General features: G+C 57.9%; 5 protein-coding genes, 3 long non-coding RNA genes and 1 other non-coding gene across 25 annotated transcripts in view; 4 read left to right on the top strand and 5 right to left on the bottom strand.

The window, feature by feature from the left end:
* The window catches only part of GSE1 (Gse1 coiled-coil protein), a 390726-nt gene extending 390134 nt beyond the window's left edge, over positions 1-592 (bottom strand). For 3 of the 4 annotated variants that reach the window (XM_047846322.1, XM_047846323.1, XM_047846325.1), the window contains exon 1: positions 1-591. This exon is cut by the window's left edge and continues 960 nt beyond it. In XM_047846322.1, coding sequence (XP_047702278.1) covers positions 1-36 — 36 coding nt within the window. In that variant the 5' untranslated portion in view covers positions 37-591. The other variant, XM_047846324.1, reaches the window with a different exon arrangement.
* A 50692-nt stretch (positions 593-51284) lies between these two features.
* Positions 51285-61210, top strand: CIBAR2 (CBY1 interacting BAR domain containing 2). The gene is made up of 9 exons (XM_047846310.1): positions 51285-51304; positions 52510-52744; positions 53689-53757; positions 53839-53940; positions 54191-54192; positions 54765-54873; positions 58127-58240; positions 60227-60328; positions 61106-61210. Exons 1-9 carry the CDS (start codon positions 51285-51287, stop codon positions 61208-61210), a joined length of 858 nt encoding a protein of 285 aa, XP_047702266.1.
* Positions 61211-69774: 8564 nt separating this feature from the next.
* KIAA0513 (KIAA0513 ortholog) lies at positions 69775-128050 on the bottom strand. 4 transcript variants are annotated; one of them, XM_047846227.1, is made up of 12 exons: positions 127911-128050; positions 89124-89584; positions 86506-86605; positions 85156-85229; positions 82043-82113; positions 80390-80597; positions 79590-79630; positions 79180-79258; positions 77372-77449; positions 73008-73088; positions 72469-72563; positions 69775-71391 (listed from the first exon to the last, which is right to left on the bottom strand). In XM_047846227.1, exons 2-12 carry the CDS (start codon positions 89450-89452, stop codon positions 71342-71344), a joined length of 1206 nt encoding a protein of 401 aa, XP_047702183.1. In that variant the 5' UTR covers positions 89453-89584; positions 127911-128050; the 3' UTR covers positions 69775-71341. The 4 variants fall into 4 exon arrangements, with proteins under 4 accessions (XP_047702183.1, XP_047702184.1, XP_047702185.1 ...); XM_047846228.1 differs by having other exon boundaries at positions 127829-128046; XM_047846229.1 differs by lacking the exons at positions 85156-85229; positions 86506-86605.
* Positions 128051-128148: 98 nt separating this feature from the next.
* On the top strand, positions 128149-129736 carry LOC125158810 (uncharacterized). Its single transcript, XR_007149515.1, has 3 exons — positions 128149-128365; positions 129246-129313; positions 129406-129736. It is a non-coding gene; the product is annotated as an uncharacterized LOC125158810 (long non-coding RNA).
* A 3301-nt stretch (positions 129737-133037) lies between these two features.
* On the bottom strand, positions 133038-136652 carry LOC125158781 (uncharacterized). Its single transcript, XR_007149489.1, has 2 exons — positions 136100-136652; positions 133038-133659 (listed from the first exon to the last, which is right to left on the bottom strand). It is a non-coding gene; the product is annotated as an uncharacterized LOC125158781 (long non-coding RNA).
* A 21-nt stretch (positions 136653-136673) lies between these two features.
* ZDHHC7 (zinc finger DHHC-type palmitoyltransferase 7) lies at positions 136674-160397 on the top strand. Of its 11 annotated transcripts, none has more exons than XM_047846158.1 (10): positions 136674-136874; positions 137505-137629; positions 140708-140909; positions 149843-149928; positions 152498-152828; positions 156969-157093; positions 157806-157902; positions 158312-158393; positions 159106-159236; positions 159906-160397. In XM_047846158.1, the coding sequence occupies exons 5-10, from the start codon at positions 152514-152516 to the stop codon at positions 160080-160082; spliced, it is 927 nt and encodes a 308-aa protein (XP_047702114.1). In that variant the 5' UTR covers positions 136674-136874; positions 137505-137629; positions 140708-140909; positions 149843-149928; positions 152498-152513; the 3' UTR covers positions 160083-160397. The 11 variants fall into 11 exon arrangements, with proteins under 11 accessions (XP_047702114.1, XP_047702112.1, XP_047702121.1 ...); XM_047846156.1 differs by having other exon boundaries at positions 137505-137663; XM_047846165.1 differs by lacking the exon at positions 137505-137629.
* A 622-nt stretch (positions 160398-161019) lies between these two features.
* Positions 161020-181463, bottom strand: LOC125158782 (uncharacterized). The gene is made up of 4 exons (XR_007149490.1): positions 180850-181463; positions 168641-168748; positions 163484-163644; positions 161020-162182 (listed from the first exon to the last, which is right to left on the bottom strand). It is a non-coding gene; the product is annotated as an uncharacterized LOC125158782 (long non-coding RNA).
* A 5964-nt stretch (positions 181464-187427) lies between these two features.
* LOC125158866 (U6 spliceosomal RNA) lies at positions 187428-187534 on the top strand. The gene has a single exon (XR_007149558.1). It is a non-coding gene; the product is annotated as a U6 spliceosomal RNA (small nuclear RNA).
* Positions 187535-218105: 30571 nt separating this feature from the next.
* Positions 218106-278629, bottom strand: CRISPLD2 (cysteine rich secretory protein LCCL domain containing 2). The gene is made up of 15 exons (XM_047846175.1): positions 278486-278629; positions 263804-264118; positions 258530-258648; positions 255778-255910; positions 255336-255451; positions 252560-252660; positions 248477-248620; positions 246913-246973; positions 243968-244034; positions 243384-243514; positions 241658-241701; positions 239173-239245; positions 237271-237346; positions 231411-231544; positions 218106-220691 (listed from the first exon to the last, which is right to left on the bottom strand). Exons 2-15 carry the CDS (start codon positions 264041-264043, stop codon positions 220637-220639), a joined length of 1494 nt encoding a protein of 497 aa, XP_047702131.1. The 5' UTR covers positions 264044-264118; positions 278486-278629; the 3' UTR covers positions 218106-220636.
* Between the last annotated feature and the right edge of the window lie 352 nt (positions 278630-278981).

Raw genomic sequence — 278981 nt, 5'->3', positions numbered from 1 at the left:
CACGTTGGCCAGCTCGAAGCTTTGCCACTGCTGCATGAGCGAGGAGAAGCAGCAGGGGCACACCAGGGTGCTGCCGCCCTCGCTGATGGGCTGTGCCCCCGGAGGGGGGCTGTGCAGCCACAGGAAGGGGAAGAAGGGCGCCTGAGCCAACTTTTCCTGCTTCTGCACGTGGATCTGGTGCCGCGAGGCCGGGGCCAGCGGCGACCCGCAGATGTAGCAGCAGAGGCCCTCTGCTGGCGCGGCCCGGCTCTCCGGGGAAGCCCAGGGACCGGCGCCTCCGTTCTCCTTGTCTTTGGCGCCGGGCAGAGGCTCCTCCTCGCTGGTGATGTTGATGTCACTGTCCTCGGACACGCAGTAGCTCCCGCGGGTCTCCCCCTGCGGCCTGCTCTCCGGAGGAGTCCTGGCGGCCGTGCCCGGAGGCACTCCTTTGGCGCCGTCCGCGGGGGCCGCCTGGGCCGGGGGGCCTTGCCAAGGGTCCTGAACGCCCCTCAGGACTCTGGCCCGGGCCTCGGGGACCCAGTGCCTCCCGGCCGTCTTCCGCCGGCGCCTCGTGCCGGCCTTGGGCTCCCCGTCCCCGCGCGGCTTCGAGGGGACGCCCTCCTCCTCCTCCTCCTCCTCCTCCTCCTCCGCGTCGCCCTGTCCCGGAGGGGCTCCCGGCGCCGGCCTCCACTCCTGGCAGCGGCCCGCGCGAGGCCCGGGGCCCGGGGGGCCGCGCGCCGCCCCCGCCGCCGCCGCCGCCGCCGCAGCCGGCGCCCCGTCCCGGCGGGGACTGGCGGCGTCGCGCGCGGCCGGCTCGGGCTCGGAGAGGGGGTCGGTGTCCGACAGCTCCGACAGCTCGGAGTCCCGCGTCTCGTCGCCGGCCGCGCCGCCCAGCGCGTAGGCGACGTTCCACTCGCGGGGGCCCCCGGCGGCCCCGCGGCGCCCGGCCGCGCCCGCGTCGCACTGGTGCGGCCGCTTCAGCCAGTACATGCGCTTGTCCACCGGCGTGCGGGCGCGCTCGAACGCGGCCCACTGCTCGCCCAGGAAGCAGCGGCACACGGCGCACACCAGCACGCAGCCGTCGGCCGGGCACAGCTCGCGCGCGCCGGGCGCCGGCTCCTGCTGCTGCAGGAACGGGAAGAAGGGCTGGGCCGCGGCGCCGGCGCCCGCGCCCGCCGCCGCCGCCGCCGCCGCCGCCGCCACCGGCTGCCTCACCTGCAGCTTCAGCTCCTTGCCGCGCCCGATGCCGCCGCCGCAGATGAAGCAGGAGAGCGGCGCGCCCCCCCCCGCCGCCGCCGCCGCCGCCGCCGCCCCCGCCGCCGCCCGCCGCCGCCGCCCGCTCGCCCACGGCTGCCATGAGCCGCTGCTTGCGGGAGAGCGGCGCCGGCCGCCCGCTCATGGCCGCGCCGCGTCCGCCCGTGCGCCCGCGCCCCCCGGGGCCGCCCTCAGCGCCCGCCGCCCACGCCGCCCACGCCGCGCCCGACGTGGGGCATGAGCGCGCCGCGAAGTTTGGCGGCGGGCGGCCGGCGCGGGCGCGGGCGCACGGCCGCTCGCGGGGGCGCCCCCCCCACCCCGGCCTGCCGAGCCCCCGGCGGCGCCGCGGCGAGCGCGCCCGGAACGCAGCGGCAGCGGCGGCGGCGGCGGCGGCGGCGGCAGCGGCGGGCCCCGGGCGGCTGGAGCGGCGGCCGCATGTGCGAGCTCCGGCGCCTGCCAAAGCGTGGGGTCATTTAATTGGGGAGGAGGGGGGCGGGGCGGCGCGGAGGGCGGCGGGGGAGGGGCGGGGGGCGGGCGCGCGGCGGGCGGGGAAGCCCTCCCCCGCGCGCCCGCCCCGCCTCCCCGGCGCTCCCTCCCCCCCCCCCCCCCCCCCCCCCCCCCCCCCCGCCGCCCGGACTGCGCACAATGGCCCGGCGGCTCCGCGGTCGGGGCCGTGTCCGGCGGGGGCCCGCGCGCCGAGGATCCCGCCCCGGGCAGGGGCCCGCGCTCTCGCTCTCCGTCTCTCTCTCGCTCTCTCGCTCTCGCTCCCCACCCCCCACCCCCCCCCCCCCGACCCGGACAGCGGTTAAGTAAAGGGCGAGCGGGGCGCGCGGGAGGAGCCCGGTGAGGACGCGGCCGGCGCCGAGACTCCGAGGAGCCCCGTGGGGGGGGAGGGGGGCGGGAGGGAGAGTGGCTCTCGGGAGGGGCGGCTCGGGGCGCTGCGGCCCCCTCCCCGTTTCAAAGCGGCGGGGGTGGGGGTGGGGGGCGAAGGAGGGCCGTTGGCGGCCCTGCGCCGCCCTGGGTTGGGGCACTTTTCGGGGTCCAGTGAGCCGAATGTGGAGACGGAACAGGAGCAGTTCCCTGGCTCCTGGGGCGTGGTGGCGACGGCGCCGTCAGGGGGGCCGGAGTCCTTAACCTGCCACACAGCTCTCCCCGCCCCTCCCCCCCCCCCCCCCCCCCCCCCCCCCGCTGCCCCGCGGCCACTTCAGCCCCACCGGCAGCACAGAAAGGGTCCTGCGTGTCTGCGTGTCTGGGCGCTGTGTGTTCCAGAGCAAGTGACTCAACAACTCTGGGCCCTTTCTTCCTCCTAGTAACTAGGAGCTCTGGCAGGGGACCGACTGCGTGCCAGGGGCCATGCTAAGCACTTTCTACACATCAGCCCAGGGCCTGCCCCCAGTAACTAACTCTGGGTTGAGTGCTGACACCTGCCCATTTCACAGATGGGAAAAAAAGAGCCACTGGGGGTTTAAGGTACTTTTCCGGAGTGGCGGGAGGGATTCAGCCCCAGGCAGTGGACTCCAAGCCCCACGCCAGGCAAACATGTGGTCCCGTGGCCGGGCCCCTTCTGTCCTCCCCACCGCCCTGGCTCAGGCTGGGAGGCCCTTGTGCGAATCCCGGCCTCGCTGGGCCTCCTCTTCCCATCTACGAAATGACATCTCTTCCAGCTTCAAAAGTCTCTGAGTCTCTGACTTCAGAGCAGCTGACCGTGAGCTGTCCCTGCCTGCCAGCTGGAACCCAGAGTGAGCCTGGGGACAAAGGTGCCAGTGGGCCCTCTGCCCTCCGGGGCACTGGCACGTAAATAAACCTAGGCTTCCCCCTTGGCATGGGGGGGGGCACGCATTATAAATCAGCAGAACAAGGGTGAGGGGCCGGCTCCTGGGAACCCCTGGAGCGTATTCCAGGGGTCACAGTCTAGGAGTTAAAAAAATCATCATCACCACCAACACCGCCGAAAACCCAGTGCTGCAGCTCCTTACCCAGACCCAGAAAAGAGCTGCGTCAGCAAAAACTGTCCCCAAGGAATGCTGGGGCAGGGCAAGGGTTTCTCCCTGCTTCTGGCATTTTGGCGGCAGGAGGGAACCGATGAGGAAACGTTAAGGGGCCAGGTCCACTCATTGGGTCCCTAGCACAACCCTCAAGCCCCACACAGACCGAGAGGTTACCGGTGAAACCGTGCCCCTTTGGAAACGCAGATCCCCATGGGGTTACCCGTGAACCCCTTAAGCTCGTGCTTCCTCCCTCCTCAAAATGCCTCTGCGGGTTCTCTTTGTGCCACTGCTGCTCACCTTCGCGGCCTCGGCTGCGGCGTCTTCCCCCAAAGGCTTCCCTGCCTTCGCCATCCCAAGCGGGTCCCCCGCGCTATTCTCTGTCTCAACTCACTGGCAAAGGAATTTGCTGTTGGTTTTATTTATTTTTCTGTCCAACTCTTCCCTGAGCTGCAGCCTGGGTCCACCCACCCGTCTCCCCCCACCCACCCCGGGCCCCGCACCCCCGGGGCAGGAACCAGGTCCGGCTTGCTCGCTGGTCACATATCTGGGGCCTCACTCGGGGCCTGGGTCCTGTGCACTGGGGTCCCGATCCTGCCCCGTCCCTCTTCTGTCTGTGTGAGCGTCAGATGGACCTCTTAGCGCCCCAGGCCTCAGTTTCCTGCTCTGCACAGTGGACCAGATTTGTGTGTGTGTGCCCATGAACTGGGGCAGAGTGATGCCCTGGGCACAGAGGCCTGGCACGTTGGGAGTGAGAATGTGTGTGTGTTGCCCCTTTGTGGCTCTGTGTGAGGGAGGAGGGCCACAGGGGTCAACAGGACAAAATGAGGGAGGTGGGAGTTTTTTTGGCTAAGCTGGTCTTTAAGCGGAACTTCCCGAGCATGTGCCTTCTGTGTGTGTGTGTGTGTGTGTGTGTGTGTGAAGTGCACCCGGGGTGGGAGGAGGGAGGCATCCAGCTGGATGTTTTTGTTTCCCTCAATGACCAGTGACTCAGGAAAGTCCCCTGGCACGCATCTCAGCAACCAGGAAGCAGGTGACCACAGATCAGAGGGAAAAGGCAGGTGATGATGGTTGGCCATCGGTGGGTGGGTGACCGAGGAGTGGGGCTGTTGGCACGGTGTGACAGTTACTCGTTGTATGGCCTTGGTCTGCGACTTCGCCTCTCTGAGCCTCAGTTTGCCCATCTGCAAACTGGCTTGTCCCGGAGGGCTGGGAGGGGGGTGAACTGGGACAATCCAGGTGAAACACGCTCTCCACGGACCCGGAGATAACTGCGTTTGGACACACTGGTGGAATGTGAATCTCACCGGGACCTGTGCCTTACAGATGTAAACGCACCAAATTTGTGCGACCAGCCTGTGAGGTAGCTTGTCCCGTACCCCCGGTTTACAGGCGAGGAGACAGAGACGCAGGGAAGACACGTCAAGGCCCAAGGTCGCACAGCCTGGTGCAGCTGAGCTAGAGCCCGGGCACCTTGTAGCTCCCTGGCTGCTAGCTAAGAAGACGAGCTTTCTCCTGAGTCCAAAGGTGCTGGTGCGTCGGGGCAGGGATGGTCTCCGGTGCCTCACGTGTGTTCCCCGTTTCACACCCGGGGCAACTGAGGCCCTGATGGGTCCCCGTCTGGACGCAAACAGGCGGGACACGTGCCAGAATATGAGACGCGTCAAGGCCCCCTTGTATTAACCTCACTTGGGAGCCACAGCCTCCCGGCCCCCAGCAGAGCCACGCCCCTGCTCCCGCTCTGAGCACATGGCCTCCCTGCAGCGGGAAAGAGGGTCCCCATCTCCCCCCGGGCCCCGTGAACCACTGCCTGCACTCCCCATCTTCCTTCCTAGGGCGTGGGGGGCGGTGGGCTTCCAAGCAGCGACAGGTGCTCAAGGGCAGAGCCGGTCCTGCGGACGGACAGACGGCGAGAAAGCACCCCACCTTGGTTCTGAAGGAGACCAGAAGGCCGTCAGCTTGGAACATCTGGGCGCATCTCAGATTCGCAGCTTCCTGTGGGGTTGTCTTGGCCCAGAAACCACAGGAATCTGCCCTCACCCTGCCGGCGAGGCGACTTTCCAGGCTCTGCACACTTACCGCACGTTATTTTGTGCATCTGCCTCCGGGCCTGCTGTTCCCACTGGGGCCGAACCTGAGTGGCTTCCCCTGTGCTGTCGCGCGGTGTCACAAGGCCAGGGACGTGGCTGGGGCTCTGTCGGTGCTTGACCTTCGGATGCCAAAACCTCACCAGGCCTTCCAAGTTCCAGAATTGCCCGGCCGCTCCTGCCGGCTGCCAGCGTCCCGCTCCCCCCGCGGGGGCCGGCAATGGAGGCCGAGTCCGTTCCGGGCGCCCAGCCTCCCCCCTTCTCCCCGGGGCCTTTGCCCTTTGGGTCCTCCCTCGAAACTGCAATGTGTGTGTTTCAAGCACCCCTCCCAGGGCCGTTTCCTTCTGCAGGCTGGCCTGTCTTGGCTATTTCAGAGGCTGTGTTTGGCCTCTGGCTCACTGGGGACCAGGAAAACAAAATTTATCATCTGACTGCCCTGGTTTTTTTTTTTTTCTTTCTTTCTCCTCCCCCCCCACCCCCCAAGAATGAAGCAAGCACTTTTCTGCCATTCTCAGAAAGAGCTTTCAACATGGCAGGCCACCGGCAGAAGTGTGTCCTCCTCAGACGGAAGGAATGCAACCATTAACAATAAAAAAAATCCCCGGGATTTATGGGGGCCTCGGGCTTATGAGCCGTTTCACACCCGTTAGCTCACATGACATAGCAGTGGGGGGGGGGGCGGGGGGAGGAAGAGCGGGAATCGTCCTCTCCATTCGAGACACAGGGACACTGAGGCCCAGAGGCACAGGCCCTCATAGTGAAATTTCTTTGCACTTTCGACGCGGGCCAGTAAACATTAAAAACGCACAGCATGTTGGGTGACCCTGTCTTAGCGCCCCTTGTTTTTCTAATACAAGAGTTTTGGGGAGTGGAGGGGGCCGGGCGACCTTCCCGTCGCAGGGGCCCGAGACCCCTGTGCAGATAGATGCGCCCCGGAAAGCCGCAAAGCGCTTCGTTAAAAACCAAAGTAAACACTGCCTGCATTCTCCAGTGAGGCGCCCGTGCGTGGGGGTGCACGTCCCAAGAGCAGAATCGGGTGCCCTTTAAAGCCTCGCGTGGTTCCCGTCCACCAGGAAGAAGAATCCGGGAGCGAACAGCCCAGTCTCCCCTTGGGTGACACCATCCCCCTCGACCCCCTCCATCTCGAAACCCAAGGCTGTTGCCAGGAACTCCCGGGGCCTCGTAAAACCCCTTTGATGAACGATCGCCAGGCTGGCCCCGCGGCTGGGGATGCGGGGACAAACACTCCACATAAATCTCAAGTGAACTCAGACGCTCCCGGGCTGCTGGGTTCTCTGCAGACCCCTGGTCTGCTGCACAGAATCCACAGCAATCATTTATGTGGTTAGCTGCCAGCCTTCCAGGTCAGGGAGGTTTCCCCGAGAAGGTAGGGCACGGGGAGGGGGAGGGGGAGGGCTGGGAACAGAAGGGCTGGGAACAGACGAGCCGCCTCAGGGGTGCGTGGCTTGCGGGAGGCGCTCACGCCAACCAGCCCGTGTCCCCCAGGGTGCCACGCTGGCCGCTGAGGTGTGCTGGATTCCAGGCTGACTTCACGAGCCGGTGCAGCCTCCGTGACAGGCTAGAAAATAGGCACTCTTGTCACCCGATTGTACTGATGCGGACACTAAGGCTTAGCACGTCCCCAAGGTCACAGGGCTGGGAAGTGGCCTCGGAGTCTTGCTCTCATCCACGCTGCCGTGTGCCCAGCTCCTGGCCGGCCGGCCGGCCTCCCCGATCCTCTGCAATAAAGGCACCCTTGTCCCTCGCCGGGTGCCGCCAGAGAGGCTAACGGCCAGCGCTTCCTGGACGCCTTCGAGTCCTGTCTATGGCTCCGCCGGGGGCCCCACCCAGCCCGGCTCCCTCACCCTCAGGCCCGGAACACTCGGGGGGCTGCGGCAGGTCCTGGGCGCTGGCTAACGGGGGGCGGGGGCTGGCGGCCAGCAGCGACAGATTCTTTCCAGCTGCTCTGAGTCACCGAAGGCCAGCCCGCCAGCCCGCCTGCCCTGGTCTTTCACTTCTGTGGTCGGTTGGTGCCGGACGCACGATGGGGGCGAGAAGCGAGCCCGATGCACGTGTCTAGTCCTAACCTGAGGGGCTTCTTTCTAAACACCTCTCGCTGCCACGCGGCCCTGAAAAGCGTGCATCACCGAATGGGGACCGCTTACCGGAGGTTCACAAACCGAGCACATCTGTGTGACCAGCACCCAGAAAGAAGGCAGGTCCAGCCTCCCCGGAGCCCCGCCCCTTGTGTCCCTTCCGGGCCCCGCCCCCCCCAAGGGTAAAGACCCACGGCCAGAGCCCCCCGCGTCCTGGCTTCCAACACCACACCGGTTTGTTACCTTTTTAGCAGCTTTATTGCGGCGTGATTCTCACGCCGCACAATCCCCCAACTCAGTGGCTTTTAGCACGTTGACGTGTGTACCACCACGGCCACCTTCGGAACATTTTCACCACCCCCCAGAGAAACTCCGTACCCTTTATCCGTCCCCTCCCGCCCACCCCAGCCCCCTGGCAACCCCTAATCGGCTGTGTCTCTGTGGGTTTGCCTGCCCGGAACGCTTCGAGTTAAGCGCAATTGTCTACTCTGTGGTCCTTTGTGCCCGACTTCTTTAACTTAGCATAAGGACTGTCTTTGTACCTCATATAAATAGAAGTATGTCATACGTCCTCTTTGAGTCTGGCTTTGGGCTCTGGATTATGTCTGTGAAACCCCTGTCTGCTTTCTCCTGGAGGCATACTGGAGTCCCTTCTCTCTTGTTCTCTTCTTTTGTTTGCTATATAGTATTCCGTCGGTGACGATGCCGTAACTGATCCCTTCCGCTCTCTTTCTAAGTTTAGTTGTTTTGAGAGAAAAAGGGGTGGGGGAGGGGCGGAGAGAGAGAGAGAATCCTGAACGGGCCCCGTGCTGTCGGCACAGAGTGTGACGCGGGGCTCGATCCCCCAGACCGTGAGATCGCGGCCTGAGCCAACATCAAGAGTCAGACGCTCAACCGACCGAGCCCCCCCACCGGGCGCCCGTCACCCGCTACCGCTCTAGAGGAGCTTTCGGCTGGGTCCTGTCTCAGGCTGACACGAACAGAGCTTCTCTGAACGTTCTGGCCCACGCCTTTTGTTGAACACTCATACGGTGTCTCTGGGCGCACGAGTGCAGGCCCCAGGGCATTTGTGCGTACCGAGATGTCGTTCGGGGTGGCTTACGGCACACCCGGGGCTCCCTGGCTCCCCCCCCTCCCCCTGCTGCCCCCGCTCTCAGCTGCCCACTCGCCAGCCGACCCCGTGTGCCGTCTCCCTGCCCGGCAGCCCCCACGAAGCCCACACGGGGCCGCAAAGGACAAGGGCCCGGGGGTCAGTGTTTTCCTTGGGTTGTGTTAGCACGCGTGGTTTCTCGGACCCGGCTCTGAAACTGTATTCCTTTCAGAGGCCAGAAATACTCCGGCATGGCTTGCTCTAAAAGGGGAAACACATTTTAAAATTCCAATCTGCCCAGGTCTTAGAATGATTTAGAACATTCCAGCTGTCGAGAGGACGGCGCTCACCAGGAACAGTGACTTACAGTCCCCAGTTCCCACTTGGAGTCCTGACTCTGCTCCCCCCGGGATTCAAAGCATATTTCGGGGGGTGGGGCGGGCTGGGCTACGGTTATTCCCACTTCGTACATGAGGAGAGTGAGGCCCAGAGACGCGGAGCCACTTGCCCGAGATCACACAGCTTCTAAGGGACAGAGCTGGAACCCAGGCCCCAGGGCCCACCCTCCCAAGCACGACGCTACGTCCCCACTGGATGTCAGCACCTAGAATGGAAATCTCAGCCCTGCCATTTACTCTCTGCGCGGCCCCGGGCAAGTGGCTGAACGGAGCCACACCTCCGAGAGCACACGCGTGTGGGGAACGACGGTGCCCGCTTCCCCAAACTGCCGTGGGGCGACCGGAGCCCCTCTGAATACAGACGCACCGCCCCCGCGGAAGGTACAGGAGGGACCGTCTGTTTCTCCCCGGCTGCTCCCCGAATGGCTCTTGCCTTGAAGAAGTATGTATTTTCGGAAAGCTGAGGCTTGGGACCTTCTCCAGCCCACCCCCTCTATTTAACAGGTGGAGGGGCCGAGGCCCGGGGACCTGGCTCTTTCCAGGCCGCACGCACGCGGCGTCGGGGGTACCTCTCAGCTGAAAGCTCTTCCAAGCCCTCGGGAAAGGCGGGTTTATGGTTTCGAGGCCAAGGTGCCCTTGTCCAGGAGCTCCAGTGTTCCTTCCTGACCCCAGGCCTTGCTCGGGACCCCGGGGCTTGGCTCCCATGATGACCGGCCCTGGCCTCACGAGAGAACCAGAGCAAGTCTGATGCTCTGGGTGGTCTCCCAAGGCTCCGGGCTCGCCCCCCATAGGGGTGCAGGTGGGGGGCAGGCAGGAGGCCGGGATCAGGCCCCCGGGGTCCCGCGGCAACTCGGGCTGGGCACCCTGACGCGCCTTCCAGAAAGACTATCTCCCTGTGGGGCCACCCGCGACCCTGCACGGCCATTAATATTTATCGGGCCTGAAAGCCGAGCCACTGGAGAGGGGAAAACGGCCATGAACAGGTGGCGTGGTGGCTGGCACCCCGGCCCGGGCTGTGGGCAGCTGGGGGGGCTTAGCGGAGGGGAAGGGGGCGGGTGAGGCGGGCTGAGCGGGAGGCCACTTCCGGGGGCAAAGATCTAAGAGCAAGGCAAACACATGGTCAAGGAAGAGAACATCGCATTATAGGAAGCGGCCGGGTGCGTGCGGCCAGAGGGTGGGGAGGAGTCGGGGGGGGTGGGGGGGAGGCCCTGGCTCGGGGTGGAAGCCGAGGTTGGGGGAGGGGCAGCAGAGGCCTCCCCCCTGCTTCCCCTCTGGGGGCGCCTCACATCTGCTCTCCTCTCCGCTGGAGCCCGCGTGATCTTTTCAAAAGTACAAATCCGGCCGCGGCCTCCCTCCTACCTAAAACCTCCTTCTCAGGTTTCATGGCTCTCAGGTGGTCAGACCCCCTCTTTGCCGGAGCCTGAGCAGGTCCCCCGGAGACCCGAGGGCTCCGCTGGGCCACTTCCGCCCTCCCGGTGCTTTGGCCTTTCTAGGAGGCACGACAACGCTTTGCCTCACAGGGCCTTTGCACGTGCTGTTGCGGTTGTCGGGAACGGGAACTTGCTTCTCTCCCCTCTGTGCCTGTTTAATTCCTGCCTGTGCCAGTCTGCGGGCGGGCCCTGCAAACTCCATACCCCAGCTTCCCCCGCCGTGCGACTACCCACTAGGTTCAGCCAAGGGAGGCCCTGGAGGGAGACCCAGGGACGGACAGAGAGAGAGGCCCGGCATTTCTTCCTTTCTCTTCTTCTCTCCTCTCTCCCCTCTCCACGTCTCTCCCTCTCTGCTTCGGGCAGTGTCTCCAGAAAGGGCACATTTCTGCTGTGGCTCCAGTAACACTCCTCTCTGTCCCTCCAGCCTGGGCGGGGAGGGGGGAGGTGACAGCAGCTCTCTGTGGTTCCTAATCTCCTGCGCCTCTTACAACCGGCTTATCACTTTTGTAACCAGGTCCCTTCATTTAATTCCCTCTCCTGAGCCACCTGAGGCGGGCGTCCTTTTCCTGATGGTGCCCGGTTCATCTTTGGGTTCCTGAGGGAGGGTCTAGACCTCACGGGAGCCCTCTCTGGTCCTCAGGCCTGGCTCAGGAACCGCTGGAATATGCTAGGCGATTTCTTTTCCTTCTGGGCACTTAGTGCTGTTCGCAGTTGTGAATTCACGAGTGTGGTTATTCGATTAACATCTGTCTCTCCCCCCCCCCCCCCCCCGCCAAATTTGCAAGCTCCGTGAGAGGAAGGGCCAGACATTTGTTGTTGTTCAACACTGTATCTCTAACACCAGAACCTAGCATAACGCCCAGCACTGACGGGGCACTCAGTAAGCATTTGCTGAAGAATGCACGGATGGATGGATGGATAGATGGATGGATGGATGGATGGACAGAGGGAAGGAAAGAGGAGGGATGACGGATAGATGAGTTGCTGGTGGGAGGAAGGAAGAATTTACTCCTAGAAAAAAAGGAAAGCAGCAAAGGAAGACGGACAGGCTGAATTAAGATAAAAGATACAACTATTCTTTTGAGGAGAAGCACAGGGAGGGGGGTGACTGTGCTCACATGGGACCTTTGTCCTGTGTCCCTGAAATATGCAAGAAGGCCAGGCTCCGAGAAGGGAGTGGGCAGGAGAGGTAGCTTCTGAACTGAGCTCTGTGACCCAAAGTTAATGGCTTGGGTTTGAAGAGCCCATTCCCAGCCATGACTTTGAGGCCAACAGGGTGTGCCCGGTGGTCCTCGGGCTGCTCCAGAGACTTGGGGCTCCTGAACCGGCGGTGGTGACATGCATCTGGCAGCAGGGTGCAGAGGCAAAAACTGAGACAAAACAGAGACCTTGGAGCCCCCGAGCCCCCATTATCACGGACAGCATTTCCCTTGACCCCAGTCTCCGGGGCGCAGGGCAGAAAGTCTCCACCTTGAAGAGCCCCAGGATCGCCACGAGTCTGCTTGGCAAGCTGATGCCTGGAGTATCCGGGGACCCCCAAGGCAGGGGGCACGGACCACAGTTTGAAAAACACAGATATCAGGGGCCCCCGGGCGGCTCAGTCAGTTAAGCGTCCAACTCTTGATTTGTGGCTCAGGTCATGATCTTGAGGTTCACGCGTTCGAGCCCCGTGCCGAGCACTCCGCTGACAGCATAAAGGCTGCTTGGGATTCTCTCTCTCTCTCTCTCTCTCTCTCTCTCTCTCTCTCACTGACCCTCCTCCACTCACTCTCTCAAAAATAAATAAACTTTTAAAAGAAAAACAGGTTTACACGTTTTGTTTTGTTTTGTTTTGTTTTGTTTTTAAAGAAAGAAAAACACTGATATCCCTGGGTCTCAGATCGTATCGGGAAAGAGCAGGGAGGGAGGCAGGGAGGCAGTACGTGCTTGAACTTGGTAGCCAAGGATCTGGGTTCAACTCTGACCCCCTGAGCCTCCGTGTTTCCACCTGTGAACAGGGCACAGTGCCCTCTCTCGGTGTTGACGTGAGTATCACATACGAAACACCAGCAGAGAGGGCACACCCAGCAAACGCCAAGCTCCCAACACATCCACCCAGTTAAAACCCAAGAGCACACCTCCGTGCCACCAGACGAGTTCCGGAATCCACAATCCCGCGGCTAACCCTACACAGTGTTACTTCGCACCTCAGTGGGGTCCGACACAACACCTTGAACCAAACTCACGGATATTTCTACAGCAAAACATGTGCATCTTCGCACCGAGGCAGGGAAACAGAGGCTATAAACGGCCTCACGTCAGTTCAGGGCAGATCTATCTCTGTGACCGATCGGGTTCCACGCAAACTTCGTTCCTCGAGCTTTTGCGATTTCGGCATTTCCGATGAGGGGCTGAGTCCCGGGTAGAGACACGGGCGTCCCAAATGATTGCCACGGTAGCCTCACTGTTGATGGGGAGGCTTACACCGATACTGCGAGAGCAAAAGCTTGGAAAACACGATCTGCGCGTCCACGGAAAGAAGACAGGACACCGAGAGTGGATGTACCCGCCAGGGGGGTGGCTTCTTTCTACAGGTGGTGGTTTCCTTCTTTTTGTTCATAGGTGTTTTGTATTTTCAAAGGTTTCCACCATGAACCATACATATATATTGGTTTGTGATTTTTTTTTTTTAATAATAGGACCTTCAAATCTTTAAAAAATTTTTGATGTTTATTTTTGAGAGAGACAGAGGGTGAGCCGGGGAGGGGCAGAGAGACAGGGAGACACAGAATCCAAAGCAGGCTCCAGGCTCCGAGCTTCAGCACAGAGCCCGACGCGGGGCTCGAACTCCCGGACCGTGAGATCATGACCTGAGCTGAAGTCGGATGCTCAACCGACGGAGTCCCCCAGGCGCCCTGGGAGCCTCAAATCTTTAAATGCCCACAGACTTGGTGACGTTTCACTCTGGGGGGGGCAGTGGTGGGTCAGGGGTGTGGGGAGACTCAAGCAGATGGGCACACGGCCCCGCTCGGGTCTTTTCTGGGGGTGACCCAAGCCCCCTTGGCTTTGTTCGCCTGAGTTTCGCTTTCCCTCCAGCCTCTGAGGAGCAGGCTCTAAGGAAATGCTGGCTTCCCCACCAGCGTAGGCCTGCAGGATGCAGGGGGGCACGGAGCCCAGGGAGGAGGAGAGACAGGCCGAGAGGCAGGCGGGAGGGTGGGGGGGGGCAGGCGGCAGAGGGGCCACTGGGTGGGAGCTGCTGTTCCACAGCCACCCCTCCGACAGGTGGCCTGCCATCTGTTCCGACTCCCCACCCAAGCCACGTGTCCAGCCCTCTTGAGTTTAACTTTGGCTGCGCACGCGGCCTGAGTTCATACAGCCAGAAAAAGAACTCACTGAGCGCGGGCAGAGGACAGATCGCGGGTCGCTTGTCCCCTAGGAGGGAGGCTAAAAATGACCAGGGACCTTGGAAAGTCCCCGTGCTCAGGCCCTGACCTGCAGTTCTCCGCACTGCGTTGCCGGAGTTTAGCCTAAAAGCTTTTCAGAGCTGGGCGCACCCGTCCTCTACCTGACGATACTGAAAGACAGGCCCAGAGAGGCAAAGGGGATCACACAGCTTAACATCGGTCGATTCGCTCATTGATTCCCCGTTTATCAACTGGGCTCCCTGCCGGCTGCAGAAATAAGGCCTCGGGGAGCCTATAAATCCAGCGGGGAGACGCCATATAGACAGCAAAATTTAACAGAGTTCCCTAGCCCTGCCCCTGAACACCTGAGAGAGTGAAACTCTCTGAGCCTCAACGTCCCCACTTCTCAGAGCGGTGGTATGAAAGGTCACCGCCCTGGGGGCTACGGGCTGGTCCTTTCATTCAGCTTCCGCATCACAGACTTTTATTTTATTCTTGGAACCACCTTGCGCGGGGTCACGATCATCGGCCCTTTGCAGATGGGGGAAGGGACACGCTAAGGGTTTTGCCAGCAGGCGCGGGGCAAGCCCAGACACAGACCCGAGTCCCTTGGATCCCCAGCTGCCCCACCTCGACCCTCTGAGGGGCCCCTCCTCCTTCCTCTCTGAATCTGCCTCCACCCTGGAAGGGAACATGTTGGAACCTGTCACCAGGGCAGGGCCCAGCTGTCACCCTCCCAGCTGCTGGGACCCTGGTGTGTGGCCGCCAGGGCCAGGCCGCCGGGGGAAGCTGGGGGGGGGGGGGGGGTGAGAAACGCGTGCAGCTTCTGACCCACCCGAGGCAGGGAGGGAGGCCGGGCAGGAGCCACAGTTACAGCATTCTACCCTGTGCTACTCTGCCCCCTCGCAGGCCCCTTCCTCCAGGCAGCCGGCCCGGCCTGACCCCTTGCTTCCCGCCAGGCCACGTACCTCCCCCACACTGGACCAAGGGACGCGCGGAGAGCCCTTGGTGGGGGCTTCCGGGTGGGAACTGCCTGCCTGGAAGGAACCCCAGGAGCCTGACACAGAGCCCGGGATGCACAGCGGCTCGTCAGTGCGTGCCGATTCTCACAAGTCTCCGTTGCAAGAGCGCTTGGTGAGGAGGCACTGAGAGCCCTGAGCTCGTGCCTGCCCTCCGGCCCTCCCATCAAAGGGCAGGTGCTCCTGGCACAGCACTGCCCTTGCCAGGCAGGATGGTCGGTGGGGAATGATTGGCTGACGTTTACTGCGGACATCTGTGCGGCCACGGGCTGTGGTCTCAGCCTCCCTGGGAGACGACGACCTTGAACCTGGAGACACACAGTAACTGACATAGGCCGAGAATTCAGGTCGGTCACCTCCGAAGCTACGTCCGGCCCGCTGGGCTCTGTCTTTTTGAATAGATAGCTATTCTGGGCGGGCTGGTGTCTCTGGAGTCCGGTTCGGCCAGCCCTGCCCGGGTTGGTGGGGGGGAGCCTCTGACCTCTGGGGTCCTGTCAATGGCCTCAATCCTCAAAGCTGTTGGGGGCTCCCCAGCAGCTCATCCAGACAGGGGCGAAGAAGGGGAGACAGGACAGGGAGGATGGTGGGCACTCGACTGGGAAGGTCCCATGAGGGGACAAGGCAGGCCAGAGGCTGCACCAAGGGGTGGGGCCCGGGCCTGGACACCCCCTCCCAAAGGGCCCCAGGACACGCAGAGTGGGAGCCCTTGAAACAGACGCACGGCCTTCCCTCCAGTGCTCAGGGCCCTGGAAACACAGGGAGAGGGAAAGGCAGCCAGCTGCAGGGGGGCGGGGAGCGGGAGGGCCCGTCCCGGGAAAGGCCTGCCTGCCAGGCCCTGGCCTCCCTGGGCCGAATGCCTCTTCCCACCGGCCCACAGGCGCCAGAGCCGGCCTGGGAAGGAGCCGCGCCAGGTCAGGGCAGGCCCGTCCCCTCCTTCGGGTCCCCGCCCTGAGAAGGGCTTTCTTCCCACCAGAGCCAGAAGCAGACAGAGACACCAGAGAGAGGCAGAGACAGAGAGCTACAGAGAGAGACAGAGCTACAGAGAGACAGAAACAGACACCAGAGAGAGACAGTCAGGGAAAGGCAGACACTCATCAAAGACCGAGGCAGAGAGAGAGAGAGAACAGAAACAAAACGAGACAGATATAGAGACAGAGATGGACAAAAACAGAGAGAGACAGAGACATCCGCAGACAGACGTGGGTGCACAGACAGAAAAAACAACCTCACCTACATGGTGAAACACAGAGTCAGAGATACAGACACGGGGAGAGACAGAAACAGACACACACACACACACACACACACACACGCACGCACGCATGGCAACCCAGCACCTCCCCGACAGAGACCTGCCCACGGCCCTTGCCAGCCTGTCACCCGCATCACCTCGAATCGGCCCCTTGCTGGGGGAGCAGCTAGAGTAGACCCTGGGGCCGTCCCGGGGGCGGTGACCCGAGACTGCGGGTGCCCCGGCTGCCCAGACCACCCCCGACATCAGCGTTGTACGCTCTGACCCACACTTGCTCGGGCCGATTCCTTGCACGTCAGAACCCCGGCTCTGCCTTTGCCCGCTGACAGACCCGGGTCAACGGACAGCACCTCTCGGAGCCTCAGTTTCCTCCTTTCCAGGTGGAGAGGGGGTGGCCGTGGACCCGCCAGGCGGAAGTGATGCGCCTCAGCAGGTGCCGCCAGGCTGACCGCCCTGCCGTGCGGACATGTCTACACCACCATCATGAAGAATGCCGGGGGTCGGGCCCCCCGGGTCCAGACGGAGGCCTGGCCACCGGTCCCAGGGAGGGTGCGGCCTCGGGCCCGGGTTTTACACGGAGCCTCCGGATCTGGGCTCCACGCTCCATCCAGGGTATATCAGGGGGGTCACAAGCCTCGGGCATCAGGGCCTCCTACGTGCCGGCCCCGCGGGCTCAGCAAACTCAGACTCCGGGCAGAATAAAGGGGCCCAGCCTGCCCCGTCCGGAGAATGGGGGCCAGAGTGGGGCCAGGAAGGACTGTGGGTGTGGGGGCAGGGACACACAGCTGCTTTTCTTGAGCCGACTCTACGGAGGCGCGGTGTATTCGCTAAAATGGATCCGTTTCCAGTAAGTTCAAGGGCGCCTGGGGCGCCCAGTCAGCCAAGCGCTGACACTTGATTTCGGCTCGGGTCATGACCTCACGCTTTGTGAATTCCAGCCCCACACCCGGCTCCGAGCTGACAGTGCGAAGCCTGCTCGGGATTCTCTCTCTCTCTCTCTCTCTCTCTCTCTCAAAATAAATAAACTTAAAAAAATAAGTCAAGGTTGACACCCGTATACACCTGTGTGGCCGCCGCCCCCATCCAAACGACACTTCCGTCACCCCCGAAATCTTGCCTGGTGCCCCTCCCCGGCCCCTGAAAAGCACTGATCTGCTCTCTGTCACTCCACGTCTGGCTTTTCGAGAACTTCGTACAAATGGAGCCACCCGCACTCTCGGGTCTGGGTTCCTTCACTCCGCGTCGGGTTTCTGAGATTGTTCCGAGGCCCCGTGGGACTCTGTCATCCCTACCTCTCTGTGGAGGGACAGGACCCTGCCCCACGAGGAGCACAGCGCGCTCGCCCTGTCCCTGCACATCTGACCTGTTTCCGGTGTGGCTTACCAGCTCTTGGTGTCCACGTGCACTCTCGTTTCTCTCGGGTGAAGGTCTCGGGGTGGAATTTCTGGGTCACGGGCAGGTGTGGACCTTAGGCCAGTAGTGGGTTTGGATGCAGTTTCCAATTGTCTTTAAAATGGGGGTGAAGGGGCGCCTGGGTGGCGCAGCCGGTTAAGCGTCCGACTTCGGCCAGGTCACGATCTCACTGTCCGTGAGTTCGAGCCCCGCGTCAGGCTCTGGGCTGATGGCTCGGAGCCTGGAGCCTGCTTCCGATTCTGTGTCTCCCTCTCTCTCTGCCCCTCCCCCGTCCAGGCTCTGTCTCTCTCTGTCCCAAAAATAAATAAATAAACGTTGAAAAAAAAATTTTAAATAGGGGTGAAAAAGTGGAAACAACTCAGACGCCCCCAAGCAGGCGGATGGATGAACAAAACGGAGTCTATCCACACTGCGGAGCATTATTCGGCGGTAAAGAGGTGCGAAGTCCTAACACCCACTACGACGTGGCTGGACGGTGGAAACACCCCGCTGAGCGACGGAAGAGCGACGGAAGCCGGACACACGGGGCGCACCGTGGGGGAGTCCATCCGCGTGAACTGTCCAGAACTGGCAAATCCTTAGAGCCAGAAAGCAGACTGCGGTGGCCGGGAGTTGGGGAGGGGGCGGGGGTGAGTGCTGATGGGCACAGGGTCTCCTTTCTGGGTGATGGAATGTTCTGGAATTAGGTACAGAGGTGGTTGCCCAAGCCGGAGAATGCACCACAGGCCACAGAATCGCGCATATTAAAACGGTGAAGGGGCCCCTGGGTGGCCCCGTCCGTTAAGCTTCCGACTTTGGCTCAGGTCACGTTCTCACGGTTTGTGGGTTCGAGCCCCGCATCGGGCTCTGTGCTGACAGCTCAGGATCTACAGCCCGCTTGGGACTTTGTGTGTGTGTGTGTGTGTGTGTGTGTGTGTGTGTCTCTCTCTGCCCCTCCCCAGCTGGCACACTCTCTCTCTCTCAAAAATAAATAAACATTAAAAAAAATAAAATATTTTTTATTTTAAAATGGTTACAATAGTGAATTTTAGATGATGTGAATTTTGCCCCAACTTTCAAAAGGGGAGAAAACCTGGCAGGAATAACGCCTTCTTCACCGAAGAAGGTGGGGAGGGTGAACAAGATGGCCCACAGAAGCACTGAGTGCAGGGCTGGGCACCCAGTCCCCAGGATAAAGGACTGAGATGTTCAGGGCTCTTGTCGGCTTATTCCCAGGCATGGCTCTCTCTCCCCCGGGCCTGGCACATAGTAGGTGCTCAACCAACATTTGTTAATCCGCGAGTAGCTAGCTTTCTGACCACGATCTCCCCAGGCCCTCAGGCCAATCCCTGCCAGGAAAAAATGGTAATGAGTGTGTTTGTAATGCTACTCTGACCTTCACGTTCATTATCTTCAAGAAATCTTCAAAACAATCCCATCCGATGGGAATCTTTTAACATTTATTATTATTAATCTCCCCGTGTTTACTGAGAAGGAAACCAGGAGAGGTTGAGGAACCCGCCCAAGGTCAGCCACCGACCGGCCCAGGCTGGCAGACTTGTGAGCCCGTGGGGCTAGGTGAGCAGGCCGCCACGGTCGGCCGGCCCGCACCCCCAGGACACACATCTGGGGGGCTCAGGGCCTCCACGGAGGAGCACGTGTGCCCCGGGCCCCCTTTGCAGGCCGCCCTCTGCCCTCTGGAATTTAATAGATCTGAGGGGAGGGGACGCCAAGCGGTGTCCCTGTGAGCTCCCAGCGGGTGGCAGGATGTGGCCTGCCTGGGACCCCCCCCCCCCCCCCCCCCCCCCCCCCCCCCGGCCGAGCCAGGAGGAAGGGCCACAAGGCGGCCTGGCAACAGGAAGTTCCCAGGGACTCCAGTCTGTTCCGAGCCGCGGGGAAAGAGGAGGGAAGGAAAGCATAGCGAGAAATAAGCCAGGGAAACCCGCGTGCGTGGGCGTCTGTCTCCAGGTGGCCAAACCTCTCCCGTGGACTCAGCCATCGGCCTCTCGTGCCCGGCCCTAGGTGGCCACCTCGACCCCCTGGCGTTGTCCCGAGACCTCGCTCTTGGCCGCGTCTCAGCCGTGCCGGCCCCACCCCACGCGGTCATACCGCTTGCCGCCTGGATTGGAGGCCGGTGTCCCGTGGGGGCCTCCCCTTCCCCAACCCACCCCCACCTCCCACTGCCCGTCACACATACACACTCACGGGTCCCCCCCTCAGCCAACCCATCAGCACGCCGCTGCCCCACTCGGCCTTCCAAAAAAGTCCATTTTGCTCACATCGCTCCCTTGCCCTCCAAACGTCTGTGGCTCCCTGGTGCCTCAGGGAGGCATTTTGGAGATGGGCTCCACGCAAGGCCTCGAGCCAGGATTTCTGGATTTGCATCCTGGCCCAGCCACAGACGAGCGAGCCGAGCGGGGTCAGGCAAGCCACCGGGCCTCACTCCGTCCATCTGGAGAATGGAACAACGCTGGCGCCTCCGACACCATGTTACCGGTGTCGCTGCTCTTGCCCCATCACGGCGACGTCTGCCTGCTGCCTCCCGCCCCTCCAGAGGCACACCGCCTTCTACGGCTCAGCTTGTCCCCCCCGCCTGGCCCCCCGGCCCGCGGGGTCGCCCTGTTCTGCCTCCCGATTCTCTGTGGGTCAGACAGGCAGGCGGGAGCCAAAGCACTTGGAAACCTTACTGAAATGCAGATTCTGGGGGCACCTGGGGGGGGGCTCAGTCGGCTCAGGTCACGATCTCACAGTCCATGAGATCAAGCCCCGTGCTGGGCTCCGCGCTGACAGTGCGGAACCCGCTTGGGATTCTCTCTCTCTCTCTCTCTCTCTCTCAAAATCAATAAATAAACTTAAAAAAAAAAAAGAAGAAGAAGACATGCAGAGTCTGACTCAGTGGGTCTGGGGGCGGGGTGGCGCTGAGATTTCCATCACCTAGCCCGGGGGGCATCCTGACTCAAGAGTCGTGGGTCCGATCGCCCGGCACTGAGCTAGCAGGCTGGGAGGCAGAGAGAGGACAAACTCAGCCAACCACTGCGCGTGCTGTCGAGGGCACGGCCCCTCCATCAGTGGGGGAGGAGTCGATACGGCCCCTCAACGGTGTGAGTCCTGGCTGCGCCCCCCCCCAACCAGAGCAGACCCAGGCTGGTATATAGCCGGCTCGAGGTCACTGGTCAGATTCAAGGTCCATTATGGCGGAAAGGGCGCCTTTGGGGTGGGGGTGGGGGGGGCTCTGTCCATCCCCAACCCCAGCCAGCAGCTCCATCCCCGGGCACGGCTCGGCTGCCCCTACTTCTCCCTCGCGTGGGACCCCGGGCCTCCGGCTGTCGCCCCCGCACCCCACCCCACTCGTTCATCCATTCTACATCCATCCATTAAGCGCCTGCTGTGTGCTGCGGTGACATCCCCACTGCTGCTGCCCCCACAATTGCCCTTCTTGGGACATCCTTCCCCTGCTCTCCTGGGATGGGCCGTCCGCCCCTAGGCGTGAAAGGATCTGGCCTGGGTATCTGGGTTGCCCCAGTGCAATCGCGAGGTCCTTAGAAGAGGGGGGCCAGAGAGTCAGAAGCAAAGACAGGGAAAATGAGGCTGCTGGGAGGCTGGCTTGAAAGACAGAGGGCGAGGCGGCAGGCCAGGGAAGGCAGTGGCCCCTGGAAGCTGGAAAAAGTGGGGGCACGGATTTCCCCTGGGGTGCCCAGAAGGAACGAGCGATGCTGCCAGCCTCAGCTGGCCCGCGAGACCCACGTCAGGCGCCCGACCCGCAGCGGCGTAAGAGGATACGTCTGTGATGCTTGAAGCCACCGTGACTGTGGCCGGTTGTCACAGCAGCCACAGGACACTCGTACCCTGCCCTCGACGTCCCCTGGGGTCCTGACCACACCTCCCCTCCCTTCCCCGCCCCACCCTGCCCAGCGCCGGGGACCGAAGGAGAGCCCACGTGGGGCCACCTCTGGGCTCCCGTGCCCTCACCGGCTGGTCCTACGAGCTTTCTTCCCCTGCCTGCCATTGTTAGCCACTTATCACGCCTCTGCATCACACCTCACATCTAATTGGAATTTCCTCAAAGGCAGGAAACCTGATTTAGGGCTCTTTGTCTCTCCCACAGCACCCGGTGCAGTGTGGGCTTAGCCGGACCACAGGCGGCCTCCCCACCCTCTCGGCCCTGGGGGTCGGCCTCATGCCCTCTGGACGCAAAGCTCCCACTTGTTCTCAAGCTCAGCACAGCATCGACGAGAAAGTCACCTCTTCCGAGAGGTACTCTCCGAGCGCCCCCTGGAGATGCCCCCACGTAGCATGCCCCCCGCTGGAAATCATTTCGTTTATTGCTTAGGTTTTTTTCCAGAACCTTCTTGGGGACAGCACTGTGCCCCCGCTGAGGGGGGGAATCCACAGCGCCCTCACAGAAAGAGGACGACCGATGTCCCTGCTTCTAGCCCAGCCCCACCTGACCAGCTGGGTGACGTTGGGTGAGCCTCGACCCTTCCCCGAGTCTAGGGGCTTCGTCTGTAAAGTGCCAATGACAGCACCTGGCTGCCAGGATGCCGAGGGCCAAATAAGACGCCCAGGCTGGTGGCCCGACACGGTCCCGCCCACAGCAGGTGACCAGTTAATGGCAGCTCCTGTTTTCACCAAGGTGAACCCCGGCGCACGGCCAGGAGGAGGTGGCTTTCCTTGGCAACGGAGAGACAGCCCACGGCTGTCCTCTCCTCCTCCCTCCAGCGGGGCCGAGGGTCGGGGGAGACCCAGAGCTTCCGGGCCCCACCGCTGGGCGGGGGCGGGGGGGGGGGGCACTCTCCAGGGTAGCCGGCATTGCTCAGAGCAGGACAGGGCCTCGTCCAAGTTCACGCAGCCACATTGCCCACCTGCCCTCCACTCTGGTCCACGGGGCAGACAAGCAGGGCTCAGAGGCGTCTGGAAGGTGGATAGAAACACCCCAATCGGTCCCCTGTTCGGCAGTAATGGGAATCGGACGACAGCTGTTGTCAAAGGTCCCCGGGCTCCAGGCGTGTGCGCGGGCACAAAGGGGGGGGGGGGCGGGTGTTGCCGGTGGTGGGACAGAGGCACCAAAGAGGCTTGGGGGCTCAAGAGGTGTTTCCCCCAGTCACCCTGGGGCAGGAATCAGGTTGCTGACCCCCACCTCCGCCCGGGGCCCTGTGCTAAGTCCCTGGCCAGCTTCTCATAGAACCACCGGGGCCCCGTCCGGATCCAGACCACAGGGAACGTGGACGAGCCTAGGACATTTGGCGACAGGACACGTTACATGGCCTTGGCTGGGGTTTGGAGGCTGCAGGGAGGCAGGCTGGGCCCCTGGGGTGTCGTAGCCTTGAGCCACAGAGCCTTTCGGGAGGTGGCCTGTCGTGGTTGGGGGCGTGGTGGGCCGGCAGGATGTCTCCCCTCCCCCACCGCCCCCCTCGTCCCCCGACACCCATTTATTGAGCCCCTCCTGGCTGCTCGGCACTGGGTGGACACTATTTGTATAAATATAATTCCGTTTTGGCCAGCGTGTGTCCTTACTCTCAGCCAAAAGCAGTTTGAGGCCAGGAGTGACAAGCCTCACACGTTCTCGGCGCAGGGGGGTCCAAAGGGCCCTTCTGATGAGGAGGGGGACACGTCCTGAGGTCCCCGAGGTCCCAGATGTCATGTCTGCTGGATGCAAAGAGCAGACGAGCCGACGGCCAGCTGGGGTCAGGAGAGCCTGTCACTGTCAGAGCCACGGCACCCCCTGCAGAGGATGCTGGGGGGCGGGCCCCACCCAGAGCCTGGAGGCCGGTGGGCAGGGCTCTGGAGGTCCCGAGGCCCAATGAGCAGAGAGCACCCACTTCCGGCATAGGCCCTCTCCCCAAGGTCCCCTTTGCTTTGAGCAACGCCCCCCTTCTGCCGCCTGCTGGGCCTGACCCTGACCCTGGCCAGGCAGCACGGGGCTCTCCGGGGAGCATTTCCACAAAGTCCCGTCCGGCCCCTGGGCTGCTGCAGGAAATCCTGGAGGCCAGCATGACAATGCATTGCTTCCGGCCTCCAAGTGGTCCCCGAGCACAGGAACGAGGTACCAGTGGACCTAATTCTTCCCAAAGGGACAGGGCCAGGTGGTCCCCAGGGATGCCGGGGTAGAAAGGTTGCTGTGGGTGAAGGGAGGGGCATTTAAGCCTCTGAGGGACAGCCTTCCTAACAGCCCCCTTCCTCATGGTACCCCTCTGCTCACACACCTTCTGTGGCTCCCCACTGCCTAAGGGATCCAGTGTAGACACCGAGGCTCGGTATTCAAGGCTTTCTCAGGCCTCCCCACTGATGGGAGCCTTCTCTCCAGCGAGGCCCCTCTCTGTTGCCAAATATTCCAGCCCCGACCCCTTGAGGCCTTGGGCCCCAGCATCCCGCCTGCCTGGGAGACCACCGTCCCTCTCGCCATCTCGCCTCCGATCGTCGGTCAAGCTTATTCCGTGCTAATTGCGATCGGTTCCGACAGCTCCTCTAACTCAAGTGTGGCCCGAAACCCCCTGGGTCATTCCCACAGGGAAGACGCGCACGGCTGGTCCTGCCTCTGCTGTGGTGACCCGGGGCCTCTGGAGCCCCGCTGACGAACTGGGAACACTGCAACCCCGAGAGCGGCCTTGTGGGTGGGTACACAGGCTGCCCGGCGGGTCAGACGGGATCAGCAGGTGCTAACCATCCCCATCGTCGTGGTCCGCGGGACAACAGCTCCGAAGAGATCCACACCCTAAACCCCGAAACCTGCGAATTCGTGACCTTACCTGGCAAAGGCCCTCGCAGAGGTAAGGGAAGGATCTCGAGATGGAGACCACGTCCCGGCTTGGCTGGGGGGCCATGTCATCACGAGGGTCCTTGTAGGAGGGCAGCAGGAGAGGCCGAGTCAGAAGACACGTGTGACAGAAGCAGGGTCAGAGAGCAAGAGACGGGCAGGGGCTTCTCGGCTGGCCCTGAGAATTCGGGAAGAGGTCTCGAGCCCAGGAGTGCAGGTGGCCTGGAGTCAGTCCTCAGGGCCGGCCCGGGAGGGAGGCGTGGCCATTTCCGGTCTCCACCAGGTCACGAGGGGGGACTCCGGACCGGTGGTCTCCGTGCGCTGTCCACCCCCCCCCCCCCCCCGGGACTCGCCTTGTTCCCGAACTTTTTCTGACGAGACCGCTTACGTTCATTTCAGGTCGCGTCGCCGTATTTCGCGTTGTGTCGTGACGTTGCGTTTCACCGTACCGAATCTCCTCGCCGCGTGTCTCTTTGCCCCCCTGTCAAGTTGTCCGGCGTCCTGAGGTCAGGGGAGGTGTCCTCTCTGGATCCCGGGGCCCGAACCTGGTGTGAGCACACAGGTGCCTTGCCACGCGGGGATGATTGTGTCGTCCTTAACGCACTTCCCTGTAAAATCACCTGGGAGTTAAAGAAAACAAAAGACAAACTAAAAACAAACAAACAAAAAAGGCCACAACACCTTTCCCAGGCTGCACCTGAACACATCAAATCGAACCTTCTGGGGTCGGGGACCCGGTAAGAGTGTATTTTAAAGCTCGCCAAGGGCCATCAGTGTGCTACACGCAAAGATCTCCTTCCCCCGTCCTGGCTTATTTCATCTCTGTGGCAGCCCCACGAGGCAGGAACACTCATCATCCATCGTACGCCTGAGATGGATGAGGCACAGAGAGGCCCATTAACCTGCTCAAGGTCACACGGCTAGTAAGCGGTAGGACCAAAGGCAGCAACCCGGGCACCCTGGCGCTTGGGCCCCACGCTTAAGATTTTACCAGTGATATTATTTAGAATAAAAAAGAGCCTGAAAAACCTCAACCTACAATTCATATGGGAAACTCCAAAACAATCTCCAGAATGAAGAGCAAACCTGGAGGAGGGTCACTGCCCTGATTTCAAAACCTGGTGCAAACCTACAGTCGCTCAGGCTGGGTGGTGAGGGAAGACACATAGATCAATGGAAGAGAACCAAGAGTCCAGAAATAAAACCCTCACCTCTACAGTCAACCAATTTTCAACAATGGTTCCAAGATCGCTTAATGGGGAAAGAATAGTCTTTCCAACAAATGGGGCTGGGATAACTCGACAGCCATATGCACAAGAATGAAGCATGACCCCTACCTCACACCATACACTCAAACTTAAAAATGAATCCAAGACTTACGTACCAAAATGGATAAAACTATAAAACTCTTAGAAGAGGGGCGCCTGGGTGGCTCAGTCGGTCAAGCGTCCGACTTTGGCTCAGGTCACGATCTCCCAGTTCATGGGTTCAAGCCCTGTGTTGGGCTCTGTGCTGACAGCTCAGAGCCCAGAGCCTGCTTCGGATTCTGTGTCTCCCCCTCCCCTCTCTCTCTGCCCCTCCCGCACCCGCACTCTATCTGTCTCTCTTAAAAATAAACATTAAAAAAAAATCTCTTAGGAGAAAACTTAGGGGAAAATCTTCATAACTGTGGGTTACGCAACGGCTCTCTGAAATGACATTGAAAGGACAGATAACGAAAGAAAAAACAGGGAAATTGAGCTTTGTCAGAACTGAAAACTTTCCCACTCCAAAGGTGACCACCAAGAAAGTGAAAAGACAACTCACAGAGCGGGAGAAAATATGTGCAAATCGCGTATCTGATAAGGGACCTGTATTCGGAACACGTGGCCGTCACCAAAAAGGCAGATAGAAACAAGGGTTAGTGAGGGCGTAGAGAGAATGGAGGCTTCACACACGGCTGAGAGGCGTGTAACGTGGGCGGCCACTCTGGAGAACCTGGCAGAGCCTCAGGAGGTTAAACGTGGACTTATGATATGACCCTGCAACCCGGAGAACTGAAAACATAGACCCGCACAAAATCCTATACGCAGATGGTTCCAACAGCCTTATTCATAATAGCCCAACGTGTAAACCACCCAACGGCCATCAATGGATGAACGGGTCGACCAAAATGGTCTAGCCACGCACTGAAATATTATGCAGCCATAAAAAAGAGGAAAGGCCAACACGGACGACCTTTGACAACATCACACAGAGTGAAAGAAGCCAGTCACGAAAGGCCACACACTGTAGGATTCCATCCTTCGGAAGAAATAGCCAGGGTAGGCCAATCCCAAGGGACAGGGGGGAAGCTTACAGGTAGCGTAGGGATACCGACTTGGATGAAAATGGGGAAGGATGGTGAGAACGGAATAGAGAATTTCTTTTCAGGTTGACGGAAATGTTCGGGAATTAGGTGGTGGTGAAGGCGTCACAATCTGCGACTATACTAAGAAACACCGAATCGAGGACACGTGACCCGTGCGGCCTGTGACTTATACCTCAGTGACACTGTTACAAATTGAAGAGCAGATCAACTTTTAGCTGGTTCCATCATTATTAACTTCTTTTTTTTTTTTAAGTTTATTTATTTTGAGAGAGAGAGAGTGTGTGTGGGTGGGGCAGAGAGAGGCAGAGAGAGAACCCCGAGCAGAATCCCCGTGTGGGACTCGAACTCACAGACCGTGAGATCATGACCAGAGACGAAGCCAAGAGTCGGATGCTTAACCGACCGAGCCCCCCAGGTATCCCTGTTAACTTCTGTGTGGACGATGCTCCTCACGGCCCACACTGCTCACGCAGCCACGCTCTCAGCCACTATGCCGTGACATCTTGTACACGCACAAAGCCTCTGGGCAAGGGGGTGCTCAGAGAATGGGAATTCTCTTCCCCATGCCCTTCCTGCAGGCGGAGTTCATGGTCCTGCAGTCTGCCCCCGCTTTATTTTATTTATTTATTTATTATTTATTTATTTTTGTATATCTTTTAACGTTTATTTATTTTTGAGAAACAGAGAGTGTGAGCAGGGGAGGGACGGAGAAAGAGGGAGACACAGAATCCGAAACAGGCTCCGTGAGCTGTCAGCACAGAGCCTGACACGGGGCTCGAACCCATAAAACTATGAGATCATGACCTGAGCCGAAATCGAGAGTCAGACGCTCAACCGACCGAACCCCCCCGCCCGAGGCGCCCCTAGTGCAGTGGTTTTTAAACACACACACACACACACACACACACACACACACATACATGTATAAATATATATGTGCATTACTACTTAGGGACCATGTGAAAATAGACTCCCAGGACTGTGGGAATCTCTCCAAGACAAACAACTCTGTTCCATCAATAAATACATTGTAAGGACAGAGAGGGAGGGGGAGAGGAGAGACAGAAGCAGAGATAGGGACAGAGGGAGAGAGAGAGAGAGGGGAGAGAGAAAGAGAGAGACAGAAAGGAACAAAGGAGAAACCTGTAGTCTGTATGTTAAGTGTCTATGTTAGATCAACCCTCCACGGCGTGGACCTTCGTTGGATCCTGACTCAGTCAGGACTGGGGTGGGAGGCAGTGTTAAGAGGGAAACATCTCCGCTCCCCGAATGCAGCGTCTTCGTGGAACCTTTGTGGGACTTGCCTTCCCCGGGCCGGGCCCGCAGCAGACGGCAGGCCGAGGTTGAGTTCCATGGGCTCCTTAATGCTTAAGTTTTAGCCCTGGGGTGACAGCGACAGGCCTGCTCGATAGCTGTGGGTGTTCTTCCCAGGATCTGTGTTTCTCCTTCCCCGGAGGCCCCTTCTCCAAACGCCGCCTTGTATGACCGGGAGGCCACATCGCCAACCAGCCTCCCCTGCTGCCGGAAAGCACCTCGCAGGGAGAGATTTGATTGTTGAAAATATTTTAAATATTTTTTAAAGCCAGGCTATTCGTGCAACGGCTTTCATAGTCAAATAGATTATACATTTTCCCCTTTCGATTAAAAAAAAAAAAAAGGGGGGGGGGCGCCTGGGTGGCTCAGTCGCTTAAACCTCCGACTTTGGCTCCGGTGAGGATCTCGAGGCTCGCGGGTTTGAGCCCCGCGTCGGGCTCTGCGCTGACAGCTGAGCCTGCTTGGGATTCTCTCTCTCAAAAATAAATACACATTAAAAAGAAAATCCGATGAAGATACAGAAGAGGCAGATGTCTCTGACCTGGAATCTGATTGTGACGCTGAGGCTTAAATCCCCCAGTGGTTCCTGGGTCCCCGGTGTCCCTTCGTCCCCTCTGCCCTGGCGACGCTGACCTTCCGTGGCCCTCGAAGGTGTCTGCTTCCTCTTGTCTCCAGCCCTTGTGTGGGCTGTTCCCACTGCCTGGGACACCGTATTCCCGCTGTGCCAACCCCCTTTCTCCTGGCTCTTACTCATCTTTCCGTTTTCGGCTTAGATGTCTCCTCCTCCAGGAAGCCCTCCTGATTGTTCCAAGACTAGACTAGGTACCCCTCATTAAGGACTCCTGCAGCCCCCCACAGCTGCCCCTATATTTTGTATTTAAATACGTGGTTGACTGTTCCCCTTGCTAACTAGGCCCCGACGAGGGTGGAGGCTCTGACGTCTCCTGGCTTAACCTGCTGTCCCACCTCAGGGCCTCTACCTAGCCAGGCCACCATCACCTCTGCTTCCCTGATTATGGTTGGCTCCTCCCCGCTCTCTCTGCTCTGTCTTTAGGAGAGTGGTCTTCCTAAAATGCAGGCCAGATGGTGACGCTCCCTTGCGTCAGCCCACGGAATAGCTTCCCTTTACTCTTCGAACAAAGCTCAAGGTCCCGGCCAGGGCCCACAGGATTCCCATGATCAGGTCCTGTGCCCCCACCTCCTCCTGTTCCTCTCTCCCTGCTCCCTCCATCAAAGCCCCACAGCTTCCGTTCGGGCCCTAGACCCCACCGAGCCTTTTCTACCTCAGGGCCTTTGCACGTGATCTCCCCACTGCCTGGAGCATCCTTTCCCCTACTCACGAGGGGAGACCTCTCTTCCTGCCCGGCCCGGGGTTAGAGGCGCCCCACCCGTCTGAAACAGGCTGATCTCGGCCTCATGGGTTCTGGTGCCTAGCTTCGTTATAGACCCACCCTAATCATAATGACTTGCATTCACTGACTGGATTTGTTTTATTCCTAACATGCCAGTAAAGTGAGGGAGGCAGGGACACTCTGCCTGGCACTGTTATAATCCAGGTACCTGGCACAGGCCTCGACCCGGGACGATTCGGTCACTGTGAACAAAACCGAAACGAAAGAAAACAAAAACAAAAACGAATACATGGCTGAAGGGGACGTTGTGGCTGAGCCTGGGAGATGGCCGAGAGCCTCAGGACTTCTCTGCTCTCCTGGCTTCGAGACGGGACTAACAGCCCTGCCCTGCCGCCCTGGGGCCAGCCAGCCTTCCCTGGTGAGGCTTTCCATTTGCCGAAGAGCTGATACTTTTATTTGTATTTCTTTTTAATTTGTTTAATGTTTCTTTTTTTGAGATAGAGGGAGAGAGAAAGAGAAAGCAAGCAGGAGAGGGACAGAGGGAGAGGGAGACACAGAATCGGAAGCAGCCTCCAGGCCCCGAGCCGTCCACACAGAGCCCGACGCGGGGCTCGAACCCACGAACCGGGAGATCGTGACCTGAGCCGAAGTCAGAAGCCTCACCGACTGAGCCGCCCAGGCGCCCCAAGAGTTGTCACTTGTAAGCAAAATAAATACGACATAAAGTGTCCTGGTGGTGGGGGTTTCAGCAGGTAACGGGAGGAGGGTGCCACACACAGAGAGATGGACGGATGGATAGACAGACGGCCAGGAAGCCACGGGCTGCCAGCACCCAGCTGGCCGGGGTTGAGGGGTTTGTGGCTGCGGCTGGCAGTGGCTCACACCTCCCCGCGGGTCCGTGAAGCCCTCTCTGCAGCCGTGTCCAACTCGGCAGCCAGCGTCACGGCCCGGGAGCACCAGGAAAGTTCTGGAGGCTGCAGGGTCATTTCTCTCTCTTTAGAGGCCCGAGAGGAAGGGGTGCAACGCGTGATGGGGGCGGGTAGGGACCGCAGCTGTCCCCCTCCCCCATCCGCCACCCCCTGTCGTCTTCAAGCAGAAAGCCTAGGTGTGTCCAAAATAATGCTGTTTGTTCAGGATCTTGCCCCCTGCTCAGTTGCAAAGGTGGGGCTTAAGGCCGAGCTCCTCCAAGGAGAAGATGCGAAGTCTCCGGGAGGGGAGGAGAGAGGAGAGACACGGAGGCGAGGGAGGAAGTGGGGGAGGAGTAACCACTGCTGAGCCCTAATCAGAGAAGCCCCAGCACCCTCCCCCCCATCACGCCCCCATCCTAAAACCACCCCAAAGGCCCCCTCCCTGGGCTTGGCAGGCCAGCCTGGCCGGTGGGACCCCGCCCTGGGCCCAGGCCGTCCCCTCCCTCCTGGACGAGGCTGGTTACACAACCGCCTCTGTGGCAGCCGGCCAGGAGCGGTCACACGGGGCAGCTTTGCGGGAGGGGTGTGTAGGGGGGGCGGCGCTTCCCAGACCCGGGCTGTCGCCACCGCCGCCCCCCCCTCCCCCCCGCCCCGTGAGCTTGGCCGGGAGTCAGCTCTTCGGCCCACTGGCTCGACCAGACTGATCCAGAGTGTTCCCAGATGTGCGCTGCGGGTAATAAAAAGGCGAGAGCTGGTTCCTGTCAGCAGCGGGGAGCTCCAGGAGGCGACCCCCAGCAGCCGCCCTGCCGGGCAGATGTTTGCAACGTGTGCTCTAGCGGCGGGGAAGGGAGGCCCGGGGCATCGGGACAGCCCGGCCACCGCACCGCGACCGCACAGGAGGCGTCACCACACCCCTTCTCTGTGGACACATGGCAGAAGGGGGGGGGGGGGGTCCCGGAGCCATCGGGGGGCGGGGGTGCGTTCCCCCTGCCTGACCGACCCCACACAGCCCGCTCCCCTCACCCCACCTTGGACATGGCCTCAGTGTGGCCATCTGGCAGGGTTTGCCCAGAACCCCCACCCCCTGCCGGTGACACTGCGGCCCCGACCTTGGGGAATGGGCTTCTGCTGGCCCCGACCTTGAGGTTCTGGGGGCAGGTGCCAATCACCAGAGTTTGCCCTGGCCTCTAGGCAACGAGGGAGAGCACGGGACCGGTTCTGGCCAATCACAATTTGCCATTCTCCCAGACACTGCGATTGGTGCAGGGAGGGGCATGTGACCTAAGGAGGACCAATCAGAAGTCCTTCCCTGAGATCTTTTTTTCCTAGGTGGGCGGAGGTGCAGGGAAGTACCAGCCTGAGGGCCGCACCTTGTGCGATGCAATACCGGGGTGATGTTCCTGTTCCCCAAAACGGCTCAGCGGGCGGGGGCGGGGGAGGGGGGGCTGGGGTCCAGAACTCCTGCAGCAGGTCGGTGCCCGCGCCCGCTGGCCAGCCAGGGGGAGCCCCAAGGGGTCTCTGCAGGGCCGCTTCTAGTTCTGGAGCCGCGACGCTGGCTCCTTCGCCCGGCCTGTGGGCACAGGAACCACCCTGGGTGACCCACTGACCTGGAGCATCAGAGCACCACGAAATGGGAGCGTCTGGAAGGGGGGCGGGCAGCTGCTGCGTGCACTGCGGTGAGGAGGGGGGCCGTTTCCGCGGGGTCCTGCAGTTTCCCTGCCTATTTTCGCTTTAAACCGCAGGCTGAGGACAATCAGACCAACCTCGCCGGGTCAGGCCCTGGCAGAGCCGCTGAACGGTGGAGAAGTTAACTGAGGGCAGGCCTGCGCGGCCCTCTCGGAGCAGGAAGCGGGCCAAACCAAGGCCAAGTCCTGGAGGAAACAGAGGATTCTTTCCCTTAACCCTCACACTGACCTTTTGGGGATGGCCTGAACCTCCTTCCTTTCTTTCCCGCTTGTGGGAACACCAAGAAGCACTTTGATTCCATCACGATAGCTTCTCCCCTCCTCACAACCACTGTCCCTTCCCCACCACGCACCCCCGAGTCAGGGACTGTGTCGCACTCACTTTTCAGACGAAGAGACCGAGGGTCCGAGTGGCGATGAATCTGCTCAGGAATACGGCTGCTAATGCCTGACAGGACTGAGGCCCGGACACGGCGCCCCTGACTCCCAGGCCAAAGGGGGGGGGGGTGGTCAACCAGCAGGACTTTCCTCAGCAGTACAGTGGCTCCGACTGATTAGGCTTTGCTGGGGGACTGGGAGGGACAGACACCCGCCCCCGGGAGCTGCCCCGCGTCTTGGGTAACCTGTAACCCCCGGTCCTGTGGCTTGACTGCGGTCCTCGCCTCCCTTCTCCTCGCTTCCGCGCCCCTCCTGCCCTCCGATCCACGTTCCCCTGACGGCCTGGCTCCTGGGAGACGTCTGCCCGCCGGGTGTAGGTGGTGACCCCCCCCCCCCCCCCCCAGCGGTAGCCCCCTTCTGAAGTTGCTACCAAACTTCAGAAGGAAGCAACATAGTCGCTGTGGCCTTCCCCTAAGAACTGCTGTTTGGGCAAAGGCCACTCTACCTTCTGTGTTGTTTGGTATTACTGGAGCCAGGAGGTGGGCAGGGGTGGGGGGTGGGGATCCGGCCGTGACCCCTGCATCTCTACCGGGCGCAGATGCGGCCCGAACGTGCTGGACCCCGCCGACCCCGGGGTTTGCAGAGCCTCTGTGAGGCAGGACAATCGTGTGGTCAGTCACTCCCGATTGGGAGGCAGACGTGTCTGAGCATTTTTTTTTTTTGAAAGATATATATATTTTTTATTTCGTTCATTTATTTACTTATATTTTAACGTTTATGTATTTTTGAGAGGGACAGAGAGCAAGCGGGGGAGGGGCAGAGAAACAGGGAGACACAGAATCCGAAGCAGGCTCCGTCCAGGCTCCGAGCCGTCGACACACAGCCCGACGCGGGACTCGAACCCCCGAACCGTGAGATCGTGACCTGAGCTGCAGTCGGCTGCCTCAACTGACTGAGTCACCCAGGCGCCCCAAAGATAGACATTTTTTAAAGTTTATTTGTTTATTTTGAGAGAGAGGAGAGAGAATCCCAAGCGGGCTCTGAGCTGTCGGCGCTGAGCCCGACGCTGGGCTTGAACCCACAAAGCCGGGCGACCAAGACCCGAGCCGAAACCCAGAGTCGTGCACCTATGACTGAGCCCCCCGGGCGCCTCGGATGTGCCTGAGCCTAAACCCTGCCCGCAGCTGGTAACCTCAGTCACGTCCCCCATGTGGCAGGTGGGGGTGACAGCTGCCTCAGGGCTGCCGGGCAAAGCCCGAGCGAGTCGGGGAGGAGGGCACCCACACGGACGAGCCCCCCCTTCTCAACACCCACCCCTGCCAAGCGTGACCAGCGAGTCAGGCGCCCGGGGCCCCAGCCAGCACCACCCCTGCGCTCAACTCCCTGCTCGTCACCTCCTTCCAGGGGGAACTGCCCTGACAGCCTGGGGGTGGTGGCGGGCAGAAAGTTGAGCGGCCCGGCCAGCAGGGTGGGGGCCGGGAAGAGAAGGGGCGGCCACAGGAAAGGTGTGGCCGGAACCCCCGGAGCCAGCAGCTGGGAGGAAGGAGTCGCCAGGTGGGTCCCGCCCTTGGAAGGCGGTGCTGGGCGGGCAGGGGGCCAGGTCACTTGGCAGGGCCGTTCTGGCCTCCGGAGACCCCGGGATGTCCTTCGGGACAGAGGGCCGAGCATTGTCCCTGATGACAAGAGGTTCTGGCTGGTGGCTTTCACACGGTCCACGGTGTCCCGGGGCCCGTGGGAGCTGGCTCCGGTTCCCCTGGCTCGGTGGGGTTTCAGACGGTGGCCCCTCCATCTGCCACCGTCCCCGGGCTCGGTGCCACGTGGGCGTCAGACAAGGCGTGAGGGGAGGGGAGGCGGCCTTAGCCTTCGTGCATACGCACAGTGGTTCATTCGATCTGCATTAATGGGCGCCTACTGTGTGCCGGGCCCTGTACTAGCACTGGGGAGAGAGTGATACCAACTGTATATACAGCTGACCCTGGAAACAACACAGGAGTTAGGGGTCCCGACCTCCCCCCACCCCTGCAGGAGAAAATCCATGTATAACTTTTGACTCCCCCGAAACTTAACCACTAAGAGCCTCCAGAAGCCTCACTGATGGCAGAAGCAACCAATCAACACCTATTTTGGATGTAATGTGTGTTAGACGCTGTATTCTTGCAATAAAGTGGGCTAGAGAGAAGAAAAGGTTATTAAGAAAATCATAATGGGGCGCCTGGGGGGCTCTGTCGGTGAAGCGTCCGACTTCGGCTCGGGTCACGATCTCTTGGTCTGTGAGTTCGAGCCCCGCGTCGGGCTCTGGGCTGACAGCTCGGAGCCTGGATGGAGCCCCCTTCGGATTCTGTGTCTCCCTCTCTCTCTGCCCCTCCCCCACTCACGCTCTATCTCTCTGTGTCTCTCAAAAATAAATGAACGTTAAAAAAAAAAACAAAACTTTAAAGAAAACCATGAGGAGGAGACATTTATGGCACTGTATTCATTGGGGAAAAAAACGCCACACCTAAGTGGACCCGTGCAGTTCAAGCCCGCGTTGTTCGAGGGCCAGCTGTATAATCCCCGCCCCCGCTATTCCTTTTATTCCCTTCTGACCCGTCACTGCTCTTTGTCTTTGAGGTTAGAAACTGGGGTGGGGCCACGTCACAGGCCAATTAAATCAGGGGATGAGCCCGTGGGGTACCCGGGCTCCGGAAGGCAGTCCCAAGTTCAAATCTGCTTATGCATCAGGGCTGCTTATCATCAGGGTTGCCATGGTCAGTTGCTTAGGTTGCACAATGCGCAAAGAACCACATCCAAGGGGACGCTGTTTGCATCGGGGACATCTTTATAATTTAAACAAATATTTCTGTATGTTTCTTATCGCCTTATTGGTGGGAAAGCTGGGCTATTTGCACATCAATTATGTCAATTTTCTGCCAGACAGCAACAGAGGAACTCGATCTAACAGTCCCTGTAATGCAATGGTCTTAATCGTTCCTCACAGTTAGTATGACAATTTTGAATCCTTCATTATTTTATGTTCAACAGTTTATAGAGAATGCCTTTACACTTGGTATACTGTTATTGTTGAGAATACAATCTTTCTTTCTTTTGAATGTTTATTTGAGAGAGAGAGAGAGAGAGAGAGAGAGCACAAGTGGGGGAGGGGCAGAGAGAGAGAGGGAGACACAGAAGCAGAAGCAGGCCCCGGGCTCCGAGCTGTCAGCGCAGAGCCCGACGTGGGGCTCGAACTCATGAGCTGTGAGATCGTGACCTGAGCCAAGTCGGACGCTTGGCCGACTGAGCCCCCCAGGCGCCCCAACGTAAACTCTTTCTAAGGAGCCTGGGCCAGACTGTTCACCTCTCTGAGCCTCAGGGTCCACATCTGTCTTAGGGACCTGATGGCCTGTCCCTTGCAGGGCATGCCAGGGACCCGGGAGTGTAAGAGAAGTCTATGCACACGGCTGCTGCTCGGGAAACGTGCTTGTGGTCATTCTCCGCAGCCGTGCAGCCCTCCTGGAAACTCGCTCTGCAAAGTGGAGGCAGCTTGGTGCCTCAGTTTACCCGCCCCAGAAGCAGAGGCGGCTGCCCCCGGGACCACAGTCGCAGGAGGACGCTCTGTGTTTACAGAGCCCTATTCCACCGGGGCGGCAATTCTTGCCCCTGCGTATCTCCAAATTTGGTCCTGCCCAGTCTCTCGACCCCGTTTCCTGTCCCCCGCCCCCGCCCCTCTCTGCCACTGGTGGGAGCCGTCCCCAGAGCCCCCAGAAGCTGGCCGAAGAGGAAATCCTTTTCCTCCACTTCCAAGGCTGGAAGCTACAGCATGTTTCTCCCGGAATGTTTTGGCTTCCACGTTGCAGAATGTTCTAGCCTCATCAGCCACAGGTCGGCCGCAGGCTCCCCACCCCCTTTCCCTCCCTCCGGGCTGGCAATGCTTTGGCCAAAGCCTTGCGTGGACCTCCCCTCCCCTCTCCCCTACGCTGGCTCCGCCCACACCACCCCTGCTCGTAGGTTTGTCGCGAGCAGGACAACATATGCCAAGGAGCCCAGAAGAACAGACCGGAAATTACCCAAACTCGCCCACAGCTGATCCTTTCCAAAACGAGAGAAGCCGGGGTAGCAGAAACATGACAGCCTGTGGCCCCCAACACGACGAAGCGGGGGAGGACAGACACAGATCCGAAGGGCTACATCGGATCCTGCCTTGGCCTTTGCAAAGAAAAACCCGGCTCTCTATTCATTTGGCTCCTACCCCTCCCCTCTTGGCAGCTGAATAATTAAATATTCATGCATTTTCTCCTTCCCCTAAGAAAGCGATAAGTCCGATTTCTGCTCACACACAGAAAAAAGCGCCCCAAGGCGAGGGGTTGGAGCCGAATTTCAGTTGAAGACATCCATTCACGGATGAAAACACCCTTCACCTTTACTGCTGTGAATTTCCCAGATACACACGGTCAAGACAATCGGAGAATTATGAGGCTCCAGGACCAATTAGGGCTGTTTGTGTTGACGTAAAGTCTGGGGGAATTTTTTTCTTGCCCTTGCAAGTATTTATGATACTGACAGATGCGACGGGGGGAAAAAAAAAAAAATCCCAGAACAGGAATAAGCCTGTGGGGCCACGTGGGTAAGGAGTCCGTGTGAAAAGCCGTCTCTGGTTTTGTTCGGGCCGCCAGATCCGCCACCGCCGGCGTCTCGGGTCCGGGAAAGAAACACGCCTACTGTGTGCCGACGCTTTCGCCGGGCACGGCACCGGGAGGAGGCGGCTGGAGGGCAGCGACGTAATTTTCTCCGGGCGACAAGAGCAGGGGCTGGGGTTCCAGCTGCCGAGACCCCCGCACCGTGTGGGATTCTGTTCCACGCGGGCCCTACTGCGTGCAGAGCTCGGCGGGGTGAAGGGGTGCGCAGCCGAGGCCCCCGCGAGGGGCCATGCGGCGCGTGCGCACGAGGAAGGTGCCACTCGGGCGGGGTCCCCGTGCCGCTCGCAAAACTGCCTGGAGCGGGGGTTGGCCGCTGCTGGGCTCGAATGCACCCGCAACCTTCCAGAAGAGAGGCATTCAGCACCTACCGTGTGCACAGGGACTGGGTGGCGGTGTAAGGACGGAGGCCTGGACAAGCGAGCCATGCCTGTGACCTCAGTGTCCCGTCTGGGAAATGGGGACAAGGACGAAGCGGCAGGGGATTCCCATGGGTTTATGCGGCCAGAGGCCGGGGTTCAAATCGTGCCCCAACCCCTTACTGGACGATCTCAGGCCCGCAAGTTACCCCCTCTGTGTCTGTCTCCACATCTGGAAGATGGGAGGGCAATAGCTACGCACAGGGCTGCTGTGAGGTTCAAGAGTGTTGGGGCGCCTGGGGGGGGGGGGTCAGTCGGTTAACCATCAGACTTTGGCTCAGGTCATGATCTCGAGGTTCGTGGGTTCGAGCCCCGCGTCGGGCTCCGTGCTGATGGCTCGGAGCCTGGAGCCCGCTTCGGATTCTGTGTCTCCCTCTCACTCTGCCCCTCCCCTGCTCTCTCTCTCTCTCTCTCTCTCTCTCTTGCAAAAATAAATAATGAGAAAAAAAACTCTATAATTTGTTAAACAGTATATACAAGTTTCACATAGTTTTCTGTATACATGTTATACTTTATAATATAAAGATCGTGTGTGCTCGTGGGGAAGGAACACTGTATACAAAATCCCTGAACACCGTCTGGGCACATAGGGAATGGTCAGTTAAGGCGGGTGTTATTATCACTGTCCAGTAGATCAATGAGAGCCATGGGGAATATCCGCGCGAGGGGGGGGGGGGTCACGCTTAGCAAAGTTCTGTTTTAGGCAAATTAAGAAGTAAAGATACAGAAGCCAGGATCACTAGCCCAGGCAGTATCTGTGAATATTTTTTTTAATGTTTTTATTTATTTTTGAGAGAGAGGGAGAGAGACAGAGCGTGAGCAGGGGAGGGGCACAGAGAGAGGGAGACACAGCATCGGAAGCAGGCTCCAGGCTCCGAGCTGTCAGCACGGAGCCCGACGCGGGGCTCGAACTCACAAACGATGAGATCGTGACCTGAACTGAAGTCGGACGCTTAGCTGATTGACACCCCCCCCCCAGGCACCCCTTGTGCAGAAGTACCTTTGTTGGTGAGGGGAAGATGCTCCGGCCGGGGGACAGAGTCCCAGGCCAGGGCACATGGCTCGTGGAATGCAGCCAGCCACGCTCACAGAGTGAACAACCTGCCCAACTGTACCCAGCAGCCCTGGCCGAGAAGAAAGGACGGAATGACTGTCCTCCAAATTTCTTTGCCTTCCTGGCTCAGCCCCCACAACCCCCTCCACCGAGCGGGCAACTCTGAGGCTGGAAACCCACGCAGCAGATGGGAAGGCTTCCCAGCTGGCATGTGTGTGGGGGTGGGTGGAGAGGGGGAGGGCGTAGAGACTTCCTCTGCCCCAATCCCAGCTAGCTCGCTCTCTGACCACATTTTTCCACCTCGCTTTTTTCCTTATAATGCGCTCACACGTCTTAAGATCTAGATTGTTTTTTGTGAATGGAATGTAATTTGAGAGCCGGAGAGGAAAGTGCAGACGGAGAAGGTGTCCCTCTCCGTGAGAAAGGCAAGCCGGGCGGGCCCCGCAGGGTCCCTGGCGGCCAGGGCCGCCGGTGAGATGGACAGGGCCAGGTGGGGAAGGTCACGGGTGCTGGCAGGGGCGAAACTGGAGAGGCCGGCCTCCTCCCTCAGCTCCCCCACTGCGTGGCGGCCCCTCCAGCCGCGTTTTCTGGGCTGTGCGCTGATCAAGCTCCAGGGCGGGACCACCCACGGAGAAGCCGACCTCTGCCCGGGAGGGGGCACCCGGGGGGCCGTGGCCTCTCCTACCGGGGCTCCGGTGACTTCCGGAGGCCCATCCCGCAGTGTGGGCCCAGCCCCTGCGCTGAGCAGCACTCACTCGTTCATTCGTTCAAAAACTGTTACCGACGGGCTGACCTCGAGCCAGGAACTGGACCGGGCACCGGGTACCGCCGTGAAGGAGACAGCGGAGCCCCCCGCCCTCGGGGACTGGCGGGAAATGCAGCCCACCCGTGACTCTGAACCTCGGCACGGACCGGGGGTTTCCTGCGGGGGTAAAATCGTTCAGTCCTTCCAGCAACTCTAGAAAGACATCGTTACCGACCACTTTAGAGATGAGGAAATCGAGGCCCAGAGCGATTAAACGGCGCCCACAAAAACAGAGTCAGCAAGGCTGGACCAGGTCCGCTCGACCCCTGGCCCGAGGGTTTAACCTTTGCCCTTCCGGCAGCGAAGGCTCAGCTACGGGCGGGCGCGGGCTCCCTGGGCTCCCCGGGTTGTGGGGAGGCCTGGGGAGGCCAGGCTCCCGCCAGAGTTGCATCGCTCCCAAAGCCACCGGGAAAGGAGGGTGAACTGGGGGGAAATCATGGAACTTCCCAAGGCTCCTGTCTTCATAAACGGAGGATAGTAACCCTCACTGAAGGGTGAATGTGAGGATTAAGCAAAGTTCATCACAGGTAAAGTGCTCAGTACAGTTTCTGGTAGATAGCAACGTTTAATAAACGCTGCTTGCACAGTGGACAACCCGCCCAACAGTACGTGGCAGTGCCCTCTCTAACCTCTTTCATGAAAAGGCTTCCATTCAAACTGAGAGGACCCAGCAAGGGCTGGCTTTGAAGGGCAGAAAGATTTGGATGGTGTTTAGACCTCCAAAGAGAAACAAAGAGGTGGCCATCTCAGACTTCCCTGCTGTTCCTGACATGCCTCTGTTTGTGCGCAACTGTGCTCAAAACGTACCGGCCCCTTCCCTGGACGGTCCGGGCCACAGAAATAACCCCCGGCAAGAAGACCTTGAAGAAGAGGTTGCAGTTACTGGCTTCGAAAGCCTGGAAAGTTTCAAAGGCATGAATACCGTATAGACTTTCCAGGACTTCTGAGTGGAGAAAGCTGTGAAAAATCTAAAGCTCCCATTTCCCGGCTCTTTCCTCTGCCTTCCTTTTATTTATTTATTAAAAAAAATTTTTTTTTAACGTTTATTTATTATTGAGAGACAGACACAGAGTGTGAGCAGGGGAGGGGCAGAGAGAGGGGGAGACACGGAACCCGAAGCAGCTTCCAGGCTCCGAGCCGTCAGCACGGAGCCCGACGCGGGGCTCGAAGCCACGAACCGCGAGATCGTGACCTGAGCTGAAGTCGGACGCTCAACCGACCGGGCCCCCCAGGCGCCCCTCCTCTGCCTTGTTTCTGATGTTAAGATATAATCCACGTATGGTGACGTTCACCATTTTAGGGCGCACAGCTCGGCGGTTTTTAATGGCTTCACAAGCATCACATACGTAGTTCAGGCCGTTTTCATCACCTCCGGACGAAACCCCGTGGGCTTCGGCGTCACCCCACTCTCCCTCCCCGAGCCCCGGCCACCCTGAATCTCCTTTCCTGTCTCTGCGACGTCCCTGTTGCTGACACGTCACGAAAATGCAGTCACACAACACGCGGTCCCAGCCCGTGTCAGGGCTCCGTTCCTGTTTGGAGCCGACCCGCGTCCCTCGCGCGGTGGGGCCCGCGTCTTGTCCATCCGTTCACCCGCTGACGGGTCTTTGGGTTGCGGGCACTTTTCGGCTCCCGGGGACAACGGCACTGCTGCGAAGGTCTACACACCCGTCTCCGCACGGCCGCTTCCACCTGCCCTGGGTCGAGTCCCCGGGAGGGGGACGGCCAGGTCATCACACGGCCGGTCCGGGCGTCACCTCTGGAGGAGAGGCCCCAGCGGCCTCCCGGGTCTCTGTCCCCGCCGGCAGCGCACGTGGGCTCTGACTTCTCCGCGTCCTCGCCCAGGCTGGTCACTGTCCCTCTTTCTGCTTCCACACATGGCAGTGGGGGCGACTCCCTCTTGACTCGTGACTCCCTCGCCTACCAGATCCTCTGAACGAAGTCCTCGCCCCCCCAACCCAGCCTCGCCGTGCTCTGGTTTGACTGGGGCCTCCCGCTGGCCGGACGGAGGCCCCAGGAAATCAGGGCACGCACCTGTCTTGTCTGCCGCGGTCCCCGAGGCCCGGCCCGGAGCAGCTGCTCGAAACAAATTGTGTTGACTGAGTCCTGACTGCACATGCTTCGCGATCTAAAGATCCTCTGTCGGTTGGAGGCGGGAGGGCCACACCGAGGCCGGCGCCGCGTGGAAATTTCCAAGTCCTCAGCTCCACTCCGATCTCTAGCCGCCACGCCAGGCCCCCGCCGGGGCGGACCTCGTCCTCGGAGTGACCGCCCCGGGAGGGACTCGGTGTCGGGGCGGGGGTGACTGCCGGGCCCCGGGGTTGCGGTTCTGCTCCCGGATGGCGCCCCGGCCTGGCCGAGGCCCGGCCCCCGCGACTTGGCCTCGGGGATGGCCATCTCGGCCAAATGTGGCGCGGGGTCGATTCATCGGGGCCGGTGTGCCGAGGCCGCCCCGGGGAGAGAGGAAACCCGAGCGCTCAGCACTTACCGTTTAAAGAAAAAAGTTCAGCACAGCGACGCTGAGCCATCCCCGTGGGATCAGGGAGCCTGCGGGGAGGTCACCCTTTGTTCCCGCTGACGGAGGCGGCCTGGGCTTGGACGGGGGCCGCGGGCTGCAGCGGAACCCTGAAGTCAGCAGAGTTTGTCTTGGGTGCCTTCCCACTTTCCTGGCTCACATCCCCCCCCCCCCCCCCCCCCGCCCCGTGCTCCCCGCTCTGCCAGAAAGTTCCTACCCCGGGCCCGGCCAGTCCCCCCCGCCCCCCCCCACTGGCTCCAGGACCAGGAATAAAATCGCCCTGGAGCCCTGACTCTGCGCCAGAACCTGTCAGCGTGCCGCGGTATGGCTTATTTCTCCCTCGAGGGAGGAGGCTGACAAACTCGTCCCATTTGACAGACGAGAACACTGAGGCCTGCAGCAGGTCAGAACCGGTCCACGGGCCCACAACTGGGAAGCAGAGGGGCTGCTCTGGCTGTGGGGGGGTCCCCAAAAGGGGGCCTGGGGGTCGGTGCGGAATAGTCGATGTGGCTGTAGAAAGTGTGGGACCGCTCGGTGCTGGTTTCCCACCGGGGGGGGGGGGGGAACGGGGCGGGGATGCCCTGGGGATTCCGTCCTACTAAGCGAAAGGGTCCCGAACCGATGGGCCAAAAGTCCTCAGGGAGACCTTTCCCCGCAAGGTGCGCTGAGCCCCCAGGAAGGCTGCTGGCGAGGCGTTTGCACGGTTAGAAATTTTACTTCTCCCCCTGGCCGCCCCTTCGATGCACCCTGACGTGCTCTGCGTTAGGCCCTCGGCAAATGCCAAGGCTGCTTGTTGCCGGACGTGGTCCCCGGGCACAGGGCAGGTGCTTCGTCGATATTTGTTCAGTAACCCGCCACGTCCAGGTACGTGTCCTGTCGCGGAATATCGCACAGTCATTAAAAAGTGGCCGGCCGAGGCCAACCTCGACGGTGGGTACGCAGATCGCCACGTCCTATGGTTTCCCACGGTTCTATATATTCGAAATCCTTCTTTCTTTTTTTCAAGTTTATTTATTTTGAGAAAGAGAGAGCAGGGGAGGGGCAGAGAGAGAGGGAGAGAGGACCCCAAGCGGGATCCACAGCGACAGGGCAGAGCCTGACGCGGGGCTTGACCCCACAGGCCGGGAGATCATGACCTGAGTCAAAAAAGCCGAGAGTCAGACGCTTAACTGACTGAGCCACCCACACACCCCTTGAAATCCTTCTTAATACAAAGGTGGCAAATAACAAAAATCACACCAAGGCAGAGTTTATAAGAAACAACACGGGAATGCCTGTGATCTGCAGAGTTTAGGAAATTATAAAAATTATTTACCAGGGACGCCTGGGTGGCTCAGGCGGTTAAGCCTCCGACTTCGGCTCAGGTCACGATCTCACGGTTCGTGGGTTCGAGCCCCGCGTCGGGCTCTGTGCTGACAGCTCGGAGCCTGGAGCCCGCTTCCGATTCCGTGTCTCCCTCTCTCTCTGCCCCTCCCTCGCTCGTGCTCGGTCTGTCTCTCAAAAATAAATAAACGTTAAAAAAAAAAAAAGCATTTACAAAAGACATAGTAAAGAAACGTATCTAAACGTCACTCCCTGGATGGCAGATTATGGGCTTTTCTCTCTACTTATGTTTCTGGATTTTCTCTTCTTTTCTTTCTTTTTTTAAGCAGGCTCCACGCCTAGTGCGGAGCCCAACTTGGGACTTGAACTCACAACCCTGAGGTCAAGACCTGAGCAGAGAGGGAGCTTCAACGACTGAGCCACCCAGGCGCCCCCTCTGGATTTTCTATAATCAGGGGAAAATGCTTTGTGAAAAATTTAAGTAAGACGCGTCCCCAGGGTTTTACGCTCCCCACCACCCTTTCCTGTCCTCCTCTCCTAGGGACATGGCAATTGCTCCTAAATTGTCTTCCCTTTGCCTAGAAGGGATCAAGGCTTTCCCGCTGTACAGAAGTGTTTGTGCGGCCAGGAGCTCAGCAGGAGCAAAGGGGGGAGATGGGGCTGGGCTCCCCGGAGCGGGGGGTCCAGAGACAGCGCCCAGCCGGCTGCTCATCAGAAAGCGATACGCAAGTCAGAGGACAGGGCGCTCGGTCTCCAGGGTGGCACAGACGGGAGGACACTCGGTCTCGCCCTCATACAGATCAGAACACAAGATTCAGAGACGCACGGTGACCCGACGCAGGTCACACAGCACGGTTCCCCCAGGACAAGGGCCTCCCCCCCGGGGGCCCTTCCCGCAGCCCTCCTGGACTTTTCTGTCAGGTGGACCCGGAGAGCAGCTACCCCAGCCCCTTCCCGACTTGTGCATCATCGGGTTTTGAAATCATCCCCGGGTTTTCCAAAGGAAACATATTTTGGGTTTTCTTTGCTTTCTTCTGCTCATTTGAAGAAATCCGAGAGTCCTTTCCTAATTGTTTGGTCAAGACTGCAGACGGGCAGTGAGGCATGCCACAAATATGATGTCGAGCCCAGGGAGCCCGCTGGCCTGGAGAAAGGACATCAGGCCTGTCACTGGTGCTGGGTCAGCACATGAACTCTGAGTTCCAGAGAGCACAGGGTGTTGGCCAAGCTCCCCAGATCCCTGACGTTGGGCCCCTGTTGGGAAAGACCGAGGGAGTCCACATCGAGCTCCCTGAGGCCGGGGCTCTTGTGGGTGTGGGTACAAACTGAGACCCTGGGGAGTTGGTAGCTGTGAGGCCTGCCAAAAGTCAGGCCCTGCAGCCTAGGCTACATTCCTTAGCCTCCTTTGCAGCTAGGCGTGTGGCTATGTGACTGGGTTCTGGCCGATGGGATGGGAGCACAAAGTGATGTGCACAACTTAAGTCAAGGAAGGGACCTGGTCTTCTTTGCCTCGCCCCGCCCCCTTCTTCTGAGCAGATAGAAGGTGGATGTGATGGCTGGAGTTCCAGCAGCTATTTTGGACCAGGAGACAACTCTAGGAGTAGAAGCCAATAGAGGAAAGAGAAGGGAGAAACCTGGGCTCTGACATCACGACATCATACAGGTGAGAAATCAATGTCCATATTCTCAAAGCCGTGGTTATTCGGGAGTTTCCTTTTACCTACAGCCAGTGCTATTTCTAAATGACGCATCATGTTTTTGGCCGGGGGGTGAAGTTCCAGCCAGTTACAGCAGGGCTGTAGGGGACCTACCATGTGGGAGAGGCTGGGGCAGGCATGAAGACAGAACAGATAATTATTATGCACAACAGTAATTGTGACATGTATCACTGTGTGTACAGCACTTAGCCCAGTACCTGGCACAGAGTAAGAGCCCAATAAATGTTAGCAACTGCATTGTCCTTATAGGTGATTAAAGCATGTATCCCGGCACGGAAGATGCAAAGCCCGGGGGGAGGAGACATTTGAACATGGCCCTCAAGGTGGAACAAGAAAGAGCAGGGGCACCCGGGTGGCTCAGTCGGTTGAGCGTCGGACTTCAGCTCCGGTCACGATCTCGCAGTTCGTGGGTTCGAGTCCCGTGTCAGGCTCTGTGCTGACGGCTCAGCGCCTGGAGCCTGCTTCAGATTCTGTGTCTCCCCCTCTCTCTGCCCCTCCCCTGCTCACGTTCTGTCTCTCTCTCTCTCTCTCTCTCTCTCTCTCCCCAAAATAAAGAAACATTAAAAAATTTAAAAAAAAACAAAAGCAAGTGACATCATCAGGAAATGCGGCAAAGAGCTTCATGGGTGTTTCACAAGATGCCCTTGGAAGCCAGGAGAACAGACACGGGCCACCCTCACTATATGGGTGAGGACACTGGGCCTCCGAGAGGGGACGTGCCTCCCCAAGGCACCCAGCAGAGACGGATGAGAACTGGGACAGTCTGGCTCCACGGTCCTCCTCCCTGAGGGTCTGTGGGCTGGAATCAGGGCTCAGGCAATGGGGAAAACAACAGCAAAGAGCCGGAGCAAAGTGCCGGGGGTCCGGTCTGGGGCGCAGGGCCCCTGTCCAGGAGTGGGGAGCACGAGAAAGCCGCTGAGGGCGGTGGGGGCACCACGGTCAGCGCCCCCTGGACAGGTGCCCGGAAGAGTCTTCTCGTCCTCCGTGGCCAGCCCCAGAGAGGGGATAAAAGGCTAGACTTGGAATTTAAAGGGAGTTTCCCGTGGCTGGTGGAGCAAATGACCACAAACGTCGTGGCTGAAACAGCGCACATTTATTATCTCACGTCCTGGAGGTCAGAAGTCAGAGCAGGAGGCAGAGTCGGGGGGGGGGGGGGCGGGGTGGTGAAGGGCGGGCAGGGTGAGACTCCCACCCCCACACCTTTCAGGGGCCGCCCGTCACCTGGAGCTGGGCCGCTCTGGTTTATCGTCTGCTGCTCTTTGCCAGTCTGAGGCCCAGCAACCGGGCACAAACTCTGCCGTCCCCCCTGCCGGCCACACCCGGCCGGGGCTGGCCCGACGCCCCCCGGCGCAGGCGCGTTTGGGATGGAGCCGTCTCCCGGGGGTCTGGACCACCCTGCCGCTTTCCCCCACCAGGACCCGGCTGGCGGCTGTACCCACCCCCCGGTGCCACTGGGGCCTCTCGGCACGACCCCCCGGACCCCCGCACACACCCCCCAAGCCGGACTCGGAATCGGAAGGAACGCCGGGGCCCGGCGGGACCGCGGAACCACTGCCGGTTGTGGGGTCTGCAGCGCCCCCGAGGTGAACCCCCTCCCTGAGTGCGTGCACTGGCCTCCCCGCTTTGCCCAGTCTGCGAAACGTCAGCACAGGGTGAGGCGGCTGCTGGAAGACAAAAGTCAGTCTCTGCACTGACAACGTCTGAGGCTGGATCCCGGGAGGGAAGAGCTCCCTGAGCCCAGCAAGGTCAGGCTACATGTGGGGACACGTGTAGGGGCAGGCCCTCTGCCCATCTAGAACTTATACCCCCATCCCTCCCTGGGTTACTAAGGCCAGACACAGAGGGTCCCTTCCCAACATCTCCCCAAGGTGACCTTATGAGGGAAGTTACTGTCCCCACTTCACGGATGAAGAAACTGAGACTCCGTGGGGGCGTCCTGGCCTGTCCTGAGTCCCAGCTAGGAGCCCCGACTCGGGCCCCCGGACAGAAAGCTCCATGAGGCAAGGACCTGTGTGCTCACGTAGGGACGTGTCCCTTCCAGCAGCCCGGAGCCAGGGCGGAGGGGACACTCAGGAACACCTAATCCTGGACAGAGGATCAACTTCGCCCAGACCCAGGGCCACCGGGGAGAGCTCCTCCCAAGGGTGAAACCTGATGTTCCAGGAGACATCAATGACCCCAATGGAGGCCCGTTCCCTAAAACGACTGGCCCAGAGTCCACAACAACGTCAGAATCGAGCCAGCTAAAGACAGCAGGTGAGCCTGGATCGGATCCTGGAGCAGGAGAAAACGATGTTTGCTTCTTCACGAGAACGACTTTACCGGGACAAGCGTGAATTCTGAACAAAGTCTGTAGATGAGATAATAGAATATAATACTGTGTAAGCGGCGATCATTTCCTGATTTTGCCATCTGTCCTGTGGCCGCGTAAGAGGCCGGTCATGCTCTTAGGAAACACACACGAAGGGTCTGGGTCCGAGGGGGCGTCGGGTCCACAACTCGCTGTCCGGTGGTTCAGAAAATAAACTACACGGAAAGAGGGAGAGAGGGCGGTAAGACAAACTCGGAAAAATGTTCGCAGTCGGGGAGTCTGGGTGAAAGAGTTCTTGCGTTATTTCTGTACGACTGAAGTTATTTCAAAATAACAAGTTGCAAAATAGAAAAGTCAGTATCCTGGAAGGAAAAAAAAGGCTGAGGGCACTTCCCACTCTAAGGAGACAAAGAATCGGGCAGGGATCGCAGCCCCTCCTGAGTCGGCAGGGACCCACATGCGACAACGGGGGACACGTGAATTTCCGGACAGGGAATTGGATGCCAGCACTGCGTCCGTGCTAATTTCCTGGGTGTGACAGTCCCATGAGGTCTCCTAGGAGAACGTCCTTGCTCTCTGCGGGCCCACACTGGATTCCGGGCAAAGGGTCAGGAGGTCTGCGTCCCTCCCTGTCTCCTAGCTGTTCTCCCTCTGGCCTCAAGATGTCTCTAGGTGGCCCTACGACAAGGTGGTTTCCATTTTTCAAGGTTCCTAAAAGCCTCTAAGACGTGAATTCAAACGTCGCCCTTCCTCTCCCACCCGCTGCTTTCTGCCATCTGGGCTCAGGCCGTGCTTTCTTGCGTGTGCTTCCTGCCCTGTGTTTCCAGGTCCCCGGGCCGCTCTGCCCGCGCCACCCGGGAGGTGCCCATTAGGGGGTCTCTGCTGCCCTCCTGTGGCCACTGTCTGCAACACAGACGCCCGTCCCCAGCGGCCGAACCCCGACCCGGTTCCTGTAGCTTCTCTTCATCCTAGAAGAGCTGGGGTCTCCAGGGAAACAGAACCAGGCAGGGAGATGACAGACTTATCGTAAGGGCTTGGCTCGTGGGGTCGCGAGGGCTGACAAGTCCAAAATCCAGTTTGGCTCAAAAGGCCTGCGACTGATTGCGTGAGGCCCACCCAGGGCACGGAGGACCACCTCCCGCACAGAAAGTCAGCCAATGGTGGGCGCTGACCACAGCCACCAGACGCCTTCCCGGGGACCCCTGCACCCGAGCCTGATGGAACTACTGGAAACCCTGAGGGCGAGGCGGTCGACCCAGGAATCTGACCCCAGGACTCGGTTACCTGAAAAACTGACATTAAAAAAAATTTTTTATGTTTATTCATCTTTCGGAGAGAAACAGGGCGCAAGCAGGGGAGGGGCAGAGAGAGAGGGAGACACAGAATCTGAAGCAGGCTCCGGGCTCTGAGCTATCAGCACAGAGCCTGATGCGGGGCTCAGACCCACGAATGGTGAGATCATGACCTGAGCCAAAGTCTGACACTTAACCGACTGAGCCACTCAGGCGCCCCAAATTCCATCTCCCGTTATGTTGTCCTGCTGATGTCCAACGCTTTTTTTTTTAAGTCTGTTTACTTTGAGAGAGAGAGAGAGAGAGAGAGAGAGAGAGAACGTGAGCAGGAGAGGGGCAGAGAGAGGGACAGAGAGAATCCCAGGCAGGGCCCAAGCTGTCAGTGCAGAGCCCAACGTCAGGTTTGATCCCACGAACCGTGAGATCATGGCCTGAACCGAAATCAAGAGCCAGACACTCAGCCGACTCAGCCTCCCGGGTGCCCCTCCAACTCCTGCTTTTTAAAAGAAAACCCACCCTTTGGGAGGAGAGAGTCTGTTACGGCTTCTGAATGAGTCAGGAGCGAATGCGAACGGGCCACACAGGGCTCCCCGGGTCTGGCTATCACGGGGATTATCTGCATGAGCCCTTCATGAAGAAGCTGGAGAGAGACAGAAAGACAGAGACAGAGAGGGGGGCAGGGGGAGGGAGGGACACACAAGGAGGTCTGGACGCTGCTGGCAGGGGACAGGGCTGAGGAAGGGCACCAGATTTAGTGACCACAGCGAGGCAGTGGCTGGAAAGGCGAGAGGGAGGCACGGAAACAGAGGCCACTTGTTCTCCAAAGTTCTACTAAGCGGGAGCAGACGAGAGGAGGGCTGGGGAAGTCAGTTGGGAGAGCTTCTCCGCGAGGAGAGGTGCACTCATGTGCAGCCGGCGGGAAGGAGAGCCGAGGGACAAGGACCCAGAGCAGGGATGCTTCTTTGGCCAAGGACCCGAGAAGGTGCCGGGGACGGGATCCAGAACCCCCGGGCCAAAGGGGTCTCCTCCGCTGCGGGCACCTCTCGGCCTGGACGAGACTCACAGCCAGGCCTGCTCAGGAGGGGACTAACCGTCCAAAGGGATAATCAAAAGTGTAGGGCGCAGGTGTGAGGTCAGAGGACCGGGACAGCAGGCAGGTCACCGGCCCCCAGCGGAGGTCTGTCCTATTGCGCAGAGGCCAGAGGTTCAAAGTCAAGGTGCGGGCAGGGCCGAGCTCCCTCTGAGGGCACCAGGGGACGGTCTGGAGCCTTGTCCAGCTCCGGTCTTGCCGGCGGCCCCTGGCCAGCGGCCACATCCCTCCAGTCTCAGCCCCTGGGTCACACGGCCATGTCCCCATGTCTCTGCCTTCTCTTCTTACAAGGACACCAGTCACTGGACTAGAGCCCACCCTACCCCAGCACGACCCCTGTCGCTAATTACATCTGCAAAGACCCTCTTTCCCAATAAGGCCGCTTTCGGAGGTTCTAGGTGGACATTTGGGGGAGACGTTATTCAACTCAGGGCAGCCCCCACGGGCGAAGGGAGCCAAGGATGTGAGAGGGAGCCGATCAGGTGCCCAGCTTCGTACAGGGAAGAGTCGCGTGATGGCCGGCAGAGCCCAGGCGTGCGGGTCGCAGGAGGCGGTGGGTCCCACGTGGATCTACGCAGGAGGAAGCTGAGACTTCCTCCCGTGCTCAGGGTCCACGGGAACACAGGGTAGGGAGGGGGCAGGCAGCAGCCACGGGGGAGCCGTCACCACCTCGGGGGTCCGGCCCCTGCCCTGTCCCTTTACCCTCACGCCAGAGACTTCTATTTAAAAAAAAAAAAAAAAAATTAATGTTTATTTTTGAAGGAGAGAGACAGAGCATGAGCCAGGGAGGAACAGAGAGAGAGGGAGACACAGGATGCGAAGCAGACTCCAGGCTCTGAGCCGTCAGCACAGAGCCCCACGCGGGCCTCCAACTCACGGACCGCGAGATCGTGACCTGAGCCGAAGTCGGACGCTTCACAACTAAGCCCCCCAGGCGCCCCCAGACTTCTTTCTTCTAAGCGTGGGCAAGGCAAGGAGGTATTGTCAGGGTGGCCTTTTACAGAGGCGGTGAGCCCAAGGTCACACAGCAGGGCTGGGGGCCGGGGTCTGAGCCTGTGTTCAGCCGACTCTTAAAGTCCCTGCTTTTATAGGTGCTTTGAAAAAACGCTCTCCACTGTGGAAACCTCCAGACAGGCAAGACGAACACGGTCGTCTGGGGAGTCCCGCAGCAGCGACAGGTGCCAACGTTCTGCTGTCTGTGTTGGCCCCGCACCTGCCCCTCTTCTCACCCGGCCTCTGATACCATTGCCACTTGGATACTTCCTTTCTGTAGGTAAAACGTATATGCCCTGAAACGAACAGACCTTACAATTAGTACAACGTGTTGTAAGTTAGTCCAATTTTCTAGGTGGCCTGGGGTTTTCTTTTTGTGTCTTTATTTTCTCGCTTTTCTAACAGTGGGCTGGTACTGTTTCTATAATAAGGGGGAAAGTAATGAAACGGTGATTGAAACGTTAAAGGAGTTCCTTTGGGCTGGTGTCCTACCCCCTCCGTTCAGCGACAAGGCTCCGGGACCCCCCCAGGCCGACTGTGTTTTCCCACACACCCCTCTTGAGCCTCTTGGTCCCTCTTAGGACCCTGCCGGCCACTCGCAGACTTTGGGGAAGGCTGGGTGGCCACCCCTCGTGGCTAGGAAGGGCCCTGGGCCAGCAGGGGCTGAGGCACGGCAAGCTGCCCTACCTCCAGTCCCTGCTGCCTCTCGGGGAACCCCCACCTTCAGACGAGGAGTGGGGGCTCCCTGAGACGCCTCCCCCCAGCTGATGCAAGGCTGGGCGGGGCTGGCCCGGGGACAGGTTGCCAGGCAAGCAGCTGGGGCTCCTCCCAGGGTAGCTGTGGGTGGCCACGTTGCCCGGCGACCAGGTGGCAGCGTCCTTTGAGCCGAGACGGCGCAGCTGCGCCCAGCCCTGCCGGCTTCCCCCAGGGACCCCCGGGGCCCTGTCCCTATTCCCTTAGCCCAGAACAGCTGGTGCCTCTGGTCACAATGAGCGTCGTTCTCTCCAGGTGAGCGGCTCTGCGCCGGCCTCGGCCGGGAGGGAGGGGGCAGTAGGGCTCGGGGGCCTAATGCACCGAGAGGGATGGGGGCGGCCAGGACTGCTGGGGGCAGGCAGCGGTAAGGGGCGCTCTCCCTCCCACACGACCCCGCCTCGAGGTCAGGGGAAGACGGGGCTCCAGACCGGGGAGGCTTCCAGAAGCTGGCCTCTGCTTCTCCAGCATTACTGTCCACAGCCCCGGGGAAGCCAAATTCACAGGGTCCAAGCCCTCTCTCCCTCACCCATGTCCACTTGGAACATCTCCCTTCGAGACTCAGAGCCCAGCAGACAACATCCCCCTGTGGGGTCGTCCCTGACCGCACTCCTCTGGCCAGATTCTACTGATGCTCTCCTGCAGCTCGCCTGGCCCTTGCCCATTCGTTTTGATGCCTGGTTGCTCTGAGGGTCACACCCTCCAGGCTGCCTCGGGACCACCCAGTGAACTTCTTTAAAAACGCGGCCCCGTTAATAACGGGGGAAACTGTGTGTGCTCCGAGCACAGGAAACAAGGGAACTCTCTACACTTTCCACTTCGTTTTCCTGCAAACCTGAAACTGGCCCCCTAAAAAGGTTTATTCTTTTTTTAATGTTTATTTTTGAGAGAGACAGAGAGATGGAGCGTGAGCAGGGGAGGGGCAGAGAGAGAGAGGGAGACACAGACTCAGAAGCAGGCTCCAGGCTCCGAGCCGTCAGCCCAGAGCTGGACATGGGGCTCGAACTCACGAACCGTGAGATCATGACCTGAGCCAAAGTCAGACGCTCAACCGACTGAGCCACCCAGGCGCCCCTAAAGTTTATTCATTTTTAAAAAAACAAAAACCTTCAGGGTTCGGAGAGAGGAGAGAATTTCCACAGCGGGGGGGAAAGGCAAACTCAGGGGATTTGGAGGAAGGGGCCATCGCAGCTAGGAAGAGAAGAAGAAGAACTCTGCCAGGAATAGGAAAGCCCCACTCAGGGTCCCAGGGAGGGTAAGACTGGATTTGGAGCCAAAGCAGCCTTTGCATTCCTGCCGGCCGCTTGACCAGCCCTGCCGCCTGGCCGGTCTCCCGAATCCGCCTCGACGGAACCGGGAGGGAGGGACCAGGCGCCTGACCGGACACAGGGTGGCAGGCGGGCGACCCTGCGTGGCTGTCCCGACCGGGGTCCAGAACGGCCTCTCGGGCCCCACCTCCCCAGGGACAGCCAGGTGAGGGTGATGGAGGACACGGTGACCAACGCCGAGAAGCACTTGGGCCAGTTCTGCTCGATGCTGGCTGCCTACACCCGCAAGACGGCCCAGGTGCGGGACAAGGCCGACCGGCTGGTCAAACAGCTCACCGACTTCGCCAACACCGAGCACCCCGAGATGCGGGCCACCTTGAGGAGCTTCGCCGAGGACCTGGCCAAAGTCCAGGATTACCGGCAGGCCGAGGTAGGCGGGGTGGCCCCGGCGGGATCCCTCGCGGGGGGGAGGGGGGGGGGGTCAGGTCTGAGGGCCGGAGCCGCGCTGCGATGCTTCTAAAAAGGTTTACATACGTCCCAAAGGGACAGAGAAAGGATTTCTCATCGCAGGTTTTCTAAAAAGAAAATGCTGGAAGGAAAGCGAGGAGCAAAGTCCCTCTGCCTTTGGACTCCTGGGAAAACATGTGTATCTTTTCTTCTAGATTTGTGTTTATCCCACAGGATAAGGAAAAGGAACGGGCATGGGGGGATTCTAAGATGGGACTCCCATCCGGCAGGCCAGATTTTCAGGCCACTGGGCGTCAAGGCATCGGCCTCACCCGGGAATCTGCTAGAAATGCAGGTTCCTGGGCCTCACTGAGAACCTGCTGAGTCAGCACCCCTGGGGGCGGTGCCTGGCAATCAGGGTCTTAAGGAGCCTGGGGGGGAAGGGGTCGGGGGACTCCTTCACCTGGCAGTTAGGCACTGACTCGGGGCTGTGAGGCATCCACCCCAAGACCATGCTGTGCCCTCGGGGGCTGCACAGCGCACTTGGCTCAGTCGGGTCTGAATCCCCTGCTCTTCTGGGCTCCCCGCGAGAGATGGTGAGGCAGGCTGGAGAACTGAAAGAGCCACGGGTCCCAGTGAACTGTCACGAAACCCTCAGTGGGCACAGTCATTATAACCATTCCACAGGTGAGGAAACAAGGCTCGTGGGATGAAATGTGCTGCCGGAGCCTTTGGGAGGTCGAGCCCTGAGCTCAGGCGGCACTCACAACCCTAAGGGACGAGGGGCCGCGTCCCGGGCGTCCACAGCCCCCCACGGGCTCCTGCCACGCGCCCACCCAGGGCGTGCCCGCGGCGCTCTATCCGTGCAGCCGCCGAGCCTCCCCGGTTCTGTCCGCTCTGACTCTCTGCCTGACCACACTCCCCCAGGTCGAGAGGCTGGAGACCAAGGTCATCAGCCCCCTGAAACTCTACGGGGCCCACATCAAGCAGACGCGGGTAAGCTGGGGGGAGGGGGGACCGCCCGACCGGGAGTGGCCCATCTGGACATGCAAGACGCAGCCCTCCTCCCTCCTTTAGGCCGAGATCAAGAAGCTAAAGCAAGTCCAGAAGAACGAGATCAAGCAACTGGCAAAGCTGGGGAGACTGAGGCAGAAGTCACCGTCGGATCGGCTAACGATTGTATCCTTCCCTGGGCTGTGGGCCCGAGGCTGCCGGGCCACACGGGGCGTCGGTCACAGGCGTCCCCTGGGCAGGGGCTGCCGATTCACCTGGCTCCTTAACAGCACCCTCCCCAGTCCCAGGTGAGTGCCCCGCGTGTGTCTGGGCAAGGCCGAGCCCCGTGCAGGTGACGGAGGACCTCCCCAAAGAGCCAGGTGAACCTTTACCTGCGCAGGTGCGTGCACAGCCCTGGGCTCAGGATGCGAGTCAGAGGTGCGGGGCCAGCAGTGGGCTGGGGGCACTTCTACCTTGTAGCCCCACTGCCATCATCTAGATGAGGAAGCCGAGGCCGAAAGACGTGACCTGCCTTAGGTCACACCAGGGAGGTAAGGGGCAGGCGTGGAACTCCACTCCGAGGGTGCCTGGCACCAACACCCAGGTCTGCACGTGCCCGGCGTGGGACCGGGTCATACGAATTAGCTAATTACCTAAAGAACGTTCCACGTGCGGGAATTAAGTATCATCGACAGTGCAGCACCTGTTACGATAGCTCGGCAGGTGCCCCCCGTTTAATGCAAAGCCGCTGTGATCACCGTCCCCCGTTACAGGCAGAGAAAGTGAGGCTCAGAGAGGTCTAGTGACTTGCCCGGGGTCACGCAGCTAGTCAGCAGGTCTGTCTGAGCAGCGCCTGCCCCTTTCACCACGGTCGCACTCGGCCTTTCCTCCGATGACCAAACTGGCGAGAGGCGTCCATGAGACAGGGAGCTGACCCAGAGGAAGACCTGAAAATGATCCAGAATAGTCCAAAGGCCAGAACCACCCCGTGACACTTCCTACCTCTGGAGCCAGGCAGAGACCAGCGTGCAGAGGGCCTCGGCAGATGCCAGCCACACCACCCACCAGCTGGGGGAGATGATTGAAGCCTTCCAGAAGCGGAAGCTCACAGATCTTCAGGTAGCGGTGGTCGCCCTGTGGTGACGTGCTCTGGCCTCTAGGTGTGTGTGTGTGTGCCCGTGCATGTCTGCGGGAGTGTGCGTGTGCACGTGTGTGTGAGAGCGGATGCGTGTACGTGAGCATGGGCGAACACCCGTTGCCCAGACGGCTCTCAGAGCCCCGGCTCCCAGGACGATTAATCCTGGCCTGATCTAGCCGCTCAGCGCTCACAGCCCCGCCCCTGAGCACCCAGGCCCGGCTCCCCGCCAGGCCAGTTTGGCAGACTCCGTCCCCCCAACCCCCTCCTCGCCACGGAGGGACCCGCAGCCTCTGCCCTCACTCCCTCCTCCTTTCCTCACCCTCCGCTGAGCCAGCCATGGTTAGGCGCAGGGGGCTGGGCACGGGAGCTTCCTCCTCACGCACCCCTGCCGCCGGCACTGCAACCCAGACTCCTGGGCCCAGAGCCCCGGCTGGTCACAGAGGTCCCTGCACCCACTCTCGATCCCCCATCCAGTCCATTTCCCAAGTTGCAGCCCCGGGGACCTCACAAAAGGCAGCTGTAACTTGTCACGCCTGGGTTTAATGCCCTCCCACAGCTTCCCTGATTCTAAAGATAAAGGCGGAAATCCTCCCCAAGCCTCCGGAAGCCCCAGCCCAGCCTTATCGTGGACGCATCACTCCAAGCGCAAGGGCGCCAAACCCCCGACGCACCCCAGTGCCTTTGCACAGGCTGTGCCCCTCTGCCAGGAAGGCTTAGCCCTTACTCTGCATCAAGGTGACACCCCCTCATCTCCAGGGAAACTCACCTGCACCCCCAGCCCAGTCCTGATGTCGATTCACTGCTCTGCTCCCTCTGGGGTCAGTTATCCCAGGGTGCGGCGGATAGGTTAATTGTATTTTTAATTCCCTCATTAATCCAACACATGTTAAATACACACCTACTACGTGCCAGGCGCTGTGCCTGGTGCCGGGACACCATAGCCAGAAAAGGAAGGCCCCTGTCCTCATGAGGTTGCCACCCTGGGGAAGACCCATGACGCACGCCATTTGTTAGGGAGTGGAGAGCGTGGGGGCAACTTGCTGTTCCATGCCTGCCCCCCGACGCTGTGCGCCACAGGGCACGCACACGTGGGGCACGGCACGGCGCCTGGCTGTCGTGTCCCCCTGCCGGGTCCCTGCACAGGGTCCAGGGCCTGGCACTTAGCAGTACTCAGTGAACGTTTGGGAGATGAACAAACAACACACAAGCGGGAGGGGTGATGGTCGCTGGTGCTCCGCCTCTGTGCGGCAGGCAGGACCCGAAGTCACCAGCAGGCCACCATCAGGCATCTGCTGTTTATGAGGCCCGCAGGGTGCCAGCAAGAGTTGAGCACAAGAGGCTTGGGCTCCACAGTTAGGGGCCAACAAACGCACGCAGTTGAAAGCGGGCATCCTTTGAACTTTGGGGATTAAGTTTGTAAGAGGCACTTATCCAGACCATCCCCTAAAAAGCGCTCCCAGTTCCGCAAGAGAAAAACAAGAAACAAACAAACAAAAAACCCCTCAGAACTGGCAAGGATGATTACCACTGTACCAGGGTTAGGTCATGTTTCTGTATATACAATGATCACATGGACAAAAGAGCTCTCTGCCTCCTGTGAGAGCACGTGAGTGATGCTTTCGTCCCGGGGTCCACACCGCTGGGCGTGCGTCAGAAATCTGGAGGGCTGTCTCACACGCAGATCACCTGGCGACCGGCCCACCTGGTTGGGCTGCAGAGTCCGCATTTCTGACCAAGTCCCCGGTGGAGCTGGTGGTGATTCGGGGACAGGGACGCAACTGCCATACTGACTCACAGGGCTTGGTGAATTGGGACCGCATGTGTCCCTACCGTGCAGATGAAGTCACTGAGGGTCAGAGAGGCCACACGCCAGTAAGTGGCAGAAGGTGACCACCAGGCCAGCCTCCCAGGGGCAGAAGGAAGGAGACGGGACGCACGTATCCCCATCACCACCTTGGCCTTGGCCCCTCTCCCCTCCTGTGCTCGCTTGGGGACTTCCTCTGAGCCTGTCCCCCCCAGCAGGCACTGCAATGTTTGTGTGATGTGGTGTGTTTCCAAACTGCCCACTCCTCCCCCAACACCGAGCCCGTGTCCTGCTGGGGCCCAAAGGAGAGTAGGAGCCTCTCCTCCTAAGCTGACGCACAGTAGGAGCTTATGTGAGGCCTGGCACACAGGAGGCGCTTATGTGAGGCCTGGCACACAGGAGGCGCTTATGTGAGGCCTGGCACACAGTAGGAGCTTATGTGAGTGCTGGCACAGAGTAGGAGCTTATGTGAGGCCTGGCACACAGGAGGCGCTTATGTGAGGCCTGGCACACAGTAGGAGCTTATGTGAGGCCTGGCACACAGGAGGCGCTTATGCGAGGCCTGGCACACAGGAGGTGCTTATGTAAGTCCTGGCACAGAGTAGGAGCTTATGTGAGGCCTGGCACACAGGAGGAGCTTATGTGAGGCCTGGCACACAGTAGGAGCTTATGTGAGGCCTGGCACACAGGAGGAGCTTATGTGAAGCCCGGCACACAGTAGGAGCTTATGTGAGGCCCGGCACATAACAGGAGCTTATGTGAGTCCTGGCACACAGGAGGCGCTTATGTGAGTCCTGGCACACAGGAGGCGCTTATGTGAGGCCTGGCACAAAGGAGGCGCTTATGTGAGTCTTGGCACACAGTAGGAGCTTATGTGAGTCCTGGCACACAGGAGGACCTTAGGTGAAGCCTGGCACACAGTAGGAGCCCCCACTGGGGCTGGGCATGCAGTGGGAACTGTTAGAACTTGTTGAGCTGAGCCGAACCATCTGATCTAGAGAAATCAATATCTCTATCACAAAATTACGTTTTGGCGAGCTGGCTCGTCAGGTTGTGAGGTCTCTCCCGGAAGATCCACTCACGGCCCGTGGGTGACAGAGGCCAAAGGTTTTGTAGCCATCAAGCTGCAAACACCTGTCCTCAGAAGCAAAGGCTGTGCAGATGAGCCCAGGTGACAGGGCAGAGCAAAGCGTGCCCCTTAGAGAGTCACCAGAAACACGCCCTCTGTGTTTCCGGAACAATTCCTGGGCGAGGCAGCTTTTGAATGGGAACGTATTGTCTGTTCCGCAAAAACAAAAGTAACGTTGGCCTTGGACCTGCCCCATAAGGGCAAGTAACAGTCCCCACCCCCAGTCCCCCCCCCCCCCATTCAAGATGGCCCCAGGGCTTTGAGAATGTGGTTTATGAGATTCCGCCTGCTCTCCCCACAGAAAATTTTTTCTGACTTTGTCACTATTGAGATGGTCTTACATGCCAAAGCGGTGGAGGTATATTCCAGCGCCTTCCAGACCCTGGAGAACTACAACCCGGAGAGAGACCTCGAGGTACACATCACAAATGCTCCATTTTCTATCTGATGGTGTGGGGCTGAATTTGATTTTCAGTTGTCTCGATTCAGAAGCAGTTTTCATCGGCAACATTTTGCAATGGTTATAATTTTGAAGACTCACTCTGATGAATCCTGGGTCGCCTGGGTGGCTCGGTCGTTTGTTAAGCGTCTGATTTCGGCTCAGGCCACGATCTCATGGCTTCATGGGCTGGAGCCCTGCGTTGGGCTGTGTGCTGATAGCATGGGTCCTGCTTGGGGTTCTCTCCCTCCCTCTCTCTCTGCCCCTCCCCCTGCTCAGCACACTATCCCTCTCTCTCAAAAATAAATGAATAAGCTTTAAAAAAATTTAAAAAAAAATTTAAATGTTTTATTCATTTTCTGAGAGAGGGAGAGAGAGCAGGGGAGGGACAGAGAGAGAGAGGGGGACATTGAATCCAAAGCAGGCTCCACGGCCCGGAGCCTGATGTGGGGCTCGAACTCACGAACCACGAGATCATAACCTGAGCTGTAGTCAGACATTTAACTGACTGAGCCGCCCAGGCGCCCCTGACAAAAATTTTTTTAAACAAACACACGAGGGGTGCCTGGGTGGCTCGGTCAGTTGAATGTCTGACTTGATTTTGACTCAGGTCATGATCTCACAGTTGTGAGATTGGGCCCCACCTCAAATTCTGCTCCGACAGCACGGGGCCTGCTTGAGATTCCCTCTCTTTCAAGATAAACAATAAATAAAATTAAAAAAAAAACCAGACACATGAATCAACAACGACAAAGAGCATCCCGGGCTGATGCCTGCCTGGGCTGATGCCTGCCTGCTGTAGTTTGGATGCAGACAAAATGCGCATTATCCCTATCTGATCTGATGGAAATCAAGAGCGGACTTATCTAGAAAACACCAGACCACACCCAGTGCTGGAAAACGGCTACCACTTGCTGTGATTATCTTCTGTGGGCTCAGCTGGACGGTCTCGGGCGGGTCTTTCCCGGGTTTTCAGTCAGTTGGTAGCTGGGGCCGGAGTCACCTCAAAGGCTTCCGCACCGTATCTGGCGATGATGGCTATTATCCGGGTATAGGACAGGCCTCTTGGTTTGCAGAGCTCAGTGCAGAATGAAACCGTGGGCCCTTCGTTCAACAATTATTAAGCCGTTTCAAGGGGCGCCCGGGTGGCTCAGTCGGCGGAGCATCCGACTTCGGCTCGGGTCACGATCTCGCGATTCGTGGGTTCGAGAGCCCCGCGTCGGGCTCTGTGCTGACGGCTCGGAGCCCGGGGCCTGCTTCGGGTTCTGGGTCTCCCTCTCGCTCTGCCCCTCCCCCGCTAGTGCTCTCTGTCTCTCAAAAATGAATAAAAACGTTAAAAATTAAAAAAAAAAAAAAAAAAAAAAGAATTTGAAGACGGTGACAGCAGCGTGTCAGACAGAACATAGGGTTCTTCCGCGCTCGGGGCCCAGGGCTACGGCCTGAGCCGCATGCCGCAAAGCCCGACCCGCCTGCGTCCTCAGTGGGGACTGCAGGGCCTACCCTGCCCGCGGCCTCTCCAGGAGGCCCGGCAGCGGGTCGGAAGCGAGCATCCCGTGACAGAGGCAGGCGGAATAGGTACCACCTTTCACGTGTCACTCCTGCCACAGCCTATTTGTTGGACGTGAGTCCGTCACTGAGGACACATTCAACGGGAGGAGAATCCTATCCCGGCTCCCGATGGGTGACGGGTCAAGGAATTTGCGGGAAGCTTGGAAACCACCATACGAGGTTATATGCAGACTTGAACGGGCTCGGGTACCTTCGCTCACCTCTGTGACGTTCTTCTAGGGGAAAGAGCAATCTCTCATTTCCTGTGTGACTACCTGGCCTCTCTGGGCCTCAGTGTCCCCATCTGTAAAATGGGGTGGTAGCACTACTATAGATTACAGCACAGGTGGGGGTGGTGCCGGCCGTGCACCTTCTCCCCACCCCCACCCCACTCATCCCGGTCTCTCCCGGCAGGATTTTCGAGCCAAGATGCACGGGCTCTACGGACATCGCAATGCTCGGCCACTCACGGACACCGTCTCCCCCCCGGCTGTCCCGTGGTCTCTCACTGGCCAGGTGAGCGCTGGGGGTGGGGCCGTCAATCCCGCGACAAAGGGGAGGCCGTCTGAGAACGGGGTCTGCGGGAGATCCTGAGAAGGCGGCACAGCTTGGGGAGCGTGCAGCCCTCCCCCGGGGTCTGGCCTGGACCGGCCTGGAAGTGAAATCACATCAACACATAAACGGGCCCTGTGCCGCCGGCGCCTGTCCTGAGTGCCCCTAGAGGCGTCCTGAAGCGTGGCGGCTCGAGAGGCGAGGGCTCCGCACGGGTGGCTCCTGTGCCCTGGGGCCCACGGGTGTCAGAAGCCTGAATTTCTCAGATTTGAGGGAAGTCATAAGGTACCTATACTCCAGGACACCCAACGAGCGCGGCAAAGCACATTTCTGGTTCTACAGGACAACCCCTCCGTGCTCACCCGAGTAACATAAAGGAGCAGCCTGGTACCAATCAGGGTAGGGTTAGTCACCCAGTGGGTGGGGGACAAGTGGGGGCCGCGTCCCACAGTCGAGGGGGCAGGGAGCGTCTCGTGGCTTTCTGACTAATCCTAACGGCAGTGAAGCAAGTAAGTACGGCCCCGGCTACTTGGGCACAAACTCACTGCGCCCAAGCTGTGTGACCTCAGGACAGGTCCTTAACCTTTCTGTGCTTTAGATGCCTTGCCTGCAAAGCAGGGCGAATAGCAGTATCCCCCTGTGGGATCATGGGGAGCGTCAGGTGAACAAACCTGCACGAAGCCCTTAGAAAGGGCTCAGTACCTGTCCCTGCCCTCATCATTCCCGCTTGTTATCATTTAGAGCGCTCAGACGGCCCTACGGGGCGAGAGAAGAGAAGACGAGGCGACTATGGAAGCTTCTGCCGAGGAAGACCTCAGAGGACGGGGGCGGGCGCTCCATCAATAGGACCAGAACTCCCCAGTCGGGAAAACGGGGGCTGACCCTGGATGCTCAGGGCTAGGGCGGGCTGGGGGGCTCTGGGTAAGGCCCGTGTCCTCTGAGCCTCAGTTTCCTCATCTGCACAACGGGGCAATCTCGCCGACCTCAGAGGTCACTCTGGGGATCGCTGTGCCCAGCACGGTGCCGGGTACGGAGCAGGTGCTCAATAAACGTGGGGTGCCCCTTAACCTGAATCGTGCTGGGTCTCCTTTCCCACCTTGTGAGCCCGGGGACTCGGGTGTTTACACCCGAGAGTGGGTTTAATGTTGAGAGCGCGGCGGACTGGCCTCCAGGGCTGTGGTCACAGAGCGCCACAAACTCGGGGCTCACACAACAGGAATTCACTCTCTCGAGGCTCCAGAGGCCTGAAGTCGAGAGCCAGAGGTGGGCAGGGTGGGCTCCAGGCCTCTCCCCCAGCCTCTGGTGGCCACTGGCCATCTCTGGGGTCCCTTGGCTTATACACGGCACCCTGACCTTTGTCTCCACCCTCACCTGGCCTTCTCCCTGCGTGTGTGTGTGTGGATCTGTGTCCAAACTCCCTCTTTTTGTAAAGACACCAGTCTTACCGGCACAGGGATCCACCTACCCAGCGTGACCTCATCCTAACTAGTCGTATCTACAAAGACGCTATTTCCAAAGAAGGCCACATTCTGAGGCACTGGGAGTCAGCATTTCCACATACGGGTCTGCGGGGCCACGAGTCACCCCTGACACGTGGACACGATGCGCAGGGATGCCCTTGGGAACCAGGGACTCATCACAGAAGACAAGGGAAGTGGAGGGTGGCAAAGGTGAGGAAGGGAGTGAGCCCCATGATTCTCTCATCAACAAAGTGGGGGACAGAAGACTTTCAGGGGATTGTTGCAGGATTCGCACCCTCAGCACACTGATTTTTGTGACCCCCAATCCAGCGCCCTGGCACCTCCTCAGGGAAGCCCACCCTGATTCTACCAGGGAGAACGCTCATTCCAAAAATCACCAAAACATCCTAGGGGCACCCGGGTGGCTTAGTCGGTTGAGCATCTGACTCTTGGCCTCAGTTCGGGGCATGATCTCGCGGCCTTGTGGGTTCGAGCCCCACACGGGGCTCTGCCCTGGCAGCCTGGAGCCTGCCTGGGATTCTCTCTCTCTCTCCGCCCCTCCCCCGCTTGCACTGTCTCTGTCTCTCCCAAAAATAAGCCTAAAAACTTTTTCTACTAACTACAACATTCTACACTTTCTATGTAATAATTTATAAACCAACACCTCGGAGATCGTACTGTAAGTCGCACGTAGTCACGTCATAGAGCCATACATCTCCTACGTTTATATGCTCACGTGGGCACCACACACACACGAATGTCCGTCTTCTTTAACCTCGTCCGTGTCCCGACCCCACCGACAGTTTCCGAAGAAATATGGCCCTGTTTGGTGACCTGGCCCGCTGTCCGTGCCCGCCCCTTCCCGCTCTGGCCCCGGAGCACCGAAGGGACGGGTGGTTCCTGATTCCAGGGTTGGACTAAAGCCCCGGCCTGCCTCGCCACCCTCTCTGAAAACGAAGGTCTGGATTTTTCGGCCACTTGGGAAGAGCGGCTCTCTTTCTGGGCCCCAGAGGCACAGGTGGGCGGTGGGGTGGACAGAGCGACTTGTGGCGGCTCTCGGGCACCCCTGGATTTCCAGGGTCCCCCTCTCTGGGCGTGTTTTTGCTTTTTCTCTCCTCCTGATGGAAAGCGAACTCACCCGCTGCTCGCCAGGGCAACTGGTGCAGGTGCCCACAGGGGGAGAAGGTGCCGGACGGCTTCCGGGCAGGGGGGGAAGGACTGACCCGGTGAGTGGGAGCCTCGTTCACGCCTGGGCAGAGAGGGGCCGCTGCCTGGGGACAGTGGGACTTTGGGGGAGCCGAGCGGCAGGGCCCGGGGGGCGGGGGGTGGCCACGGCAGCCAGAGCTCACAGGGTCCGAGTGGAAGCCCTGGCCTTTCAGTTGAGCCACGCGGGCCAGAGGGCCTCCCCGCAAACTGCCAGACCCGACGAGGACGCACACGTGGTGCTCGGGGGCGCAGGAGTCCCTCCTGCCCGCACCCACGCTGCCCCAGGTCGGCCAGACTCACGGCGGCCCCGACCCAAGTCCAAGAACACACAACCCAGCCGCGTGCGTTTGCCCCCACGGCCAAAGCAGAGGGGGAAAGACCAACGAGCCGGAGGCGACAGGCTCCCGCCACCCAACCACACGCACATCTGCGGCCCCTGCGGAGGGGTGGCGCGGGTGGCAGGGGGAGGCCACCGGGGGGACCCGCCAAGCACGGCGCCACCCCTGGCGGCCGCCCTCACCAGAGCCACGCCGGACACCCACGCCCGCCGCCCACTACTGAGCCCACCGGGCCCACTGCGGCCTTCCAAGCCTCACCTCTCCGCCGCCGCTGTGTCTTCAACTCCCCCTCCTCCCGCATCCTCACCCCCTGCTCCCGCACGCTCACCTCCTCCTCTCGCGGCCTCGCCTCCTCCTTCCCCAGCTCCTGCCAGCATCCACCCGACACACGAAGCCAGGAAGCCCCGGGGCACCTCCACATTGGGGCTCGAGGTCGTGGACGCGGCCCGCACTGTCCCAAACGCGCCTCCCCGGTGGGCGTCAGGGCGACCCAGCTCGCTCGGGTCAGCAGGCACGCGGAGACGGGGCGGGGCCGGGAACACGCATGCGCGGGGTGCGGCGGCCGCCCCCTGTCGGCCCTCGGGGGCAGTGCGGGTCGTCCGGCCGCCGGTCGAGGGCGGCCAGGGCGCCCGCCGGATCCCTTATCGCGTTGAAAGTCACACTGAACGGAGCCACCCATCCCGCCTCTTAGCCAAAGGTCGTTAAGGAACAATTCGTTGGAAACTGCACGGAATGAAATGAATGCAGCCGCAGACATGACTACGTACACCAAAACGCACTCACAACTGTCCGCAGATGAATTTCAGATGCAAATCTGCAAAAACTCTAGAATAAACACAGAAGAAAATCTACATGACCTTGGGTTTGGTGATGAGTCTCCCACAAGACACCAAAAGACTACCCACCCCCGCACAAAAAGCAGTAAAGTGTACTTTTCAAAATGAAGCTTTCCATTCCGTGAAAGACCTTGTTCGGGGACCCAGAAGGCAAGACTGGGAGAAAATATTGGCAAAGCCCGTATCAACAAAGGGTTTGTAGTCAAAATATACGAAGAACCCTCGTAACTCAACGATAAGACAACCAACCCCACTAAAAACAGGTAAAGGTCTGAACAGACACCTCAGCAGAGAAGACACATCATCACTAGTCACACAAACATAGCTCCAAGCCATGTATCCTTAGGGAATTACAAACCAAAACCTCAGTGACCTAGCCCTGCACACCTTTCAGAATGGCTAAATCCCAAAACAACGCCGATGACGCTGCCACTCACTGGGGGGTGAGGCTCAGGGAGGCTTCTGTTAAACACAAAATTCAACCGGATAAATTTGAACATCTACTTGGTTTCCTTAAACGGTTCGTCAATTCGGTGGCATCTCCATCCAGAATACAGAGGGGTTCTCCCTCAAATGCGTCGCTGAGGTCCGAGGGAGAGAGGCTACAACCCACAGAAACACCATTCGCAAGCTTCACTGTTTAAATTGTGTATTTAGTTGTGTGAGTTTTGGCGCACGCGTTGTAAATTTAATCCTACAAAATTTCGACGGGAACGGTTGGTCTTGTTTCTGTCTTTATCAGGTGGGAGCCCTCCGGAGGCACCTCTCCCTGGGTTCGTTTCCCCGTGGGGGTAGCAAAGGGAAGGACGGCCTTGTGCACATCACCTTTGGTTCTCACAGGACCACCCAGGAGAGCTGATAGTTCCTTCCCATTTTATAGATGAAGAAAGCAAGGCTCAAAGAATGATTTAGCGGTTGGTGGGGAGGTTGAACCGGACCTGGCCTCTTTCCCCGGGGCCACCCCACCCTGCCCCATGCTCTTCTGGGTCTCTGCTGACCTAACGGGGTCCTTCCCCTTCCGTGCGTACTTGCCTCTGAATCCCACCCTTGGCCTGCTGCTGCTGCAGTGTGAGGGGAAGAAGCTAATTAGCAAAAGAAAGGTGCCTTGCTGACCCTGAGGTCGCATGCCGTCTTTCCTGCCCCCTGGGCCAGTTTACATAAACAGAGGTGGTGCCAACCTCCCACCCAACCCAAACCCCTTACCTGGCACATCTTCAAAACCCCCTTTGCCCCACGCCCGTGGGTTAATGTTCCCGATTTCACTGTCTCTCTATGCACGCCCATCACGCTTATAAGCCTTTTGATCCTAATTAAAACGGAGCAAGGACCCTCACTCGGGGCTCTTGTCTCCTCCCGGACATTAGCCTCTCTCGCATTTTTAATCCTGCGTCCCGCTTTCTTGCTGGACAAGCGAGCACTCCAGACCCAGAGCCTACGCAGAAGAGCCGGATCAGGATTCCAGCTAGAAGGGGTTCCAGGCATCCCGGAGGCACGGGCTGAGGTCCAGTCCAGGGGGCCACTCCAGCAGACCCCCGCGCAGACAAGGCATGGGCTGTCCCTCAGAGGGACGCTCCTCCTCCCGTGCTTCCGTGGGACGGACGTGCGTCTGGACAAGACGCTCGTGCTCAGCGTAAACGAGGAAATCATCTATTTGACCCCAGAAAAGAATGTTTCCTTCCGAAAAGCCACTCATGCCACTGAAAAGATCGCCAATTCTGTAAGGAGTCCTCATGGATACGTGAAAACAAAAATTAGGCAGACCAGCTTTTTTTTTTTTTTTAAAGATAATTTATTTGCATTTCCACCTTCTGACAATCTGAGGTGCAATATAGAGACATATGTTTTTTTTCTTCACAGGAAACAGTTTTGATTTTAGCACTGTTCTGAGACCTTCACCCTTGAAACGTCCTCAGCTTTAAAATACTGTTTGTAGGACATCACCCAATGGGACACAGAATTGCGTTTATCAGCGAGAACACCCGCGGCACTGAACTCTACTTTGGGGCGACTGAAAGGCAAGGTCTGGGTGTGGCGGTGGCAAGTTCAGGTCGGAGACCCGCTGGCCAAAGGAGAAAACACGATGCACACATGTAAACCGTCACCGGGAGCCCCAGCGGAGGCCACGGTTTATAACAAAGGCGGCAGACTGACCGTGTTCTAACACATTTACGTATTTTAAGGGGTTGTGAGTCTACTGTGTGAATTTCTAGCATCTCCTAATAATCAAAGGTTTGGCTTGTCTTTCTCAAGGCGTCTGCAGAAGTGACAGTCCCAGGCTTGCGGGAGGCCTCGCCCAATGCGGTCCCTAGCACAGAGGACATCAGATCCCCACCCGTCAGAGCTGACGTGTGGGAACAGCGCCCGCAGTGCCTTCTCCTGTCTCCTTTTCTGAGCACATGTCCAGGACCCAGGAGGGAACGGGGACAGTCCCCCAATTCTAGGACTGAGCGGTGGGTCAAGGGGGATTTAATAGGCGGCCCCTTTTGGCTCAAGTGCAACCCCTTCAGGTGCAGTTCCGGAGGGTTCCAGGTTACGATGGGCTCTGCTCTGACTCTGCCTTGTTGAAGCCCTGGATTCTGTAGGCTGAGAGACCCCAACTGTGCAGACACCCTGTGACAGGCCTGTGCGTGGAAGTTACAGGAAGATGGGGCAAACCCAGACCATCCTGTCTTCCAGAAGCGACGAGTTTATCCCTTTCCACTAGTAACCACGAGCCCTGCAATGACAGCACGGCCGTACTTGAATCCTGGGGACACTTGAGTCCCTTGGACACAGCTCGGTGGGGTTCCACGTACGAGCTCTGGTCGACTCGGGGAACACAGGCCAGCACCCAGGAAACAGAGCACGAGGCCCTTCCGTCCTCCCCAAGGAGTGTGACTCTCGGGCCCGAGGACAACAAGGGGACCGATGACACCCCGCAGGAGCCAACCATGGAGAACGTTCTTAGCATCGAGTGTATTTGCAGAACGGGGACACCCTGAAAACGACTCCTCTATTTGCTACTTGGTGAACCAACACATCCCTATTCCCAGCCACAGGGCGACAAGGATATATGGGACACGTGGCCCTGTGTGGCTTTGCCCGAGGTCTGAACACTACACGTTGGCCATTAGGGGCGCCTCTAGCCAATATAATTCCCCTTTTGGTGAAACTCATCCCCAAGGGTCCTGAGGAATAAATGATTTACAGGCAGTCTGGGGTGGGGGGGCAGCGGGGACATGGGAACAATGGTTCAGGAGAACTACAAGGCTGGGGGGTGGGAGGGTCCCCCACCTGGCAGCTTGGGCCATGACTGGGAACAAGGAGAGAAGACAGCAGCCTGAGCTGGCCGGGGGATGGGGGGTGGGGGGGCTCCACCCCCTCCTGAGGCTGGGGCTGGGCTCCCTCCGCTCCCGCCTCCTCCCCCTGGGCCACAGACCCTCCTTCCCAAGCTTCCCCACTGTTCTGGGCAAAGGGCTCGCGCCACCCCCACGGCCACCCCCGTGGCTGCCCAGGCGTCTGCGGTTTTAGGTAATTTGGTAATAAAGCTGATCTAGCCTCACGGGTCCACCTGGGTCCCCCCTAAATAAAAGCCAACCAGTTAGGAAGCTGGGACGTGCAGGAAGGCCAGGTGCGCAGCTGGCGGCCTTGACTTGCGGCTGCGGTCACCGCGGTGAGATGAAGCCGCTTACAGACCCGTTCACGGTGTGAACGCTGTCCTCGTCGCATCAAGAGCCTGCGACGGCAGGCGCTCTGCGGGACGAGCGACCCACAGAACGCAGTCCGTGGAGGAGCAAACCTCAAGGCTGGGTCTTCTCTCCACGGTAACGAACTCACTGTCTAGCTGGCCTTGGAGAAGTAAGGGGACACGCTGGTTTCAACTCCCAAAAAGGAGGGCAGGGAGAGGCGAGGCGGTCCTCTGACTCTCGCCCCGGGTCTCTGGCCTAACCCCAGCTGGGCGAGCCGGCTGACCTGAATATCCTAGGTTTTAACTTGGGTAGAGAACTCAGGAAATGGACCCTTTGTGGTTCTCCTTTTGGTAACGTAAGAGCTTCTTAGCAACCCCCCCCTTTTTTGGCAATGAGAAAATCATAGCTGACTCCATTTCACTGTACAAATAACTTAGACTATCAGGGTCTGATACTCCTACCTTTGGTTAAACACACACATGCACACACACAGCAGGCGCAATCTGAACGGTAACGGGGCTCCTCTTACACGCCTATCAATATTGCTAAAATTAAAAGCTAAACACATACGAAGCTGCGTCTCAACAACGTCCTGTTTTCCAAGCAGGGACCTTCCTATTTGAGAGGACGAGCCATCCTGGCTCACTGTGACTCACACACCCACCTCCCCACCCGCCCCTGAGGACAGCCAGCGAAAATCTGAAATGCCACTGAGCCTCCAGGGCTCCTGGCTTTGGACACGGTACCTGCCGGGACGGGAAACTCTCTTCTTGGGTATAATCTGATGCTTTCTGCACGGAGTCTACGGTTCCTGAGTTTACAAGAAGAGCTGTTAGGGCTTTTAGAGCAAAGCGTCCGTGTGTGTGCAGGCCAGAGTGAGGCCTCTTCACACGCTGGGACCTCTGACAGCGTCCCCCGTCTGTCTGCTCTGGCCGGGCCCCGGAGGGAAGAGACCGCGTTACAGGGATAGAGGAAAACCGCGGTGGGGCGGGCGGCCTGCCGGCCTGCTTTCTAGGTGACGATGGCCAGAGGCACCGGAGGGCGCCATGCCACCACCAGGAGACGGCATCATGCACTCTGAGGAGGACCCAGGTCTCTGGCAGGGTCTGATCAATGCCGGGGTCAGACCCATAGGGACAAGGAGTGGAGGGTTGCAGGGGGGGCGACCCAAGCAACCCTTGCTTTCACCTTCAAGGGCTATTTCAAGAGGCCTATGTTGGGGGGGGGGGACCTCAAGATCATTTCTGAAGCTGAAGTGCTTGGAAAAGCCCAAAGCAGTCAAAGCTGCATTTCCTTCCAGAGGCAGCGTGGTCCTGCGGGCCCTACCCCAGGGGGAATATTCCGCGTCGCGCCCCCCAGCACGCTGGGAAGTCTCAGAACCCAATTTTCTGCCTCCAGAAATCAGACCAAACTTCTATACAAAAATCTTATATATACAGAGATAAGTCTTCTGTGCACCTTAGAATCAAGCAACGCGTTTCAACTACTAAGAGACGACTGATAAAGCCAACGACACAGCAGCTAAAGGGAGAGCCTTGCGGGGGGCTTGGACAGACCCCTCTGTGCGGCCCTGATTCTGCAGATGGGGAGGGGAGCACAGCATGTCCAGGGGGCGTGGTGGAGCGGCTCAGCAGGGGACCCATCATCTGAAGCAGGCGCTGGAGGGGCCCACACACCCATTCATTTGACCTTAATTCTCGAAATGCATTCCGTGGAGGCATGCACCAGCCCTGGGGCCCAACACTGGCTGGGGGGTGGGGGGACCTCCAGTCTGTGTGACCTGTCCCAGCAACAGGGCTGTGCTTTGTTTGGTGACACTGCCAGACCGGCTGCTGTCTCACACACACACACACACACACACACACACACACACACACACACGAAGCCATCATAAAAACGAACTGAGTTTCGGGACCCGGTCTTTGGCTGGCAACGTTGCTCAGATCATACCAAGCCTCCCATCGCCTCTCCCGTCATCCCCAAGATGCGCGTGCTACAGCTCAGACGACGCGTGCTCGTCTCTGGAACATTCCAAGGAGGCATCCCACGAGGGAAAGCGTTCCGGCACTGGCCGGGTGGGTGACTACCAGGCATGTATTTGCTGCACTTGAGAGGAGACCGTAAGGTAATGGCCGAGAGTTGAGGAGGTAGAGGGGGGGACACAGGAGGGGAGGACGTAGGGAAAGGAGAGAGCCCGCCAGGCCCACTTCAAGGTCAGTGCCCAAGAGGGGCGGGCAGAGGCAGAGGGAACCAGACTGATGGCCACTTTCACGCCGGGGGAGCCACAGGCCGAACGCCTGCCATCAGGGGTCAGTCCTCGCGGGACGCCTGCCATCAGGGGTCAGTCCTGCCATCAGGGGTCAGCCCTCGCGGGTCAGCCCTCACAGGGGTCAGTCACTCCCCCGCTGTGCCCGGCACAAACCCGGGGAGAAGAGCCGTGGTTCCCGGACACCAGATGGGAGACGAGGGGGCGGCTGCAGAGCCTGCAGGAAAGAGGTCACACGGCGTGCGAGCTAAGGAGCCTCACACCCGCCACCAGAAGCCGCCTCTGCCCGGCTGTCGGTAACGCTGGCACAGATTTCTCCATCATCTTTGTCTGCTTTCGGAGAGCCTGGTGGTCTCGCGGCCGCCAGAGAAACCTCTTTTCTGGGTCTCTTCACGGGACACACAGCCCATGCTTCCCCCAGGGAGCGAGCGGCAGAACCTTCTCTGCTTCAGAAGGAAGCCGTCGGCCGAGCAGGCACGCTGCAGACACGTCCGTGCTGGTGTGGCTCTAACGCAGCCGCGCAGAGCCTGCGAGGTCCCCAGGGTGCCCACAGCCCTGACCGGGCCTCCCGCAGCCAGGGAAGAAGGTCCTGGCGCCGCTCTCCCTCCCTCCCTAAAACAGGAAGGGTCTCTTTCCTCCTGGGGCTTCCTGTGACTCCAGTTCCCGTCACACGGTGGGGACCCGACAGAGAGGCGGCGGGAGCCCCGGACCCACCTGGCCCGCCCTGAGAGACCCACGGCCCCCTCGGCCCCCCCACTGTGGGAGCACCCCCTACTCCATCCCACTGCTGAAGAAAAGGCTCCCAGATGGTCGCCAGTGACTGCCCGGGGTCCCCGGCCAGCTCGTGAGGTCCCTCTCTGCATCCGCATGTGCACCCCACCCTCTCTCTCTCTCCTGCTCGTCCGCTTGGTCCTACGTCACAGGCCTGACACTCAGGAGTACGGACAGTCACCTTGGTTTTAGCCATGTAACCCCAGGGACGCTTTGGCAAGTGGATGGGGGGAGCGTTCAAGGCAGAGGGTGGGTGGGGAGGTCGGGCGACCAGATTCTTCTCACTGCTAGTTCGAGAGCAGCGTGGAGTGGCTCTGGGTGCTGCTGATGTCATGCAGGGTCATCGGGTGGGGTGACAGCCCGTCGCTGGCCCAGGAGAGTGGCGGGCACCCTCAGTCCTCCTGGGGGGTGCCTCGGGCGACCTCCCGTGGCCTACTCAGCGGTCATCTGCTCGATGTGGTCGCTCAGCAGCTTGTACTGCTCTGCAAAAGGAAACAACGTTAACTCTCGGAAGAAAGACGTCGACACGGGCAGGGAGGCCCCGCCCCCCTCATCGACCAAGCAGGATCTCGCCAGGAACGGCGAACGCTGGCTTCTGAAGACGGGCAGGGCCACGGAGCCCTCGGCGGCCAGCGCGCTGCACGTCTGGCTCCTGGAAGGGGGCTTCTCGGGAAGCGGGTGCCTCTCCTCGTGGAGATGACGTGAGGCCGGGGAAGGCACCGTGCTGCTGGACGAACGGCACCGGGGCACCCAGGCCCGAGTCCCACCCACCGCACAGCGCTGCCTGGCGGGCAGGGGCCAGTGTGCTCGCCCAGCACCGTGGGGCTGATGACAACATTCCGGGACGTTCCAGGGAAGCACTGGGCATTCTCCTGCCTCCTCAGGCCACTCCTCTGTGGCCCCTTTAATTTGGTGCAGGATGGAGGGCTTTCGTTTTTGTTTTTGTTTTGAAGAATACCGTGTGAATCCAAATTCGCGTAAGTACTTAAGTGGAAGGCTTTTTAGGCCACGAGGGAAAGTTTTGGTAGCAGGTGGGATGACCCACAGAGGCTGTCTGCACTAGTGTATTAGCGGAGCGGACATGTAACGCAGCCTCTTTCGTTACAGAGGTCAGAGCTTCTAGAGAAACCTCGAGACCCCCTAAGCCCGCCCCCGCCTTCTCCGCCTGTCCCCATACCTCTCATGGCAGTGTGGCTCAAGAAACAAAACCGGGCATATTGTGGCCGCTTAGGGGAGGCAACTCAGGGTCAGAGCTTGGCCACGGTCAAGTTCAGAGTCCGAGCGCCAGGTTACATCTTGGTCTTTGGCGCTGTTCGTAAACACTGAGCTGGTAAGCACCCCCCCGCCCCGACCCCAGCCCACCACCCCCCACCCTGGCCAGTCAAGTGTCCCACGCCTCTGCACAGACAGGAGAACAGGACCGGTGAACCTGCCAGACAGTTTAGCACATTTCTAATTGAAACAGCGGCAATGCTTTGAGCGGGGTGGGAAACTCCCAGCAGGCAGAGCGTTTGTTCCTAAAACCTGACGCCCCCGCCCATCTCCGGCCCCCCGCTCACCCTCGTCCAGATTGCCGATCACCGCCTGCTTCTTCAGGAAGTCGCTGCACAGCTTTTGGTTCAGTCCGAACGCCAGCATGTTGTGAGTGAACGTGCTGGGGGGAAACACCCGTGAGCTAGCACCCTTCCCGTTCCCCGGGGAGGAGGGGGAGCCGGGGCCCGACGCGCAGCCCCCCCGAAGGTGCTAGAAGCGAGACTCAGCGGTGGCGTCCCCGGCCAGCCGACACCCTCACCGCGAGACCGGGGTTAGGAGGTGCGTTCACTAGGAACCGGAATCCAGCCTCGATGTCACGCGTCGTGTGCTTTCGAGCCATTTAAGGACACGCAGCTACGACGACGTGGTGTCACGGAGGCGTGACGCCGTCGGGGACGGCACCCCCTCTGCCAAGCGTCTCCTCTGGGGGCCCCTTGTCACCGCAGCTGGGCACCACGAGGACGGGTCTTCCCGCAGGAGAGAAGCCCAGCTCGGCCCCGCCCACCCCCACGCAAGTCAGGGTCCCCCCGGGGTCCCGGGTGGGGTGGCCGTCCCGGGCCCTCACCCCAGCTGCCCGAAGGTGATGTTCTCGTTGAAGCGCAGGCTGTCATTTCTCTCCTCCTGGGTCATGTGGCACCACTTCTCCCTGAAAGCACAGGTGACAGGAGAGGGTGTCAGGACCCCGTCGCATCCCCAGCCGCTCGCCCCCTGCCCTGGTCTACAGGTGCTGCCGGTGCCCGAGCGCGGCCTCCCTGACGCGGACAGGGAGCCCCGTCCCCAAAGAGCCGCTTGCTCTGCGTTCGCGCAACGCCTGCCCGGGTTCTGACACGCTGCCTGGGGAGCCCAAACACACACTTGATCGCCTCGTCCTTCCCGGGACGAGGAGACCCCAAAGCTCACACGCTTTCTACTGACCCAGAGGGGATGTGCGCTTCGTGCTCGCCCAGAACGTTCTCTAGGAGACGAGAACACCACCCCCCCGTACCCTTGTCCGTGGTTCAAGGATGGGAGGTCCCGGGCCCATCCGACAGGCAGAGAGATGGGCAGAGGGGACAGGGCCCTACCGGCGCCCCGGGGGAGCGGGCGTACAGAACCCATCGGGGAGGCTCGCAGGCTGGCGCCACGTCTCCAGGCCTCCCTGGCTCTTTGGTGGGGTCCGCACAGCCTCCCGTGGCCAGGAGGCCCGGGGAGCAGGGGAGGCTGGACGCGCCGAAGGCCACGCTGCCCTGTTAGGCGGGGTCTTGGCGCTGCTGCCTTTCCCCGCCCTGGCTTCCGCGTGGCCAAGGTTTAGGCTCCATGCCCCTCCCCAGAGCACACAGATAAGAGCCCGGTCTGTCGGGGGCCCCCGCACACCGTCCCCCACGACCACCGTGAAGAGGCGCTAGGCCTCCGGCACCAAGTGAGAGAGTAACGCGGTGTGCGTGTGGCTGCGCACGTGGAGGCCTGAGGACGGAACCGCCCGTCCCGTGTGGGGGCACAGACACCAGCCCGCACAGCGTCTGGGGTGGGGAGGGGGTTCTCTGGGCGGCATTAATCCTGTGTCGCGACTGAGAGCCGTCTCCAGCAGCTCTCTGCAGTGTGCCGTCTCCCCCTCCCCTGGCGGGGCGCCCCTGTCTCCAGGGGACCGGGGTCCGTCCAGCCCCGGCACGGACCGCTCCGTGCCCGGCCCCTCGGGCTGCCGGCAGGGGCAGATGCGTCTGTGGAGGAGACGTGCGTTTAAGCTCATTTCCCCTTAAAACTTAAGCTCTGGGTGATGAGTCTGACTCGACCAAGGTTAGGAGAGAGAGAGAAGCCGAGGGAGAGAAGAGGCGGAGTGAGGGAGTGAGGGGTGGGGGCAATGGAGAAGCCAAAGGAAGAGCAAAAGAACCAAGAACATCGAATCTTCGCTGCTCCCCACCCGCCGGGCCCAGGGCCACTCCGGCCGCCGCGGCTTAGTGGGAGGCCACAGGACATCAGGGGCACGAGAGCCGTGAGGGGCGGGGTCACTCCCCGTCTCCTCGTGCCGGTGACAGGACGCCCATGAAGAAACCCAGAATATGCTTCCAGGCATGATGCTCATCCCATCCCGTTCTCCTTCCCACCCTTTCCCTCCAGTGGTTACCCTTAGGATTGTCCAGGCCCACAAATCCCCATTCCACCATCGGGCCTGCCGTGTACAGTTGCACAGGCTGTGCAGTGCACAACCCCACACCATGTAGGAATGACTCAGGGGCTCTGACCCTCCTGACCTGGATGCAAAGGTGATTCTTTTTGCCATGGCTAGGGCTAGAAGTGGGACATTTAACCTGACCTCTGAAGAAAGAGGTGGGAGGTCATTAGCAATCCACTCATCAGGTGACGCCCGCAATCAAACCAATTCCTTACAACGGAGTTCAACACCCAGTGCTGGTCGAGGTCTCACAGCACACGGAGGGCAGAGCGTGTGTCGAAACTGCCACAGTGGGAATTTGGAGGTGAGCAACAGACACCTTTGGAAAAGGAGGCTTTTCCGCCTCGGAGTATCATCAGCCAGAAAGCAGATGGAATGCTGGAGGTGGCAGGTTTCCCAGGGACCCAGAGCCCACCCTCCCACCCTGATCTCGAAGGAACACTCGCCCTTTGTCCGGGCTGGGCCCGGGGCGTGTGTGTGTGTGTGTGGTGGGGGCGGGGGACAGGTCCTAGATGCGTGGGGTCCGACCACGTCTGCTCTGGGTGAGAGGGCCCAGGGGGCCCGGAGGCCGGCATCCCCTTGTGGGCTCCGTGCCGACCAGTCTGGAGGTGGCCGGGATGTTCCAGCCCTGCTGGGCCTCAGGCGCGGTGCTAAGAAGCCTTGCCCTCGGGAGGCCGTGGCTAGTCGCGCCCCCACCCACAGAGACTGTGGGAATGCGGGGGGCTTTGTCCTAACGGGGGCATCCCAAGCCCAGTGCTTCTTTTAAAGCCATCATAAGGCTGCCCAAGAAACAAGATTTCTCATAAAACAATAAGCACTAAAAATACATCACTGATTAAAGGAAGCACACTTTGGGAAGTTTCCAGCAAAGAAACAATCATTGTATCAGAAACCGTATTTTGAAGAGGCAGGCCTTTCACTCTGAAAATATATTACAAAACATCTCTGACAAATACGAAGGTCAAACGATTAAAGTCAGACCCCACTGTGGCTCGAAGGAAGCAGCCCTGTTCTAGGCCTTTCTCTTCAGGGACCCCCCTCACACACACGCACACACAGACTCCAGGCCGCACGGTGGGCGGGAAGGAGGGGGCGGCTGTCCTCCCTCCCTGACCCCCGAGCCTGTCCCAGGGGCAGGGGTGGCCCCTGCACACCTGGGCGCCTGGCCGCGGAGAGGCAGGCGCTCCGCACCCGTCCATGGCTTCAAGCCGGGACCGGGTTCCCCGGCGTGAAGGCAAGGCGGGGGGCTCGAGGGCGGCTTAGGAGGGGCCGAGTGGCCAGGGCAAGGCTGGAGTCGCACAGAATCGGACTTTGCGGCTCACTCTCTGAACCGACCCCGGGCCTTCTGGGGTCTCGAGTGCCCTATCTGTTTCCTCTTCCTGGTGCTCTGTCCTCTGCGACCTCCCACCCGTCGCCGGCCTGTCCCAGGGCCGGGCGTGCCCCCGAGTCTGGGCTCCGCCCCCCGCGGCAGCTAGCGGGCAGCTCCCGCCCTGAGGCGGCCCTGGCGGGGACCCCGGCCCTGTTAACATGAACAAAGTCACGTGGACACACACCTCTTCTTCTCCTCCTCTCCAGCATCCCCTCTGGAGCGGCAGCAGAAACAGGTAAACAGAGGAACATGTCAAAGTCATGCAAGATATGTGGATGGAAAAAAGAGAACAGCGAAAGGGGAGCATTATTACAGGCAGAAACAGAGAGACGCAGAGAGACGAGGTACTCGAGACCTTTCGTCCGCTGGGGGCCCGACAGCTACACAAGCGGCAAGAGGAGACCCCGTCCACCTACAAGCACCTAAGCATTTCCTGCAGCCTGGCTTCCTGGCAGAGCGTGGAATTCTCTCTCTAGAATCTCCCGGATGGTTCCAGCATCTCCCCGCTCGGCGTGCTCCCTCCGCCTCCCTCGGGAAAGGCAGCCGCAGCACGCCGCAGGCCACCCCGCCCCGTCAAGGTGAGCTGCCCCCCAAAAAGAAAGGCTGCACTTGGGATCCCCCCGGTGCTAGCGGACCGGTCTTAAACGGCACGCACGTGCTCCCTCCTGCCAGGGAGAGTGACTGGGGGTGGGGGTGGGGGTGTCTCCCCCGGTTAGAGAGGTTCAGGGGCTTCAGGGTCCCATGACTGGGGAGGGGGCCAATAAGGGGACGCGGGACGGGGAGGGCTCCGCTGCACTTTCCTGCCCAGCCGCCATACACAGTGGGCAATGTTGGCTCGCTGTGGCCGGAGAGGCAGTGACCTCCGGCCTCGGTGCCTCCGTGGAACGGTTTACAAAAGGGGTCTCCTGACGTGGCAAGACCACCCTTGGGGACGCTGGGGAGGTCTGTTCAGGCTGCAGACCAGAGGTGCAAGCTGAACGTAGCAGCTGTGTCTCCAGACTTCAGCTCTCTGAGCAGAGTCTGCGGCGGGGGCGGCCAGCCCTGCGCCCCACAGTCCTGTGGCCGCGGTTCGTGCTCAGGATTCTGATTTCTTACAGCGACAGGCAGAGTGGAGCCTGGGGGGGGTCCCGATGGTTTCATTCTGGGGGAGTAGGCGGTTTTTAGGAGGTCGGGGCAAGTCATGCCAGAGCCCGGGGCAGAAAGCGCTCATGCAAGCTGCGGGCACCCACCCACGAAGCTGTGCGTGCCCAGGACCCTCCAGGCAGCTTGCAGGGCACCGGGGTCAGAAGTTGCTGAATGAGACACAGACGCCATGGACTCAGCCATCCTGCTTTCCTCTTCAGAAACCGGAAAATAGAGCCACTCCCTGGTCTTGTCCCCCAAGGCGAAGCGAGCCCAGGCGTTGCCCTACCTGGTGGTGGGAGACCGTTTTCTCCTCTCACAGTGCACAGCGTCAAAGAAAGCCGCGTTCCAGAACCTCAGCGTGTGCCTGCGAGACAGAGGTGTGCGTAAGTCCTCTCCGGGGAGGGCTGGGAGGCGGGTCTCAGCACACGGCAGGGGTAAGGACGCAGTGTCCCACATCTGTAGGAGTTTCTGATGAGCCTCAGACGCGGAGCGGACGAGAAAAAAAACGAGCATCCGCCTCTGTCCCAAACCGAGGTGGCGCTCCTGGCTTCCGGCCAAGGGTCACGACAGCACCTGCACCCCTCTCCCAGGACAAAGGCGCAACGCGGGCGGTGTGTGGGCAGGACGGCGGCCGGGCGGGTGAATCCTGCATCCATCGGGCCAGAGCTGAAGTTACCACCCGCGGGGCACGGACGAAGGCCGTCTTCCGCTTGTCCACCCGCGCGGGGCCTCCCAGAGGAAGCGGGGCATTTGGGGGCACCTGCTGCCTCAGGCCAGGGTCTAGTAACATAAATGGGAACCCGGCACCGACAGGCCACGTGCAGAGAACAGACACGTTCCCAGGGACACACGAGTCAGAAACGTTCTCCTTAAAGAACTACGCGTAGGGCGTGTGGGCCAAATCCGGCCACTGCCCCTGTTGGTGTCAGTCAGGTTCTACCGGAACACAGCCGTGCCCGGGCACATTGTCCGTGGCGGCTTTTGCACGGCAACAGCGGAGTTGAGTACTTGCCCGCAGAGCCTGAAATTTTTGTCGCTTGGCCCCTTCTAGAACGGGGTGCCAAGCCCGCTGCAGGTGATAAGGCAGCAGCCGAGTCGCAGCCCAGAAGGCCCGCGACAGAGCCCCGGACAGGTGTGACGTGGCCGGTAGCTTCTCCCTGCTTCCGCGGAACCTGGCCACGCTCCTGCGCCAAGTTCTCCCGGGGCCACACGGCGGTGTTCGAGGGAGGGGCGCGTGGGACACCCCGAGGGCTCTAGGTGCTGCCTCTCTGCCCGCTTGTGAGTGAACACAACCCAGGGATGGGAGGCTCCGGAGGGACTACAGCAGCACGAGAGGTCAAACAGAGCAAGACAGAGGGCAAGGTTTCCCCTGACCACCGATCTCTCGTTGTAATGACGACTTTCGTCTCTACACGTACGGAGGAAATAGCTTTACTGGGATAGAAGTCACATACCGTGAACTCAGTCTTTTAAAGCAGACAGTTTCACAGTTTCTAGTGTATTTGGAGTTGTGCCACCATGACCACTATCTACTTCCAGAACACTCCTCACCCCCCGTCCGGCACCCCCGTCCCCATTAGCAGTCTCTCCCCTCCTCCTACTCACCTACACTGCCTCCGGGGACGTGCCTAACCTGAACCGTCTCCTATGAACGGCATCAAACACCGGCTGGTCTCTTCCATCTGGCTTTTTCACCGGGCTAACTATTTTCCAGGTTCCCCCACGCGGTCACCTGCCAGTGACTCTTTACGTGGCTGAATGCCGCGTGTCGCATTTCGCGTGTCCACGTGTGGACATTCGGGCCCGCTCCACCCTTCGGCTATCACACACCCATGTGCGTAAGGTTTGCCTTGGCTTGTTCTGAGCACACCGTCGCTCACTGGGTGACTCGACGCCTAACGCTTTGGGGAACTCCCAGGCCATTCTACACGGCGGGCGGCCCGGTTTACATTCCCACCGGCGCCGGAGGAGGGTTCTGATCTCCCCATGGCCTCACGGACACCTGCCGCCGCTCGCCTTTTTGATTGTGGCCCCCCTGGCGGGCAGTGACCGCGGTTTCTGGGGGAGACAACGGTGCCGGGGCTGCGGCCTTACCAGATGGGCTGCTGCTTCAGGTGCGTGTACAGATAGATCTTTTCCCCCTTCCTCTCTTCCTCCGGGCTGCACACGGTCACTGCGGGGTGGGAGGCCGGGGTGAGAAAGGCCGACCATGGCTCTGGCTGCAGCCACGTGTTGCGAGCCCCTCGGGGACCCTCCCGGACAGGGAGTTTGGTTCCTGAGTCCTCTCCCCAGAGAGGTTTTCCCCAGAAGTCCAACACGAAATGACCGACCGGGTGGAGAGAAGTCAGGGGTCACACACGGCATCATATGCTGCCGGGGGGGGGGGGGGGAAGGGGCCCAGATATTCCCGGGCCACTCGGTGGGGCTGCTAATGCCCAGTGGCCGGGTCACAGGACCAGGGGCTCTGTGGTGGCCACACCCGGGCCCCCGCCGGGAGCACTCACCAGTCTTCTGCGGCTTCTCCTTGGGCTTGCTCTCCTCCTCCCTGGGGGGGAGAGACCACAGCGGTGACAAAGTGACCCCCTGCACATTTTCTCAGCTCTACACTGCTGAGCCCGGATTATGTCTTGTAAGCGATGGGTACATTTACTGCGACTGTCTCTGAAAAAGTGTCATTAAAGCAACGCTACATTTACCAATTGCCAATCTTCCAGAATTAAGATGTGGCATTTAGGCTACCTTGCCCCATTTTCTCTGAATCCAAAGCACCAGACGAGGAACGGAGCCAAGCCATGGTGGAAACCCGCCACCGGAGGTGACAGTGGGGGCCGCAGGGGGTGGACGGGCACCGGGAACCCGGGCACTCTCTTGCTGACGTGCCCCCTTTCCTGGGAGGTCTTCACTTCGACACCCCGTTCTCAAGTGCCCCGACCCAGAAGGCTCCCAAGCTCCCGTGGGAGAACAGCTGTCCCGGGGGACAGTGGTCTCTCCACCACCCACTGACCCTCACCAGAGGGCTTGTGATGCCGCTCCTGCCCGCAGGCAGTTTCCACATGCTCCCCATCAGTCCCCCAGGGGACACCCCCGCCCAGCAGCCAACCCAATGGCATTTGCAAAGCACAGAAAACTCGGGCTGAGGACTCACACGGGGCCGGCCGCCACGCTTCCTGGGAGCGGCTGGCAGGCCCCCAAGGTCACCAGACTCCCCCCCTGCCAGGCCAGGGCCTCCCCGCCACCGCCACTGGCGGGCCGAACGCGGCCTCTGCCGTGGGTCCCAGAGGGACGCACACCCGGTGACACCTACTCTGGTTTCCTGACCAGGGGTCCCTTCAGCTTGGTCTCCAGCCCCCCGAAGAAGCCCTTGACGTTCTCCGTCTTGGCCGACGTGTTCTTCAGCAGCCGCTCGGCGATGTCCTTCTTCTCTGCCAGCCAGCTGTTGGCGGACTTGAGGTAGGAGTCGATGCTCCCCGCGGGTTTCTCCTTGGACTCGGGGGGCAGCAGCTGCGGCTTGCCTGGAGGGGGGAGAGGCGGGAGGGGGCAGGAATGGAACCACATTGCGTGGCAGGAGCCGTTCTGTGGCGGCGGCCGCGACACGCAAAGGCCCCCAGACGCCCGGGAAGGCGGAGGGTGACGCCTACTGTGTACGAGAGGGCAGCCAGGCGCACGGGGGCTAAAAGAAACAGGTGAGGAGCCAGCACCGAAGAAGCTGGAGGGCCTGAACCAGGAGCGTGGCTTCCCGGGAGACGACGGTAAATAGGCCAAGGCCCCCTGCAGCAAAGGGTCTCCTGCAGCACAAGGCGCCCCCTACAGGCAGAGGGTCTACCCGAGGTCAAGGCGCCCCCTACAGGTCAATAGGTCTCCTGCAGGTCAAGGCATCCCCTACAGGCAAAGGGTCTAGCCGAGGTCAAGGCGCCCCCTACAGACCAAAGGGTCTCCTCTGAGTCAAACTGCCCCCTTCAGGTCAAGGCACGCCTATAGATCAAGACCCTACCTCAGTCAAAGATACCTACTTTGGGGCAAAGTGCCCCCTCAGGCTAAGGTGCTGAGTGTCCCCTACTAATGTAAGCTGCTCTGTGCACAGATGTGACTCAGACGAGCCGCATCCGCTGTTCTTTGAGAAGGAGGAGCCACGGTTTGGACCAGGGGATCCCATGGATGGAGGGCCCGCCCAGTGCTGGCCTGGCCTCGAGCTGAGGCCGCCTGACCAGCTATCGCCAGCAGAAGCGAGGCATGGCGAGGATGGGCAGCCGGGAGCGGAGAGAGGGCGAAGCCACGCTGCAGAGGACGTGGGGTTACAGCACGAGAGCAGACCCGTGTGTCCTGGGGGGGGTGGGAAGGGAGGCCAGGCTTAGCACTGCGCTGACCCGGCTCTGGTCCACACACAGGCCCCAAGTGGCCTTCTGCCTAGGGCGGCCTGAACGAGTCCCTCTGTCATGCCCAAGGAACTTCACACAGGGAGCCTCGAGCTCCGATTACCAGAAACTTCCAGCGCAATGAGCCAGAAGAGCTGTCAGATCTCGGGATGAAGAAGAACCCACACTCTTCGTGAGGGCCTCTCCAGCCCACACCCAGGGACGCTTTCCTCCCTAAGACCCTGGCCCGCTCCCCCCATCTCTCTTCAACAGCCATCCACCTCACATCTTGCTAAAACATGAAACCGATGTCCTCACATCCTGCTATTCCCGAATAGCAACGTCCCGCCAAACGAACTTATTCTCTCTCCTCCCAGCTGCTGGGTGGTCTCCTCCCTACCACGGATAGTCAACCTCGTGACCCACGACACAGACCGCGTCTTCTCCTGTTTTAGGAATCTCACTCATCGGGGGCTATTGTTTCCTGGAAGCCTCACGCCTTTGCCTCTAATCGGGAGGAAACCCTCACTTGCTGTCACGTTACAGGTTGACAAGTCTGGGGTCTCCACGTTTGGCCCCACGGCCGCCGCGTCCCCGGGCCTTACCGATGTGGTAGTAGGTGAAGCACATGGTCATGAGGTTCTTGGCAGGCCCGAAGTCGTCCATCTGGTGGCACCTGATACGGGAAGCAAGGCTGACTGAGAAAAAAATTGTCGTGCCCGGTTTTCTCCCTGCAAGTTCATGAAACAAGACCTCGACGTTTTGTAAGCACGTCCAAATTAATACTTCACTCCCCAGATGCAAGGGAGAGGCAACAAAGATAATCCCCAATTAGGTGAGTTACCCACGGGCACACAGCTGGGGATGGCTGTGATCCTGGGCGGGAAGGCGTTCCTGGCCTCTCCCTCAGCCTGGCCTCCCTCCCTTCGAGGCAGAACAGGAAAGGCTCAGGACGCTTAATCCTACACACAGGAGCAGCGCCAGGACTGGAAGTCGGGCCTCGGGTCTCAGGCCAAAACCACTGGCCCCAGGCCATGCGGCCCCCTAGCCCCTAGTTCTCAGGAATCAGCAGTGAGTCAGAGGGTCCATGCTGTCCGTGGTTTTCGGTTACATCAGAACTGAAGTTACAGACACTGAAGTTCCTGAGTTAGGTCGGAATCACCGCGAGGGCGGTTAAGATGTGGACTACTGGGCCCACCCCCAGAGTCTGGTTGTGTGGGCCTGGGGCAGTTGGCCTAAGAACTTGCATTTCTAACATACTGCCTTGTGAAGCTGATGTTCTGATGCTCCTGGGCCCCGGGACAGCACTTTGAGAACCACTGGGAATATGAATACCTCCCTGCCCTACGTCACTTGCTGAAAAATCTAATTAGTATACACAAGAACCTTTCTATACTCAAAAATGTTCTCCAGATGTAAAGGATTATCATTATGGTATTGTTCTTACTATGTTAAGATGTATGAGCTACACAGAGGTCCGGTCAACTCAGCAAAGCGAAAAGGGGGGGGGGGGGCGGGAAATCTTCAAACAGGGGCCCCGTCTGCCGCTAGGAATGTGCACCGTGACAGCTGCAGATGGGACGGTGACGTCTAGCAGCACGCAAGCCAGGGCAGATGAGGGAGAGGAACTATCTACCATCCAGAGGGCATGAGTCGGAGAAACGCTGGCACGTTCAGATATCAGAACATCACGGGGCCGTCACAAATGCAGAAGTGCGTGTGGGTGCAGTGCCTTTCCTGGAAAGACACAGATTCTCTGGGGTGCACACCATCCACAGGAGTCATTGTCAGGGGGAAGACCGCAGGAGCCAGGGCAGGGCTGTGTAAAGAGGATCCCCTCTCCATTTTAGGCGCTGTGCCTCCCTATCCTGTGCTTCTGCACTTTTCTTTCCCGTTTAGTTCCTAACCTTGGATGAGTACTATTTAAAAAAAAAAAAAAAAAGGGGCGCCTGGATGGCGCAGTCGGTGAAGCGTCCGACTTCAGCCAGGTCGCGATCTCGCGGTCCGTGAGTTCGAGCCCCGCGTCAGGCTCTGGGCTGACGGCTCAGAGCCCGGAGCCTGTTTCCGATTCTGTGTCTCCCTCTCTCTCTGCCCCTCCCCCATTCATGCTCTGTCTCTCTCTGTCCCAAAAATAAAATAAACGTTGAAAAAAGAAAAAAAAAAAAGTCGATGGACTTTATCTAGACAGTAGGGTCAGGGCCAGTTAGCTTTCAATATAAAGAGAATATAAAACTTCACTAAAATGCCAATAAAATCATAGAAGACTGTAAATAAAAGTAAAAACGAAAGACATTCATAAGCTAGATATTTTTTAAAAAACTCACAAACTTTAAAACTTAGTAAATATTTAAAACATATTACAAGGTTTCTTTCTTTTCTCCCAACCACACACAAAAATACATACACTCGCAAAGCAATGGGGGAGATTCTGTGTTTCGGTCCGGTTGGAATTTGAAGGGAATTTCCTCCCCCCCCCCCAACTTTATTTAAGGGAAAATTCAAAGGAAGTGGAGAATGAAATACTTCTGTCGCCAAGCGGAACAGGTGCAGTCTCTGTAAAATACGGATTCGTGAGAATTCCTATCGATGTGACTGGAAGCTGCGTGGTCTCAGTGCCGGTGAGCCTGTTGTGCACAAGACAGCTGGGCCTGCTTGGAAAGTGCCCCCTCCCCCCCCCCTTCCCGCAGCCCCTTGCCAGCTCCGAGACCCAGAAGCCCCCCACAGGAGCCTGTCTTCAACTTGGGACATTCTGAGCAAGTGCCGGAAACATGGGGATCCTCCTTTTTAAGGTCTTTCCCCTCCAGTCCGTGCTCCACGTTCTTGGGGGAACAGAGAGAGGTGAGGGGACATCCAGACACAGGGGGGCTAAGGGTCACAAGAGCAGCTACCTTTCTGCGGGGAGGAGGGCGTTTTCAAGCCTGGAAGGGCAATGGGGACATGGGGACAAGCCACGGGGCTGCTTTGAGGCCATGATGACGGAAGGAGGGTAAGCGGGGGCACAAATGACTGTCAGATCGGGGCTTCCCCCCACCCTGTCCTTTCCCACCCACGGTGCCTTGCCTCCCCTCCCCCCGCATCGGTAAAGCTGCTGTCCCACGTCTCCAAGGCAGAGCCACATCCCCTCCATTTCATGCTGGGGGGAAGGGGGGGGGCTGTCGCCTGCGCTGACGCAGGTCCAGGATGAATGACGTGGGTCTGGCAGCCCTAGAGCCCCGCGGCCTGAGGGGGAGAGAGCCCGTGACTCACTCACGTGGCCTGCCTCCCCCACGCACACCCCCTGCGGGGACTACTGTGCTGTCTGTGATAAAAGGCTCCAGCGGGGCCTAATTAGCACGCAGGGCAGGCTGCACTCATCGGATCCGATCCGATCATTAGGTGGGCGCTTGTCTAGCTCGAAGTCCTTCACGGCAGGAAATCAAGAAAACGCCACCGCCCTGCGCAGGAGGGCACGGTCAAGTGCGTGTTATCCCAGCCTGTCCCGAGGGCCCTGGCGGAGGGATCTGCTCAGGCACAGGTGCAGTGTCCTACCCTCTCCTGCGGGGGGCCTGGGGGGAGGACCCAAACTCCCTCCCGCGAGAGGCCGGCACGGCCTTGCCTCTCGGTGGATGCCGGGATTTCCGAGCAGGTGCTGTAAGGCCTGGGTTAGGACAGGGCAGGACGGGGGTCGGGGGGGAGACACGCTCGTAGGACAAAGGCTGTGAGCAACAGCACGACTTACTCGAACAGGACGACGGCGAAAGACTGCACCAGGCGGTAGAAGGTCGCCTCTGAGACGCACTTGGAATTGCAGCGCTGTCCAGGAACAGGGCAGACGCGTCACGGGGCGCGCAGGTGGCACAGGGCTTACCGCGCCGGGCACCGCTAGACGCAGCCGGGCCCGCGAGCCCCCGGCGGTAGCAGCCCCGCCTGCGCTACGGAAGCCGGGACCCCGGAAGCCGGGACCCCGTCGCTCGGCAAAGCCCAAGCCGACGTCTTCCCGCGTCACCTCGGAAGTGTTAAGTCTAGGGATGCGACACACCCGCCCACACGACACAGAACAGTTTGGAGGGACTAAACCCCCCAAACGGCAACACGGCCGATTTCTGGGTTGTAGATTTATGGGTCGCTTCTCTATTTTTGCTGATCTGCATCTTCTAATTTTTCTTGGAGGCAATAAATCGTGATAAAGACACTTTAAAAGCCGGGGCGCCTGGGCGGCCCCATCGGTGAAGCCTCTGACTTGGGCTCAGGTCATGATCTCATGGTTTGTGGGTTCGAGCCCCGCATCCGGCTCTGCGCTGACGGCTCAGAGCCCGGAGCCTGCTGCGGATTCTGGGTCTCCCTCTCTCTCTCTCCCTCCCCTGCTCACGCTCTGTCTCTCTCTCCTTCAAAAATAAACATTAAAAAAAAAAATTTTAAGTAAAAAATACTTTAAAAGCTAAGAGTTTAAGCTACCTTACAGAAAAAAAAGGACCTAGCACGTATTTACAAAACAAAAAATTCTTTTCTGAATTCACATGGCTGTCACTGCCTTGATGATCTTTGTAAAAACTGAATATTGTGGGTTATTGAATAAAACTATGCATGGACACAGTCCACAAGCTTGCCCTTAAAAAACTTGTCCCGGGCACCTGGGTGGCTCAGTCGGTTGAGCGTCCGACTTGATTTCGGCGCAGGTCACGATCTCACGGTCGTGAGATTGAGCCCCACGTCAGGCTCCGCCCTGACGGTGGTGCCTGCTTGAGATTCTTTCTCTGTCCCGCTGCCCATCTCCCCCACTCACTTGCTCTCTCCCCCTCTAAAATAAAATAAGTTGTGAGCAAAACACAACAAAACTAACTTGTCTGTCATTTCACGCACTTGAAAGGCCGGTTTGCTCCCGTTTCTTTCTAGCGGGGGGGGGGGGCATCTACACGAACTCCTTTTCCCACTTCCCGCCATTCTAACTAGGCCTTTTCAGAACGTCTTTGGGTAAGTTTTACTTGTTTTCCTGCTCGGTCATCTCCCTGGACTCTTTCCTCCAAAGTGGGTGAGGCAGACGTGGCCAGAGTGTCCCACATCACCAGCACCTGCCGTCACCACCCCTCACCTGGGCGCTCACGTATCGAGCAAACCACTCCCGGCCTTTTCCGTTCTCACTGCTACAGTACTCCCCAAACTTGGCTTTCTCCTCCTGGTCCAAGTCCTCCCTGAAAGGAACAGAGGAGAGGAAAGCAACTTTCAGTCCTCTGGAACAAACACGGCCACAGCAGGGGACGGGGGGGGGGGGGGGGGAGGAGGAATGAGTAAGTACTACCCTGCCCCCCCCACCTCTTTCCCGGCCCCAGCTCACCCCGCCCTCAGGCGACCCCCACGAGGAAATGGGGTCGTTTCTATTTCAAAGACAGGAGACTGGCTCAGGGGACCAGACACAGCAGGCGAGTGGCAAATGGGAGCTCCATCCAGACGTCCCGGCTCCAAAGCCCGTGTCCCATCCCCTCGGTCCTGCCTCCCGTGACATGGGAGCACCGGCCGGGGTCACACGACCCTCTGAGGGCCCGGTTCTTTAGCTCAGCCGCCTTGCCACTCATTGGTGAAGTCAGCACAGAGCCACAGCACATTCCAGAACACCTAACTTGCTCAGCCCCAGCAGGACACACTGCCTTGATGCGGGGGTCACGGTCAGTTACCATGAGGACCCAGCCTGCTCCCCTCTCTGACGATCCTGGCTCTGTGTGTGAGGGAGACTGGGGGACCCTGGAGGGGGTGGGGGAACCGAACGCTCCCCCGACCTCAAACCACTTCTGATCACTCTTCGTGGAAAGCCGATACGCTACCCCACATGTAGAGGCAAAACAAAGGAACGGCAGAAGGCTGAGGCTCAATCAGCTCGTGCGATTTTTCATTTATTTAAGGTTTTGTGGGAAACATCTTGGTCTCACTTATCCCAAAATACCAACACCAGATGCAACAGGAGAAGGTGCCAGCCGGTTTGCAACGATTTCTGGAATGCTCTCGAAGACGCGTCCAGCTCAGCTGTCCTTGCTCCGTACTGCTGACGGGCTGTGGCAAATATAGATCGGCCTTCCCGACAGATTAGCAGGCTTCTGGGCTTTCTCCCCTTTCATTAACTGGGTGTGCTCAGAGGAAGCTGACTCATTCCAGTGTTAGTCAAACAGAATTAGGAGGGAGCCAGATCTACTGCTCTCCCAGAATGCGTTCAAAATCAAACACGAATGCATGCTGGGAGAGTCCGATATTCGGATTTCACTGAGCTCTTCCCTTTTTTCTTTTTCCTTTTCTTCATGTTTTATTATTATGTATTTCAGAATTTTATTTTATTTTTTTTTTTAATTTTTTTTTCAACGTTTATTTATTTTTGGGACAGAGAGAGACAGAGCATGAATGGGGGAGGGGCAGAGAGAGAGGGAGACACAGAATCGGAAACAGGCTCCAGGCTCTGAGCTGTCAGCCCAGAGCCCGACGCGGGGCTCGAACTCCCTGACCGAGAGATCGTGACCTGGCTGAAGTCGGATGCTTAACCGACTGCGCCACCCAGGCGCCCCTGTATTTCAGAATTTTAAAAAGATTTATTTATTTTTGAGAGAGAGACAGAGCACGAGCAGGGGAGGGGCAGAGAGAGCCGGAGACAGAACCCGAAGCGGGCTCCAGGCTCCGAGCTGCCAGCGGAGAGCCTGACGCCGGGCTCGAACCCACGAACTGTGAGATCGTGACCTGAGCCGAAGTCGGACGCTGAACCCACTGAGCCACCGGGGGCCCCTGGTCTTCCCCCCTCTTCTAACTGCGAAGAAAACGGAGACACACCTGGCAAAGGCGGGCGTCAACCTCGCCAGATTACAAACAAGGGACCCAAAGCGCGGTAGGAAATAATGCCTCTCTGCACTGTGTCAACAGGCAGAAGTTCCTACTGTGTTAATAAAACTGGAAACTTATCCTGTGGGGTCCTCGGCTCCTCTCACCGAAGGGCGTGTGCAGAGGTTTGGTTAGAATGGAGATTCAGACTCAGTGGGCCTGGCTGGGGCCCGAGACCCGCACTTGCCCCAAGCTCCCCGGACGCTGACGCTGCGGGTCCACAGACCACAGACGGGAGGCAAGGCCGCCAGGGACTAGCGGGCGGCCGGGACGCAAGGCAACGGCTGACGTCGGAAGCCCCAGGCTTTGGGTTTGCGACCCACCCCCACGTGGAGATGCGGACAAGCGGGGACCCACCCACAGACACCCCCTCCTCCGCCTGATCCCAACCCCCCTCCGCTCCGTGTGTTCCCTTGCCAGGGCGCCTATTTACACCTCAAAAAACTGCGAAGGAAAGGCAAGAGAGAGGAGCAAGCGGGGCGCCTGGGGGGCTCGGTCGGTTGGGCGTGCGACTTGGGCTGGGCTCATCATCTCGCAGTTTGTGAGTTCGAGCCCCGCGTCGGGCTCTGCGCGGACAGCATGGAGCCTGCTTGGGATTCTCCCTCCCTCTCTGTCCCCTCCCGCACGCGGGCTCTCTTTCTCTTTCAAAATAAATAAATTAAAAAAGAAAACAGAAGGAGGACCAAGGAAGGGCCCCACCCTGGCAGCTGCTGAAGGCCCCGCTGCCCACGAGCACGAAGAGGAGTCGGGGAAACGGAAAGTCTCCGGCCCCACCGACGGAAAGTCTCCGGCCCCACCGGCAGGCGCGGGAGCGCAAGCCCCACCCCGGCGGAGAGCCGCGTCCCGGGGGCTCACCCTCCAGAGAAGATCTTGTCCACGTAGCCGCGCATGAATTCCCGGAGCTCCTGGGTCTCCTCGTCCTCGGCCAACTCGGCGCTCTGGTTGGAAGAGAAGGACTCGTTGGAGGAGGAGCGGCGGTACTGGTCCCAGGACGGGTGTGAGGGCAACTCGCCCATGTCATTCTCGCTGTCCGCGGACTCCGTGGTCTCGCTCTCCGAAGCCCCGTCGCCCTGCGAGCTGTCCCCATCCTGCAGCTTCGGAGGCAACGCCTCCAGGGGCGAGGGCGCGGCTGGCTCAGTCCCGAAGTCAAGCAGCGCGCCCACGGGCACCTCCGGGGCCTCCATGGTGTGGGGGGGATTCCAGGCGGACCGCGTTCCCGGGGGGCGTCAGTGGGAGCTGGAGGCCACGCACATGAGCTGCTCGGGCGCTGCTGGCCACCAGGCGTCGTCTGGGGCGGCTCTCGCGCCCTAAGGCATCTAGAAGGGAAGGCACATCAGCGTTACCGCTACGCCCGCGTAAGGGGAACGCAGCTCTGAGACTCCAGACTCTGCCGAATCAGCGAGGCCCCAAGATTCCCTGGATAGGGAACAGGCTCCAGACGTCCAGAATTCGGGACGTCTCTACATGGACATCGTTTCGTCACCGTCTACTTTGCTGTCACACGCCTGGCACGTGGTAGGCACTCGGTAACTCTTTGTCGAATAAACGCACGAATAAACACCAACGATCGGGATTCCTCCAAGCTCAACAGACTTCCGAGGCACCGGGCCTGCTGGCCCTCCCCCCGCCCTGGGCCACCAGAGTGATGCCACTAAACAAAAAGGCTGACCCCGGGCTAGAATCAGAACATCACCAAGGACACACGGGCCCGCTCCCTGCCGTTGGAGTCAGCGGCCATGGGAGATGGTGTCTCCCAGCTCGGCGGGAAAAGCCGCCTCTGCTAAGCACGTGGGGCCCCTCGGCTGCCGGCCTGGCGTCTCTTCCCTCCCGGGCTCCTTTCTGAGGAGACTTCCACTCAAGACCCAGAACCTCTGCAGGCCGCCACACAGACGTCCCTTCTCGCGTCCCTCGCACGCCCTCCGATGGCTTCCGAGTGTCGTGTGCCGCCCGGACCCCCCTTCTCCTTCCTGCCCCCTCCCTGCACACAGCCGGCTGGGGGACGGCGTGCATCTGTGGCGCCCGTTCCTTCTGCCGCTCCCCCTTCCCGCTCCGTGCCTTCTTCCTGCCTCCCCCTGCCCGGATGCCGTCCGTCGCCCCGGGCTGACACAGCCCCACCTCTCCCGAGCAGCTCACGCCACCCCTGTTCAAAAGTATTCAGCGATTCCTCTGCGCCCCTCCGTATTTGATTTGCACCCATTTGCAATTCCGTTAGCTTCACGGGTAGATATTAGCATTTCTGCCTATCCCTCTGGAATAAGAGCCCCTGGAGCACCTGTGCAGCGGTCCAGCCTCCAGCACGGTCTCGACTAAGGGAGTGTTGGCCGCACGTCTGTGAACGGGTGGATACAGCTGCCCGTGAATGTGCTCGAAGGGCCGGGAGGGTCCACGATGGGACCGGAACCTTCGCGCCTAAACGGGGTCTCCTGGCTGCCAGCTGGGGAGCCACCCCCCGGTTCTGCGACCCTCCCTCCCGGGTGAGGAGCGGCAGAAGCTCTCAGCAGGAAGCGAGATCTCGCCCTCCTGCCAGGTCAGCTCCCCCAGACAAGAGCGACCTCAAGACTGGACACGTCCTTCTCCTCACCCTCGGCAGACCCCAAGCATCTAGCCGACAGGTGGCCAGCGACACGGCCGCAATGCGTCTCCTGAGCGTAATTCAATATCAGAACCGCCTTTGCTGCCTGTTAAGAGCTTGATGCTCACAAATCGATCACGGGCTCCTCCGAATTCCCCAGCCCAGGATATTTTTAAATGCCCTGAGTCAGGGAGACGGAACGCTGGCTCCTTGCTCTTGGAATAACAACGACACATCTTCGGTAGAGTCCTACGAAGCTTGCGCTGGCCCAAAAAAGAGAAGCGAACATCTCCACTTAAAAGAACTTTCTGGGCCAGGAGAGCAACGTGGGGTTTTTAGGGGTTCAGGAGACAGCGCTACCACTCAGAGAGGCAGAGACTGAGGAGTGATGGTCTGGAGCTGGGGGCGGCCCTGACTCCCCTGCCACCACCTGTGCCCACGGGCTCTGCTCTCCGGGCCGGGCTCTCCCCGACTGAAACACTGTGGTCTAGCATGAATTCTTTTTTTTTTTTTTAAGTAGGCTTCATGTCCGGCATAGAGCCCCAAATGGGGCTCGAACTCATGACCCTGAGATCAAGACCTGAGCTGAGCTCGAGAGTCAAGATGCTTAACCAACGGAGCCCCCCAGGTGCCCCAGTCAGGCTTGAATTCTAAGATCCTTCTGGCCACGACCTTCTCAGATTCTCCAAAGCACAGAAAATCACCCCTGTAACAACACACTGGATGTTAAAAACGGAAAAATCACACACTGGGAAAATGTGTGCAGTCAGTATGACAGAATTGGGTCAGTACTATCTGTATCAGAAATCCACCCACCCCAACCCGACCGAAAACTCTATATTTGAGTAGATATACAAACTATTCAAATAGGCAAGTCACGAAGGAGAAATACTATTGCTAAATGCTTAGGCAATTCTTCAGCCAACACTAATAACCACACAGGCAGATAAGCAAATTAAAACAATTAGGTGCCATTAGGTACTAAGTTAGCAGAAACTTTAAAATGCAATCTAAACGCTGATGAGGATACGGTCAAGTTAATACCCTCAAGTAACCCTGACAATAGGGAAAAATAAGGCTCTAGAAACTATTTTCATTTATGTATTTATTTATTTGTCAGTTGGTTGGGTTATGTAATCTCCACACGCACCGTGGGGCTCAAACTCATGACCCCAAGATCAAGAGTGCTGTGTTCTTCCGACTGAGCCAGCCAGGTACGCCTGGAAAGTATTTTCTATAGCTCTTACTTTTCTATCCTCTGATCCAAGAATTCAAATGCTAGAAATGTATCCTAAGAAAATAATTCAACTCAAAGCTAGTTACGTGGAGAAAAATGCTCCCTGTAATAACAGTATTTCTTTTTTTATTTTATGTTGATTGTTGAGAGACAGAGAGAGAGAGAGAGACAGAGCTCGAGGAGGGGAGGGGGAGAGAAAGGGGGGGAGGCACAGAATCCAAAGCACGTTCTAGGCTCTGAGCTGTCCGCACAGAGCCCGATGCAGGGCTCGAACCCGTGAACCGTGAGATCATGACCTGAGCCAAAACTGGAGACTTTACTGACGGAGCTACCCAGGGGCCCCAGCAACAACAGTATTTCTAATCCTGATAAATTGGGGGGGGGGGTGGGATCTAAATACAGGAAACTGGCAAATAAAGTCTCACAAAGTGATGCAACAGTAATCAGTGATGATGCAGTTGGAAACAATTAGAACATGAGTGAATGATGTTCCCCTCACAGCCAAGTAAACAAAACGATCTGCAGTCAAAAATATTTCCTGAGCGCCCCGCCCCCCACCCCCAACCCAACCCAGCATGCCACCCTCTGGTCTGGCTGCTGCGAATATTGTAGGGCGTGAATTGCAATCTTCTTATGTAACAGTGAAGCCGACGTACAGAAAAGGGCCGGAAAAGAAGACAAGTGCATTACAGTCCCGGCACCTTTCGATTTTGTTCTGCATCACAGGGATGCAGTCTGTGAACAAGTAAAAATTCCGAGGGAAAGGGAAACAAACTTCCGTACCTCGAGACAGTGTCACGCGGCGAGACAGGCTGCACCCACGTACCCAGAGCAGAACCCCCACCTTCGGGGCTTCGCGATCAGATCGAATTATCACAGCTATTTCTGGTCCGGCCTGAGGCTAGCAGGCGGCTCTCCCAGCGTCTCCCTAGCTCGAAATTCTGGGAGTAGGTCATCCTTTCCCAGAAGCCTCCTCCGTGGGCTCAGGAAGGAGGGAGAGGCACAAAGGGGAGGGAGAAGTGGCGGGGGACCCAGTCCCGGCGCGTGAGGGCGCCGTGGGCCACAGCGCGCAGAACCAGGCCCGCTGCAGAGCAGGGCACGGCCACCGCACACTGCCGGCCCCCGGGGCCCTCAGCCCGGGGATGCCGTCCCTCGTGGCAGAGAAGGCAGGGCTGCCGAATCGGGCCACGGAGCTCAGACACCAGGGAGAAGCAGCCGCCGGTGGTAAGGGCCTCGGAAGCATCCCACCGTCTTCCTTCAGGAAGGACGCATAATCATGAGCCTCCGTGCAGGACAAGGGGACGGTCGCTCTGAACACACAGGATCCCACACCTCGCGTGACCACCTATGTCGGGCCGGCCAGAGGGAGTGGGCCCCTCGGGAACCAACCGCACCGTCCCCGCTCAGAGCCACCAGGTGCGGCACTCGGGAGCGCGGACCCGGCGGCACCAGATCTAAAGAGCTTTCCGAAGAACTGCTGAAATGTACTACGTGAAATCCTCCAATTCCCCAACGCGGGCAGCGAATTCGAATTCATTTCAAAACACCTCGTGGGCCAAAGAAAACACATCTGTGCATCGTGCCCCAGTGCCTTTGGAGGCTCCCGAACCCACTCCAGGGCCGCAGACTCTGAGACCTGGGGTTTTAAATCACAGCAGCATCGTCCCAACTACGCCGCGTGCACACTGAAAGTGCTTTTCTGTGGCCTTGAAGTAGAACAAGCCTTCCTGTGATCGCACTTACACTTCACTTCCTGGGCCTTGGGGCACAAAGTTTCCACCAACCAAATGAGGCTAAAATTCTAACTCGGGGGCACCTGGGTGGCTCAGTCGGTGCAGCATCTGACTCCTGATTTCGGCTCAGGTCACGATCTCATAGTTCGTGGGATCGAGCCCCATGTCAGGCTCGGGGCTGAGAGCACCGAGCCTGCTTGGGATTCTCTTTCTCGCTCTCTCTGTCCCTCCTCCGCTGGCACGCGCCCTCTCTCTCTCTCTCAGAAATGAGTAACAAATAAGCTTAAAAAATGCATAAAAGTAAGTGAATAAAATTCTACGTCAACCTATAACCCAAAGGCCTTAACCACCCAACCCGCTCATCCAACAGATATCTCTTTTCTTTTTGCTTCTTAGGTAGGTTTTACGTCCCACCCTGAGGTGGAGAGTCACACGTGCTACTCACGGAGCCAGCCAGGTGCCCTCAACAAGTACTTACTGAGCAGCTACTATGCGCCAGCCGGTGCACCAGCAGCCGGGGGTCCAGTCACGGATGAGGCTGTAAGGAGCATTTGGTGTTGGGCGGGCGCAGGCTAAGAGATGGGGCGGAGGAGGGGTAAGGGGACGGGAGCGTAAGAGACACTCGATGAAACAGAAACCAAACAACAGCTTCAGAAGTACTGAGCGCTGCTGCGGGTCCCCAGGCGATGTCCCTGAGAGCGCCGAGAAGGGCTTCTTTGGCCGGGGGGTCAGGAAGGCGGGTAAGAGCTGAGCGGGAAGGAGCACCGGCCGAGAAGACGCGAGGGTCCTCTGACACAGGAGAGCGGTCCAGGCAGAGGGAACAGCCTACACAAAGGGCCTAGGCAGCGAGGACTTTGGAAAGTTCGGGAACCAGGAGGCTGAGGGACAGCTGCGGGAGGAGTTTAGGCACAGGCATCTCTGTACGCACAGGACGGGAGCAAAGGGGCAGGCAGGGGCAGGCCAAGGCGGTCACGTTTTGACCTCCTCCCCTCCCCTGTCCCCGTCCCCCCCCCCCCCCCCCTGCTTTCCTGCCCTGCCCTGCGGCCCCAGCTGCAGAAGGAACTCGGAAGGAGATTGCTTTCCTGTGGCTGCTCAGCCACATCCCCACGGGGCTTTGCTCAAACTCTGATTTCCCCAACCCGAGTCAGGACTTCTCCAGTAGGTGCACCTTGAGCAATCAGACGAGGCTCCCTGGGGGAGAATCCGGAACTTTCCGTAACTCTGCCCCTGGCCATCCACCTCAGGCAACTCCCTCTCTTTCAGTGTCCCCAAGAACTAGCAGACGTGCTGCTCTCACAAAAAGAGAAGGGCCCACAAAGCCTCGCTCACTCGGCGTCCGTGACAGGCTGTCTCACAATCCCGTCCATCCAGCTTGTCCCTCATCACGCGACGTCAGCAACTCAAGCCTTGGAGACTTACTCTCAAGCACATAGCTAGGAAGCGACAGCGCCCACAATCCAACCGCAGGACCACTGCTCTTGACCACGAGGCTGGCCCCCTACAGCTCCCTCTGGGGGTACACTTCTGGAAGTGGGGTTGCTGGGTCAGAGCTTCGCACGTTACTAAGGCTGACGATGGGTGCTACCAAATCACCTTCCCCGAAGTCTGTTCTGTGGCCACACACACTCGGTGGGTTTTAGATCTGCACCGTCCTTCCACGTGTAAGGTCGAAACCCCAACGAGCCCCCAAATTCAGAACTCTGACTCATCTGCTTCACTCCGGGTTAAGTGCGGGGCAGCGTGCGAGGAAGGGTCCCCACACCAGGGAACTGGGACCCACGAGGCCAGCTGTGCCTCTGCAGCCAGATCGTCCCACGAGCCCCAGCCTCTGACGAAGGCGTCTGGTTTGAGTCCTTTGCCTGACGACTGACCCAAACAGAGAAAGCCAGCCTCCTGCCTCGGGATCCAGCTCCCATCAGACTCACACTGGGAAAGTCATTCATTTTTTTTCAGTATTTTTTTTTAATGTTTATCTGTTTTTGAGAGAGAGAGACAGAGAGAGAGATCAAGCGAGCAGGGCAGGGGCAGAGAGAGAGGGACACACAGAATCCCAAGCAGGCTCCACGCGCTGAGCCCTGGGCACAGAGCCCGACCTGGGGCTCAAACTCTCGAACCGTGAGATCGTGGCCAGAGCCGAAGTCGGACGCCCAACCGGCTGAGCCCCCCAGGTGCCCCACATCCATTTTTTAAAAGATTTTCTTTTTAAGCAATCTCTACTTTGACCGAGTAGAGCGGGGCTCACAGAGAGGTGTTCTCGTCCTCCTGGCCCACGAGGAGAGGGTGAACGAGAGCCCTGCTGTGGCAACGGTGACACGGACAACAAAGGACATCGAGGCCAATATTATCAGAAGAGCTGACGCTTTCCGAGGCACAAAAATACGTAAAAACGTTGTTTGGGACCACTCTGTCACGCAGTTGGGCAGTACTCTGTTTTTACTCCTACTTTAGAGACGGAAGTCTGGGGCTGGGGGAGGCAGGTGCATGGCTGAGCGAGGTCACCGGGTGGGTGGGTGGGTGTGGAACAGGACCACCTGCTGTTCTAGGAGCAGAGGTCAAAGGCCCCTCGCAGCTACTGCCTGAGCTCCTGGGACATTTTGACCTCTCTCCAGCCACAACTTGAATGTCACCTGCTGGCACCTCCCGTAAAGTAGTGAGCTAACCTCCCCACAGAAAATCTGCCTTGCTTTGCCTAAGGGCTTGCTTTGCAGAGGGCCAGTGCAAATCAGGAAAACTGCACACCCCTGATGGATGCGGATTGCTTTACTGAAAGTCCTTGACCCTGAGACTCAAGTCCTAAGACTTTCAACCCCACCTGCTCTGTGCGAAACAGAGAGTCCAAACAGAGAGAAGGTGAGGGTCTTGGGTGAGAAGCAGAATATAAGGAACTCCCTCCTGCAGTCATCAGACTCACGTAAGCTCCGGGACTTAACCCTCTAATGATGGTTCACTCCCCAGACATGGGCATCCTATTGAATTCACACAGCCTTCTTTGCCTAGCATCAACTGGATGCCCTCTAGGCCTTTGCATTAAATTTTGTTAAAAAAATACAACCGAATAACCCAAGAAAAGTGTCCTTTCCTCCCCTGTGGTTCTGGACACAGGGTGCCCTGAAGCGCCTGACTGCAGGAGCCAGAATGGGAGGGCAGGGTCAGTGTGACCGGCTAAGGAGGCCAGGGGCCCTTCGCCCCTCTGCACCGGGCCGGAAACAGGGCCAGGGCTCGGCCAGGAGTCGACCGTGGGTCCGACGGCCTCTTCGGACTCGGGCACCACGTTCTTTTCTGGAGCCACGTCTTAGCCGAATGCCGCCCGCCACTAGAGGGGACAGCCTAGCTAAGGGGGGGGGACCCCCAATCCTTCCCACATGAGGCACAGCCCAAGGAGCCGAGCCAGGATGCTTTTAACCTGCAGCTGCGGTTCCCAAACTGGTGCCGGGGCACCCCAGGATACCTGAGCAAACTCACAGAGGTCCTGTGGGATATTTCAGTATTTCGAGGAAAATACAGCAATACTGGACATCTTCCAGAGACAAAGCAAACTACTGGCCCGAAGCAGTTCACAGCTTCACCATTAGCTCATGCTGGACTGCTTCCCGTGACCTCGTATCTTTGCGAAGCTGAATTTTCTGCAGTGTACCACAATGAAAAGTATTGCGCAAAAGTCAACACGGGACAAGAAAAGAGAATGGCCACGTCCAGCGAAGAATGAAATAAAAAATAGTTTTTTTCATGGTGTAGTATGCTAACCAGTGGTCCCCCCTAAGTGTTCACGTCCTCACCCCCAGAACCTACATACATGTGACCTTACATGGCAAGTTGGGGGCCCTGAGTAGGGGAGATGGTCCTGGATGATCCAGGGGGGCCCACGATAACCACAGGGGTCCTCAGAAGAGGGAGGCAGAGGGGTCAGAGTCAGGGAAGGAGCTGGAACAATGGTCTTTTGCAGACGGAGGAGGGGCGTCGAGCCGAAGAATGTGGGCACCTCTAGAAGCTGGAAAACTCTAGAGACTTCCCTGGGGCCTCCAGAAGGAACCTGCCCTGCCCACACCTTGACATCGGCCCCATCAGACTGCCCCCAGAACTGTGGGACAGTAAATGTGTGAGGCTGTAAAAGCCACTGAGTTTGTGTAACTCGTTCAAGGGGCCGTAGGAAACTAACACAGACAGCCAGAATGCTGTTAGGACCTGAGGACCCACTGGGGTGCCTGGTGTTTGTTCTAGCCTAGGAGCGTCAGGACAAAATGAGCGAGACACTAAAGCGCTGTGAGCGTGGGAACCTCGGGCCCCGGGCCCGTGCACCAGCCACGTGAGCCACGAGCCTGATGTGGGCCTCACGTGGATCCCTACGAACCCGACGTTTCCAGCCCTCAGTCGGGCTTGTGGGGCTCATTGGTGCCCATTTCCGTCCATCACGAACACAGCATTACAGAGAGGTCTGGAAACAGAAGGGGGGATAAAGCCTCTTGAGGCCACGGCGCCCACAAAGCCCACGTCCGTGTCCGTCTCTCCCTCTCTGGTTCTTCCATCGGTACCACAACCACACGAGGGAAATCTCGACGTTTGCTCTGCACCTAGCGCCTGGCTGTCCCTCTCCCGTCCGCAAACGAGCGGGTGACCTTGCCGAAGAGTCCCCTCTGGTCCGCCGCACAGCGTTTATTTCAAGGTGGCCTCGCGGGAAGATCGACGGGGTTTGGCAGGAGTGAGGGGAGACAGACAAACCTCGGCTGAGGTTTCTGGTCTCCAGGGTGGTCTTGACATCGGTGAAGCAGATCAGCTATCAGATTACTGGCTCCCGGCTCGGTTCCCCTACAATGTGATATGATAACGGACGGTTTCCAGGAAGACTGTGCCTCCCTGAAGCCGCCCGAGCGGATGACAGGGAGGAAGAAGAGAGAGCTAAACGCGGTCACCCTGTGGCGAACGGGCCTGCCGTGAACACCATGGCTGGCGGCGCGAACCCCCCTCACCTCTCCGCTCGGGAGATGCTTCCGGATCCCCCCTCGTGCACCCCGCCTGCCACAAACAATTGGCCTCAGGGCCAGGGCTCTCCCTGCGGCTCAGGCTGCGTTTGCTCAACACCGTGCGTGCTCCCCCACGCGCCCCAACCCCCGCGGTCCCGAGTCAGAGAAGGACCCAGCGGGCCGGCTCTTGAGCCCCTCCACACAGCTCGGTCCTCCGGCGCCCCAGCCAGACCTCGGCCACCAGCCCAGGCTGGTAGAAAGCACGCTTCCTGTTGCTCAGAACCTCTCACACACAAGACCACAACAAGGACTCTCGTGTGCCTCTCCAGGGGCTGAGCAGCCCCAGGGCTTCCGACAAGCGAATCCGTTCATCGTCTTCGGGTGATCACCGACTTTGCCTCTGAACCAGGTAGAGAATTTTGGGCCTCTTGGCCGCGAGGCCAGAGTCATTTCAGGGAACGAATACATGTCAAGGAAGGAACATCACCAATGTCCACTTAGATGTCGCTGCATTTGGAGAGCTGTTCAGATGTAGATTTTCTCCTGGTCAGTGTGGACCCAGGGCAACTTACAGGCCCGTGGAACCAAGGGAACAATGACCTATGTTGGGCGAGGCTCTCAGGGGGGCTTCCTGGAGCGAAAGCAAAAAAGGGAATCGCGCTGGGCCATACAGTTCTTTTCGTTCTGACAGAGGTATCTGCAGGCTGACTTTTCCCAGACACCGGTTTTAAAAATAAAACTGTCAAGGAGGTCCTCACGTGAACAACGCTGACGACTGTAGAGAGATCTGTAAAAGGCCTGTAGGCACTACAAGGCTCCGTAACAGAAGCAGAGACGTTGGAACGTGTATTTCTAAAGGACTCTCCATGAGATCATGACCTGAGCCAAAGTCAGAGGCTTAACGCGCTGAGCCACGCAGGCGCCCCGCTAAAGGACTCTCCAAAAGTCTGAAGGCGTGCACTGAAGCAGCCGGGCACAGGTGTCCGTGTGCTTGGGGCACACGCCCCTGCAGGGCGAAGACAGGACGTTCCTGGCGACACAGGGAGGAAGCAGCACGAGCCTGGGGACGTTGTAACCAAGGTGCGCACGGGGGCCCCTCTCCCTCAAGGACCAGATGTGCCAACGGGCTTTGGGCAAGCACCAGACCACCAATCGCTCTGGCCGAATTCTCTCAGACGCCAACGTTCCGATTTTACAACCGGAATAGGAGCCGGGTGCTGCCGCTCCCAGTGGGGAGAGGACCGTCCTCCCGCTGACTCCCTCCCTCGGACGCGGGCAGCAGCGGCCTCTCAGGTGGCCGCAGGGGCCCCGCTCGTGACGACGAGGACAGTGGCAGCTCCCGTTACGTCTCCGCAGCCGTGCGCGGTCCCACCTGGCTCCCACCCAGGACGGGGCGCTCACGGGCAACCCTCTCCGAGGGTGCGTCCGAGCCGGGCACCTGGCAAGAGCGCTCCGGCCCCTGCGTGTCCGGGCGACTGTCTCGTCGGCTGTGCCCCTTCACGGCCCGGGCTTGGTGACCTCAGGACCGCGCTCCCCCAGGGGGGGCTCCCTGTGTGCCAGCAGCCTTGTCTGCTTTCCTCACTGTAGGGTCCTCGGGGCCAGGGCAGTTGTGGGGATCTCACAGGTCAGAGTTCAAAGGTGATCACAGGGCAGAGGCTGCATGTGCCCAGGCAGCTGGCCCACCCACCCGGCCCTGATCAGCCGCAAACACTTCCTCCAACGCCCTTGGCCTCCCTGAAGGGAGGAAGCAGCTGAAGGAAGACTCAGAATAACGCCGCTGCCGTGTTTTGTTTTGTTTTTTTAATTTTTTAATGCTTATTCTTGAGAGAGAGTGTATGTGTGTGTGAGCAGGGGAGGGGGCACAGAGAGGGAGACACAGAATCCGAAGCAGGCTCCAGGCTCCGAGCTGTCAGCACAGAGCCCGACGCGGGGCTCGAACCCACGAACCGCGAGATTGTGACCCGAGCCGAAGTCGGACACCCAACCGACTGAGCCACCCAGGCGCCCCTCGCTGCCCGTATTTTTACAGCTAAAAGGAGGAAACGCGGTAGGATCACTACTGACTTTTCAGTCAATAAAGTTAACGAGGCGCCTGGGTGGCTCAGTCGGTTGAGCGTCCGACTCTTGGTTTCAGCTCAGGTCATGATCCTACGGTTCGTGCATTCAAGCCCTGCATCAGGCTCTGCACCGACAGCACAGGATTCCCTCTCCCTCTCTCTCTGCCCCTCCCCTGCTCATGCTCTATCTCTCTCAAATAAATAAAAATTAAACATAAAGTTTACAAGCCCTGCCCCTGAGCCTTTCTGCTAGGCTGCACGGTGGGGGAGGCACCCACCCCCTTCCTGACCTCAGCGGGCTTCCAACATAACCCAGGAGGCGAAGAAAAACGCATTCCGCCAGCCAACTGAGACGAACAAACCTGTTTTCCATGTTAGGTGCCCAGAGGAGTTTGCAGACCCAGTCTTTACGAAGTGCACACCTATTAGGGAAAAGAGGACAAGGATCTAACCGACTGTGTGGACGGGCAGGGGGCAGGAGCACCACATCGGGCACGGGGGCCGGAGGACGCCCACAGGCAAGGACAGTCTCGGGAGGCCGGGTCAGTTGCTGCTACGTAGAGACGGGAGGACAATCACCCCGGGAGAGCGATCCTGTCGGCAGGGTCCTGACGTTTCCCGAGGGGTGGACCGTGGAACGCAGCCAGCTGCCACTGCAGCGTGACCCCGGGGGACACTTAGCACCGCCTGGTCCAAATCTGAAACCGGAGGCTTCCGAGGCGCTCAAACCGAGGGGCCACGTGTCCAGAAGCGGCCTCCTTGGAGGTGGGCTTTTGTAATACGTCCCTGACCAGAAGAGTGCAGGGTGGAGGTCTGGGGAGGGGCAGGGGCGCCTGTGGCCATTCGGGATCCACATTCCAGATCTGGGATCCCAACCACACACCCTCCAGCCGTCCATCTAACGCAGCCCCCAGCTCCCCTGGGCTAGGACGTACCCGGCACGCTACAGGTGACACTAGATGGCTGTAGCTCCCGAGAGAGCCCAGGCTAACAGTGGACTCGGGGATCATGAGGCAGGAACACATGTGACACACAGGACCGCTCCGAGGGCAGAGGAGGACAAAGCTGAGCGCTGGCTACGGCGGGTGCGTGTAGGAAAGAGGCACCGGCGGGTGTGGGAAAAGAGCGTGGGCTCAGCCCAAGGCCCCGCACAACGCACACGCTTAGGGGTTCTGATGGGGCTGAGAGCCCACGCCGGTCCAGGGAACCGAGACTGAGCGTGTGGCTGCCGAGCGACGGATCACAGCTCCCAGCCTCTCCAGGGGAAGCCTCCGCCATCTCTCGTCTCCCAAGAAGCGATGATGACAGGCGGGGGAGGTAAGACAAGGACAAATGTCAACCCCGCTTCTGGAGGGGAAGGCGGAACACGCTGTGAATGCATTAAGTGAGATGGCCGTGCCAGGGAACAGCGAGCGGTTACTAACGGCGTCGCTGTGGGAGCACCTCGAGGGGGAGGTGGTGAGGTCACAGTCGAAGCCGGCCTCATCACGGGCGCTGTTTGTGTTCCTTTCCTACTCGTAGATCCGGGGGTCACTGTGCTAAGTGTGCATCGGGGTTGACCTTCAGCGAGGTACTTGACAAATTCATCACAGCTTTGAGGGAGAAACGGACGGACGTGTCGGGGACACTGTGTGATTAGGCAGATGTACAAAGGCTGTGTTTCTTTGCCCCGAAAGGCATGTTTTTTTGCATTTTAAGATCTCTGAAATTGGATGTCTCATCAGTGCCCTTCGGCAGGCTTATCATGATCCACTGTCATTGTCTGGAGACAAGAGTGGACCCGCTTTTATTTTTCAAAGTAACTAAAAAATAAACTAAAAAGGTGCATAAATCGTAACCGTGTCCCTCACTGAATTCCCCCAAAGTGAACAGCTGCGTGTAACCACACCCCCCCCCCCCCCCGGGAATGGAGCAGCATCGGTCCTCCTCCTGGCCCTCCCTCGGTGCTCCCGTCCTCCCCAAAGGGACACGGACGGGGTGCTCCATAAAGAGCATGTTGATGGCAGAGAGGATGATATTTTACAGAAACCCATGGACTTCAGAGGAACGGGTCTCTGCACGTAAAGGAGTTTCGGAAGTCCTTGAGCCAACATGCTCTGCTTCCGTCCCCCTCCTTGTAATGGACGAGAGTGATGCGTGGCGATAATCTACGTGGACATAATTTTAAAGGCATGCTTTCGGTAAGGACAGAATAGAAAGTCTAAGTGATAAAAAGCATCGTGTGACAGTATAAACGGCAATATGTGACCTTTCCTCATTGTGCATAAAATAACGGTGACTCTTAAAACCGATGAGGTCTTAAACTCAACGACACGTGGTGGCTGGGCGCACCACCCAGACGGTGCAGCTGGAAGATGGTCTACCACTCCGGCCCGGGCTCTAACCTACATCTTCACCAATTACTCAAGCTCGAAGGTAAATAACGTGGTGACGGAGAATGTGCAGAACCCAAAGCCAGCTACCACAGGGGACGACACAATCGGGACCCAAAAAGCTCTCAGCAGACCTCAGTGGTGGGCTGCGTCTTAAGAGATGCCTCTCGATAATAAATCTGTTCGCTTCCTGCCCTCGAATAACTCACGAATTACTGGTGAGGGAGCCTGACATTTTGACAGAAACGTGCCCGATCCCAATCCCGAGAGGCACTGCAGGCCGCAAGTCTACGTGTCTGACGCTAACGACAATAAAAAACCGTGTTGAAGACAGTGGCAGACCCAAAGCAGGAGTGGCGGTTTCGCCACACCCTGCTTCCACTGGTCAGGATGCTCTCAGAACGTCGCGTCCAATCCTACACCGCAAAAGGAATAACCAGCCCCTCTTAGGGCAGCAACGGCGAGTAAACACGCCCAAGAGCCCACGCGCGTTGCTCTCTTCAATCACGGAGTCCAAAGCAACCCATGAGGATTCCTTGTGTGGGGAAAAAATAAACTGGCAAAGGCATTTTTAATTCAATAAATGCAAATGCTTGTGAAGTCTTTAAAAAAAAAAAAAAACGGAAGGAAAGAGAACAGCTGAAGATCTGGACAGTGTCCAAAAAAATAAAGACGAGAACGAGAGTCCACCTGACGGTCGTGTCACGTGAGCAACAGTGGGAAAGTGGAGGAAACGTACCCGGGGAGTAAGTCACGTGTGGGGGACAGGACAGGGGTCTTCAAATTTGTGAGGAGTGGGCACCTGCCCGAGGGACCAGATTATGTCTACGTGGCTCTGGAGGGAAGAAGGGAGTCTAACGGGGGAGGTCCACCAAAGCAGCAGTCTCCCCGGCCCGGTGGTGCCCCCAGCCTCCTTCCCAGGGCGGCCGGAAGCAGAGGGCAGACGTCCGCTCGTCAGCAGGTTATCAACAGGAGAGGCCCTTGGACCTCCAGGATTCGTGCCAGTGCCATTCCGAGATAACATTTTATGACGCTTAATGCAGGCCTTACCCCACTGCAGCTGTCATAAAGGTTATATCCAAAGATGACCCGTATTTTATGACCTCCGGGAAGAAAGAAACATCTAAAGTGCCCACAGTGAACAGGAAAAAGACATGAGGGACCATCTGCTGGTTCCCCAGTGCGGTGAGAGGGTGAGACGGCTTTAGTTCTCCACAAAGACCTCCCCACGAAACCGTGACTCGGCCGTGTCGAATTCGATCCGCTGTGACGGGCCAGGCGCTGTGTTATGTGTGGGGAAGAGCCATGGAAGAGACAAATGTCCGGCCTCGTGGAGCTTGCAGAAGGCTCCAGAACCGATTCCATTTCACCACACTGCCCCAAACAACCAAGTATCCAGGAGTTCCATTAGCCCCCCCGGGGGGGATCAGGGAGGCAGTGAGGGAGCACTCGGATTGCCCACCAGAGGCCCCTCCACAGTCCAGGATGCTAAATCTCGCAGTTCCTCACGAGTGGCCCTGAGTCCCGACACCAAAGTCACCTCCCACGAGCATCCGGACGGACATTTTGCACTTTGCTACCGTCTCATTGGTCCCAGGCACCTCCTCCGTGAACCGGTGAGCACTCTCATTTAAGGCGACAAGGAGGAGTTCGGTGACAGGTGCCTCCCGTGAAGTTTCACTACTGATTCACTGAGTTGGTTCCAATATAACCAAACGTCAGAATTTACTGCAAAGCACACCCCTCCCTTGGTGAGCAGCTGTGCTTCTTTAATAAAAGGACATGGCTGACAATTTGGGGACAGCTGGATTCAATTTGGATACAGCCGGACACGGCCTTCCATCGTTTTGGACAATCGGGCAACATAAATTCGTGCTGCTCCGACCCCCGGCACGGAGAGAGCCACACTTAATCACTGGATCGGGACGGGCTCCTTAAGAGATCTGGGACTTGGCCCCTCTCCGAAGAAGCCGGGGGAGGGGAGGGATGAACTGACCAAACGCCCGCTGTCTTCGGGCTTGGGGCTTCGCTCCCGTTGGCCCAAAGAAGAAACACGCACGCTGGACATCTGTGTCTCCGGGAGAAAGGGCTCTAGGCAAATCCTCCTGGACGCGGTTCACCTGGCTGGCGGTCACGGCGCTCTGCAATGTGGAGCTGGTCAGGGCTGCCCACACAGCTCTCCAACGGCCGCGTGCAGAGGGGACACGGCCGTTGGTCACAAGCAACCTGGCACAAGTTTCCTCCCCCTCCCGCCCCTCTCTCTCTCACTCTCTCTCTCTCTCTCTCTCTCTCTCACACACACACACACACACACACACACAATGCCTATGTTAATACTTTCTTCATTTCCCTATACAAACACCTGCCTCCCTCTGGCTAAATCTCTTGACACATCCCGAGCCTGCTCTTCAACATGGAGAAATCTGGAATTGGTCAATGTGTTATGCGGCCGTGTGTTCTAGAGGTCATTCGTGGTCTTTTGAAATCCTCTGTAATGTTGAAACGTGTTTAACAATATTTTAAGAGTCTATTTAGTTTGTCCTAAGGAAAGAACCCAAAACATGGCCAAGGAACCTACGCGCAGCAGGAGTTAACGCAGCAAAAGGAGCGACAATGTGACCGTAACCTAAATGCTCGGTGAGAAGGAAACCGTGCCAGTTCTGCTGCCTCACTGAAATGTCGCGGGCAGCGACAATGGCAGCGTGGCGTCGGGAAGACGCTTACGGTAAACGAAAATGACATGCAAAATGGAAAACCGAGACGTAAATTATTCTCTCTGGGACTACAACTCTGCAAAAATAACGCAGGACGATGCCACGGCTAGCCCGTCTGCCCTACGCTGTTGCTGGTGACGTCCGACGAGCTAACAACGCCAAGACAAAAACAGAGACCCAGAACCAAAACACAAGTCTGAGGCACAAATGGTGAATGGTATTCGCGTCAGGCATCTGCAGAATGTTCGGTACACGAACCCACAGGGAGACGGAAACCCTGAGGGCACGCCGGCATCACGGACCCGGGAAAGAAGCCACATCAGAAGCTGTGCTCTACAGTTCACACCTGGTCTCTGTTTTCATCTGGGTCAACGTGTGCAGATGGAAATGCGGTGAGACCGTTACGGGCATCAACGTCTCAGCAAAACAAGAGTAATTCTCGCAATAGAGGCTGCGCTTTATTTGAGCGAGCGAGCGAGCGAGCGAGCGAAAAGGAGACACAGGTTTGCTCTATGGGATTGGCTTCCCTATCGAGACCGAATCCGATGGCACCGCACGAGGCCACACGCGCTGGTGACAGCCTGGGCACAGACACCCGATCCCCCGGAGTACAGACTCTTTCCTCAGGCAGAAATCTCTGTCCGTGTGTACTTTTCCCAACAGCCCCGCGGGGGCGTGAAAGCTCACTTGCTTCTGGCCAAACGAAACCGTTCCCTGCAACCCGGCAGGCTGAGCGGGGGCCGAGGAACCGCCTTGTCACCCCGTAAGGGCAGACACCTCCCAGACACGGCGGGATGGAAGGAGGAAATCTCGAGGGAGGGGGCCCCCTGCCCCCCTCACGCGACCCTGCAGGTCGGCTGGTTCTGTTAACACCTACCCACTCCTTCAACCTTTGTTCCCCTCTTTCTCCACACAAACCACAATTTTCCCGCACCGGATACACCCCGATTTCCTCACTCCTCGGTCTGATCCAGATTTCACTGTCGAATGCTTCTAGAACACGCGTCTTCTGGCTTCCCCGTGGTCGCGAGACGAAGTGAGCACACCATGCCGTCTCACCCACCGAGTGTGCCTCTGACACCCGGCCGGGCAGCATGAGCAGAGCGGCTCTCCGAGGTCTCTGCGAGGTCTCAGTGGCAGGTAGGTGAGGGAAGTGCCAGCAAAGCAGGGGGGAGTCTGCCGGCTCCCCACGCCGGGACCCCTGCCTGGACGCGCCATAACCTGACGCCCAGCAGTGTGCGTCCGTGTAGACGGCAGAGCCCCAGGGGAAGCCCTGCGGTCCCGCTTGAGGAGCAGGGAAGGGGCCCCTGGTTCTCAGACACAGTGAGCCAAATCCCAGGGTGTTCCTTGTATCATGCCTCTGTCTTCTTGGCTCTTTGCACCCGGCCCCCCAGCGACTCGGCAGGAGCGGTGACAACGGCAGCTGAGGGGTCCACAGATGCCCAAAACGCTGGAGGCAGGAGCCTTCCTGTCCGTTGCAGGTGCCGCGCTCTCAAGTGGGCGAAAACCCACCGGATTTTTCTCTCTCGACCCTCCTCTCGCTCAGTCGCAGACACGAGCTAAGTTGCGGGGAGAGTGCAACAGAGCAGAAGTAACACCCCCACTTTCTGGCGCAAGGACCAAGGGGAGGAGGGTCCTGGAACTGGAAAGTCCTGGGAACATCAGGAAGAGGGAGGAGCTCAAGGGAACCGGCCCATAAAGCTGCGGATGTGCTCCTGGGCTCACCCCAAGAGCCGCACACATCCAGACAGAATCCGCAACAGCACATCGTAGACTCTGGGCGCTGAGGTTCCGGAGAGACCGCTGCCAGAGACCGCTGGCCACGGGGTGGCACGTGGGGGGCAGATCTGAACGGCACCACGAAGGCGTTGAAAACACAACTGATACCGAGGCCCACAAAAGCCGGTCGGGACTCAGATTCTGAGCACCTGGGCCAGAGTTTCATAATGTAGTATCTGAACAGTCAGGATGAATCCAAGAATGAGGAAAATCCTCAATTCACATGGGAAAAGGGAATCAACAGATGATGCCAAGGTCAAGGTGACACACTTACTGGAATTAGCTAAGACTTCAAAGCAGTTGTTATGAAAAGAAAAAGAAAAAAACTCCAAAAGTGAGGAGTTTGGGGAATGAAGGGAATGATAAAAAGTCTCAGCAAAGGGGGGCGCCTGGGTGGCGCAGTCGGTTAAGCGTCCGACTTCAGCCAGGTCACCATCTCGCGGTCCGTGAGTTCGAGCCCCGCGTCAGGCTCTGGGCTGATGGCTCAGAGCCTGGAGCCTGTTTCCGATTCTGTGTCTCCCTCTCTCTCTGCCCCTCCCCCGTTCATGCTCTGTCTCTCTCTGTCCCAAAAATAAATAAACGTTGAAAAAAAAATTTTTTTAAAAAGTCTCAGCAAAGGAACAGACGATATAAAGAATCAAATGGAAATTTCAGAACTAAACAAAATACAGTAACTGAAAAATTAAAAACCACTGGCTATGCTCAACAGCAGAATTAATAGGACAGAGGTAAAAATCACTGACCATGAGAAGCGATCGGTGAAAATGACCTAATGTGAACAACGATGAGAAAAAAATGATTTTTTAAATAAAATGAACAAAGCCTTGGGGACTTGTGGGACAATACTAAAAGGTCTAGAGTTTGTGTCATCAGAGTCCCAGGAGGAGAGGTCAAAGAAGGCAGTAACAAGAAGTCATTGGAGGGAACGACTGAAACTCCCCAAATTTGGCAAAGGACACAAGCCATCAGACTTCGGCAGCAATGTTAACACGGAAGAAATCCACAGCCACGTGCACCAGGATATACTTCCTGAAGACGAATGACAAAGGACACATTGTGAAAGCAGCCAGAGAAAAGCAACACGTTACTCAACGGGGAATAAGGATTTGGTGAGTGTAGATTTCTCAACAGAAACTGGGGCAGCCAGGAGGGAGGGAAGCATCGGTTTTTAGGTGCTGAATGAAAAGAGCTGCCAGGGTAGAATTCTATATCCAGCAAAAAAAAAAAAAAAATGCTTCTGGAATAAAGGCGAAGTGCAAACCGTCTCGAGAGAGTTTGCTGCCAGCAGACCTGCTCTTCAGGAAGTTATAAAGAAACTTCTTTAGACAGAAGGGACCTAACACCAGAAGGATGTGGGCCATCAGGAGTGGAGCAAGTGCAAAAAAAAAAAAAAAAAAGGGAGGAAATCTGAGTAAATACAGGAGATTATTCTCCTCCTCTTGAGTTCTTTGAAATACGTTGGACAGTTGAAAGCAAAAATCGTAAGACTGGCTGATGAGGTTTTCAGTGTAAATGGACGTAACACGTAGGACAACTACAACATGAAGGGAGAGAATAAAGACCCCCTACCTCGTGGTGAGGTTTCCACTCCCCCCCTGAAGTGGTCAGATATTGATTCTAAATAAACACGAGAAATTAGGTGTGCATACTGTAATCCCCAGGGAAAACACTGAAAAACTCAAAGCAAGCAAACAAACAGCTATAGTTCACCGTTGAGCAGTTCAGTGTGAATAGCATGGGTTCACTCATGCACAGGTTTTTTCCAATCAGCACAGGACAGTATTGTAACATTTTCTTTTCTTTGTGATTTTCTTAATAGCGTTTTCTTTTTTGTAGCTTACTACGTCGTGAGAATACAGTATATGATAGATATATAAAATATGTATTAATCAACTGTTTATGTTGTCAGTAAGGCTTCGGGTCAACAGTAGGTTATTAGTAGTTCGGTTTTGGGGAGTCAAAAGTTATATATGAGTTTTTGTGCAGGGGGTTGGTACCCCTACTCCCCATGTTGTTAAAGGGTCAACTGTATAAAGTTAAAAAACTCAATAGATAAAATGGGATGTTAAAACATTCAAATAATCCTGGAGAATACAGGAAAAGGGACACAGAGGAGAGAAAACTACATGGAACAATGAGAAAACAACAATAGAATGGGAGACCTAAATCCAAACTTATTAATAATCAGGTCAGGTATAAAAATTGTGCACACACACACCAATTAAATAACAGAGACGACCAGAATGGATAAAAAGACATGACCTAGCTACGTGTTACCTACAAGAAATTCACTTCAAATGTAATCATATTAGATTAACAATAGAAGGAGACAAAAGAAATATGCAAACGCTAATCAAAAGAAAGCTAGAAAGGCTGTATTAGTAACAAAGTCTAGGCTAGAGCTAGGAGAATTGCCAGGAATAAAAGGGAACACTACATAATGATAAAAGTGTCAAGGCGTCAAAAGATGCAACAATCCTAAATATGCAGGCACTTAACAACAGAGTTTCAAAATACATGAAACAAAAATGGACAAAACTGAAAGGAGAAAGAGACAAACCCACAGTTGTACCTGGAGACTTGAGGACTCCTCTCTGACTCGTCTATGGAAGCAGTAGACAGAAAATCAGCCGGGATACAGAGGAGTGGATCAATATCAACCACCTGGATCTCACTGACATTTATAGAACATTCCACCAAACAGCAACAGAATAAACATTCTTTCCAAGTGCACACAGCATATTCCCCAAGATAGTCCCCATCATGGCTTCTAAAACAAACCTTAGCAAATCTAAAACAACTAAAATCCCACAAAGCATGTTCTCTGACCATAACAGAATTAGACTAGAAATTAACAGAAGCACAGCAGGAAAGTCTTCAAACATTCAGAAATGAAACGGCACACCTCTACACAATCCGCTGGTCAAAAAGAAAGTCTCCAAGTACACGAGAAAGTGTACCAAACTAAATGAAAGTGAAAAACAACTAATTAGAGCCTATGAAATGTAGCTAAGCCAGTGCTAAAAAAAAAAAAAAAAAAAGACATTTACAAATGAAATTCTCATGCTAGATAAGAAAGGTCTCAAATCAATAGTTTATGCTTCTTTCTTAAAAACTAGAAAAGGAAGATCAAAATAATCCAAACTGGGTATTAGAAAGGAAATAAAAAAGAGCAGAAATCAATGGGGTTAAAAAAGAGAAACAACAAACCAATAGAATCAAAAATGTCTTTTTGAAGATCATTCAACTTGATAACCCTCTAGCAAGACAGATCAAGGAAGAAAGATAGAAGACACAAATGACCAAAATCAAGAATGAACGGGAAAGACATCACTGGAGGCGTTGAAGACTTTACAAGGATGACAGGGGCACACACAAAGCCAAGAAGCTAGATGAGATGGCTAATTCCAATTCCTTAAAAATCACAGACTACACCTAAACTCACCCAAGATGAAACAGACAACCTAAATAGTCCCATAACAATGAAAGAAACTGATAGACCCTTCCAAAAAAGGAAATCTCCAGGTCCAGATGGTTTCACTGGCAAATTCTACCAGGCGTTTAAAGAAGCAGCCCCAGGGGCGCCTGGGAGGCTCAGTCCATTAAGCATCCGACTTTGGTTCAGGTCATGATCTTGTGGCTCATGAGTTGGAGGCCCGCATCGGGCCCTGTGCTGACAGCTCAGAGCTTATTCTAAAGCTTATTCTAAAATTTGTATGGATAAAGAAACAACACCAATTCTACACAGTCTCTTCCTGAAAATGCGTCAGGAGCTTACGTGTTCCAATTCATTTGAGGCCAGTATTCCTCCACCAAATCAAAGACAGTGCAGTACAAGAAAGCAAGCCAGTATCCTGCACGAACACAGAGGCAAACATCTTAAACGTTAACAAATCTACCACAGAAAAAGAATGATTATGACGAAGTAGAGTTTATCCTGGGAATACCATGCAAAAATCAAACAACGTGATCTGCTTCGTGGACAGGAAACATAGGATCAGATCAAGCAATGCGGAAGAACAGACCTGACAAGGTTCCAGCCCCATTCGTGATCACTCCCATAAACATGGCAGAACACGGAAGCCTTATCTAGCTCAATGAGGCCAGGCAAAGGTATCAAAAGGCCTTGGGAAAAAATACTGGGACGGAGAAAACAATCCTTTTTATTCATAGATGACATACTGTTTAAGCAGAAAATTCCAAGGAATCTTTTTTTTAAAAAGCATTTATTTGTTTACATCATCTCTACACCCAACGTGGGGCCCAAACTCACGACCCCGAGATCAAGAGTCTCATGCTCCTTCGACTGAGCCCGCCAGGCGCCTTCTAAGGGATCTTTTTTTAAAAATCCCCAGGATAGGTGACTTTTGCAGGTTTGCAAGATACAAAGACAACATAAAATTCAGTCATATTTTCACATATTAGTAATGAACATTCCGAAACTGAAGTTAAAAACAGGATAGCATTTACGATAACTCGAGGGGCACCTGGGTGGCTCAGTCGGTTGAGCGTCCGACTTCGGCTCAGGTCACGATCTCGCGGTTCGTGGGCTCGAGCCCCGTGTCGGGCTCTGTGCTGATGGCTCGGAGCCTGGGGCCTGCTTTGGATTCTTTGTCCCCCCCGCCCCCCCCGCCTCTCTCATACTCTGTCTCTCTCTCCTTCAAAAATAAACATTAAAAATATTAAAATTTATATGGATAGACAAAGGAACTAGAATAGCTAAGACAACTTTGAAAGAGTCAAGTTGGAAGAATCATACTCTCTGATTTAAGACTTACTATGATAGGTGTGGTAATCAAGACAGTGTGATGTCAGTGGGTGATAAACACACAGATCAATGAAATGGGACAGTGTCTAGAAACGGCCCCATACGAGTACAGCTGATTTGCTTTTGACCAAAGCAACTCAATGGTGCAGCGATAGTCATTTCAACAAGTGGAGTTCAAACAACTGGGCACTCATGGGCAGACAGAGACAGATAGATGATAGACACATAGATAAATACAGAGACATAGACAGAGATAGACAACAGATAGATGACAGAGAGAAGGAGAAAGATATATGACGGGGCGAAGAGTTCTTAGCCGTTCTTAGCCATAACATCGACAGCACCATCCGTCAAAGGAACAGTTGGCAAACTTGACTTCATGACAAGGAAGAGATCCTGCTGTGTGAAAATTGCTGTTCAAACAACGAAAAGGCGAGTTACAGACCGGGAGAAAATACCTGCGGGTTGCACGGCCAACGATGGACTTGCGGCCGGGATGTGGACAGAACCTCCAAACATCCCAGTGAGAAGCAGCGGCCGACTCAGTGGCACGGGGCAGGGGGCCAGACACGGCGCGAAGACCACACGGAGGGGGAGTCGGCACGTGAAAAGGCCAACGTTTCAGCCGACGGGGAAAGGCGGGGTGCAACCGTGACAAGCTAACATCCGTTAAAATGGCTAAAACAGACGATCCTGAGAACCCCAAGTGTTGACGACGCCGAGTAACTGGAACTCCACGTGTTGCCGGTGGGGATGCCAAACCGTTTGGCGGCTGCTGTGTGTTTTCTTAATAAACTTTTAGAGGGTTGAATGCTTTTAGATTTACGGAAAAGTCACAAAGATAGTGCCGAATTCCCACACAGCCCACATCAAGTTTCCCCGACCGCTAGCACCGTAGTTCAATGAGGTGCATTTGTCACTGTTCATGAGCCCGTACCGGTCCATTCTGATTAACCAATGTCCCTGTTTTATTCCTATTTCCTCGGCTCTCCCCTAACACCCTTTTTCTGTTCCAGGATCCTGTGTTAGTCACCCCGTCTCCCGGGACTCCTCTCGGCTCTGACAGGTTCTCATACCTCCCTTGGCTTTGAAGACCTGGACGGTTCTGAGGAGTGTGTGTTGGGTATTTCCTAGAATGTTCCTCAATTGGGATGTGTCTGCCATTTTTCTCGTGGCTACATTGGGGTTACAGGTTTTGGGGAGAGGACAAGAGGTAAAGGGCCACCGTCATCAGGTCATATCAAAGGCATACGCCATCGAAAGGACTTTGTGCTGCGGACCTTGATCACCTGGCTTGGGCAGCCCCTACTTAAGGAGTGGGTAGTTACACTCTACCTCCTTCAGGGCAGAGGACCCACACATATTATTTGGAGTTCTGCATAGGAGATTCAGGTCGCTTCTTATAAAGTTAAACAAGCCTGCTGTGGGTCCCACAGCTAGAGATGATTAAGGCAGGGGAGAAGGGCCTCCAGTGGGTAAACTCTCCAATTCTTGGGAGACAGGGTTGAGCATCAGATACGTGGGAAAGGAGCCAGAGAAGTGGGGGTGTCTACAATGCCAGAGTCCCTGCTTTTTCTGTGATTTTTTTCACGCTTCGTCTCCATGGAGGAAGCACTCGCGCATGTAGAAAGTACTCCATGTGAAGTCAGCTTTGTTTTAAAACTAAACAGGCAAGAAAGACACTATTAGGAGAGTAGCCACATGCAGCAGGCGTGACCGCACGGTGGAAAGAGGCACAGGGCAAGAAAGATTTAATGAGGAAACCCACAGACATGACGCCTGCCAGATTCTCTACATAAAGCGCTAACAGCCTGAGACCAAAGTGAAGTTAAAAGCGACTCCCTGCGTCGGAGAAGCTAGAAGACAGCAGTACCGAGCGCAGGGGTCCAGCTCGCTTCCCGAGGGCTGCCCGGCACCTGCCAACACTTCCTTCTGGACCCTTCCCTAAGTGGGTACCCCTGGAGGACGTGCCTCACCTGTCAGGGGTGCAGCCGTGCGCCCGACATGAGTACAAAGAGCCCAAGCTAGACGGAAGGATCAAGGTCAGTCACGCAGAGGCTCCATAGAACCGTGAGCTGACTGCTGGTCTGAGAAGGTGGCGATTGCCCGTGCAGCATAAAGAGGCTGGAGCACAGGCCCACACACACAGGGCAGAACCCGGTCACCTCGTCTGAGGGGACAGTGACTGAGGATCGCGGAATCCGTGAGGTGGAACCCAAGGTCGGGAACTCCCTCCGCTGCGGTCTTAAAACAAGGTCACGGGCCTCTGCCCAAGCATCACACATAAGGGCTCTTTCTCTCCCCAAAGAACCGTGCTCATCAACACCCCTGCCCAGCTCCGGACCAGCCGTGGGGCAGTTCTCTGTCCTCCTCTCCTCGCACTGTCACGCCAGACCCATCCAGAAGTGCACCTGTTAGAGACCATCTACCTGAGTAGAGACGGAGAATTCCTTTCTTCGTGACCTTGTAGCGGTGGTAGGAGACAGACTGCTTCCAGAGCGGCGGGTAAAGTTGAGGTCTCACCCTTCGGCATCGCAACAAAGTCAACGCGGTCAAAGCCGCCCCGTTCGGGGTGACGAGGGAGAGGCCTGGTTTCTGAGTCACTGCCCTGAAAGCCTGTGACTTGCCCCGGGTGATACAGGAGACAACCACCCCGCCTCCCTGGGGGCCCACAGTCCTGGTGTGCACCGTGGCACGGGGTCGCCGCCTTCCTTCAAACCCACGTCAGCATCCGGCCCCTTCCGTACGACCAGACAAAGGCACTGAGCCGCAGAGAACCCGCCAAGCGAGCAGGAGGAAAAAAGACAAGCCTTCTGTAACCAGGGCCTCCTTCCTTCTGCACCGCTGGGGTTTTAAGGAAACAGAGATGAAAAACTTGCATACCTTCCTAAAGACACAAAGGTCCACTTTCAGGCAACTAGACGGACGTCCACCAGCTCTTGGCAGAACTAACCAAGCAGACAGAAGAAAGCGTGGCCTGCGAGCCACCAAGGGCAGCGCCCGCGTCCTCGGAGGCAATGTGGCTGTGGGGTCAGGGGTCACACTCTCCTCGCTAGGCCACAGCCTGACCCAAACGTCTGCCAGTCATCAGCCCGTCCCTCCACCTCAGGGCCTGGGCCAGGGACAGTCACACAGCAAGGCTCAGGAGAAGCCAGCGATGGCGGCCCCGGTTCCCCTGCCGGGACTGTGGATGAGCCAGGACCGTCTCCGGACCGCCACCGCCTCCACGGCCTGCTTTGTTTGTTTTCTTTCCCGGAGTGATCTGCCCCACTTCCTAACTGCTGTTCCTTTACTGAGCAAATAAGAATATCTTCCTAAAATCCCGTTCCAGACTCTCAGTGTCAACCTGAGAGATCAAGTATGCTTTTTTTGGACTCAGAATCCCCGAAAACATGACACGGAGGAAGGTGTCATTTCAGCGAGTGCCTCTGGCCAGGCCGTCCCTGCTGGGTTGTTCCAATGATCAGAGAGAGACAGAGAGACAGAAGGACAAACAGAGGGGGAGAGAGGGACAGGGAGACACACACACGAGGACATTCCATGCTGGATCTAATGACAGAGCGCCATTGATTCTGCAAAGTCTGAGATGTGAAACGAGAGGTCTTGCTTTCAAACATTTTAAAGGTTTTTTATACCACCCATTAGAGAAGCTATACCGAATCACATTTTTCAAAAATTTCTTCCTCTCACAAAGTTCGTATTTGAATAAAAGGATGGTATTTTCAGGGGCGCCCGGGGGGGTTCAGTCTGTTGAGCATCTGACTCTTGATTTCAGCTCAGGTCATGATCCCGGGGTCGTGGGATCAAGCCCTGCATCAGGCTCTGTGCTGAGTGTGGAGCCTGCTTGAGATTTTCTCTCTCTCTCTCTCTCTCTCTCGCTCTCCCTCTGCCCCTCTTCCCAGCTCGTGCACACTCTAAAAACGTTTTTTATTAAAAAAAGAAAAAAAGGATGGCATTTTCAGACACCTCAAAAGTTACCACTCTTCCCTCTCCCGTGCACATGTGGGCATCCTGCCACACCCGAATGCCACTGTGGTTCCGTGTCCCGTGCGTGCTCTCTAGAAGGTCAAAGCCACGCTTCCTGTTGCTGTTTTAGTTAATGTGATCGTGTGAGAAAGCCAAGCTGGTTTGGGCTGTTCTTTGCCATAATGCTAAGTATTACCATTATGTAATGCTTTTTGATAATTACATGACAATTACAACTAACATTCATCGTGTGTTCCCTACCCACTGGGCGCTGAGCTAACGCTCTCTGCGATAACCTGACCTAACGCTCCCGTAACACGTGGGCTAGGTCTGTTAGTATTCCTGTTTTTTTGATTTTAGAAACTTCAAGGCTTAGGACGGTGAAACAGCTGTCTAAAGCCACAGAGCCAAAATGAAAGAGGCTAGATAAACCCAAGCAGAGCCAGACTCCACAGCCTTGCTGTAATGCAAGCAGGGAAGTGGGCCAATGTGGGGTACAGATGAGGACCCTCCAGACATCTGCAGGACACCGGTGTGGATCAACCCTCTCTTACCCATCTCTACGGGAGAAGATGAGGCAGGCGACGTCAGATTTAGATATTTATTCCACAGCATTTAAAGGGGTTGCCTAATTCCTATTTCAGGAGAGATCAGCAAACAAGGAAGGTTCAGCCCTGTTCACCCACAAATGCTAGGTTTTCCGTGCCTACAGGAAAGAAAGCGAATGACTGAAAAATCCCAATACTAAAGGAGACGCTTAGAAAGCAGCGGGAACAGGGGCGCCTGGGTGGCTCAGTCGGTTGGGTGTCCGACTTCGGCTCAGGTCACGATCTCGCGGTTGGTGAGTTCGAGCCCCGCGTCGGGCTCTGGGCTGATGGCTCAGAGCCTAGAGCCTGTTTCCGATTCTGTGTCTCCCTCTCTCTCTGCCCCTCCCCCGTTCATGCTCTGTCTCTCTCTGTCCCCAAAATAAATAAACGTTAAAAAAAAAAAATTAAAGAAAGCAGCGGGAACAAAAGAGTTATGCCCTAAATAATTCTAGACTTGTTTTGCTCAAATAAAATTCCATGATGTGAGGGGTGCCTGGGTGGCTCAGTCGGTCGAGCGGCCGACTTTGGCTCAGGTCGTGATCTCGCGGTTCATGGGTTCGAGCCCCGTGTCGGGCTCCGTGCTGACAGCTCGGGCCTGGAGCCTGCTTCGGATTCTGGGTCTCCCTCTCTCTCTGCCCCAACCCACTCGCATTCTGTCTCTGTCTCTCTCAAAAATAAATAAACATTAAAAAAAATTTTTTTTAATTCCACGATGTGAGAGGGTCGGATGAAACTTTAGATTTCCGGGAGCTGGTGGGGGGATGGCAGACAGACAAGAAAGGGACAGGGAGGGAAGCTCAGGCAAAACACGTAAAGATCTAATAGAAGCCTGCTGGTCAGACAAGGGAACGTACCCCCAGCAGAGAACACAGCACCAAGCAGCAGGCGATGCCCCTCACACACACAGCTAATTAGACGAATTCAGATCTCGCTGGAGACGCGGGTAGGGTAACAAACATCGCCGACTCTGGTACAACTTCGGCTTGTATTTGCAGGTACGGATAGTTGACTCTTAAACCACATGGCAGGGGAGGTGGGGGCAAGGGCCAACCCCTCACGCGGTTGCAAATCTGCGTATAACTTCTGACTCCCCCAAAACTTAACGACTCATAACCTACTGTTGACCAGAAGCCTTATCGATGGCGTAAACAGTCTACTAACATGTGTTTTATATGTTATGTGGATCATACGTACTCCTTTTTTTAACTTTTTTAACGTTTATTTATTACTGAGAGACAGAGAGAGACAGAGCACGAGCATGGGAGGGGCAGAGAGAGAGGGAGACACAGATTCCAAAGCAGGCTCCAGGCTCCGAGCTGTCGGCACAGAGCCCGACACGGGGCTCGAACTCACAGACCGCGGGATCGTGCCCTGAGTTGAAGTCGGACGCTTAGCCGACTGAGCTACCCAGACGCCCCAGTGGATCATATATACTGTTCTTACAATAAAGTTAGCTAGATAAAAGAAAACACTATTTAAAAAATCATAAAGAAGAAAATACAGTTATGGTACTGTACTGTATTTGTTTAAAAAAATATATATATATATACACACATAGATATGTATCTGCATATATGTAACCAGTTCAGTTCAAACCCATTGAACCTGTTGTTCAAGAATCAACGTATTCCCCAAAACCTGAAAATTGAAATGTATATAGTTCATCACTTTTCTACCCCCAATAATAAGGGAGCTGAATTCTCTTGTTTGGGGGGAGGGGACTTAATGTATCACGAGAATTAAAATGCATATAATTCTGTGCTCCAATCCTGCTTTGGAGTCTAAATGAGCATTTTTTCAAAGCGTAGCTGGCACATGTTTACCCGCATGTAACTGAAAAGAAATCCGTTTCTGCCGCGGCTTTGCTCAGAACGTATCCAAATAGCTTTCAGGGGGCGCTTCGAGCGTATTGATCCACGGTTCTCGAGACACAGGCTTTTCCAGATGTCTGCTCTGCAGAATGCTAGCTCCCGATTTCAAAGGGAAGCTGATTTTCTTTCCTCTCAAGTGCTCTCGCCGAGGGCAGTTTTGTTGCGACTACACTTGTAGGAAAAGAACCAATAAGCAGGGGCAGGTTGAACCTGAGAGAGAGAAGGGAACAAAAAGATGGGGTCTGCACAGAATCTGTCGCGTCTGCAGAGGCTCATACCCTTCCTGACGTTATCAGAGGCGACACAGACGCGCTGACCTACTGCAGGCCTTCTCGACGGCAGGGCCATCGGCGCTCGGGCGGGTCACTCCTCGCCACGGGGGCTGTCCTGTACGTGTGCTGCAAGGTGTCTGCAGCATCTCTGGCCTCTACCCCCGGATGCCAGACGCACCCCGCGGGTGTGCCGGTCAAAAATGTCTCTAGATGTTTCCCCAGTTGAAATCTCTGATCTATATCAACTCCGAGCACCAAACATCGCCGAAGAATCTCAATCGGGTGAAAACCCCTCCTAGTGAAAAGCTTTGCTCTTTGGTTATCATGGTACCCCACCCCTCCCCCAAACAAATCCAATAAAAAGTGATCACAGGAGACCTTGGACAGACAATACATAAGTCCCTGTGCGAACAATTAATATTTTTGGTCACAGGAAACCTTGGGCATCAAGTTCCTCTGATTAAAACTGGCGCCGGGGGGCGCCAGGGTGGCTCAGTCGGTTGAGCATCCGACTTCAGCTCAGGTCACGATCTCATGGTTTGTGAGTTCGAGCCCCGCGTCGGGCTCTGTGCCGACAGCTCGGAGCCTGGAGCCTGCTTCGGGTTCTGTGTCTCCCTCTCTCTCCACCCCACCCGTGCTTGTGCTCTGTCTCTCTTTCAAAAAATGAATAAACATTAAAAAAAAAAACTGGCTCCAAATGCACTGGTTACATGACTGGCTCTGAACGGTAAGGTGAGGGTCTCACGCATCCTGTCACAGGCTTGCTCAATCATTCAACAAATATTATTGCGCATGTGCCGTGGGCTAGGCATTGTTTCAGATGAACTAGACAAACAGTAGCCTAGCCCTCAGGGAGCTTGTGTTCTAGGCAGAGAACAAAGAGATTAAAGATATCATTACAGCCCATCGTACGCGCTGTGAATAACATAGAGCATAGCACTGTCTAACATAGCCGCTTGCTACACGTGGCTAGTAAGCCCATGAAACTGTGGCTCACTGAGCTGTGCTGACCACACCAGATTTCAGACTTGGTGTGAAAAGAGAATCTAAGATGTCTCGCTAATAATTTTTACACTGATTAGGTATGGAAGGGATATTTTGGATACGGTGGGTTGAACAGAATCGATTATAAAAATTAACTGAGGCTGTTTTCTTTGTTTAGTGCGGCTGCTAGCAACTTAATATAATACACGCGGCTCACCCTGTATTTCTATTGGGCAGCGCTGGGCCAGGGAAACCAGATGGAGGTAGGCAGCTCCTTCGGCCTGAGGGGCCAGGGAGGGTCATCCTACCATCTGGAGCATCAGCATCCAGCCCGAGGAAATGGCTCTGCAGTGGCCGTGAACCTGGCCCATTAAAGCAGGAGTGAGGCAGTGTGGCTCAGCGGGGGAGACCCAGGGAGGGAGGGAGGGAAGGAGCCGAGGCTATGGCACGGCTGCAAGCCAGGCACGAGGCAGGGGCTTGGAGGCCAAGCTAAGGGGCTGGGATTTCATCCCAGGAGCACTGGGAGAGCACTGGAGGGTTCACCTCCGGGGAACATCACGATCTGATCTATGCTTTGCAAAGATGCTACATCCTGGTGGCTGTGTGGGGACAAGAGTTGCGTTCGAGCAAGAGGAGAAGGGGTGGGAGGCACCGATCCCGTGGGACCCCTCGGCGTCGGGCCACCCGGGGTCAGCTGGCAGGATTCCTGAGAAGAGGCGAGGACGTGACATCAGAGATGCTACTCTTCTCCCGTAGGAGAGATAAGTCTGGTTAATCCTACTTCCGCGGAAATTTCGATTATATGTAATACCTCTTTCCTCCACGAGAGCAGATAAATGAGGTATTTTTGTATTATCCAAATGGAGCATCGGGATTCTCGGAGCGATCCTGCTGCTTAGTGAAGTTCAGCTAATCTGCCCCCTCTCGGAGGAGGGAGGGTACTAAAATTGGTTTGTTTGGTTTTTCTAGGTTTGTCGTTGTTTTGATCACATTCAACGAGTGTACTTCATTCCTGATATTTACTATTAACTCAAAATTGGGTTTTCTGTTCTCATGAGGCTTTCACCCCTTTTAACTAGGCCCTATTTTTGTATCTCGGCCACACGGGTTCGCCCCCAAGTCCCCTCGCTCAACGGTGTCAGCAAACAGCAGCTCGCGGAGCTCATTTGCTCTGGTATTTTCCGTTTGCCGCCTGCTCCGCTGTTGCTAGGTTCTCCTCTCTTCCCCAGCTCGTTGGTCATTTTTGCCACCGGTGAGTCATTTGCTCTGAGTCATGCCTGGCTGTGATGCAAAGGCTAGGAAAATGCCTCCGAACGCACCTGCTTTGCGAAAGGACGTCACGGAGGAATATGGTGTTCTCCTAAGTGGACTCGGTGATTAAGAGAAAAACACCCCCCGCCCTCTCTCTCCCCTCCAGATGTGCCATTTCCTCCAGCACGTGCTGTAGATTATTCCTGTGGTGGGACGGGTCTTGGTCATTCGTCTTGGGCGCCGAGAGGCCAGAGACCATGTCTGGAACAAGCCCAGAAAAGCCGAGGAGGAAAGCAGGTGCTCCCGACGTAGCGCACCTGCTCCGTGGAACAAGGCCAACCCCCACGTGCAGGCCACACGTGAACGCTCCCGTCCAGAGCTAGGAAGACACTGCTTTACCCGGGACGGCTACGCCATACATAACACGAGGGAAGGGGACAACCGTCCCCGACCAGAGGAAACCAGGGAGACAGAGGAACCTAACGTGGGGCCCGGACCGGACGCTGGGACAGAAACACAAGCTGCCGGGATCTGCACGCCAACTCGGCCCTTGCGGGCAGCCTGACGGCAGGCCTCAGTTTTCTCATCTGTGCCGCTTGCCTCAGAAGCCCACATTTCACGTCACAGACACGTTTCTTCTGAGCACCTTCCTTCCACATATAAAACTCGTGGCAGAGGTGCCGTCATCAGCTCCTGACACATGGGACCGAATCAGCCTGTCAGGTGCCCACGAAAAGGGTTCTGGAAACACAGGAAGAAGTAATAGGAAGCAGGGACGAAAGCACAGCCCTCAGGGTGTGTGTGTGTGGGGGGGGAGGGTGGCAGTCAGGGACATTACAGGGGACATCAGATCCGGAAGGAGACAGAGGAAACCGGTGGTGATGGGTGCCCCTGGGGAGGGGGTCGGGGAGGCAGAGGGAAGAGCCACTTTGCACCGGACATCTTTTTTTATCGTCTGAATTTTGTCCTATCTGCATGTATTACCTAGACCAAAAATTAATTAAATTAAATAAGGGAGAGACTATCTCCCCGAATAAGGTGAGACACAGCCAGAAATGAAAAGGTCTCGAAAGGCAAAGGTGCAAATGATTTCAGACATTTTGCTGGCAGCCTGCCCTGCTCTCACGCACCGCCCTCCCCCCCTCCCTGGCCCTCAAAATGAAAGAAGTTTCTCTGTGAATTCCTGGATGGCTCATGCTCAGGACATCAGCAATACTTTTTCAGACCATAATCTAAGACACTCAACACCAGAACTCTTGAAGCCTTATGGAAAAGACTTTGGATCGCTGGAAAAGCCCGACAAGGGGAAATGCAGGTTCTCCTAATGTTGCGGCTTGCATCCAAGCTGGCCACGGGCGGTCTATTGCTGGGGTGACAGGGCTCTGCTGCCCCCCACATTTCTCTGTGCCATCGTGACAAGGACAAGGGAGGAAATGGTCCCTCCAGGGCTTCTGCAGGGCCATCAGACATCCCCCGTCCTACCCTGGGCTTGCACTGCTAGTAAGACCTGTCCCAGCAGGCAAGGGAGGGCTGGGGAGGCCACGGGCCTTGCAATCAGATGCAGGAGATTCACCTTGTCCTCATGACCTCGGGCAAGTCACACAATTGCTCAGACCCTCGGCCTCCTCACCTGGGACACGTGCAGATCACCTCTTAGCTTGCAAGACCATGATGCTTTTTTTTTTAATACTTAAAAAAATTTTTTTTATGTGTATTTATTTTTGAGAGACAGAGAGAGACAGAGCATGAGCCGGGGAGGAGCAGACAGAGAGGGAGACACAGAATCCGAAGCAGGCTCCAGGCTCTGAGCTGTCAGCACAGCGCCTGACGTGGGGCTTGAACCCAGAGACTGTGAGATCATGACCTGAGCCGAAGTCAGGGGAGGGGCAGAGAGAGAGGGAGACAGAATCCAAAGCAAGCTCCAGGCTCCGAGCCGTCAGCACAGAGCCTGGTACGGGGCTCGAACTCACAAACTGTGGGATCATGACCTGAGCTGAAGTCAGACGCTCAATTGACTGAGCCACCCAGGTGCCCCAGGACCATGATGCTTTATGTAAAAATATCCAAGTCCATGCCATTATCCCTAAAAAGAACCCAGCGCCTCCTGCCAGTTTCTCCCTTTAAAATGTCACTGGATCTTGAAGTGAGAAGGTGTTATGCATTGAATTGTGTCCCCTAAAAAGATATGCTGAAGTCCTAACCCCCAGAACCTGTGAACCTGACCTTATTTGGAAATAGGGTCTTTGCAGATGTAATTAAATTAAGATAAAGTCATAATGGAACACGACCAATTTGATGGTATCCTTAGAAGAAACAGAAACACACACACACACACACACACACACACACACACACACACACACAGCGAGAAGAACGCTCCAAGGCTAGACACACCAATGACTGCTGGGACCCACAAGAGGCTGACAGGGAGGCACAAACAGATCCTCCCTCTGAACCCCCCAAAAGGAAGCAACCTTGTCAGCGCCTTGATTTTGGACTCCTAGTCTCTAAAACTGTGAGAGAATAAATATATTTTGTCTTAAGCCACCAAGCTTGTGGTGCTTTGTTACAGCAGCCCCAGGGCACTAGCATAAGTTACCTGGTTTTCCTAGCTATCTAATGCTTGAATTATCTTGCCCAATGGCTGGCTAGTCGGCCCGTGTCTGTCTCTAGCACAAGAAAACCAACTTGGTATCTACCAAGGCAGCAATCCCTCCCATCTTTGAAAAGATCTGTCACAAAAATCATCCATTCAACAAATATCAATTGAACACCTACTATACGCCAGGCACGATTTGGGGCACTGTTGATACAGTGGTAAATGGGCAGCACGTAATAAAAGCATTCTCAAAGAAGGACATCTGTGATACTGTTATGAAAAAAAGAAAACACCATAAAGTAATAAAGTGGGTGGGCTGGGGACCAGGCAGAAACTATTTTAATTGTTAGGGAAGTTCTAAGGATGTGACATTAGAGCAGTTGACTTGAATGACAGGGAGCCAGCCATGGGGAAATCTGGCAGAAGGAACAGTGAGTGCAAAGGCCCTGAGGCAGTTAGGGTTTTCCTCGTCCGCCACCCGGAAGAGAAATGCGGTGGTTGTGAAACCCGAGGAGCTGAACCAGTAGTTTTGTTTATTTGACGCGGTATTTTATACGTGGCATCGTCCGGGTTATGGCGACTTTTATTTTATTTTATTGTTTTTTAAACAGGGCACAGCTGTTCTCCTTAGGAAAGGACAAGCTTTAATCCCGCTTTCTAGATCTGGGCAGCGAGATCCGGAAAAGGACTTCAGGGTGGGTAGAGTGAGGCAGAGTGAGCTGGATGTGTGCAAGGCACAGGAAGAAGGTGGGACTTTTGTGAGTGGTAAGTGATGAAGCTGGAGACACAAGCAAGGTCAACTAGCACTCACATAGCACCCCCCCCCCAAGTAGACCACAGTGAGAAGTTTGAATTCGCTCCCCAGAGTACTGACAGGCCACTGGGGAGGGGTATGGTTCAATTCTGGCACAATAAAGGCCTTAAAACTAAAGTCTCTCTAACTTTAGACAGAGAGCTTGTGTCCTTTGGTTCTTGGGCCCCTATAAAGCAAGTTTAATAAATGACAGCCCTAAACCTTCTGGGGTCATGGCTCCCAGGTTCTCAGGCTTACCCAGCCATAATTCATTCACCACGGTAGCAATTTCCAAGGACTATTCTTGATTTTTTTTTTCTATGCCCTTTATTAAATGTGATGTCCAGAGAAGAACACGATATCCTCAGCATGGAGTAGATTGGACCTCTATCACCTTTCTTCTTCAGCTCTGTACATCTACTACTGTTGTGCCCTTTTAATTGTCATTCTGTTTTGTGCCACTGCCTGCTGAAACAGATCTCAGATAACCCCCCGCCCCCTCCCCAAAGTCCTTTTCCGGATCTTGCTGCCCAGATCTAGAAAGCGGGATTAAAGCTTGTCCTTTCCTAAGGAGAACAGCTGTGCCCTGTTTAAAAAACAATAAAAAAAAAAAAAAGTCGCCATAACCCGGACGATGCCACGTATAAAATACGCGTCAAATAAACAACACTACTGGGTCAGCTCCTCGGGTTTCACAACCACCGCATTTCTCTCCCGGGTGGTGGGCAAGGAAAACGCTAAGGGCAAGTTTCCCTAGAATTGCCTTGCTCTCTTGCCCCACCCGGCTGAAGACACCTAGACTATTTGGAAACACCAAGCCATGGAGCAAGAGGTCCCTTGAGATCATACTTCCTACTAGAGTTCTCTAAGACGGAGAAGCAAATCTGAGTAGGTGCGGACCCTCAGGCGTGGGTGGGGATGTGGCGAAGGACACGGGAGCCAAGCTGAGACGGGCGGTGGCAGGGAAGGACGCGCGGCCAGCCCACGTGCCAAATCCGTCCCTCCACCACACCCCGCTCCACAGGCCGATGGCAGGCTGCTGCATCTGGCGTCCGATGGCTGGGTCTGACATTTCACTCTGCCCCCTTGTACCTAAGAGACTTGGGGCAGTCGCCTGGTCTCAGTTTCCTCATCTGTGACACGGGCATGAAACACCACCTGTCCTGCCAAGTTTATTGTGAAAACCAAGCGAGATTTTGTGCCAGAGCCCTTTGTAAAGTTCTCTGTCACGTCAAAGTGAGGGGTTATCATAGCAACAGGGTTTTACTCCTCCCTTTGCATGTTTTTCCCCGCTGCTGGTTGAATTTTCATGACTTTGTTGTTGTTGTTGTTGTTTTAGATCTTCCCAGGTTGCTTTTGATGTTTCTTTCAACCTGATTATTTTCTTTTTTGAGGAAGGAAGCGGGGGGGGGGGGGGGGGGGCGGGGAGCATGTATAATGAGCCATTCCATCCTAAACCTTTCATAGGGTTTGTCCTAAAAGGTGTCCTCTCTTGGGGTCCCCATAAATCAATTTACCTCTGAAGAACCAAAGTTAATTGTCATAGAGAGAATCACTCTTCTCCACTTTCTAGAATTCTGTGGCAAACTATTTAAGTTTTGCGATTTATTCACGTCACCGAGTGGTAGCTTTTGTCACTGCCCTTGGGTGTTACATTCTCAAATAATTCAGACTATCTGCACGTTGGCTGACGCAGGCCATACAAAAGGCAAACCCTGCAAAAACAAAACAACAACAAAAAAACCCACGGGAACGTATCCCAGAACCACGCGAGAGGCTAGAGACGATATGCTAATCACCAAGAGTGCTACATGTGAGTCCTAGCCCATCTTCAGTTCTTTTATGGAAAACGAAAATCTCAGGAGGCAACTTTTTCCCTGTGAATTGATCTCAGAAGCCTTTCGCCCCCTGTCCACAGGCGTAAGCAGTCCTACTTCTGAACAAAACGGAAATAAAAACAGGTGACAGTGGAAGGGAGCGACTCTGAACAAAGCGAGCACATAAACTTCCACACAGAAACGTGTCAAAGACCTGGAGAAGCGCTCATGCACAACCAATCACAATCTTCCTTGTGTTTTTTTCTTTGCTTAATTCCTCGGTTCTGTATCTTGGCTCCCCTGGCTCAGGTTCCGGGAGCGGGTGCCTCTCACCAAACAAATCAGAAACATTAGCGTTAGGTGACAGTGGCCTGGTGGGGGGGGGGGGGGGGGGGGGGAGACAGCCAGGTCCCTGACAGCGGTCTGCGTGCCTCCAGCCCTGACTCACCTGTGCCGGCTCAGAGGCGAGCTCCTGCTCAGTCTGCAGCTCGGCACCCGTGCCCCACGCTGACCCACAGAGTTCCAGGAGCTGGCTGGCGCCCACCGCCAATCCTCCTCCCGAGTGCAATCCGGGGGCAACCTCGCGAAGCACAAACCCCCGGACGCGCGGGAAAACGCACCCGGCTCCAGGAAGACCACCTGCCGTCCCTTCCGGTCCCGGGGCTTCTGGTTCAGTCCACCCCGAACCAGTCCAGCTGTTGGAGCTCCCAGCGCTGCGCGTGGGCTGCCGTGCCCTCTGCAAACCTCTGTGCCTACTGACCCGCACCGGGGGACGGCGGAGCGCCGCGAAGGCACACGCACAGTTGTCGCCCCCCCCCCACCCCGTCCAGAGCCCCAGACCCTGTTTCCCCACCCCCTCCCCACCGTGCCTCCCCCGCCGGCCACCCGGGAGCAGAGACGCAGCCAACTCAACACTGAACACACAGCACGACTTGGCAAATGCCGTTCCCCTCCTGGTTCCGGGCACCCCCCTCCCAGGAGTCTGGGGGCTCCTCTTCCCCCAGGACCCAGGGGCCGACTCCACCCCAAAGCCACCTGGCGACAACCATCTGCCACCGGGGGGGTGGGGACCCCTTGTCCATCCTCCCCCAGGCGCTGCACTGCCCCCCCCACCGCGGGCTCCCGGCTCCCCTCCCACCCTCTCCCCCCGGCACGCGCGGACCCCGCAGAAGCTCCCGACCCCCGACCCCGCGTCATCCGGCCGCCCCCTCCTCCTCCCAAGCCCCTCACCCGCCGGCCCTCGGAGAGCCCCGCGCCGCCCGGACAGCTGACGCGTTTCCCCCTCGCAGGCGCTGGCGGGAGCCTCTCTCACCGCGGCGGGCGCCGGCCGACCGGTCGGACCGGGGAGCGAGCGGGCGCCTCCGGGCTCCGCGCTGCGGCCACTGCGCGGGCCTGCGAGCCGGGTCCTTCCGAGGCGACAGCCGCGGGAGCTGTCAGTCAGCCGGCCGTGCCCGCCCCCTCCCGGCGCCGTCTGCGCAGGCGCGAGAGCGGCCCCGCCCCCGCCCCGCGCGGGCGACCCGAGAGCGGGTCACGTGACGGGGAGGGGCGGATGCTGGCTGCTGGCGCCCGGCGCCCGGGGCGGTCGGGGTCCCGACCCCGGCCCGGGATCTCTCGGGGCCGCGCCTGTGCCTGGACCGGAGGCCTGGGCCCGACGTCCCCGGAAGCACGCTCGGAGTCCAACTGTGGATCCCGTTTCCTGGATCTGCTGAAAACTAGGGTTCCCCCCTGGGGACCGGCCGTTCCGCGAGCGCAGGAGAGGGGGAATTGGTGATTTGGGTGGGGGGACCCGGGAGCCCTGGCAGGGAGCGGGGAGGGGGGTGGGGGAGGGAATAAGGCCTGGCTCTGGTTGCTTCCGGGCCTGGATCGTCTCCACCTTTAAGACGGGGGTGTCATTTGCCATTTCCTGCCCGCCCATGCCAGAGTTAGGGTGAAGTCTTGACGTTAATGAACACACTTTTCAAACAAGTCCGGCAACGGTGCATCGTACATACAAGGGCAATCTGAGGCCTGATTTATTTTTTCAAAGGGGTCATCTTAAAAGCTGATGGATCCCACTTGCACCAAAAGTTCTAGGCGAGTCTGCAATTTTTCGGCAAATACAGTAAACAACTTTAGGCCCTTTGGTTTCTGCTGCTTCTACACCTCTAAAATTTAAAAAAAAAAAAGAAAAAGGTAAAAATAGGAGTGTCTCCTATGGAAGCTTTTTCAGTTCTGGAGGAGGAAGTACAGAAACAAACTGACACCCACTCCCGATAATACTGGGGTTATGTCAAACTTGGTTCCAGCACCAGCAAAATAGAGACTATGTTTCCAGAGAGAGGACTCAACGTTCTCCAAACACATTTCCACGGCTACATCGCAGAGCTCTAATGCCCCTTCTGGTGGCTGCTTGTATGAAATAAAGCCCTGTCTGGGGGCACCTGAGTGCTCAGTGGGTTAAGCAGCCCACTCTTGATTTCGGGGCAGGTCTGGATCTCATGGTTCAGAACGCAAGGAGGGCAGCAGCCCCTGACCTGACTCTGGTGTTAATGACTATTCAGTAAAGCTGGAAGATGGGAGCTCATTCAGGGTCAGATTCCATTTGGGGAACGTGTGACTTCTCCTCAAGAGAGTCACATGAACCCTGTCTCTCTATGCCTCATAAAAGGTATTCTGATCTCGCCCGAAGGGTGGACAGAGGCAGATGCGTGGCCATGAAACAAAGATGGAGAGAAAGTAAGTTCTGCCAACCACAGGCCAGTGAACCAGATACGGGCGTGGGAAATATTCAGGACAGATTACTAACAAAAAACCATTTCACCCCTCAGAAGAGGAAGCACCGATGACCAAGTTGTGCTGGGTTAACCATACTCCTGTTGTGAAACGCCCGAACTGCTGAATCAGGAAATCGGATAGAAATCGTGTATTTGGACCCGGAAGCTGTATGTATCAGGATTCTTTCAGTTGTAAGTGGCAGAACTCCATTCAAACTGGTTTTTCAAAAAAAAAGGGACTACATCGGCTCACATAACTCACCTAAATTCTGGGGTTGGCCTAGCAAGATCCAGGGGCGCCGATGATGTCATCAGAACTTGGTGTCACTCCCGCTATTTGACCACCTCCCTCGGAGCTGGCTTCGTTCTCGGATTAGGGGCTTTTAAATAAAGTGGTCTCCAATAGCAACAGGCCTATGTTCTTTCAACTTAGCAACCTCAGGGGGGAAGGACTCTGTCCTTCAGTATTTCCAGCAAGAGACCTAGGATTTGGTCTAAATGGGCCAACGTTCCTTGTGTGCTCAGCGCTTTGAACCAACCTCTGAGGCCAGGTTGTTGGGATGACGGGACTGGCCATACTTGGACACGAGTGAAGATAAGCTCCGCTCTGCTTCTTGGGGGAAGAGGGTGGGGAGGGCGGGTCCCCACAGGCAAATGAGGAAGCAGACGGATTCTGGGCAGGTGGCGGAATGCAACCAGATATCCAGGACAAAGCATTTGCTGACATTATCTCGTGATATTGTGCAAAGGTGGGAGAAATAGTAAGTTTATTGGATGGCTGAATCAATATTCACAGACCACTTTGAGTAGAGGATGGTTCTGGAAACCAATTACACAGATAAACGAGGTGATATGACTTGGCATCCCTTCTGTTTTCCGTTGCCTGTCGTGTCTATTTCCACCTCCCCTTTGTAACATATTGCCACAAACGCTGTGGCTTTAAATTTTTTTTTTTCAACGTTTATTTATTTTTGGGACAGAGAGAGACAGAGCATGAACGGGGGAGGGGCAGAGAGAGAAGGAGACACAGAATCGGAAACAGGCTCCAGGCTCTGAGCCATCAGCCCAGAGCCTGACGCGGGGCTCGAACCCACGGACCGCGAGACCGTGACCTGGCTGAAGTCGGACGCGAAACGCTGTGGCTTTAAAAGGACGTGGACTTAGTATCTTACAGCTCTGGAGGTCAGACCCTAAAATCGAGGTATCAGCAGGGCATCTTTCCTTCTGGAGGCTCCAGGGGAGGAGGGCCTCCTCGCCTTTTCCAGCTTCTGGGGGCCTCGTGCATCCCTTGGCTGGGGGCGCCTTCCTCCATCTTCGAAGTCAGTCTTCTTCTCTGTCCTGATGTGCGTATGGAGCGCAGGCCGGTTGTCTCATGGGACGCCTCTCAGTTTAGGTGTCTCCGACTGCCCCTTTGTCGTCAGGGAACACCGTACGGGCAGCAGGCAGCGGCACCGATGTGTGTCGTTGCATCAGGAGGTGCCTACGCCAGTCTGTCTCATCACTGCTGCTGCCGTTTGACCCATGGTTGGGACGGTGACATGTTTCCCTACCGTAAAGGTTCTCGCTTCCCCTTTGTAAATAATTAGTCATCTGTGGGAAAGATACTTTTAGGCTATTTAGATACCCTGTTTTCCTAACGAACTTTCACCCAGTGGTTTGGCACCCGTTAATGATGATGCTACGCCGACCGCAAAGCGTGGAGTGGAGGGTTCTGATTCCATGGCTCCACTGACATTTACGAGCTGACATTTTCCTGCCTCCATCATCGCCCTTCTCCAGTCTGTTCTGCACAGGGCAGCTGGAGTGACCTGTAAAAACCACAAATGTGGGGCGCCTGGGGGGCTCAGTCGGTTGAGCGTCCGACTTCGGCTCAGGTCGTGATCTCGCGGTTTGTGAGTTCCAGCCCCGCGGCCGGCTCTGTGCTGACAGCTGGGAGCCTGGAGCCTGCTTCGGATTGTGTCCCCTTCAACTCTCTGCCCCCTCTCCCACTCACGCTCCGTCTCTGTATCAAAAATAAATAAACGCTAAAAAATAAAAATTAAAAAAAGAAACCTCCACAAATGTGACCGTCTCCTCCAGTGGCTTCCTACTGCCCTTCAGATGTGGCCAGAATCCTTCTGGTTGTTAGCATGACCTGGCTCTTCCAAGCTCTCCAGCCTGGTCTCCCCCAGTGCCCCTGCCCCCCACCCCGTCCTCCCCACACTGGCCCCTTGCAGAGCTTCAGAGGATCGATGCTGCCCTCTACTGAGGCCTCCCACCTACCCTTTTGCCTGGAACCCTCTTCCTCCACCCCCAACACCCCCTTGCTTATCAAATACCCGTGTGTCCTTCACCTATCACAGCTGAAAGGAAGCCACGTGGCACACCCCCCCCCCCCCGGGGGGGGGGGGGCAGGCCAGCTTCCCAGGTGCACCCTTTTACCACATCATGTCCTTTGCCTTTATAGGAACACGCCTGTTTGTAACCGTGCACTTGTGTATTTGCTCAGTCCATGTGCTCTGTAACAGGCAGGGACTTTGTCTGCTTTTGCTCACTCGCGTGTCTGCAACACCCGACAAGGTGCCAAGCACGGAGTAGATCCTTAAATGCTTGTTGAATGAGCCAACAGGACAAAGAGAGGATGAGCAGGATGGGCGGGGCCTTGCTTCCAGGCGGGTTGGTGATTGGGCCCTGGCAGCGGGAGCAGGCAGGTGGCAGGGCTCCATATAGCCCCGTCCTAGTGTGCGGCCTGCGCCCCCCCCCCCCCCTTAGGGGAGCGTGGTACAGCCTAAGGAACAGGATCTTCACAGGCAGACAGAAGGAGTCTGCAAGCTAGCTGTGCTGTCCCTGCTAGGCCATCACTTAACTCTGAGCCTCAGTTTCCCCGGCTGTGCAAAGGGATCACACCAACTTCGGAGGGCTGTGAGGCTGAGGTGAGTCTATGGGGAGGCCAGCAGGAAAGAGGACAGACCTGCGTCTGACTCCTGGCCCTTCCCCTCCTAGCTGTGTGACCTTGAGCCGCCGCTTAACCTCTCTGAGCCCGTTGGTTCCTCTAGGAAAGGGGCCAGGCACAGTGTGCTCGCTCATTCGTTCAATGTAGATTTCTTGGTTGGTGGGCGCTGGGGAAGCACTAGCGGACAAGAGCAACCGAGCTCCCCGCCTCTCGTGAGGCTTGCTCTGCAGCCGGGGATGGACCGCACCGGAAGTGAACGACGTATGGCGTTAGCGGACACGTGACAAGGAGCGAAGCAGGGAGGGGGAAGTTTGAGATGGGGTTCCAGGGAGGAAGGCGCCACAGGATGAAGCCCTAAAGGGCATGAGAGAGCCATCGAGGCGACAGAGACCCGAGCCCAGAGTGTGGCACCCAGTAGGTCCTCCATACCCATCCACTGGCCATTCGCCTTCCCCACCGAGCCGGGGGCGAGGTGGCCCGAGCGGAGGAGCTCAGGACATACCACTCCGGGCTCTTGAGACTCCCAGGGCCTCGTCCAATACCCACGCGTTGTGGACGGTCAGCTTTCTAGCTTCCCTAATTCTGGCTGTTGCATTCGATACCACAGAACCCGCGGGAAAACCTAAGGCAAAACCCAAACCCCCTTCCAGAACGAACCTCTGGTTTTCCACTGTACAACCTCCGGAAGTGCCCGCCTCTTTCTCTCTCTGCCGCTGTCTACTTGCGGAAGAGCTGGAGGAACACACAGCTGGCACCGGGACCAAGACACCGAGTTTTATTAGTAGCCCGGCACCCCCCCTCGCGGGTAACCCTTGCCCCGCCACGTGTGCCCATACCAAAGACCAGTTCTGCCGGGAGTCCGAACCTTTTATTGATGGAACCACGCAGCACGTACCGTCTCAGGTCTTGCTTCTTCAACCCAACACGTGTTTGTGCGACTGGTCTCTATTTTGTACGGTAGTTCATTGTATGGGTATGCACCATTTATCCATTCTGTCGGTCACGGACATTTAGGTTGTGAACCGTCCAGCAGGTGTCTTCCGGTGAACACAGGTCCGTGCATATGCGGCTTCGGCAGAGACTCCCAAGTGCCGTAGGAGGGAGTTTAACGATTACCTGTCTCCCCCACCCCCCCCACCCCACCCCCCCCAGCAGCGGATAGAGGCTCCGAGTTATTCCAGGTGCTCGCCAGGGCTCGGTGTTTTTTCATTCCGGCCACGTTGGTGGGGGTGTAAACATTTCCCTGTGGTTTCAGTCTGCGTTTCCCGGACGTCTAGTGAAAACAAGCACTTTTTCACGTTTTGGCCAGTCTCTTCTGTGAGGTGCCTCCCCACCTGCTGGAGCGTGTTGACTCGCTCAATTATATTTTTGTGTCTCTAAAAATAAACACACGGCCAGAAAGTTAACAAGTCACAGGGGTGCCTGGGTGCTTCAGTAGGTTAAGTGTCCGACTCTTGATTTCGGCTCAGGTCACGATCCCACCCTGCGTTGAGTTCGAGCCCCGAGTAGGGCTCTGCGCTGACAGCGCGGAGCCTGCTTGGGATCCTCTCTCTGCCCCTCCCCTGCTCACTCTCTCTCTCTCTCTCTCTCTCTCCAAATAAATAAATAAACTTAAAAAAAAATCAATACGTTACATGCCCATTTCTTGTGTATCTGTCCAGGGATAGCCTACGTACATATAAACGTACGTATCTCCCCACCCTGCTTTCTTACACAAGAACACGCAGTTTTACACAATAGACCTGATATAGCTTGAAGACCAGATATCTGAATTCGTGAAAACACGCCTCATTTCCTTTTTACAATTGCAAAGCACGCGGTTCCCTTTTGTGTGCACAATGTATTTTTTTTTTTTTTTGGCAATGTATTTTACCTAATATATTCACAGGCTTACAGGGCACTGCTCGTCTTTTGCTTCTACAGCGTGCTACCGTGTGAACTCCAGGGCAAACAGCTTTGTGCACGGGGGGTAAGGCTACCTGTAGGAGAACCTCCTGAGGGGAATTGCCGGGTCAACTTTTTGTGGCTCACATTGCTATCTTGCTCTGCAAAGAGATGAACAATTTACAATTGCATCAGTCGGGGCTGTTTGCCAACAGAGCATTCCCGAACCTTTATCTTTGCAAACCTACTAAGTGAAAAGCGGCATCTCCTCGTGCTTCAGATTTGCATTCATTCTTCGGACTGCAAAGGAGGCCGAGCATCTTTCCGCATGTTTGAATAGAGCCTTTACTTTAAAAGGGCTGCTTCCTGGGATAGGTGGTGAGCTGGAACCTAGCTCCTGAAGGGTAAACAGAACTGACCCGGGAGGTGGGAAGTTTCCTCTCACTACAAGGGGAATGGGAAATATTAGGCTTTCTGCTCCCAGGGCCTCAGTGAAATCAGGGAGAGGCAAACACTCTGTGTTGAACCACAGTCTTAAAACAGGAAGAAACCTTAGAAATCAAATCTAATCTCCTATTTTAGAGATAAACCAAACAAAACAACCCTGAGGCTTGGAGAGGGAAAATGACTCGCAGAAGACCTTTGGAAAAAACATGCCAATTCTGTCGAGATTAAAAAACAAAACAAAACAAAACAGAACCCTTGGTAACAGTTGATTGTTTCTGCCAACGGCTGCTAAATACTGTTAAATATTTTAATGGATGCTTTTTTTTTAAAATTTTTTTTTTCAACGTTTATTTATTTTGGGGACAGAGAGAGACAGGGCATGAACGGGGGAGGGGCAGAGAGAGAGGGAGACACAGAATCGGAAACAGGCTCCAGGCTCCGAGCCATCAGCCCGGAGCCCGACGCGGGGCTCGAACTCACGGACCGCGAGATCGTGACCTGGCTGAAGTCGGACGCTCAACGGACTGTGCCACCCAGGCGCCCCATGGATTCTTTTATTGTGCCATTTCCTTTAGGAAAGTGGCGCACCGTCAAAGTTATGATACACAAGATACACCAGGATTAAAAGCATAGGCAATATAAACAAGTTGGGGGCTATCAGAAGACTTATGGGGTGGGGATCCCTGTACCCTCCACTTTTTTGCGACAGACTCTGAAATGGGCCAAAAAGATTATTAGGCGTCTTCAATGAACACTAGACATTGTTTGGCACACCCTTCTGGGTTATCTGGTTCCTTGGGGTCTTCTCCTTTCTTTAAGTTATTTATGACTTTACAGGCTGCAGAGGCGATGCAAATGATTCTTGTCCATAGATATGAGGCATAACGTCAACTCTGTCTGGTGAAAGTTCAAGCCGGTTCCGCATCTGTTAAGCAAACTTTCTTTTTTTAAAAGCCCTATTCTTTTAACTCGGCTCATAACAAAGATATCCCAAGCACAGGCCCGCTTGCTGTCACGGTGTTATTCAAAGATAATCATCCTTTCTTTCAGCCCATGCAAAAAGAATTGGTCGCTGACTGAAGGCCTCACTCACTTTCCTCCCTTGTGGAAACAAATCCCCAAACGAAGACAGCAGGAGATGGGCGGCTCAGAGAGGGTGAACTAAATTCACAGCCCCATTTTGAATACAGAGGTACAAGACACAGTAACAAAAGTTTCAACTTTTAAATGCATCCCCCACCCTTACTTCCAAAAGTTTAGCCGGAGTGACTTTCTGGAAGCAAGGATGGTAAATGGCGAGAAGGTGGCTTGCACACAGGGAGAGTCTGATAGATCCCTTGGCTGTCAGTAAGGCTGTCATTAATCTTACAACGATTTAGCAAGCACTTACCAGTTTAAGAACAAACACTGAGCACCTACTTCCCAGCCCTGCGGAAGTCGCCCCCAATACTATAGGAAAGTCAAAGAAATAAAGCATGTGTCTACCTTCAAAGCACTTAGGACCTATCGTCCGGAGGGAATCGCTGGGATGCTCAGAGCGGGGTCCGGAGGCGCAGCGGCCCCCAGCAGCCCCCAGTCCAGGGCGCTTCCCCTTCTCCCCACGCGCTTTCCGGCCCAATCGTGTCCACCCCCGCTCCTCCATTTCCCCATTTTCTGAGTTCTCGCTCCGCAGGCTGTACAAGCCACACCTAAAGTTGGCTCTGGGCCGCCCCCGCGGCCTCCGGGACGAGAGCGCTCCACCGAGTTTGACAGCCTGACGGCGCGGCTTGGACCGTGCGGCGGCCCGTAGCCCCCATCCTTTCCCTTCCGCACGTCCCTTTGGATGGAGCCTTTGATTTTGGCGAGAGGAGCTTTCGGCTGCGAGCTGCCTGCGGCAGAAAACTGTTAGCCCTTACGCCTCTCGGCTCCACGACGACCGCGGCTTCCAAGCCCCCACCAATCGCCTCCCGCGCCCTCTCCGCGGCCCGAGCGGCGCGGCCGGAACTGCGCAAGCGCGGCGCCGCTGACCCCGCGGGGTTCACTTCCGGGGGTCGCGCCGCCCGGCTCCCCAGGCAGGGCTCTGCGCTCTCGTGTCCGCTCGGCGGCTGCCTCCCTCAGACCGGGCCGGCGGGACGTGCCCGAGCCGAGCCGCGGGGCCCGCTCCGGCCCGGCCATGAGCGCGGCCGCATGATGCGTCCCTGCCTCGGCCGCTGCAGTCGCCGCCGCCGCCGCCGCAGGCCGGGAGGAGCCGCAGCGCCGGGCGACCCCGCCCGGGCCTCGGGTGAGTGCGGCGGGCCGGGCCGGGTCGGGCCGGGGCCGGGCGGGCTGCTCACACCCCGGCCTCCCGGCCACTCCCTGTCCCCGGCCCGCCCTTCCTTCGGCCCCCCTGCGCCCTCTCCTCCGGACGCCTCGCTTCTGCGACCTTCCCGAGCTCCTCGGGGGCACCTCTGTGCCACCTCTGTGCCTGCGCTTGCCTTCCCTTCCAGGTGTCTCCTGTCACTCTTGATCTCTCGGGATACGGCCCGAATCGCAGCCCCAGGTTTTCGCCTGACCTTGGGCGTGACACTTAGCTCTCCCGAGCCGCGGTTTCCCCCTCTCGTAAACTAATAACGGGGTTGTTGTTAGAGCCAAAAGGGAGAGTGGCTATAAAACCTTTCTGTAACCTGCAAAGAGTGCTTTATAGCCAGGCATTACAAAGGGCTTTCTTGAACTTCGCCCGTGGCTTCTCGAATGCTCCTGTTCCCCCCTTCTTTCTGAAAAGTTTGAATTATTCTCTCATTCTTCGCCCATCTTCCTGATGATCTTCCCTTCCCCCGATCAACGATCTTCGGCGGGGGAGGGTGGTTGCCGGACTGGGCATCTGGGGCGATCAGGTCAGCCTTCAGGTCAACGTCTGCGTCTTTTCTTGCAGCCAAGGTTCATCCCTCGCGAGGCGTCATTGCTGCTGGAACTAAGTGTCTCTGCTGTTGGACCGACACACTTTGCTAGCTTACCAGTAACCAACTCCTTATGCTTCCTTTCGTGACCAGTTGTGCAGTGAGTCTGCTTAGTGTCTGTCCGCGCTGCTCATGTATGTATCTATTTTAATCTATTTTACTCTTACGGTCTCAGGTGGTCTAGAAACCTGGATCAATACACAGTTCTCCCTACACTCTTCCCCTCACAGCCGAGGAGTTTCATTTCTTTGTTTTACAACCTGAACTCACCTACAGTCACCTTTTAAGAGGTCACCTTGTTAAGCTTGCTGGTTAGGAGGTCAGAACTCGACTAAAGGGAAAAGCTCTTGGGGTATTTGAACCAAGGGGGTGGAACAGAAGTGTTGAATTGCATTCCTCGAACACCCTGGGAGGTGTTCCAGGAAGAAGGGTTCGGGTTATTGAGGTTTGTTGGCCGTTGTGTATTTCTGGGAGTTAGACCGGTGGGTTCACCTTGACTTTTGAGGACAAGATGACGCGAAAGGTAGCTTCGTAAAGGAGTCATTCGACAGCCATCGGAAGGAACCCTTCGCACGGATGTCTCGGCTCACAGCAAAGGGCGTAAAACGCGGACAGAAATATTCCTGCCACCAGTGGCTCAGAGCCTGCCTCAGGTTACAGGGAGCAAACTGGATCGTTGCAGCCGTGCTAATCCATCCGTGATAAGAGCAGAAATCCCCTTCTAGAAAAGGACAAGTGTTAGCAGGAACAGAACGAAAAGGAACTTCGTTGAGAGCAGTCTGGATTCAGTCAAAAGTATGGATACGTTTCTGCTTTCTCACTGAAAGTGTTACCTGCAGGCTCGAGACCCTTACCGATAGTATCGTTTTCCGTAATTTGAGGCAGTGGGACTAGAAATAAGTTTGCATTGGAACCTAATGTGTTTGGAATGAACTGATGATCTGAGAGCTTCCCGGCTCCCCTACAAGTCTACAGATTATCTACCGGATAATTTTCCGGAAGTGGCTCCTAGGGATTATGTTCCTTAAAAACAGTGTTTTTAATTATAAAAATAATACAGCTCGGGGTGTCTGGGTGGTTCATTCGGTGAAGCGTCCGACTCTTGGTTTCAGCTCAGGTCACGATGTCACCGCTCGTGAGCTCAAGCCTCCCTCTGTTTCTGCCTCTCCCCCACTCTCTATCACTCTCAAAAAAAATAGTAAGTTAACTTAAATAATACAGCTTATTTTGTATAAAAAGTCAAACACTAGAGCAGAGCATAAAGTGTGAACACTCATTGTAGTCCCTTGTGTCCCCAAAGCCAGTGTCCAGGGTCAGTATTCACAACTGGCCGCATGACCATTCAGCTGCGGCATCTGAGACGTGTTTAGGTCGACTGTGAGAGTGGGTCACTTCCAGAGTTTAGAGGGAACAGTCCTGTCAGACCACCCTCGCTTCTGACACCAGCTGCAAGTTTTGGGGTTCTCAAAACCACCTTCAGTTTTGATTGTTAATTGAGAAGGACTCGCGGAACTTGCTGAAAGCTGTTAGGGCACAGTCGAGGCTTTTTTACAAGTAAAAGGTAAAGATTAAAATCAGCCAAGGGAAGAGGCTTCTGGCTCAGAGTCTGAGGAAGGAGCCAGGGTGAAGCTCGGGTCTTCTTCTCTCTCGGATCCAGAATGTATCCCATTCCTCGCATGGATGGGACGGCTCGCACGCGCGGGGCACTCCCAGCCAGGGAAACTCAGAGGAGCCGTGGTGTTTCGAGTCTTCTTTGGGGTTCCCTTTCATAAGCATAATTGGGTGATTCATCAATTGCCATGCTGATGCTGCGTGCCCCAGAGCCCCCCTCGGAACCACCTTGTAGGTCTCAATGGTGTGGCCAGCTCCCACCCGAAATCAGACTGTCAGCCGAGGACAAAGGCCAGACCTCCTTTGGGGCAAGGTTAAACTTTTTATTACACAGGACCCTTCCTTCTTTCATGGTCCCTTTCTACTTAAAAATACACTCTTTTGCTTTACCACTGATGAATGGCTACCTTCTGGAGCATGGAGGAGACAGAGGCCACTGGGAGAATTCACTCAACCTTGATTTTTTTTTCTAGCTAAAATATCTCCCAGTGTCCACCAGTCTTTTTCTTTCCTTTACTTCTGAGGAAGAGAGAATCCCTCTTCCCATTAACTCTGTGTCTGTTCTTTGGTCAGCCTGTTTCGGGACCGGCATTCAGTCATTTCCTCTTACTTTTGCCTCTTTGATTTTTTTTTCTCTTTCACTGACTGCTTTGCCTCTGTCTACAAACATGTCTTTGTCTTGCTAATCTTAGCTCTGCTTACCACTGAGTTTTATTCCGTTCTTGGAAAACCTTGTTAGAATCCTATTGTCTAATAAAATCCAGATCCTAATGGGCCCAAGATAATGCCTCACGTTGGCACAGCATCTTAGAGTTTGGAAAACAATTACGTCAGCCTGCAATCCCCTGTAGATAGTGGGGGCTTGGTAAGTGCTTGATCAATGGGTAATTTGGCTGAGCAGAGGGTGAGAGTCCTCAACTTGGAGGAGACAGCAGGAACAGAAGCACAGAGGGGTAAGAGGGCATCGTGAGGGAACCGGCATTCGCGCCGTGTGGAAGAGAGTGTGAGCACCACGCCTGAGAAGGAAGGGGAGCCAGATTCGGTGGGGCCTTGAATGCCGTGGGCAAGGCTGAAAGGTTTTGGACCAGACTGACTCTGACGCACCGGGTGAGGTTTGGTGATGACTCCTGCAGCTGCACGGAGGGTGGTTGGGCCTCGCGACCGACCGTGGAGATTAGGATCCTGCGGAGGCACCTGCCCGAGGCGAGGTGCCTAAACTTGGTGGTGGGAAAGGTGGGAAGAGAAGGGGCCGAGCCCTAAGCGGGAGGTGTCCTCGAGCCTGTAGGGAGGGGTGGAGGGGTTGTGTGTCTAGAGGGCGAAAGGGGCTTAATAAATACCGGTTGCCTGAGGAGTGCTCCCGGTACGTGGGAGGGGAGGAGGGCTCTGTGTTTAGCTGGTGCTTTGGAAAGGGTGCTGTTTGTTTACAGCACCCAGTAAGCAGGGGGCAGGCAGGATAGAGAGGCCGCCAGTGTCTCTCTCGAGACAGGCTCTTACAGTATCAGTTCTGTGTTGAAATGTTTTGAATTCTTAGAGTTCCATATTCCCTAATTCAATTTATTCGTTACAGAATGCGTTTTCTAACACCAAGTGCTCTGGGAGGCGGTGTATTTTAACGGAAGAGCATGGGCTTTGGAGTCAGAACGGTCCCACGTCCACCCTTCACTGGCTGTGAGCTCGGGCAGGTTACTGTAGCTGTAAGGCTGCATCTGTTCGTGCCTGAAGTGAGCTCATATTAGGGCCTTGCTCTTAGGCTAGCGGCCGGCTTCAAGGTAATGATGTATGTAAAGTTCCGGGGTGCACGGGGGGTGCGTAGTGATTGGCCTTTCTGATATCTTACATTGTCGTTAATTTGCAACTGAGAGCTAGCTACGTTAGCGCGTCAGATGTTCCCAGTGTTTTGGATTTGGGCGAGTCTGATGTTGCAAGAGTTCACGTCATGTTAAACAAGGAACCCCTATTTAGGAAGATGTGGAAAGAGGCTGGGATTCGCCAGCCTGGTTCAGGTCCAGCCGTTCCCTGGGACAGGACACCTGAGAGAGGTTTGGAACTCTGGTGTTCTTTGTGTCTCTGGATTTAGAATTCCCGAGGGTTCGTTTACCTTTTTGGGATCTTTAGAAAAAGCTTTCAGAGACAGGCTGTGGCTCTTGCGCAGGGATAACCGTGAAACCTCTGTGATATCGGTGAGCGCGTCCTTGAGGCCACCTCATCCAGCCCGTGCTCAGGATGACACCCTGGAAATGGAGATTCCCCCAGAAGTGTGGGATTCTCTCCTCCTCCCCTTCTCTCTCTCTCCCCTCAACCCTTCCGCACGTCTCCCTGACTGCTTTTCGCAAGGCTCCCAGACTCCTGACTGCGCCCCCGCCTCCCCCACCCCGGCCAGATCCCACTGCCTCTCCTCCATGTCCCTGAGTTTTCTCGGGCACGCTCCTTGCCCCTCAGCTCACTGCACAGACAGGTGCAGAGCGCACAGAGTCCTGGGGGTGTGCCGGGACATTGCAGGGCATGTGGCAGCCCGTGAGGTGGGGAGGTCAGCAGGCTCCAGGTCAGGTAGAGCTTTAGACCACAGGGAGGCCTTTGGATGTTACTCTAACGGCAGAGGCCCCTCGTTGGGTGGTTTTAAGTAAGGGAGGAGTATGATCTGATTTGTATCTGTGAAACCTTATTCGGGGTGGGCCCTGGGGTGAGGGAGGCAGTGACGGTAGAGACCGACCGGGAGTGCTGGGGAGGCGCCCTGCGGACTGCCTGGAGGAGGGCTCGTGGCCGTGGTTTGGCTGGGCAGGAGGTGGAAGAGGGCAGATTTGGGCTGGTTTTGGAGATGGCGCCCACAGGACTTGCTGGAGGGTTCGATGTGAAGAGGTGGGGGCGGGGGCAGGTGGGGGAAGAGTTCAGTGAAGAGTGACTCCTATGTTTTGACCTTGACAACTGGAGGGGGTACGCCCTACGGAGCTGCGAAGGTCCGTAAGGGTTTGGTGGGCGGAGGGGGTTGTTGGGGAGGATCTACTCAGTGATGTACGGTTCGTTTCGGAGCTTCCCAGATATGTGTATCATTAGCAGCAGTGTTCGTGGGCCTGAGAGCCCAGAAGATCCTTTAGAGAGAGCGGAGATAAAGGAAAAACCCAGGGCTGAGCCTGAGCACCGCCACCGAGGCACCTACAAAGAGGAGGACCCAGTAAGAGACTGAAGCGTGGCCTGTGGGAAAGAAGGAAAACCCAGCACCATCCCCGTGCACCCATGAGATTGGCTCCTGGTGGGTGCGTTTCTCCATTTGCCATCTTTGATCGGCAGCACCCAAGGCCTGTTCTAGAGCGGTTATGTATTTTAGTGTCGAAGACCTTCCTAGAAACCTTAAATAAGTTTACTTGTCACAGTGTGCATAATGTGCCAGCATATTATTGAGACTTGGCTTTACTTGGCTTAATATTCTGTTGGGTTTTTTCCCCCTTGAATGTTAATATTCTGTCTTTGGATTCAATAATTTGAGAAGATAGTGGTTTTGTACACCATACGTGATTGGTAGGGTTTGAAAGCACAAACTAAATCTTTCATGATTGCAAAATGATGGAAGGAACGTTCGAGAACGTAATTGCCGTAAATACACTACAGCACGTTCTGTGGCCACTCCAGTCTTTCCTTCTTTCAGCAAGCACAGCTACGACTCTACGGCCTATAGTCCTCCGCTCCACCCTGGCTCACTTAGCATCCAGGATGAAGGTTGATGCCCCGGGACAGACGTGCTGGACTTTTCCCTTCACGTCTTTTCAGGTCGCAGCCTGTTTGCACAGCCACGTGCTGGAACTTCTTTTTATCCCGAAGGGCCCCTCCGCTGAGCTCTTGGAACTGCCCTGCTGATCCAGCCTCCGTCCGACCTGGCCACCTTGTCACTTCCTCCAAACCCGGTTCGTAGTCTCACCAGGACCTCCAGCTCCTTAGAATTTTCTGCCAACTGGCTTGTCAGGCTTCTCCCCTTCCTCCTGCATTCCACAACGGGTCATTTCAGCTCAGGCCTTGCCTTTGACACCTGTTGGACACCTGGTTTTCCATCGAATCATCGGTCATCGTGGCTACTCTCCAGCCCCGCGTAAGCCTGTGGGTGCTGAGCTGGGCTCTTGGACGGCAGAGCAAAGCGGTCCCATCACGTTGTTAGAAAGTGGGGGTCTGCGGCACCTCGTGGGCCCACCACTTGCTCGGCTGCTCTCCCTGCAGCAACCGTTCCCCGATCTCGGTGGCTTTCTGCACTTGTAACACCCACAGCCCACTGGTTACTCTTTGCTCAGAAAACAGTGCTGTGGGGTGTAAACGGCTTTAGCTTCAGCCCATCTCCATGGTTTTCCATAGGACCCCCTGCCCCACTGTTGCTTCCTCCTTCTCAGGAAGGGGATCGTCCCCCCGAGTCTGCAAACTTGGACCCTCATCCTTTCAAAACACAAAAGTGCAGCGAGCCTAAATTACTTTTGTAGTGGCAAGAAAAGTTCAGAGAAGTACAGAATTAGAAAGAAAAAAGAAACAGGAGTAAGCATGGCGAGGCCTCTTAGCTTATGTTTTCTTGGTCTGATATCTTAATTGGCTCAACTGTCCATAAATATTTCATTCTGTTTCCATTAAATCACTTTGGGGGCCGTGGTAGGCTTTTAAAAGCGTGGCACAGTCAAACCAAGATGCACTTTGGTGACACCTGTGTGGAGCCCCTGCGGGTCCAAGGCGGCCCGTGTGCAAACGGGGACCCCGCACAGCCCGGGTTTGACCGCGCAGGCTACTTTCGTGTGAATTTTTTTGATACGGTATATAATACCGTAAATGTGTTTTCTCTTAGGACTTTCTTAACACTTTTTCTCGTGCGTGCTTCGTCATAAGAATACGTACAAAAATTGTGTTCGTTGGCTGTTACCGTCATCGTGAGGCTTCAGATCAACGGTAGGCTGTTAGGAGTTCGATCTCGGGGGACTCCGAAGTTACCCACAGGTTTTTGACTGTCTGTGGGGATGGCGTCCCCAACCCCGTGTTATGCGAGGGCCTGCTGTGCCTCTTTAGGATTACCGTAGCGTAGGAGATGGTGCACGAGAGCGGAAACTGAGAAACAGAATCCCCTCCGCTTTTGCTTCCAGATCCTGGACGTCCCGGCACTTTTGGAAAGCGCTTCTCTAATTTTCCCACCACCCGCTCTCCCAGGCTCGTGGCCCTGGACTGAACCTGCCGGGGCGAGATCCCTGGGGGGCTCCTCCAGTGCCCGCGTCGCTGGGGCTGACTGCTCCGGCCTGCCTGCTCTTCCCCGGCCCTTCTGGCGCCCTTGCTGGCTCTTTGGACCCCTTCCAGGGCTCTAGCCCCACACTTCTGTGGCCCCCTCGGGTGGTCACGTCCGGTCCCCCTTTGCTCGTCCCCTCTGTGCTGGGGTCTCTAGGTCGGGGCAGGGGGAGGGCGGAGGACTGTCCGCCAGTGTGTTCCACAGGTGCCTGTAAGTCTGTGAGTCCCGGTCTCGGGCTCTCGCCCTGAGTCTGCAGCTCCTGCGTCGCGGAAGAAGCGGCCGGGGCAGCAGTGTTTCCGAGTCCCTGTCGCGTCCTTGTGTTGTGCCCCCGCTGCCCCGTGCTGTCGGTCCCTGCTATGCTCTTTCTTCCTGGGCCTGGCTGTGAGATGGGGGCGCACAGGCCCTGCCCCCTCTTGGCCCCGGCCTGCGCCTTCTCCGCTCTCGGCCGCAGCAGCCTCCTTCCACCCGCGTCTCACCTTGTTGCCAATTCCATTTTAAAGCATCTGTCCACAAAGTACTGGTGCCTCCCCTTCCAGCGGAATGAGTCCAGGCTTCCAGACTCCTCCACGGGCCCTTCTGAGCACCTCGGAAGTGGCCCCGGTCTGCCCGTCCCCCCTGCCTCTCCCCACCCTCCTTCTCCCCAGGCCTGAGGCCCCGTAGCACGCCGTGCGCCTCTCCCACCCGGGTCTTCTCACACTCTTCTCTCCTGTCTGGGCCCTGCCTGTTGTCACGGCCCACCACGCGGTCCCCTTGCTTTCTTGACGCTTTCCCTGGCTCCTCCAGACAGAATTAGCTGCCGTCCTCCCTCTCACCCGTCACACTTGGCTCCTGATTTGGGGGTAACACTTAGCATATTATTTACCACCCCGACTGCCACCTCTGCTGGTCTGTGAACTCCTGTGGGCTAAAGCTCCCGTCTGTGCTTGTGCATCGGGGGCCTGGTGTAGAGGGGATGGTGTTGGAACCGCCCCCCCCCCCCCGCCCCCCGCCACGTTTGAATTCAGTAGATCTTTCATGGCTTGTGTTTGCTTCATATGCTGCTTCTGTGCCTGAGGCAGAGAGTTGCTTATTCCTGCTTTTTATAGGTCATCAGTGGGTGTATGAATACTAAAGCCATAATGAGTTTAAACAGCATTGTAATATAAACATGAATACCAGACTCTAGGGTAGACATTCTTTTTATTGCAATAGAGAAAGTAATTATATCATGATTTTTTTTTTTTTTTAGATTTTATTTTCTTAAGTACTCTCGACGCCCGGCATGGGGCTCGCACTCAAAACTCCGAGATCAAGAGTCACACGCTCCACTCGCTGAGCCAGCGGGTGCCCCTCTTGATTCTTTTTTGTAGTAACTCATCACCAAGGAATACCGATGTCTTTCGTTCATTTGTTTTCAGTTTGTACTTGAGAACACATTTTCTGTTTATAGCCAAGGTAAAAAGCAAGGGAAGAGGCCAAGAACTTTGTCTGAAGGGACGTCTTGTCCGAGACGTCTTGGCTCCTGAGCGCAGCTTCTGGAGGAAACATCTGGCTGGAGCTTGGCTTCACTTGGCCTTTCCCACCCGGCACATGAACTCGCACTGGCTGTTTTCCTCCCGTTCATTCTCGTAATGAAGCGGGATTAATGTGTGATGAAATGTACAATTTTAAGCGCACTGTTGACTGTTGGCTGTTTTGTTTTTTTTTTTAAATTTTTTTTTTAATTTTTATTTATTTTTGAGAGACAGAACGTGAGTGGGGGAGGAGCAGAGAGAGAGGGAGACACAGAATCCAAAGCAGGCTCCATCCAGGCTCCGAGCTGTCAGCACAGAGCCCGACGCGGGGCTCGAACTCACGAGCTGTGAGATCATGACCTGAGCCGAAGTCGGACTCTCAATCGACTGAGCCACCCAGGCGCCCCTGTTTTCTTTTATTTTGTTTTGTTTTTTTAAGTTAAAAAAAAAATTTTTTTTTACGTGTTTTTATTTATTTTTGAGACAGAGAGAGACAGCATGAGCAGGAGAGGGGCAGAGAGAGAGGGAGACACAGAATCCGAAGCAGGCTCCGGGCTCTGAACCGACAGCGCAGAGCCGGACGCGGGTCTCGAACTCACAGACAGCGAGATCGTGACTTGAACCGGAGTCGGACGCTTAACCGACTGAGCCACCCAGGCGCCCCCCGACTTTTGTCTTGACAGATGCTATGTCCCTCTCAGGATCCGGGGCATTTCCAACAGCCGAGAAGGTACCTTTGGCTCTTCTCAGTCATTCCCCTTGTGTTCAAACCCACTTTGAATTCTTTCAAAATAAATTCATGTTGCCTGGTTTCAAGGGCCATGTAGATGGCAGAACATTTTTTTTTTTAATTAATGTATTTATTTTTTAACGTACATCCAAATTGGTTAGCATAGAGAGAGCAACGATTTCAGGAGTAGATTCCTTAAGCCCCTTCCCCATTTAGCCCATCCCCCTCCCACAACGCCTCCAGCAGCCCTCTGTTCTCTATATTTATATTTAAGGGTCTCTTATGTCTTGTCCCCCTCCCTATTTTTATATTAGTTTTGCTTCTCTTCCCTTCTGTTCATCAGTTTTGTATCCTAAAGTCCTTATGTGAGTGAAGTCATATGATAATTTGTCTTTCTCTGACGAATTTCACTTAGCATAATACCCTCCAGTTCCAGCCACATAGTTGCCAATGGCAAGATCCCATTCTTTTTGATTGCCGAGTAATACTCCACTGTATATATACCCCACATCTTCTTTATCCGTTCATCCATCGATGGACATTTGGGCTCTTTCCATACTGTGGCTATTGTTGATAGCGTTGCTGTAAACATTGGGGTGCATGTGGTCCTTCGGAACAGCATACCTGCATCCTTTGGATAAATACCTAGTTTAACTTTTTTGGATAAATACCCAGCAGTTGCTGGGTTGTAGGGTAGTTCTAGTTTTAGTTTTTTGAGGAACCTCCCTACTGTTTTCCAGAGTGGCTGCACCAGCGTGCATTCCCACCAGCAGTGCAAAAGAGATCCTCTTTCTCCACATCCTCGCCAGCATCTGTTGTTGCCTGAGTTGTTCATGTGAGCCGTTCTGACAGGTGTGAGGTGGTATCTCAGTGGGTTTTGATTTGTATTTCCCTGATGAGGAGTGACGTGGAGCATTTTTTTCATGTGTCGTTTGGCCATCTGGATGTCTTCTTTGGAGAAGTGTCTATTCATGTCTTTGGCCCATTTCTTCACCGGATTATTTGTCTTTTGGGTGTTGAGTTTGATAAGCTCTTTATAGACTTTGCATACTAACCCTTTATCTGATACATCGTTGGCAAATCTCTTCTGCCATTCCGTCAGTTGCCTTTTAGTTTTGCTGATAGTTTCCTTCTCTGTGCAGAAGCTTTTTATTTTGATGAGGTCCCAATAGTTCGTTTTTGCTTTCCTTTCCCTTGCCTCCAGAGAGGTGTTGAGTAAACCGTTTCTGCGGATGGCAGAAGGTTTTGGGGATTTAGCCACGGTGTTGCAGGTATCAGTAGCTTTTTCCCTCTTTGTTGCTTAGAAGTGTGCCGTTGCAAGAATGTGCCTGTGCCGTAGTTTGTTTATTCGCCTCCTGGTGCTGGATATTTGGATTGTTTCTAGTCCGGAAGATTATGAATAAAGCTGCGTGAACAGTGCTGTCCATGTTTGTGTTCACATTCAGCGTTCTTGGGTAAATATCTCGAAGTGGAATTGTTGAGTCATAGGGTGGGTGTTTAACTGGGAGAAAGTGCCAGGCCGCTTTTCTTTTCGAAGCGGTTGCTGTGTCGGTTACTTTTTAAAATATATACAAGTAATTGGGGATTTGGTCTCATTGTAGAGATGCTGCTCTAAACGTGACCTCTGAGCAGTCTTGTATTTTGCAAAGCCAGCTTTACTTTAAAACATTATTACGTAAGCTTATCTGAAAACAGTTCAAAGTATCTTTGCATATTAATAGTTGTTGGTTACCGCATAGCTATGTGAACAAAGTTACTGTATATAAATACCGTATTTTAAAAGTCTTCCCCCCCCCCCCCCATTAGTTTCAGCAGCTTTGGAGTCACGGCCACATTTGTTCCTCAGAAGGGGCTCAGGGCTGGAAAGGTGCTAGGGGACAGTGGCCGGGGTGGAGGTGGGAGGACAGGCAGGGGGGTCATCGGGTAGGTGCTGAGGGGGAAGTGGCTTCTGAGGAGTCTTAAGGCAGGACAGTGAGCAGCCTCGCTCTGCTCTGGAGCGTCTGTCTGGTGGCAGGGACTGGGGGGCCCCCGGGAGAGGCGCCTCCCGCCTCCTGACCCCCGGCCCCTCTCCTCCCCGACTTGCACGCCAGCCTCCCGCTGTCCTAGTCAGGGGTTTTGGTTTCGGAAGACAGCACCGACGGAGGGTTTGCTTGAGCAGAATAATCTATTGGAAGGACACGGGAGAAAGAACGGACAGGCGCCGGGACGGTGGGCCAGCCGGCTGTATTTCGTGCTGTCTCCTGAGTTCTTTCTCTTTGTCGCTTAGCTCTCCTTTTGGGAGAGTTCCTCACTCTCCTGTCCGATCCTGTTTTTAAAATTCTGTCACCATTTTTATTTTCAGTAACTAGGAAGTTCTCAGAATGTTCCTCTTTTGTTTCACAGATACGATTTCTTATTTCTTCTTAAGTTCTCTCTCTGCCTTTTGCCTGTTCTGTGTTTCTTTCTGGGGCTCTAGCCTTTCGCGAGCCCCGTTGTGGGCTTTTTTCAAAGCATCTGACCCACGTGTAAGCCAAAGAATTAAGCTGTCCTCCTTGAACGCACACAGTGGTGCGTGCCAGTCATATTTCAGAAAGACTGGAAATAAATGGACAGCTTGAAAAAAAAACCTAATGAAAAGATTCGTGCTGGGAATAAAGACTGTTTATGTCGGGGGTCCCGCCCACCTTGTTATCTTCAGGCCCTTTTTCTCAGGGCCACACACGAGTGCTTCTACAGAGGCCACGTCTGGTTGCCGCCCGCGGGTGACCGGGAGCCAGAGGGAGACGCCAAGGGGGGGCGGTCTTTTCCTCCAGTAGGCGGTCCTCACTCGGTTCCCTGTTTCCCTCCCTCCCCGTGGGCCCGGCATCCCCTGTCCAGCACCTCTCCCCTCGTGGTCTGGCTCTCTCCCGTTTCTCTGTGATCCTCCTGCTGTGGCCGCTAAAACCATTGTCGGCTTTTGAAACGCAGGCTGGTTGGATGTGGCCTGGATTCTCCCTGGGGATCTTTCTCAAGAGGTTCGGGCTTCTAAACTCGCATTTAATCCTAGGGCAGGTGTAACGTGAATCACTTCAGAGTTTACTAGTAGTGGAAATGCAGAGGAGCGATGACTTCATCGTCAGGGGTGGTTCCGGGTAGCGGAACTTTACGTGACAAGTGTGATGTTGGTTATACAGCTCCCCGAATTAATCACGGCCTAAGAAATGCCGTGTACTTCAGTCGTAAGAGAAGTAACCTTTCGCATCAGATCTTGTTGTCTTTCAGATCCCGTCACATAGGACACTATGCACCTTCACATCCTGAAGAAAAGGCGCAAAATGTTCAAGTAATGCTTCGAGCTCGTTTGTGAGGTAAGCGAGGGGCCCTGCCGACCCTGACTGCGTTCGTTGACGGGGCGGTTTGTGCGGTATAGACGGTCACTCTTTGACCTGTGGGCTTCGGCTCGCTCGCCGCCTCTGGAGGGGGCTCCGTGACGCGAACCCGTGAGCGATCCGTATGGCAGACGAGGTGAGCGCCGGGCGAGAATTAACGGGAAGCGTCGCCTGGATGGCAGTCCCCACACGTCGCGGCGACCCGCCGTGCCACCTGCCGCGTTCTGGGAAACCGCTGTCCCTAACGTGAGCATAAACGGCTCAGGTGCGGCAGCCTGGACGGCATCCCGTTAAATCGGCCGCTAAAGTCCAATGATGGCGGGGCTCGCCCGTCGCTCGATCGCGCTGCCTCTGGGTTCCCTCAGAGGTGGCCGTCAGGGCTTGGAGACGAGGGCGGTGGGGCCCTGAGCGGGGAGGGGGCGGCGCCCTCGCCCCGGCGGCTGCAGGCGGTGTCCGTCTGCTGTCCCGTTTCCAGCGTCTGCATGGCTTCTTCACTTCCTCCCCTCCCTTCCTGTGGTGTAAACACGGTGACTCGGCAGAACGCCGGCTCGTGCAGCCGGTGACCGAGCACCCGGTCTAGCCGGCCGCGCCCTGCCGTGTTCAGTGCTGGTTTTCCTGGACACGAAGTGACTTTGGGCTGTCAGGTTCTTTTCCCGTGGCCTTCGGTGGATTTGACAACCGTGGCACATCGGCGCCCTCCCACGGCGTCCGTGCGTCTGCGGCTTCCCCTGCAGGAGCACGCCTGTCACCGGTACCTTGCCGGCAGGGCCGAGCGGGACGGGCCCAGCGTGCGCCGTGCCTCCGGACGACCCGCCGGGCCCTGCTCTCCGACTGCCCAGACGCGCTCTGGCACAAGGCTGGCCCGTAGCTTCTTGTCTTGCTGTCCGGCGAGCAAGCGCCCGCTCGTCACGGGGAGCGTCCTGCTCGAGGAGCGGCCGTGGAGCAAAACGGAGGCCGGTCGCAGGGATTCTCCGGCTTAAGGCCGATGTATAGTGACGATGCGCTAAGACTCTTTCATGGAAATCGCTATGAAACTACTTAAATCTGAGAAAGGGACCGGTCTCTTGGTGTTGCATCTGCCGAGTAACATGCCCTTGCCGGGGGCCCAACAGCCTGCACGCGGCAGACGGGCACACGGGGAGAAGGCCGGACCCTTCATGAGAGCCCGCCAGGGAGGGGAGATGCACAGGAGCTCCCTTAAGGCAGAAGGGGGTCTGCACGCCACAGGCAGCACCGGCGGGCGGGCCCTGAGAGTTCCAGGGACGGTTGAAGCTTCCAGTCACTGCCCGGGCACTGACAGAACTGGGCTGCACCGGGGGTGTGCGCCGTCCTCCGATGGTCACGTCAGGTGTGCCAAAGCCCTTCTCCAAGTGTGCCCCTCTGGGGAACGGCACCTGTCAGGACGGCTTGCTGGGGGGAGAGGGGCGCGGGGAGCTCGTCTGCACGGAGCGGACCCCTGGGAAGGAGCGCCGACGGGCCAGAAGGCTGGCTGTGGTCTGTCCACGCTCTCTTCATCTTCAGTTTCTTGTGTGTCACTCAGAGAAAACCTTCAAGCAGTGTGTGTCCGACCTGCGAGCGGGGTTATTTTATGGCCTGAGGGAAACCGGGTCTGGTCTCGTGCCCGTGCACCGACCTGCCTCCCGTCGGCTCGTCCTTGTCATCACTGTGCCGCAGTTGCTTCCGAGGAGGAGCCGTGCCCATCTGTAGGCCCGTGGCGGCCCGGCGGTGCCCTCGCTCCCGCTCCCACGCTGAGCGTCCTCAGGGCCCCTGACGGAAGGCCGTGGGTGTTTCTCCTTCCCGTGCGTGAACACCAAGGCCAAGCGAACCCCCAGCCCCGCTTCCCCACCGCGATCACGAGCACTCAGCCGCGCGGGTCGCTGTCGGGGCGTGCACTAGCGCGGCAGCCAGAGCCGGCCAAGGAGAGTCCGGGTTTTTCCGGAGTCCGCTCGCTCACACCCCGCGCGCTGTCCTGTAGCAGGCAACGTGGGAAGCACGGGAGAGGTGTCCGAGAACGGCTCAGCGAATGGATTAACGAGGGAACGAGAGTGTTAAGACGTGAAAGCAGACAGGAGTGCCCTCCCGAAACAGCACAGAGCTCAGGGCGATGGAGGGGACACAGAAGCGCACCGTACGCGGGGGTCCTGAGCGGACGGGGGCCCGGGGCCTCCGCACAGACACGGCCTGGGCCTGCTGGCGAGGGTGGCGGCTGTGGCACGACTCGCTTGGTCTCCACCGCGGCTGGGAGGCTGCATCCGGCCTCTTCTTTCCCTTATCTCTGTTCGTCCGTGGCTGTGGCTGGCCTTCGGCGGCTGTGTGCGCCTCGGGGTCACTCGTGCCGTGGGGTGTACTGTGTCATAGGCTGTAAACTAGTCCCCGAGGTGAAAGATTTTAAAGTTCAGGTCTTGTTCCGTTGTTAATGTTCTTTTCTGCTGTGTGTGGACTGTCTCGCGAGATGGTCCGGAGCAGACTAACCCGTCCGGTTTACCAGTGTGCACGTGCCCCCCCCCCCCCCCCCCCCGAGCCTCATCAGCTCTGTCCCGTCTCCTAGGGTGCCCGGGGACACCATGCCGTCATCAGGACACCGGCTCCGGGATGTCGAGCATCATCCTCTCCTGGCCGAAAACGACAATTACGACTCTTCGTCGTCCTCTTCCTCCGAGGCTGACGTGGCCGACAGGGTCTGGTTCATCCGCGACGGCTGCGGCATGATCTGTGCCGTCATGACGTGGCTCCTGGTCGTCTATGCGGACTTTGTGGTGACTTTCGTCATGCTGCTGCCTTCCAAAGACTTCTGGTACTCTGTGGTCAACGGAGTCCTTTTTAACTGCCTAGCGGTGCTGGCCCTGTCGTCCCACCTGAGAACCATGCTCACAGACCCCGTGAGTACCCACGGTCACCCTTCATCCCCTCTCGTGTCTGGTCGTGGGGCACCACAGACCCCGTGGCGAAGGTGCTGTTCCTCTGGCCTCGGGCTTTTATTAACTCCTGGTACAGACGTGTAGCATTTTTGTGTTGGTTTTTTTTTTTTTTTTTTTAAGTTTATTTGTTTATTTTGAGAGAGAGAGAGAGTGTGCGAGCAAAGACAAGTGGAGAAAGGAAGCAGAGGGGGAGAGAGAATCCCTAGCAGGTTCCACACTGTCAGGGCAAAGCCCAACGCAGGGCTCAAACTCGTGAACTACGAGGTCATGAGCTGAGCTAAAGTCGAGTCGGACGCTGAACCGACCGAGCCACCCAGGCGCCCCTATTTCTTTATGTAAAGCGGGTTCCACACCCACCATGCAACTCAAACTCGTGACCCCGAGATCAGGAGTCACGCGCCTCCCCGTCCGCACCCAGCAGGCACCCTGCTTGTTTCATGTCTGAACTGGAGCATAAACATTGCTCAAAGTGGGGTCTCCGTGCAGAAATGAAAATCCATCCCATCGGGCTGTTTGTGCAAATGTAAAGGTGTCCCTGAGTGATTTGTCAAGTCCCTCCTGGTTTAAGTGCTTTGTTTCTCTGCAGATCAGACTGACAGCTGGGAGATCTGGTTCTAGATTTCACCACGTAACTAATCTTTTCCGTTGCCTTTTGACCAGAAGCAGCTACTTGAACTTCAGTGGGCTAAATGGAGGTTAGATATGATCTCTAAGTTCTTTCTAGCTTCACAGTTTGCTAATTGTTCTGTAATTACACACAGAAGCCGAGGCTAGCATCTTTCTAGCCTGGAGAGGGTCAAGGTCCTGCATGTCTGTGCGGCAGGGAGGGAGAGCTCCTCAGTGACCGCACTGGTTCCACCAGGTGTGGGTCGTTGACCCGGGAGGAAGTGACTGCGCAAGCGAGGTGTCCTCGGCTCAGGCTCAGGGGTCAGGGAGGGAGCCCGACCCGGGTGTATTGTGCGGTGTCGACAAAACCAAGGTGCTGTATTGGGCTCCGTGTGGGAGCGATTTCCCTCAGAATAAAGACCTGACGCCGTGAACTGCCATCGGTCCCCGACGCCCCGAAGGCCGCTGGATTCAGAACCTGTGCGTTGGGGTTGAGGTTCTTTCTCTGAGGTGTGAGACCTCCTCTAGGTAAGCAGAGCGGTTGAGGCCCTTACAGCTCAGCCAGAAGTCCCCTGCAGACCCTGGATCCAGGCTTGCTGCAGAGCCCGGAGGGGACACGGAGGGCCGCTGTGTGGGGCAGGAGGGCCCGCAGGCTCAGCGGAGACATTCTGGCCATCGGCGTGCACGGCCGGGTGCTTGTGGTCCCTGTGGAGCTTCATTTGAAAACAGGTTCTTTCGACAGCATTAAAACAGTGGTTTTAAACCTCGGGGGCGGGGGCTCCTGATTTGTGAATTACAGTCTTCAAGGCTCGTGTCTGTTGGTGGCTCTGTCCAAAGAAAAGACTGAGAAGTTAATGTCTTGTACAGATTTTTTTATGAATGAGATGAGGAGTTTGAGGCTGAAGCGATACTGATCAGTCCGCAGAGCGTGGTTTATGTGGACGCTGATGGGACTCTGGCTGTCTGAGCTCAGATCCCGGGGCTTTTCCCTGCTCTGTTCACTCGGTCCCTTGCCTGGTGGGGGTCCTGGGTAGAGGGCAGCATTATAGACCCGGCCGGGTGGGCAGCCGGGAGCGGCGCTGTGGGACGAACTCAGATGCATGGCCTCCCAGCGGCTTTGTAGCCTCACCTCACAGTCTCTGACCGCAGCCCACTCTGATGTCCGTCAGAGACTCAGCACAGCCTCCCTCTGGGAGTGCAACCCTGCTCCTGGGCCCTGCGGTCCAGCTCCTATCCCGGCCCCCCTCCTCCTACGGAAAAAGGTCTCCACCCTTGGAGGAAGCCCCAAGGAGGCTGGGGGGAGCCGAGGAGAGGTGGTAGAGAGGTGGGGGCAGGACGCTGCGTCTGTCCTGCATGGACACATTCGTTTTCCTGGTCGGGTCACTACAGAGAACGTTGGATGCGGTGTTCAGAGGGAGGGCCTTCCAAGGTCAAGGAGGAGTTTGGGGCCTTGGATGTCAGCATTTTAATTCGAATTTAATCCGTGTACCATAAAACTTACGTTTTTAAAGTGCACAGTTAAGTGGGTCTTATCCGGAGCTGTGAAATCCCCACCATAGTCAGTTTTAGGACATTTTCATCACCCGGGCCTTTGTCTTGAGGCTTTCACTGCACTCTGGAGTTGCCAACTTGCACCCCTGTGCCTGTTTTCACATGCTCCCTGCGCCCTGGGAGATCCATAAATGAGTATGTAGGTCTAGGGGAAAGCCCCGTTCTCAGCTGCCCCTTGGCTAGGTCTTGGGGATCCAGAACGCGTGACAGGGAGTTGGGATGAGATGGAAAGATACGGGAGAGGGACAGGGACGCAGAATCGGCATAGGGCCTCCCGAGGCCCCGAGAGCGTTGTCGCCTCCGCGGGGTTCTGGGCCAGGAACCAGAAGAAAGACGCCCTAAACACCAGTGGGGGCCCCCAGCCGTTAAGCCCCGCGTGAGGGCCGTGCGGCTGTCCCTCTGTCAGGAAACAGTCCTAAGGGATCTCTTGGAAAAGAGGGGTGGTTGTTGGGGTGTCTGCTTTTCAGAACGGTACGGCAGTGGGTCACAGTTTTTACTGGGGAAGGGTACATGTCTGTCTCGTAAAAATGAAGGTGTGTGGAGTTTTAAAACTGGGTCCCTTGCCCCCTACTATGGAAACACGTGACACTGAACTGTCACCGGGAGCGTGTACGTCGCGGGGTTTGTAAGATCCGTATAGCGTTGTGACTGCCGGATGGGTGGAGGAAACCTGATGAAAGACCCCAGGTTGTGGTACGTAAATCCCCTAAAATTAGCATCCTGACTTAAATTTTCAAAGCCAAAATGTGTTGAACCTTTCACTTTTAAATCTTTGTTAAGGAGAAAATTGTAGTGTCAGGAAACACTAGGCTCCTGACCCGAACAGCTTCCCAGTGCTAGCATGGCCAAGGGACAAGTGCTTGTGTGTTGGGAGGTGAACTGAGGAGCAGGGAGGGCTGGGCTCCTCCTGCTGGTGCACGGGTATTAGGTCAGCCCTTGCCCCACGCAGCTTCGGCTCTTGTGCCCGGGCCTCGAGGAGTCCCTCGCCATCCCCGCCACTGTGTCCCCGCCACTGCTCACTGCCGCCTCGCGTCTCCTCGGGTCTGCGCTCCCTCCGCGGCCCCGGCCTGCCCTTCCCAGCGTGCCTTTCTGCTCGAGGTGCAGGCTCCGTGGCGCCAGCCGGTGGGAGCGGGGACCTCGTTCCCACCTTGCCACCGTTACGAGCCTCCTCCACGCCAGCGGGTCCCCTTTCTTCGTGCACCCCGCCGTGGCTCCCGGAGTCCCGTCCCGCGGACGTGTGGTCACTGCGCAGCCCCCGGTGGCCGCTGCCCGGGCCTCGCTGGCGCTCTGCCTCTTGCCGTCTTTCGCCTTGGCCAGCCCGTGGGGCACCCCTGCCCCTGCCCTCCCACCGCGGGGCCCTCCCCACGGCCGGCACCGATCCCGTCTCAGGGCCGCACTTGGCAGGTGTGCGTGCGTGAGCGCCCGTGGCGAGGCCGGCAGACCCGGGCGCGTGACGCAGCCTCGCAGACGTGAGAGAAGGTCCTTCTTGATTGCGTCCCGTGAGGGTTGCCCGGCTGCAGCTGATGGGGAAACTCTGGGCCACCCCGGTCACGTCAGCCCTGCCCGTGAGAGCGCGGTGACAGGGAAGGGTGTCACAGAACACGCTGGCGCCCTTCGGGGACAGGCAGTGCCCTTGAGTCGGGAAGGCCTGACGAGTAAGCCTCGCCTCCGGCGTGTTCTGCGTAAAGCCAGGAAAGCCTCAGGCGACTGACCGGTTCAGAAAGGATGAGAAGGTGTTTCGAGTTCATGTGAATGCAGATGCCACTTTTCGTGGGAAGTGACTTCCGGTCCTGCCCGAGGGACAGTCACATCGCCGCACTTTACGTGGCGGCCGTGGCATCGCGCATCATCTGACGGCATTTCAGACCGAAGCGCGTGCGCTCACTGATTCTGTTTTTGAGCTTTCCTTCCCTGGAACCAAAATATGTTCTTGTCCCGCTACAGGGGGCAGTGCCCAAAGGAAACGCCACTAAGGAACACGTGGAGAGTCTGCAGCTGAAGCCTGGGGAGGTGATCTACAAGTGTCCCAAGTGCTGCTGCATCAAGCCTGAGCGTGCCCATCACTGCAGGTACCGAAGGACCCGCCCCGGGCAGCACCCCTCCACACCCCCGCCCCAGGCAGCGCCACCCCATACCCCCTCCCCAGAGCAGCCCCCCACCCCGAGGAGCCCCGTGCCTGAGCAGCGGCCCCACAGCACCCGCTCCCCAGAGCAGCCCCCTGCCCCGAGGAGCCCCCTCACCAGAACAGCCCCCCGCCCCGAGAAGCGCCCCCACAGCACCCCCTGCCCAGAGCAGCCCCCTGCCCCGAGCAGCACCCCCACAGCACCCCATCCCCAGAACACCCCCTCCCCAGAGCAGCCCCCTGCCGTGAGCAGCCCCCCCCCCCACAGCACCCCCTGCCCCGAGCAGCGCCCCCATAGCACTCCCTCCCTAGAGCAGACCCCCGCCCCAAGGAGCCCCCTGCCCCAGAGCAGCCCCCCATAACACCCCCTCCCCAGAGCAGCCCCCCCATAGCACCCCCTCCCCAGAGCAGTCCCCCCATAGCACCCCATCCCCAGAACAGCCCCCTACCCCAAGCAGCCCCCCCACAGCACCCCCTCCCCAGAGCACCCCCTGCCCAGAGCAGCCCGTGTTCGCCGTGGCCGATACGACAGCCCCTCCTCCAGAGCAGGAGCCCCTTCCCAGAGGCCTCTTCCCAGCACCACGTTCTGTGCGTTGGATGCGCGGCCTGGGGTCGTGTGTTCTCAGCACGTGGAACACCGACAGGTTTCTCCTTTTCAGTATTTGCAAAAGATGTATTCGGAAGATGGACCATCACTGCCCGTGGGTGAACAATTGCGTGGGAGAAAAGAACCAGAGGTTTTTCGTGCTCTTCACTGTGAGTCAAAGTCCTCGCGTGCCGACTCGTCTTGAGTCTGTAACTAGAGCCTTGCCCGGAGCAGGCGAACTTATTCTCCCGTCTGACGAGGTTCTCCGGGACCCGCGTGATAAACTGTGCCGCGGTGGGTAGGACGCACCCCGGCAGGTGTGTCTGCTCGTGTTAGTTTAGGTATTGGACGCGGTTTCGTCCTCGCTCGGACGCCTTGAGTCACAGGTGCTAACAGCTGGGCGAAACGCGTCCCGCGTCCATCGTGACCTCGGGTGGGCAGCCGGCAACCACTGGGACTGATTCTTCCCGTCCTTAATTGTGACTGACGAACGAGACAGGGTCGACACGCCGACGTGGCCTTTGCTCCTAAAATATGTCATCGCTCCCTGAGTGCTAATCTGCTTCTGTCTTGTTCCAGATGTACATAGCTCTGTCCTCAGTCCACGCTCTGATCCTCTGTGGCCTCCAGTTCATTTCCTGTGTCCGAGGGCAGTGGACCGGTAAGCTCTGCGTGGGTTTCTTTCCCACAAGTGCCCGCCGTCAGGCGGAAAGGGAAAAGCTACGGGAATCGACAAGTTCCTTTAGGAAGAAATACGGGTTTTAACACCGCTGTTTTGCTCGTGGATCGAAGCCACGTGCACAGAATCGTCCTTCCTCAGTCCAGAAGTAGTTGGTGCTGAGTCGCTCTGCAGAGTGGGAGCCTGCCTGGAAGTCAGCATCCTCCCACCAAACCTTGCGTTTGCTTTCTGGTCAGCCAGCTGGGGGTTGTTCCGTGTGGTCCTCGCGTCACTGGACCCCCAAAGCACAGCGCGGCAGGAGCGAGTCAGGTGGGCGCTGACTGCCGCACCCCAGACCGGCCGGCAGGTCAGACAGACTCACCCCCGGGGGGCCTGCAGGGCTGTCCCCTCCCCTAGCTCTCGCTGAAGGTCAGTACGCAGTTGAGCGTGCACGTGCAGTCTTAGCAGGAACCTGGGGTGACGGGGAAGCTGACCGAGAGACGGTGGAGTGGGTCTGTGCCTGGAGGGGTGGCCGCCCCCGCCCTGTGGTGAACGGCGAACGTGCCCGTTTACGGATGAGCCCTTCCGTCCGTCCGCGCCGGCTTCGGGGCCGGCACCGCGAGGACGCTCCTATGCGCAGCCGCTGGGCCGTCCCGTGCTTGGGGGGCTGCTGTGCTCTGGTGGCCTCTCACGGCCCGCTCTCTCTCGTTCACAGAATGCAGTGACTTCTCGCCTCCGGTGACTGTAATCCTGTTGATCCTCCTGTGCCTTGAGGGTCTTCTGTTTTTCACGTTCACCGCGGTTATGTTTGGTACCCAGATTCACTCCATATGCAATGACGAAACGGTACGCTTCCTTCTCCGTTGCGCTCGCCCGGCGTTTGGCTTGAGTGAGTGGGAAAGGCCAGCGGCCACAGCGGGTGCGAGTGTACTAACTCGGGAGGTAGGGCCGTCTCCATAAGCTGCGGCGGGCTCCCTGTGTTGGTCATTCCCCTGTCTGTGCGCCGTGCAGGTTCAGAGATCAGTTTGATTCGAGAGTCAGCAGAGCCGGGCAGAGAGAGCCAGGCCGATTCCCGGTTTCTGGGAGACCCAGCCCCTAGACCAGCTGAGTGGGGGGCAGGGACCCGATGGCCTTCATGCCTCCGCCCTGGAGGGTCTAGGGCAGACACTGGGTAAAGGTGTGTAACAAACGGAAAGAAGGCCGGTGCCCCGGCCCAGAGGACGCGCTCCGCCCTGCCACCACTATATGCGGGTGGCCCCCGGCCGGCCGTGTCTCATGTTGGTTTGGCCCGTGGCTGCGGCCCGGATGCACTCAGGAGGCCGCGGGGCCGGCCGGGCGAGGAGGGTCTGCCCTGCTGACCGCGAGGCCACACGTCACCTGAGCACGTGGCTGTCCCACGGAACCGGATCCCACACTGTGGCGGTTCCTCTGCCGTGACCGCGGGGCCCGACCCGCGCGTGTCGGGGGCTTTGCCGGTGCTGCCTGCCACCCACCTGCTCTCCTTTCTGCCTCCAGGAGATCGAGAGGCTGAAGAGTGAGAAGCCGACGTGGGAGCGGAGGCTGAGATGGGAGGGGATGCGGTCTGTCTTCGGGGGGCCCCCCTCGCTCCTCTGGATGAACCCCTTCGTCGGCTTCCGGTTGGGGCGGCCGCAGACCAGACCCAGGAAAGGAGGCCCAGAGTTCTCCGTCTGAGGCCCCTCGGCGGACGCGAAGGGATTCAGTCGAGTCCGGAAGGGCGGCGGCAGCTCACCTGTGACCAGTAGGGCGAACGGAACCGACAGACCGGTTGCCTGCAGCGAGCAGTTTTATGTTTGTAGTCACAGATCGCAGACTGCCCATGTCAGCGACCGGGGGCCGGTTTCCGCCTGTCCGACTAACAGAAGGTACGTGGCCGCGTGAAGAAGTGTCACGACCTTCCTGCACACTTAGGGTTCTGGTTCGGGACACTGCGTTTTCTAAGAGGTTGTGTGGGGTATTACATGGGTTATTAAAATCCTGTGTCCTAAAGCTGCTTTTTTCAGTCATGAAGAGGAAAAAAAAAAAAGTCAATCCGGTGAATGAGAATTCTCCAGCTTAACGGTTTCAGGGCGTTCCTGTTGGCCCTGGGATTCATTAGTGCGCGCCCTTGATCGTGGAGGGGCCCTGACACAGAAAATACTTTGGTCTCGATGAGCTTCGATACTTTGCACTGAGTTTGCAAACGATCTGTGCACTGAACGGTGAAGGTGGCCTTCGGCACGCGCCCACTGCCCCGAAGAGGCCGCTTCGACCCTGTCGGCAGGTCTGCGTGTGTGTGCGCGTGCGCGTGCTTAAGATGGGCGGTGTTGTTGCGGCGACCTAACAGGTAACAGCTGCGTGCGGCCGGCGAGCTGCTTTCCAGAATCCGAGGTTTCAGGGATGAGGGGAGAGCTGCCTCGGGACCCTTGTCCCCTGGGGCTTGTCATGAATTATGAATGTATTGCATTTTGGAGAATGTCTTGATCCAAAGAACAATCACTCCCATGTGGTCCTTCGTCGCCCTCCTGTTTTGACTTTATTTTCCAGGTCCCGAGTGCGTGAGGGCCTCGGAACTGATGTTTTTTTTTGTTCCAGCCACATCAGGAGTGTCCTAGCGGCACTTTGGTGAGAAGTCTCGTGGCGGCCGGGTACGCCGTGTGGCCGCATGCTGCTGCCGGGGGTGGAGGGGGGCGGGCATGGCCACAGACACTCACAGAGAGACACGGGCGGCACGGAGGACGTGAGGGGACCCCAAGACAGAGCCCCGGGACCCCGAGCCTCAGTCACTCGCAGAGTATTCAGGACGGCAACAGCTTTATTTTTTGTGTCGTTCATGTTTGTTTTTCCACCCACGTCCCAAGCGATCCAGTAGGACCTTTGGTGCAGAGCTTAAACTTCCATCAGAAAGCAAACAGCTCCCCTCCGTGGGGACTCGCCTTAAACTTGCCCGGTCTGTAACCTGTTTTGCGGGACTCCGGACGAAGCGGTCCTTGACAAAGCCCGAGGCTCTCCTCCAAGCCTGCCTGCACACTGACGAGAGCCGGTGTTCCCCTCCCGGCTTCTACGCCTTTCCGTTCACCCATGAGCTGTTTGGGTTTGGGTTTGGGTTTTAACGAACCCGCACCCTGTCCTAGTCAGGCTTCTGCCCCTGCTGACGCAGATCCACCGGGGACCTACCCGAGACATGCAGCTGTAGCCGGGCGAGCAAAGCAGAGGGATGTCATGTCCCGGAGACGGACTGAGAGCCCCGGGGCAGGGGCTGTGTCCCCACCAGAGGGACAGGCCCCAGGGGCCCAGACGCGGCGAGCCGCCAGGAGTCGCACTGTGTCTGCACATCCGTTGTCCGCGGTGGGCGCGTGTGTCCGGCTTCGGTGTGAGGCTTTTAACGTGTGTACCTGTTTATCAATAAAAAGTGGTCCAAGTGGTGGATTCCCGTGAGACTCGGCAAGTGTGTGCAGGTCCGGTGTCCTCGCCGCCTCCAGCACCGCCCGTATGCGACGCGAGGCGGCCCTTGCCGGCCCCAGGCGCTTCGGTAGGTGGCGCGGGTCCTCGCACACTGTCGCTGTCTTCGGTAGTTGGCTTCTCCCTGGTTCCCGGCACCCGCGGCCCGGCAGGTGCCGTCACTCCCGCGGCGTTGGCCAAGCCCCCAAACGCTCCGGCGCCCTGACGAGCGGCGTGGGCCCTCGGCGCTGCCCTCGCGGACTTTGCCGCGCCCACACTTCACATCTGCTCCGGCGGGGCACCTGGCGTCCCACTTCGCTTGGTTGTGAGCATTCCTGCGGTGTTTCTGGTGCCCTTTGAAATAAAAACACTTTTTAAAAAATCCGTCTCGTGGATCCAGAGCCCCGGCGCCTACAGCCTCATTCGACAGACATAGCGTTTGTGCTCGAGGGAGCCACAGGCCCGTGAGCGGGGCGGCCGGGCCGGGCACTCCCACCGCCACGGAGGGAGGAAGGGCCCGCGCCATCCCGTGAGGCGCCTGCTGGCATCCCGGACGGGTGGGAACACGGAGACACGGCCGTGAGCACAGACGCCGGGCTGGCGGCGACCCTCAGGCTCGCGTCCACGCAGGATTTTGCTGCCATGTGCCCCGTGTCCCTCCTCTAAGGGTGTGACGCTGACTCCGCCCACAGGAGTGTGACCGTGGGGTTAAGATGGAGAGGGAAAACATTATCCCAGTAGAAAGGTGACTAATCCCGTCTTCCATCGTACGTAAACTCGTTTCGGCCGCCTGAGCGGAGAAGAGCGTCCTGCGGGTGGCCCGGAGTGGCATTCCGATGCTCTCGATGAAAGGGTAAGTGGCCTACACTATGGACCGGGGACCAGATTTAAGACCGTCTCCAATTTGAGCAAAGACAGCCCGAAGACACAAAGCGAAGATACGCCGCTACAGATCTGCGACTGGTTTTGCTTTGTTGTTTTAAAAGCTCGCTTATTTAGAGAGAGGGAGAGAGAGAATCCAGGCAGGCCCTACACTGTCCGCGCAGAGCCTGACGCGGGGCTCGACCTCACGAGCCTCGAGATCATGACCGGAGCCAAAATCAAGAGTCGGACGTGTCACCGACTGACTGAGCCACCCAGGCATGCCAGGTTTCGCTTTTGATCTGCCGGAGCAGGCAGGGTTCGGTTGCCAGGCCCGATGGGAAGGGCGAGGAGATGGTACGCACAGCACATCTGGCGTCTGGGGCACGCTGCCGACTTTCCCTTCCCCTCCCCGCTCGCCCCCTGTATCCGCACCCCGATACTGTACGACAGCTCGAGATGACAGAACAAATGCTGCTAAACCAAGCAGGGTCCTGCGACGAGGTTTGTTCCTAGAGCTAACCGTGCCGTGTGTGTGCCCTGTTCCCTGTCACTAGGTCTCCCTCCGCCCCAGCCCGCCTCCCTGGTTACGGGGTGGTTCCTGCCTTGCCGCCCGCCCTGCTCCAGGAGCCTCGGCTTCTCCGGGGGTGCCGCACAGCCGTCCCGAGACGCGTGCGCTCAGGCTCCCCACTCCCTGGGGTCCACATCTGGATGCCACAGCTGCCCCAGCACATTCTCTGCCAGTTCCCTGAGAAGGTTCGAGGTTGTCAGCACGTTAGCCTGTTTGCACATACCTGTATCCCACGGTCGTCTCGGCTGATGGGCACCGTAAGCCAGACTGCGGGTTCTGATTCAGTCTTTCACCTGCTGAAGAGGGTCTGTGCCTCCTCGGATGGAACCCGATCTCCTCTGGTCAGGCTCGCGCACCCCTTCTGTCTCAGACACGTGCCTTTCACTTTAAAAAAAAAAAAAGTTTTTTTTTTAAGGTTTATTCATCTTTCAGAGACAGAGGCAAAGCATGAGCGGGGAGGGGCAGAGAGAGAGGGAGACACAGAATCCGAAGGAGGATCCAGGCTCCGAGCGGTCAGCACAGAGCCCGACGCGGGACTTGAACTCACGGACCGCGAGATCGTGACCTGAGCTGAAGTCAGACGCTTAACTGACTGAGCCACCCAGGCGCCTTTCACTTCTGGGGGCCGGGGGTGCTGTGCTGTGTTACGTCTTTGCGAACTTCATCCTGTCCACTTTGTTTTTCTCCTACAGATTGAATGTCGCACTGCCTAGACTGGTCCTCTGATTTCCTTTCTTACCGTCTATTCTTTGTTTCCTGGAAATATCCTTAACTTTGTCTCCTAGGTGAATATTTTATTCAGGCAGTGGTAGTTTTAATATCCGAGAACCTTTCGTTTATCCTTTGTTCTTTTCTCCCTTTCTTAAAAACAAAACAAAACAAAACCACCCAGCTTTTTAAAAAACTGGTTTTAGATTTACAGCAAAACTGTGGGGAATGTTCGGTGGGTTTCCGAATGCCCTCGTTCCCCACTCCCGGCCCCCAGCAGAGGGCACCTCTGTGATCGTGGTGAGCCGACCCGGACGCATCGTTTCACCGAAAGCCCGTAGTTCACATTCGGGCCCACTCTCAGTGTGAGCTCTGTGGGTTTGGGAAAATGTGTAAGGACAGGTGTGCACAGGTATCTTTACTGCCCTGAAGAAACCTCTGGGCCCCGCCTGTTCGTTCCTTCCCCTCCCCCCACCCGGCAGCCGCTCATCTTTACTGTCTTCATAGCTTTGTCTTCCAGAAAGCGTCGTGTCGTTGGGCTCAGACCAGACGCAGAGGCGGTTCAGACTGACTTCTGTCACTTAGTGACGACCATACGCGTTTCCTCCGTGACTTTTCGTGGCTCGGGAGCTCATTTCTTTTTAGCGTGGAGTGATGACTTCGTTGCCTGGGTGTGCCGCAGTGAATTTAGCCACCCACCTCTGGAAGGGCATCTTGGTCGCCGCCCAGCTCTGGCAGCTACGAGGAAAGCTGCTACAGACGTCCGTGTGCGGGTTTCTGTGTAGACCTAAGTTCTCACCCCGTGTCTTCTGCCCTGGAGTTGTGCAGTCGAATCCATTTTGAGTTGAGTTTTGTGTAGGTGGGAAGGTAAGGGTCCAATTTTCATTCTTCTGCATGTAGATCTCCAATTTTCCCACCACCATTTGTTGAAGAGACTGTCCTCTCCCCATTATGTGTTTTTAGCACCCTTGTCAGAGATCAGCTGACCATAAATGCCTGGGTTTATCTCTAGGCTCTGTTCCGTTCCGTCGGGCTGTATGTTTGTGCTTATGCTATTACCATACTGTTTTGATCACTGTGACTTTGTAATATATTTTGAAGTGAGGAAGTGTGATACTGCAGCTTTATTCTTTGCTCTCATGATTGATTTGGCTATTTGTCATCTTTTCGTAGTTCTAGATGAAGTTTTAAATTATTTTTCTATTTCTGTAAAAAATGCCATTGGGACTTTGACAGGGATCACTTTGAATCTGTAGATCAATTTGGGTAGTGTGGACATTTTAATGATCCAGTCCATGAACATGGGATGTATTTCCATTTGTGTCTTTAACTTCTTTCACCAATATTTTAGTAGTTTATACAAAGTTCTCCTTATAAGTTTATCCCCAGGTATCGTATTCTTTTTGGTGTAAGTGGAATTGTTTTCGGAATACCCTCTTCAGGTAGTTTGTTGTTAGTGTGTAGGTATGTGACTGATTTTTTGCATGTTGATTTTATATCTTGCAACTTCTCTTACATTTGTTTCTTAGTTTTAACAGTGTTTTTGTTTTGCTTTGTTTTTTGTAGAATCTTGAGAGTTTTCAATATGTAGGATTAGGTCATCTGCAGACAGGGACAGTTTTATTTCTTCCTTTCCAATTTGGGTGCATTCTGCTTCTTTTTTGTGTTTAAGTGCTCTGGTTAGGATCTCCAGTACGATACTAAGAGTGGTGAAATGGGCCTCCTTGTTCCTGATTTTTACTGCTGAGTGTGATGTTAGCTGTAGACTTTTCACACATATATTATGTTGAGGTACGTTCTATTTATAGTTGAGCTTTTTTTTTTTTTTTTTAAGTCATGGAAGGGTGCTGAATTTTGCCAGATACCTTTTCTTCATCTGTTGAGACGAGTGTGAGAGATCCTTATGCTTTATTCTGTTAACGTGGCGAATCATACGAATTGATTTTTGTTTGTTGAACCACCTGTGTGTTCCAGGGATGACTACCGCTTGGTTGTGGCGTGGGGTTCTTTTGATCTGCTGTCGGATTTGGTTGGCTGTTGTTTTGTCGAGGATTTTTGCGTGTCCTCTCATAAGAGATACTGGTCCGTGGTTTTCCTGCAGCGTCTGTGTCTGGCTGTGGTGTCAGGGTAATGCTGGCCCCGTAAAATGAGTTTGGAAGTGTTTCCTCCTTTTCGGTTTTTCCGAAGAGTCTGAGAAGGACGGGCATTAATTCCCTCTTAAAGATTCGGTAGAGTTCACTAGGGAAGCCGTCGGGTCCTGGACTTCTCTGTGTTGGGGGTGGTTTTGATTACTGATTCCATTTCAGTATTATTTACAGGACTGTAAAGACTTAATAAAATCAGAAACGAAGGAGGAGACATCACAACCAATGCCACAGAAATAAAAACGGCCACAGGGGACTACTATAAGCAATCATATGCCGCCTCACTGGACACCGAGAAGAGAGCGCCTTGCCAGAAACGTACAGCCTACCAAGACCGAGTCACGAAGAAACAGCATAGCCCTCAGAAAGAACCGACAAGGACAAGTGCCGGGGGTGTGTGCGGGGAACAGGACGCTCTGCGTGAGTGTTCCGGGGTGCAGCCGTGTTCATGGCACATATTTTGAGGAAGGGTTTTTTTGGGAGGAGGAACTTGACGAAACTGATGAACAAGGAGCATTTCCGCTAAAGGAGATGTTTGACTTCACCATACTTCGTCTTTCATTCCTCTTCTCATTTTGATGGTCATCCTTGGGGACGCCAAGGAGGGAGGAAGGTGGGGGCTCCTACCCGGCCCAACAGTTCCCAGGGGAACCCCAAACAGACAAGCACCCAAGCCTGCTGCAGGGCACACGAGCCTCCGAGAGCCTGAAAGCGGCCACAGGAACGTCTGCGAGGTGACGGGTCGGACGTGAACTTGGCCCCTGCACGTTTTCCAGGAAACACACAGCAACTCCAGGAAAGACTGGACGAGCGCAGAGGTCCACGGTGACGTCACTCGATCCCACAGACGAGACTCGCTATCGCCACTGTCACGCTGCCTCCCTTCTCGTGTCTGCCAACCCAGATCCTGGAGGTACCCGGCCCGTCGTGCAGCCGTCTCTCTCGGGACCGAGTTGGGCAGTGGGCGCTCTGCTGCGTGGATGAGATTTTCTTCGGTGCCGGCACATCCCAACGAGATGATGAGATGGGAGCAGGCTTGTACGTTCACTTAGGACCCTCGTGCCCCTTGGGTTCTTCTTAACAGTGGTCCCACGCGTGGCCCCTTGGGTGCAGAAGCTCAGTAAACACAGCATTATCCTGACTTCACGGTCAGGCTCGGCCGTGTCACGGGCACGACCTACAAGGTGGCGCGCCAGCTCTGAAATCCCTTCTGTGACAAGCTCCTAACGTGGGGCGACCGAACGCGACGTGCCCCTTGGCCACGGGGAGGCATGCGTGTGTGTGCGAGGACACTACCCACGTACAGCGACTGGCCCTCCGAAAACCCAGGGGCTTGTCTTCACCTGGCCAGTAGAATTCGCACGAGTTCTGAGAGGAGCTCCCAGTGCAAGGTTTAATAGTAACGATGCCCAGGACACCGTTTCGACATTTCCAGTTTCCCAGATGCCCTCCTGGACCTGACTGCATCTCACTACAACCTTGAGGCAGATGACACTGTGCGCATTTCACACACCAAAAGACCGAGGCTCCCTGAGGTTACAGAAGGTCCTCACTAGGGAGGGAAGGAGGAGGATCCCACATGGCCATTCTGGCTAGCATCATCTAGTTCTCCTCTGTTTTTATTTTTCTAAGTACTGAGTTTAAAAAGTAATAAAAATATCTTCTGTTTTTTATTTGTTTTTGAGAGAGAGAGACAAAGCACGAGTGGGGGAGGGGCGGGGAGAGAGCGAGAGAGAATCCCAAGCAGGCTCCTCACGGTCAGCGCAGAGCCCAACACGGGGCTTGAACTCACGAAACCATGAGATCACGACCTGAGCTGAAACCGAGAGTCCGACGCTTAACCGACTTGACCACTCAGGCGCCCATTAAAAAAAACCCTTTTCTGAATAAACAAATCGAAAACAGTAACACGAATTGCATCTTTCACTGAGATTATTTCAGTAACATTTTTAGCACATACTTCCGAACTGCAGAATATAGCCTCAAAACGCCATCGTTGTTTCCAGGCTGCATCACGGCCCCGCGACCCCCCTGTGCGCTCGAGCGACGCCCGTCCACGTCCCCGTGACCCCTTCCCTCCAGAGAAGCCTTTGTGTTGGTCCCCGCACGTGTGCAGGTGCTGGGCCCAACCCGGGATTTCTGGGCTCTGCTCCGATATTCAGACCTCATACTTTAGTGTCTGGGATGTGTGTGTCCACCCCTGGCTCAGACTCCAGCCCCACGTGGTCTTTTCTCTGTGAGTTTAACGCAAATCCTGGGGAGGGGGGGAGGCGGGGGGGGGGGGGGAGGACAGAGCTGGGTCAATGGCCAGGACACGGCCACCACAGCCTTCATTAAAGCCTGCAGGAGCCAGCTGCGGAGAGTGGGCACCTGGGGAGAGGGAGGGCACTCTGGCCCCAAGGGTCCCAGGCGGTGAGTCGGAGAGGCTGCTCCAGGACCCACGGGTGGCTCCTGGTGGCCATTTATGTCTAACATTAACAGCAGCGACTTCATAATAATGTGAGAAGCTGGCTGACTTCCCAACTCACCTGGTCATCTGGAAGCAGCTCACAGAACTCCAGGAGCACCAATTTCTGCCGCTAAGTCACCTTGGTGGCCGGGTCCCTCTGCGGGCGGCCAGCCCAGGGGAGGGAGCGCTGAAAGGGAAAGGGGTCGGCTCTCAGTGTGGTATCAGCATCATGCCACCAGAGGGCACCACCAGACCACAGATGTCCCCGTGCCGCGCAGGCCACAGACTCCTACCCGGGGCTCTTCCAGGCCTGTGGTCCACACACGCTTACGGACACCTAATGCCTACTGTGTGCCAGTGACGCCTCTGCCCTCAGTAGACATCAGTATGACAAAGAGAATACACAGTTGTATACTGTGACTCGTGCTATAAAAACAGCAAGGAGAGGGAACATCAGGATGGACATCACGGAGAGTGAGAAATCAGGTAAGGGCCGGGGAGAGAACAGCCATGCAAAGGCCCTGGGGCAGGGAAAGGCTGGTTTACTGCAGTCTATCCACTAGGTTAGTGAGAGTTCTGTCTCCTTGACATCAACCCGGAATGGGAGCTGCTTAAAACCAGAGAATGCTGGGGCGGGAGGAGCTGCTGGAGCCCACGTGGCCCAGCCTGCTGAGCTCAGAGAAGGTGCCCGGGGGCCGACAAATGCCCACACGAACGGTCGCCGGCCAGGGGAGGCAGAGGCTCGTCCGAAGCAGGTTTCCCAAAGCACAGGCTAGCCGTCTGCAGACAGGCCTCTGAAGACGAGGGACTTCAGACACCTTCCTCCGGGGTGGGCAGCCGGGGTCCTCGGTGGGCACGCCGAGGGCAGTGGGACCAGGGATGACGTCTGCCGTGGAAAGCAGGGGACGGGGGCCGAGCAGCCAGGAGGGGTCCGTGCACGGCTTTTCTCCGACCTCAGTCTAGGTCAGACCCCGTCATCTGGGCAGCAGGGGCAGTGGCCTGCTGGGTGACCTGGGCAGCCTGCCGGCGAGGGGCTCCATTCGACACCCCGACAGCTCGGTGACCAGGTGGCGCCCGTGAGGGTCCCCGCTCCACGGGCAGATTGGCTCCGAGTGGCCGTGGAATGTGGCGGAAAGAGCCTCCCAGATGCGGCTACGGTTCCCATCCCTGCCACCTTCCAGCCGCGTGGCCTGGAGCGCCGCCTTCCCCTCCGTGCCTCAGTGTCCTCGTCTGCGAGATGATGGCTAACGGTTCTGCCTCGTGCGGTCTGCGGGGGGACTGGAGCCACGGGGCTGGCCGCGACGCCTGTGTGCGGCAGGTACTCGAGAAACGTAGTGCCCGCTACGGGGTGGGGGCTTCGCGGCCACGCAAGACCTCACGCCCGCCCGCCGTGCAGCGGGCGGTTGGGTTCCTCGTCCGTCTCTTTCGCCCTTTTCTTGGTTTTTCCGGACTAACCCTGTGTTCTCGCCTGAGATGGTCTTGCGGGCTTTTTTTTTTTTTTTTTAAACAAATAAAAACTCAAGCAGCTCAACAAAACCGAGTCCGTTTACAACAAAGTCCCACCAGAGCAGACGTTTAAACAGGCCACGGCTTAGGTCTTGAGAAGCCAGAAGCATCTCGATGTTTGCCCGGGCCTTTCTCCGCTGGGGGTTCTTTTCCACCCGCCCTCCCTTCTCCCAGCAGAGCCCGAGGAGGTGGGGGCGGCCGTCCAGGCGCTGGACCAGGGGTGGGCACTCTGTCCCCGGCTGCGGGAGACGCTGCGGGCCGGTGCTTGACCCGGATGTGGCCCCGGGGCTTTGGTAAGATACCTTGAGTGAGTCTCGCGCGTACAAATCAGGAGAGCTCACCTGGAAATGCAGAGTCACGGCTTCCCTGGGTCCCGGTTCCTACCTGGCCAACCTAGCTGGCAGCCGCTCCCCTAAATGCACACGCGCCCAGGACAGCATTTGAATTGTTTTTATTTTTATTTTTTAAAGTGAGCTCTGTGCACGGTGTGGGGCTCGAACTCACGACCCCGAGATCAGGTCGCATGCTCTGCCGACTGAGGCAGCAACGGCTTGTTTTTCTTTTGAAATAACGTATCGAAGCGAAGTTCGCGTGACATAAAACTAACCGTTTTAAAGTCAGCAGTCGAGTGGCATTCCGTGCCCTCCGAGCGTTGGGCACCCCCACCCCGGGAAGCCCCGCGCCCGTCAGCTGCCGCGCCACTCCTCCCCCGCTGGTGACCACCCATCCGCTTTGCCTCTGTGGGTTTGCGCCTGCCGGACGCTTCTTATAGACGGAGTCGCACAAGTACGGTCGCCTCCCTTCACGTGGCGCGTCTTCAGGGGCCACCCGCGTCGTAGCCCGGGTCAGAGCTCCGTCCCCCGCCTCGACACGCGTCTACCCCCCGGGATCCCAGCCCCTGTCCCCACCCCACCGAGACTGCTGGCTCCCAGCAGCCCCGAGGGCCACTCACGCTAGCAGCTGGCATCCTCTCCGGGAGCACGGGCCCAGACGGCCGGCCACAGAGTGACGTCCTGGCCGGTCCCTGCCCGGACATTCATGCCCATGTCTGTGTGCACGCGTGCGTTATGTGACGGCCACATAACTGTCGGGCACGTGGCTGTTTTTCACTCGATGGTGTATCTTGGGGATCATGCCACACCCACGCAGAGACCCCCACCTTGTTCCCTGCTGCACGGGGTTCCACTGCACGGCTGCCACACCTACGTGGGGAGGGAGGTCCCCGGCCCTCCACCACTGTGACCCTCGGGTGTGGGCCAGCCCTGCCCACGCTCCCACACCCAGCCTGGCCGAGCCCTGGGCCCCATGCTGGATGGGAGAGGGAGGTCAGAGATGTCCTCTGGTTTCCTGGCCTCTAACCTCCCAGGACCAACGCCTGACGGCATTTGTGCCGAGGCTTTGAGAGATTCAGCATCTTGTGTGATGCCACACGGTTCCTGAGCAGAAGCCCGGCTGACCCGCTGACCGCATCTCTCTGGCTCTTCCCCACCCTCCTGTCGGGGCTGGAAGGGACCACAGGAGCAGAGTGTGCTGGGGATGCTGGGTGGTGAGCTGAGGTTCAGGGGGAGGCGGGAAACACGACCCACGTCCTGGCCCTCTCCGGGGTGCCAGCGTGGAACATGAGGACAAGGGGGAAAGAGGTGACCCCATGGCCGCGTTGTGTTTGCACACGCTCTGTATAAGAACCAAGGCTGGGGACCAAGCCCTTGGCAATGGGAGGGAAGGGGCTGGACAAAGAACCAGCCCCCGAGGAGACCCTCCGGACCGTCCTCAAAGCCATTCCCCCACCCCGGGCACCTCCTGAGGCTGGGGCCACCATATTGGCCCCAAAGTCCAGGTCATGATCTGCCCCCCTCACCGCTCCTTTGGGGACAGTGGGAGGGAGGAACCCGTTCACGGAAGGGAGACCGAGGATGTCAAAGGGCTTCGGCTAAAAGAGGAGAAGCAAAGGGGAGCCAGGAGCTCGTAAGATGATGCGCACGCACAAGTACATCCACATGACGGGTCCCCGCCCCCCAATTAGAGGATGTCTTCGCCCACTCGGCTTCCTCCTCCTCCTCCCTGCCTTCCGCAGCTCTGTTGTTCCCAGGCTGGTTCCAGGTTTTAGGCAGAACTGGGGGGAAATAGAGGGAACCAGGACCTATAGAGGCAGGAGAACCCAGGTGAGGGTTCTCCCCCTTACTGTGGAGACTCCGGACCCTAGAGAAAAGCGATGGGAAAACCAGCAAAACCAGGGAGAGGAGGCCTATCTTCATCATCAGGCAGGGTTGAGGCCGGGGAGGGGGGTTCAAGGCCAAACACGAAAGCTGGATTTGGGGGGTGAGGTCTGGGGTCGCTGCAGGGGGGTAAGGGGGTCGTGGAGAAGCAGCCGCAGGATTTGGGAACCCTAATGGTGGGTTAAGAAGCAGATTCCCTTAGGGGCTCAGTCAGTTAAGCGTCTGACCTCAGCTCAGGTCATGATCTCACGGCTTGTAAGTTCAAGGCCCGCATCGGGCACTCTGCTGTCAGCACGCAGCCCGCTTCAGATCCTCTGTCCCAACCCCTCCCTGTCCCCCCCCCCCGCCCCTCCCCTGCTTGCTCGCTCACTCTCAAAAATAAACATTAAATTTTTTTTTTTTTAAGTAGATCCCCTTAATGTTTCTAGGGCATTGCAAGTACAACTCCAGATTCCTTGTGGATCACACTTGTCTGCAATGCCGTCCAGACTGTGCTATCTGGAACCCCAGCTCGTACTAGGGTCACATCCACAAAGCCCATCTCACAACGAAGAAATAACGTAATCCTTCACAGCTCGGAGAGGCTGGGGGTGTCATCATCCCACATCAAAGATGACAGAACGGAGGCACAAGGAGGTCACGTGTGTGGCCCAAGCTCACGGAGCTAGAAAGGGGCCAGACCGGGACAAACCCCGTGTTCTCCGGACCCCAAACGCTGACCTCTTTTCTCTACCCAGCCCTGCCCCTGGGGAACGATCCTATGACACCGAATCGTCTCTCTCTCTCAGAGTTCAGTGTTTGGGGCCAAACCTGAGTGAGGTTTGCTGCCTCCTCTGAAAAGGTTGGCCTGACCTCAGGGCGCCAATGGCCGGCCACCGGCAAGAATCCCCCGTTGGTGGGGATGGGCTTGCGGGCAGGCTTTTCTGGACACGATTCAGTAGAGACTCAGATGACCCAACAGGCACACTTGCTGACTTCTGTGGTCGAGACACACGGGACAATTGCAAGGTGTCAAGGGTGGCGATGCCCAGCGTTGGCACGGAAGAGTGGGGGATGGGCTCCTCCCGTCTGTGCTGGTGGGAGCTTAAACGTGTACCACTTTTTGGAGAGCCGGCTCGATGCTGTGAATCCAATGACTTCAAAAACACGAGGTCTTTGACTCGGCAGCTCCACTTCGAGAAAACACAGCCCCAGGAAATAACCCTGCGCGATGTATTCTCCTTCACGCATCCGTGGGCCTCAGACGGAGGGCCCCGCGTGGTCGGTGGAGTTCGTATCTGACTGCTCGACTAGAACGATTTTCTCCCACAGGCTGGCTGTGCTGCCCCCCAAATGGGACGGCATGCTGGCTGCTTTTAAAAATAGCGCCTAATGAGGCATACAAATTTCTATTTATGTCGTGGGGCTCGACTTCCCATTCCAGAAGCCACAGGATTTTCAGTCTGGAGCGGACCTTAGGGATTTTCGAGTCCAGCACTTCCCAAAGCGTTATCGCCTGAGAGGGCAAGTTAAAGGGCGGGTGAGATGCTTTTGGGGAGCGAATGATCACGGGTGACAGGAAAGTGGAACCTGTTCTTCCCTGCAGGACTTCTCAGGGCCTTTGCCATACGATGGGCACTGCAGGCAGAGGGAGGGTGCGGTGTTTCTGAGCCATGTTTGGCCGCTGCCTTCATCTTCTGGGGGCTGCTGTGACAAAGGACCAAGAACTGGGGGTCCTGAAGCAAAGGACGTGTTCTCTCACAGCTCTGGTGGCCGCGAGCCCGAGATGAAGGCCTCGGCGGGGCCGAGCTCCCTCTCACGGCCCCAGGGGAAGATCGGTTCTTGGTGGCCCCAGGCCACCAAATTTCCTCTTCCTCCAAGGACCCCACATCTTTGCACCAGGGCCCACCCCACCCTAGTATGACCACCTCTAAACTTGACATCTGCTAAGACTCTATTTCCAAATAAGGTCACGTGTTACAGGTGGCCACGAATGGTCGGGCCAACTGTTCACCCCGACACAGACGGAAAGCCTCGGAGCCTTCTAAGCTGGGGAGGCACAGGAACACCCCCTGACCTGCCACATTGGGACGGAATGTAGGGGCGGTGAGGGGGAGGGGCACAGGGACAGCAGCGGGGAGCCCCCGGTGAGGTCCGGGCGAGAGGAGACGTGGCTCGGGCCAGGCGGAGGCAGGTGCAGGTGGGGGGAAGTGGCTGGCCCTTGGGCTGCATTTTGAACACCCAGCATCTGAACATGTGACCCCAGAAAATGAGGCATCAGGGGGTAGGGGCCCGAGACGTCAGAATGACAGAGGTGCCCTCAGGGGGGACAGCCAGCTGGTTACCAGACAGTTTCGGGAGGTCTGTTTTGCCACCAACGACGAGCCGGTCCCCTAGTATAGCCGTCAGCCCCAGCTGCAGCCCGCTCCTGTTTCCAGAGAGGTCCCACTCCCAGAATGGCCCACGACGCCCCTCGGCCCCGAGCCACCTCCCATCTCACGCCCCAGGGGCCTACACTCTGCCTTGCACCCCAACTTTCTGCGCCCCACGTGCGTGTCCTGTGGGACACGCCTGCCTCCCTGCCCGAGTGGCCGGACCTTCCACCGGTCACTCCCCCTCTAGGGGCCTTGCTGTCCCCTTCTGAAATACGGGGTTCCAGGGCTGGAAGGCGGTCATCTGGCGGTCGCCCTCCCAGCCCCCGTGGCTCTGCAGAAACAGCACCCCGCCCACACGCACGGGGCCCACGGAGCCTTCCCGGCAGGCGGTGTGTGCCTGGCCTGTTCTGGGGACGGAAGGCCGTACCCGGTCTGACCCCCCGCTCCAGGACGGGCGCCACTGTGGGTGCTCAGCAGACAACAGGGCCTGCACAGTGCAGGAGAGGTCACCTGGGTGGGGAGGCTCCTGTGGCTTCTGGTGGCTCTCAGTGGCGGTGCGGCTTGGGCTGGGCTGACCAGTCGGGCTCCAGGCGTCCAGCGGCCACAACCTCAGGCCTGGACGGAGCCCGCTTCTGTTTCGACAGGGCCGAGGGCGGTGTGAGCTCAGGGAAACGGGTCGCGCTGCCCGGGCTGGAGTCACCGACCAGCTCGCTGCCCCACAGTCGCCTCCCAGGCTCTCCACGAAGCAGGTCACAGAGCCAGGCGGCTGTCCTCATTTGAGCTCGGAAATTTCTTGACCTCTCCCCTCTGCCGGGAACTCCGAGGACTCGGTCCAACATCTGGGCGGGAAGGAGGCTGACCCGGGCGGGCAGCGGGAGACGCGGTTGTGGAGAGCTGAGCGACGGCGTGGGCGTGGGGAGCCCCCCGAGAGCCTTGGTTTTTCCATCTGGGAAACGGGGTGTCGCCGGCCGCCTTCCCTTCAGAAAAGAGCAGCTTAGCCCCCAACAACGGAGGAAGCCCGTAAGCTGTGGACAGAGGCCAGCCTTGCCCTTGGACGGGTTCAGATGGGAGGAGACCAGCACGTTCTCTCGCGTCCGTCTGAGCGGTGACCGGAGGGTGACAGCGGCAGTGGGCGCGGGCGGGTCCCGGGGCTGTTGTAACAAAGGGCCACCAGCTGGGAGCTCAGCCCAGCGGAGGCGCAGTTCTGGAGCCGGGGGGGTCTAAGGTCAAGGCGTGGGCAGGTGGCCCTCTCTCTCAGGGACGCTCGCTCGCCGCCCCGGCTTCGGGCGCCCCCGGCAGTCCTGGCGTCCCTGGGCTTACCGACCTGTCACTCCAACCTCCACCTCCACCTCCAGTGTCACTTGCCCTCCTCCCGGTGTGTCTAAGTTCCACTCTTCTCACGAGGACCCCGGTCACTGGATCGAGGCCCACCCTAATCCAGCACGACCCCATTCCCCCGGACATCTGCAAAGACCCTATTTCCAAATCAGGGCACTCACAGGTTTGGGGGCAGGTAACCTGTCTTTCTGAAGGACACGTCCTTCTCGTGCTGATGGCCCCCCTGGCCATTGTGGGGGAGGGGGGACAGCCAGGCACAGCCGGGGACCCCTGGGCTGTCCCACCCGCCCTCACAAACATACGTTCCGCGTGTTTCCCTCCCGGGGGCGGCCGGCCAGAGGTCGGCCAGCTGCCCGCTGGCAAAGCCAGGCCAGGGCTGGGCCGTGACCCGGGGACGGAGCCCAGCGTCCCAGCGCCAGCCCCGCACCCAGGCCGAGTCAAGGATGGGCGGTGAGAACAGGGACTCCCGGCAGAAAGAAACAGGTGCCTTTGCCTGTCGGATCGCAGAATGGCTTGACCTTGTCGAGAGGGCCCCGTGTGACTTCCAGGCCATGTGCACAGACCCCACGGCAGCACCAGCCCGGCCAGTCCCCTGGACCGGGACCGGATTGGCTCACGCGCTCCCTGGAGGCTGACCCTGCACGGGGTGTTTGCCAGCCCAAATAACACACTGCCCAGAGAAGTTTGGGGACCAGCCTGAGGTCACACAGCCAGCAGTCAGGGTCTACGCGACGGGCCAGGGGCCTTGCCTCCCGTCCTGCCAAGCAGGAACCTCGTAGCCTTTATCCACCAGGATGGCGTCTGGCAGAAAAATCCCTGCACACGGGAACCAGGGCGGCCTTCCTCACAGCTTCACAGCGGCAGCCAGGAAGAAAATGTCACCCTCGCACGCCCATCCTGCCGGGGAGCCGCCGGGGGCTCAGGGCGGCTGGACTCCCCGCTTGGGTCTCTGGAGGTCACGTCACTGAGCATCAGCTTCCTCCGCAGTGACACAATCACGAGCTGCAAGGCCTGAGTGGCCGAGAGGATGAGGGACCTCCTCCCAGCAAGCAGGCACACAGTAGGTGCCTGGAAAAGGTGACGTTTCGATTTTCTATTGCTTCCGGAACCAGTTTCTGCCAACGTAGCAGCTCAAACGACACCGACTGTCCACATCCCGGAGGCCAGAAGTTGAGCACAGGTCTCACTGGGCTCAATCGAGGTGTCGGCAGGGCCGGGTTCCTTTCGGGGGCTCCAGGGGACCACCCCACTCCCTGCCTTTCTAGCTTGTAGCTGGGTGTTTTCCTGGGCTCCTGGCCCTTGCAGCGGTGTTCACAGCCAGGAAGCATCTTCACGAGCCTTCTTCTCTTTTCCTGATCCCAGCTGGAAAGGTTCTGGAATTTTAGGACTCAGTGGTTACCTTGGGCCCATGTGGGCCACCCAGGACGACCTCCGTATCACAAGGTCCCAAACCCAGTGGCGTCCGCAAAGTCCCTTTTGCCGTGTGAGGTCACATACTCACGGGTTCCGGGAATTGGGGCAAGGACGTCTGGCGGGGAGGGCGGTGGGGGGGGGGGGGTTGTTTTGCTGACCACAGGTGAGTGGAGCTGAATTCCATCGAGCGAGGGAAGCCGGGCCTGGGCTCGGGCAGTTCTTTTCGGAGGCAGAGGATTCCACTAACACCAGCTCATTCAAGAACCATTTCCATCTTTCTGTTGTTTTTGACTCTCTCCAAAGAGGCTCTGTCTAGCCAAGGAGACTGGGTCAGGGCTGCCAAACCTTCGCTTCCAAATAAACCCTACTAGGAAATTTCCATGGGACCAGGCCCTTTTCTTCCCTCACAAACCTGCCTGAAATCCCAAGCCCAAGCCAGGCTTCTTGCGGAAAGGCCATCGGACCCCGTGCTCTCCAGAATGGGGCTTTTGTCTTGCTGTTGGTTTTCTTTTGTTTGTTGTTCCGCGGCAAGCTACGTGGCATGCAGGCAAAGCGAACCTGGTTTAGGACATCATCATCAACTTGGAAAGGGTTTTCCAGCCCTCCTTGTCAAGAGGGCCTAAAGCATCCCCGCCTAGGTTCTCTGGGGCTCCGTCCCCATTGCCTTCAAGGAGTGCTCGGCCATCTCGCAAGGCCGGCACGTTCGCAGGGAGCGTGTCTTAGGCCAACACGCAGCCAGGTACACAAATCCCACCCGCCTAACGCCCTGCATCCCTTGACCTTGATCTACCAACAAAGTATTTACCAACGGGCTCGGTGTCGGCCGCTTCCGCGTGGATTAAATGCGTTTGTTTTGGATTTCAAACAGGTTGCGGGGACAGACATCATCCCGTGAGTTCGCCCCACGGTGCTGGTGTCCCCACTTTCCTGAGGAGGGTATGGGTGGGACAGGGGAGGGGACTGGGCCATGGCCACTCAGCTGCTAAGGGGCAGGGCTGGGGCTGGAGGCTGAGTCTCATCACTTCACATCGTTCCAGTCTCCGGTGGCAACACTCTCTACGGTGATAAGAAATCCACGTGGTCGGGGCGCCTGGGTGGCTCAGTCGGTTATGCGGCCGACTCTAGCTCAGGTCATGATCTCACGGTCTGTGAGTTCGAGCCCCAGGTCGGGCTCTGTGCTGACGGCTCGGAGCCTGGAGCCTGCTTCACATTCTGTGTCTCCCTCTCTCTCTGCCCCTCCCCTGCTCATGCTCTGTCTCTCTCTGTCTCAAAAATAAATAAAACATTAACAAAATTGTTTTTTTCAAAGAAATCTATGTGGTTTTCGTTCCAGCTTCCGGACATAAGAGCTCTCCTAACGGGCATCTTTGTTTATCCCTAAGGAGACAGCTTCAACCACACCTGAGTCTATGCTAATGAGGTGACCCTTGTGGCCCCTGAGGAACCAGCTGGGTAATGAGAAGGTTGGAATTTGCAGCCCTACCCCCAAGCTCCAGGCAAGGGAGAGGGGATGGAAACTGAGTCAGTCACCAGCGGCCGGTGACTACTCCCGTCATGCCTTCCTAACGGAACCTGTATAAACACTCTGAATGAAGGGGTTTGGAGAGCCTCCGGCTTGGTGAATGCACCCATGTGCCGGGAGGGTGGCACCCCCCAATCTCCATGGGACAGCTCGTCCTTCTGGACCTCGCCCTGTGCACCCCTTCACCTGGCTGTTCATTTGCGTCCTTTATAATAAACCAGTAAATGGAAGTAACATTTCCCTGTGAGCTGATCCAGCAGATTCTCAAACCTGAGGAGGGGGTGGGGGGGAACCCTCAAAGTGCAGCCAAGTCGGACAGAAGTGTGGGGGACCTGGGGACCCCCTGCTTGTGACTGGCATCCGAAGTGGGGCAGTCTTGGGGGTCTGAGCCTTACACTATGGGGTCTCCAGGTAGCGTCAGGATCGAATTAAGTTTAGGACACCCAGCCGGTGTCCACGGTGAACTGGAAAACCCATTCATTTGGTGTCGGAAGTGTTACAAGTAAAAAAACAGATCTGTATTCCTTCGTGCATTTGCTCACTCAGCGTTTGGTAAGTGCGTCAAGTCAACTTTACTGCTGATAAAGTGATGGACCAGAAAGGCACATTCCCTGTGCTCCGCAGCCACGGCCCCCCGGGACCCTGCCTCCCAGGACCGCTGTGTCACAGCAGGCATTCTGGGTCAGTTGGTATGGGGTAGGGCCATCCCTCGGGTAATTCTTTAAATTCCTTTTTAATTTAGGTATGTGGCAGGGTGAATAATGGTCCCCAAAGACACCAGGTCCCAATCCCTGGAACCTACACACATTAGCTTCCATGGCAAAGAGTTTCCAGATACGACTAAGGATCCTGAGATGCATCAACGATCCCGGATCATTAGGTGGGCCCGAGAGCGATCACTTGTGTCCCTATAGGGAGGGAGAGGGAGATGTGACCACAGAAGCAGAGATGGGAGGGATGTGGCCACAAGCCGAGGACAGCTGTCAGCCACCAGAAGCCGGAAGAGATGAGCAAGGATCGTCCCCGAGAGCCTTCGGAGGGAGCATGGCCTTGACACCTTGATTTCACAGTTCCGGCTTCCAGAACCGAGAGAGAATAAACACAGTTCTCTCACACCCCCAGGTTGATCGTATTTTCCCCCAGCGATCACAGCAAACCAACACAAGGAAGGGCTTACATTCGGCGAGAGGCGCACATCATCAGCGCACGACCCGGGCACACGTACCCACGCGTCGCTCTGTAGGCCACCACGGAACATCCCCAGCATCCCCGGAACGCACCCTGGACATAACTCGCTCTCCCCACCGCTGCCCGAACAGATTAGTTCTGCCTGTTGTAGAGCCTCATATACACGGGATCATACGGCGTGGGCTCTGATGGGAGGCTGCTTTCTCTCCACTCACCATCGGTGAGATTCCCGCAGGTCGTTGGTTTTTTTCCTTCTCTATGGATATCATTCCACCATACGAAGAGATCATAATTGGTTCATCTATTCTGTTGACGGGCCCTGGGGTTGCTCCCAGTTACCAGCTATTACCCACGAAGCTGGTAGGAACCTGAGCCTGTGGTCTTTTGCGGACGTATGCGTTCATTTATTTCAGACCCACACCTGGGTCCGGGCTGGTGCGGGTCTGTAGCCTCCCAGGTGATCCAAATGCATAATCAGGTGTGAGAACCGCTGCTCTAGACTGGCGGTCCCCAAATGGGGCTGCCTTTGCCCCCCAGGGGACCCTTGGCAAGGTCTGGAGACGTTTGGGTTGTCCCAGCTCAGACGGGGGGGGGGGGGGGGACGCTAAGCATCCTACTGCACAGAGGGCAGCACCTGCCCCCGCCGCGCACACACGCACCGCCAGGAATTACCCGGCCCCGATGGCCAGGAGGCCTGAGAAACCCTCCTGCAGACCGATGTCACGACCGCGGGCATGAGTAACCCACCCACCTGCACGAAATCTGCAGCGCAGAGAACCCGGTTCCTGCGGAGAGGCGGGGCGGGCCGGGCCGGCAGCGGTGAGGGGCGGAGCCGCGGGCAGATCTTTCTCGAGCTTTGTGGAGATCTTTCTCGAGTGGCCTCCTCCGCCGTGGGCCTTGAGCCGCGGCTCTGAGGCGACTCCCTGCGGCACGGGGGCGCTGGGTGCATTTCTGACACCGCTCCCCGTTCTGCAGTTTCTTCCCGGGTCTGTTGGTTCCAGGGACACGGAAAGCCCCCCCCACCCCGGGGGGTGGTGTGGGGGGCGGGACGCACGTCTTCTCAGGCGCTGCTGCCGGGGTTTGCTGAGCGAGGGGAGGAGTGGGCTTCCCACGCTGCGCTGTTCCAGGCGCAATTCCAGGCAGCGTGGCGCAGGGGGCGCTGCAGTGAGGTTGGCGTGTTCACCCAGCGGATCCCAGCGACCTCCGTCCGCCGGGGATGCCTAACGGTGTCGCGCAGGCAACCTCGGGGCCTCCGTGTGCGGGGGCGATCGGCTGGCTGTTCACCACCCCCTTTCCTCTTCCTCCTTCCACCTCTCCCAGCATCCTCTGCAGTCAGGTGCAGCCATGTGACTGAGTGCAGGTGGAAGCCGAGCTGCTCGTAAAAGCCTCCACACCTGCCCCTCCTGGCTCTGGCCCTACCTGCCAGCTGGGAGCAGAGGGCGGCTGGTGGGTGGCGCAGCCACAGACAGGAACAGCCTGGTCCCTGAGTCCCCTGTTGGAAAAGCCACCCACCTTACCCCTGCTTAGTGCTACTGAGCGGAAAACAAACTCCGGGTGTGTGAAGCCACTGAAATGTGGAGGCCAGCTTGTTATAGCAGCTAGCGTGTCCTTAACCGGCACCCCAGGCTGCCCCAAACTGGGGATCGGGTTGGTACTCCAGTCTTCCCCAAACTGGGGGATCTGATTAGCGCCCCAGGCTGCCCCAAACTGGGGATTGGGTTGGTGCCCCAGGCTTCCCCAAACTGGGGGATCTGATTAGCGCCCCAGGCTGCCCCAAACTGGGGATTGGGTTGGCACCCCAGGCTTCTCCAAACGGGGATCCAGTTAGTGCCCCAGGCTTCTCCGAACTGGGGATCAGGTTGGCGCCCCAGGCTTCCCCCAAACTGGGGGATCTGATTAGCGCCCCAAGATTCCCCAAACTGGGGATCGGGTTGGCACTCCAGGCTTCTCCAAACGGGGATCCAGTTAGTGCCCCAGGCTTCTCCAAACTGGGGATCGGGTTGGTGCCCCAGGCTTCCCCAAACTGGGGGATCTGATTAGCGCCCCAGGCTGCCCCAAACTGGGGATTGGGTTGGCACTCCAGGCTTCTCCAAACAGGGATTCAGTTAGTGCCCCAGGCTTCTCCGAACTGGGGATCAGGTTGGTGCCCCAGGCTTCCCCCAAACTGGGGGATCTGATTAGCGCCCCAGGCTGCCCCAAACTGGGGATTGGGTTGGCGCCCCAGGCTTCCCCAAACGGGGATCCAGTTAGTGCCCCAGGCTTCTCCAAACTGGGGATCGGGTTTCAAGTCCACTCCAGTAAGGAGTGATTCCTCCCCCAACAAGGACCCGCAACCAGAACGAGGATGAGGTGCTGAGGCACCACCGAGCGGCGTGTGACCCGGGAGAGGGCAAAGGCTGCGGCGGCAGCGGGCGTCTCCCGGCCATCGAAGAGGGTTGTCGAAATCCCCGGACGGGCGTTCAGAGGTGCAAACACGAGTGAACCATTCTTTGGTCTAGTTCTTGTCAACTGTAATACGTGCACATGATCACGTTAATTTACACATAATTGAAGTCACATTGGCTCTTGGGAAGCACACTTTCTACTCTGACCTGTCATGAAATCCACGCAAACTGAACTCAGCCTCTCACGGCAGGGCTCTGGCGCCCCTAGCGCCCCACTGGTGTCCTGTCACTTGTGTTTCGTTGTCTGAGCCGTGGGACTCTGCACCCCGATACTACTTGGATCCCTCCCCGGCTTGGCTGTCCTGTGACCCTCCAGCAGGGTCACGGTGCGCCTCTCCCACCACGAGCGCGCCCACCTGCCCCCTGGGCCATATTCCGCTCTCCCCACTGGGGCCCCCAGAACTTCTCGAACCCAACACGCCGCACACAAGATGTGGGAAGCAGGCCCTTCTGTCAGGCTCCTTCCCGGTCCCCACCAACGGGCTCCATCCCGTGTGACAGGGTCCCCAGTGCCTGTGTTTCCCGGGTTCCCAGAGTGAGGCCAGCGTGGGCACTGGAGAAGCAGGGTGCCCCTCCTCCCTCGCAGCTACCTCTCTGGTGCTCCTCCGTGGCTCCTGCTCCCTCCCAGACCCCGGCACGCCTGTCCCTTCCTCCCAGACCTGGAGGTCACGTCCGGCACAGCCGAGCTCCGGTCACAGCGCAGCCCTCCGTGGCCCGCACGACCAGCTCCCCGCGTTCGGTTTGCTCTGTGGAAGTGCTGGGAGGAGCGTGTTTCCCGGGCTGGACCCCGATTGCCACGCAGGCCTCCACCCCTCCCACCTGCCTCTCTTGATTTCCCCCCAGAGCACTTCCTTCCTGCCTGGGACGCACCCGCCCCGCAGCCGCCCCTCCAATTCACGCAGAGGCCAGTGTTCCCCAGGGTGGCACTTTACGGGAGAACACCCGGGTCTAGGAGCTCCAGAAGCGTCGTCACGTGCATTTGGACACCCGACTTTCAAGACCACTGACTAAGGACTCGAGAAAACCGCAGGAAGTTACTTTGAAGCTCAGAGCTGAGCCCGTAGCCCTTTGTGTCTGGTCTCCTGCCCGGGCCCACGCCGCATTTCATGGCTGGTTGTGACAGCAGAACATGGGGGCCCCCCAAAAGAAAATCTCTGACCCGCTTTATACCATTCCTCCCCCCTGGAGAAGTAAAGCCAGCAGCCAGCAAGTGACAGAGCGTATCCACGGGAGCAAATTTGCTGCAGAAACAGGTGATAGGTTTGCCCCAGCGTGCCTGGTCTCTCCGGAAGCACAGAAGTTGCTGCTAACCGGGACGGAAACGGGGTGTGGGTGACAGGAACGCGGGGTTCCTGACCATCCCTCTGGCGTGTTATACTGGGCAAGGGCGTTACTTTCTGCAAATGGGGGCGGAAAAACATCGCATCCCTCTTTCCAAAAAGTCTGGTTGGCTCGATTCATCCTGTCTGAAACACAGGGAAAAAATGAAAAAAACAGCTGCTGAGAGTCTCCAGCTCGGGGCTGTGCTCTGCAGAGGTTCCCTGAGCCAGACTGGGCCCTGGCCTGCCGTTCGTGATAAGCATCTGCGGGCTCAGGCGGACACGGGTCCCAAGCACACAAGGGAGGGTGTGGGCGCGGCCGCCGGATCTCCCGTCTTCTGGCTGCTGGGGGCTTATCTGCCTCCGGTAAGGCGGAGGATTAGACTCGCCGTCGTCCCGTCCCTCCTCACTGGCTGGCTGAGCACTCGCACAGACTCGTCTGAGGTCTGAGATCAAAGGTCGCAGATGACTAAAGGGACGGTGATCAGGACCCCTCCCTTCCCTGTCTGAAGTCAGACCCAGACAGGGCCCCTCTGGAGGAAACCCGGGCCAGGCAGACCTCCCATTGCCTGTATCTGCTGCAGGCAGCGGTCGGGCCCTTCTGGCGTGTCCTGGAGAGCCTGGCTTGGTGGCATGCCTTGGGAGGCTGGCCCCTGTGAGCTGTGTCCACCAGCATCAACAGGGCGGGCGTCCCAGAAGGACTGTGTCTCCGGACTCTGCAAGGAAGGCTTAGAACTCCGGCCGCGGTTCCTACAGCCTGGGGCCGCCCAGGAGCATCGAAGACGCCATTCCTCAGGTCGCCACCAGAGGGCACTGTCCAATGCCACATCACCACTCCCCGTCTGAAACCTTCCGGGGCTCCCCGCCGCCCTTAGGAGAAAGCCCCGATTGGTAAATCCGGCTTACCGGGCCATGCCGGTATAGCCACTGCCCCTCCTGGCTGCTTCTCACCTTCGCGCTCTGCTCCGGCAATAACGGCTGTCTCGCAGTTCCCGCAAAAGATGACATTTCCTGCGGCCGAGGGGCTTCTGTCACCCCCACCCCCGCCCGCCCACTTGTCAGAAGGCTACTCCGCTCCTCATTCGCTCGCCCACTGGGCTCCCAGGCATCCTGTACGTTTGCCCTCCGACAGCAGGCCGTGCAAACGCCCCGATGAGCTTGCGTGGCCCTGAGTGGCAGCGCCGGGACCCTGACCTCCTCGGCGGCGCCTGCACGTGCAATTCAGTCGCAGATTCTGTCTTCCCAGCTAGACCGCCAGCGCACCTCGTCCTCGTCCCCGGACGCCCCAGGCCCCTACGAGGCCCGTGCAGCTTTGCGCACCGCTAGAAGGCTGCCTGCAGGGGGCGCTGGTGCCAGCCGCCAAACGCTTCTGGAGGCGGCTCTCCGGGGCGCCTACCCGGTCGGACCACCGGGGTTCAGGGGGTGCGTGTTACGAGCCCCAACACAGCCCGTCCTGATGCGTCCACTGCCTCTGGCAGCCGTTAATTAGCTAGTAACTGATACATCGATAGATTTATATCAGGACATCATTTTTCTATGAGCTTCACAAAGTAATGGCTGGATGTGTATTTAATACAATAATTAAGTTGATGGTTCAGAGAAGGGCCATCCTTCCTCCCTCTTGTACTCACGACATACATTTTCCCACTCGGCCTGAAATGTCACAGTGAGAGTGTCATTTCTTGGGCGTAGGGGACACAGGGGCCTGGCAGGGGGTGTGCGGCTTGGTGGCCCTGGGGTGGCATTTGAACCTCTTTCGTGTGGGGGTCGCCCCGGTCCTTTCCTGCCCAGCCCCCTGTCCTGGCTTCAACCCCGCCTTCTTCCTGGGGTTGGGATGCTGAGAAGCCAGGCTGGGAAGGCCCTCCCCTGGCAGCCAGGCCGGCCTTGCTGCTGCCCGAATCGTGGAGGGGAAGGGGGAGACCCATCGAGAAAAATTCAGCAGAAACAAATGTCTCAAAACAGTAGCTGGCCACACGTGAATCGTAACACTGGGTCAGAGCCGTGAATCAATTGTTCTGGGCTGTCTCTCCCCCCAGTCCGTGCCTCCACCGGACAAGCTGGCAAACAGAACCATGGCCATGGCAGACATCACAGATGGATCACAGCTCTCCAGGCAGGCATCACCAATCAATCTGGGTGAGCGAGAGAATATCTGTTGGCCGCCTCTGGCCATCCTGTCGGACCTGATGTGTGTGGCACTGTGCTTGGCATGGGCATTAGGAGCTTGGTAAATACTTGTTCAGCGAATGCAGGATGACACTGCTTGTTCCCAAGACGTAACCTCTGCTGACCAAGGCCACCGCTGCACTCCTGTGGCTGTGTAGTCTGGGCACTGAACAAACACACCTGGCCGGGGCATCGGGGGCTGAAACCCAGCCGTGAGCTAGCAGTGGCCCTGGCCGTGGTGCACGGCCCGGCGATCCCTTCCGACGTTCTGGGCCTTACCCGGCCCTGGGAGACGGGGCCCAGAAACCCAAAGCCGTCGGCTTCAGACAGCAGCCTCTGTTCCAGAAAACGGAAGCTGGGCGCAGAGGAGAGTCGTCGGGCCCGAGCAGGTCCCATCCACGGGGCCCCGGAGCCCCACGGTGGCTCCGGAATGGTGAGGAGAGTGGCGTGGGCGGGCTGACTGCCCAGCGCTCACCCCGCTGGGTGGCCGATGGCGAACCTGACCATCAGGGCAGTAAACGGAACCCACCTGGTTCTACGTCAACACCAGAAATCTCGTCCCCGAACCACGAGAAGCACGTGATCACAGCTCGGCTTCTCCAGGCTGATTTCCCCTCACCCTCTTCACTCACGGCCGAAGACGTTCAACGGGCAGACGAGCCCCTCTCATTCGCTTCATTCAAACGCCTGTTCCCCTCTTTGAAGTACGAGGAAGTCCCAGTTCACCAGTTCGGACCCAGTGCAGCAGTTCCTGTCTCTTTCAAACCTGACCCTTCATCTCCCATAGTTCCACGCTTCCTTCTCACTGGCCCGGGGCCAGCCGGGTCTGCTTCCACAGCCCTGCAGGTGCGAGGCCTTGCGCAAAGCCAGCTCCAGCCGGGAGGACCAGGCCCTCCGCTTCCCTCCCCTTGGGAACGAGAGGCCACATCTTCTCCAACCCGAGAGGCACAGTCCACACTCTTAACATCTCTGAGTTGGTTTACACGTTGTACACATCACTGCCCCACAGGTGGTGGTCGTGACGCAGGTGTCGTGGGCTGGGCTGTGCGACCACCGTGTGTCCCGAACTCCCCCCACCCTCCCCCCATTCAGCATCTCTGCAGGCAGGGGCGCATGGCCTCTCGTCGCTACACCATGTCATGATTGTGAAGTGGGTTTAAAGCTTTAGTCCTGACACGTGGACTCTCCTCAGAAGGGCGGCCGTCACCACGCCCTTGGTGGCGCAGGGAACGGGGACCGCGATCAGTCTGAGTGCAGAGGTGACGTGGAAGAGCCAGCGTCTGAAAGTGAAGGCGTTTAGGGTCTTCCGCAACTCGTTGGTTTCTGCGGCGTTAGGCGTGCCCAAGAGTATTATGTCTACGCAGAGATGAGTCAACAACAGCTCTTTTGCTAAGTGTCACATGAAAGCTGCATGATAAATGTCCGCTAAAACTGGAACAGTACAGAGAGGACAACACGGCCCCTGTTCAGCGATGACACACAGATTCGCGAAGCGTTCCAGAGTTTTAAACAATCCACAAAGCTAAAAGACAGCCTCCGGAACGGGAGAAGATATTTGCAAACGACATATCTGACAAAGGCTTAGTGTCCCAAATCTATAAAGAACTGATACAACTCAACACTCAAAAAAGCAAATAATCCAATTAAAACATGGGCAGAAGGTTTCAAGAGACAAAGCAGATGAACATAAGGGAAGGGAAACAAAAATAATATAAAAACAGGGAGGGGGACGAAACAGAAGGGACTCATAAATATGGAGAACACACTGAGGGTTCCTGGAGGGGCGGTGGGAGGGGGGATGGGCTAAATGGGGAAGGGGCACTAAGGAATCTACTCCTGAAATCATTGTTGCACTATGGGCTAACTAATCTGGGTGTAAATTGAAAAAATTTTTAAAATAAAATTTTTAAAAAATGTACGTCAAAAAAAAAATGGGCAGAAGGCATGAACAGGCATTTCTCCAAAGAAGACACCCAGGTGGTCAACAGACACATGGAAAGATGCTCAACATCGCTCATTGTCAGGGAAAGGCAACTCAAAACCACAGTGAGATCTCACCTCACACCTGTCAGAATGGCTAAAATCAACAACAACAACAACAACAGGAAACAGCAGGCATGGGCGACGATGTGGAGACAAAGACCCCTCGTGCACTCTTGGTGGGAATGCAAACTGGTGCAGCCACTCTGGGAAACAGTATGGAGGGTCTTCAAAAAAGTTAAAAATAGAACTACCCTGCAATCCAGTAATTGCACTATTGGGTATTTACTTCCAAAATACAAAAACACTAATTCAAAGGGATACGTGAACCCCTATATTTATATCAGCGTTATGGAAGCAGCCCAGGTGTCCATCACTGTCCCACAGGTGGTGGTCGTGACGCAGGTGTCGTGGGCTGGGCTGTGCGACCACCGTGTGTCCCGAACTCCCCCCATTCATCTGAATGGATAAGGAAGATGTGGCATATATACAATGGAATATTATTCAGCCATAAAAAAGAATGAACTCTTGCCATTGGCAACGACACGGACAGAGCTACAGAGGATAATGCTAAGCAAAACAAGGAAGAGGAAGGCAAATATCATATGATTTCACTCACAGGTAGAATTTAAGAAACAAAGAAACAAACCAAGAAACAGGCTCTCTTTTTTTAAAATTTTTTAACGTCTATTTTTGAGAGAGACAGAGCGAGTGGGGGAGGGGCAGAGAGAGAGGGAGACACAGCATCCGAAACAGGCTCCAGGCTCCGAGCTGTCGGCACAGAGCCCGACGCGGGGCTCGAACTCACAAACCGTGAGATCATGACCTGAGCCGAAGTCGGACGCTTCACCGACTGAGCCCCCCAGGCACTCCCTGGGCTCAGAAGATTCTCGAAGCAGCCCCAGGCCTCCTTCTGTTAGTGAAAAGCAGAGCGGGATGGGGAACAGCGCTGGGCTCCCCGTCCCTGCTCTGCATTTCCGTTCCTGCTCTCTCTGGTCCCATCGACTGCCCACCCCTGGCTCCTCCCAGGTGGGGGGCAGTCCCGGGAGCTGCACTCTCTACCACACTGTGTTGGCCTGGCAGGTGCTTGGGCAAAACCTCACCGGCTCACCCCTAGCGCTCTGACACCCACACAGCTTTCAGGGTGGAGGCTGCTGGGAGCAGGGCTCGTCCCAAAGCAGTTTTTCCGGGGTGACCACGTGGGGACACAGTCCACCCAGGTCACGGCTCACCTTGTTTGAGCCTCCCGGAGGCCTAGCCGGCCGGCTACGCACCACGAGCGTGACCCACCACCTGCTCCTCCCATAGAAACGTATCGAACACACACACACACACACACACACACACACGCACGTGCGTGGACACTCCTAGCCCCTAGAATGGTGCTCGGCACACAGTCGGTACACAGTATCAATTTAGTGAACGAGTAAGTCATGAAATGAGTCCTCGGCGGTGGGAGGGCCCATCCACAGGGTTAAAGCAGCCACAGTCCTTTCTGGCCAAGACGAGACAGAACCCAGATAAGATCGAGACAGAGCCCCAGCCTCTGGCTGGGACCATCCACTAAGCCCGGCTCTGCGGGTCCCACTCGGGATCTGCCCAGCAGCCTGGACGCGCACTCTGCCTCTAACGGGTAGAGAGGAGAGCGGGGGGCTGCCTGCAGGAAGGGGCTTATAGATGGCAGGTGGGCCGCGGGCAGCCCAAACTGGCTGGAGCGGGGGATCTTCTGAACGCCCCAGGGGGATGAAAAGCCAGAGCTGGCCCGGCCCAGGCCACAGCTGAGTAAGCCGCAGGCAGGAAGTGTGCAATGAGCCTCTTCGGGCCGGACAATGTCTTTTTAAGTGGAAATGTCAATCGCCTTTGAGAAGACTCCATCCTTGGGGAGCTGGGGAGCGGCCAGGTCTCTCCCCGGCCAACGGCCTCGGGCCGAGCGTGGGCTGACCCAAATCGGAGACCGGCTCCTACGTGGCACTTGGAAGCTGGGGGGACTTGAGGGGTCCCCAAGCGGGGCTGCGGAAGCTTTGGCCTAGGAGGAGGGGAGATTGCTGATTATTCCCTTCCCTCCGTTCCTTTCTTCTTTCCTTTCCCTCCCCCTCTTCCTGTTTTTTTGATTTTGCCAGATATTTATTAAATGCCTACTATGTCCCAGATACTCTGCTAGGCACTGGGGATTTGGGAGTGACTGAAGAGAACAAAAAAATCCTGCCTTTGCGGAGGTTACATTTTAGTGGGAGAGAGGGACGATAAAACAAATAAATGAAAAGAAGCTTCAGCAAGCGCTCTGGGGAACAAATAAATAGGGGAGGGACGCGCAGTGTGGTGGGGGGCAGGGGGGGGCGGCTGCAGAACTCTCAGCTGGGGCAGCCCGGGAAGGAAGGTCTCACAGAGGGTGCTGAGGAAGTAAGATCACCGGGGAAGGGCATTCCGGGGAGCGGGCACAGCAGGTGCAAAGGTCCTGGGGCGCCGGTGTGCCCCACATGTCTGAGGAACTACAAGAAGGCTCAACTCACCCAGTTCCTTCTCTGGACTGTTGCAGAAACTTCCCCTCGTCCCACCGCTTCTGGGTTCTACGTCTCTGACCCAAGGACGAGCCATGAGTGTCCACTTCCCGTGTGACGCTGCTCTCTGTTCTGGGGACTTGGGTGGGAAAACAGACGGGTCTGCCCTCTCAGTGGTTACAGTCCAGTCCAGATACCGAAACTCCAGGTCCGGGTGGATGTACGTGTACGTGTCTTCTCCGGGCTACATGACAGTGAGTCGCGGCCAGCAGACGCTTTTACCCACGCATCCGTGTGACAGAAGCAGCCCAAACGTCCCCCCAAAAGAAAGGGCGCAAAGGCACAGCACCGACTGGGACGCAGCCTGAAGGAAGGACACCCTGCCCGAGACCACGAATCCGATGAATCCGATGCTCCGACTTGCAGGGGCAGAGGGAGTAGCCCAAGGGCGCGTGGGCTCTGTTCTATAAGATGAGCAAGTCCCACAGACCTGCGGCACGGCACAGAGCCCACAGTTAGACGTGCCGTGCCGTGCGCCCAACAGCGTGCTGGGAGGGTGGGTCCCTCGCTAAGTGTGCTCGCTCTGAATGAATGAATGAATGAACGAAACCTTCGGAGGCGATGGGCAGCCTGCGGCACGGATCGTGGCGACGGTTTCGCGGAGGTGTCTTCACCTCCAAACCCATCAAGGGGCACACGCTAAACACGGGCAGCTCTCTGAACGTCGCTCCTACGTCGATGAAGCGGTTTCAAAATCCCTGGGTGGACAGGTCTCGAGAACAAGGGCGTTGTCTTGCTTGACCGCGGCGTGCAGATCGAAGGCAGGAAACTCGCACGCACACCATTCTGGTATCCAATCCATCTCACTTCTGGTCCGGGTTCAAATCGCCCCAGCTGTCCTAACTAGTGTCCTCTGTAGCCGTGTTTTTTTTTTCTAAACCACATCACCCCCCGGGGACCCCACACTGCGTTTACCTGCCATGTCTCCTGGGTCTCCTTTGCGCAGGAAAGGGGGGGCACGTGGCCTTTTTTTGGTCTTCCGTGGCATCAGTTTTCAAGTCTACAGGCCAGCTGTTTGGCACAATGTCCCTCGCTTGGGGTCTGCCTCAAAATCAGACCTGGGTTCTCGCGTTCGGGGCAGGAATACCACGGAAGTGATGTTATGGCCCTCTGACCGCATCCTCTCCAGAGACATGACGTTGGTTTGGTCTAATATTGATGACGTTAGTGTTTTTTAAAACGTAAATTGGGGGCGCCTGGGTGGCTCCGTCGGTTGAGCGTCCGACTCCCGCTCAGGTCACGATCTCGCGGTTCGTGGGTTCGAGCCCCGCGTCGGGCTCGGTGCTGACGGCTCGGAGCCTGGAGCCTGCTTCGGATTCTGTGTCTCCCTCTCTCTCCACCCCTCCCCCGCTCACGCTCTGTCTCTCTCTGTCTCAAAAATAAATAAACGTTCAACACATTTTTTTTTAAAACACACAAATTCGAAAGTGTATTAGCCCCAGGAAGAAACCGATTCCTCAAAATCAGTTCGTAAGTTCCCTGTAAGGTGGGAGGCTTGCAGAAAGCTTCTCTCTCGTGAACAGAACATCACTGTGCTTTTGGTCCAAGACGTGTTGGATTTCTCTTCCTCCTACGATGACAAACAGATGGAGGCAGTTGAATCTGGGAGTGAGCATGCTCACCCCAAATGTGCAACATAAATACAGAAGCGATCACCAAGAGACTCACAGCCCATATCCTGGAACAGGGCCCGTTTGTAGAATGACCATATGCTGTGTGGCCGGGGCTCCGGGCCCCAGAGCTGGTGCCTCCGCCCGGGTCGGGGTGGGGCAGCCCTGCTCGGCTGGGAGCGCGCGCTGCGGAGCCATGTGGGGGCCGCCGGCCTCGGCTCCCGCCTGCCAGGCCGGCGTGGGTGGCCTGGAGGTTGCTGATGTCAGTTTGGACCGCTTGAATAGGCTTGGGTCTGCTTGTTGTCTCCACAGAAAAGTGACCATTTTCCCCTTTGTAAATTATAATCTGTGGGGAAGTACTTTGAGACTATGAATATCCTGTTCCTCCAGACATTGTCCCCCGCGAGGTTTTCAGCATCCACGGATGACCACCATCGCTAGTGCATTTATTTGAAGGCAGATGTCTTAGTTGGCAGATACGTGGTTGCCTGGGAGACGCTTCCCTTCGAAGAGAGCATCTCTTCTTCTTCATTTATTCACTCATTCCTTCTTTTTGCTTCTATGCATGCAGCATGGGTGCTTCCTCCATTCTAGCCGCTGCGGGGGGAATGCACGGGCGGACGGGTGTATCAGCTAGCTGTTGCTGTGTAACAAATCACCCCCCAACAGTTATCTGTAAACATTTATGATCGCTCATCGTTTCGGTGGCCCCGGTACTTGGGAACGGCTCAGAGGGACAGTTCTGGCTTGGGTTTCTTGGGGCCAACACGCAGGCGTGATGGCAGACAGAGGATCCACTCACGGCCGCCACGTTGGTGCTGGCCGTTGGAGGGAGGCCCCACGTTTCTCTCCACACGGGCTCTCCACAGGCTGCCCGAGTGTCCTTCCGGCATGACGGCTGGCTTCCCCCAGAGCAAATGACCCAAGAGAGGGAGAAGGAGGTGGGACGGCATCCCTTTCGCCACGTCCCATCGATGAGAAGTGAGACTTAGCGAGTCTGGCCCCTGCTGAAGGGAGGGGAATTAGCCTCCACCTTTAAAGGTCAAAGAACGTGCGGACGGACACGAGCTCCTCAGAGATTATACACAAGGTCACCTTGTGACCCAGACATCCCCCTCCTAGGTATATACCCAGGGCAATGCAATCAGGGACTCAAACAAGGGCTCGTACACGGATGTTCCCAGCAGCACCAATCACATCAGTGAAAGCTGGCCAACAGCCCGAGTGGCCGGCAACCGATGAGGGAGTAACCAAATGTGGTCTAGCCGTGCGACGGAATTTCATTTTGTCCTAAAAAAGAAGGAAGAGCTGACACATGCTACGACACGGATCCACCTGGAAAACCTCACGCCGAGGGAAAGACGCCAGACGCGAGGGGTCACGTCGTGTGTGATTCCACGTGTACGAAACGTCCAAAATAGAAAAATCCAGAGACGGGCCCGGCGGGGGGGGGGCGGGGGGGGGGGAGAGGGGCCCTACTTCGAAGTGAGGGACACGTTTTGGAAGTAGGTAGAGCAGAAGGTCGTACAGCGTCGTTAAGATCACTGGATGCCAGAGGCCGTGTCACTTCCGAACGGCTAATGGTGCGTGAGGTGAGTTTGCCTCGGGAAATTGCTTTGGAACACAAAACAAAAGCCCCGCGTTGGGCAAGCCTGGGCAACGGGGAGACCTGTCGGAGCTGTGCGGTCTAGTGGGGTAGGGATGTGGGCAGAGGGAAGGCCGGGGAGGAGAGGGGTGCCCCGGATTCTGGAGGACGGGGCAGGCAGTGAGGACTGTCAGGGTCCGGCGCACAAAGTCCGCCGGCAGCTTCTGGGAGAAGAGTCATGAGCTGTTTGTATGTTGAGTTTGCGGTGCTGGGGGCGGGGGGGCCCTCGTGGGGGTGCCGTGCATGGGAGCGTCTGCCACTGAGTGAGTCAGAGGGAGGGCACGTTCCACATCCATCTGGGGAAACAGGCGACATGTCTTGTCATCTGAAACCGGGCCTCCCCACCACATTCCGGGGGCCGAGCCCCCACGTTGGAGCGGCTGGCGTCTCGGCTCAGCCCGGCGGCAGACTGGTGAACGTGTCTGTGCCGGGTGGCACGGGGGAAGGGGGGCGTGGGGGTCTGTGGGTTGCTGGGGAGCTGTGCTCACGTCAGAGGCGTGTCCCAGAATCCCCTGGGCTTGGCCCAGCTGAGCAGAACCTGCCTCGTGTATGCGGGACTTGCCCTGGGGGCTGGAACCCAGGCACTTGGGCGCTGGACAGAACCCACTCCTTTACCCCCTGAACAGGGAGCAGAAATGCTACGGAAGATACCCAAGATTTAGAGAGACGTTTGGGGATCGGAGTGGACAATACTTTAGTCAATACCGAGCCTGGGATGTTAGCAGCCCAGGCAATATTCACGACTGTGTGAACCTGAGTCCCCGCCTAAGAAGGCGGGCGGGTGGGCAGTGGTAATCCCGTGGCAAGGTCTGGGGTATGTCGCGGGGTTACACGCTTGGGCTCAGGGTCAGACGGGCCTGCAGCCAAGGCTGGCACTCACTAGCAGTTTATCTGGGGGTCAAGTCACCCGACCTCTCTCTGCCTCGACTCTTCCTTCTGTGGAATGGGCTGCCCGCCAGAGAGCGCTGTGAAGACGTGCGCGGGGCGACCCCGGTGATTATCAGTCGCTACCTTTACACGACCGTGATACGCCTGGGGTCCCGGCCAAGCTTTATCTAACCCCCGTCCTGCCGACACCTGTCTGGTATCATGACGATTCTCCCCATTTATTAGGGGGGGGGAGACGGTTCAGTTCAGGGGCAGTTTGGGTGGGTCACATGCATGTGATCCCAATACGTTCCAGAAGGGTCCGGTCTTAAAATGGCCACAGGGTTTGGGACCTTACAGAGCGAAGCCTCAGCTCTGGGCTCCAGACCCTTGCTGGGGCTGCAGAGTGCGAGCAGGTGGTTACTGACCAGGACTTCCCTGGGTTTGGCTTCAGTACCTCTGGGGGGGGAAAGCCACCTCCCAGGACAGGGGCTGGACAGAGCGGGTCCCGGTGGGCACGGCCACATGAGGATAACTGAAGGGGGTGCCGGTAGCCATCTGTGCCCGGGGGGACAGGGGAGGCAGGTGCCTGGAGAGGGCAGCAGGAGGGACCCATCAGCCCCCCAGAAGGTCTATAGGCAGGGCTCAGACCTGCAGGTGTGGGACACGGACAGCCCGAGACCCCCGGGGAGGAAACTACAGGAGTAAATACCCACTTACCTCCTCCAGCTCCTGGTGATGTCTCCCACTGGCCAAACCCTACAGTACCCTGAGGGCAGCTGGCCCCTACAGGTGGGCCCCAGGACACAGAGGGTGCAGGACGGATCCGTCAGAGCAAGCCCCACCTCCTCAAAGGCCAGGCCGGGAGGGGCCCCACCGGGAGCCATGGGGACGGCAGGGTGGGCACTCCCTGGCCCCTGGAATCTCACACGCAGGCCTCACAAGGGAGAGGAGGGAAACCTTATCCTGCTGTTTGTAAACCTGAGAAAGCCAAACGGTCCTTCTTAGAAGCCAGGCCCGGATCTGCCCTGGACATCTGGAAAACGTTGCCTACTCCCCAGTCTCCGCTGACGGTCCTCTGCTAACGCGGGAGTGGGTCCGAGCCGACAGGGGCCAGGGCACCTGAGGAACGTCACATCCGATGGCCAGAGGGACAGCCGAGAGGCAGATCTCACTCGGATCCTATTCAACCCCAGAAACACATGTGCTTCTCCTGCTGCAAACGTGCTCAGAGACACGCGGATGACAGAATTCCTCACTTTTCTTAGATGCGTTTTCAGTGTTCGGAAGGAGAGCCGCCACGGCACCGAAGCTACTTGTCGACGTGATGGGGACCGAGAAGGTGGTCACGGAAAAACCCTCTGCGGCTTCTGAGCTGCTCCCCTGTTCCCAAGGGGACCGAGGTTCCCCGGGGGGAGGCGTGGCCACCCAGGGGGCCGGGCCGGGCAGAGGGTGCTGGAACCCGACATCGTTCCGGGGAACTGTTTCCTGGCGTGAACCTTAGGCTGAGGCCTCAGGTCCCCGTCTGTGCTCCGGGAACCGTGGTGGAGAATTCTGTCTGCCCAGGCTTCCTTCGGGGGGGCGGCCGGTCCAAAGTGGGGCGTGCCTCAAAATGCAGATTCCCCGGGGGGCGCCTGGGTGTCTCAGTCAGTTAAGGGTCCTACTCTTGATTTCGGCTCAGGTCACGATCTCATGGTTTGTGAGTTCGAGCCCCGTGTCGGGCTCTGCGATGTCAGTGCGGGGCCTGCTCGGGATTCTCTGGGTGTTTCTCTCTCCGCTCCTCCCCTGATCGATCTCTCTCTCTCTCTCTCAAAATAAATAAACATTTAAAAATGCAGATTCCCGGGCATTGAGGATTTAGGAGGTCTGGCTAGGGACTCCCCAACAGGAAAGGGCTTGGCAGAGCTCCCCGGATGGGGCCATCCGTGGCCACTGGCCACTCTTAAGTGCTCACGTCTGGACACCCCTCGGGGCCACCTTGGTGGGTTTGCCTGAAGGAACACACTGAGTATCAGGGTGGCCCTTATTAGCATTCAGATAAGCAGAATGGCTGACTCATCACCAACATCTCAGAAAGCCAGGTCTGGAAAATTTGCGTAAGAGAAAAAAAAAAAAGCTGAAATTCACAGGAAAAAGAGGGGAACGGGTTTTTCTTTTTTACAGCCTGGAACCAATTTTGGGGTTAAACCAGCTGCCCACACAGATTGATTTCAGCTTTTCAAGCGTTATTCTATATGATTTATTTCCTGCTAAAGCATTTGACGACTATTGTGTACATGGTTTCCATTTATTCTGGAAAGACATCTCCTCCGGCGTTGGGGAGGTCCTACTCGGACCCAACGAAATCAAAAACAACAACAAATGGTTTTGATTTGGAGAAACAAAACCCACAAGAAGACAGACGAGTGAAATACATGCTGATTCCAAAAGCAATCGTTAGACACTCCACAGTGAGTCAGCCGGGGCCCCTCTGGCCCTCCCTCGGAGATCTAGGTCCAAGTTCTGCTGTGTGTCTTGGGGCAAATTACTTAGGCTTTCTGAGCGTCTGTCTCCTCAACTCTGAAATGGGGACAGCAGTTGGAGCACCTCACAGGGAGGCTGAGAACATCACTGAGATTGGATACGGTACACGGCGAACACTTAGAAACGGTCACGGTCATTACTCGAAAAACAACCCCTTCGAACCACCGAGGACTGGCTCCCCCTCCCTGGGCTCTAATACGTGGGTTCCTACTGCAAGGGCCCCAAAGAGAACAGGTTAACACCTGGATCCCAGTTTGGGACACGGAAGTGACTTATGACAGAAAAAAAAAACCAAGTGAGGCTCCAGGAAGGATAAGAGGGACCCATTGGTTCCAAGGGCGCACAGTCGTCTTCTGAATCTAAACGAATCTTTCCATCTGGAAGGAAAGGCGCCTCCTTTAGGTTTGCAGACCTCGTAACTGAGTCACTCTGCACAGCCATGATAAAAAAGAAAAAAAAAAATCTTGGAGAACGAAGAACTTTCCACGAGCGGATGTTAAGGCAGGATGCAACTCAGGTGTTGGGGAAGGGGTTTCTGGAAGGATCGTCAGGGCGGGAAAGGCCACCAGCATCGCGGACCGGGGTTGGGGCGGTCGGAAAGCTCGGGTTTTGCCCCGAGTGTGGGGAAGGGGCCGCGGGCTGCCCTGCTCCGGTCCACCGGCACATCTGGGCAATAGGGAGACAGGCCGGGGCCGGGGCCAGGAGAGGGATTCAAGGTCAGCCCCGGCACAGCCAAGCAAAGGACAGAGGCACAAGGGCAGGCCAGGTCAGCAGGCCGGTGGCAGCCCCTGGGCTCCAAACCAAGCCGTGGCTGAGCACGCCGGCCAGAGTCAGCACAGAGATGCTGACGGGGCCTCAGAGAGCCCGGGAGCTGCCTCCAGGCCCAGAGGTTCCCGGCAATCACCCCGCCTCTGCCTGAGGACAAAGGCCGCTCACCCTAGGCGACGCTGGGGAGGGGCTGCTGAGGGGCCGTTGGGGAGGCCAACGTGGCAGAGAAGCCTACGTGACCTCAGCGTCCGGGGAAGCACCCCGCGGCTCCGGCTTCTCAGCTGTCACGTGCGCTCTGACTCGAGGCCAAGCTCAGCGCGGGTCTGGAGGGGACTCAGGACAGGGACAGCCCCCAGGTTCCAAGACCCTTCCCCACAGGACAGGGGCAGCTCACGTGGGTGGCTTAGTCTCCCCACAATATTCATGAGCCCCTCTGCCTGGTGTTCGAGGTCGGGCCCTCCGGATACAGAGCCTGAGACAAGGATTTGGTGCAAGTAGTTTATGAGGGAATGTAGAAGGGGACAGATGAGGGGGAAGACAATGAGGAGGGAGGTCCTGGGTGCGCAGCCTGCTGGGGACCCCAGGGGACGACTTGCCTGAGGGGCAGGGAGCTGGGGATGATTTACTCCTGCTTGTCCTTCTTCGCTAGAGGGCCGCTCAAGGGACGTTAACTCCTCCAAGGGTGACCGACCATTCCAGTCTGCCTGGGACTAAGGCATCTCCCGGGTTCTCTGGGACTTTGAGTGCTCAAGACGGGAGTGATCTGGGCAAAGTTGGTCACCCGACCCTCGGGCTTTTCGGGGGCCCCTGATGCATGCTGAACTGGCTCCTGAGGCCAAAGAATGTCTCAGACAGGGCGCTTCAGGCAACAGGCGGTTGGCATGAAGCACAATGGCGAGTTCAGAGGGCTTACTTGCTTCTGGGGGAGGTACGCAGCAGATCTGCTACACGAGATCAGTACCGCACCCCCCCCCAACCCGTGAATCTGTGACTGCCCCACCCCCCATCCTTCCAGCCGCGTCCCCTTACTGAGTAGTCACAGCACTCCAGGCAGCCGCCATGTTCCACAAGCTCTCCCGATCCCTCTGACCTCAGGACCTTTGCACCGGCTCGTCCCTTTGCCTCGAAGTCTCTCTCCCGGACACGCACGGAGGAAAACGGAACCTCCACGAGACAAGTTTGTTGGGTCTGAGCAGCGCACGATTCCCAATGCACAGAACGGTGCCCGGCACAGAGTAAGCACTTACCCACCGAACACTTGAATGAAACTCATAGAAAGAAAAGTCTCAAAGGCACCCGGCGACGAGACTCCAGACCTTTCCACCCACGGAGGTTGCCTGCTCCAGAGGACACGGGGCTGCTGTCCAATGTGGACGCCTGAGAAACGCTTGCGATTCTGATGCTTCTCCCAGATGTTCTGCTGCCTCCAGCCCCGGAGCCTCCCCCGATCCCTGAAGTGGTCATTAGAGGGGACGCGGCCCAGGACCAGGATTTCCACATTCCTCCCCTTTAGCAAATCAACCTGCAGAACCTTGTCGAATAAAGCGAACGGTGTGCTTTTGCCTTCTGTAAAGCAGAGGTGGGGAACCGAGACCCTCCTGCTTCCCAGTGCCCTCGTGGGGAGCCCAGAGGACACCCCTAGGGACTCAGCACGGGGCAGACACAAAGCTCTGAGGAGCTGAGATCAGAGCTCCCAGCCGAGGGTCTTTACGCGCAGAGGCCGACGCAGAAGGTCTGAGCACGTCTGACCAGCTCCCAGGTGATGCCAATGGCCTGTGGCCAGGGCTTCGAGCGTGCAACGACCATGCATTTGGCAACGTCTCCCCTCTCTGCCGGAGTCAGGAAGGGTTGATGATCTTGCCCGTAGCTTCCAGAAGCTCAGCAGCAGTGGTGTGTCACAGAGAGGAGGCAGAGGCCCTCGGGGCCACCCGCGGTGTGAGAATCGAGGCAGCCTCTCAGGTACATTCGTAAGTCCGTGTGTCTCAGTTAGGGCACAGTGTACCCACAGCGTTGTCTGCTGTGACAAAGATGCCCCCCGGTACGTTGGCTTAAACGAGACAGACAGTATTCCTCTCACCGTCCAGAGGGAGGTGGTCCAGGGCTAGGAGGGCCCTGCCGGCCTCAGCACGCGGTTTTTACCCCACCAACACAGACTTGGCTTCCCCCGCCGACGGCCAGTGACAGTAACGCGTCCCCCAGACAAGTCCGGAGGCCCCGGGAGGGCTCTGCAAGTTGCTCAGGGGAACAGTCAGTCCTCCTGCGGCCGCCTTGGACAGAGGGGACGCCCACCTGCCCCTGTGCCCACTGCCCCAGCGCTCGACGCTCGTGTCTCCCTGTTCCCTGGCAGGAGAGGCTCGGCCGTCCGGAGCGGCTCGCTCTCAGTGTCCCCCCCAGGGCCCCCTAAGCCCCTCTCACCATCCCCCCCCAGCCCCAACCAGCAGCACCTGGCCGTCCACACCTTCCCCCAGACAGGAACCCCCAATCCTCCGGACCCCGAAAATGCAGCGTTCCCTCGCTCTGCCTCTTCCTCGAGGACTTCTCGGGAATTTGACAAGCGAGCAAAGGTTTCACAAAGAAGTAACCTAACAAAGGACGCACGCGTCCAGCACGGTGCCTGCCACTTCCCTTCGTGACTGTCCTTCACGGTAAGGGTGTTACCACACTCCCCTTGCCCCTGTTTTGGGGAGGGACGTCGGGGGGTGGGGGTCGGGGCTTTCCCGAGGTCACCTTGCAGGGACACAGACGAGCCGGGGTTTGCATCCAGGTCTGGCCCGGCCCCAGTCTCCGTTGCCCGTTCTGGGCGGTCGCAGGAGCTGCACAAAACCACGTCCTCTCGCCGGCCTAAGCAGCTAGTCCACGTTTGCTTCCAGAAGGGTGGTCCTCGGGGTCCCCTAGGACCATGTCCCTCTTCTCCTGCGGGGGCAGGATACAGAGCTGGCACACGGGGCCTCGGGCTGGGTGGGGAGGCAGCCGGGCTCTGGCTGGCCGCCTGCTCCGGGGCCAGGACTGATGCATCAGCAAAGACACGGCCCGAGCCGCAGGGACAGGCTCTCCTTGGCCAAAGGACGCGTGGCCTCTTGCCCTGGCTGGGCCTGGCCGCTTTGTTCCTTGAAAGGAACCCCGGGAAGCTGAGGAGGAGGCGGCCGGCCTCCAGCCACGTCCCCTGAGGCTGTTTCTCATCCCTACACTGGAGCAACAGCCTGTTTCCTGCCTCCGGGTGCGGGTGAAGGCCCAATGAGACACTGGCAGAGAGAGCATCTTGGAAACTCACTCCGTTGGACACGTTCCTTCGTAGAGAGCCTGCAGCCGGCGAGGCCGGGGAGGCGGGGCCTGCAGACGCGCGGAGTGGGGGGCCACGCGGGGAGCTCAGCCCTCCAAACAGGCCCCCAGACTATCACAGATGAGCTCGGGAGCCCTGCGGTGCCTGGGCATTCTGGAAGGTTCTGGAGGGAGGGCAGGAGGGGAGCTGCGGCTGGAAGGATGAGTGGGCGGCCAGCAGGCCGAGTCTGGAGAAGGAGCCGCCTCGGAGGTGGGAGCCAGTCAGAGCACCCGCTCCCCCCTGAGCCTCGGAGTCTGACCTGGGCCTGCTTCAACGCAATGGGTTTCTCCCAAGCAGCTGGCTGAGGCTCCTCACACGACAGTGGGGACGGAGGACCCGGAGGGAGTGACCTGCCCAAGGGCATGCAGCCGGGACCTGGTGGAGCCTTCCCACCATAGCCCATGCAAAGGCCCAGGGGTGTGGGGAGCGGGGCTAAAGAGTCTGTACTTGCAGATAGGGGAGGCCTTGGGGGTGCCCCCTGACCCTGAAGGGTGTGGGAGGGTGATGGGAGGCCACGGGAGGGCCTGAGCAGGAGAGGAGACAGGGCCGCAGACTCCTTCAGCCCATGTGGCAGGAGCCCCCCCCCCCCCTTTCCCCGGTGACTTTCCCTCTGGCCCACTGTGTCTCTGCTTGGGCCCTCTCCTTCTGGACAAACATTTGGAGCAGGGTGGGGACACTTCCTTCTGGAGATAAGGTCTGGGCAGGCCTCCCTGGTGGCTGCCTTCAAGGACAGCTGTGGATCTGGACCTTCCCTCCCGGGGGCCTGGAGCCGCTGGGATTTTTCTGATGAAAAGTCAGCCCCAAGGCCCTGAAGATCCTAGGGGCTTAACCCATCTCGAGGTCTGCCCGGTGTTTACAGACAAAATCCAACCCGGAAAGTCTGCAGCCTTTGAAAACAAGCCACGATTTGATGGGCTTGGCTTTGCTGTTATGGGGGCCTGACCTTGAACAAGGGGCAAGGGTCTCCAACTTGGAGATGGAATTGAGCTCAGGTACCTTTCCTAAACGTGTTTGCTTAGCAATTTGGGAAAAATTTAAAAGTTCATAGGTTAACCCCCCCCCCCCCCCCGCCATTAACAACAAAAATAGCTTTAGGGCATCTCCTGGGCAAAAACATGGTTTGTTTTGTTTTTTAATTTTTTTTTCAACGTTTATTTATTTTTGGGACAGAGAGGCAGAGCATGAATGGGGGAGGGGCCGAGAGAGAGGGAGACACAGAATCGGAAACAGGCTCCAGGCTCCGAGCCATCAGCCCAGAGCCCGACGCGGGGCTCGAACTCCCGGACCGCGAGATCGTGACCTGGCTGAAGTCGGACGCTTAACCGACTGCGCCACCCAGGCGCCCCTGTTTTGTTTTTTTCAACAGCTCTTATGAGATCTTATCCACCCCTGACACAGTTCAGCCACCGAACGTGTACAAGTCAGTTTTCGGCATATTCACAGTCACGCTGTCAATACAGTCAATTCTAGAACATTCCATCACCCTGGACCCTCAGGCTTCCCCTTCAGTCCTTCTACGCCCACCAGCCCTGGCCCCCACGAATCTGCTGTCCCTGTGAATGTGCCTGTTCTGGATGTTTCAGAGCCACGGGATCATACACTACACGGTCTTCGTGACCGGCTTCTCTCACGCAGCTGTCAGGGTGAGTCCACATAGGGTGCACCCGTGGCCCATGAACTATTCCATCGCAGGACGGACCCCATTTTGCTTACACATCGTCGCGGGGGCACGTTTGGTGGTTTCCCCTCTCTGGCTGCTGTGAACAGGGGCCGAGCGCATCCGCAGACAGGTTCCTATGTGAACCCAAGCGTTCGTTTCTCTTGGATGCATCCTGCTTATGTGGCCGTGGGCGCTGTTACCGTCCCCACTGTTCAGGGACGGGAAGGGAGGAATCAGAGAGGTTGAGTCACCGAGCAGGGTGGCCCAGCTCCTGTGAGTGTGGAGCAGGGATCTGAGCCCTCCCTCCCTGTGGCCTCCCGACGGGTGGCCGCTATTCTGGTGCCTGGAAAAGGCCCCGTGGCTCCTTTTTAGCCACATCCATGCTCGTCGTAGAGAACCCGTAACCCTGAGGCCACGGTCTAATTCCTCCTCCTGGAAATCATTCCAGCTGGGTCACGACGCGGTGCGACCATGACTGACTCATCCATCCAGCAGGGTAAACCAACCACCTGGCCCGGCGAGGACAGAGGCCCACAGAGGGGGATGCCCTGCTCTAGACCAGCCCCCCGGGAGCATGCTGCCCCTTCCGTGTTCTTCCTTTTCTTCCTCAGAGCCGCATCGACACGTGTCTGGAAATCAATCACTGCTCCCGTCTTGCCTGACTCATCACAAGGGGTAGTTCCCAACGCGGAGCGGCGCCCCGAGAATCCCCGGAAGGCTTGTTAAATCCCAAGTGACCAGGCCCAGCCCCCAAAGATTCTGAGGCTGTCTGTCGGTCTGGGGCCCGAGAATCTGCATTTCCAACAAGCCCCCAGGTGAGGCTGGTGCTGCGGGCCTGGGGTTCCCCACTTGGAGAACGTCTGCAGTACTGGGGCTGGTCCGCAGGGACCTTCTTTGTTTTTGGGTTTTTTTTTTAATTTATTTTTTTCAATGTTTATTTATTTTGGAGACGGAGCATGAGTGGGGGAGGGGCAGAGGGAGGGAGACACAGAATCCGAAGCGGGCTCCGGGCTCCGAGCTGTCAGCACAGAGCCCGACGCGGGGCTCGAACTCACGAACCTTGAGATCACGACCTGACCCGAAGTCGGTCGCTCAACCGACGGAGCCACCCAGGCGCCCCGCGCAGGAACCTTCTTTGAATCATGGGTAAGATGCTTGGGCCTCTGCGTGGGCAAAACCGTGGGTGCGAAATTATTCCTGCCTCACTTGCGGACCTTTCTGGACCTCTGCCTGGTGTTCTATATGCTAAAGGAACACACTTATTTGGAATGAAGGAGAGGGGCTCCCTAGACGGGGGGAGGGGAGGGGTATTGCCACTTACCGGGGTATTAATCGGGACCCCGGGATCTAGATTTATAAAACGATCCCTGGTGCTCTGCTGCCCCCTGGTGGCGGGCAGTTCTGCACCACCTCCTCGGGGAGGCACCCCGTGGTTGCCGGCTGAGGCTGGGGGTCCCTGCCCTGGGGACCCGGAGGCCCGGGTCCTCCACACTTGCTCCTTCTTGCCAGCTGATCTCCCAGCAGTCATTTGTACTTTAGTAAGTTCCAGCCTTGACTGTCCGCTCCTGGGAGAGTTCCACCTCCAGCCCACAGCTCATCGCGGCAGAGCAGGAAAGCTCCCCGGCGGTTCTGTGTTGCGTATGCACCAGCGAAGCAAGGGGCCCGGCTGTCCCTCCAGACGCCCCCCCCCCCCCTCCCCCGTTCCGAGAGCAGCCGTCTCCTCTGACCCTGGGACGCGGGACAACCTGGCATGTCAGTGGATGTGATGAGCTTTCCCGGGGGTGGGGGGCAGGGGGAGCAGGAGGAGAGGCCCGTGACTGTGGCCGGATTTGGCAACATGCTCTTTGCCATCGTAATTAAGCTAAGGATCTCAAATGAGATCATCCTGGATCATCCGAGCGGGCCCTAAACCCAAGGACACGCGTCTTTATGAGACACAGGCAAGGAGTCAACACGGTCAGAGGAGACGATGGGTGACGACAGAGGCAGAAACTGGGCGATGTGGCCACAGCCAAGGGACGCCTGGAGCCCCCGGGAGCTGGAAGAGGCAGGAAGGACCGTCCCTCAGAACCTTCAGGGGAGGTGACCCTGTGACACCCTGATCTGGACCTCTGGCCTCCGGAGAGAGGGAGAGTGTTCTTTTGTGGTTTTTAAGTGACGTGGTTGGTGAGCATTTGTAATGGCAGCCACAGGAAACTCACGTAATACATATCAGTGTATCTATACGTGTCTAACTACGGGAATTTCTATCTAGAGAGAGAGAGAAAACAGGTCCCCCTTGTGGATGGGTCGCATGGCAGGGAAGAGGAGAATATCCCACCCGTGTCGGTGTTTCCCCAAGTGTGGCCGGGGGAGGGCTGGCGTCGCAACTGCCTGGGGCCTTTGTCAAAGATCAGGATCCCTGCACCCGCTCCCAGACCGATGGCACTGGCCTCCCAGGGCGGGGCCCCTGGAGTGGGCATTTCAAACCAGCTCTCCGATGGGGCCGGAGGTCTGGGGACTGGCGGTCCCTGGATGCAGCCGTGAGGGTGACCTGAGGACAGGTTGGAAGAACCCCATCACACAAGAGGCGTCAGGAACGTGTCCAAGGCAAACAGGAGGGGAGGCCATCGACATGCCTTCCTCGAGGCTGGCGTGTGCTGCGGACCCAGATGTCCGGGGTCACAGGGACCCAGCTCCACCCCGGGGTGCAGCTGCTCTAGGGGAGGGCCGGGGGCACACAGAGGCCGCTGCCGCGCCGATGTGCGCACTCAGCACGCTTGGCCTCCCCAGGGTTCTAGCAGCTGCTCCCTATCAGCCTGCTCCAGGAATTCCAGGCCCGGGCCCCTGGCCAGGGCCGACATCCTGGGAGCAGCTGGTAGGGTGGGCCGCGGGGCCATCTGGAAGATTCCAGGCCTCGGGGAACACTTATGTAACCGGTTCAGCGGGGAAGTTTGGACGATGGCTTAGCTCGGAGCCAAGGACAAACAGTGCTCCACACTCTGGGCCAGGAGGCACTGCGGTGGCACCTGGAGCCCGGGCCTGGCGACAAGAACCTTCTCTCACTCCTCAGCCCCTCAACAGCCCCTCCCCGCCCCCCAGGGCGCTCATGCTGTCAAGGACAGAAGCGCAGAAGGAGGCAATGGGAGCTCTATGCGGGCGGGGCGTCGGTTCTGTCCCGTCGCCCACGGTGCTCCGTGTAGGGCTTGGCGCATAGTAGGTGCCCAGCGATGCTGGTTGAATGGAGGCATGCCCTTACCGCCACTGTCGCGGTTACTAGGATCGCCGTGGCGGCTTTCTGAGAGACCGAGAGAGACAGAGCGTGAGCGGGGGAGGGGCGGAGAGAGAGGGAGACACAGACTCGGAAGCGGGCTCCAGGCTCCAGGCTCTGAGCCATCAGCCCAGAGCCCGACGCGGGGCTCGAACTCACGGACCACGAGAGCGCGACCTGAGCCCCAGGGACCACTACTGTTGCTCTTTGGCCAAAGCAGAAGAACTCTGTCCGCTAAGTTTCTTTGAGGAAGGGCAGTCGCCTCCCACGCGGGAGTTCTGGGCTCCCGGAGCGGGAGCTCAGCCCCAAGTCCCATGCGTCACGGAACCCAGACCCCAAAGGCTCAGAGTCTTGCCCGCTCAGAGGCAGAGGGCGACCCGCTCTCACTACCGGGAGGCACGGCCCTTCCCGCACGTTTCGGGAGCAGGGCGGCGCCTCTCCCCTGATGGTTCTCTTCCCCAGATGGTTCCCGAACGTCAAGGCACCACCCCGCCGTGCCCCTTCCCTCGGGCTCGCGCTTTCAAAGCACCCCAGCCGTCTTCCGTCCTTCCCGAACAACCCGATGGCATCCGTGCCGGGGGCTTCTGCAAAGTGGTTCTTCCCTACCCGGATCCTGTCTTCTCGGGGCCAGAAAGTGAAAGGAACCAGAGCTCGTCTCCCGGCCTCGGGAGCCGGGGGAGGGTCACCTCTTATGTTTTGAGAAGCCCCCGGGGCTGCAGGAAAACGCCTCCCACCTCAAGCCGTGGTTTGCTTTGCAGGTGTCTTTGAGAGAAAGCGAGAAAGTGTAACAGGGAGGCTAAATTCAACAATGAACTTGGGGAGCTCAGAAGGCAGTCCGCGGAGCCGGATCGAACACGGGAGCGGACGGCTCCTCCGGGGAAGCTCCGGGCGGGGAGGGCTGAGCCCGGCTGGCACACCCCGGCGGACGGGGGTGAGGCTTAACCGAGAGCCACCGCGTCCCTGCGCCGGGAGCCCCTCTCCCTGCCCCGCCCAGCCGGTAACTCTCAGGGGAAAAAACTAAACCAGGACCTCCACTGGCGGCACAGATCTCATCAAATATACGCGCGTTTCCACGCGTGGTTCTTCCCTCGTCACAGCATCAAGCGCACGATCATCGGTGACTATTTGGGAAATGGAGAAAGTGAGAGAGGAAAACCGCCTGCTCGGAGAGGACCTCTGTTGACCGTTAGAGAATTTTCTTTCCGTGTTTTTTTTTTTTTTTCATGCATGGGGAAGTACAAGAATATGTACTGTAGATCACGCTTTTTCAAACTTCCGGTGACAAAGGAATTTTTTTCTCTCCCTCCCCAGCCTAGAGTTACCTGGACCGAGACACCGGATGACATCAGACTCTTGGTTTGGGCTCAGGTCATGATCCCAGGGTCGTGGGATGGAACCCCGCGTCGGGCTCCGCACTAAGCGTAGACCTTGCTTGGGATTCTCTCTCTCCACCCCTTCCCCAAGGCGATTGTCTCCCTCCACCCCTTCTCCACTCTCTAAAATTAAAAAAATTTTTTTTTTTTTAAATAGAAAGGAAAGAATTGGCTGGAGGTCTCTGACCAGGGCTGGGCGATGGCCTCCCACCTGGTTTCTGGCTTCTGCTCCGGACCCCAACAACCCATCTTCCACACCATCGCTGGAACGTGCTTGCAAAATGCAAATCTGATCACTTCGCCGCCCCCCCCCCCAAGGTTAAAACCTGAATGGCTGTAGCCCACTGCTTCTGGGATCAAGACCAGATTCCTCCTCCAGGAAGCCCCCCTGTCTGCACACACACACAAAGGCCCCCACCAGGGCACCACCTTCCTTCCGCTCACCGCTGTGCTCGCGGGTGTCTGTGGACGCGTCACCTGCCCTCCCCGAATCACGGCGCCTCTGGGAACCGCTCTGTCGGGGCAGAGAGCACGCGCTCTGAAAATGCACCGTGGGTGGACCGAATGCCAACGCTCTCCGCGCCGTGCGTGACCACAGCGTCAGGGCGGGGTTATAATTCACGTGGCAGGGGCAGGCCCGTTTTCCGGACCCCTGCCTTCAGGACACCCACTGAATTTAGGTGTTTGCCGCCCCACAGGCTGAGGACGGCGTGGTCGTGCGGATTTTCCTCTCCGGGAGACACATCTGCTCCTTGGTCCAGGGAATTTCTGGAGCTTGGCAAGAAGGGGAGACTAGAGACCGCGAGCCCCTGAACCCCGGCGGGGTTGTGGGCACCTCCCCGCCTCCTGGGCGTGGGAAGGTACCAAAGGCACCCCATCCTGCTGTCCCTTCTCCTTGCTCGTGGTTTGGAGATGCCGTGGTCTGTCCCATGACGACACCAATCGCGGCCTGCCATTATCGAGCAGTGAGCCACCAGGGGCCAGTGTGTGTGTGTGTGTGTGTGTGTGTGTGTGTGTGTGCGCGTGCACACACGCGTGCAGAGTTGACTCTGCCTGGGGCCATGCTGGAGGACAGCTGCCGGGGGAGCCCGAGGCCACAGGTCCAGCCCGGAAGAGAAAATGCCAGACTCTTCCCGTGGCCAGCCTCTAACCTCTAACCCCCCTCTCCTTGGCTAGAACTTTGGGGTTAGGTACCGAGGCCCTGGGGCCGACGCAGAAATGACGCAGGAAGAGGCCACTGTGGGTGGCACGTGGAGAGCGTGAGGCGATCCCGAGCCGGGACCCATCGCTGCGGACACCTCAGGGTTTCCTGCTGCGATCGGTGTCCTTTTGGTTAGAAAAACAATCCTCCTCTTACCGAGGGGCAGGTGGTGGGGTTTGTTACCAGCAACAGGAGAAACCCGCAGAGTCTGGAAGGAAAGCAGGTGGCCAGGCAGGGAGACGGGGACCCCGTGCCACAGCACCTGGGCCGCAAATGGACAGAACGACGAAGCGTTCGAGCCTCGGAAGGATCACGGCTCTGCTCGGCATCGCCCCGCTGTCGCTGCAAAGGCGAGCCAACGCTCCGGGCCCTCTTCGTGTCTGTTCTGGAGACAAAGGTCTGGAGGCTTACGCTCAGACCCAGGGCTTGTAGGTGGCAGAGTGGGCCGGATTCCCTACCCGCGCGCCTGCACCTGCCGTGCGCCCCCTCCCGGGCGGTCCGAGCGGCTGGGTGGGGGGAGGACTAGAGCCCAGGGGGCAGGTTAAGGTTAAGGGCGGGGCCCTGGGTCCTCTCCCCCCCCCCCCGCTGTGGGCACCAGTGGGTCCCAGCCCCCGGTAGATGTCACCCCTCTTTCTTACGGGGCAGCGGTGGTGGTGTTCGGGTGTGAACCCCAGGGCTGCCGTCCCAGCCCCGAGGCCGCAGGCAAGCGAGTTACACACTCAGAGCCGGTTTTCCACCTATAAAAAGGGCTAACTCTACCCACCGCTCGGACTTGCTGGGAAACACGTGGCCCCCTCCCCGCCTCCCCTAGCTTTTCCTCTCCTCCTGCCCAAACTGTTCCCGCCTGGAAGCCTTCCCAGCTCCCAGCCTGCCCCAGACGGGGGCCGGGGGCCCCTCAGCACCCGCACCCCTGCGTTGGAGTCTCCCCGTCCTTCTCCTGTGTCTGTGGGTTCTCGGAGGGCAGGGGTGAGTCTGCCTCTTTGACCACGGGTCACCTCCAGTGCCCGACACACACAGGTGCTTTTGTCCCCGTTGGAGCTGGCGGGGGTGCGGGGTGGGGAGGGGAGGGTGTCCGGGGCACCTGTGGCACCTCAGGGCTGCCCACCCGAGCGTGAGGATGTCGTGCGGCCACTCGGCGGGCTGAGAAGGCACAGGTGTCCGTGTTGGGGACGTCCGTGCCTGAGCGAGACGTCCAGACTGCACTCGTGACGGCACCGGGTTTTCTTTTCTATTCATTATACTCTGTAACTTTTTATTTTGGTGTAATTGCAAACCTGCAGAAACGTGTGTGTGTGTGTGTGTGTGTGTGTGTGTGTGTGTGTGTGCGTGAGAGAGAGAGAGAGATACTACAGCGACACACGGGTCCCTCCTGTTCTGAAACGCCTCCGTGTGGATTTCCTACCACCAGGACTCTGACCTACCGCAGCACGACCCGGGTCGGGGACACACGACCACTAGGGCAGGACGGCGCCTTTGGTTCCCCGTGAAACTACGGTCGCCCGACACCCAGCCCGTGTCGCGGCTGCCCCCACCCAAGCGCTCTATGGCCGTCCCTGCACCTGGACCCGCTTGCTGTGGCTAAGCCGGGTCTCTTGTCCCCCTAATCCGGAGCCTTGGCCTCTCTTGACTTGTTGTTTTTGAAGAGCGTGTTTCTCGTTTGGACCCGTGAGCTGGGAACCGGGACAGCCGCTCTGAGCCACGTTTGGAGAATGAAGCGCGTTACGAAATGGATGCCCCCACGTCCGGTCGGCACCCGTGTCCTGCCATGTGGCTCCGGCCTGTGGCTGTGGCGCGTGCGAGGGTGAGGGTGGCCCGGCCCAGCGGCGAGGGGCATGCTTCCCCACCTGCCTGCTGAGGCTCAAATCCCAGGGCTGTCCCTTCCAGGCTGGGCGACCGTGGGCGAGCCGCTTACCCTCTCTGTGTCACAGCGTCCTCCTCCGTGGAATGGGGGCGACACGGGCACCCACCCCGTGGGATCGCTCCGCGGACTGAGACGTCACTATTCGTAAGGAGCCCATGGGCAACAGCCAAGTGCCGCGTGCTGTCGTGAGCACCTTCCACACAGTCTCAGGGAGTCCCTGTCACCCCCCCGGGGAGACAGGTACCGTGACTGTCCCCCCGGTGCCGATAAGGAAACGGAGGCACAGAGAGGTTAAGGTTAGGGAGCTGGCCCAAGGTCACACAGCTAGAAGGTCCACGCCGGGGCTCTAACCCACGGGCTGCTGACCCTTCGGTTACCCCACCCCCATCCGATGGTCCTGGGGTGAAAAAAGTCCGGGGGAGGAGGGCTGACGGCACAGGCGTGAGGGCGTGGGGAGAGCATCCCCAGGAAGCGGAAGCCCCGAGATCTGAGACAGTGGGGGAAACCGAGTCGCGGCCACGCCACACGGGGGTGAAGCCCCGCTCAGGCGCCTATTGGCCGTGTGACAAGTCTCCGAGGCAGGTGGCTGCCCCGCTGGCACTCCGAGGGGGGCACTGAGGCTGGGCACACCCCACGAGGCAGGCTGAGCTGGGACGCGGCACTACGTGCGCGTCCCCAGCACTCCCTCCTCGGTCACCGAGGGCGGCCGGGTCTGTGCGGAGCCCGGCCAGGACCTGGCTTCCGCCTCTTGTCTGCGCGTCCTCGGCCTTGGACGTTGGAACTCACACCTCGGTTTCCTCCCGGGCAGGTGGGCACGACCGCTCCCGCGACGCGGGGCTGTGGTGAAGACCGTGCAGGCCCGGCAGGCTCGACCCGGGGAAGAGAAGCAAGCGGGCCCTGTGCCGTGACTTAGCGGCCTGTTTGCCGCCGTCCCCGGGCGAGCGGGGAGGCCCCGGGGAAGGAGCGAGGGAGGAGGGCAGTGGTATGGTTCCAATTAAGCTGTTTATGTGTGTCCTTGTCCGGCGACAAATGTCTGCAGTGACGTAGGATGGTGGTTTCAGTTTTCCGTTTGGGATCAGACTTCTCGCGGGGAGTGGACGGTGGGTGGTTCTCGACCCTCAGGCCTGCTCCGGGCCACCGGCTCGGCCAGGGCGGGACGGTCCCCCCAGGCCTCGGCCCGGGGCCGCTCGGGGTCCTGACTTGTCCCTACCCACCTGGGCCCGCACACACCCCTGCGTAACAGCACCAGCTTGTTTGGGGGTAAGACCAAGTTCACGAGCGTCCACACCCATCAGCAAATGCTTCTGTCTCCACTGACCCATTTGGCCAGAGCGGGCCGTTTCCAGGCCAAGCCGGACAGGGAGGGCGGAGGGCTGCAGGCAGATAGGAGGGCCTGGTAATTTCCATCTTGATTTTCAAAGTCCCACAGAACGTGCAGGCGAGCCAGCGCAAGTCGGGCTGGAAGGAAGCTTGACAGGAAGTCTCTGCGGGGACGGCGGCCTGGGGTCGGCCCGCGGCCGCGGCTGGAGAGGCGCCTGGCCTCAGTGGGCCTCGGCTTCCTCGTCTGGAAATGTGGCGTCCACACCTGCCTCGTGGGCTCGTGAGGAGGAAGAAACATGAGGAAGGAAGGAAGGGAAGGAGGAAGAAAGGGAGGGAGGAAGGAAGGAAGCAAGGAAGGAAGGGAAAAAGAAAGAGAAAGAAAGAAAGAAAGAAAGAAAGAAAGAGGAAGGAAGGAAGGGAAAGAAACAGAAAAAAAGAAAGAAAGAAAGAAAGAGAAAGAAAGAAAGAGGAAGGGAGTAAGTAAGGGAAAGAAACAGAAAAAAAGAAGAAAGAAAGAAAGAAAGAAAGAAAGATGGATGGATAGATGAAGGAAGGAAAGAAGGAAGCATGGTGGATGGATGGTCTGGCTACAGGCTGGGGAATTCTGCAAGTTCTGGAAGGAAGTAGGGGAGGAGTCCCTTCTAGGCTCCCGTTTCCCAGGCTGATCTGGGAGCTTCCTCCCACCTCCCCCACCTGGCTCCGGCACAAGAGGAGGTCACAGCTGGCCCTTCCCAGTGCCCTGCGCTCCTGTGAACAGAAGAGGGACTTGTCACCCAAGGACACTGAGGATCCCACAGGGCCTCAGGGAGGGCGGGCGGACCAGGCGGGAAGGTTCTGCAGCCAGGGAAACGACGCCCAAGGTCACGGCACAGAACCGGTCTGGTGGCACCTGCCTGCTGGGTGGCTGAGCGTGGGCTTGTGGCCCCGGGCGGGGGCCTGGACTCTCCTGTCAGCCCCAGGCCCGCGGTTGCCACGTGAGACACAGGAGACCCAGTTCAATTTGACTTGCAGAAAACCAGTGAACCCCCGGAAGCCCCCACCGTTCCCCTGAGAGAGGTCTCTGGACACCAGCTTCCTTGCATCAGGGGCTCCCAGTTCAAGGCCAGGGGAACAGGACGCTTGGGTGCACCCTCGCTGCAAGGGAGTCTGGGAAGCGAGCATCAGATGCTGGAAGTCTCTCCAGGGGAGGGGGGGCTCCGCCTCACGGGCTGGGGAGCCCCCCAGACGGTGGCCGGCACCTGGCTTTAGGGTTGTCCTCCCCTCCCCTCCGGAGAGCCCGGGGAGACGGGCCAGATCCTCCCACGTCTCTGTGTGTTCCGTGAGGTTTTGGCTTTTGCAACGCGAGCGAGCGTCCTTCCATCTGTTTTCTCCGCCAGAGACTTTCATGTCTATTTACATACAATCCCCGCTGAGAGGAACTAGGGCTCCTTGGAGAAAACGGCTGATCCAGGGCCGGGGCGAGGAGAGTACGAGACGAGCCGGGAACACCTTGTCGTGCCAGAAAGTTGTGCCAAAACGGATAGGACCGTGTCAGGATCCCGGAGAAGCCAGCTGGAAGGCGCCCCCCCCCCCACCCCTGCCGCAGCCGGGGGGGGGGGGGGGGGAGCGAACAGCGAAGGAGGAAACGATAGGAGGGCGTTGTGTAGGCACGGAAGAGGACTCGGCGAGCCGTCCCGGGGTGTGTGTGCGTGCGTGTAAGGCGTGCATATCACGTAGAAAGTACTTATAAGACACAAAACCCAACACGCGTGTGCGTGGGAAGAAACGAGGAAGGGGACGGGCCAGCACCTTGCCAACCAATAAAGGTGGACGGCACAGTGTGATCGCAGAAGTTTCCATCGGGCAAGTTACCATCTGACAACTGCCCTGGGGCCAGAATGATCGTTTCGGGCCAGAATGATCTCCGAGGGCTAGAACCAGCCGCCGAGGGTTTCGGGGGGAACGGGGCGTCTACACGGTCTCAACACACGTCTCCCCAGGTTAACGATCTGGAGGGTGCGGGCGGAGGGTATATGGGAATTCTGGTGCCGTTCTCGCAACCGCTCTGCGCGGCCGAAACGATGTCGAAATAAAGAGCTGAGAAAACAGACGCCAAGCCTGGCTGGAAACTCAAAAGCCAAAATTCACCCTCTTGTTCTTGGGCTGTCCCTCCGGGGCCTCCCTTCCCCGAGGCCGAAGCCGGGAGGGCGGGTGCTGCCACTATATCGTCAACTGCTAAGAACCTGAGGTCTCAGGACCAGAGGACCCAGAAAGTGGGGGGGAGGGGACCCCCAGAAAGGAGAGCGCTGCAGCGGGGGCGTGTCCGAGTCTCCGCTGACCCTTGAACCGCGCAAAAGCCCAGAGCGGCGAAGGCCGGCAAAATCGAAAACGATCTCGGCTGCAGGCCGTGCAGTGTCAGAATTTGAGCCCAGGCCAAGTGAATTTCCCGCTCAAAGCAGAACAGTCTAGTCTCCCTGGTGCGTTAGCACAATGTCGAGATACAACCTAAAATTACCAGACGCGCAAAGAAACCGGTTTGCATTGTCCACACTCGAGAGAAGGGGCCAGTGAACTATGGCTCGAAGACTGACCGTCTACTTTTTTTATTTTATTTTATTATTTTTTTTTATTTTATTAAAAAAAAAATTTTTTTTTCCAACATTTTTTTAATTTATTTTTGGGACAGAGAGAGACAGAGCATGAACGGGGGAGGGACAGAGAGAGAGGGAGACACAGAATCGGAAACAGGCTCCAGGCTCTGAGCCATCAGCCCAGAGCCGGACGCGGGGCTCGAGCTCACGGACCGCGAGATCGTGACCTGGCTGAAGTCGGACGCTTAACCGACTGCGCCACCCAGGCGCCCCTATTTTTTGTTTTTTAACATGTATGTCCAGATGAGTCAGCATATAGCGCGACAATGATTTCAGGATGACCTTGTTAAACGGCAGCATCTATTTGGAGCCCAGCCCGGACCTGGCACATAGGGGCGCCTGCGTAGGTGAATTCCTTTGCCGCCTTCCCGTGTCAGGGGGGTGTTGGGGGCGGTGGGACGGGGAGGAAACCCCCTGGAGACCGCAGCCACCATGGCGTAAGGAGGTGAAAGCAGGCTGCTTGCTGCCGGGCCGGCCCATCCCCGTCCCTCGTGGTGACAGCCACAGGGCACACGGAGACATCTCTCCCCCCACCTCAGAGCCAGGCCAGGTGCCGACGGAGGGAGCAGCACGATAAACTTAAACTTTTTGTTAAGCTTATCTATTTATTTTGAGAGAGAGAGCGCGCACGAGCCGGGGAGGGGCAGAGAGAGAGGGAGAGAGCGAATCCCATCAGACTCCGTGCACTCAGCACGGGGGCTCGAACCCACTAACTGCGGGACCGTGACCTGAGATGAGACCAAGAATGGGACGCTTAACCGACTGAGCCACCCGGGTGCCCCTTAAGGATCCGGACGAGTTTTTAAGCCCCACTGGTGGTTCAGGACAGGTTTCGGTTTGGTGTGAAACACTGGAAAGTGGATAGGTGACCGACGGAAGGAACCCCACGCGACATGATGGCTCTAGGACCCCCTGCAGAGCCACGAGGCTATTGTTCTTTCCTTCTTTTAGAACGAAGCTGTCATGGTCTCAGGATTTCGTGGCCCCACGTCACTGTCCCCGGGTCCTCAGGGCGCTCCGGGCAGGGCAGCGTCGGGAAGAGCAGGTCTCTGCCAGCAGCCAGAATCAGGGAAGGGGACTTAAAGTCATTCCGGTCCGAGATTCTTCCAGCTTCTGCTTGTATTCTTCTAGGGACAGGGAGCTCACTGCCTCTCCACGGGAGCCCTTTCATCTTTGGGCAGGTCTGCCAATTAGGTAGAGATCTGTCTCCCTGGGGCCCCACACCCGTGGGCGTTAGGTCTACCTGTGGAGCAACAGAGTAACTGTGCGTGCACGACAGGTGTGAGCACATCTCAAGTGTGGCCCCACCTAGTCCACATAACCACCCAGTGGAACAGACACCGTGACCATCGCTCTTTTACGCAGGAGGCCATGATGCTCAGAGAGCTTCAGGAACTTGCCCAGCCTCCCACAGCCGGCGGAGTGGAGCTGGGATTCGAACTCGGGCACATCTGGGTCCTGACTCGTAACTCCTTGTGCCCCCGCTACGGAAGCAAGTCTGCACGTGTTCAAAACAGCCTCCGAGGCCCCCTGGGCCCTCTCTCTGCTCTTAGGGAGCCTTCCCGTTCTTCCAGTGGCTGCTTGGGACAAGCCTAGGAGTGGGCATGTGGCCTGTTTATGGGGAAGGGGACTTAGAACAGCCCCAGTGGGTGACACCGGGAACGATTTCTTCCCTGATGAGACGAACATCGTGGGAAGAAGGCCCTTCCAGTCCCGCCCAGCGACCTGTCTCAAGCCCTGAGCATGGGGATGGCGTGGGGGGGGGGGCCATCCTGGGCACCAAGGAGGGGTGAGGATTTGTAGAGATGTCCGCCAGGAGCCCCCAGGAATCATATGATTTACCCCCCCCCCCCCCCCCGGGCACCAGTGATCGCCGTGAGGCCCCAGAGAGCAGAGTGGCTTGTCTGAGGTCCTGGTGCCCGTAAGAGGTGGGGACGGCCCAGGGACACCCGGTGCGTGCTCTCTGCCGCCGTGTCACCTGGTGCTGAGCCCCCACGACACCGAGCACGGACTCACACTACTCTGCCCGGTCTCCGGTCACTTCTACGAGGAGGAAGCCGGCCCCCTCCTTGCGGCCGCCGCCTCCCCCAGCCGATGCTGCAGCTTTGACATGCGGAGGTTTGGGGACAGCACAGGACTGAGGTGTCCCGGGACATCAGGACTTCTGGATGCAGGAGGAAGGGGCTGCAGATCCAGGGCGGGGGTGCGGGGGGAGGAAGCTTCCCGGTGGCCTGTGAGAACCGCCATCAGGGCACTTCTACGGACTTGACCTTGCACTCGTCAGAAACCAGCGTTCGCCCAACACCGGTCGCTGTCCAGTCTCCATGAGTTGGGCGCTCCAGTCGCACAAGCGCTCGTGTAATATTTTTAATCACATCGACATTTTAACAGCCTAAATGTACTCATTACGGAGGAAAGCTATCCCACCCTCAACGGAAAGGACATAAACAGAGGTGACTGAGCACAGAGGCAGAAGCGTGGACAATGGACGAAAAGAGCAGCCAAGCCCCCGAGAGCCTCCCGCGACTGCCGCGTATTGGGACACGCGGGGACACACGGCTGCGATCTCACCGAAAGGGGCTGGTGTCCCCCCTCGCTCCCCAAGTCCATATGTTGAAGCCCTGACTCCCAAAGTGACTGTACTCGGACACGGGACCTCTAAGGAGTTCATCAATTCAGGTTCAATGGGATCATAAGGGTAGGGCTCTCATCCGATAGGACTGGTGTCCCTCTAGGAAGAAGCGCCAGGGGCACCTCGGTGGCCCCGTCGTCGAGCCTCTGGCTTCGGCTCAGGTCATGATCTCGCGGTCCGTGAGTTTGAGCCCCGCGTCGGGCTCTGGGCTGACGGCTCGGAGCCTGGAGCCTGCTTCCGATTCTGTGTCTCCCTCTCTCTCTGCCCCTCCCCAACCTGTGCTCTGTCTCTCAAAAGTAAATAAACAGTTTTAAATTTTTTTAAATAAAAGGAAAGCAAGCAAGCAGCAGCACGAGGGATGCACGCACAGAGACAAGAAACGGGGGCAGGCGGCCGGCTTCCCAGCCCTGCGGACGCCTTGACCGTGAACGTGCAGCCTCCAGAACTGGGAGAAAATAAATCTCTGTCGTCTGAGCCCCCGGGTCCGTGGTGCTTGGTTGGGGCCGCCCGAGCGGACGAACGGCTGACACACAGCATATGCTCCGGGGGCGAGCGGGGTGTGCGTCACCGGGAGCTCGTGAAACGTGCAGGCGCCCGGGCCCCCGCCCAGACCCGCTGGGCCAGAAGCTGCATTTTGGCAACCCCCCTCCCCCAACCCATGCCGGGTCTGCACCCTTTAAGGCACACCCACCCCTCTTGCCGCTTGTCAGGTGGGGGTCTCCCCGAGGCTCCAGAAAACACCGCAGGGACCGGCACCCCCGCGCCCGTGTGTCACACGCGTGGTGTAAACACAGTCGCGAGGCGCCTCCGAGGTGGTTTCCAACGTTTTATTTCACAGACCGTTCGGCTTTGCCCGACGAGAGACACGTCACAGAGACACGTTAGAAATCAAACCGGGTTTATTGAAACAACAAAACAGAGGCAACGTGGTCCCCGTTCGTGCAAAGCACACGCACACACAATTTACAACAAACTTTTTGTACACAGGAAGTAGTAAAATACATCATTTTTCATAGAAAAAAGCACACATGTAAGCTGCGGGCTGAGTGAGCCTACAGACAATATAAAAAAAAAAAAATCAGAACACGGTGGGGGGCAAAAATCTGAAGGAAACGAGAACCTTTTCATTTGGGGGGCAGGGGTCAGACCCTGAAACACCGCTGGCCTGATCCGTCATCTTTTTGTGGGTCAAGTGCCCACGGGGGCAACGGGTCCTGCTAACACGCGAAATTAGAGATGGTCTCTGACTGCAGGGGCCTTGCCTCCGTAGGCCTGTTTCCATCTTCGGAAGGAAAATGGTTCCAGTTTCAAAACGTTTGTGAGCACGGGGGGGACGAGTTCTGGTTCGGGGTGGTGGGGGGGAGAGGGGGGGGGGTCTGTCTGTCCTGTTAGACGGGCCGGTTCATGAGACATTCGGGAACCCAAACGAGCCCCCAGATGATGGGCTGGACTCGCTCTGGAAGTTTCAGACTCTCCCTTGGGTGGGACGCCTTCACGGCCAGCCCCCCCGGGACACCCGCGGGCCGCCTCGACTTCTAACAAGCCCAGAGCCCCAGCAAAGCCACAGCCGCCAAAGGCCGGTCACAGAGGAGAGTCTGATGAAGCGGAAGTCCAGCAGCACAACCCTTAGAATCCAGAAGTTTCCAGGTACCCAGATCGTGGGCTGTAACGACAGCCCGTCACTGACAGGCTGACCAAATTCTTCTGCTCTGACATTCCGGGTGGAGACGTCAAGACCTACGAATTACTAGAAGCCCACAGGGCACAGAGCGGGGAAGCGGCTAGTTTCAGCTCAGCGCGCGAAGAGTTTCACGGCTCTCACCAACTCCCTCCGGCCGGAGGGAAGCCATTCACCTCCAGTCTGTGAATTTAGTCGGGATGCACTCAGCAGCCTGGAACTTCCCTCCCCGGGGGAGGCTTCCTCGTCCAGACCATCCCAGCTTTGCTTTAAAACAACCCCGACAAAACGAAACACGACAAAAAACCCGTCTGCCGGTCCCTTGGCCTTTCAAATATTTTGACGGCCAGTTGAGATCGGATTTGAAACCGGTGTTCCCAGAGGTGACCTGCCGGCCGGCCGACCGGCCGGCCGGGGGGAGGCGGGGAGAGCGTCACCTTCTGCGGAGCAACGCTATTTACCAAAGGGTGTTTTCTTGCCCTGTGGGTTTTTGGTCTGGGCTTGTGAAGGACTTTTGTAAAGTGGAAACCAGAGAGCCCCACGCTCCTCAGAGCCGGAGGAACGTCTGGCAAGAGCCGTTCCACAAAAACAGGAAGAGAAATGCTTCTAGAGTGTTACTTCTTTTGCTGTTATGCCGCAGGGCGGTTTCATAACCACACACGGCCCCCCCCTTCCCAGAGCTGCTAACCTCGGCGAGGAATGTACTGAGGAATCCATTCCTCCCGCTGCTAAAAACTGGGTCATCCCACGGATGGGGACTCTGCACATCTGACTGCCACTTTTTCAAGGCAGCAACGAAACAGTGGAACCGACGGGCGCTAAGAGTTTTGTTTTAAAAAAAAAAAAAATTAAAAAGTGGGGCTGTCGACAGAACCACTCGCAAAGCAAAGCCCCGGTGGGAAACATCGTGCATAAACCAGTCTGGGCTGGGGTGAGGGCTACGGGGGGGTGGGGGGGTGGTGGGGGGGGGAGAGGGGGCAAAGAAAGGATCCTGGTTCATTTGTCCTCAAGGAGACCAAAGGTCACGGCAGCAAACAGACGGGCCACGCGGACACAGGGAAGGACGAAGACGAGATAAATCTCTGGGGTTACTGCGGAACCCTAAAGAAGCCAGCCCTGCCGTCCGCAGAACCAGCCTGTGCGAGGCAGGGTGCCGGCGAGGACAGGGACCAGGGCCGAGCCCGGGCCTCACGTCCCCGGCCCCTCGTCCCAGCCCATTTGTCTGACCAGCAAACATTAAACTCATTTTCCTCCACTGGTGGGGACGGACTGTGTTTTCAAAGTTTTTAAATAACCACCTTCCACTCCCTTCCTGAAACCCTTTGGATGCTCCCTAAGCCCCTTCCCGCCCCCGCCTGCCTCCCAGGGTGAGCTCCGGGTCCTGCCACGTCCGCAGGCCTGGAACCTTCCCCACCCCCACCCCCACCCCCCACCAAAGAGCACCGGGAAGGAGCACCTGGGCGACTGTCCCTGCAGAGGGGGCACTCGGACCGAGACCCCGGCCTCAGCAGGGCCAGTCACCAGCCGTCCGGCCGGGACCCCAAGGGCGCGGTTTCTCCGTGTGGTTTCAGACAAAGGCACAAAGGGTGTGACACTGAACGCCATTGACAGGAAGTTTCCCGCCTCTCTATATCCCCAGCCCACCCCCCCCCCCCAAAAAGTGACAAAATAAAAATAAAAAGCAAAACCCTGAAGCCCTCTCGAAGACGCCCCCTTCTCCCCGGCGCTGGGAATTCACTGCCTGACGGCAAAGATCCGGAAGGCCTTTCCGTCGCGAGGGGTCCTCAGGCTGAAAAAGAAGGCAGAGGCCACATTACCGCAAGGTCTGGAGGGCGTTTTTCAGGCAGCCGGGAAGGGGGAGCTGGGTGTCCCCTGGCCCCAGGGTGGAAGCATCGTGGCCCAGGGACACTTGCCCACAACTGCTGGACACACGGAGTGCCCCTGCCAGGAACAGCTGGCAGGCTCCAGTCTTTCCGCAAGCCGGCCCCGGGGGGAATCTAGGTCAGGCAGGGCCACTAACTCATTCGCCTTGAACTCCGGGAGTCGCCGGCCCCAGCCTGTCTGAACCGAGCGCACCCTCCGAGACCGCTGCCTGGCATCGGCTGCCCCCCGCCGGCTCGACCGGTGGCCGTCTGGCTGACCGATCGGCAGGACAGCATCGTGACGAGGACGCCTGAGCCGCCGTGACGAAAACAGCACACGGGCTAGGCTCGGAGGCCGCACGCTCTGTACGCGCCTTTGGCCTTCTTCCCCGGGGGCTGCGTGAGTGACCCTGGCGTGCAGGCGAGGAGGCTGAGGCAGCAAGAGGGAAGCAGGACTCCCCCGAGGTCACGCAGCCGCCCCAGGTCGCGCATCTGGTAACAGCCACCCTCTCAAGGCAGGGGTTAAATCCCGCAGCTAACTGAAGGCTTTCAACACAAACAAAAGCAAGACAGCGCTGCTGATTGTAACAAAGCCACCAAACTGACCCCTTTTCGGTGTCCAACCCAGTGATTTGTAGTGATTTTACGGGCTTGTGGAATCCCCTCCACAAACACCCCCGAGAAAACACCACCCGCGCCCAGTTTGGATCAGTTCCCCTCCCACAGGCCCTGCCACCTTCCGTGCGTATAGACTGGCCCGTCCCGGACACTTCGCGTAAACGGAATCACACACGACGGGGCCTCGTGCCGCTGGCTCGTCTCGCGCAGCTTGGTGTCTCTGGGGCCCATCCCCCGTGGTGGCCTGGTCCCTACTTCATCCCTCGTTAGGGCTGCATAACGCGCCCTTCGGGGGACGGCCCACATTTTCTTCACCCATCCCCCGTCCGCTTCGGGCTCCCAGGGCGGAGCGCTGCTGCGAACGTCTGTCGATGACGTGTCCGTAAGGACACGTGTCGGCCATTCTCAGGGACAGACGGCTAGGAGCCGCACCTGCGGGGTCACGTGACGGCTCTTTCTTAAATAGCTGCCAGACGGTTTCCCAAAGCAGCCGCACCGCCGGACGTGACCCCCCTGCCCCTGCCCCCGCCGCACGTGAGGGGCGGGCAGGGTCCCCACGGTGTCGCCAGCACCTGCCGTCTCACGGCTTCGTAGGCGGCTGCATAGTACTCGGTTGTAGTGAAGCGGCAGCTGACCGGGTCCCTGTTCACGGACACTTAGCAGGTGCCATGGGGGGCACGGGACTTTCTGCACGGGTCTGAGGGCACCCGTGGATCAGCCCTGAGGAGTAGAGCGGCTGGATCACAGGACACGTGCTTGTGCAAGCCGGGCGGCTTGCCTGACGGAAGGTTCCAGCGACCGACCAGTCCCATCGACAACACGCCCGGCGGCCTGTTCAGCCACCAGCTGGCCAGCGGCGCGTGGGATCCAGCTTCTGGTTCTGGGCCATTCACAAGTAGGGAGGGGCGTCCAAACGGAGCTTTCATTTGCATTTTGCTCGTCCATGAATGAGTCTGAGCAGAGGAGTAACAGCCCGGCCGTGACGTCGCCGTGACTTCCTGGGGGGGGGGAGGGTGGGGTCTCCCCTCCCGCTGAGAGGGGCCCGGGTTGGAAACTGCGGGACCGAAGGGCCCCTGCGCTCTCAGACTTCTCGGCCAGGGCGGCGGTCCTCGGGAAGCAGGCCGCTCGGAATTCCTGCCGGTTTTCCCCTCGCCTCATGGCAGCTTCGTGCTCTTGGCTACCCCGGGGCTGAACTTCTGGAATGGGCATCCGATGGGAGCACTTGGCGAGATGGGGCTGCGAGGAAAAGCCAGGCAGTCCAGACGGAGCAGAAGGGGGGCCGCCGGCCTCCGTGCCAGCAGCTCCCCCCCGACCGCGGAGGGGGACGGTGGCCGTGCCGGGGCCGCGGTTACCCCGGCTGCCCTGCTGGTTTCTGGAAAGCTCGGGTTCCAGGGCCCTCCTCAGGCCTCTGGGCTGCGAGACTTCCCCAGATCCTCTGCCCAGATGAACAGTCTGGAAGAACCACCCAGGGCCGCAAGGCTCTCGGCCATTCCTCACGGCGGGCAAGCCACGCTGGGGAAAATACCAGGGCTCGTGTCTCTGACTTACTACTGTACGTTTTGCAAACGGGGCAGGGGGTTCTCCGCGTCACAGGGCCCCAAACGACCCAGGGACGGGGGGCCCTTCAGGAGGTCATCCGGCCAAGCACCCGAGGTGCCCGCGTGACTTGCCGACCCCCACCGAGCATCCCCATCGAGCATCCCGCCCACGTCGGGGGCGAGGGCAGGCCCGCCGAACGGGACGTGTGTTTCTTAACACATCAGACCAGCGCGCGGCCGTCGCCCAGGGTGTCGGCACCACAAGCGTGGGGCTCGGCCGCTGTCTCAGGCCAAGAATCCCCCAAGGTTTGGGCTCCTCGAAAAAGCCTCTGGGCTGTGACCCCATCTGTTCGCGCCCCAAACGCTTACTGAGCTCCAGCCCTGCCGGCCTGTGGGCGGCTGTGCGGGTCTGAAGCGTGGGTGTGACTGACGGACCGTAAACCAGCCCGCCCGCCCTCCGGCTCTGCACCTCGCCCTCGATCCTCTCTGGACTACCTGGGACGCCCACCCAGACACAGAAGAGAGTGCCCGTCGCACAGCAACTCCGGGCGATGTTCAGAAAAGGGGTTTTAGGAATCCCTCAACGGGTTGTGAACCCATTTCTGAATTTGTTCATCCGGCCAGTGTGAAGCTGAACACCTACCGCGTGCCAGGCACGGGCCGCGTGCTGGGGACACGGGGTTAATGGGGCGGGTGGGGTTCTCGCTTTCACGGAGCCTAGGCTGGTGGTAGGGGCTAAACGGCTACGTAGGCTAAGAGATAATCCCAGAGATCGACGGGTCCTTGGGGAAAACCACCCGGGATACGGGATCAGAGGAGGGCAGGGGTGAGGGACGCAGGGACATGGGACAGAGCAGCGTGGGGAGGCAGCGGCTGTAGACGCAGGGGTGGAGAAGCTCTGGTCAGGGAGGCGGCATCTGTGCGTTGGGCTGAGCGGCAAGGAGACCCCCCCGCCCCCGGCACACACACGAACGGGAAAACACGGCAGCCGGGGGTCCAGGGTCGGGTGAGAATGGGTGCGACAGCCCTGGTCTCAGGGCGTCCCCGGAACGGAGAAGCCAGCGCGTGATGGGTAACAAGGAGGAACAAGGCGTCAAGAGGGTGGACGGACAGGCAGGGGTTGCATCAGCTGTGACCCTGCGAGGTAAGGGGAGGGGGGCTCGTCCCGGCCGCCCTGGAGGCCGCTGGGGGCCCATGTCACCAGGGGCTGATGTGCTGCTGTGACCAGCCCACTGAAGGGAAGTTGCCTTACGAAACTGTGGGGAAAGCACACGGGCTTGTGCAAAGTTGTTCTCTGCTCCGTTGTTTATCACAGCAGAGAGCACAGGAAGCGGGCCGGACGTCCATCGGCTGGGTTAGAAGCGGTGGTCTGTCCACACAGGGGGACAGTGCATAGCCATCACGTGGATGACGGCGTGGCCACATCGGACGTGGCTTGGAAGGACCTTCGCCAGCTGTGGCTCGCTGGAAAAAACCATTAGCCTGACAATACAGGGGGGCTGATCCCTTCTAGGTAAAAACAAAAACAAAAACAAAAAAATAAGGTGCTTGCGAACAGAAAAAAATCTGGAAGGAAACACACACATTTTTTTTCTAACGCTTATCTCTTTGAGAGTGCAAGCGTGTGCAAGCAGGGGAGGGGCAGAGAGAGAAGGAGAGAGAGAGTCCCAAGCAGACCCTGAGCTGTCAGCGCAGAGCCCGCCGCGGGCCTTGAACCCACGGACCGCGAGATCACGACCTGAGCGGCAGCCAAGGGTCGGAGGCTAAAGTGACTGAGCCACCCAGGCGCCCTCGTAACATCGATTTCTTAAAACCATTTTGAAATGAAAATTATTTCCGGAGGCCTAATTTTATTTTGAAAAGAAGAACAGGAAGGAAGGAAGGAAGAGAAAGCCAACACGCAAGGCCCTTGCAGAGCTGGGGAGAACCAGAATTGGCGGGAGAAGCCTCGGGAGCCCCTCGGGCTGACTCAGCGCTCCAAGAGCCTCAGCTGTTGGCAAAGCTGTGACCAGGGCGCCCTGGGAAGCGTCCAGGGTCTGCGGCCTCAGGGGGTCACAACTCAGGCCCGGTTAGCGGTCTGCAGCCTTCCGGTGGCCACTCACCCCAACCCCCCCCCCCCCCCCCCCCGCGTGAGCCCGCGGCCCTGCCCAGCTGGACGACCCGACAATGCCACCGCGGTCCTTATGCAATCTTAGCGCCTGTGGCCCCTGCAGCCACCCCACGAGATCTCCAAGGTTCTCGCCACTTACGGGAAGCGAACCCAGGCTCGGCGAGATGACGCGATTTGTCCCCAGTTAAACACCTGTTTCAGGTGCCACCAGGATGGGGACCCAAGAGGGTGGAGACCCCGGGACCCTCTCCTAACCATCATCCTAAGCCATCAGGCTGTGGCCCTGCTTTCTCTGAGGGTGACACTGGCCCACCCCAGGTCGCGGTGGGGGGCTGGGGTGCGGGGAGCCCCTTGGGAGGGGAGGCTGCAGCCCCACGAGCAGCCGCGAACACAGGGCTGTGTCCTGGAGCCGCCGGTGAAGGCCACTCTGGGAGGGACCGATGGCCGCTTGGTCGCGCACACAGACTGCATGACGGCACAGCAGCGGATTCGGGGCGGCCTGTCCCCGGAGAGACCGTGGGCTCGCCCACGAGCTGGCAGCTCGCTCCGCAGACTCACGGGACCCAGCGTCACAAGGACTGCGGGAAAGGAACTCTTGACCGTCCTTCCGGCTTTTAAGCGTGCGATTTCTTTTTTATTATTAAGAACTATTGGGGTGCCTGGGTGGCGCAGTTGGTTAAGCGTCTGACTTCAGCCAGGTCACGATCTCGCGGTCTGTGAGTTCGAGCCCCACGTCAGGCTCTGGGCTGATGGCTCAGAGCCTGGAGCCTGTTTCTGATTCTGTGTCTCCCTCTCTCTCTGCCCCTCCTCCGTTCATGCTCTGTCTCTCTCTGTCCCAAAAATAAATAAACGTTGAAAAAAAAAATTAAAAAAAAAAAAAAGAAATATTCCTATGTGTGTGTGCACACACGCGTACTAATATGTATAAATGCATGCGTGTGTATACGTGTGCGTATTTTGTTTGTTTCAAGGAGGTGAAGCCTATTCTCCCAGAGTCTCACCTGTTTACTGATCTCTCAGGAGATTTCAAGAGTCAGAGTGCAGATCTCATCTGCAGGACCGTGGCCGATCCACTTTGCTGAGCCTGCTTTCCGCACAGGGTGTGTGAACGCGCCCTTTCCTTGGGGACGTTGGGCAGAGGATGTGAGTCTGTCCAGGGCAAGCGCCGGGTCGGGGCGCGCATCCAGCAGGAGCTCGATGGCCCCGAGCTGCAAATACTGTCCTTCCTCCTGAGTTTAAACCCCGTTCTCCCATCAGGGGAGGGACGGCGTGCCTGGCACCTGGCGGGTACACGCACGGTGATGAACGTGTTAGCCGCACAAAAGCATCGACTCCGGGGAACCGTCTTCCGTGAAATGTAAAAATATTTCGGCGTAATACGAGCTTCATTTTGATTTTCATGTGTGTTGTCTGTATGGGGGGGAGGCTGGGGGAGGGGCAGGATGCCCTGAAAGGCTATGAAGGGGCAATTCACGGAGGTTAACCGTTGGGCACCTGTAGGGAACACTTATTTTCTACTCCCTAGACTTCTTATTTAAGTAAGTACGTACTTCTTTTCTAATAAATACTTTTAAAGTTACAAACAAGCGTACCCAGGCACTAAAGGCTCACCCGGCCCCTCCTGTCTACAGTGGGGCGTCACGCGTACCGGTGAAGAGCGTGGGCGCCGGGGCAGGCGGCCTGGGTGCGAGTCGTGGTTCCGGCTCACCTCGCACGAATCACTTAACCTCTCTGTGCCTCCCTTTCTTTACTGATAAAGTGAGGATTCCTGGGGTCCCCCCATCATGGGGCTCTTGGGGGAATCAGGTGTGCCAACGTGTGTATAGACCTTAGAAGGAGGGAGGGGAAAACCCACCGGTTTGCGAGCAGAGGGAGCCCGGTGCCCGGCCTTGGCCCAAGCTGGCGTGGGGGAGAGGGCAGAGCTCATCCCATCTGGAAGCAACAGCTTCGTGTTCCGGCTCAGCTTCTGGGCGCACGGAGAGATTTTCGGACGCCCAACCCTTGAGAGTCCAGAGCTGGGGTGCCCAATATGGCAGCCGCCAGTCACGGTGGCCACGGAGCACTTGTGGCTCGCCCGAACTGGGGGGGTGCTCTATGTGTGCAATACGCAGTGGACCCCAAGGTCTTATTTGAAAAAGAGAACGCATATTCTTTCGTAACTTCCTATTATACACGCTAATATTTTGACATCCCAGCTTAAATCCCACATATCCTAAATATCTCCTCCTGTTCCTTTTTACTGCGTCTACTAGAAACTTTAGAACCCGTGTGGCCTGAAGAGCGTGCCAGACGGGCCCCGGGAGGACAGTGCCCGGCCCACAAAAGCTGCTACACGGACTGTCCACCTTTGGATGCAGGTCCGTCCGCACCGATGCCACAGATACACACGGGTCGTGTCTGTTGACAACAAGTGACCAAGAACATTATCTGTCATCGTTGGTGCATTTCCCAATCTCTCCTTGTGAAACCTGCCTTTTCAAAATGGTCCCGGTCTAGGAAAAACTCCTGAACGGATATTCACCCAGATGTCCAGCTTCTTTCCGCGAACATTCGGGCAAAGCCCAGTTCTAACGTCAAAAGCTCTTCCTGATAACCTTTCCTTTCCTCCGCTATCCTTCACGGACACGTGTGTCGAGACCGAAGTTCTCGGTTCTACAGACACCTCTTTCAAAACTTTCAGGAAATCCTCTTTTAGAAAAAAAAAACAAACAAGAAAAAAACCCACCACTAAAACCCAAGTCACTTCACCTTACAGCAGAACCACCTTTGGCCCGTGTGCTGAGAATTCTGTTCAGGAGGCTTTTGTTTGTTTTTCTGGAGGATTCCCTACGTTTACAAGGAAGTTTGCTGTGAACAGGTCCCCGAGGGTCCAGCAGCCACAACTCCCTTGGGGACCCACTGTGACCGCTCTGGGGTCCCAGCAGGCGTTTGGGACAGAGCCACCCTCCCGGCCCAGGCTTGGTTCCCACGGTCCCTAATGGGAACAGGCTCCGCGGAGACTTCTCAGTCCTGGCTCTGTGCAGAAGGTTGCTGAGGTCCCATCGAGACAAGGGGCGGCGGGGCGGGGGGGGGCCTGGAAGGAGCCATGCCTCCGAGGAGGCGCCTCCAGATAGCGAGACGGGGCCCTGCTGGATGTGCCCAGCCCCCCGAGCCTCCCTCCGTCACAGTGATGCCCGGTGCCCTACTTCTGTTGTCATTTCTCTGGTCATCTGTGCCCCCTCTAGATGACAAGTCCCAGAGATCAGGCCGTGTGCTCCCTGCTGGGTCCCGGTGCCTGGGACACGGCGCGGGCTCGCCAAGTGACAGGGGAGGACACTGGAAAGATGGGTGTAAGGAGGTAAGAGGGGCTCCTGGGCGGTGCTCTCCCTCCAGTCCTGAAAGACAGTCCACAGAGGCTCTCGCGTGCGTGTGAGAACCACAGCGCCTCGAGGTGCGCAACGACCTTGTAAGTTGCCGCGGCGACGAGGGCCACCGGCTTCACCGGGCACTCACGGTGAGCCACCGGGAAGTGCTTGGCACACACAACCTCCCCACAACCGTGTGACACAGGAGGGACCGAAGCCCGGGGAGACGCCCACCCGAGGACGCCCAGCTGGCGGGCCGGGGGAGCAGGGTCCCAAACGCCATCGGGCCCCGCGTGCCCTCCTGGCCTCGCCTCTTGCCTGCGTGCAGGGTGGACCCTGTCATCTCCCTGCCCCGGGGCCCCGGGACCCCGGGACCCCAGCCCTGGTCCTGGCGCCCCATGAAAACGCAGCGAAAGAATGAAGTTTAACCACAAACGATCGGAATCCCGCACGGCTTGTGCCGGGGACACGACCGGCCGCCTCACGTCATCATCCCACGTGCGCCGGGACCCCTGGAGGCCGTGTCCACACAGAGTGCCCAGCCCACTCCCGGAGCTTGGGACTCAGCAGGCCTGGCGGGAGGGGCGGGCTCGAGAATCCGCCTTTCCAGCAAGCTCCCCACTGATTTAGATCCTGCTGGTCTGGGGGGCCGGTCTGAGACCCCCCCGCCTTACCACTACCCCAGGGGGCAGGTACTATCACCTTCCCCTTTACAGGTGGGGAAACTGAGTCACAAGAGCGCATCCGAGGAGGAAGGGGAGCAGGATCTCAACTCTGCATTTGCCTAGAAACTCACTAGAACCTTCTGAACAGCCCAGCGGCCATCAGGCACTTCGGGGCCTGGGAAGGGCTGCCTGGAAGGTATTTATAATGACGGCAGCGACCCTGGCGGGTCCCTCAGGAAGAGAGAAAAAATGACGGGTTTCCCGGGGTGGGGTTGGTTACAGCAGGGAAGAAGCCACTTTGGGGACCCGTCCCAGTCCCCTGCCGTCCCCGGACACCCACCTGTGGGGGCCGCACGTGAAGCCGTTGCGGCCGCCCTCGGGGGGCCGCTGAGCTGCTCAGGGGTGAGCCGGGCAGAGGGCACAGGGGCCCGTCACCACACTTCTCAGCAAGACCGTGTCCTCTTTGAGGGGAACAGAGCTCAGCAGAGCGGGGTCCCGGGATTTCTTTCCCGCCTGCCCAGGAAATTCCACCTAATCACTGCCTTGTTTCCCTCCCATTAAAACCAATGGAATTTCTCTTCATTAGGCTTTTCCCAAAAAAGGTGGCCCAGGCTAAAGAATATGCCAAGGCTGTTAGCTCTGGCGGTTCCGGGCTAAGGGCAGGGTTACCGCGGGGCCCCTGGGGGTCTGGATGCGATTCTGCCGCGTCTCCACGTACAGCTGAGACTCCCCAGCACGCCGGGAGGCCAGGAGGCCGGCACGGGCACCGAGCTCCTTGGAGCCACAAAAGCCCAGGCTTCAAGGTTCCCGGCAACTTTTACGTTCTAGATTTTATACTCTTTTTCCAAAGAAGGCCCCCTCTGGGCGCCTGGGTGGCTCAGTCAGTTAAGCATCCGACTCTGGCTCAGGTCACGATCTCGCGGTCTATGGGGTCGAGCCCCGTGTCGGGCTCTGTGCCAACAGCCCGGAGCCTGGAGCCGGCTTCGGATTCTGTGTCCCCCTCTCTCTCTGTCCCTCCCCTGTTTGCGCTGTCTCTCTCTCTCTTAAAAGTAAACATTAAAAAAAAATTTTTTTTTAAAAAGAAGGCTCCCTCAAATATAAAATGTCAGCATTCCCCTCTGTTATGGGCTCAGTTGTGTCCCCCGCCCCAATTCCTATGTTTAAGTCCCAACCCCCAACGTCTCAGAAGGTGACCGTATTTGGAGAGAGGGTCTTCAAAGGGACAACTAAAGTAAAAGTGAGGTCACGAGGGTGGACCCTGATCCAATCAGACCGCAACCTTAGAAGAGATTAGGATGCAGATTCACACAGAGGGGGGGCCGCGTGAGGATACAGAGTTGGCCGTCTACACAACAGGAGAGAGGCCCCAGAAGGAAGCCCCCCACCCACATGTGGCTCGCGGACCTCCAGCCTCCTGAACCTTGAGAATAGAAATGTCTGTGCTCTGAGCCCCCCCCCGCAGCACTAAGAACAAATACACCCCCGACGGGGATCTGCCCCTGGGTGGTCTGAGAAAGGCTGGTGCCTTGTGTGAGCTCACGGGGCTCTCAAGAGGAGGCCCCAGGACTGGGGCCTGGGTCCCCGGGCTGTGAGGCCTGGGACTTGCTTCCACGGACAGCAGGGCACAGGTGAGAATGAGCGGCATGGGCCAGAAACCGGTCTGGCAGCCCGAAGCGGCGCTGGGACCCCTCGTGAAGAATGTTCTGGAAAGGCGTACCCAAAGCCTTTGACGTTTGCTCCAGCAACTGAAGCAAACGATCGTGGCAGGTGCAAACGTCCCCTGCAAGGCCGCTTACCACGGTGACGATCAGCCCCTGGGCAAAGCGCTGAACTGTCCAACCGGGAAGGGGGGCACGGTGTGCTCACCGGACGCAGCCGTGTGGCCTCGCCCGCAGCGACACTGGGAGCGGTTTGGGAGCGGCCTCCGTGACCTACTGAGGGCTCGTCGCTCTCAGACGGGCACTGGATTCATCCTCCAGCAACCGTGCGAGGCCAGGACCAGTTTGGTTCCCCATCACGGGTGAGGAAACTGAGGCACCAGGAAATGGGGTGGCGGCTCACGGTCACAGAGCTGGCGAGCGGCAGAGCCTAGTCTATTGGATGCCAGACCCTGGGCTCCTCCTTCCGTAGGTAACTATACTGTCACCTCGCTATAGAGGACCACCGCGTCACCACGATCTGCCCCCACTTGTTCCGTGGGGGACGACGCACGCTCCTCCGTGCCCAGAAAAAGTCCCACCGCGTCTCCCGGGTGCTTCTGAGCTTTCGTCAGAGAAAGAAGTTCTTGTTTTTAAAACAGAAAGGCAGAGAATTCTGGTGGGAATGCCCTTGGCTGGCCTTGGGTGTCGAGAGCCAGAAGACGCGCCCCTACCTTTCAGACTGCACTCCGTTCCTGAGCGAGCCCACGTAGGCCTTCTTTTTGTCCACGGGCATCACATCCACGTAACCCCCGCTCTCGTGCCCGATGACTCCCGCGTGCACGGCCGTCTTACAGATGCTTGAAGTCTGGAAGCACAGAAGAGCCGCGATCAACATCGAGAGTGTTGTGCTTGTGGGTGAGGCCCTAATGCCATCGGCCAGCACTCGGTGGCCTGGTTGGGGGTGGGGGAGGGCGCTGATCAAGTTACGGCTAAGAAACAACCATCGCCTCCTTGATTCCCCCGGGGGTCTCTCCAGAGAGACCCGGCATCATTCATTCGTTCCTTCGTACGGCAAGTCTTTTCTGAGCACCTACTACATGCCAGGCACTGAGCTAGATGCAGAAAAGTTCCGCAGGGAAAATAAAGACTCTGCCTTCGGGGAGTTGAGGGAGACCGACAAGTAACAAATACGCAAAATAGCAACTCTGCCTCCGAAGGAAATAAAGCCAGATCGGGAGACAAAGTGGCTGGGTTTGGAAGGGCTCTTTTAGGAGAGTCAATCAGGGGTTCGACTGCTCTCGGTGTGGTACTTGAGCTCAGATTTGGACGGCAAAAAGGAGTCGGCCACAGCCTGGGAACAACTCTGGGCAGAGCCACCCAGGCAGAGGGAGCAGCTTGTGCAAAGGCCCTGGGGCCTTTGCGTGACCTCGTCATGTCCAAGAAACAGAAAGAGGGCCGGGGAGGCCCAGACCCAGCATCTTCCACACTGGTCAGGTGCTCGCACGTGTGGCCGGGGCCTCACCCACCTGTACCCAGATCCGTCTGTGGGGCGCACAGCCCCCCGCCCCCCGTGGTCAGCAGGGAGAACATGGACTCTGGGCTGACCGTGCCCCAGGCCCTGGCCGACCACCTTTGGCCCTTATCTCGTTTACGCTTCCAGTGAGACGCGTAACCGCCGCTATCCCCGTTTCACAGGCCGGGAAGTGTGGGTTTGGGGAGGTCCGAGAACTGGGCCAGGGCCACGCGGGCAGCCAGTGGCTCCGCAGAGATTCCAGCTGAGGCCTGGCGGAGCGCGAAGTCTGTGCTTCTGGGGTCCGCGGAGTCACGGCCTCCAGAGACGCCCACACCCCCATCCCCAGGGCCCGTGAGGACGTGACCTCACGCGTGGCCGAAGGCCCCCGCAGAGGTGACTAACTTAAGGGCCCTGTGCGGAGACGAGCCTGTGTTACCGATGGGTCCACAGTCATCACAAGGGTCCTCACGAGAGGGGAGGCAGGAGGGACAGAGCCAGGAGGCGGCGGCCCAAGCAGGGGCCGTGGGCGGCCTCTAGAAAGTGGGAAAGGCAAGAGAACCACAGGCGGCCCTGGAGCTCCCGGAAGGAACGAATTTCTGCTGGTGGCTTGAGCCTGGAGAGACCAGTATCGGGCTCCTGACCTCCAGCCCGTAAGCATGTGTTGCTTTTAGGCCACGAAGTTATGCAGCTTCTAATCGCCCCCTGATAACAAAAAAGCTTCCACTGATGAGGCCCCTGAAGTGTGAGGATCTGCAAGCCTTCAGAAAAGAGAGTCAGCAGAACGGCCCCAGGGACGTCTGAGAACGTTAGGCCAGGCTGATGGAGCCGCTCAGAGACAGAAAGTCAAACCATGCCCACGGGTCAGGGAGCTGACTCCGGTGCTGCCTTCGCTCGTGACCTAGTGACCTGTGGCCGTGGCCGTCACGGGGGCTTAGCCGGCAGACCCCGTGCGTGTTGAGAGCCGCCAGGGGGCCGGTGCGTTGTGCGATCGCGTGCGGTGCAGGGAGCGGAGGCGAGGCCGCTGCCGACCGTGTCCCAGCTCCGCAAACACCGCCAGGTGCCTGTCACCCGGCGGGAAGGTGGGTCTGGCCTTTGCTGCCTCCCAGGGCCCCCTGTCTGCACGGTGCCTGGGACCCAGCAATCACCCGTGAAGCGACTCGGGTCCCGACCGCTGGCCAACCGGGCCGGCACCTCCTCCGCCAAGAGGCAGGGCAGCCAAGAAGAATCCTGCATGGTCCTACTTTACGTGACGCGTCAGCAGGGGTCAAGTCCACAGACACAGCACGGGCAAAGGAAGCGTCTGCAGAGGTGCCCCTGGCCTGGGACAAGCAATCCGCCATCCAGCGGGTTCCTGACCCCAGACGTGAGTGGGCGGATCGAAAGGGGCTGTTTGGAAAACCCCCGTTCGAAATCCCACGCGGGCCGCCACCCGGTCCTGTTCCGAACCTGCCGAGCCCCCTCCAGGCTGTGGGCCCCGGCCTCCAACCCCAGGCCCTTCCAGAGAGACCGCTGGTTTTGCAGAAGAAAGTCGCTTCCCAGTGGCAGAGGCCGCCCCGCGCCCTGGGAAGCTAATACCGCGGCCGAAAGGGGAGGGTCCCAGAGCCAGAGCGAACACCCGCACTAAGGCCCGGAGGACAGGACCGCGTGAGGGCTGTGACTCAGTCGCTTGAGTTACTGAAAGGCAGTTGTAGTCCTGCGCAGCCCCATCTTTCCTCCGTCAAGAGGCAAGCTGGGCGAGGTGGGCTCCTGGGGACCTGTGAGGCCCCAGAGTGTCAGGCAGAACTCTGGGGGCCTCTGGGGTCAGCAAGAACTTCCCTGATTCTAGCGCCCCGTGTGGGGAGACCCCTCGGGCTCAGGGAGGCCAGGACAGCTGGTCGCCCCGTCTGCACAAGGAAGCCTTCTTAATCCCCCTCCTGGGGAAAGGATCCGTCAGCCTCCAGTTCCCAGGAAGGGCTTGTGCCCCGCCAGGATTCTGAACCAGTGCGCCTGCCTCCGTCTCCAAGAGAGACGGGGGGACTTCCAAAACGCAACGATCAGCTTAGAGCCCCCCTAAACGCACGGTCAGTGGAGGCGAGCTCCGCGAGTGAGTACCAACACGCTTACCGTTCTGACCGCCGGGCAGAGCGGGCCCGCCGCTCGCTACGCTGACCGAGTTGCCAGATGTGGTGCCCCGATCCCGCCTCCCGCAGTCCCAGCCCGCGGAGGCATGTCCTCCAGGCTCAACGCTCCCAAGAGGCCGTGCACGTTGCTTTTGTGCCCTCCGTGACGGCCCTTTGCCTCCCGGGCCCTGATTTCTGGACACCAGTTGTGACAACATCGAGGCCTCGGCCGGGAATGTGAGAACCTCACACCGACAGCCCGATCCTTCTCGACAGCCGAGTGGGGGTCATCGTGCGTAACATTTTGGAGCGTGCACCACACAGGCCCCGTTGTGTTTCACACGCAGAAATGGAGACGTCTCTCAATTATCCTCCGTGGGAGGTGTTACTCTCTCTTCACAGAGAGAGGCCCCGGGAGGTTAAACGATTTGCCCAGCAGCCCGCAGCTGGCCAACAGCAGAGCGGGGACCCACTCGGAGCCGGTAAGCGGGATGCTACTTTTCACGGGATAATAAGAGCCTGCAAGGGCTATCGTGGAGCTACTACGGGCTCCGGGGTTGAATGCGGGCCAGAAGCTTCAGCATCATCTGGGAACTTACTCAAAATGCAGATTCTCTGGCTCTCCGCCAGATTCGGAGTCAGAAACGCTGCGGTAGGGCCCGGAAGTCTGTTTGCACAAGCCCTCCGGGGAATTCTGATGCGTGCGTGCCCAAGTGTGAGGACATATCCAGCCACCGAGGGAGACGGGGAGAAGAGATAAGAAACTGAGGTCCAGGGTGGGGGAAAGGCTTGCCCGCCATCTCACAACCGAGTCGTAAACTCGCACCGTGACCTGGACTGTGCTCTTTGGGCTGCACCCCGATGTCTGTCCTGCCTGCAGCTCACCACAAAGTGAGGCGAGCAGGCGGAAACGGCGGCTCTATGAGGCCCTTCGAAGATCTGGAGACAACGCTCCCAAAATAAATCTCTTAGCTGAACAGACATTTTCCAAAAAGGCATCATCATTTCCCAGAATACAGAGTGACCTAGAAACCGAGGCCAACAAAGAACCTCTAAAATGGGATGGAGCTTGCTTTCTTCTCTCCTTACTCGGCCAACCTCCTCTCCCCGTCTCCCCACCCTGTTCCTCTCTTTTCCCCTTTTTTCTTTCCTTCTTTTAGTTTCTGAGCAGCTTAACATTGAAACATCAACTAACGCCACACCGTCATTTATTCCTTCAACAAACATTCACCGAACAATCATTTATGTGCCGAGCGCCGTTTGGAGCACTGTGGTTGTTCCAAAAGCTCAAAAACCTAGTGAACAAGGCAAACACTCCATAGGGCTCTTCACCCACGTGCCTGTTCACATCAGTGTAATTATGAGTGCAGGTGCATTCAAGCAAGGCACAAGAGAGTGGGGAAAGGACAGAGCCTGGAGCAAGACCTTCCTGGCACCTCACCTTGGCCTGTGTCAGCTGTGTGATTTAGGGACAGCCTAAAGCTGTCCTGTAAGATGGGGACACCTAAGCCTGTAAGCCTGTAAGATGGGGACACCAATACTTAGAAATGGTGTTTTTAAAGCCCCGAAGACAACAAAAGATAGCTTTATAGTGTTAATTTCCATCAAGTTCTCCTTGCAGTTCTAGCCTTCAAAAAACAACTTTATGTGTTCAGCTGCTATGTTGTTTGGCGCATACAGATTTGATCTCACAAATCCGATCTTCGTAAATTATACCTTTTGTGCCACCGTGCAATGAATTGTGGTGTCCCAATCGGTACGTTTAACCTTAAATTCCACTGTATCAGACAGCAATATTGTCACTCCTGCTTCATCGTTTCTCTGCATTTGGCTGGAATCACTTGGCCCTATCCCTTTACTTTTCAATCATTTTAAAACCAAAGTCTCTGTCTTTTAATAGCAGACTTTGGCTCAAACATTCACTGTAACAATTGATATACATTATTTTACTCCTTCATTAAACTTTCAAAACTCAGTTTGGGCTTAATGGCTTCTGAGAAGAAAAAAAAAAAACTCATTTGAAGAGGAAAGGACAAAAAGATAAGGAAAAAAAAGGGTGAGCCATGAAGGTTGGTTTGACTTTACAGGACTTAGTGACCTCACACTTAACAGGAATCTGGAACAAATCAGCAGGTGGAGGCAAAGACAAAGGTCGTGGGCGGGAGAGAACAATTAAAATGAAAATGGAAAAAAAGTTGAGTAAAAACGTTAGCCGGGGATAAGCAACGCTGGTCTAATCATGAGATTTTTAGATCTCGAAGATTCCTTGGACTAGAAAAATCCCAGCTGGCTCCTTCCACAGAGAAGTAAGCAACTTGGCAAGAAGATCACACAGCCTGTTGGGCAAGGCTGTGACCACATTCCCATCTCTCGGGACGCCATGTCCCGCAACCCCGGGCAACTGGAGGGAACAGACTACGTTCTGGAGGATTCGCTAAGAAAACTCAGGCTGAGGCTTCCTTGCTAAAGTCAGTAAGGAAATACAGACGAACAGACTCCGGTGTGATAAGAGTGGTCCTCAGCAAGTAGTAAATTAGTGTCATTTGTATTTCCTCCGGTGTTTTTAGCTAGGCGGGTACGTAGCCAAAAAGAAATACCGCGAGGAGAGTGGACCAGTTCTATTAATGCGTCAGGAGAGCCGGAAGGGTGTTAAATATCCGGAAATGAAGTTCGCGATACAGGGAAGCCAGCGCATTACAAATGCACATCGACGGGGAAGCGGGAGTCAATCGACCGAACTGTGAGAACATGTGCGTAAGACGAGGTACGCCTGCGTCTGTATTCGTGAACATACACGAGCGGAAGTAGTCGCTGTGAACCGGGAAACAAAGGGCAACGGTCGCAGAAAGAAATGCTCTAAAGTCAGCTAGAGACACAGGGATGAGAGCTCGGGTTTCTGGCACCCAGACTTCGGAACGTGATTTCCGAGGGCTCAGCGTGCTTCGAGAGGTGGTCCCCGGAAAACACCAGCATACTCACGTCTGCGTAGATGTTAGTTCCAAACACGGGAGCCCAGTAGGACGGCTCGTCTTTGCAGTGTGCCGGACAACGAACTCTGGAAAACAAGACACGTTTGGGCGATGGTCACGGCCAGCAGAAAACAGGCCCCGAGAAGCGGCTGGCCCTCCCTCTTGGAGCGTCAAGGTTTGACTACTTGGATGGGAAAGGCAACTACCACAGCGTGTACTCTCTGAGGAAAAAAATATGTACCTCTCGCACCCTAGCGGTGGTAAAGATATCTTCCCTCTTCTTAAATCGTGCACACGGAATTTTAAAAGTCCGTACCAGGGGCGCCTGGGTGGCGCAGTCGGTTAAGCATCCGACTTCAGCCAGGTCACGATCTCGCGGTCCGGGAGTTCACGATCTCGCGAGATCTCGAGTGATCTCGCGTGAGTTCGCCCCCCCCCCCCCCGTCGGCTCTGGGCTGACGGCTCGGAGCCTCGAGCCTGCTTCCGATTCTGTGTCTCCCTCTCTCTCTCTGCCCCTCCCCCGTTCATGCTGTGTCTCTCTCTGTCCCCAAAATAAATAAACGTTGAAAAAAAAAATTTAAAAAAAAATAAAAAATAAAAAAATAAAAGTCCGTACCAAAAGAGGCACGCAGAAACAAGGTGAAAGAAAATAAATACGTGAGAGATGGGGATATGGGCTTGTCGGAGGTCGTGCCTCCCATTCTCGGGGGTTGGCCAACTCATACCGGGAGTACATCACGGAGATTATAATCAATAGACTTTTTTAAAGGCCGTTTCCCTGCATGAGGGCGGAAAGGGCGGAGGGCCCTCACCTCAATGAGTCAGACTATTACAGAGAGGGGGCGCTGATAACCTGAGGCGGAAGAGGTTAGATCACCACTGTGTCAGTCAACCACATCCCTGCTGTGGGCCTAGAGGATTAGGAGAGCACCTCAAACTGGAAATGGGTGGGCCCCAGCTGGTGTGAGAGATTCAGACCAGGGAAAAGCATGAGCCCCACCTAAGAAAAGGGTTTTTTTTTTTTGCCTTTATCTACAACGGTAGGCCATGTTGCTGGAACCCAGGGACCAGGAAACCAAGATGGCGTCCGGAAGCCATCTGGCCCCAAGGCAGGCAGGATCCCGGGAGGCAAGAAAGGCAGACAAAGGGACTGGGAAGTTAAAACGGTCCTGCGGGAGGGAGGGGACAGGAGTGGACCGAGAGAATATGCGTGTGAGATTTTAAAAAAGAAAACAGAATGTGGGAACGAAAACTCTTTCTGACTTTCTCTAGAACGGCAGGCCAGAAACCTCTGTTTTCTACACTTGTACTGTGTCAAGCTTTTCTTTTTGTTCATTTGTTCTTTCCGAAACAACTTCCTTGTGCTTCTCTTTAACATTTGGGTTTACTATTGAATAGTTAATAAAAGGATGTGATCCTTGGAACATTCAAGGGGGATCAGCTTCGCGGCGGAGGGCCAGTGGGGGCCAGTGAGAGGGCCCCGAGGGGAGTGTGAACAGCAGAGGGGAGGAGTGGGGGGGTCCCCGTCCAGGGTGTGCCCCTCACCAGCAGCCTCCTGGGGCTCTTCCCTGCTCACACCTTGGGGGTCTCCACATGTTAGTTTTAAGGTCCGTTTCATGGAGGGAGAAGGGTTCACAGCTCCCGAGAGGACCTAACAGGTTTTGTCACAAAGCATCACCCTCCAAAAATCAGCCAGAGAAGGTTTAGGCAGCGCACGTAAAACCTAAGTGTGGTCCAGGCACAGAATGGAAACCACCGTGAAGAAGGAACCACCGACGTGCTCAGCAGCACAGGTGAGTCTCGAAAGCATTACGCAGAGTGAAAGAAGCCCCACGCGATGACCCCCGACGCAACATGACGCCGCCTTCCCTCGGCCCCTGTGTTGGCAAAACCAGACGCTAGACAGTCTCACCTTGGGCAGTGGGTCCCCGGCTTCTCGAACGGGCAGAGCTGAGCAACGGTGGTGTAACAGTCCAAGTCCTGCACTGGGGACAGGAACGCGATGGGAAACGGTCAGGTCGCTCGCAAGCCGGGGTCTCGGGCTACCCGCCTATGAAATGGGCTGCTGGACAACCGTGTCCAAGAGGCTCACTGGGCCTTCGGACAGAGGTGGGATGGGAAGCCCACAGGTGCCCGGCCCCAGCAATGCTGGCACCTCACCTCGGGCCCCTCAAGGGGTGAGAAGCCCCGTGGCCTGAGCGTGGCTACAGCACAAAGGTGTTACCACCCTCGATCGTTCCTCCGTCGGACCCACGATACCTTTCATTTGCTTTTCTATTTTGAAGCTGTTCACCTTCCTTCTCTTCACGGTAGGTATTATTCCAATTATAGAGTTGGAAACAGAGGCCCAAAGCCCAAGAGACAACCTTGGGTCTGCACGGGACACGGTGGGAGGCCAGGCTTCTGATTCCCAGTCTAGCGATCTTCAAGGTCACGTGGGTTTAAACAACAGAGGTAAAAAGGGGCTCTAATACTGCCCACCTGTAGTCTCCGCGTGTCTTCAGCTAGTCTGGGGCTCGGCTAACTCTTCCGAAAGGGCCAGAGGGCAAATATTTAAATATTTCTGGCTTTGGGGGCCCTACGGACTACGTTGCAACCACTCAACTCTGCTGTTATGGCAGAAACCAGCGACAGAGGACGTGTAAACGAATGGGCGTGGCTGTGTGCCAACAAAACTTTATTTACAAAGATAGAGGGCAGGCAGGATTCGCCCCTGAGGGTGGCAGATCGCCAACCCGTGGTCCCGCCTATCATTTGGGTGGGTCGGGGATCGATGTAGCAATCCAACAAAGGGGACTGGTTCACTACACCAGGGGCCGCCGTATCATGGCAGGCAGATGAGGTCATTAACACTGGGTTCATGGGGCGCCTGGGTGGCTCAGTCGGTTAAGTGTCCGACTTCGGCTCAGGTCATGATCTCACGGTCTATGAATTCGAGCCCTGCGTCAGGCTCTGTGCCGACAACTCATAGCCTGGAGCCTGCTTTGGATTCTGTGTCTCCCTCTCTCTCTGCCCCTCCCCTGCTCATGCTCTGTCTCTCTCTGTCTCAAAAATAAATAAAAGCATTAAAAAAATAATTAAAATATTTTTTTCATTGGGTTTAGAACACCACTTAAAGGCACAGAAGTATCTTCCTGATACAGTATTATTTGAAGAGAAAAATCAGGTTACCAAACTTATGTAATTCTGTTTCAATTTTTGAAAGTGTATCAATGTATTACCAGGGCATATACTCCTAATCAGAGGGAAAACACCTTCAGAAGTATCCACCAAAACGTTCACAATGTTATCTGTAAGTGGCGGAGTCTGGTTAAATCCTTTTTTTTTTTTTTTTAAGGCGCCTTTGTATTTTTAAATTACCTGGAATGAATAGGCATTATTTTGTAATAAGGAGAAAAGCCGCTATGTGTTCTTATAAAGACATCTAATGAGATACTCTTGCATCCAGGGCCTGTGACAAGCCAAGAACTGCTTTCCCAAAGGAAGGGGTTGTCGGGCCAGCTTCCCGAGGAAGGTGCCGGGCGGGGCGCCCCTACATCTCGGCTCCCCTGAGACCGTCCCAGCCAAGCGCTCTTTCTGCATGACCAGAACCCAAGGCTCCGCTTGTGTCCGCAGGACGCCCCCCAGGGGTACGCCCTCCCCCGCCAAGTGAACGCACCGTAGACAGGATTATACAGCGAGGCTGGGGAGGGCACGGACGGGCCGCGTGCTTCCTCGAGTTTCCCCTCTGTCGTTCAAGGCAGACATTACTAATCTATCGAGGCCTGTTTTCTGAGGAGCCCAGAACAAGGCTGCAGAATCCTACTCAATACTCCACCCACCATCACCAACCAACAGAAACAGACTCTCCGTCTACAACCTATTGGCTGCTCCAGACCCAGGCATTAGGACTTCTGGGACATTCAGCTGGGAACCCCCGGGGCCTGTGTCGTCCGTTTAGCGATTTGGGGCCGATGCCAGGTGCAGATACGTTTAGAAACTAGTTAAAGAATCAGCATTGTCAGGAACCTCTTTAAAAACCCTTTACGATGCTGAGGACCGCAGCATTAAGAGGCAGAATTCACATTAAGTCAACAGCTCAGGACTATGACATCTCCAGGGAAACCCAAGATCACCTGCGTATTACGGTCACGTGTAAAAAAAAAAAAAAAAAAAAGACTGGCCAGCGGGTGCCTGGGGGGCTCAGTCGGTTGAGCGTCCGACTTCGGCTCAGGTCATGATCTCGCGGTTCATGGGTTCGAGCCCCACATCGGGCTCTGTGCTGACCGCTCAGAGCCTGGAGCCCGCTTCGGATTCTGGGTCTCCCTCTCTCTTTCCACCCTTCCCCCTCATACACTCCCTCTTTCTCAAAATAAACATTAAAAGTAAAATAAAATAAAAAAGACCGGCCAGCTTACCTTTTACTTTGGACACCATGAACGAGCTGGAAGGCTTGTACTTGCTGGAGAAGAAAACAGGAGGTTCAATGCAAACAGAATTGTTTCTAAAAGTGCAGGGTTTCTCCCACGTTTGTTTCATTTCGGACTCAACTTTGTGTTTCCCTACTCGCTTCCCATCAGCTTGAAAGCCCTTAGACCATTCTCGAGGGGGGGGTGTCAACCTACTTTGTGCCAAGAGCCCCTCGGGCAGGCTGGTGTCCCGCTCAGAATAGTGACTTTAAGATGCAGACCATAAACTTAAAAGGTTAACGGGAAATCAGTTATTGGTGGGATCGCTACCAAAGCATCAAAAGGAATGTGCGGGGCCCCTGGGTGGCTCGGCCGGCTGAGCCTCGACTTCAGTTCAGGTCATGATCTCGGGGTCTGTGGGTTCAACCCCTGCATCTGGCTCGCTTGCGGTCAGCAGGAAGCCCGCGTGGGATCCTCTGTCCCCCACTCTCTCTCTCTGCCCCTCCCCTGCTCACGCTCTCCCTCAAAAATGAATAAACAGGGGAAAACAAAGGAATCTGCCTTTGGGTGAGAGCTGCGTGCGCTTCCTTGCGAATGCACTCGAAGCAGAAACTGTCTTCCAACCACTGTCTTTCCGGGGTCGTGACGGCAGACGTTTGCAGACGCCTCACCCCTACTCCCGTTGGGGACCAACACTCCGCCAGCAGGAAAGAACTATGTTTCAATTAGAGGTTGGAGAAATAAAGCTTCCGTTCGCTTTGTGTCGAGGTTGGCAGACTCCCTGGGACGCAAAGAACTGCCCTCCAGACGCAAAGCTGGCCGCCGGGAGGGCCCCGACGCGGCTCTGGGACAAGCTGTGTGGGCCACGCGGGGCTGGGACCCGGCCGGCCACGGTGCCCTCGGTGCCCCCACTGAGCCTGGCACGGTGGCCGGCGTTAGGTCACCGGGCCTCCGCGAACGCATTCTCTGCTTCTGTTTAGACATCCTCACTCTCGTGGTGACGTGGCCCCTGAGACCCCAGCTAAGGCGAAGAGGGAATCTTGCGAGCCCTCTTGAAGAACCAGACCTTTCAAAGGGGAATGACTCATGCGGTTTTTGAAATGTTCTGCGTGGAACCCCCTGGAACACACACAGGCGCTTTGACCGCTGTGACCCTGGCTGCAGAGGCGGGACGGGCCCTGACGCGGGGAGGCTCTCTTGATGCGAGGCACCGTGGCCCAGGGACGCAGGGAGCTGGGGCAGGGGCCCCGGTGTCCCTGCTGGGCCAGGCTCTAGGTGTCCTGGATGGGGGGAGGGGACTCCCGGGCGCGAGGGGCCTTTCCAGGGGCGACAGATCTTTCCCAGCGACTGTGGGAGAGCTGCATCGTTTAAAAAACTGGCTGCCGGCACCCGTGTGGACCAGCCGGGTCCTACCATGGCCCTCTTTCCCCAGCGAGACGCCGTCACCCGGAAGGGATGAAGACACCCGCCCAAGGTCACAGAGCAGGGGCGGGGAAAAGCAGGAGTTGAAACTCAGCCGAATTAAACACTTAAACACACGCCCAGAAAAACCCACGCGGCTGAGAGGTGGTGAAACGCCCACGGGGTGATGTCTGAGCTACGGCGTTCAAGTTCACCGTGACAGTTTGTTTCCCTGCTTCTTCATATCGTTCGGTACTTTCAAAATTTCGACAATACTTTCATAACCAGGAAAAAAAAAAAAAGCGTTAAGGAATCCTGAGCACGGGACAGTTACCTCAAAGACTCCACGCCGTTTCTCTCAGACCTGACGAAGAAGGGGACCTTCCCGTTCCTGGTGACGTCCACCAGGCCACCTTTGGCGTCCAGGATCCCGTAGTGAATGGCGGCCCGGCATATGCTGGACGACTGGGGGCGGGAAGGGAGACGGTAAGTACGTCTGAATTCACCTTTGTCCAGTCTGCTTTGGAGATGCCCGAGGTTTTGTCCCCAAGCCACAAAAAGCCAAAACATCGGGCCAACGCTCACCCCGCTTCTAACTCCCGCCTTTCCCCAGAACACGTCTTTGTTCCTGGGGTTGCTTATCTGAGAAAACCCATCCGAGGTGCTTTACGAACTAAGAAAGGTGACAAATGGCCCTTTCTCCCCACGCAGCGAGGCATATTAACGCTCGGTCTAACATGGAGACTGACCTTCACGAGGGTGTACCCCGGGTCCCAAAAGTGGCTTTACTAGTCTGTGAGCCCGGAGACAGGCGCACATCAGCTCTGGGACAGAGGGGGTGGAAGGAAAAAAATCTCCTCAGGCCCAAACCAGCAACCTCCGTTCCAAACGCGCTGGGAGTCCACACGGGCCACTTACGCTTTCGTAAAAGAGAGTTCCGAACACCTGCGCCTTGCTGCTCAGGCAGCCCGCTGGGCACTGGTACCTGATGGAGAAGAAAGCAAATGATTCCCACAGGTGAACGTGTGTGGATGAAATCCCACCAGGAATTCATCGGGGTCCTTCTCCTCTGGAACTTCTATTACGGACACCAGGGAGAAGCAGGCTCCGAATGTTTTCAAGGGAGTCACGGCAGGCCCAGGTGAAGTTCATAGTCACGGGAACACCATTGTGGATTCAATTTGACCTCGTTTTCATGTGTTTAATATTCATGTTATAGGGAGGGGGCGCCTGGGTGGCTCCGTCGATGAAGCGTCCGACTTCAGCTCAGGTCGCGATCTCACAGTTCGTGGGTTCGAGCCCCGCGTCGGGCTCTGTGCCAACGGCTCGGAGCCTGGAGCCTGCTTCCCATTCTGTGTCTCCCTCTCTCTCTGCCCCTGCCCCGCTCACACTCCGTCTCTCTCTCTCTCAAAAATAAACATTAAAAAAAATAATAAAAAGATTCATGTCAAAGGCAGAGACGCCAACCGATGGACAATTCATGGAAGAAAACCAAGTGGTTTCAAAGGCACCAAAACAAAAATCCTCAAACATCAGTCATCACAGAAGGTGCAAATGGAAAGGACAAGCCTCTTTCTAGGTGTCAGATTCCAAGGGTTTTTTTTTTCTTTTTCTTTTTAGATAGGATAAAATGCAACGATGGTGTTCTTGCCCAGGAAAAGGCACCTTTCCAGAAAGCCTTAAAAATGCCTATCCTTCAATTCTTAAGTTTTCCTTGCAAGCGCGTGGCCCAGGCCAGAAGCCGGAAAGTCAGGCCCACGTACTGCACCAAAGGTCTGGAATCGTTGAAAGACCAGGAAGAAGCCGGCACCGTCGGAGAGACGGCCTAACACATTTTTGTGCCGTCGTACGTTAGGGTATGATGCATCCGCGAGAAATGAGGGTTTTGGAAAACATGTGACTTCGGAAAATCTTAAATGAAAACAGTAGCACATGAGGGGCGTTAGCTGTGGGAGCCTCCCCGGTGCCAGAAAAAAGACCGGGAGGGAAGCTACATCAAATCTCTACGGATATCACGGAAAGGCGGGGCATCTTTAGTTTTTTCTCTAAACTCTGGTGCTGGTGGTGTTTTCCTGAATTACTGACGATACACGTGAATAGTTTTTAAAGTCGGGGGAGGCGGGGGGAGGCCCGGTCAATACTATGACTGTAAAAGCACCGTGGACAGAAAACTGATGAGCCAGGGGATGGGCTGACTTCCAGGAGGTGAACTGTGGACGCCCCTGTGTTTGCAGGTGGGGGGAGTCATAGCTCCTGATCAGAGGCCTCTAGTGGCCTTCGTGTGGCCGGACCCCTGCCTTCTCCCTGCTTGCAGAGGGTCCCATCGACCCCCGACTCCAGAACGTTCTCGAGGCTATCTGACGGATGTTCTCCAGCCTCGTCATTTTTTTCCCACTGACGACTCTGGCGTGATGTTCTCCTCACGAGCTCGCGGTACAGAAAAGCACGTCACCGCGAAGGGACAACTGGGCCCCAGGGCCACGCAAATGTGCCCTCACGCCGTGCCCGGGTCATTCCGGTGCCCGTGGTTGCCGCATTTGCTCGTCTGCCGACAACCCGACTGCTTTGACGTCTTCGGCACCTGCTGGCCCTCGAGCCACCTCGCCCTGGGATGCCCCGGGGCCACTCGCTAACGCTCCTGCCAAAGTCCGAGCGAAGCCTCCTCCTGGCACACCGAATTCCGAGTCGCCAGGGTTTGAAGCAGGATCTGCTACCTTCTCATTCTGGTGTGCGCACTAAACAGCACGATTCGCGTTCAGGGGAACGGTCGCCGGGAGCCACAGGCGGACGAGGCGGGTGGGCTCCACCACCGACACGGGCTTCCAGCCACGAGCCTGGGGTTGCGCGTGACCCCGCGGCACGTGGTGGCCGCTTGCTGCCCGAAAGAGCGGCCCAGCAGCCGCCTCGCCAGACCCAAGCCCGGCCTTCCTGGCAATCGTTCCTCAGCGTCTGAGTGGACAACACGAAGTGAGCCCATCAGCCGGACGGATTCATTCAACTGCCGGGGAACAACATCCTGGTGGCTCTGACTCCAGTGGGGACTCGGGTTTCACAGCCGTGCAGCTGGATCTGCCCGCGGCCAACAGCGCCGGCTCACACGTGTCCTCCCACGGCCCCCGCCCTCCCCTGCTCTGCACGGGACCCGGGCCACCCCGCGACCCCCTTCGCGCAGCAGGTGGAACGGAGCCCCGGCCATGCACGAGCTCCGTGTCTACAGTGCACCTGCTCCTGGCACATCCACAGCCTGGGGATTCTCTTTGGACCAAGGACCCAGAGCATCCGTCACTCGGGCCCGTCCTCCCCACGAGACGTGAAACGCTTCACTGGAATATTTGTCCAGGTGAGAGGACACCCGGTGGGAGCCTGGGCCAGCTCCCTGGTCAAAGGCTACCAACCGGGACTGATTTTAGCCCTCAGGGAACGTGGGGCAGTTTCTGGGGCCACTTTTAGGCATCCCAGTTGGGGGTGGGGGTGCTCCTGGCATCCAGGGGGGTGAGGCCAGGATGCTGCTCGACGCCCTCCAGTGCACAGAACAGCCCCGCCCCAGAGAATGATCTGGCCCTAAACGTCAGGAGTGCCGAGGCCGAGAAGCTCGGGTCTAGGCACTAAACGGTGGCAGTCGGAGGGAGCTCTGCGACGCCACGGCCGGTCTAGCCTATGACAGGGAACGAGCCTGCCTAGCATCCCCCTCGACCCGGCACAACCGTTGTGCTAAGAATAGAGGAGGGCATTTTCCCCCGAGTCTCTACCCAGCTCGGCCCGGCTGGCCGGCAACGCACTGATCACGACGTGGCCCGTGACCGCAGCACACGCTTCGAAGGGGGTGCAGGCGTCGGCCAGAGAGGGGTGCAGCCGGGCCTTACCTGTTGCACGTGGACCCTTTGCACTTGTCCTTCATCTTGGTGTCACAGCTGACAACTTGGGCTAGGAGAGAAGCGCGGAAATACACGTCACAGAAGCAGCGGGATCGGTCCGAGTTAACAGACACCACCCCCCACTCCGAAGAACTTTCTGGAACACTCCGGAATCCGTGCCACAACCTGAGCAGGAGCAGTGCCCACTTGCTGCAGGCTTCAGCTGTGAGGTTCCGATCCCCGACCTGCCCCTTTAGAGAAGCAGTGTGACCTTGGATATGGTCCTTCCCCTCCGTGAGGGTGTGTCCGCATACGGATAGTGGGGATAGGACCTTGGGTGCTGTTTCCGTCAGCGTTAACTGAGAACGTGCATGTGGCTTTGGAGGGGGGGCCTGATACGCACCAAGTGCCCTGAAGCCCCAGAAGGTTCTGGAGGGTGGGACTTACAGGCCTTCTCCAGCCAAGACCACTGCTGTCGAGCATTACTTTCTTGTCTGTCTTACAGAGACACGTCAGAATCCTGGCGTGGGGTCAGAGTTTGTCAAAAAGACTTATTATTTGGCGCCCGGGTGGCTCAGTCGGTTAAACATCTGACTCTTGATTTCGGCTCAGGTCACGTTCTCACGGTTTGTGAGTTTCGAGCCCCACGTCAGGCCCTGCGCTGGCAGCGTGGAGCCTGCTTGGGATTCTTTCTCTCCCTTTCTTTCTGCCCCTCTCCTGGTCTCACGCTCTCTCTCTCTCTCTCTCAAAAGCGGATAAACATTTAAAAAAATCTTGTTTGTTGATTTGTCTCTCTTATTTAAAAGAAAGATAGACATTTATTTTGTAATGTTAAATTATCATTTTCTTAATGGAACCGGCTTAGGGGGAAGCAGAGAACCATGAGTGGACGGCCCAGGCCTGTGTTGTGCTCTTGAGAAAACACCCCTCCAGAGCCCCGAACCTTCAGGAAAGGCGCTACCTTGGGGAAATGGAGCGCTGAGCTCCAGCCAGGGCAGGTGAGGGCAGAGAGAGGGCAGACCTGAGAGCTGAGGGCATCGAGGGGCAGGAGAGGGGAAAGCCTGACAATACCCTGCATTTGGGGACTTCCAGGAGCCTTGGGGGGGAGCGCGGGTGGCACTGCAGTGATGACCTCAGAGCTGACACTGGTGGCCCCCATTACTGCAAAGGATGCTCGAAGCAACCCCGCATGGGCCTTACTGTCCCCTTTCATGGATGAGCAAACCAAGTCTCGAAGGGGCCAGCGAGGGTCCGAGCCACCAGAGCCGGGCCCGGATGCCCGCCCTGCCGGCACCTCCAGGGGGACCCAGTTTCAGCCCAGGCCCCCCCGCTGAAAGGGCAAGGCCTCACCTCGAAATACCTGCCTGGCGGGAAAGGCCCCCCCAAGCACCACTCCCATAACGCTTGCTTTGGAAATGACTTAAAAGTATCCTTTTTGGAAAACGCCTCGGGGCGGCGCGTTTGTACCCAGACCCGCCCCGTGTGCCCACTGTCTGCCCGCTCGGAGCCCTCCCCGCCCCGCGGCGCCCCTCCTGGCACCCCCCCCCCCCCCGCAGAGGCGGCCCCCACTCACTCATGTAGTTCACCGCGGCCGCTTTCTTGGGCTTCGTGGGTCTGGTCACCCTCGGCTGGACCCAGACGTGCTTCTCTTCCGGGACGGGAGCCACCTCCACCTCGTTCATCTCGTCCGTTTCGGGTTTGGGGACGAAAGTCTCTTCTTCACGGCGGGGGCAGGGGCGAGACAGACAACACGAAGGATGCCACAAAAATGCACTTTGCGGGGTGGCGGGGGCGGGGGGGGGCGGCGGGGGGGGGCCCGCACGGAAACGGTAACCGGGAAACCGAACCTGCTTGCGGTTCGCTTTCACAAAGACTCGTTTCAGCAGCAGAAAGAAAGTTCCACGGCAGCGCTGAGCCGGCCAGGGGGCATCCCACCCGCCCAGGCGAGGCGGCCGGCTCTCTGCTTGCCGTGTTTGCTTTGGACCCGGGGGCAGCCGCGACCAGAGGTGCGAACCCCAGTGCCCGCACCCGGCTGGTCACACTGGCTCCTTGTCCTACCTCCTCCCGCTCGCCACCACCTGCCCGAGGGCGCGGCTTCGGGGGGCCGCCTCCCCGTCCGAGCCCAAGCTGGCACGGTCTCCCCTGAGCTCCCTGTGGCCCCCAGGGCTCTCCCTGGGGGAGGGGCCTTCCTCGTCCGTGGCGCACGGGGCCCCGCGTCGCTGTCCTCGGACCGCGCTGTGCCCGGCCACCGGCAGGGTCTGCTCCCTTCCCTTCCTGTGAGTCCCTGCTCAACCGCGGCTTTCGGGCACCGAAGCTTCCCTGCCCGGTGCTCACGGCCAGCTTTTTCACATTCAAAGCCGAAGCTGGGTTGAGTTAGCCCATCTCCGGGTTAAACGCAGAGTTACGTCACCCCGCTGCCGTCGCTTCTCCAACCTCGACCACGACCCCCGAGTTTTCAAACACGCTCAGTGGCCACACAAATTCCATTTCTCCTAAGGATCAGGTGCACCTTCGAGTTTGCATCCTGAAGGACAACTGCGAGCCACTCCTCAGAACCACCCTCAGGCCGCCACGGTGCCACGGTCCCAAACGGTGAACTCCAGCCGAGGCGCAGAAAAGTCTTGCCAGTTTTATTTCCTCGAGGCCTTGTCGAGGGCCGACTGATGCGTGCGTGCCTTTGCCGGGGAAGCCCTCCCACCTTCACAGCGTGCACACCCGTCCCCCAGGGGCGTCCGTGGACCAGAGTTTCCAGCTCTGGAGCCACCCCCCACCCCCTGCCGCCCAGTGACGATGACATTCGGGGCCTCCCCGGCCTCTCTGTGGCACCGGATTGAAATTCAAGTCCTGGCGAGCGCTCACGAACCCCCTCGCCTCATTCCTGAGGAACAGCGACCTCTCTTCTCCAAAGGGGGAACCAAGTGTCTCGGAGCTAAGCAAAACAAGCATGCAAACGAGGGGCCAAGTGTCCCCTGCTTTTCAAGGCTGGGGCGCTCTGCACCTGTCTCCCTGGCCGGTCCCTCAGGCGAGGAGAGCGGGTGCGATTTAAGGGGGGGGAGGGTGCGCATTTAGGTCCAGAGCCGGGGTGCTATCCTAATGAGAGCTCTGTTCACAGGTGCGATGTCACCACCACCTGGAAACTCCCTGGGGCCAGGAGCGAGCCAGCCTGTTTCTGCCCACCCCCCCCCCCATCCGCCCACCCCACAACGGACATCCGGCTCTGCACAATTTTGCCCCAAAAATCTGCTGAATGAAGGATGAGCTAAGTCTTAAAAGAAGTGTGTCTTTGAGTTCTTGGGGGAAAAAGAGGAAAAAAAAAGAAAAAAGAAAAAAAGAAAGAAAGAGAGTCCCGGCTGAGTTCAGAGACATTCAAGATGGGAATTCTGGAATTCGCCGCTTGTAGCCAAAAGCTATCGGTGACGGCTTTTTACAAAGACCCCGGGTTTGCCTCTGCGTCTGGCCGCTGTTCCCGTCAATGTCGCTATTCAGGTTGGCCCTTCAACTGAAAGCCAGAGCTATCTCGGGAATGAGCCGGGGTTTCTTCCACTGGCCTGTAGGATTTTTATACCTCATAATCGTGGCTTTATTCAGCCGAATATAGTTTGCTAGAGCATCCGAAGCATTTGAGGCCTCACTATTTAAGCAAACGGGCAGACAGTCCTCGCCCTCAGACGCACACATGAAAAGAGGTGTGCTTACCCAGAGGACAGGCTGTATTTGAGCACATCCTAATTAAGGTGCCCGCGTAGAGCAGCACGGGACTGGGGAAATTCCGTGCCCAAGTTCACTGCAAGGTTACGGTGCACGCTGTCCAGCCCTGGGGGTTCAGGGCACACGGCTGGGCCTACGTCCTCCCGCAGCTTCCTCCGTAGGTAGGGACAGAGCTCACGGCTAACGTCTTCTGAACACAAACCGTGTGACCGCCCGCCGGCTCGGCCCTTCCTCGGTGTGCGTGCCCGTCTCCCCAGGAGGCATGATCAGCCCCATTTCACAGACAGGAAAACCGAGGCTCAGAGAGGCTAAGCTACCCGCCCAAGCTCACACAGCTGAGGGTCACGCTGTCCTTCCGTGAAGCCCATGTCCTTGGTCGCCACACAGGGTCCCGGTTTCAGGCTGGAGGGGCGGAAACTTCTCTCACAGTCTATCTGTATCCCCGCTCCATCTACCATGATAGGTCAAGGCCTGGCCAGGCACCCTCAATAAACGCTTATTAAGTAGCTTACGCAGATAAGCTGCTTTAGAGGAGACTTTCTGCGTGGCTGGCTGTGGAAACGGGGAGTCCTGCCAAGGGAAGTTGGGCGACTTCCACCAAAAATAAAGAAACAAGTACAAAGGCTTCATTGGGTGGGTAACCGAGCATCTAAGGTGCCTTTGTGTGCGTTTGCTCTTTGAAAATGACCCTCTGGGGGTACCGGGGACATATGTATTCAGAACACATCTGCTCCAGGACCCTGGAGGCCCCAGGGTGAACGGGCAGCTGTAACAACAGGTGACCAGGGTTCACGAGGGGTCCCCGTACAGTAAGACTGCAGAAGCAGGTGCACCGCCTGTGTCATCAGGGAAGCCTCCCTGGAGGAGGTGGGACGCCAGAGCTGTGTCTCCAGGAAGAAGGTCGGACCCCACGCAAGGGAGGGAGTGCCACCACACCTGCCCACTACTTCTCCGAGGGGTAAAGGGCCCGTTCGCCGAGCATCATGTGCCGGCGGCTGGCGGGAAGGAGCTCCCGTCCCTCTCTCTGCTTCCTCCCAGCTGTTACAGCTGGGGAAACTGAGGCACAAAGAAAGCCGGCGGTACACCAGAGCGCGCACCGCCAGTGACAACACAGATGCCCCCCCAGCCCAGGCGGCTGTGGCTTGGGCCCCTGGCGCCCCTCACGGAGGGGCTCCGAGAACAGTGCTCTGAGAACAGCCCTGTGGTGAGATCAGGTTTCCGCGAAGAACAGCAGGAGAGCCAAGAGGCCAAGAGCGTCCCTCCCTCACGCTCCCCAAATCAGCCCTCGGGATCCGACGGGGGACTCACCCCTGCTGGGGTGACTGGAGTGCGGCCACAGGCCCTGCCTGCATACGGGGAAGGCCGGTCGGGCCCGAGTGCCAGCCTCCGCCCGCTTTCTCGTACCGCCGTGACCCCCGCTTTCAGGCAGGGAGACGGAGGCTCAGGGAGGGGAGGCAGCCTGCCCAGGGTCCCACTGCTGGAATGTGGCGGGCGGGCTATTCTCAAAGCCGGTGTGCGGGGCTCGTGAGTGCAGGACTCCGAGCGGGGACACCCAGGGGGGTTTCCCTAAAGACAAGGGTGTGGAGCCCCGAAGACAGAGAAGAGGGACGGGCCAGCGGGAGAAACCACAGTTCGCAGCCTTTCTCTCTCCCGGGCTCATGACCACACGGTCCTCACAGCTCCAGACACAAGTGTGTGCTCTGCTTCCTGCTCTCGCCCCGAGGCTGCATCTCCCTCCTCAGGGGCCACCTGCTCAGGAGGCTGTCATCCCCAGCCCCGCCGGATGACAGTCAATGCCCCCACGGTAAGCCCCGTGGCATCAGCTATTCCCCTGGAAAGACACACATCACTGCTCGTGGCAATGACCCCGCTAGACCTCCGTCCCGCCAGGTCTGCATGTCGTATCCCGGATGGGAGCAGAAAGGCGCTCCCGGGGGTCATGACCTACCTCGGTAACACAAGTTGTTCCTGCAGCCGCCTCCGTAGCTGGGCGGGCACTCGGAGCAGGGCCGGCCGGTTTTGTAGGGGGCTTCTCCAATCCAGTTCCCCCTGCGGACAGACCAGAAACACCATCGGGGGGGGGCCGCCACCCCAGGGCCTGGGGAGCCCCCCTCTCCCCTCTCCCAGGCTGTCTGGGGGAGGAAGGAGGGCGTAGGCTTCTGGGCAGCTGCAAAGAGTCTAGAAAATTCTAGAAGAATCCCAGTCGTGTTCTGTCACGTCAGTGTGTGCGTCTATATACCCCTTAGGCCCCACACCTGCCCGTGTCCTGCCCTACGCGACTCTGAACGCCGCGGGCCACCCCCTACCCAGGCCCCAACACCTTGGTGCTGGGAAGCTTCTGAGGTCCCCCTCTTAAGCCACTTCTCAAAAGTTGGCAGAGGTTTCGTCGCAGTCTTTGGCCCCCAGATGGGCTCGTCCCTCCCCACCAGCCAAGTCTGCCCCCCATCTAGGGTTCCACATTTCCTCAAAGACGAACCACCAACGTTTATGGCCTGATGGCTGGGTGCCAGGTCCTAGGCCACCGTCCTGCGGGCGGATGATGGTCTTACTCCGCCAACAGGTCCTTGGAGTAAGCGTCCCCCTGACACACGAGGCCATCAGGTTTCGGGATCCCCCGCTTCTGCCCAAACACCACCCCCGAGCCCACCCTGTCAGCCACCCCCCGGGGTCTGGTGCCCGGGTCGGCGTCCTGAATGGCCAGCGGCTCGGGCTCTTAGGAAAGCGGCCGCGGACGCCGCGGGATGCGAGGTGGCAATCAAAAAGGCCCGCTGAACAGCCAACACTGTGGATTAATCTCGAACACCCAGTGTTGAGCAGAAGACGCCAGGCGCGGAAGAGCCCATCTGCCTGGCCCGTTCCCGTGTGGGTCCCAACCAGACAGACTGACCGACGGGGAGGGATGTCGGAATGGTGGGCCCTCTGGGGAACACCCTGGGCCCCTGAAAACACTCTCCGTCCTGGGCTGGGTGCTAGTTCCATGGGTGTAGACGTATCATACGGACTGAACGTTTGCCTCCCCACCGGCCGCTAATTGAGGCCCTCACCCCCAGTGTGGAAACGGGGCTTCCCAGGAGGTAAGTGGGGTTCAGCGAGGCCACAAGGATGGGGGGCCCTGAGCCACCAGGACTCGAGTCTTTATAAGAAGAGACACTAGGGCCCCCTCCCCCCCTGTGCACGCACTGAGACGCCACATGAGGGCACAGGGAGGAAGAGAATCACCAGAACCCGGCCTCGACCCGGGACGCACAACCCCTAGAATGTGAGCCCCCAGCCCCTGGCACTGGGTCGCGGCCGCCCGCACAGGCTGGTCCACGCAGACACGGGTGGGATTTATCGAGCCGCACACTTAAGACTAGTGAGCACCGAGGACCCCGAATCGGTTTCCTAATGTGACAGATCATGAACACGGAATATTAAAAATAAAGGTCTGTCAATTATTAAAAAAAAAAAAAGACTAGCGTGTACCATACAGACGTTATTCCTTTTGGGGAAAGAACAACAGAAAAAAAACCAGCCGGAACCAAAACCAGGCAGCACTTTTTTCTGCTAGGATCCTCTGGTGGATTTTTTTTTTTACACCAACAGTCAAATGGAAGTATCCCTCACCCACCACCTGCCACCGGGCCGGGGTTGGGGGGCGGGGGTCCCACCATCGTGGGCCCATCACTGGTCTTTGTCAGGCCTGCACCTCCCCCCAGCGATGACATAATCGGCCGGCCCTCAGGCCTGCGGGCTGCCGAGACGCGGCCAGATGCTTTCACCCAGAGTGGCTATTTTCTTCTCGACCTTAGCGATGCTGCCCCCCACCCCCCGCCCCCTGCCGCCTCCTCGCGGCCACTCCCGGCCCAAACCAAATAAGTGAGGTCATTTGTATTGCATTCGGTCACGGAGCAAGCACGCGCCAAGGGCACACCGTGTGCGCAGCTCGGTGCGAGGGTGGCGGCCAGCCCCGTGGCCAGCGTGCAAACCGCGGGCTCTCTGCTGGGAAGATCGTGCTCTGAGAATCGGCACGTATTTGAGGGGCAAAGGGGGTGAATGAGTGAAGGGACCAGTGGCACGCCGACGGTATCAGCATGGTGTGAGGAAGAAGGGGGCTGCCACACAGAGGTGCCACGCGGGCCTTCCCAGCGGGGGAAGCGTAAAAATGCGAAAACCAGGTCTAGCGTGACTTTGGTTGCTAGAATGCTGTCCGCTGCGTATTTTTAGAGAAGAAAAAAAACCCAGAGTATCGCCATGGCACACCCCACTGGTTGGCCGGTCAACAGCTATTCCCACTTCCGATTTGCTCGGACGGTCCCAGATGACCGGCAAAGCCAGTTAGGGCAATTTCATTGGTTAAAGCCAGCTGGGGAAATCTTGTGCCCCCCTCGTCTGTGAGTGGCCTGGTTCTGGCCAATGACGTGAGAAAGTGGGCCGGGGGTGAGGAAGGCCTGAGAGAAAGCCCTTTTCTACCATTCTCTTCCCTTTAGTTTGGGGGGATGTGATGGCTGGTGCTCTGCAGCCATCGTGGGAGCAAGAGGCTAGGATAGCACAGCCGGGAAACAGAAAGAGCTTGAGTCTTCGCCGATACTGCAGCGTTTTTCAGCTACACCGGATGCACCCATCGCTAGGTGTGTCGTTATGTGAACTCGTGAGGAGACTTCACCACTCAAGCCGATTTTAGTTGGGTCCTCCATGGCTGGCGAGCGCATCCCAGCCCTTCCAGCCACGTCACGTGTTCTTACTTTGGAGAGTAATTGCACACGAGGTAGACCGCGTTCTCCCAGACATCTCCCCACACGTTCATCCTCTGACAGGTGTTCACAGCACAGCCGACCTTGTTGGTGGCGGCCCAGACTATCTGAAAAGAGGACACCCGTGTGTCAGAGTTAAGGACGAGCCAACACGACGTGACCTCGATCTACAGGCTGCTGGTGCTAAAGGGGTATGATGTGAAGCGGGGAAGGACCAGATTTTTTTGCCCCTCACCCCCTGAAGATCCCTATGTTACACTCTCAGCTTCCGTACTTGGGTCACAAACACCAGCCCGGCCCGCCGGTGACGCCTGGAGTTAAGGCCACGTCAAAGACAACAGTTGTGGCAACGAGAGTGCAGAGTTTCCCGGCTGGGTGGCGGTCCTGCGCGGCCAGGTGAGTGAAGGGGCTCGGGGGGCGCCTGGAGCGTTACCTGCGTGTAGTGGGTGCACATGGGCCCGGAGCACCTCTCCGGACACCAGGGGTCGCACTCGTGGGGGTAGGGGTACGTGTAGTGCTTCACCTCGTCGTACCAGGACTGCACGTGGAAGCCGGGAGAACGGTACCTGCGGGGGCAGACCAGCCTGTCACGTCCCGGCCCCCGCACCCCCAGCAGACGGAGACCGCAGCTCCCAGCGCCACCACGCACGGGCAGGCGGGAGGAGGGGAGGCTCCGGGCAAGGGGCCGCAGATCCCGCCCGGCGCCCGTATCACTGCCGAGAACCCCGACTTGCAAGGGCTCCCCTTGCAAGGGTACCCCCGGGGTCCCCCTGGGCGCCAGGAGAGTCCCTGGGGGGCCCACATGCCACCTATGTGTGCAGGAAACGTCCGCCCGGCCCCCAGCGAGCCATTCTTTACGTTACAATCAAGCGTACATTTGGGAAAATATACGTGGCCCCTGAGCCCCACATTTCCCAGAGGTCGCTTAAAACACAGGTTGACGGGGCGCCGGGGTGGCTCAGCCGGTTAAGCCTCCGACTTCGGCCCGGGCCGTGATCTCACAGTTCGTGAGTTCGGGCCCCGCGTCGGGCTCTGGGGCTGACTGCTTCCCGTTCTGTGTCTCCCTCGTTCTCTGCCCCTCCCCCGCACATGCTCGCACTCTGTCTTTGTCAAAAATAAATAAACTTAAAAAATAAAAATAAAAAAAATAAAGCAACAACACACGTTGATCTCAGGCGTTGAGTCCGTTTAAGGTCAGTGCAGAGAACAACAGCGAGTAACTGTCCAGGTAAGGCTCACATAGGACATCCACAGCGGCGGGGAAGGTCTGAAAGCTGGGAGATGGCTGGCTACGGGGGGGGCGCGGGTCCCTGGCACCCCCAAACAAGAGCCCGGAGGCTCTCGTTTCCACGCGGTCACGGCTGGCCGCGCTCCTGCCGGGGACCCCAGGAGTCAGATACGAGGCGGAAAAGGAATTCAAGACACAGGAACCGGCAGGCAGAGCTCTGCCGTCACGTGGGCAGACCCTTTGGGGAACTTCCTATTTAGGGTTTTATCACCCGAGCCCTCCCTTGCCCCCAGGGGGAGGGGACGCCTGTCCCCACCCGGTCATCACCCTTGCCGGCCACTGCTCCGTCCGCTGGGTTGGCATCATTTTCTCCTTACGGGGAGAGAAAATAAACTGGATGTAAATCCCCAGTCACTGTCACCAGCAAGTCTAAACAAAGCGGGTTCGATAAAGAGGAAAGACCAGAGGGGTCTGGCCGTGTCCACGAGCGCCGCGGTGAGCGGACAGTTGGAGGTCTTGGAACCCTGTCAGAACCCACAGTGAATGGTGGCGGTCAGCGACGGGGCCGGGGCAACGGCCTCTCTCCCGAGGGCCCGCGTAGGAAAAGACGCTCGCGGCCACACAGCCACAGAGCGAAGGGACACTCTGGCCCGCCCGTTTCCCCGGAGCGCCATGGCCGGGCTGCCGCGGGGTCCCGGAGAACGGGGGGCTCTTTGGGAAGGCAGGTGGGCACGACGCACCCAGGAGGGGCGAGACCTCTGCGCCCTCTGCACTGTCACACCTCCCAGGGGGTCTGATGCAGCTACGGCGGAGGCTAGGTCCCAGGATGGAGCGGCTCACTTTGGGCCTGTCCGCTGGGCGGCCCGAAGGCAGCCTTTGCGACGACAGCCGGGACGGCTACGGAAGAGAAAACCTGCCTGACGTCGTCTGAGGAGGGAGGAAAAAGGCTGAAAAGCTGTCCTGGCCACCGCCTCGACTGTGTAAAAATATGCCCCCCACAGCCAGATGCTATGCCAGAGTCAAGTGCGGGCGGCTGAGCCGGGGCCGTGGGATGAAGGGCTTCCTCCCTGTCGACGTTGTCTTTTCGTGCGACCGGAGGACGGATTTTATCAAAAGCAGAATTCACCCAAGGACAAAAAAAAAAAAGTGTGAATTTGCTTCCGTGAAGTCACGTGTCTGGGCCCCTCGTGACACCTGCTCCGAATCTGTCCCAGGAGAGCGCGTGGCCTAAGGGAAGGGTACTGCTCGTGGCCACGCTGAACGCGAGAGCCGGGAACCATCTGGGCTCCAAGTCAGGCCAACCCCGACCTGTCCTTCGAGGGGACGCTTCAAGTCCAGTCCAACTTGTCAACGGTAGAGGCAAAGCCCAAGGGGACCCTGAGCCCCTGGCTGGCTCTGGGTCCGGGCCTGGAGGACTTGGGGACACAGCACATCGTCCGGCTGGGCAGCGGGTCTGCGCTGGCCCAGAAGACACGCTCCCCGCCCCCCCACCCCCGCCCCGTCCTCTAAGGAAACCAGCCGTCAGCCGGGCAGGGGCTCGGCCGTGCGCTCAGCTGGCCCCGGGGAGGCCAGGGGGCGACATGTACCAGACCACTGTCAAGAGGCTCCTCCAGGCAAGGGGGCCTTGGCCGTGAGAGCCAGCCTGCCCCGGACGAGGAGGGGAGGAGGAGGGCGGCCGCTCGCGAGGCGGAGCCTGGCTGGCCCTGGAGAATGAGCAGGACTCAGACATCCGAGGGGGGAGAAGACCCTCTGGCCCGTCCCTGCAAGCAACGTCCCCGTGTTCCCAGCTCACCCAGCCGGCTCCCTCAGGAATCCTTTCAAGGACACGGAACGGAAGAGCCCGGCTCCAGAAAGCCCGAGCCCGGCGATCGGCGTCTGGACCGACGAGCAGGCTGGACGTGACAATGGACCGTGGCGGCCAGTTCACAAGTGAGGGCGGGACCGCGGCGGCTCTTACCTGCCCCAGTGGACGGCCAGGTTCTGCCCAAGGGACACCAGCAGACCGGTGGGCCCGTGCTCCCAGATGCACTCGTGAGCCCACGCCGCGGCCGACCTCTCCAGCTCCTCGTCCCAGGTCTGCAGGGGGAGGGGGCACGGGGGAGGCCAGAGTCAGGCACAGGTGTCAGGACCGAGCCTGCGGCGACACCCCCACTTGGGCCCCAGGTGGAGCCGCGAGCCAGGGCTCAGCCCCTTGGACACCGCGTTCTGTGCACACGTCGGATGGGTTCCTGAGCCGGCAAGGGGAGAGCAGCAGGTCAGCCAGGAGCCCAGAGAAGCCGGGCCTCCAGCCGTCCTCACAGCTCCCGCCCGGGCTTGGACTTGCCGGGGACGCCGGGCAAGCCCATGGCACGGCCTCCTGGCCTCTGCCAACTGCCGTTGGCCTCATCCCCGCCATCGGGCAGATACAGCGGCCTGCGGGGCAGGCAGGGGCTGTCCCCTCTCTGCAGAGCCCCAGCCCCTGGCACACAGTAGGTGATCACTGAAAGACCGTCGGCCAGAGCCCCGGGACGTGGCCGGGAACACGAGGCTGCGGGACCCCGGTACGGAACCCCCGCCAAGCTGAGCGCCTCCCCGGCCTCCCGCCCTGCCACCTCTTTCCAGCCTCAGTGACACAGAGTCCCGAACAGCCAGGGGCATTCAGACGTCAGACCCCTCTGTTGCCGACAGCGCCCTGCCTTTAGTGCCCACCGAGCGCTGTGCCGCTTCTGCCTGGGGTCCTTCTCCAACGCCCAGGCACGGCCCGAAGGGGGACGGGAGCTGACATCGCAGAGGCCACCCGCAGTCAACAGGGGACGGGCCTGCCTTCGGGCGGATGTACCATGATGAGGCACCACCTTCTTCCCGCCTTCTGGATTTACGGGTCACCCCCTCCCAAATACACTACGGAACCAACGTGGTGACTCGTTCTCCAAGCAGTGGACCACCCAATGCTCCGGGAGGGAACAGACACCATGCGCCGGGTGGGGGGGACACAGTGGGGACGGGTGGCAGCTCGCCCCGAGACCTCTCTGGAAGCGGCCAGCCGGCTAAGGTCCTTCCCGGAGCCCAGGGAGGCAGGGCGGAGCCTGTGCAGGCGCGGACCCCGCCCTGAGGGGTTTCTCAGAAGCTTCTCAGAAGCTCACTGTTTATTCTGAGCAGCGTGACCCCTGTGTGCCTTTGGTCCGGGGCCATAACATCTTCTACAACTCAGGGGGGAGGTGCGCGGGGAGGGCGAGGTCATGCCTGGCAGATCTCGGGGGTCAAAGGCGTCTGAAATTCTGGCTGGAGACAGGCAGACTCCACACGTGGTCTGCACCAGGCCGCGGCCAAACGGGGAGCCAGCCCTCCCCGCCCCTGCATCCGAGGCCTCCTCCCGGGGCCTGCCCTTCACCTCCCAACCGCCCCTCGGCTCCGGCCGTGCCCGGCACGTAGTAGGGCCTCAGAACGATGCTTCCCAAACAGAGGGGCGCAGGGCTGGCAGTCAAGGCCGTGACTGTGTGCGACACCCTCTACTGCTCAGTGCCCCCCCGCCACGGCGGTGTCGCAGGCCACGACTCTCGCCCCGGCATGACGCACGCGTGCCTGGGTGAATGCAGGCAGGGCGGGCCCGGCCCCCCGCTCACTCCAGCCCTCACGGGTCCCCTCCAGTCCCCACCTTGCCCCTCACCCCCCGCTCAGCCTGTGCTTTCCCAGCTGAAGATGAGCCCCGCCGACCAGTCCACGTCTCGCGGAAGGAAGGACACAGGTGAACACTCTTTACCCCCCAAAGGGGTGACTGGCGGAAGAAAGACAGAAAGAACAGGGCCGTGAGGGCACCGGGGAGAGTGTTCGTGTTGCGTGAACCTGGGTGTGGGGCCCCGCGCTGCCCCTTGCTGGCTGTGTGACCGTAGACGAGTGGCTTCACCTCTCTGGGCCTCTGTTTCCCCATCTCGTAGGGGGGCTGCTGGTGCCTGCTGGAACAGGATTTGGGGGGAGGCTGAACGAGCAGGCATCCAGCCCCCAGGTGAGGTGCGAGGCGGCTCTCAGTAAACACTACAGGAGCATTAAGGAAATTCACTTTCTCAAGTACCTACCCTGCCCCCGCCCGGGGCAGTGCACTTGCCAAGGAACAGTATCACCCCCATTTTCTAATTTCATTGTCACCAGTAGCCCTTGGGGTAGGTTTGATTTTCCCATTGCTGCAGACAAAAAAAAAAAAACACAACAAAAAACCTTGACGCTAAGAGAGGTTAGGTAACTTGCCTAAGGTCACACAGCAGGAAGTTACAACTTTACCAACCCAGCTTTAACTGGCGTTCAAGGTTGGGGATGGGGGGGGGGGGATTGATAATAGCAATGATATGTTAACACATATTTAGTCCTCATGCATCATCTCATTGACTCTTCTCAACCACCCTAGGAAAAGGGGACTTTTACGTCCCCGTAGTGCAGGCCAGGAAACGTTAACACAGAGAGGCTAACTAATCTGCCTAAAGTCACACAGCTACCAAGCCAGGAAGGCTGGCTCCGGAGCCTGTCCACTTATAAAACCTCAAAAGAGGGTGCCTTAACTCTTTGGAGATTGAAAATCCACCTTCCGGGGCACCTGGTTGGCTCAGTCAGTTAAGCATCAGACTCTGGATCTCGGCTCAGGTCAAGATCTCACAGTCCGTGAGCCCCGCGTCAGGCTCTGTGCTGACAGCATGGAGCCTGCTTGGGATTTTCTCTCCTCTCCCCATCCCATCTCTGCCCCTCCCCCCACCCCTCTCTCTCTCTCTCTCTCTCTCTCTCTCAAAATAAATAAATAAACTTAAAAACAAAACCACCTTTCAATGCTGAGGCTATTTCAAGGGACCGCAGCTCAAAGCCCCGACAGGCAGGGCTGAGCCAAAAGCTAGATTTTCAAGACATTTTCTCGAATTATTGCCACTTGCTTGTCTGGAAGCAGGATGCACAGAGGGGCAGCACCGGGGAGAGACTGGGACTCGTGCCTCCTTCCCTGCCTCGTGGCCCTGCTCAGAGGTGGCCCCGACCACACCCGTGAAGGCTCAGCTTCCCTGAAAGGCCGTGTAGACCCAAGGACCCAAATCCCAGCTCCAACCCTGAAGTCATGCGAGTAAACAAACACGAAAACACGCAGGCCCGTTCCAGGCTGCACTGGGACCCTCCCTGCTGCGTAGCTAAGCCCTGCTCACTTGCGCTGAATCTCCCACAAGGCCCCTGGGCAAGCACGGGGCAGTGACGTAAAGACCAGCATAAACCTAGCCTATTCCCAAAAGGAGGCAGGAAGCAGACGGGATCCCGGGGGTTTGGGGCTCAGTCAAGCTTCAGGCCAAGGAAAATTCTCTGCTCCCTGGCGGGCACCACACAGGGCCTTAGTGGGGGGAGGGGCACGGGAGGAAGACTGACCTATCCAGAGAGGTAGAGAGTGTCCCTTCCCCACAGGGACCAAGGCCAAACCACCAGGTCCTGGGAAGGATGGGGGAAGAGTCCACACCCAAAGCCACAAAGAAATCCGCTCTAATTCTCGAGGGCTTTAACCCTAAAAAGGTCTGCATCAGCTGTCTCATACATCAGCATTTTGAAAGGGTGCCCACTCTTCCTCCTAAGATTAGCACAAACCCCGGGGCGCCCGGGCGGCTCAGTAGTTCAAGTGGCCGACCGTTGGCTTTGGCTCAGCTCGCGATCTCAGTTTGTGAGTTCGAGCCCTGTGTCGGCCTCTGTGCCGACGGCGTGGAGTCTGCTTGGGATTCTCTCTCTCCCTCTTTCTCTCTGCCCCTCCCTGGCTCACTGCCTCTCTCTCAAAACAAAACAAAGATTAGCACAACCCCTTCCGAGTAAATGCCCGGGTGGTTTTCTTGAGGGAAGAAAGAAATGGTTTCCTAACAAACTCCCAGAGGACAGCAGTGCTCGAGGGTGCTCTGCCCACACGGCTAGCCTTTCACGTGCCCTCTAGCCGAGGATGGGCCACCTCGGGAGGACACAGACGGTGACGATGAGGGGTCTGCAGGCACGCGGGATGACCCCTGACCACGAGGGCCTCCTACATCACGGCACAAAGCACCATGAAAAGGGACGGTGAAGTCCAGGGGAGGGAGACGAGCCGGGTACCGAGCGACGGTTGCTTACGACGGGATAAGGCATGAGGTGGGGACCAGACTCCTGGGGGACGGAGGGCCTGCAGCATCTTCGGGGGACCCCGCATGGCCTCTCAGGACAGAGGAGCTCCTGATCAGAGGCCCCGAGTGCCAGGCCTGAGCATGTGGGCTCCACCCTGGGCACACAGGGGCCTGGAGGCTTCTGGGCAGGAGACAAACCTCGTGAATGTCAGGAAGGTAAAAGGAAGCAGGGTTCAGGACGGGCCAGCGGGGGCCACATGGGAGGTGAAAAGCCCCAGGGCTGGTTGAGGTGTCGGGGGACAGGCACAGAGGATGGAAAATGCTGGAGAGGCCGTGGATGCCGGCAGGGGCCGTGCGGGTGCCAGGGTTTAAACGGAGTGCGGAGGGGTGGCTTTGAGCCTGGGTCCCGCAGTCCGTTCTGCCACGACCGGCTCTGACCTGCGGCCTCAGTTTCCTACTCTATAAAATGGGAGAACAGCAGCGGCTACTTGATGGGGCTGGGGCGACCGGAAGCGGTGCTGGCAGGAAGGGAGAGGTGGGCGGGGAGGCAGGGCTGGGGGCACGAACTTGGGAGAGCCGGCTAACCTTCTACTCCTCCGTGTCGGATTTCCCCAGGGTCACGGGGGACCCTCCGCTGGCCCCCGTCTGCCAGCCCCCTCACCAACAGACACCCCATCTCTCACGGACTCGGCCCCCGCTGCTGCTCCGACAGAGCAGGGTGGCCCGAGACCGGCCGGGGACCAAGCTGCGGCGTGACAACAGTGACCAGGGCCCCAGGGGTGAGCACCTGTGCCCCGCACTTTACATGACGTCATCACACCGTCCCAGAGCCATGAGAGGAGGGACTCTCGAAGTGGAGGCCGAGGCTCCCACTGGCTGGGGACACATCACGGCCACACGCAAGGAGGCAGTGGGGCTGGGACTGGGCTCACCAAAGCCCAGCCCTTAGACGGCCTCGAGGACGGGCCAGCGGAGAGCCACGGGCGGGACCCGGGCCGGGCTGCTTCACGGGAACTCACGAGCGCTGTCTGGGTGTGAAGGACGGAGGCAGGGGGGGGCGCTCTCTCGCCAGGAGACCCCGAGCCTGCCCCCGCCCCGCCCTCGGGACAAGAGCAGGTGCAGCCCAGGCCCCCCCGCGGGAGCGCGGCACTCACCATGTACTCCATGTTGGAGGCCGGGGGGTGCACCTGGCCCCGCAGCTTGTTGTGAAGCATGAGGATCTCCTCCTTGTCCGACCTGGGAATGGCCCTCCGGACCCGGGAGTGGGGCTCGTCCTGCTGGTATTTACTGAGCAGCTCCTCCAAGTGAGTGACGTTGGGCAGGAAGAAGCCCTGGGCGCCGCAGACCAGCAGCAGCAGCCCCAAGGGCACGACGCCGTTCAGGACGCAGCTCATGGCGCCGGGCAGGCAGCGGGGACCGGGGCGACGAGGCGGGCTGGGCTCCCGAGGCGGTGCTGGGGCGCGAGAGCTCTGAAGGGAAGCGGAGGGCAACAGGGACATCAGTCAGTATGAGACCAGCGACGGCGCGGGCTCGCACGGGGCAGAGAGCAGGACAGCCATCGCTCGCCCCGCCCTGCAGACGTGAAAACCGAGGCTCACGGAGGCTCAATAACCAAGGATCCCCGCCCCCCCACAGACCGTGATCCTCGTCCTGGCTTGTCGTCCGGTCCGAGGGGACAAGGCAGGGCTGGAGGGTGTGTGTTTGCTCACCGGGCAGTCGGTCAGTGACTGGGACCTTTACTGGGCATCTATCTCTGCGCCAGACCCCGGGACGCAAAGATGGAGAGGACACTGTGCGTCGCCTCAGGGAGCTCCCACTCGGGCTGGGGACAGAGGCGAGGAAACCCACAGTCGCCCCCGGCGGGGCGGACAGCGTGAGGGACGCCGAGCCGCCCCGGACCCCGAAAGGCTCCGCCCTTGCTTCAAGCCTCCTCTGGTCTCCCCCAACATGAGCAGTAACCAGTTCTCACCCATCGGGTTGGCTGGGTCTGCCAGGGGCACGACACAGGGGGCAGGGAGGGACGGGAGGCACAGCCTGGAACCCGGGAGCCATGGGAACGGGGCAGTTCCCACTCTGACCCTGGAAACTCTCCAGGGTCCTGACCGAGCCTTGCTGCAGACAAAAATAGCCACCATCCGGCAGGGAGGCCCAGCTCTCTCTGGATCTTTCCCTCCCAGGGAGTTCCCTCTGGGGCGGAGCCCCAGAGACCGGACGGCACGTCAGTCCAGTAACGCAGACCCCCGGGCTCCCGACCTCTCTCCCGGGTTAGTGGCGTCACCATATATGAACATTTCCCAGCTGCAGAAGGCCGGCTGACAGAGATGCCAAGACGCTGACCCTGGAGACTGCCATCGGAGACGGAGTGAGAGCAGAGACTGACGTCACAGAGTGCCCACCGGGCGTCACGACCGCACCGGGTCTGTGCGCCCCGGCAGCTCGAGGGCCAGGGCACCCCCGCAGGCGCGAGGCCTGAATTGCTCGTATGAATCAACCGTGACTCGCCCGAAGCCCCGGGTAGGGTCAAATCACCTGGGGGCCCCACTCAAATGACTCCCACACGGGGACAGGTAAACACACCGTGGGGCACTGGGCCCCAGGATCACACAGCAGGGCAAAAGGAACAACCCATGGCCGTGGGAGCGTCAGCATAAACAAATCCCAAATACGACGTCGGGTTAGATAAGTAAGTTGTAGCAGGGAGCCTGGGTGGCTCAGTCAGTGGAGCGTCCGACTTTGGCTCAGGTCAGGATCTCACGGTTCATGATCTCAACCCCTGCATCAGGCTCTGCGCTGACAGCTCGCAGCCTGGAGCCCGCTTCGCATTCGGTGTCTCCCTCTCTCTCTGCCCCTCCCCTGCTGACACTCTATCTCTCAAAAATAAATACACGTTAAAGAAAAAGAAAAAAAAAAAAAGAAAAAAGAATGGGGCCTCCTGTGCCCCGGGCTCATAGGCTGGTCCTTCTCTGCCTGGCCCCCATGAGAATCCGTGCCCGGGAGACGCAGACTTGCCCCAGGTTGGGCCACTCACAGCACCTCGTGGGCAGCATGCCCAGGGCACTGTTGGTTCTGAAGGTGTTTGGGCCTTGCCGGAGCTCGGGGGGCCTGGGGGTCCCCACTGGGGAGGGGCAAGGCCTGGGTCCTGATGCTCCAGCAAAGCCTGTGCTGCAGGGGAACCACAGGGACGGCAGGGCTGTGGCGCTGTCCCCAGACCCACAGGCTGAGGCCCCCAGCACCTCAGAGTGTGGCTGTGCTTGGAGGCAGGGCTTTAAAGAGGTCGTGAAGTTAAGACGAGGTCACTAGGCGGACCCTGACCCCATCTGACTGCTGTCATCATAGGAGAAGGAATGAGGAAGCAGACAGCCACGGAGAGAGGCCCCGGGAGAAACCCACCCGGCCCACACTGGGGCCTCGGACCCCGAGCCTCCAGAACGCGAGAACTGTTGTTGGAGCCGCTGGCCGGTGAGGCCTGGTCACGGCCACTGTGGCAACCTCACACGTGTGCACCAGGCAATAAATGGATGAAGGGGACTGCGTTCCTGATTTCCCGCCGGCCGCTGCACGGAAGGAGGCAAGGAGGGCACGGAAATCAGGAGGCCGAGCCCCACTTCCCGGGGCCCGTGCGCGGCATCCGGCCTCCGCGGCCCCGACAGCTCAAATCACAACTGAGTCTCCCACCCACAATCAAAAAATTAAACCGGTTTTTCAAACGAGACACATGCGCTGTCCAAGGCTGCTTGCAGCTTCCCAGTGACAGGCACGCTCCCCGACCGACCCAGGAGGCTGACGCTGAGGAGACCTACCTCTCGACGACTCGTCTTACCCACCCGATGAGCCAGGGGTTTGGGCTCTACTGCGCCCATTTCACAGGGGAGGAGACTGAGGCCTCTGCGGTTTCAGGAAGTACCCAAAGTCATACAACAGGGGAGCAGACACCGTGGGCTTGGGACACAGCCCTTCCCTTGCGCTGCCCTGCCTCCCCGAGGGTGGGCTTCCTGGAGGAGTTTCCGGCCCCACCCTGCCAGAGACAGGCCCCACGACAGCCCAGCCTCAACTTACAACCCTCTTTCCACTGGCCTCTGGGTCTGACGGTGGTTCCTGGCCATGAGAAGGTGCCCATGTGTCACCCCCCAGGGGACTAAAACCTTTACATCACGGTGACCCTTCACCAAAATGCACCTCCATCACCAGCTCTCGTGGCCAGCCAACCTCCATCTGCCAATGTGCCCTTGATGGCCCCGTGCCAAGCTGACCTCCGACCCCCTGGCACGGACAGATGCTCTCTGATGCGGACCCCTGATTCTCCTGGGGTTGCTAAGGGCAAACCTTGTTTCTAGAAAAGTTCTGCTCCATTCTGTCATCCCTGGCCTGTTCCCACGGCTTGAGCCACGCGTTGGGGACGGCTGCCCAGCCCAGCAGAAGCACCCTCCGGAAGCCACGGCTCTCCCTGGCCGCAGTCGCAGAACCAAGCCCATGAGGGTATGAGTCCGGATGTCAGGCCAGCGGGGAGGCGGGGAGGGAGACGGACGGCAAGACCCCAGCCTGGCAGAGGGAAGTCGCGGGGATCAAATTCCCACAACACTGCCCGGAGCTCTTAAATGCATCTGGAGTCCGTCAGGGAGGTGGCTGTTTCCCACCCCCCTTTACAGAAAGTAAAACCGAGTCCGGGAGACCCTGCCGGGTGTCTGTGAGGCAGCCAGTTAGGGAGGGAGCCAAGCCGTGACAACCAGCTTTCTGAAAGCTTGGGGGAACTTCCTTTTTTTTCCCTTAATGTTTTTATTTATTTTTGAGAGAGACAGAGGGCGAGTGGGGGAGGAGCAGAGAGAGAGGGGGAGACACAGAATCCGAAGCGGGCTCCAGGCTCAGAGCTGTCAGCCCAGAACCCCACTTGGGGCTCGAACTCGCGAACCGCGAGGTCATGACCGGAGCTGAAGTCAGAAGCTTAACGGACTGAGCCACTCAGGCCCAACACACGGCTGCAGCCACGCTAGCGGCCCTGAAACCCACACGCCACCCTGCCAGGGCTCTGTGCACCTGTAGGGGATCAGCAGACCCTTGTGTTCCCGATCCAGCAACGGGGTGCCCTCACGGTCACCTCCCGGGCAAGGCCGCCCCCCCAAACCCGCCTCTCGGGAGCCAGTGAGAGAAAGAGGGCTTGCTCCGGATTCCGTGCGTCACCCTCGGGGGCTGCCTCCACCGTGTTTGGGAAAGCCTGCCAGGAAGATGAATCTCCGCGCTGGGCTTGTCAGCAGTCAGCCGCGAGAGGCGCCAAGCTCTTCCCTCCTGCACATGCTGTTCCCACAGCTCATCCCCAGGCCCCGACCTGCCCCTCCACCGCCCCGCCTGGCCCAGGCCAGGCACATTCACGTCTGCTCTTTCGGTAAAGACTCAGCTCCGGGGTCACTGCTGAATCACACACCCCGGGACCCGTCAGGCTCATTTGCCGCTGAACCGCCGACATCAGACAGGTCGGTGCTCCATAAATATTTGTGGAGTGAATGTGTGGGTCTCCTCCTCCCGAAGAGATCAGAAGAACCGTATAAGGCCTCCGTGTGGCGCTGGCTTCTCGGTCGTCCCCCGCAGCCCGGGCATGTAGCTTCTCGGGGCCCCAGAGGCCACGTCCACAGGGCAGAGGGGAACGACGGGGCTTGTCTGACACCGGCAAGTCAGCGGTGAGCAAGCCGGACAGGTCTGCGGACGTGCTGACGCGCCAGGAGGCTTCCAGAAGGCGGCGGCCTCTCACCTGAGTGCTCGCTGAGGAGCATGGCTTCACCGCCCTGGCCTGGTTGGGGCCGTGGGATGAGCCGTGTGCTGAGCAACGAACGAGACAACGAACCTGAGCGCCTCGTACGCGTTCCCTATTATCATGACGACGATGATGCTCAATGTGCCACAGAGCATCGCTTGGGGAAGTTTCTAGAAGGATGGGATCATTAATGGGGAATGGAGTACTGTTCTCTCTTCGTGACTTCACTGCACTATTTCAAAGCCCCGCCTCTGCCTTGACGCGCGAAACCTGATTTTGGAAAATTGCATTACGTGTGTGATGCTTGTGGGGATCAAAAACCCTCCCCCGAGTTTGAAACACACTTTACTCAGTATGTGCCTTGAGCCGTGGCCACTTTCTCCCGGCTTTCTGGGTAAGCAGGTTCCAAGCCATCACGAGCCAGGTCCGGAGCCTGGCTGGCTCAGTCGGTAGAGCACGCGACCCTTGATCCTGGGGTCATGAGTTCGGGCCCCAGGCTGGGTGTGGAGCCTACTTCAAACTTTTAAAAATTAAAATGAACCTGGTCTGGGCATTAATGTTGACTATCTGGCTGGGAACTGCCTGTACATAGGTACACGGTCATTCCGATTGACAATGACCCAGTCACGTTGCCCGGACTGCCACGAAGCTCCACCCCCTTCCAGGGCCCAGCCTTCGCTGAGTTAAGAAGCCCTAGACCTCATCACCCCGTGTGGTCGTGTGGTGCCTGATCGTACCATTTGCCTCTCCAGCTGGACCGTAGGTTTCTTGAGGGCTGGAACCAGCGTGTGTGGATAAATGTCTAACAACCGACACTCAAAAAAAAAAAAAAAAACTTCAGGGGCGTCTGGGGGCTCCGTCGGTGGAGCGTCCGACTTCGGCTCAGGTCACGATCTCGCGGTTTGTGGGTTCAAGCCCCGCGTCGGGCTCTGTGCTGACGGCTCGGAGCCTGGATCCCGCTTCGAATTCTGTGTCTCCCTCCCTCTCTGCCCCTCCCCCATTCATGCTCTGTCCCTCCCCCCCTTCTCAAAAATAAACATCAAAAAATGTTTTCTTAGAATTCACCCTGATAAGTACTGTTTGCCAGTTCCCTTGGTATAAACATTCCCACTGTGGCCAATTTCAAGCAGCCCGTGTGAGGTCACTGGACATGGGATTTCTGGAAAGTCTCAAGCTAGCACAGCAGCACGTGGTCTTTCCATCAAAGAGACGGGACAGATACTAAGAACCTCACGGGCAGAGATAACAGGGAAGTTCTGAGTTTTTATTAGCCTCATTTTCAACAGGACTCATTTAACTGTAAGTTTATGTAATTTGATGTTTGACGATGGCTGTGTTTCAATGGCTCACGACCTTTCTGGAAATTTAACAAAACGTCACAAGCCGGTTCCAGCACGATGCCGGCTGGCACTGAGCCTTGTTCCCCCTCATGCCCCAGCGGGTGTTAAGTGTCCCACAAACAGTTATCCCAAGTACCGCAGCCAACAGCCGGGGGGCGCGCACGGGGCGGCGCAGGGTGGCGGGTCCCCCGCTCCCCGTACTCTGCAAGCCGATGGGATCACCGCGGTCGTCGGCCCCGTCTGATGTGCGAGGGGCCAGAGGCTCCCACACGAGCCACTTGCTCCGCAGTCAACACAGAACGCCCGTCGCGCCCTGGTCTCTGGCCCACCCTGGCCGTCGGGGCGGCTCTCCCGCCCGGCAGGGCACCTCTAGCCTCCGGCCCGTGCCAGCCGGACTCACTCAGTGACATACCGGCCCAACGGGACAGCAGCTAACCCGACAGGCCCAAGGGGGCCCCAGGCTCTGCTCTTTCTCAGAAGCACAAAGAACTCAAAATGTGACTAAGGCCAAGGGCAGATCCCAGTCATACCCACAAACCACCCAAAATTCTAGGAATGGAGTGGTGGCTGGGAGTGGGGAGGAGGGATGCCCCAGCGTGTCTGGGGCAAATCCCAGCCAGAACAGGCCAGAACCTCCAGGGAAGAGCGTCTGGGTGAGCACCAGATACCCCGGGCCGTGGAGGGAGGAAAGCGGGGTGGGGGGGGGGGTCTCGTCCTCTGCAGGATCCAGTCAGTGTTTCTTAAACTCTTTTCCACAGGATCAGGGCTGGACACAGCGGGAGCAGGCCTGTGCCCTCCCCTGCAGCCGCCCTGCCCCCAGCCCTGGGGTGTCCACAACCCAGGGGCCGACAAGATCCTACAAGAAACCCCATTCAATCTTTTTAACGCTATGCCGAGAACACACAAAATCCTGGGCAAAGAGAGAACTCATTTTGCAAAAAAAGAAACTAAAAATCAGGAGTGTTCAACGTCAACCAAGAGCCATTTTAAAGCGAGTAGACACGCGGTCCGTGAGTTCGAGCCCCGCGTCGGGCTCTGGGCTGACGGCTCGGAGCCTGGAGCCTGTTTCCGATTCTGTGTCTCCCTCTCTCTCTGCCCCTCCCCCGTTCGTGCTCTGTCTCTCTCTGTCCCCCCAAAAATAAATAAACGTTAAAAAAAAAATTAAAAAAAAAAAGCGAGTAGACAATAAAATGCTATATTCTCCAAATCCCCCGTCCATGACTCCTGGGGCCCCTCGTCTGCTTTCCTGTACACACGCGAACGTTTAGCAAAGCCTCAGATAAACGGCAGGGAACCTCCGGCCCCCAAGGACAAGCAGGCAAGGACCGCCCGAGGGCAGTGTGGAAAAGTGTGGACGTGGGGTGAGACCCGGGTTCGAACGGTGACTCCCCCCTGCAGAGCCCCGTGCTGCCCAAAAGGTCCCTCAACCTCTGAGTCTCGATTCCTCAGGGGGACAATGAGGCCCTGAATTTCTCCCAGGGAGAGAGGATAGAGGGTAAGAAAAGAAGAATAGTGGCTCCAGGGGTATCTACCGACCGTGTCTTTCCTTTCTCCTCCCGGGTGAATTCAGGCATCTCAGATCATTTCTGCTGCAGGCCACGGGGCACCTGCCCAGCCTCCTGCCCGACACGCACGATTCAGTGCTGTCGGGTGACATCTCTGAGGGCGAGTCACAGCCCCCGGCTCTGGACCAAGCTCAAAGACACCGGGCACGAGAATCTTACAGCACCAGGCTGTGGAATCTCCACACTGCCCTGCGGATGAAAGTCCCCGGGCAGGCCCTCAGGTGGCCACAGAGTCCTTGGGACAGTCGAGGAGCACAAGGCAGTCTGCCCTCGAGAACCGGAGGACACATCACGACAGACAGATAAGAAAGGCGTGAGGATGCGGCTTGGAGAATGGGGATGGTAACGTTCGGCACAGGAGGGGACGGGGCCACTCTGGCTGGGGTGGACGGCAAGGTCCCTCTGAACGCTCAAGGCAAGGGAACGCCACACAGCAGGGACCACAGGGACAAAGCCTCAGGGACGGTCACCGTCTCGGCATGACCGAGGACAGGCACAAAGCCCGCGGAGCTGGGGGGAAACGGGGGTCGCGGAGCGGTGCTGTTTACGTCAAGTTCAAAACCAGGCAAGACCAACCTAAGGCATCAGAGGTCCGGAAACGGTGGCCCCTGGGGGCGGGGCCATGGGAGGGGCCTGGGGCTGGTCAGGCTCTGCCCTGGGGCGGGCCGCCAGCCCAAGCACTCTGGGAAAAGTCCCCCCCACCCAGCACAGCCCACGAAGGGGTGTGCATTCCTCTCTGCCTTGTGAAACTTTAAGGAAACTTTTTTTTTTTTTTTTTTTAAGTTTGAAATCGCTCTGGCTTCTGTTTGAAGAATGGATCAAGGGAGGCCTGAGCGGCAGCTGCCCCCGGGGCAGGGCGGGGTGGGGGGGGGGTGGGGGGGAGGTCGCAGGGCAGGGGCCGCTCCAGGGCCTGGCCTCTGACAGCCCTTCAGAGAGGAGCCCGGATGAAACCCGGCGGCCGGCTGGGGCCTCCCACTTGGACCAGACACAGACTCTCGCAGACAGGGCGCAGTTCATCCCAAGTCTGAGAGGGCACTTTGTCCAGCGACGCCAAAGCTGAAAATACCTTTGGTGCCAGTGACGCCCGAGCCTTGAAGGTTCCCGGGAATAAACAGGGTTTTCAGCGGCCAGGCGCTTCCCCCCAGGAGAACAGACGGGCTGTGTCGGAGCCGGTCTGGGGGCGGGAAGGGCAGCGGCTGATACACACACATGCAGACACGTTTTCGGTGCCGTCCAGGGAACGGCTCATTGTTTCAGAGGGGGCGTGTGGGGCTCACACACAGCCGTGCTTCCAAAGCTCCGGGGCACACAGGGCCCCACATGTGCCCTGAAGGAAGGTGCCAGAATCCCCAGGACACTCGCTCCGGCCCCAGAGCAATAAGTGCCACCAAGCCGAGCCTTCTTCCGGAAGAAAAGCTAGGAGTCTGCCGAGAACTTGCCAAGAGGGCCTCTGGACCCTGCAGGGAGGTGGCCGCACTGGCCCCCAAGGGCTCTTCCTCCCGTCTGGCCGTGTGAGCTCCCTCCGCTCGCACCGGGCCCCGAAACAGAACCTTCCACGCGGCTCCACACCACCCACCCCCGCTAGCCGGCCATCCCCACCCGGCCTCTGTGCTGGCGCCCCAGAGCCAGGCTTCACCCGCTTTCTAGGGAGGGAGGTCCCGCGTTCAGGCCTGCACCAGAGAGCACCGGTAAGACACGGATTGCTGGCCCCACGCCCCCCCCAGCCGCTGACGCAGGAAGCCCGGGGTGGGGCCTGAGAATCTGCATTTCTAACAAGTTCCCAGGGACGGCTGCTCCCCCGCCTTGGAGGGGGACCCCACTTTGACAGCCGCTGCCCCAGACTGTAACGGTCTCAAATCCCGTGCCCTACCTCAAACTAATTCAGCATTCCCCAAACTCCAATCCTCGGCAGACTCCGTTCCCCAGCTCTGCCCCACCTTCCCACCGGCTACCCGCGCTGGGCCGTATTTTGTATTTTTCCTCGAGATGGCCCGCATGGAGGGTTCGCAGAAATGTACCAGTAAAAAGGAATTTTCGGTCGCCACCATCTACAAAGAACACGATCAATTCTGCCTTGACTGGAGGGGAGGAGTAAAACGTAACGTGTGGAAATCAGAACAAAATAAGGTCCTCCCAGCTGGGCATGAACGCCAGCCCCAAGCGTTGATGCCCGGGGTGCTCTGTGTTTGCCGTAAAGGGGAGCAGGGTGCTGGGCAGACGTTAGGGGCAGACAGCATCACCCACATTCGCCCTGGCTGCAAAGGACAGCTCCTGGATGGGGGGCCTTGGCTGCTGGGTCTGTGCACAGGCTGAGTCACCTCGGGGACCAGTAGGGACGGCACCCCCCACTTTGGGGAACACTGTCCATTTCACAGTCATCTGCTCCGAACTGCACGCCCTGCAGCCTGTAGCAGGAAGTTCAAACTCAGTACAGCTCAGGCCGCCTGGCAGGGAGACACCGGGCCACCCGGCCTGATGCTTAGATTCTCAAGCCACACCAGACTTCTCACCATTTTCCCTAGGTGCCTGGCCCTTCCCCATCCCCAGGCCTTTGCACAGACACACGGTCCCTCTGCCGGGGGCGCTGTCACTTTTCCCTGTGTCTGTTCCAGAAGGATCTCTCAGGCTCTGATCAAGTCAGTCCCAGCAGATGCCAGCAAGGTCCCAATCCCAGAGAGATCAGAGAAGGCTCTTTCCAGTCCAGGAGAACTTGAGAGCAGGCTCAATGCTTCCAGGACCACCTGACTACAAACAGAACGGAAAGGTCTAGGAGCACCTGGGGGGCTCAGTCGGTAGAGCGTCCGACTTGGGCTCAGGTCACGATCTCACAGCTCGTGAGTTCCAGCCCCGCATCGGGCTCTGTGCTGACAGCTCAGAGCCTGGAGCCTGCTTCCGATTCTGTGTCTCCCTCTCTCTCTGCCCCTAACCCACTCGCCTTCTGTCTCTGTCTCTCTCAAAAATAAATAAACATTAAAAAAAAAAAAAAGAACTGGAAAGTTCTGTTCTTTTTTCCTTCTGGGATACCGCCTTTCTGCACTCACAACGGGACGCGGTCCAGAAATCTGGATTGAAAATGTGGGATTTCATCATTTATAATATTTTTTAAGTGATGGTCCAGAGGTTGCATGATGCGCTTTAGGAATTTCTTTTTCCTCCGGATCCCGTGGTTTTGTTTAAGCTGACACAGCACCCGAGACAATCAGAGAAGAGAAATCTCCTTGGGGCTGAACCACAAGAAACCGTCTGTCCTTGCAGCCTTGACAAGGGGTGTCTGTCCACAAACACCCACAGCTGCACAGGCTGGGGCACAGAGTCTCAGACAGGATTCTCTGCCAGGTGCTGCTGTGACCCCGGGTGGAATGTCAACACGTCCCCTCAAACACCCAGACGCCAGATTCCCCCGTGTCCACCGTGGAGGGCGCTGATCTATTCTGGAACGAGACGACCTATGTCGATGCTTCTTCAAGAAGGAAGCCAAGAAGGGAGAATGGGTAAATGAAACGTGGTCCATCCACACAGTGGAATATTACTCAGCCACTGAAAGGAATGGAGCCTGACACACACTACAACATGGACGAGCTTTTTATGGGGCGCCTGGGTGGCTCAGTCGGTTAAGCGTCCGACTTCAGCTCAGGTCACGGTCTCGCGGTCCCTGAGTTCGAGCCCTGCGTCAGGCTCTGGGCTGATAGCCCAGAGCCTGGAGCCTGCTTCGGATTCTGTGTCTCCCTCTCTCGCTGCCCCTCCCCAGTTCATGCTCTGTCTCTGTCTCAAAAATAAATAAACGTTAAAAAAAATTTTTTTTTAAAAAGAAAGATATTAAAAAAAAAAAAAAAGATGGATGAGCTTTGAAAGCATCACGCTAAGTGCATGAAGCCAGTCACGAAATGCCACACGTTAAATCATTCCATTTACAGAAGACGTTGAGAATAAGCAGATCCGTAGACACAGAAAGTACATTGGTGGCTGCCAGGGTCACGGGAGCAGAAAATGGAGAGTAGCTGCTAATGGTGGCTATGGGGTCGCCTTCAGGGATGATGACAACGTTCTGGAAGTGGACAGAGGTGGGGGCTGCAGAAGGTCGTGAGTGTGCTGAACGTGCTGGACTGTATACTTTAAAATGGTTAAAATGGGGGGGGGGGGCGCCTGGGTGGCTCAGTCGGTTAAGCGCCCGACTTCAGCTCAGGTCATGATCTCGCCATTCCCGAGTTCAAGCCCCGCGTCGGGCTCTGTGCTGACAGCTCGGAGCCTGGAACCTGCTTCCCATTCCGTGTCTCCCTCTCTCTCTCTGCCCCTCCCCCACTCATGCTCTGTCTCTCTCTCAAAAATAAATAAATGTTTTTTAAAAATTTTAGGGGTGCTTAGGTGGCTCGGTCGGTTAAGTGTCCGACTTCAGCTCAGGTCATGATCTCACAACTCATGGGTTTGAGCCCCGTGTCGGGCTTTTTGCTGACAGCTCAGAGCCGCGAGCCTGCTTTGGATTCTGTGTCTCCCTCTCTCTCTCTCTGCCCCTCCCCTGCTTGTGCTCTGTCTCTCTGCCTCTCAAAAAAAGAAAGAAAGAAAAACAAAAAGGTTACGGCTAGTCCTACCAACCACCACCCAGATCTGTCCTACCCTGCCTGTTCCAGAACGGAGCGTGCTCCATTTAGGACTTTATGAGAGGCTTGGAATCCCCATCCCGTGAAGGTCTGACCATCTACTCAACTCCGTTAACGGAAGATAAAATGAAATGGTGCCTGTGTTGTATTTTCCTTGCTTGACAAGCCATCAGCCCCGTTGAGTGATGCTGGGCTTGCACATCTGGGACTGATCAAAAACCTCTGACTTTACAAAAAATAAAAAATAAAAAGCTTCCTAGGTCTGGAGCGAGCAGACACACAGGCACCTCCCATACGTAGTAAATTACCCTGGTGACAGAGACAAGAAATGTTCCAGCTCCCACAGGCCGAAGAGGTCAGCGTTTGAGGGTCCTGCCTCCGGGAGACGGTTTTCAAACGCAGCCTACAAAAGGCCAGAGACCCAACGAGGGGTCTTTGAGGGAGGGACGGAGCGTGGGACTTGAGCCAAGGCCCCAGGCCCTCTGCTACCAAGTCCAGAGAGGGGGCTCTGGGAGTCGGCACGGATCTGGGTCCCAGAGCAGGGTTCTCTGCACGGTGACACCGGTGCCTGTCAGCAGAGTGGAGCCCGAGCCCTGGGTCAGGACAGCCCCTCTCCAGGCCCACCCTTAACCCGGGCAGGGATCCCGACCCCACACGGCACGAGAGGCCCTGACCAGCCGCAGCAAGCAGGCTAGCCACTGGATGAACACCTTCCTCCAGGATCTGGAGGGGGGCCCAGCCGGGGGGGGGGGGCGGGGGAGGAGGGGGGCCAGCTGTCCCCTGTCCTGGCTGCGTCATGTTGTATACACGCCTTAATCATCCGAGACTCAGTCTCCTTCTTGTAAAAAGGAAGACAGTGCCCACCTCATAAAGAAGGCAGTGAGATCATCCATGTAAAACCCTGGGCACATCTGGCTCATTCTAAGTTGCGGTACCAGCTGCTGGTATTCTTATAAATGTCATCATTGCTGTTCCACTTCTACGTCTTAAGAGACTCCGTTAAAAAAAATAAAAAATCAAAATCGACCTCTTTCTCCTCCCAGGGCGCACGTCACTGGGAACTTGGGGCTTGGGCTTAACTCTGCCGACAGTTTTCACCTGGAACCCTCTCGGATGATGCGACATCTCGGGTCAGGTCCAGAGGGAGAGTTAGTGGCTGGGCAGAGAACTGTCTTCAAGGAGGCAGGACCCAGCAGTTAAGAGCACAGTGTCTGCAACCAACCAGCCAGCCAGCCAGCCAGCCAGCCAGCCAGCCAGCCAAAGGTCCTGATGCACAACCTTTACCTCTCCGAGCCTTGGTTTACTCATCTGTGAAATGGGGACCAAGAGGCCTCCTGCCCAGGTGTGTGCCACCCATGTGGAAGCAGCCAGATCAGAGGCAGAAACAGAAAATCAGGTGCACAAAATACCAAGGGTCTCAGAAGGCCTCTCGGTCTATCTGGAGAAGAAGGCATGCCCCTCACCGCGTGCTGCTGGACCCTCGGCTCTCAACCCGGCCAATTGTGACCCTAGAAGACCCCACTGGGGCAAGGCAGGGTCACGTCATTCTGCCAGAACACGGCACCCAAGTGCTCAAGGTGGAAGTTCACAAACCCACTTTGCAGGACAAGCTAGGCATTCGCACAGGCTCCCAGGCGATTCTCTCGCCCGGAGCAGTAACTCACCTTTTGCCCAAAAGACGTCCAGTTCAAGTTACACTTCAGCCGGCGGGCACCAGCTAAGCCTTTTCTGGCTTGTCCACCAGCGGAGCCCTGGGCAAGGGAGGCTCTGACTGTCCCTCTGGGGGTCTCCCCAGGACCGCAGAGCCGAGCCCTCAGCGCTCAGGTCAGGAGCCTCGTCCCCCAGCAGGAGTGTATGCAGATGCCCACCCTGTCCAAGAGACCCCCGCATGCGTTCCCAAACCCGCAGGCACTCTGACGCGCCCCGCGCCTGGACACCTCCATCTGGAGCTTTGGAGGCAGGGAGAGCTGGGCTCCATCCAGCCCTGGCTCGAGCTGGACAAACCCACTTCCCCTCTGACCTCGGTGTCCTCATCTGAAATATGGGAAGAGAAAGGCTACCTGGCAGGTTTGTTGCAAATAAAACCGTAAAGGGGCGTGGCCCTGTAAACCGGGGCAGAACGCACAGGCGGGTGGATGACCGTGGCCATCCACGTGTGGGTCGACACATTCAAACCCATGCAGCATCCACGCCATCCATCAGCTTTCCGTTTACTGACGCCCACACTGTACACAGGAACGCAACAGATGCTAGCGAACTGCGTAAGTAAGGGAGGCAAGACTAAATACCCGGGGGGCTCCCGGAGCACGAATATGCGGTCAGACCGTCAGACCGGCTTTGAGTCCCGACTCCCTCGCCTCCTGGCTGCGAGGTCTGGGGCAAGCGTCTTGTCCTCGCTGAGCCTCAGTTTCTCCACCTGCGAAAGGCCACTCGGCCGGCCGAGCCGGGTTCCGAGCCGCAGGCAGCGCGCCCAGCACAGTGCCTGCGCAGAGTGAGCCCCAAGAGACGGCGTCTGCCCGGGGCCCTTCACCTCCTCGGAGATGGCGGGAACGGATGGCAGCTTGGAGAGGAGAGGAAGCGAAATCACACTTACCTCCGCAGGGCTCCCCAATCACCGGCGTCTCCCGTGTCGTGCAGCGGGAGCAGCGCGGACACGGCGGGCACGGTGGGCTGGTCGCAGAGGCCTCGCACCGGGAGGCAGCGGAGGGATGTAGTGGACGCAGGGCCCCCGCGCACCGCCTCTTGTAGGCTCCTCGCGCCACGCCCCCCTGGCGGCCAGCGGCACTGATAGAGCCGTGGAGCCGAGGCCCCGCCCCGGCCCCGCCCCGGCCCCGCCCGTCCCTCCCGGAGAGAGCCGCAGGCGCCGATCCGGGCGGGCGGGGTGGGGGGGCCCCCCCGGAACAGGCGACCAGAGATCTTGGCTGGAGGAGGACGGGACGCGGACGCGCGCAGTTTCTTCACTGCGACCATGAAAGTGCCGTTTCCACTGAGCGCTTACTATGCGCCCGGCGGGGCGCCAAGCATTTTCCACCAGGAGTTTGCAAACTTACCAAATCCCATCTCCCTGTGGTTCAAGTGGAAAATGGGAA

The sequence above is a fragment of the Prionailurus viverrinus genome, unplaced genomic scaffold, assembly GCF_022837055.1.
Source record: "Prionailurus viverrinus isolate Anna unplaced genomic scaffold, UM_Priviv_1.0 scaffold_38, whole genome shotgun sequence".
NCBI lineage: Eukaryota > Metazoa > Chordata > Mammalia > Carnivora > Felidae > Prionailurus > Prionailurus viverrinus.
The sequence above is the reverse complement of the archived record's forward strand: the minus strand, read 5'-3'. Positions and strand labels throughout refer to the sequence as shown.

Coding starts and splice junctions, on each gene's coding strand:
- CIBAR2 (XM_047846310.1), top strand. CDS start 51,285: ATGAGCGTCGTTCTCTCCAG. Junction 58,241..60,226: donor ACCCGGAGAGAGACCTCGAG/GTACACATCACA, acceptor CTCTCCCGGCAG/GATTTTCGAGCCAAGATGCA. Junction 60,329..61,105: donor CGTGGTCTCTCACTGGCCAG/GTGAGCGCTGGG, acceptor GTTATCATTTAG/AGCGCTCAGACGGCCCTACG.
- ZDHHC7 (XM_047846162.1), top strand. CDS start 152,514: ATGCCGTCATCAGGACACCGGCTCCGGGATGTCGAGCATCATCCTCTC. Junction 157,094..157,805: donor GAGCGTGCCCATCACTGCAG/GTACCGAAGGAC, acceptor TCTCCTTTTCAG/TATTTGCAAAAGATGTATTC. Junction 159,237..159,905: donor CCATATGCAATGACGAAACG/GTACGCTTCCTT, acceptor TTCTGCCTCCAG/GAGATCGAGAGGCTGAAGAG.
- KIAA0513 (XM_047846227.1), bottom strand. CDS start 89,452: ATGGAGGCCCCGGAGGTGCCCGTGGGCGCGCTGCTTGACTTCGGGACT. Junction 85,230..86,505: donor CTCGATACGTGAGCGCCCAG/GTGAGGGGTGGT, acceptor GTTCCTGGACAG/CGCTGCAATTCCAAGTGCGT. Junction 72,564..73,007: donor ATCACCTTCGGGCAGCTGGG/GTGAGGGCCCGG, acceptor GTTTCCCCCCAG/CACGTTCACTCACAACATGC.
- CRISPLD2 (XM_047846175.1), bottom strand. CDS start 264,043: ATGAGCTGCGTCCTGAACGGCGTCGTGCCCTTGGGGCTGCTGCTGCTG. Junction 258,649..263,803: donor CCTCCAACATGGAGTACATG/GTGAGTGCCGCG, acceptor CTCCCCCTGCAG/ACCTGGGACGAGGAGCTGGA. Junction 239,246..241,657: donor CATGGTGTCCAAAGTAAAAG/GTAAGCTGGCCG, acceptor TCCTGTCCCCAG/TGCAGGACTTGGACTGTTAC.